Below are 288,358 nucleotides of genomic sequence, written 5' to 3' on the forward strand. Positions count from 1 at the left end.
GAACAGCATGACACTCACTGCAGATAAAGATGACAGATCCTCTGCTGGAAAGATCATGACTGCTCTCTTAAATTTTATTACCTATTACAGTGTTTATCCTCCAGGGAATAAATTTCTTGAACTGAAAAATGTAGCAATAAAATAACTGACACTTCAGCTGTAAACATCTCTTTTCCTTGCTGAGGAAGGAGGAGAAAACCTTATGTGCTATACTAATGCCTACCAAAACAGTTTTAAATATGAAAAGGAAAAATAAATGGTGAGGGGGAAAATGACAGAACTTAATGCAGGGCTGAATAATAGGGTGCCATTTGTCACTGTGTCACTCTCTCAAGTATCCGAGTCTCGGTGAGTTTATTTAGCTGCAAGAGCTTCCCCCACATGATGGGTACAGAAGGAAACCTTGCACCCTCATCTGTCTCCATGCACCCTCCCACCATGCCCCCTGCACACGATGGGTACACCCTCAGGCCATGCCAAAAAAAACAAGTCTGGCAGGCTGCAATAGAGCGTTCTCGTTATTTTGGGCACTTTGACGAGAAAAGGCACACAAAGCTACCTTTATGCCACGGTGCCCAGGGAAGCCCCATGCCCAACCCTGCGGTATGGCCAGTGCCCACCAGGTCTGCAGCGAGTCACCCAGGAACAGGACTGCCCTCAGCTCGGCTCGCACCTGACACTGCCATGCCTCTGGGCACTTTCTGCTTATTCCCAATGACACTGCCATGCCTCTGGGCACTTCCTGCTCATTCCCAACCTAAAGCCGTGCCTGTCTTCCGGTTAAGGGGCTTGCAACTCATCTGCTACTTGTGTCTTAGAGGTAGGATGTGCCCAGAAAACTAAACATTTGTTCCTCCAACAACATTTTGCACTTATTCCCAGCCTGCTACTTATATGTGATAGGTAACAGATATCATATCAATATTAATATATAATATATATCATATAAATATTAATATACCATAGGTACACTATCTGTGTCCTTGCCAAAGCCAGAAGCAGAAAGCCTCAGCACCTTGCTTATTCCTACAGAGGACACACTCTTATAAATGGCTTTTCGTGTTACCGTTTTCTTGTAAATGTTTAAACGTGTTCCTCAATAGCACAACAATTTGCCTATGGTCCAACTGGGAGGCAGCTATCTGCAGTTCTCAGGGAATCAACTGGCAATCCTGACCCTATATACCTCGGGAAAATGGCCCTTGCGGCCACAGGTGTTAGAGCTGTCTGACAGATTTTATTACCTGGGGTGAGATAAAGGCTTGATCTGCAGGATGAGTTTACGTCAGTGCATGTGATGAGGTGCCTGCATGTTGAACTGCTGGTGGGAGGGAGAGGGAAGGGATAGGGTTGCGGACCTCTCACCTTTCCTCTCCTTCCAAAGCACACAAATTATTCATATTGCTTTTGTGCTTTCAAACAAAGAAAGGATTTTTTTTTTTTAAACTGTTCTTAAGGAGGATATCAAGGATAGCTACCTTTAGGTTAAAAAAAAAAAAAGAAAAAAAAAAAAGAGTCTCATAATCTCATGGCATACCTTACTGTACATATTCAGTACCACCTTTATGTGATAAATTACTAAAAGCAAGCTCTGATTAGCCTCACGCAGCAGTTAAAGTCTCTGTATCACAGAGCTCCATAGCCATGAGCATCAGGGGCCAGATCTGGCAACACGAATATATCCCTCACCGCTGCGTTTAAGAGCATTAGTTTCTGGGTATGAGAGGTTTCAGTGGGGTGCGTGGGAGCCCGGGTGGTAGAGCAGGACCCTATCATGCTCGGAGCTGCACACACAGGCAGTGCCGTTGTCTTTATAGTATTACAGCTTGATCAAAAAAAACGGAGCATGGGGAGGAAGGTTTGAGTTGGCTGTAAACCAACATGTGCACAGTTTAATAACATACATAAATGTTCAGCAATTTCAGCTCTTATCTTTTAATTAGAAGCTATAGGACCCTAACCCAATTTTAAACAGCTTACAAGTGCAGATTTTTACAGTCTTACCTTTTATTTTCTTTTGCACCAAAATGAAGTAGTGGGAAAAGCACTATTAAAAAAAAAAAGCTCTTACAGTAACTATTATTCCTCAACAGATTTTAAGTTTTTCTTGCAGCTTTGATGTTGCCATTTCCAGGTATCCCTTAATTAATCCTGGGAGCAGAATCATTTGACAAATGCATATTTTGCCAGTTTGAGAAGCCCTATCCTCGTGAGGTCTTCAATTACATTAATTAATTAGTCTTATATAATTCAATTCATACAGCTGAATAGGGCTAATTAAAAATAAGTACATTTACAAGCTATCTTGTTACAACAGCATTAAGGGTAATGAGTTCATTAAGTTCTATATGAAGACATTGTCAGGCTCAGCGTACAGGCTGCAACATGTTGAAGACACTCACCACTGAGGAGAGGAGGCTTTGCCAACTCAGATAGATAGTGTATCTACACCAAAAGCATTTACTTCAAAGAGCATAGATAACGCTGGGTGCCGTAATGAGGGTATGTTTTTAAAATGTAAATATGAGCATCTACCGGGCACATAAATTACATAACACTTCTATTATACCCTCTTTATTGGTTTATAGATAGAACAGATGAGAATAAAAGCTAGCAGGTTACATTGCTCCCTCCATTTCAAAGGAGTTTTCTGCTTCTCAGTCAAGTGCTATTAGCATAGGAGCACCTGATTGTGCTTACACATAGAGTTAGTGTAATAAGTTTGAAATAGCGCCTACTCACACTTACAGTTTGTGTGAGCACTTATATTTGTGAGATTAGTCCCAAAATGTTTCGCTGGTAACTTAAATAAATAAAAGGGGCTTGCAACTGTTGTGCTATTTTCCTTTTAAAATTGTGAACTTTCGAAAAAGCTCTTTCAGATCAAAATAACATAAAAAGCTTTATGGCAATACTGAAAACAGGATTTATTTTATGATATGCAGGACTGATAATTGATTCTTTAAAAGTTTGCTGTGTTTTCACATGAAACATTAAAATGTTATGTGCTGAACTGGCAGACACAGGAAATTTTTAATATGCTGAAATAAAATGTGCTTAAATAACCCTCCACAATACTCTTGCATTCTTTGCTTGCTTATATTGAGAACCAGACGTCACTTTTAAGTTTTAATAAGTTTCATATGTTTTGTAGTGGAACTGTGTTTGGTTAATTCTAACCTTTAATTAGTAGCCTCTGGATTGGTGTATACCCCAGGCACGGGGATGTTATTAGTGTGAACTGAAAGCTATGTGTGTTACTCCATAACAGATCAAAACAAACCTTGTATGCTCTGACAGCATTAAACCCCACTGAGACCTGGTGCAGGATATGGTTTTCCACTTGCAAAAGAAAATTGTAATTCACAAGCCTTTGCCAGATGTTGTCCCCCCAATACTTCAGCTTCATTACATACCTACTGAGTAGGTGGTCACCTAAGGTAAAGCTAAGTCCTGTAGAGCCTTTAAACTAAACTAAATAATTTCTCCTTTTTTTTTTTTTTTTAAGAACAGCAACAACAACAACAAATATTTAAAGGACATGCTGGGAAATGGTTGTATTTAATATGCATGAGATCCTGTTCTTTTCAGAGAGACCCATGATCTTGATCTCTTACAGAGGGACAACTTAGAGGATTAAAGGAATCTGCAGAGGACTTTGCTTCTGCTAAACAACATCATTATAGAAATGGGCTCTGCAGTAAGTACTGTAGCGGCATAAAAGTATGGTACAGACAGAGGGTTGCAACAGAATACATTTAAAATTGATTTCAGAAGGCATTTTTTGTTAAAAATGGAATCAAAGAATTGAAAGAATCAAAATTTGGCTAGAACAAAATATAAGTGTCATCTAAAAGAGAGAATAAAGTGGATCAGTGTCTGCTCATCCCTGGAATTTTATTAGCACATAGATACCTGATACAAACCTGTACTACTATCAGGTTATTATGATTTTAGCTGGTCAGCAAACATCTGCTTTACTATCTGTGCAAAATGAAGAAAACTTTTTTTTTTTGGGGGGGGGGGAGTTGAAGCTTTCTATTGAAAAGAAAATTTGACCAAATATTGTGCTTAGCCTTTACCCAGATTAATGCGGGAAACAGCTTGGGTGACTCTGCCTTAGTATCTTTACACATTTAACTGTAAACACAAAAACATCATGGGAAAAGTGGAATAACTTTCTGACATAGCTTTCTTCAGTAATTTTTTGTAACTTTACGTAAGTAAAAGGGCATGTTTCTGTTTTAGGATATGTAGAATGCTTCTACCTGTTCCATTAGATTTTATAAATGTAGCAAGTAACAATTATGTTTCGTGTGGTAAAGAGCATTAAGTTGAATTTTAAGAAGAAATGCAGTTTTTCTTGGCTTCTGGAGTTATGAAAAGAATTGGGTAAATGTTTAACTCTGAATGGCCATGAGGTACTTATAGTATGATTGCTTGAAGTCATAGAAATCTCATCCATTACCATGGTGGTAACCAGCTTGTGAACGTCTGACATTGAGTGACATACTTGCGCGATCTATTTTTGCCCTGGCCTAATGTACACTTAGTGATAAAGGGGCAGGTCCTGCAGGCAGGGAGGCACATATTGGAAGTTAAGTGCAGATGCTGACGGTGCTGCAGAGGGGTTGCTCCGTTTGCCTTGCAGGACTGGCACTGCTGAGTTCAGCGGAGCTCCATCTGTAAGCAAAGGTGCTGCTCCCTTGCAGGATCAGGTCTACCTAGATGTAAATTGGATTGTTTTACGGATTGTTGGGCTCCTTGCCTAAATCATTCCTCATGGAATGTATTGCAGAAAGATATTTCATTTCTTCTGTAAAATGCTTCACGTAGCTTTAGTTCTGTTGAGTGGCTCCTCTGTCAGGAAAGTCAATAGCTGTTGTGGAAGTGATTTAAATTTAGCCACGCAGCAAGTACTTGCTATTTTATTACTGCACACAGAGTGCAACGTTATTTCTTTGTCTAGGAATACAACACCGGCATCCCATTTTGAGAAACTGCACCCTCTCTGTCTTTTCACACATTTGAATTTAGTGGAACCACACCTTATATCCATGTAATCTTAGAAATTTCTCTCATCAGCAGCAAGAGCAAATCACTTTGCTGAACCTGGCTTTTAAGGACTTCCAGTGCTAAACTTTATGTGTGAACAAAGCAATAAAATCTGCAGACCAACCTGAGCTAAGCTCTGAGGTCTGAGAGCAAGTCTGCAAACTCAGAGTAGTTTTCCCCCTTGTTTCCCCTCCCTCCCGTTCCTCTTCTCTTTAATATACAGGCTGAAGAAAACCTACCAATTTCTATTCAAATAGCCTCTGAAATGTACGCCTTTCTGTGTAGGTAAGCACCGTGAGTCGTTTCCTTCATGCATGTTTATCTTCCTGAGATTAGACCTGTATTAATCTCTTCCTTAGGTGGGCAACTTTCAACTCTCTGGGAAAAATCTGAGTAGCATAAAAATGGTTCTGGTCAAGATTACAGCTCAGCTGTAAGTTCACATCCAATTGCACAGGATTTCCTTTCGAGAGAGGAATGAATGAGAGTCATTTTATTTGTCGATTACATTGTTTGCCTCCAGAGGATAATGGTCAAGCAAATTAATTAGGGAAGAATAAGCCACAAAACCATCAAAACATTCAGGCAAAGCTTCACTCAAGTGAACATGTTCAATGAAACAGAAACTTGGACTGGCAGCTCAGTGCTTTTACACTATTTGTTGATTCTACTGACAGCTTTAATCATTGCTGGGCTGACACTCCAGTGGTACAAATGAGTAAATAAAATGTCAGTTTTGCTTGCAGTGACACTGAACATAACTGTTCAACCTTGACAGCTCTATATTTGCAGACAACTGAATCACTTCTTTAGAGTCAAAGATTTTTCTGCAAGAATAACACAGCAAAAATCTGCACAGAAAACAGCTACCACATCCCTGGGCTGTAACCAATGGCAGTCAGTTATTTTCATTTTCAATTCTTTGATTAAAACTAATGGTTTAACATTTTTTTTCCTAGTCAAACGACAGAGCAGCTGCAACTCGCATCCAGTCCCAGTCCTAGGAGCAAAAGCCGCCCTCACGGAAAGCATTGGGAGGCTTGCTATCAGCTTCTGTGGGATAAGGACTGGCTCTAACCTCGCTTTGACGGATTATGTGAAACTGGATGTTTTTCTTTGAAAATTCTGTGTAAAAGAGATTCTTTGTTTAAGGCATAACCTGCGTTGTCTGTCAAATTTGGGCCCCGATCCAGCAAAGCACTTAAGCACATGTGTAACTCTGTTGAAACCAATGGGACTACCGCTCGCATGCTTAAAGTCACGCGTGTGTTTAAGTGCTTTGCCGGGCTGAAGCCTTGCAGAAGTCCTTTATACCATGTTGATTTCAAAGTGCACTTTGTTATTACATCACCGTGCTGTTCTTGGCACAGAATGAATTAATAAATGAGACATGGAGAAGTCGAGCGGGAGCTGCCGGGGGAGTGGGACACTGCATTCTTTCCAAAACGGGGCTGTGGCCCTTAGCTTTCGGGAGACATCAATCAGCCACGTAGGCAGTTATAAATAACAGGGAGCAGTCGGGTTGGGTGACATTGCAAGGACATATCGATACTGTGGACCTCGTGTTTTTAATCTTCCCACAGACTTGGCATCGGCCCACCAGCCAGGGCCTACGGGAGCCTGGTCTGTGGGAGCGCTCACTCACACTTCCTCTCCGCATGGGATTTTAGGCTATTTCATGAGCTGGGATCGTACAGCTGGAGAACAGCGCTGTTGTTTATACCCCGCTATGGGCATGCAAGCGCTGTACAGAGGTTGCAGCCGCCCTCGGCCATGACAGCTGGAGCACGTGCTCTGTGCTGCAGGCAGAGGGATGCTAACACAGGAAAGCTGGGAAGTGCGACTTGGTCCCGTGGAGAATCTGGCCAGTTGTTATCTGCAAAATATGTCAGTGCCCCTTTCACTTTGCTGTGATTTAGTTAAATAAAATTTTTATTGATCACACGAATGGGAGGGAAGAACAAAAGCTATGCAGCTTTCAAAGTTATCTTCACATGCAATAAAGTGTAGATAAGTAACACAAGTCTAATGTTTTTTTCCTTGGAAAGTTGCTTTTAAGGAAGCCACTGTGCTACAGACACTGGCAAGCAGCTGGAAGAAAAGCCTTCCAGTACAGTGGGGGCCAGTGGGAAGAGAGACCAAGCTTTCTGTCACAGAGACAGACTCAAACTCCATATGCCTTTTCCACTGAAATCTGCAAAAGTTTGATAGGAAGAACTAGGGATTTCTTTACCATTTCGTATTGGAATTCTAGCCGTTTGGCTCATTTTTTCCTTTTTCTTGCACTTTTTTGGTTTGCTTTCTTGCTATTGATAGGTTATTTTTAATGCCATTTATGATCTGAATACAAAGACTGTTAAATCACATGATTAAATTAACACAAAACAAAATCAACTATGGTTTTCTAGCCTGAAAAGGGACACGGTTTAGATTATTTCCTTGAACTAGGAGCCAACTTCCCATTTGATGGAAGTGACAGGAAAGCTCTCAGCAGCAGCTTAAACACACACTGCCAAGCTCACAACAGAGTAGGAGCACTTGCACACTTTCAGGAGGATGTTTTGTATCCTGTTATTCCAGCAGCACCAGCATTGCTGCTAACATGTAGGCTGAATTGCTGCTTTTTATGGCAAGCTTCATCTGGTGTTGGGTTAGAACCATTCATTTTTCTTTCCTAGGGTGTGCTTTGCACAGGGCTGGAACTTGATACAAGTTGAGGACCTAATCCAAAGCCCATTGTATGCAGTAGTAAACTTTCTTTGATTTCTCTGGGGTTTGGATGAATTTGTTTGCCTGTTACTGCTGATATAGAAGGGATGTTATTTTTTCCTGTGGTGCTTGCATGAAGAGTCAGAGCCATCACTTGGTCAAGCTTGTTGCAATGTTTGCTAGCACTAGATTTAATAACTACTTTGGTTATAAATCTGCTAAATCATCTGGAAAAGTAAAGATAATGCAAAACATAATTGTAATTTATGTAAATGTAATGCAAGATACAATGCAAAATGTAATTTCAATGTATGTCAATAGCAAGCTGCCTTTTACAATCACATTCTCATCTGAAATTCTTATGAGGGATGTACTATGGCTTTTGCGCTTCTTGTTTTAGAACAATTACTTCCAAATGGTTCTCACTTTAAGAACATTTCAGGGATGAGGCAAGAAAAAGAGGCATCTGCGATAATGTTATGCAGGATATGTGTTGCATTTGCTACGGCTGCCACATCCAGCCAGCTCACCTCGGCGAGTGCCATTTGGTTTTGACTGTACCTGGGCTGGAGAAGATGCGACAACCTCCAGCCTGGCCCCGGCTGTGCATTACTGCCCCCCTGCAGCAGGCAACTGCAGCAGAGCCTCGTATCCAGCTCGCTCTTGATCTAGCTCTCTGAAAACGTGCTGGCCCTCAGTTTGAGCAATGGGAGGGGTGGCTTTTTGCTGCCACAGGTTCAGCACAGCCGAGGGAGCACACACACATGAGCAGAGTTTGATGTGAGAACGCCTCTTAGGACCCTTGCAGAGGTTTGAAACCTTCCACGTGGATCAAGGCAAGTGTCTTTATTAAAGAAGGACGCTGGGAAATAAAGGTTAAAGGAAGGAAGCGCTAATTTAGGCAGGGGATGTCAGTGCATGGACAGGCTGCAGGTAAAACTGACAGCACCTCCCAGGAAGAAACGGCTGCTGCATCACGTTAGAAATTGGGGAGGGCAGAGGTCTCCCGCGGGGGCAGGGACGGAAATTTCTGCAGTCCACAAACCGTGTCAGAGCAGGGAGCCGGAAAGCACCTGGTCACTATTTACTGCTTTCCTGTCTTCCAGCTCAGTTTGGTTGTAAGCAGCAGTATTTCTCACTTTTCCAAGAAGGCATTTCTTTTGCCTGACACTATTTGCTCTGAGCATGTGAGTAGTGACCCACTGATTATCCTAACGAACAGAAGGAGCAGAAAGTCAAGTTTCAAGCTATTGCTATGACTTAAGAAACATGCAAGGCTTTTGCCTCTGGACATAATCAAGTCAACGTGTTCAGTATTGGTTTATGCTTAAAAAGCAAAGTAAAAGCAGATGAAGTGTATTTATAGGCTCATCAGCCAAAGAATGGATGAAAGGGAAAAAGAAATTAATGGGAAAATGTCAACCAGGAGAGAGGAGGGACTCACTGTGAAGTTCATGTCCAGACCAACAATTTGGAGTTAATTCCACAGACTGGGGTATCTCTATTTACAGTAGAAGAAAAACTGACACTTTATCAACTCTGAATTTAAAAATAAACCAGTGAAAATAGCCAGGTGTAAATGAGATTCTTTTACCAGGCCACCTCAGAATGGAAAAGTCTGGGGGGCACTTAGAGCTGCCCACTTGAAAATGTGTGGTTTTGATTTGGAGCTCAAAACCTGAAATAAAAACGTGAACATAGCAAGCAATGTTACAACAACAAACCTCAAGTTCCTTCCCTCTTCCCATCCTCAGATAAACCTGAGTATAGCTGTGAGAAACAATGAAGGAGAGAAAAAAACTGGAGGAGTAAAATATTGCCTCCCTCTGTCTTTGTGCCTTTCTGCTCTGTTGAAATCACTGCTTTTGTGGAGGCAAAAATCTCATTTTAAAAAGCTATTTTCGGCAACATGAAATACAGGGATGAGCAGAAAGAAACGACAGCGTTGTTAATTGAAAAGTGAGGGCAGGCTAGTAACGTGAGATACGATCGCTGAACCGGCCTTCTTTTAGAAATGATTTAGGGAGTCGAGAAGAAGATTTACATTTCATAAGCATCTCATTGTCTGATCTAGTCCCATGTATAAGAGAAGGGGATATGAAGAAAGCAGCATAATGAAACCCAGCCCAGGGAGGCCAGGCTGGAACAAAGGAGTTGCTGTTGGTGTCGTGTCAAGCTTTGCCACGCTTTGACCGTGTGAGCTGGAACAAGTCTGTCCGTCCATACTGCCATCCGAGGTGTGATTGCAGCTCATACAGTCATGCCCTCCGGTGCTTTTTGCATCAGTTTAGCCATCTGTACCGGAGCCATCATACAATTTTACTTCTTTTAAGGGTTGTAGAGCAGCTGATGTAATCACTGTTTGCAAATGCTTTGTGGTCCTCCGACAGAAAGCACATAAATGCAAGTTATTGTAATATTTCTGTTTGTTGATTCTACCAAGAGAGAGGCATGTGTCTTGCTGCTGGAGGGATCCTTTAAAAAAAAATCCAGTGCTCATCCACTTTCTTCTGGCTGCGAAAGTATTGCTATGAATTGACACAGGCTTAAAAATGTAGGCCAGAGCACAGAACTGAGCAATAATACACCTACATATATTCTTGGCAGTGCCTTGATGCAGATCATGACCACGATCTGTTTAATGAATGTATATTATTTAATGGTCTCATCCAGTATTGATTTAAAAAAGAACAAATTGGACTATTTGTGCTCAAATGGCAGCTAGGGGAAGATGACTCAAAACCAAACCATTCCCTTAATTCTGGTAGAACTCAGTGCTAGAAACAGCCCCTTGAAACAGCTTTAAATGAGCCCAAGTGGAGTTAACACACTGGTGTACATAATGCAATTCATGTTCCAGAAAAGCAATAACAGAGAACACATGCACAGAAGAGGCTCAGTGCACAAAGCTTATAATGCATTATTTGTGAGGAATATTTCTTTAAAAATGTAGAGCAGGAGTATCATTTATCGTTCCCACATGGAACAAGTGGTGAAAAGGTTGTGGAAATCATTTTTATTGTTATCATATGTTTTCCCTAAATGTTGCTTTAGGAGTAAACCTTTTTTTGGTGTTACTTACAATATGCTATTGTTTGACATCCAACATTACACTTATGTTTGAATAGCTTATCCTTGTAGCATCCTTCTTTTTCTTTGTTGATCAAATCTGAGATAAATATACCATTGTTTTCATGAAGACTCAAAAACTATTCAGTCTCCTGCAGGGTGACTGAATATTAAAAATATGGCAGGAGCTATCTTGGCAGAATAATCCACTTAGCCAGTTGTTCTTTAGATCGAGGGACCTGGGTCTGATGCTCCGATTTAATTTCTTGCCATTCCTGTGCTGCAGGATGGTGCACCCAGCTCCTGGAGACACTGGCTTACGGTGTGACTCTTTCTGCTGCCACGGGCCATTACCAAGGGGGAATCCACAGCCCGAAAGCAGGTCTACAGGACTTTGGGATGAGTAAAATTTCTTGAAGTTGGGATCACTTGACTTGTGTGGTCAGAATGAAACACCATGGGCCTACTTGAAAGCTGATCAAGAAGGTTCAGCTGAAAAATGTGTCTATAACTTTCTTGCAGAACGTATTTCAGGTTTTTGGAAAAAGGTGACTTAAAGACGTAGGGGGAGGGAGTAGTTTCCACTGTTTCATTTTTCTGGTTTTCAGGAAAACACCATGAAGTTTCAGAAGAATGAATACATATCTTTCGATTTTTTTGTGTGTTAGAAAATCTCATTTTCTGACTACATATTGCCACTTCCATATGAAAGACATCACAGGTCACTTGGTTTTATTTCACGCAAAGTAGCAACAGTAAGCTGGGCAAAGACATCCTTTGCTGCATCTCAGCTGCTGAGAAATAGTCCAGTTCCCCTGATGTCAATGAAAGTATAAAACCTAAGCGTGTCATACCTAACTGTTTTTAGACATATTCACCTTTATTGAAAGTTAAGAGGTCTGGGACCACCTGACACAACTTCCCTTCACATTTCCTGATACAGGAGCCAAAAGTGCTTTCCTTGTGCTCACAGATACAAGACAGAGCAAGTGGCTGGGACACCATAAGTACGTTTGCTAGCCGGCTCTGGCAGAGGCAGTGCAACTCAGAGACGGAGCAGGGGCTGGGATGTGGGAGACCTGTTCAGGTTGAATGTTCACAGCAACCTGCTGAAAAAGCCTTTTTTTGCCTCTATCCCTCCATCTCCACATCTTGCCATGTGTCTGGATGAAGTCCTGGGTGACTATGCGTGCTGGTGTGATGCAGAGCTTCACCAGGTACAGCTCTTATTTGCTATTATGTGGTATTTCTTCAGAGATCGGGCCTGGTACCACACAACTGTTTGCAGAAGTGCAGGAAAAATTCCCTGGAAACTGCCCTGTGACTGCTTTTCCCACCCTGAGTGCTCGTGCACCTTTTTAGGGGCATGAAGCAACTTCATTTCAGGGCCAGCTCCGTAGAAATCCGGATCTCTGCAGAAAGAGTTTGCTGTTTGTAGTGAACTTTGTGCTGCGCTCCACTATGTGGGCTTTTGTCCACAAAAAAAGCAGCAAACCTGCCTGAGCCCACAGTGGCATTACCATAGGCCTCACTTAGATTCACGTCACACCCTCGGAGGTGCACGATGGATATTTTTTTGGAAAAGCAGCCCATTGAGTTTCAGGGCGTTGATTCAATAAACTTACATCAGTCCTTAAAGGCCGCTTGCTTTTAAATAATGGCACATAATGTCAGAAATATATGTCATGTAGCTTACGTGAAGTTTTCATCTCATTTTCAGTAACTGTTTAAACAGAAATGTTTCATTTTAGGTAAATGTTAACATTATGTTAAACTGTATTCTACTGCTGTGTACTAACAAAGGTCATGAATAGAGTAATAAGTGTTTGAGGTTTGCAGGATTGCTTTGATGTAAATTCTATTTGCCACTGGTATTCTCCATTTACCACATATATCCCTGGAGAATGGCTTGCCTGCATAGCTCATAAATTTGTTATAAATCATAATGCTTCTATTACGTCATTTCCAACCTATCCAAGCTAAAGGCACAATGTGATTTTTTTTTTTTTCCTATGTGAAATTTCCAGTTTGGTGGCATATCTGCTGCATAATAAATTCCAGACAGTCATTCCTTCATGGTATATCTAACGTCTGCATTTTGGACCCAATCTAGCTGATTATTGAAAACTGTGGGAGTTTTCCAGCAGTTCCAGTGGGACCAGAATTGGGTGCTCTCAGTATTTGACTTGTCTTTGTTGGAATAGCACGTTGTTTTGGAACTAGCTTCTAATGAACATATATGTAGATTTGCAAACATCAGATATGCTAATTAGCTGCTGAAATGCTGGTTTCAGTGCCAGCAGGATGCATTGGGCTTCTAATTCAGTGCTGTTTGTTTTCCCTTCCCTTGTTCTAGTGCCATAAAATTCATGTTACACTTGGAAACAATGGCAAATGAAGAAAATGCTGGCTTATAATGGACAATCTGCAATGTGGTAAAATAATGACAGTGATGCACCACATTTCGGTTGTGTTTCTACTATGTGTACTTTCACCCCAAAATAGGGAAGGGAATAAAACTACGTAATTTTATGTCAAAATATCAGCAATGCTAGATATGAAATCTTGTTGAAAGGTGAGTCTGATTGGCTAAGTAAACTGAAATGTGTAAACTTCCACTTGCAAACATTTTTATATACAAGTTACTCTCCAGACATACATATTCCATTGAGTTTGGTGGAATTATCCATGCGTATTGAATTATTCAGATGTGTGCTTGTCATATGGGGACTTTGTTTGGAAGAAGCAGAAAAGCTGAGATAAAACTGCTGTTTTCTAAATATTCATAATCACTTTAGCCTAAGAATAGCATGTGCATCAAAGTCATAGTAAATTACATACTCTATTTGTGACCGGCATGTAATTTGGTATCTGACCTGGATGAAGGCACAGAGTGCACCCTCAGCAAGTTTGCTGACGATACAAAACTGGGAGGAGTGGCCGATACACCGGAGGGCTGTGCTGCCATTCAGAGGGACCTGGACAGGCTGGAGAGGTGGGCAGAGAGGAACCTCATGAAGTTCAACAAAGGCAAGTGCAGGGTCCTGCACCTGGGGAGGAATAACCCCATGCACTAGTACAGGTTGGGGGCTGACCTGCTGGAAAGCAGCTCTGTGGAGAAGGACCTGGGAGTGCTGGTGGACACCAAGTTAAGCATGAGGCAGCAATGTGCCCTTGTGGCCAAGAAGGCCAATGGTATCCTGGGCTGCATCAGGAAGAGTGTTGCCAGCAGGTTGAGGGAGGTGATTCTCCCCCTCTACTCAGCCCTGGTGAGGCCACATCTGGAGTACTGCGTCCAGTTCTGGGCTCCCCAGAACAAGAGGGATGTGGCACTACTGGAGCAAGTCCAGTGAAGGGCTACAAAGATGATTAGGGGACTGGAGCATCTCTCTTATGAGGAAAGGCTGAGAGAGCTGGGCCTGTTTAGCCTGGAGAAGAGAAGGCTGAGAGGAGATCTTATCAACGTGTACAAGTATCTGAAGGGAGGGTGTCGAGAGGATGGGGCCAGACTCTTTTCAGTGGTGCCCAGCGACAGGACGCGAGGCAACGGATGCAAACCGAAACACAGGCAGTTCCATCTGAACATGAGGAAAAACTTCTTCACTGTGAGGGTGACAGAGCACTGGCACAGGTTGCCCAGAGAGGTAGTGGAGTCTCCTTCTCTGGAGATATTCAAAACCTGCCTGGACGCGATCCTGTGCAACGTGCTCTAGGTGACCCTGCTTGAGCAGGGGGGTTGGACTAGATGATCTCCAGAGGTCCCTTCCAACCTCAGCGATTCTGTGATTCTGTGGTATGTAAATGTGGGTCTACCTGTCTTTCTGTTTATCTCTGATAACAGTATAACAAAGAATAAAACTGACTAAAACTATGTCTGAATGATGAAATAGAGTTAGGTTAATAAGACTCTCTCTAAAACTGAATAGACTCAGCAAAACTTGCATTTTTCATCCAGATTTTTATACATCTCATTAAAAAACAAAATTGGATTTGTTTTGGTTGATAGGGTGGCAAAATGGTAGAATTCTTTTCACAGGAGTATTTATGAAAAAGTGTTCTCTTTTTGACTGAAAAAAAGTTGAAATATGAATTTTTCAAGCAACTCTGTCACTCCTTTTCCATTGTGCTAGTTGCTTTGTAGATATCTATTTTGAATGTACAGCCAGGTTCTCCCCTCCATTTAAATCACAGCGCACCCCAAGGAAGTCTCTAGAGTGACCAGCACCTATATCCATCCTTGACATTTGGGTGGCATTGGCAGCAGTACTGGTTAGTTACTGGTGGTGTTTCTGCTTCTTTTGTCCTCCTCTCCTACGGACAACTGCTGCTGCAGACCATGCACTGTCAAGCCATGTCCTGATATCAGAGCTATTCCTCTCTGGAAGGTCGTCCAAGGCCTTCAGCAAAAATAGAGCAGCTTTTAGAACAGTTGTTCAACCAAAAAGTGGGACAAGCTGCCTCAGGTAGTGAAACTGGAGGAAAAAACTATGACTAAGGAACTAAAAGAGTGTAAAAAGCAAGGCTTTTTAACAAACATTTTTGCCTTGTGAGATGGTCAGGAGTGTACAAGGCCAGGAAACCTTTTGGCTTTCAGGTTGAGTGAGGGCTTGCAGAGGGCCCTCCAGAGATGACCTGAAACCAGCCGAACACTGCCTTCATGCAAGGGTTTTCTGGTGGACCCAGAGCAGCAATGCCATAATCCAAGGGCAATGCTTGGCCCTCTGTGCTAAGCGTTGAAAAGACACAGGAAACCCAGTGCAGTCCGTTTTCAACCCCCCAAAGTCCCCCTGCAGGAATACTATCTTCCTACAAAGCTGAAACGAGAGTAAAAAGACATACACAGCAATGGGTCAATTAGGTACATTTTTGCCAGTGATTTCCCACATCTACCCGAGCTCCATTTAAAACAGAAGTCTCCTATCAAGCAATCCTTTGAAATTATTTACTCTTTTATGGTTGCAAAGTATGGCAACTTAATACCTTTAATGGAAACCCTAATAAATGGCATATGCTGCAAAGTGTCTATGAATGAGCTTTATAGGCTGGAATTTTTACGTCACACACTGTTTACAATTATGATTCCAGTGAATGCCTTGGGGATGTAGAAGAGCATATATAGAGTTTTAATGAAGGTATAAACTGATAATGTTTATTTTAAAAGTATATTATCATGCTGAGAGAGAAGGTGGGGGAAATGTCATAAATAATGAAAAGATTTGTTGTTGCAAAGTGCTTTACAAGTGCTGCAATATATTAAAAAACTAGCGGTCCCCAATAAAGGCGTTGGCTGCACCAGGCAATCCCACCAACTTGGTAGCAAATGCCACAAAGACTGTTGAGAGTGGCATGGGGTTAAGTGGCAAGGCGCCAACCTTCACTTTGATGGTCTCTGGGAGTGAGCATCTGCCCTTGCATGGACTGCTCCAAAAGGCTGACACAGAAATTTGGGGGTTTGCAACATTTGTGGCTTATCCCTACACTTTATTGGGATAAACTATTTTTATCTGCATTTATCCAGATCTTGACATCCTCTCAAGTACGCTTGGGTGCCAGACTGTAACAGACCTTTAGTCCTCAGCGGAAGCCATTTTCTGCAGATATTGCCAAGTTAAAGCAGCAGTATGTGACTGTTTCAGCTGGAAATGTTTTAAAACCAACTCTGGTATGGCTCAGCGTTCTCATCCTTTTCCTACCCCGTACTGGACTGATCTCCGTTTTTGTTTTAAAATGTTATTTTCACAGTACCAGAAACATGATTTATTTCTCTAATTAACAGTTGAGATGAAGTGCCTTTACGACATAATAACTATCCTATGCACAACCTTCCTCTCCCCAAAACTTTCAGATTCCACAGTGTTCTGAGACTTTTCCACTACTGACATATTTATGATCAAGAATTTCTTAGCTATAGTTGGTGTCTGTTTAGACATTTCAATATGTGTTCAGTCTGGATCTATTCAGCAATCCAACTGTTGTTGGATGTGAAGAACAACTACTTTATGAATGAAACTTCACAAACTGAAACACAGGCAGTTCCATCTGAACATGAGAAAAAACTTCTTTGCTGTGAGGGTGACTGAGCACTGGCACAGGTTGCCCAGAGAGGTTGTGGCGTCTCCATCCTTGGAGATATTCAGAAGCCGTCTAGATAGGGTCCCAGGCAACCTGCTCTAGGTGACCCTGCTTGAGCAGGGGGGCTGGACTAGATGATCTCCAGAGGTCCTTCCAACCTCAACCATTCTGTGATTATGTGACTTAGTGGAGGTTTTTTGATAGTATAAAAGAGTCGGCTCTTCTGCTTGTTCCCTGTGGTCCTGGTGTTGTGGCACAATCTCACTCAGCAGGAGATGTCAGGGGAAGGTGTGTAAGTGCTTGGGCACACTGAAATTCAGATTTGCAAAGTCTCTAGAGGAGAAGCCAAGCAATCAGCAAGGCATTTGGGGCACCAGAGCTCTGTTCCTTGATTTAAATATTTTTTACATTCAGAGGTCATGGGATAAAAATAATCTAGGGATCTGAATCCAGGTCTACCCCATCCAGCTGAATAGCTTAACTTTGATACTGGGCAACTAAATCAGTGGGGGTAAGCAATGCCCCTGCCCTGAGTGAGCGCAGGCAGGCCTGGGCGCACAGGTCTCCTGCAGCATTTTCCTTCTCCTCTGAAAGAATAAGTCACTTATCCCTGGTAGGGGACTTGAAATCCTTGATGCAGAGGGCCCTTAGACAAGGCGTTTAAGCTACAGGAGAAGACACAGCACTGGACACCCAGGACTCAGCTCTGCTCGCCGGCCCGCCGGCCGTTCTGGTTCACATCAGTAACAATTTAAGATCATAAAGATCTGTGGCTTTGCCTGCACCATGGGCTGCTAAATCATCCAGAGAAGGCACCTGACAGCTTTACCCTAACCCACCACATGTGCGATACTGTACGTGTTTCCCCAACTAATATTTTATAGGAAACACAAACCAGAAAATGTTGACCAAATTCTGCTTTGTGCTTCTCCCACTGTACCTCCAGGATAATGCTGCTGTCGTGAGCACTAATACCAGCTTCACACTTTGATTTAGCAGCCTTGCCTTCCTGCTAGTCCATCCGTCTACGTGCTTGAAATCTCAGACAACCCCTGCTAAAGATGCATCTCAAGTCTCATCATCTGGAGGGCTGCAGAGAGCCCATTGGCTCCGTCCCGGCCAGCGCTGCACCTTTGGCCGGGCGAGCGCGGTCCCTGCATTTGCACTTGGTCGCCCCAGAGGGACGAGAGCCGCGGCGGGGGACTGCGCGAAGGAGGGAGCTGCGTCTCAGCAGCCTTGCTGGTCTGCGCCTTCCCAAGGCTGGATGCTTCAGGTCAGGCGAAATGATTTCCCCATTCACGGGATATTTGGAGCCGGGCCAAGGCTCAGGACAGGCTAACGTAATAAGTACCCTTATATCTCGTAGCGATGGAGGAAATCCTGGCTCCAAAGAACTTACAGGCAAAACTCAGAGGCATTTGCTTTATTCTAATAGCACTTAGCAGATGGGTTTCGCTGTTACCGCTAAAGTACTATACCTCCTTTCAATCTGCTCTATGATGTGACTGCTAAAATATTACAAGATCAGCATTGCTTATAAAGCCGAAATGTTAATATTTATATGCTGTGTCTATTGGGATAGAGTAATTCATTTTTTATAAAAAAGCTATTAAAGCATTTTTCTAAATTACTCCAAATAGGTTTCCCACCTAAAAGATGCTGTTCTTTTTTTCAATTCTTTTTTCTTTTCAGTGCATGGCTTTGATCTTTTGTTTGACTTTTGCTTCATGGAAAAATGCTCATAAACCTTCACAGAAAGGTTTTCTTTGCTTCTAGCTTTATTCAAGAAATATGATGGGTCTGTAGCAAAACTGTTTTAAGAGTACTTAAGAAGAGAATTCTGCTTTATTTGCTCACCACCAGAATAAAAGGTTTGTTTCCACAAAGGTTTAGAAAGGTAGTTATAGAGAAGGATATAGAGAAGGGTATTATACAGAGAAGGGTATTCTGATTTCGCTTACAGATTGTACCATGCTTTACAAAGCTTGGCCTTTTAAAGTATAAATGAGATTTCATGTATTTTAATTCTTAAAAAGCTTTCAGGAATGCCATGGCAAGTGCATGCAAGTCTTTCAGAAGTCTTTCCCACTTCAGAAAAACACAATTTCTGTGGCTATAAACAAGTTCCCGCCTGCTGCGATTCCAGGGTAGGGACCGACCACAGAGCATGAGGGTGAGAGCTAGCAATTTGCTATAATCAAAGACTACTGCAGTTTTATTACAGGTCTCCACAAATTACAGATGTATGTGGAATTAATGGTTTTTCTAAGCGCTGATATGTACTCTGCGCAGAGATACAGAATGAAAAACAGAAAAATCGTTTCTCAACATTTAGCACTTAAGCTACTATTGCTGTAGTTTACTAATAAAATCTGAGAAGAAAAGTTCACTGTATTGATATTATTCTGTCCAAGCCATTCTGTGTTAATCCTTTTTAATAATTTCACTTTCTTCTGTTAGAAGCAAATAGGATGAAAGTAGCAATGTAAACCCTGTGCATTACGGTGCAGATCTGAAAAGCATTTGACCTTTGCATTTTAATGTTTAAATTTCACAAAAGATACCGCTTGCAGACGCAAGAGAAAGGAAGAAAGGCTGCCCTGAGAGGCCAAAGGCAAGTTTTGTTTCACTTTTATCCTATCCCAAAGCCTTTGAATCAAAGTTTGACCTGGGTCTTTGAAAGCTGAGGCACGGCATTTCTGGGGAGGACCTCGCAGAGCGCCACAAGCTGCCTCGCAGCCACCCACAATCACAGCTTCGACTGTGCACATTGATCACAGAAACTAGGTGTGAGAATCTCATTAGGTTGCAACACTTAACGTGGGCTAGGGAATATAGGTGCTAATGTGCTCTTGGCCCGGGGACAATCACCTATTCCTGGAAACACGCTGTCAAAAATGGGCTGAGGAAAGAAAGAAAACAGTATTTAAAATAAGGATTTCTCTTTCCCATGTAACAGCTCTCCAGAACGAAATAGAAAAGGATGGTCTTTCTGGAGCTTCCTGGAGTTTTAATTCTTTCTCTGGAAATTAATAGACATACTTGTGCCTTCTGCAGAATGCTATAGCCTAATTCACAGACCCCTGGAAAATGCACCTTTCACTGTGACATTCAGCAGGTTTGGAGGACACCAGCACTGGGAGCACCTGTGAATGTTGCTATTAAATTTTGCAGAATGCCAGTGCTGGTGACTTCAGGTACGTGCGCAGCTCCGTGTGCTCACGGGGGGTTTCCAGAGGGAGCTACGTGCGCATACGAAGGGGAGTGGGGGTGATCACAGCACTCAGGGTCTTTGCTGAGAAAATCCTGACTGGTGCATTCATCCAGGAGTCAGTGCGTTCAGACACTCACTTTGTATTTTTTTCTCATTAAGGCAGGTGCCAGCTACGATGTGCCTGTGCACATAGTGTGGAGAGCCATGGCAAGGTGAGCGTTTACCGAGACTGGGACATCTCCAAGACCAAAAGCCCTGGCTGGGGCTCAGCCCCGTGGGAACGACGCTAACGACCCTGGCTGCTCTTGGGCACCTCAGTCTGGCCCCAATTCAGCACTGCCCCCCAGCTTGCACCTCTAGCTGCTGTCCTCTTGCCTACCCTGTGACCGCACAAGCATTTCTGTGGTTGTCTCCTGAACTGTTGCAAGGGGACTGTATCTCTCTCTCTCTCTCTCTCTTTTTTTTTTTTTTTTTAGTAATTTTAGTAACAGGAAAATGGTAGAAATGACTGGGAAGAGAGGAGAGGAGAGACCACCTGTAGCAGCTGCACAGATTTATGCCTGGTTATAGTGCCCATGTGGCTCCAACCTCATGTTCCTTTAAACCCTTTCTCTCCCTTTTCTATTTTTCCTTCCCTTTTCCCCAAAAGTTCAGACTTTTTTCTCCCTCTCTCTCACATGCTTCCTTTCTTCTGCAGCCTCCTTCACTCACCTCCCCGTACTTGCTCCTTCATAGCCTGTCATCCCCCATTTGCTCCCCTTCTAGCGTCCTTTGCTTGGTGGATGCAAGGTAACATGTTTCTGGGAATACAGCTGAGCGTCTCAGCAAAGCCCTGCTTGGTCGATGGGCCCGTGGCTCTGGACAAGCTTTGGCTGTATGAAAGCAGACGTGCCACAAGACATGCTGGCCTGCCAGCACGTGAACCAAGTGTGCATTCTGCCTCTTCGGGCTTCATAAAGAAAAGAGCTGAAAGAGAGACTTAAGAATCAGCAAACTTGGTTCGTGCAGTGCATAACCTGAAATGCATGGAGTTCAAGGCAAACCTCTGTATTTGCTCCAACAAGCATTGGCCTGAGAATGATGGGTGAGACTCTGGCCTGCAAAACTCAGTGGAGGGGCTCCCACGTTTGCCCCCTGGCCGTTTCCTCCTGGAAAGAAAGGGTGTCGCGGCAGGGTTGTGAGCAATAACGCAGAATGCACGCAAGGCTGGTCAAGACTTTTATGTGCCCTTCCTTAAGCTATATGAGCAAGGAGAAAGGAAGTGCCTGGAGATCTAAAATGGATTTAAAAGAAACACTTCCTTTTTTACGCGCTGGAATTTTTAGCTGCAGAAGATTGCTCAGCGGAATAAAAATATTAAACTCATGGATACTAGAAGTATCCACATTTATGTTAGCTGAATTGCTGGTCATTCCCATAAAGTTACAAAATCTTTAGCTGGACTCAGATGAAGTGTTTTCAGTATTTTGGAGTATAAATGCTGACCCTTTTCCCTCCTCCCCAGATACTCGCAGCTGTGATCCTATAAAATGAATAAAATATATTTTAGATTTGCCCTGTTGCATTATCTTAACATTCGGATGAGAAGTTGTGTTTATTTAACACAAGAACATTAGCAGCCAAGGCAGGACATCATGATCCATGGAGATCTGCACTTTTAAACTCAGGAAGTACAAATCAACCTATTTCTCATTAACCTTATCTCAAAAATCTAGTCGATGGGACATACTCTTAAGTTTACTCCTTTTTCAGAACGAGTTTCCCTCCTCCAGGACGGGTGGTGTTCGCTGCTTAGAACGAACTGCCAAAGTTAGCAATCAGGCTATCTGCTAACAGCTTCTTGGATTAAGACATTCTTCTCAAAATGTTTATAGGCTTCCCCCACCCCCTTTTCTATTCAAGTCCGGACCTCTGATTTTTAAATTACATACTGTGTTAGGCATCTTATCCCTTCAATCCATGAGATCTCTTCTCTGCACTCCTGGTTTCCTTTTCATCTAAAATAGACATGTGCCATATGACTAATCGCTCTACGCAATTCGTTTCTTGCAAGCCTGTATCATTTTAGTGGTTATCTGCCTCACCTTTCTAATCTTAGCAATATCACTGCTATAACAGTAGAATTAGCCTCCCGCACACAACGCTCTGAGAGTGCTCTCATCACCGTGTCTGACACTGCTGGAATAGCTTCAGTGGATTTAAACGTCAGCCCTATATACCCAAAGAACTTGCTTGGCTTTCTGACAGCTGCCTAGCATGGTGCAGATGGTTTTAGTTTATTCCCCATTTACCACCAAATGATTTCCCCCTTAAAATTAATAGAAGAAAAATATTTGGAAAGTGATAGCTGGTTGTTAGATATTACTTTTATGTTCCTGTTCATATTTTTATTTCTTTTCTTTCCCATATGCACTTGTTCCTGTGATCTCGCAGAGCTGTAAAGTTATGATTCGGCAAAGTGCTGAAGGTGAAAGCACAGTTGCGCTGACGCCTCTGGCATCGCCGGAGCCGGGATATCCGCCTGGATGCTCCCTCCGGCTGCACCAGGGGCAGCACCCTGCTGGGCAGAGCCGGCAGCGCCGGGGCTTCAGAGACCCCCCATGCCCAGCTGCGGGGTGGCGGTAACCCTTTGTATTGGGAAGAGGAGGTTTCTTCCTCTCTGGTATACCTGCGACACAGTCTGGCGTGCTGGGAAAGGGCCCAGCTCTGCCAACTGCTTGTGGTGGGCAGCAGGGCTGAGCACGTGACAACTCATCTCACCTCTCTCACGGTGATGGGGACAGCCCTGGCGGAAGGTGAGGGACATGCGTAAACATGGTCGGGGTTGCATCTGGGTGCAGGAGCAGTGGCAAAGGCTTCGTATGCTTTTGCTTCTCTTAAAAATTAAGCACGTGCTTCAGCACTGCTGTGGAAACAGCTTTGCAGCTGCAGCACACGAGGGTGAGGATGGGGCCGTTTGCAGGGCCAGTGCGACCGCATGTTAGGCAGAGTCGGGCTGGGCTCTGCAGTGGCCCTTCCTCATCCCTCTGGATCAGAAAATGCAATCACAGCCTGGTGGTGAAAGGTTTTCAAAGGGGCGTAGAAAGAAACCCTCTTGTTGTCTCTGGTTTATTGTTTTGGGGGACATCCAGACTTTCTACCCAGACCATCTCAAGGCTGGAGAGAAGAGGAGGCTTTTGGTTCATTCAGAATTGATAGCGTCTATTGAAATTAATCCCACATGGGGAAGCAAGTGTTTTCTCCGCCTAGTAAAACCCAGTGTGGAGTATACTACAGAGTTCAACCTCTGACTGCTAAAACGCTTGAAGGCAGAACATATGTTTCAGGGGGTTTTGAAGATACCACAACCCATGAGATATCTATGGCAGCATGAACGTGTTTCGTATAACACATGAATGCAAAAAAAAAATTTTTTTTCAAAAGACTTGAAACTTCTCTCATACATATTGTACTCAAATGAGTATAACTGGTTTCTGTAGGGTCATTCCTGATTCATGCTAGAAAAATTAGAATATGCCTTTGCTTTTTGACTGAGTCTCGTTGGGACCTAGCTTAGGTGTTCAGATGGGCCTGTGGGGCACCTGCCCTCCGCTCCCGGGAAGCGCTAGCTGGCTGCTCGGTATTACTGCTCCTGCTCCTGTTCGTCTCTTCTCGCCCCCTTTCAAACCAGAAGGCTCTAAAAGTGTTTTGGCCTGAGTTTGATGGGCCAACTTCTTCAGTGGCATACGGCAGAGTGGTTTCATTGATTTCGCAGAGCTACGCAGACTCACACCATCTGGGAATCTGACACAAAGGATTTACAGTGAAAAAGGTACATCATATTTTTATTATTTCCTGATGTTGTTTTATTGTTATGACATCACATTCTGGACAGTGATAATTCAAATGCCTCCTTTTATAGTCTTTTTACTGGGCTGCATGTATGGAGGTAGAGGCTTGATTCAAAGGCTCGATGCTGCAGTTTTAACTCAAGCTGAACTCAGCAAGTGCCATCGGTGGAGGCAAAGACGATGCAGCAGAACAGAGCCCGAAGGCTCAGCTGGTAGAAACAAGCATTGGTTTCAACAAAGCAACATGAACTGCAGGAAGTGTCTGGCATGTTTTGATGCGCTTAATTGTGATATTATCTGTAGCTAAGGGAATCTGATCAAGTTTGGGCTTGCAGTTTGCCATGGAGATGGTTGTTTTGCATCAAAAACAAAAAAAGTGAGCATTTTTTCCTGTCTCTCACACGCATCCCCTAAAGGAGCATGAGTAGCCAGAAACAGCCTGAAATTAAGCCCTGTGGGTGCAACTAGCTATACTCACTGTAGTGTCTCCCTTTTTTTTTTTTAGGGAAGATAAGGAAGTAGATCTTATGTAGACATGTAGCTTGGCAGGATCACTTGTGTCTGAGGATACTTAAATTTTTTCAATACATATCTCTAATCAGCCTTCCCTACTTAATGAATTGTTCTAGCAGACTTTAAGGAGAAAGAATTTGAAAAATTGGAGAAATAAGCTGAAGAAAGACAAGAAGACCATTATTTTATACCACGCAAAATGCTTTCTGCTGAAGCCTCAGATGGTGCAGCCTGCCTGGCCCACCAACCCTTTGAGAGAGGCCAGAGGGTTTATATTAACTCCGTTACCTGTTGTTGCTGTTACCCCCCACCTCCCTGTCAGAGGGTACGAGGGACAGGCGGCATCAAGCAACCAGTACCAGAGCCCTCAAGTCCCCATTCCCAGCCCTGGGTCGCTTGGTACCCAAGTACCCAGCGCTGGCCAGAGCAATACTGAGCACTGTATGAATTGTAAGTAAAACAGGCAATGACAATAAAGTGTAACGATGATCGCTCTAACATGACAACTTGTATTTTTACCTTTTATTGAATTGCTATATAACTAAATAAATCAATTGTTTCCCCCTCTTTCTTCTTAAATATTGCTCTTTTAAATGAGTTTGAGTAACAGGTAGATCTAAATCTGAAGTAAGTACCTCATGTCTTTTTTCAGAGTAATTTTAACATCAGAGTAATTTTAAACAACATACCCATCTAATAGCCTTGATTGAAAAAGATAATAAAAATGTTGGGTCATCTTCCTCCAGAGACACAAATGGTTACAGCAATTGCTCTTGAGTTAGGGATCTCAGCTCAGTCGGGTAGTTGAAAACAACACAAATTCCCCCTTTTTTTGGAGCTAGTCTAACAACACTGTCTCATCTTCCTGAACAGTCAGTGGGGAGGGATCAGTGATTCATCTCACCCAGCAAGACCCATATTTTAGGAAGGAAGGAATTGCCCTCTGGCTGATGAGGTGCCTAACTTTTAAATGACTAAAGCTTGGTGACACAGATCTCCTTATAAATGCAGAAAAACACAGTTAAATTTGGCTATCCTTTTGATCTTAATCTGGGAAAAAAATACTTACTTTTCATCACCACCCAACACGTAACTTTAGTTTTTATTCACTGCTATACCACTGCCTTCCTGGGCTCAGCTCTCCTTCGCGTGCGGGAGTTTCCCTCACTTGTAACCGTGACGTGGCTGCTTTAGTGCAATCCCCTACATCTCAGTGCACTACGAAATTTTACTGCAATTGCCAAGCAGTGGTTAACTGCCTTTTTGAGCATAGTTGGGGAGAGGAGCCTACCCTGCAGGCTTGCGCTCCCGCGCAGGGGCCGCTCACCGAGGGGCTCGGTTCCCTCTGAGCTGCGACTTTCATTGCTGTGAAACGGAGGCCCACACTCTGAAGACTTCTGCAGCCTCACATCTTCCGTGCAGTGTAAAATCGCACCCCTACGTCTTATTAACCCATTGGGAAATTGTGGGACTGGCACAGGGGAACTGAACTTACAAAATAAGAAGTGTTGTGGAAGCTTCTCAGAGGAGGGGCTCCTTTTCTCTGTGTATTCACCACCAGACAGATTTACTGAAAATCACAGCAATGGGAGAAAAGGAAACCTCACATAAACCAATTTAACCCTCTGTATACAGTACAGTACAGCAGTCTTAGTGAGGGAACTTCCCACTAGTGAAGGAACTAAAGGCATAGGAACCAAATTCAAGGCCAGGTCCTGCGCTAAGTGCTAAGTCCCTCAAGTCCCAGGAGCAGGATGATCAGCATCATCTAGAAGGAGGCCCATACACTGTACTGCACTTGGCAGGCTTTCAAATGCACTTTAGCAAATGTCCTCATCTTGCCGGTAGGGGTATTTCAAAGCGGGGGCATTGCAGAGCGTAACGGAGTTAGTGCATTAGCTCTGGTAATGTGAAGCAGGCAGGGAGCAGTTACTCCTGAACGCTTTATTCATGTGTCCTCCTTATTTTTAGTTTTCTAGAGTAACCTGCAGTTATGCTTAGGCAAATAACAGGGGTTAAATTTATTAGGTCCTGTGCATTAGTCTCTGAATTTCCATAAAGCATTCAAGAAGAAGAGAGGCAAGGTGTGCAAATAGCATTATAGCAGCAGTCTTCGTCCTCAGGCCAGGTCTGCAAGCGGAGGCAGTAGTCCCAGCTCGCTGGTATGCACTGGGATGCTGGCTGCTCCACTTGGCATGTGTGCATGTCACTGGTTTTGAATATTTTCCCCTTTCTGAGCCAAGCAATCAGCCAAAATTCAGGGTCCTCGATGTTGTTTCTTTTGGCAAGATGATTGAGTCAAGTGTTGCTTGACATAAGCCTCTTTGTGAGGAACACACTGAATCTGGTTTCCTGCACCTAGCAGATGCCAACAGAGGAGCCGTAGTTTCTTCGCTCACAGTTTTCGTCTTTCTAGTCTGCACCTGGGTCAAAAGCACTCTCACTAAGCTTGCCTTGGGCCACGGACCTGGCGCTGCTTGTGGCATGCTGCTGCTTCTTGCTCTGCTTGTTTTCTCTCATGCTTTTTTCTCATGTAATTTACTGTAACAGCACTGAAATGTCTTTCACTAGCTTTTGTCTCTCACACACCCTATCTACTGGGCAGAGGCTGCAACTTTTGCAGGTATACACCTCCATAACAGAGCTCAATTTATTGCTAACACATACACAGTCATAAGTGATTTCAGTAAGATTTAACCCAGCTCCCCAGTACTGTTTTCTTCTCTGCCTCTGTCATTTGTGTGCACCACATCTGTGTCTATTCAGCCTAATGATTTTATAAATAATGTATAAAAACACCTAATGCAGGTTTTGGTGTTACCAAAAAGGCCTTTACTTATCCAAGACAGTCTACTTCCACACGTACCTAGCGCTGTGTTTAAGACCTTGACGTTCTCCCTAATGTAGAGTTCAGAAAAGTACAAAAGTAGATTTGTGCACTACAAGCTGATATAAGTCAAAACTTCATGAGAAAAAGGCAATAGCAGAGGTCATCTTTTCCAGGTCAAGGCTAATTGCTGAAAAGAATGGAAACAGCCTTGAAGTTGTTCAGGGAAAGGGGATAGACAGAAGATTATGAAAGCTTCCTGTGTTCCATAGGAAATGAAAACTTCCTATTTTCCTTTCTTAGACCTATTTCCTATGGAAATCAGGACTTACACCATATAATTGTGTGTCTTGGTTAGGAAAGATGGGAACTGTTTTCATGTAAATTTTATGAACACACTCACACACACAACCAAGCTGAGGTGCTTTGTGTCAGTCTGACAGACGTAGCCAGCTTCCAAACCAAGCAAAGACAATTAAGTGCTGATGGAGCAATTTTATTCTGAAGATATAATCATAAAATGTAGCTTCCCTCCCATAAGACCAGGAATAATGATGTACTAGAACAATTTTGAGTGCCCAAATGCCCCTTGTACTCATTGGTTTGTATAATACAAGGCTTCTGACGTTATTTCTGGTCTCCTTCCCTTGTGCTGTGTCATTGCTGTATTGTTGTTTATTTGCAATTAGAATATAATATTTTGCTGAGTGCAAATGAAGCCAAAGGCATATGTGATGGGGAGTCACCAAAAACCTTTGAAAAATTGAAAATATATATATTTTTAAAAAGTGTTTTAAAAAAGCCAGTCACAATCACGGTCCCGTTGTACAATTTTGCACACACTCACATAGCCAAGGACACACAGAGACGTGTCTCCTGATTGCAAAATGCTCGCTAAGGTGAGAGTGGGCCACCATTGATTTTGACACATAGGGTGTTAGCAGAGGTAAGACTCCTTTCTCCCTGTAGGAAAGTAAGATGTCGCATCAACCCATCATGGTGGTTCCTCTAGGACCTCCGGGGAATTTAACTGGGCGATGAGACACATCTCAAGTGCATCGCTAGTAGTAGCAAGGAGAGACGTATTTAGGTGGCCCTGCTGTTGTCTGGCAGACTGAAAGTCTGGCACGTGGGCGGGGAAGCCAGTGCAGGACATTCCCTCTGGCTTGGCTTTCATTGAAGTTACTGTGTGTTTCTTGGGATGTAAACGCCAAACCTAAACAATCAAAAACTAAGCACATTATGAACCTTTGGCAAAAATAGTCTTATAACAGTGCCTCAGAAAGAGATTGATTTAGCTTGGCCCTAAGTGCAGTTGTAGTCTAGGAATGGTAATTCACTGTAAACACCTTGAGAACGTATCAGGTCTCATAAAACCCCTATCTTAGGCTCTGATGGTAGCTTTAAAGACAGTATTCTGCAGTTACATAGGGCCAAAGTAACTCCTTCTATGCAGCTGCTGAGTTGATTTGTTTTCAAATGATGATTTAAATTTTAGATTTTATTATGTGATATTGCTAAAACTATGGTTTTATGGTAAATGTGTTCCAGTGCAATAAAAATGTGCTTATTTTTCTGCCTACTCCCTGAACTAAGAATAAAATGCCTTAAGGGACTATACATATTTAATGGATTTTTCTGAATTAAAAACTCTTATGATTAAAATCATAATCTTTGGTGGTCCTACATAATGTTTTGTAGCTGATATTCATATATAATGTAATGTAATCGTGTTTTTTGAGGCGACTTCTGCTTTTGCTAAGTTTCCTTTTTGGCTAATTAGTGTTTCTGCTTGCCATTGATTTTTCAGATCCACCCAGGTTTCATTTGTTATTTTCTTCCACTGATTATTTTAACAGCATGCCTTAATGTGGTGTATGTTTGGATTCTTGCTCTGGTTTTGCCGTAGCCATTGTTGACAATGTAAAGCTCCTCCTTTATGTGACAATGCTAATGGTTTTCGCTGTGCTTAATTATTCCCATCTTAGTAGGATAGCATTGCTGAAGACTTCCATCTTATCTCTTAATGCTTCAGTTTCCCCTTTTGCTCACATATAGAAGCTGATGATAATCCCATGCTGCAGGTTTGGGGCACAACCATCTGCAACCTTATTTGGAGTGCAAATGGATTGCTCCCTAGTTAGACAGATACCACATTAGGCTGATACCTTCAGGCGAATCATAATTGCGTCTGCATATCTTCAGAGCATATCAGTTATGGGACGATGTCATCTTTTTCTTGAATACTGGAGAAATGGACTGAAAGTCTAGAGCAGGAATAGCCAGCCTCTAGCAAAGGGGAAAAAAAAGAATTAAATCACAGGTGGGTAGGAAAGAAGAGATAAAAATATCCAAGAAGCAAAAAGGTTGTTTGGATGGCAGAGGGTGCAATCCACAAATGGGTCAGCTGGTGATCAGCGTGTCCAGGGACATCTGGAAGCAAGGTGGCGTGTGTGCCCAGGGCCATCTGCTCCTTGTGTGTGTGCAAGCGGGACAGCTGGGCAGTGGTCAAAGAAGTATAAAGCTGTCATTAGTATTATTTCTGAATCAAAAAGGCATATAGCAATCAGGCCTTCGTTCATACCAAAAACTATGTGTCTAAGCATTTTTTATGTTTAAAAATTCGTGTGATGAGGAAGATGGTGGGAGATAAAAAAGCAGATGAAATCTCTCAGAGACAGAAATTCTACATGAAAGTATGCAAAGGTGACAGGGTGAGAAATATGACTTCATTCAGGTTTCAGTTGAAGCTTGAAGAGTGCCAAATCTGACTCCCATCTTATGATCACAGGAACAGAGTTGTTGCCATTGTATTGGATACTGTCTCTAATGGTGAACAGAGCAGATTTTTTGGTAAAAAATTATAGACCATTAAACTGCTGTGCAAGATGGTGGCAGCACCAGCTTTGAGGAATCCCCTGTCTTTGTGCAAATGTGACATGATGGGAGTGGAAAGCAACGGCAGAAATTTAATATGACCCTTGTCACAGGCATCCAGAATAAAGTAGTCTTCAAAGCAGGACAAACATGGGCCTCAATCCTGCAGAAACTGGTTAGTTTTACACATGCAAATAGTCCCACTGTGGCATTAACCATGCATACTTACAGAATAATATATTAAATCTTATTGGAAGATGTCTCGGAAAGGCAAGTGGGAGGGAAGTGAGCTGGAAGAATGAGTAATAAGAAGGAGAGGGGAGTTCGGCAGAGAGTAGCAGGAGTTCAGCGAGTCAGCTAATCTGTCAGGTGGGCGGCTAGAGCTGGAGCATCACATCAGATAAAATAACAGGAAGAGCTGAGTGATGGCAGCCATGGGAGGGGAGGAAGACCACCAGGAAGACTGAACCAGGCGGCAAGCCTTTAACGACACAGAGCAGGGGGAGACAGGAGAGGATGCATAATGCAACGCATGCAATTACTCACATCTCTGACTCAGGACTGAATGTGTTACTACTTAACGCTTGTTTTGTGATTACATTTTGGTCATTTTACAAGTAACCAAGTCCAATGCGAACATGCCATAAAGCCCTTGGGAAAGCAGGAGTTACAAAACAGATTAGGTGGATAGTTTGCAAATGAGTTAATACAGAGAATGTGTAAAACTATCTGAGAAAATACTATCTGAACAATTACCTTAGGTAGAAGATACACGGTTGCAAATATGAATGAATGGGTGTGCACCACAATCTTTAAAACTCACTGTGACAGGCCAGAGGGACCATGAGGAGCCAATGAAGGTGGGAATCAGAGGACCCCTGCCCAACCTTCCTGTGACAACTGTGGGGCTCTAGGCTTTAATGTGGTCTTTCCTGGGCATGAGTGGTGCCAAGACAACGTCCGGCCACATCCCTGCCTCTGGGATCTCAGTACCAGGTGCCTCCTTCCCATCTCAACTCTTTGGGATGTGGAAAACAGGCATCCAGGTCTGCAGAGAAGACCCGCTGCTCCGATGTGGCTCACTTTTTGTGTAACACTGGATGGTGAGACGCCGCCGGACTGGCCCTTCTTCCTTCTCCCGGGAGCAGGCACTAACCAGACTTCTCATTCCTGCCCCACAGGTTATTTCTGTTTTTAATCTTGTGGCTGCACAACGTGGACTCCATGTCTTGGATGCAAGCCGCAATCCTGCCTAAACAGAGGGGGGGAAGGCTTGTGATCGTGGCTGCCCCCCAAGAGGCAGGTCAAGGCCGGGCACCAGGAACTGTCTCAGCCTCCCCCTCGTGGTGATGCTCCCTGTCCAGGGGAGAAGCGCCGCTCCTCGGCGCACAGCTTTACCCGGAAAGCCGGCTGCGATGCTGCCCTCCCTGCCAGACACATGGCAAGTGGTGGCCCCCCCACTTGGCATGGCAGATTGCGCTCGCCCTTGGGGGCCCTAAACATACTTTTTCTCAGGCACTTGCCTACGGTATGGGACAAAAAAGACTACTTGTATGCAAGGCTTTTACAAATTTGGTCCACTGTGACCAAACTTTATTACCCATTTTATGGAACTGTGACAAAAGTCTAGGAATCAAACAACATGGGGATCACAGAGGCTATTATGTTTATTGTGCTGAACAGACTGTGATAATCCATTAAAGGAACATTTTCGACAAGCAAGCGATTCAAAGTACAATCATAGACAGCAACTCTACACGCAGAACAAAGCAAAAAGTTAGAAGACACGCAAAAGAAAAAGTAAACTGTAGTTAAACATCTTGAAGCGTTTTTTTTTTTTTCCTGCAAACACACCTCTCTTGCAGAAATGGTAGAAGAGTTAAATGTCCAGTCTTATTTAGCAGTGACCAATGACAGCAAAGAACAGTCGTATAAAATTTATCTCCCACAAAAATAAACTATATATATAAAAAATTTTATGATGTTCTCACTGATTCAATGGCCACATGCAATTTTTCAGTCTGAAAAAAATGAGGTATAGTAGGCCCTAAGAGGTAGTAATGTGTTTTGATTGTACTACAATATATAGAAAATACAAGATTCAGTTCATCAGAGCAGTAAGTCTCTCGGAGGTTGACGTATGACATGCATCCAGCGATTATTTCTATGTCATCCACTGAACACTGTGGTTTTTACAAAAATGCAAAAAACCACAGACAATGCAATTGCTAAGGCTTGATTTGATGCCCTTTGAAGTCAGCAGACTTCCTTCTACTGACTTCAAGTGACAGTGGATTTGGCCCGTAAGAGGTACTGTATAGCTAGGATTATTCCTCATTCACTTAGTATTAACATGTCTAGTTGTAATACTCCGATCAGCTCTTTCTCAGCGGTTTCTGCCAATGAACCCTCTGCGGTCTTTTGAGGAGGTCCACGTTTCTTGACACTGCCTCTTTGAAGAAGCCAGTAAGTAGTTATCTTTAACTGCATTTGGCTCAGTACTAAAGCCATACCAATAGATGCCTTCCTGAGAAACTACCCCTGGCCCAGTTATTAATACAATGTTACAAAGTACTGACTAGGAAAGAGAGGAAGAGGGAAATAAAACAGAAAGAGAGGAAAGGAAATAGAAAGAGAGAGAAAAAGGAAAACAAAAGTGAGAGAGAGAAGAATAAAAAAAACTCTACATAAGAAGCATTTAAAATAAATCTGGCTGAAACATATTACAAAATCACATTTGTGTAAAATACATGAAAATACTTGTCAAGTATTTTCTTACAATCTACTAATTATTTTTTTAAAACATATTTGTGATTGCATTATGCAAAAGCTGAGCTTGTTGCTTCCCACCTACAAAGCTTCAAGTTTCTTTGAAGGTTTTTTTTTGTTCATTTTTTTTTTTTAATATGAAAGTAATTTAAAACGTGTTCATTTTCCACAAGTTATTTTACAAAAATAGTTTTGAATTAGGGATTAGTTGCAGTCCTAACTGTTTCAAACGTTTCAAAACTAATGCTGAAAGTAACAAGTTCATTCCATTTAAAGTCTGGAGGTAGGTCTTTGTCAATCAATTAGTCCATTTCTTTAAACAATTCATTTGAGGTACAAACTTGGACAGTAATATTTAAACATTACAGCTAAATTTTTTTCTATGTCATGTAGTGTCACTGAAGAAAATTATCCTTACAAACCTATCAGCAATTCAGTACAAAAATATATTCAAGTTAACAGTACATTACACAGAAGTCTAGCAGAGAATAGGATAAGTACATTAAAAAAACAAGAGAAAGAAAAATACATAGTCATGCTGAAACACAATAAAGATATTGTTTCTTTAACTGCAATTAAGTGTTGAAGTAGAAATAAGGGTAAAATGCAGATACTCATGATTATCCACCCAGTAAAAATTTCCTGCATTGTATGTGTATAGCAGCATGTATTTATCAGTCTGTTGAGTTAATTGTAAAAATCAGAGGTAGCATTGAATAGTGGGGTAATATTGCATCTGTTGCTAAAAGTGCTGCTTTGAATGAAAAGATGGAGAACTGCCACTGGCATGGAAGTGCTCAGTGAACCATCCTATGTCAAAATATATTGCTTAAAGTAATACACAAGCTTAGTTGAGGTACATGGTGTTGGTTCATTACATCATGACTGATGAGTAGTGAGGAGAGATTCGTTTCTTTTGAAATACTGGTACAGGGTGAGTGGAATTAGTTGAAACTAGCCAAACCATCTGGATTATTTTTCCTTTTTCAGATCTATACTTTTTAAAACGCTTTTCTTGATAAAGACTTAGTCATTAATGGCGTAAGAGTGTTTGAAGTCAGTCACTTCTATGTCCATAAACAATGTCTGGCTCTACAGAAAGCCAACTCCATCTGACTTCCTAGCGTCCAGAAGATGAGGGGTGTTCATTTTGTTTATTACTACTTCTGCTGATATGTTTGTATCTGTAACTATACAACGTATCTTTGTCTTTCTTCCCTTTTGCAAAATGAAAGTACCTTTTTCTTGTTGATTTCTTTCTTCTGATTATCAGCTGAATGAAGTGAAAGATCAGCTTTCAATTTTTTTTCCTGAAATAACAGTAAGTCTAAAAAAAAAATCAAGTACAAGTCTACAAGAAGGTTACAAAAAAAAAAAAAGAGTAGTATCTATCCCTTATCTTTGGTGTTCTAAAACAGGGAGTTTACTAAGTAGGGAGTGGGTTGCTGGAAGTGTTGTAAGGCTCCGCGTTACACACCGAGCCTTTCCTATCTCAATGCCCATTATAATTAATATGTTACAAGTTTCTTGTTTATATGCAGTGCAGTGAGTGACTTAAACCTGATTCGAAGCTCTTCTGACCCATTCACCCTTACTTAGCAGCTCAAACAAACTATTAGTAGGTTAAGGAAAAAGAAAACAGTAATTAAAAGTTGCATCGTTAATCTGTGTCCCCCGTCGTGTTACAGCAGTTTTTCACTAAACCTGGGACTGTGAAGGGATTACAAAGAAGATGATTAGTCAAATCCTTTTTAAGGTTATGTGATTTTTTTTTCCCAGGCAAAAGTGGAAAGACCATGGCAATAGAAAATAAGTGGTCAAGGCAGTGTCTTCTCCCTTCAAAAGACCCAACTGCTGATGAGGTAGAAATTGCATGGTGCGGTCTCCTAGTCTTCCTCTGCAGATTCTTGTGAGGATGTTTCTTCAGTCTCTTCCTGGAATATATGAACAGAAAAAATAATTACCTTTTTTTTTTAACATGATGGCAGAGAAAGAAACCCCTGTGGTGCTCTGGCACAGGCATGCCAAGCGGCACCCATCCACTTGGGGCAGGCTAGCTGCCGAAGAGCAGGCTTGCCACCTAAGGCGCATCATTGTAAAGAAAAGCCAACGTGCCTCCTTGGTGTCCTCCTCCACCTCAACGCTCGCCTCGATGCCTGCCTTCAGCAGGCCTGCCCCAACCCCGCAATCCTCTTTATGCTGCTTATTCAACAAATGTGCAGCACCATTCGGGACACGGGCGGTAAATGGGAGACACTAAACACAACTGATAGAAGGGGCTGTTAGGGAGAAGTTGTTTTTTATCAAACACTGCACATCACCGCCTAAGACAGCATGTGAAAAAGCTCTGGGAAGAATGGGAATTTACCCCCTCAGCAAATGGAGACCTTTTAAGAATGACCAGCTTAAAACAGCTTATAACAGTCTTCATACTTTAATAGATTTGATTTTCCACATGGCTTCATTTTGTCTGGGTGGCTAACTGACACAATTTATAACTCTCTTCCTTTCCCAGGCCACTACAGTACGCCATTCAGTAAAGCATGCCTTAAAGCTTGTCTGCATTAGATGGCCAAACTTCCATTCATTAGTGTTTGAAACACCTCAGCTGTGAAGGGCTCCTAAATGCTACCATGTGTGACACTGCTGCTGAAGAGCGGCATCAAGAAAAAACACTGGGCTTTAATCATAGGCCACTGCTCACTGCAATCCCTTTTCAAAATGTTTTGCCCCTCACCCCCCAAGAAAAGACTGAAAAAAGCTGTAAATCCAAGGAATAAATGTAAGTATAAATGAATGGATGACAGCTTAAAAAATATAACCATAGCAGCATCAAGCCATGAGATTTCACACTGGTTTTGTTTAGTCTGCTTTGGGTTATGTGGGAAATGTGAAAAGCATGAAGCAAACGCTCCCCCCTCTCCCTTCAGACCCCCACTCCCCTGCTAAACCTTGGGCCTCAAATATTTAAGCCAGTAGGTTTATACCTCTTGACTAGGAAACAGGCCATGACCCTGGGATACTCTCTCAAGTACCAGGCACAAAGAAAGATGTAGCATGATCAAAGCTGCGGATGAACGAAAGAGAGCAAAGTCAAGTGTCAGCTGCCCTCTGACCTTGTCTTTTCAATTAATATTTAAATTCCAGGAGACACCAATCTATCACGCAGATAAACAAATTCTTCCCCACAACAACTCCTTTCCGCTTGTAACACAGTTATACTTGGAGCACTGCTATGGAAATCATCCCGGGCCCGCAAAATGAGTAAGGGAATTTTCCTCCGTCCCTTCCAGTATTCAGGGAAGTGCACTAACACGCCATCGAGCCCCGTTAACGTTTATTGCCTTTTCCCTGCTTCTCTTCCGCACAGAACGGCACTGGGGGTACAACTTTTCAGTCATGAGTTAAAATGGTATCTGCAGGCACCTTGTGAAGAGCTGACTTGGGCGGCATGTTGAGGAACTGTGCAAAACATTTTGGTCTGAACCTTGAAAACTCAGAACTTGGGATCATGGAAAACAATTTATTTTGCCTCCAAACTGCAATTTTCAGTTAAAAAGTATGACCATGGGTTCTCTATTCTTAACATAATACAGGTAGATGTATTTTGGTTAATGGTATTTGATGATGCTCACATACTTAAATCCTTACAGCACCATCATCAGCCCTGAACTCTATAAATATTTTTTCCTAACAACAGGTTGGGGGCAGCTGCAAGTTCCCAAAACTTTCCAGCAGCCCACAGCACACACTCAGGGGGTGAGTGGCATGGTGGCTCGCTTTGTTTTATGATTGGCCTGTCCCGAAACTACTGAAACCTTATTAAATCATTTTCCATGAAGGTGGACTTCTGATCACAGCATAAGAAGAATGGGAAGAGGGAGAGCATGTGGAAGGATGTATTTCCAAAGACAGCCAGGGGAGCCAGAGAGGGCTATTTTTAGTTAAAAAGTTGACCACTCTAGTGATTTTTACTGTGAACCTCACAGTATTTTGTTTTTCTTGTAGCCTCTGCTGCTGTGACCAAGAAAATGAATAAAGAAGCTCATCCTCCATTAAATTATATATATGTATGTATATATGTGCATACATATATACATATGCACATATATACAAATACATATACACATATGCATATCTATATATGTCTCTATATACACATGGATATGTATGTATGCATATATATGTGCGTGTCTGTAGTACCTGGAAGGATCAGAAATCAAAAATCAAGCTAAACCCTCTGCAACATTTAAATAATTAACTTATCATTAAAAATATTTGAGACTGGGAACTCTGCTTTTCAAATCCATGTCAATTTTGGGAAAGACTTTTTTTCATGAAGACAAGCTGGCAAAGGGACCAGATTGCTGTGTAGCAAAAAGGAAATGTTCTTTCATGGAGGTCATTCTTTGCAAAAGCGTAAGATAGCCCCGTTACAGCAGAATGGTTTTAAGCAACTTATCATGTCCCTTGTCAAGGCACAGATGGACCCAGGATTGCTGCTCTGAAGTGCTTACAGTTCAAACAAGGAGATAATACAAATCAGACATATACGCACGCATGGACCCAATGGAAGAAGTGAGCAGACGTTCTGAAAGAGAAAATGCAAGTGTGTATGACAGGGACAGAGAGGGGTTTTGTACAGTTGAAGGACGGGTTACAAGGATCAGCAGGTTGTGCAGCTGTGATTCTCAACCCAGCCTTTGCCTGTGTCACACACATACACACACACGCTCACAAACAATCTCCCCGAAAGGAGGGGGCCAGGTCTTTTGTACTCCTTATAAGGTGCAAACCTGCTCTGTACTCCGTTCAGCCAAAGATTCACTGAAGTGCACTGCTCAGCCTGTCGGGGGAACGGGCTGCTCGACCGTCCCTTAGGGCCTGCCAGAGAATTACAAGTGCTCACAGATCTGCCAAGGTGGACTGGCGTAGCCCTGTATCATAGGCTCAGTTCCCAAGTCAAAAGTCGAAGGAGGAACTGGGGCTGGTGTGAAATACTTTGTAAGTCCAGATGTGCTTCCAATCAAGTTGAAGAGAAGGGCAAAAATCAAGAAGGAAAGCACAGTCATTAGAGTAGACATTAGAAACCCAAGACACTTGGTCACAGCATGATACCCACACAGAGCATAAATTCAGAAACACCACCACAGGAAGCACTCAGCTAAGCAGCAAAGGTTTCAAGTTACATGGCAGCCTTAATTCAGGTTGTTCTCACTTTTTAGGTGCTTTCACTGTAGTTGTGGAGACAGAATGGTGACATGTGTTAATTGAGCATAAATGTTCATCGGCCCAGTTTTGCTTTGAAAAGCTACTCTCCTGGTTATTTGTTTTCTGCTGGAGCAAGCTAGAGAGAGGTTGGGGTAGCAGACTGCAAAGAGAAACTTGAGAAAGTTTCAAACTAACCAGGTCTGATGCAGCTAACAGAGAAGCCACAGCCATGCAGAGCTCAGGGGGAACAGGACAAGCACCTGAAAGGCCGGATAAATACTCAGATGCATAGTTTAGGCTTAACTCCCCGCTGCTAAAACAACATCCCAGCTAGCTTGTTTGGAGCGAGCTCCCTGCATGTCTCTGTGCCCAGCACATATGTATCCTCAGGGGCTGACTGACAAGGAGCATGCACGGCAGAGGTAGTTTTACTTGGCACGTCCTGTCCCCGGTTGTCCCATGCATGGGTACATTTCTCCTGAACTGGTGCAGGTCACAGCTTGATATTTCAAGGCAAACTGTCAGCCAGCACCCTCGGTTATTTCCAACCTTAGCTGCTCGAGCTGAACTACCAAGCAGGGAGTGATGCAGAGCTGCTGTTTCTCCCAGCAAAGAGTAGCAAGAAGAGCATCTCCAAAGCTCCTGGGTGCACAAGTGCTCACCAGGGGTATCACTGTGCACATGCTGGCAGATGTACACACCAGGCTGGGACCCACCAGTGCCACTTCTTTGCCTCTTACTGGTGCTGGGGCCCAACAGGAGATAGACAACCTTTCTCAATGGGTGACAGTGTGTATCTACCTTCAGAAGGGTTACTTCATAGGGGACTGGCACTGCTGTTGTCAGCTTTGATTTAAAAGTGATGAAGGTAACAAAAAAGGATGAGGCCGCAGTGTGGCAGACTTCAGTTAGATGTGTTATGTGTGTAGCCAGCAAGGCTGGTGAGCTGATCCAACTTGCCATAAAGACTAGGCTGCCAGGTTACCTGACTAGTGAGGGTAAAGCTGCTACAGGCATGCTGCTGTGAAACCTCCCTTCACAGAGACAAGGCGCCTCCCTTTTGCCTGCCCCCAGGCAGACTGCTGCAGGAATGTGGCAAAGCCCAGCAACTCCAACAGCAGCATCCTTCCTCCTCCTTAATGACAGTCTATGATAAGCATGAGGCATTTCAAAGCACCCCTGTCTGGGATTCGGGTGCTGAACATAGGAGGTGGGGCCATTTTAGATGCTCTTGGTATCTTGTATGGCTTCCAGCAGCCACTCAGAAGGGTGCTGGTCTCCCATGTCTTGTCTGCCTGCCCTGAGTGGAAGTTCATGATTCCACAGGTCTTTTAAAAGGGGCCTGGACCGTGGTCTCGAGACAATTGGATCCCACACCACCTGCCCCATGGCAGGACCCACTAACCCTCACCAGAGCACTAATATTGTGTCTCTGTTTCTGTAGGTTCTCCACTGTGGAAAAAAAAACCTTGTGTAAATTACAGGAATAAAGTGATAACCACTAACAAATGCTTCTCATTTATACAGTTCAGCTCTAGGACCATCCAGAATGCAGCTGTGCCACTAATGACTGTATTTAAACCACAGCGCCTTTTCAGGTCACAGTCACTCCTTGTTCTCAAGAGACCTCCTTCCCGTGATATCTGGTGCAGGTAAAAAAGATTTATCTGCCTCCTGAGGCTTGTATTTGGTGATCCAGAGTGAGTTGGTTGGTGCATGTTATTTTTCTGGCCATGTGTAACAGCAGTCAGTAGCATTCTGGGGGCCCTCAAGAACATACAGGCTTAGTTTGGTCTTTACATATCATCTGCATCTTTTTTCTGATCTACCTCCGTAAGGTGGGGGAGGGGTCAAACATAAGAAAACCTGATGAGAAAACTGTTCCTATTTGAAATCAGTATTCCCTCCCACCCACAGAAGACTAACTGTTTGGCATTTTTGTAAAAATGTTTATTCTGTTCTAATTCCCTGAGGCAAAGCTCCTTTATAGCTACTTCAAGGTTAATTTTCTTTGCCTCAAGAAGCTCACTGGCAATTCAGTTGGCAAATCACTTTTTTCGCCTTCTGCTCATGCATCTCCAAGTTGCTGATTTAAAAAACTAAAATCAGTTTTGCAAGATGAACTGAAGGATCACGGTAATGCTACATGTGGAGCCTCTGAATTTGTCAGAGCTTTTATTTTATAACAAAGTATTTGGTATTGGCACAGATTTTGCTGGCTGCTTTCTAAGGCCTGGGAGGGTATGCTTGAATAGATATGTCAGAAAGAACTGCTGACAAGAGCAACTTGCAAACTGTGGACCATTGTCTGCAGTTAACTTGTCTGAAATCCGCTGGCATGCAAGCTAATATTTTCAGAGGGGTCCCTGAAGTCAGTGACTCCTCTTGCGGTTGCAGAAGCTCAGGCTGTGCCCAGATGAGACACGGTGCCACCTAGACATCTTCACAGCCAACAGAGCAAACTTCTTTATGAATTCTTACAGCACTAATAGATACTCAGATAGAGTTTGCTTTGTATAAAGGTTCGGGTAGAATCTGCTGCTTCAACCTACTTCACCTTCTGCAAAGCATACTGGCGAGATCTGTCAATCATCATGCAGCCCTGCTGAGCTCACTGACATCAGTCACTCAGCAGTGAGTAAGGCAAAGTTAAATTTGAGAATCAGGATTCAGAGCTCAAATTTTTAAAGGTATTTACTTCACACATTACAATAAATTATTTATTAGGGCAGAAGAGATCCCCATGACTGTGTATGTGTATACATGTGTAAAAAGGCCACAAGATTCCTCTTAATGTTGGATTAAAGCATGTTTTTTAGAAGGGCATCTAAAGAAATTATTTCAAAGAATCTGAATGCAAATTAGGCATCAGCCTACAAGCAAGCAATTTCTGTGTACTATCACTGCTGGCAAACACAAAGGAGCACAACTTCTCTAGCTTCATGGTTAAAAACTGCCAGAACAGAGCATTTTGGAGATCCACTGCCCTTTCACAGGGTTGTCGCTGTATTTCACACTCAGTGCTCACTGACTAAAGCATGGATCAGCCCTGGGGCCAGCTAGCAAGTTGTTTCCCCCAAAGAAGCAGAACTCCTGGTACATAGATGGTATTAAAGATAGAGAGAGACAACTGGTGGCTGATGGGGCAGTTTTGCATTGTGATTTAAGGGCTTGTAATCAACATTCTTGCTTTAAATGTCTATATGTCCCTTATTGAATGTAGCCTTCAAAGGTCCACCTTGTCACCTAAGAATCTGGGCCTTCAAAGGCCCAACTTGGCCACTGTGTTAGTCCAATGTTTGGACACCAACAAGTAGTCTCATTCAGCTGCTGCTTAATTTTGTCAGTGCCTGCGTGCTTGCTGGTGGGCATGCAAAGACCGCCTAACACTCTTGGGAGCAGTCAGAGGGCTGGCAAGAGTCTTAAAGCTCACTTCAGCTTGGGGATGTCCTCAGAGCTTCCATACTCAGTAAGGCAATGCACAACAGATAGCAAGGACAAAACTTATCTGTGAGTGCATGTGTAAGCAGCAGCACTGATTTGGAAACTCACCTAAGCAGTAAGGAGACTTACTCTGAAATCCCCATGCTCTCTGATTTGAAGCCAGATACTTCAAGCTGTGTCTCCTACCTCCTAGAAGATGCCTACCCACCAAGCATGGATATGGAAGATGTATCTTTCTTCTGTTGAAGTCAGTCCACTTTCATATAAATAATCAAATATTCTCTGAGCGATGGGAAGGGAGCAGAGAAAATAAAGCAAAACACTGACTCTGTCCTGCATGTGATCATCTTGTGGCTTTTGAACTGGATAAAGCTAGCAAGCAAGTTAAGGGTGTCCTCTCCCTTCACTGCTGAAACAGCATTGCTTGACTAACAAAAAGGCTGCACTGGGATTACTAGATAATTCACATTCCCAGCTGCTGGAGGAAGTGAACTAGCTGGGCCAGCTGGACTAAACTTGCTGGGGCTGCCCAGGCACTCAGCTGCTGGGCGAGCGTAGCCCAGGCCAACAACAGCAGCAGGAGTCTGCGAGAGATGGCATCACTGCACACCTGCAAACCACCCCTACAGCTCCTCTCCCTCTGTTGGAGGACGCATCTTGCAAGGCTTGGCCAAGTTTCAGTCTTTGAGTCACAGGTTCAGATAACTGGAGAGGAACGGGACAGTGCTCAGGAGAATCCCACCTGGACAGGACAGGATAGGACAGGATGGGACATTCCTAAGTTAGGACAGCCTTCTTTAAACATAGATTCAGGTCTCTTCTTCCTGTTAGATTAAGGGGGATTCAAAAACATTCCTCTGTCTCCTACCTTATCTCCCACTAGGGCTATCCAGTGAACTGTTTGATATAATGAAGTGATAAGAAGTCTCCCCAGCCATTTTGAGAGAAAGGGCTTATCTGACACAGGATTTTTAAATCCAGGAGGGCTCACAAGGAGAACTTCCAGAGACAGGAATCAAGGTGGCCTAGGCTTAAATATCCTGGAAAGTAGCTATTTTAGGCTCTGCCTCTCAACATTTTCTACAGATGGGCTTAACTGAACCTCAGTTCTAGATGCCCAGCGTTTCCATGCATTTTAGAGCAGCCCTGAAGTTAACTCAGCATTGAGGACTCTGCGAGGCAGCAGGCCACTCAGTGCTGAAGGCTGCACTGCTGAAGCCTTTTGAAATTGAGACTCAGCTGTCTAACTTACATCAAAATGGATTTCTTAAACGCATTTTGGCATCTGAGTATAGCAAGTGCCTTTTTGACCTAAGCAGGTCAAAATACTTTGAAAAATCTGGTCCCCATGTGATTAAAAGGAGAGTGAAAAATCTCCAGCAAAATCTCTGTAGCGGACAGAAGAATTTTGCAGGGAGCACCATTTAAAGCCTGTAAAGCGTTGACCCATAGGGAAAATATTGCCTGAAGCCATTCTGGGTGCTGTACCAACACAGAGAAAGGCACATTTTTGTCTTGGAGAGCTTCAGCCCCACGAGGTGTAAACAAATCTGGTGGGAGGAAAACGAAACATTAAAGAAAAGAAGGCAGTAATGAAGCTGGGCTAAACGCAGCTTTGAGAAGCTGCTCTGACAAACCTCTCATGGAAGCTGTAAACTGGAGGAGCTGTAAACTGCTCTGCATTCATGCAGGACACCATGCTCCAGAGCCAAGATCCTGATTGCTTCTGGAGCTTAAGGAAACAAGAGGCTGTGGTAATAGCCTCTAATTAATATTTACACATTACTACGTTTATAAGGAGCTGAAAGAGCAAAAACTGTGCATTTTAGTCTTTCAAAATTTGTAGGCTTACACAGTCCACTGAATCACTGCAGGTCACAGTGTTAAGTTCTCCTCTCTCATGGCAGTGGAGACTGCAAAGCCCAAAAGTATATCACAGCCCACATAGGTAAACCCAACAGAGCTTGTAATCCTCCTGAGCTCCTATGGTAGTCAAAACAGTGTTGATTTCTGTGCATTTTTTATGTTCAATTTTATGTACAGTGACAGAGGAAGGACTACGGTGAAGGTCTGGCTCCTAGAAGGGAGAAGACATAAGGAAACGGACACTGTGACAGGCTGAAAGGAAGGTCAAATCCGCACCATTTACCTTTTCACCTCCCTCATATTTTAGATCATGAAAAGGAGAATAAAGCAAGGCCTGTTACATTTCTATTTTACTTCTTTTTTTTCCCCCCAAAAAATGACTGCTTGTTACAGACAGGAAGCAACTGCCAGAAGTTATTCACCTCCAATCCTTTATCACTTAAAAAAGCATTATGGTCCCGTTTATGGGCCCGCTGGCTACTGCGGTTTCGGAACAGCTATCTATCTGTAATGATAAATAATAAAATAAAATATCTTCCTTTGGAATCCCAGCTGAGAGATTTTGCCAAGTGATCAAACTTGTCTAAACGTTGGAACAGCAGCTTTGAAGTAATAAGGAAGAGATTGAAAACCTGCAGCCAAGAGCCGCACACACCTCATTAGGGCCCAGCTATGTGGGAAGGCCAAGCAGCAGCTTCCTGGTCAAGCATGCTTACCCACTGGAAAGGGCGTTCAGGAAGGTTAAGATAAAAGGGCCTTTCAAAGTGGAAGTGCCCCAGTGACGTTTTTATGAGCAGCAGTGCCGAAACGCTGCGCGGCTCACAGCCGGTTGCGCACCCGGCTTCCCGCGGCATCGCGGCTGCCGGGGGGGTGCGCGAGCCCGGCCTTCGCCGAGGGCAGGGCACGGGACGCCGCGCCGCGCAGCGCGTCCCGCTGTTGCCAGTGCTGCTCCCGAACCTGCCCCGCTTTGCTCTGCATTTCTGTCGTTCTTGTGAAGGAAGGGGTTTAGCAAAGATGGCTCTACCCTCCCCAAGAAATGCCCAGAAAAACTTCCCCCTGCCCCCCCAGATGAGAAACATATTTTTGAAAGATAGCTAGCTGGGTTCGCTGATTTGATTCAACAGACTTCATGTGAGACTCTGTGGTATAATTCAGCTAAATGATTTTTTTCTTAAAAAAAATAAAATAAATAAAGCTTAACAGACTTGTAAAACGCTTTTTAAAACATCTGAAGAGTTTAATCAGAGATCTTACCACACAGACACTGGTGAGGCTGTGTGCTGGCAATAAGCAGAGTATTTAACTTTGAGAGCTGAAGTTCTGGGTTTAATTTTCAGTTTCAGACTAAACAGCAGGTCTGCAGCGAAAGGCAGGGCGACGATTCCGGAGCAAAATGGGGTAATGGAAATGCTTTTCTTGCAAACTTTACTGATTGTGTAACCATGGAGCACCTCTTTGTGCAGGCGAAAGAGTGCAAAATCAGAGAACTTTCTGTTGGTTTTAATAAACTCCCCCCCATCCCCTCCCTTTGTTACTGCAAAGAATTCTGCTGCTATTTTATTATGTAATGCTGCAGGCTAAAAATATATCCTTAATTTAAGACATCTTGCCAATAAATCTACAAATACCAGGTAATCCAAAAAGGGTAGTTATGGTTTAATGACATACTCTTCTTGTCATCTTAATATGTTCATCTCCTAAAGGATTTAGTGATGCATTTAAAGATTTTTCAACTTCTTGAATATCTCCACGCAGTCTGGTGGAAAGGACAATAAAGTATGGTCCTCTCCAGCAAGGCGCAGGAACCCAACTTTTCAAGCTGCAGCTGCTCTGCAATTTGTTTTACCAAAGAGCAAAGCTTTTTCTTTCTCTAGATAGTTTGATTTGAACAGAGTGGGACTGTCCAACTTGAAAGGTAGCAATTATTTCTTTTTGATTATAGAGCCTTTTATGGGAGTTTCCCTTGCAATTGAACACATCTATATTCTGTAATCAAATCAGTAAAGGTTCCTGATGGAAACCTATGTTCAAAACACATTTTCTTCCAGGAGGGAGACAGATTTACTGCAATTTATTCCTCAGTGTTAATCTATTCTCCTCTTCCTAAAAATAAAAAAATACTAATAGAAATTACAGTTAATGCCCCATCATATAGCACAGTTCTCAGGAGACTATTAAAGTGATGAGGGAGCTGCCTAAAATACTGTGACTGTCTCTTTGCTGTTCTGATTTCAGTTTCCAGATTTTGCCTCAAAATAAGCATGAGAAACAGGGAAGGGGGGATCATTCACTGCCCTGAATGTGAGATCTCCTGGGTCCTAGAGCTCACTGCCCCGTCCTTCCAGACTCCAAGTCTGGTTTCAATGGAGCTCTCATTTTTCTTCCTGCTAATCCTGCCGTGAGATCAACCATTGATAACTCTGTGAGAAATCAAATACCGGGATGTGGGAAATCTGAGATCTGAATTCGGGCAGAATGTGGGTGATTCATTTTTTTAATCTCTCTCCTTCTCTTTTCCCATGGTTGTTGCGTGGCAAATACTCTCCAAACCTGAGATCGGAGGTCAGCCCTGAACAATGTTACTGTATCAATAGAGCAGAGGCAAAGCAAGAAGTACAGCAGCAATATTATATCTTTTTTTTTTTAATAAAAGCAACAGTCATTCTTAAAACTAGGTTATGGCCAACATTTTTTGAAAGCACTCATTTCTGGAAATGCCGAACAATGGGATCAGCAGCAGAACTTCGTCATGGTGATGCTCAACATCTGCTGGAGCAGACTTCATAAATAATTTAACATTTGTGGCACTGGGTCTCACTGAAACAGGATCCATGAGATAGTTTGCCCTCGCGATGTGAGTGCTACAATGGCCAATAGTCAGGCAGTCATTTTGAATGGCTTTTTTCCTGCCTCTGTATGAGAAAAACACATTAATTTATTTAGGTCCTGTAGTGAAGAACTCAAAATGCTTATGGACAGTGGAATGCCTAAAGGCTTGGGTGGGTGCTTTGTGCACCACTTGACAGTGATGATATCTGTAAAACACCAAGGTACTCCTGCAGCCCTCTGCATAAGTACTTAGGAGCATAATACTCACTGCATAGTCTACTAAAAGGTTGTGATGCTTTCAAAATTTTTACTCTATCAACATAGCAGCACTGCGCTATCACTACCCAATGTTCAGTCGATGATAACGTGCTCTGAACAGCACCCTAAACAGCAACCGCCTGTCACCGGGTGGGTGGCTTCACGCAGTTGTGGTGCTACATGATGGCATGGGGAGGATACCAATGAAAGGGACACGGGATGGACGCTCGGGGTGGGGGGAATGGTTTTAAAGTGTCTATTGTGATCTTCTTACTTGTTGACTTCTAAGAGTCCTCTGCCCGAGTCTTCTCCTCTGCGAGCTGCACGGGAGCAGGCATGTTCATAGGTCCATTCTCTCCGTCCTGGCCCTTAAAGCTCGGCACAGGTGGCACAAGCCAACTGGCAGCCCGAGGATGCCAGATGTCACCCTGGGGTGCCAGGCAGGAAATGCATGCCACAGATGGATGCCACAAATGCCCCTCAGTGCCTAGCAGGGCAGCTGTGAAAAATGTTTCTTATTCTTATTCTATTTTAGACTGTTACTTTGGGGGAATAAAGGGACCTTATAAAAGTCCCCAAATAACATGGAAATTGCAAAGAATAAAATAAAATATTGTCTTCTTATTGCTTTCTCACAGAACATGTTTTAAGATGTGTATTGCTTAACAAGGTCTGAACATACTGCTATTTTCTCTAGCCAAATATTTTTTAATAGTGCTGGTATGCAAACACTGTAACTGACCATTCTAGCAAATTATTTAACAGAGGATGAATATATTTTCCTTGGTTTTAATGTTGACTCTCATTCCATTTCTCTTATTCTGTGCCCAGAACAGCATATCTCATCTTTTACATGCAATTTGCAACACCTCCTGAACAGGCAAGGCAAAGATGTAACGATTTCTAACAGTGGATCACAGTTTTCTTGTTTAAGATAGTACCATATAATACTGAGGCCAATCTGAGCTATAGAAGGTTCACTTCCCACGTTCTTCAGTGCAGTAGTCTACAGCCCTGGAATACTTACTACTTTTACTTCAGCGAATAGGACATCTTTCAATGACTTCAGCTGGGTGTGGAAGAGGAACTATGATGCTGATTGTGAAAGACACAGAGCCTCTATGAGCAGCTCAGTAAAGAGTGGAAAGAGTGCTTTTCATTTTGCGTAGCTTTCTCACACACTTCATCTTTACTAATTACTATTCTGATTATTTTTGTTGTAATAAGCCCAAAGGCTGATCCTGCTGGTAGTTTCAACTTTCTGGATATCATTCTGGGGACATGAGAGGGTAGCCAAGTACTTCCTAGAATCCAACCTTTAAAATGTGTCTGAAGTAACATACCCAGACATTAGCAGTACAGACTCTTGCTCTCGTGGAAATTTTGGCCAAAATATATAGTATGCACATGCAAAAGTAGCACTGTTTAATTTACTCTTGGCTTACATTTTTTAAATACTGTTCTTTGCCCAGCCACCTTTCTCGGTGGTATTTCCCAAGCACATATCACTGTCCCTTCTCTTACAGCTATTGTTAGTGAGATTTTGGGTTGCTTCCAATCAGAGCCAAGTTTTGAACTGCACAGAGTATAACCCTAAGCAGTTTTTTTGGTCACAGCCATGGGGTTAAATACAAAGCTATCCTGCCCACAGTCATCGCCTGCCCATCTTGGGCTTCTTCACCAAGCAGGAATGCAAGAGGGAGGAGGAGGAGAGAGGGCAAGGACGAGTGCTGCAGACTTAGGGAAAGAGACGTACCCCTCCAGCCTCAATTTTTTTTTTTTCATTTTATGATGTCAAGCAATGTTTACAGGTTGCTTGAGATATAAACAGCAGAACTAGTAACTGTAAAATATAATTTTCAAACTGGAGCCATTTTTCATCAAACTTTCCATGACACTTTTATCCATTTGTTAAACTGATCTTCCAAATCAGAATAATGTTCTCGGAATACTCAGAGGCAAAATCTGGAAGAATTTTCCAAAGGAAAAATGTTCAAAAACCAAAATCAAACCTTATCTTGATTATAAAAACTCAATCCCCAAGTGACAATAATATTGTGAAGCTTCAGAAAAACAAAAATTCCATGGACACATATGGGGAAAAAAAGGTCAATAAAAACAGATTATTTCTTTGTGAAGCTATTTATGCACAAAAATGCAACCAACTCGGGCCAGCACCCTGCCTGCCGCCCGGTGGTGAGAGGCTGTCCCTGAGCCAGGGGCCGCACAGACACCACTCAGCAGGGCTGATGCCAGACGGCTCAGGCCCACTGTGCAGGCACCGTGCGGCTCCACTGAGACTAGGATCTGCCCTGGGATGTGCAGGGAGTCCAGACTCACTGGGCTGAGATATACAGTTGCTCAGCACATGTGCACGTGGTACCAAGGGCCTGCAGCCCAAATAAGATGGGCCTGCAGGAAAACATTCACTGTTTGCTTTAAAAATCATATTAATAAAAGAAAAGTAGCTCAGCCTTTCAGAGGATGTTTTGGAGTGGTGCATATAACACACATCCAGTTACCCCATGTTCAAGTATAAAAATCCATGTTAGATTGGAAAATAAAGTTTCCTTCCTCTAAGAACCAGCAACTTTCTGCTTCTCCGTATCAGTAAACATGGAAGAAGTACACAGACACACAACACAGCTTTCTGACCACAGTGGGAAGACTAATAAAACCCCAGGGCACCAGGTCAGCTGCGAGAGCAGAGGTTTTCCAAAGCTTCTATAGCCAAGCCTTGGCTATAGAGTAAGATGGCAATATTGCCTGCTCGGCCGGACGACAGGTGGCCTCGCACAGGGGAAGTTTCTTTCCACCTGAGTCCTTGCTAAAGTTTCTCACTGGGATTTCCCATAGGGGAAAACAAAAATCCACATGTGGTGGGTAGCACATACACAGCACGTCTGAAGCCTGTGGAAGTGCCAATTTATGACACCTGCCCAGAGAGGCAATGCAGCATGTGCACAGGAGGCCTGGCCAGTGCATCCCAGCAGCATCAGACCTGCAACACAACCACCACATGTCCAGGTGGCTGGTAAGCTGGGGAAGTCTGATGCTTTTGGGCTGCATATGTATGCGCCAGCCATTGATTTAGCTCCTGGGCTACCGGCCCGTCTGATGCTTTTAGGATTTACTGTGTGTATGTCCTACACTGTGTAGGCACATGTGATGGGTGTATCTGGAGAACTCATACAACTTGAGGTTCTGAGTGTGTATACATAATATGAATAATTAACATGCAGAATTTTATTGATACCAAAACTCAAATCAGGAAACCAGAAAATCAGTAACAGGAAAATATGTAATGAATCTGTATTTTCTTTCCTATTCAGAAATAATACTTTTCTTTTTAGCTCTTATTCTTGCTGGGATTTGATTTTTTTGTTTGTTTGTTTTAAAAGCATCTAATGCATTTAACATTAGGTTGAAAAGCTTACCTAGGTTTGGTCTGACAGACTGTCTTTCAGACTCAGATACCAGCTTAAAAGACTCCAAGGACTTGAAATTTTAATAGACCTCTCAAAGAGATTATAAGAAGATTTTCAAAGGATTATTCTACATTCACAGTATTTCTTTTCTCCAGAAATGATAAAAGTAAAACATGTCCTGTTTCCAAAAAACTTCGATAGCTTTCATGAAGTTTTCCTAAAAATATCTATTTCCTTTGCATTACTTAAAAGCGTAACTCCCCCATATGGTTGAGGACACAGCTGTTACAAATGGCTTAAAAACGAGGAAACTGAGAAGTTTCCATTTGGATTGCTTATTTGTACACTGCACTAAGAATATTACTACGTCATACTTACAAGATCTCATTGCCTATTCTTTGGAGACAGTGGATTTAAAAGGAGCTTCACATTTTTGAGATGTATGCACATTTACATGAAGATGCTAAACTTACTGATGTCATGCAGTTAGGCTTGCTCTCTTTTTCTAAGTTCCCCAAGGAAGTATGAGAGTACGTGTCAGTGATGATCACAAAGATGTGGCCAGATCATATTATTTAAAGGTTTGTATTAATAATATGGATGTGTAGGTTTCCAGTGGAATTTACTGTTGCATTTACCGGCTGTGTGACAGCAAATCTTCAGGGCTCTGGGGATGTTTGAAGATATTGCAGAAGTAATAAGAAATAAGCATCTGTATGGCCTTAAACTGGACAGCAGATATCCATAAAGAGTTTTAGAGCGTGGTGGAGCTCTGCACAATGCTTAAAATCTGGGAAATGGTGAAAGGAACACAGAATAGAATATAGAATTCATATTCACAGAATTTCTATGAATAGAAAGAGAATTTTATCTGTTTTTGCTGGTTCTGTATTTTTAAAAAAGACTTAAAACCAAGAGGCATATGCACTGGCAACAATAACAAGAGTAACTGTGATGTAACCTAGCACTCAGAAATCTTTGAAAACATACCAAAAATTCAAACTACAGCACTCAGGGGTAAAACCTGACCAAGGGTTTCTGCCACTTTTACCAAGGCAGATTATGGTAACATGCTCACTGTCACTCAGCAGTTCTTGAATGAAACTTCTTACAGTCCCCACTGATGAAGAAAGGATACATTTCTAACTTAATCCAGACTGCCACATGGTAAAGCCATCTGGGAGGATATTTTGAAGGAAACAGATGGAAAAGGAAGAGATTCCTCTGAATGTAGTGTAAGATTTACATTATCCTCCATGAACTTCCATGTAGTCCCCATGTTTATATAATTTATCACTATTTCCTTAGACAGCTCAGATTAGGAAGCCTGCATGAGCTCATGTTCTTGTTGTTAATTCTGAGGCTGAACCTCCCTCCTTTTAAAGGGATATTCAGTAGTGTAAAAAGAAAATGGAGAAAGGCAACTGGATTTAAAAGAAACCCAGCAGCATGAAGTTCCTATTTGTCCCAGGAATTACACTGTTTTACCTCCCCCTTCTTTCAGCCCCAGGAAGACCCTCACGAGTGCTTGCTCCAAGCAATAATCTTCATTCTCTGCCTGGCAAAACCGCAGCATTTTGTCAACATAAGTGTGGGAGCAGGGCCTATTAAAATCATGAAGGGTTAAAGACAAGGCAGTGATTTCACTGAAAAACCCTCAAGCCAAGAATTAAAAAAAAGAAATGTTCTCTGAGTGAAGACATAGCACAAAAATAATTTAAAGAGTATAATTTCACTAGTTGTATTGTGATGACTGGGGATTTCTCAAAAGTGCTCTCTGTCCTTCCATGCATTCTTCTGTGCCTCTTTGTTTTCTATACAAACATTTCCACTACTAATGGGAATTTCAAAGGGCCTCCTCTCCCTCTCTTCCTGCCCCACTCTGATCACGGAGATGCTGCAGAGGCGCCATGTGCAAGGGGCTGCATCCGACTGGCTGCATCCATGGCATCCCCAACATGGCCACCTCCTTGGGAAAGAAAGGCCAGGCAGATCGCACTTCGGTCCAACCCCTACATCATTTCACCATCACTGAAATCTGTCTTTACCAAGAGAGAGTCCCAATTCCTCCCTTTTTCCTTTACTGCCCTAAGCCTGGCCTCAGACCCAGCCACTCATTCCTGCTCCCTCCCTTGCGCAAGGGCAAGCATTCGATCAGCGCTTGAACAAAACCCTTGCAGGAGTAAGCGGGATCAGAGAGCTGGGGCACCACACGCTTGGCAGCAAGGATTCCTGCCAGGCTGGGCCCCTGGTAGAGCAACAAGCGTGAGATCCCTTTACCCTGCTGAGCCCCGTGAGACTGAGCTCTGCCACACACCGGAGGAAACAGCAACGCGAGCAGTCTCCTTCCTGGCCTCCTGGATCTGGCCCCCTTCACACAGCACGGCTTAAGCCTCCCAATCTCTCAGGTGCCATGGAGGGGATGGCTGGCTTCGTGCCCACACGCAGATTTACTACCATGTTGTACTAGGAATAGCGTGATTGTGGCCACAACAGTTGAAGGATATAAGTGAGACCAGGGAGAGGAAATATCTTTTATTAGAACAACTTGGTGTGTTTTGAATTGTGTGTTGCAGTCAGAAGGTTATAGATGGTAAGTCCTCAGGGGCCGATGTCGTGTTTCTTGTGTAAGTTGGCCTAATAAAAGACATTACCTCTCCCTGCAAAACTTACCTCACTTGAAAATACTACTACGTTTACCCTGAATGTTATCTCCCCCATTAGGAGACATTAATATTATTGTCAGTGCCACTGATTCATCACTGCTGTGACTGCATTGATTTCTTTTGTGGAAACCTGATTCCTGCACATACTTTTGAGAGTTACATCATTTTACCCCTTCAACTCACAGCCAGAATGTTTTCTGTTCCTTATGTAACAGCTCTTAATTTAGATTACAGTAGACATTACAATAATGTACACTGTACAATAATGTATTAAAACCATAAGGTGGAATAACAAAAGTAGTATTCCCTTGTGAAAGCAGACATCTTTCCAGAAAAGCAATGGGCCCTTTGTGCTCTTGACTCAGTAATCAGTCATGTTCACCGAAGTATGGTAGCACAGACCTACGGACTCTGCTGAGTCAGGATGGACCTGTTCGCATGCCCTTGCAGTTTTCTGTATTGGAGCATATGTAACAAAGTGGCAGAGCTCAGGGTGTCTTTTTACACAGAGTGGGCTGGGGAAAGAAAATGGAGGAGATGGTAAAAGCGTTATCCAAGTTCAGTGCACACACAGATATCCATCACATGCTGGACTCGTACCAGATGTGTGTGTGTTCATGCCTGCATTATCGTCACATGGTGGCCGCTATAGAAAAAGGACATTTGTGAGCAAGAACCATTCAACTAGGCTGCAGCTCCATCGCTTCCTTCGCTCTTTCCCACGGGCCTCTCAGTAATGACTGCAGAGCTGCAAACCATATAAATTGGTTTGGTGGTTGTGTCTAACAAGCTAACAGCTATCCCCCAGTTCACATTATTGATGTATTTTCCCTCATTCTTTACAATAAATGAGACCAGCTGAAACACTGAAGAAGTATTTAACTTAACATAGTCTAAAGAATTGATATCAGCTTTTCTTACCTGAGCAGGCTTCTTCTGAACCACTTGTTGAGGCTGAAAGAAAAATGAAAGCACAGTGAGAAACAAAATTCATTTAGGTCACTTAACAGTCATTTCAGGGATGCTGGAAAAATATTTGCAGCATATGAATAAAACATAGGCAAAGCCCACATTCAGAAATGCAGTGATGAACATACCCTGCTCTCACCCAGCCTCTCCAACACTTAGCTGTATCCCTTGCTCTGAAGTAATTTGAATTACTGTAGATCCAGAGGAATATATAATTACATATAATCAAAATCAAGATCTAACTTAGATCTTTCAGATCTTGCATGCTACAGCTACAGCATGCTACATGATTTGCTCTGTTACTTGTCAGACTGTGAGAGTGGCCTAATTCTACAACCAGATTTTGTTGTCTCCATTGACGCTATTTATTCTCTGGCATTATGCCTGTGGACGTGATTTCGGGGCCACCCATCATCTAGGTGGTTTGGCGTGCAAGCCAAGAGAGCCGGTGGCTGTCTCTACCGGCCCACCATTCGGCTACAGGCAGGCACCATGCTCTGAAAGCTGCCCCTTGGCAAGTCTCTGGTCTGGCTGGTCCCTTCGGGAATGGACAACATGGTTCCTGGGGGAGCCTGGAAACCCACCGAGCTAGCTATACCCTTCATCCCAGCAGAGGAGAGGAGGAGTACCGATTAATGAACTAACACCCATGCACTTAAAATATACCACTGCCACTCTGGTGATGTGACCTTTGTGAGTCCTAGGAACAGCACAAAACAATAAGACCACAGATAAAGGATGAAATCCTGACACCATGAGCACAAAAGGGCTTTTCTTCCTTCAGTGGGGAAAAGCTGTCTTTCCCCCCACCCCTCATGGGATTTCTGTTTTCAAAATTCATGAATCGCACCCACTGATTTTCTTCCTGCCCTTTCTTTCTGCCTAGTCTTAATCCCAGACATGATTTTAGTGCCTCACTTGAGCAGAAGCCAACATGCCGTCCCTCTGGATGGCCAAAAACCTAATTTTCATGACAGTGTAGTAGGAAATAACTGGAATATTTCTGAATAAACAGTTTAGTGTAACTGGCCTTTCAGAGCAATATTTCAGTAGGAAGGATCAATGAAAATGTAAATTAAATGTAACTGATTCAATTCAGGCTGCCCACCACAAACCTCCCATTTTAACAAGAGATGCTTTGTTTATTTTCAGTCATTTTCTAATTCAGCAGAATCCTGTTGCTGTTATATTTTTGTATCTATGCCTCAGGCTCCAAGTTCTGCTCTCAAACAAATATGAGAAAAGAATGTGTGATGACTGGGTCCATTTTTAAACATCAGGGTGGATCCTTTTCTTTTCCATTAAATTTCCTTGCAGTGGAGAAGCTATTACCAAGGCATATGTTTTGTTGATGCGTTCTCCAGGTGGACTGCAAGCCCTGAACTGATTAAGGACATTTGCTGCCCTCAGGCAAAGAAATTATTTGTTTCAAAGGAATCCCTTGTAATTACAGAATTCATTGAGCTCCTCAGTGATCTACCATTAGTGCTTTTCTTCCTTATTTTCATTTTTTGCCTGCTGATTACACCTGTACACGTGTTTACTCTCAAACCACATCAAATTCGCAGACATTCTTAGAGGCTGACTGCTTTCTCCTGCTCAGAAATCCCCATATATTTTTGGCTGTGCACTCTGCATTCATGTGACTCTCACACACTGTAGCTCAATGAAATCTTCTGAAAGAGCTGCCAACTCACCAAATTTTCCATGAATTAGGTCCTGACACTTCAATGAGAGGAAAGACAATGTCTGAAACAAGGCCAGCTCTGGCTTTCTGCCTAGTATGTGTCACAGTAATTCTACCAGCTGCCCTTCTACACAGCACTTCATACTTTTCAGACCACCAAAAAGCCCCTTGAATACTTCCAGTGATAGCTGGGGCTCGAGCTGCCAGCATGTTTTCCCAGCCTCTGGCACCCAGTGGCTCCAGACTGGACCTAGAAAGTTTTTGTGTGTGTTTGTTTTGTTTTGTTTTTATTTTTATGAATGGCTTTAGCAGGGGACTCTGACTCAAGCACAATACTATACAGCCATTCATAAAAAGCAGAGGGAAAATATTGTACTTTGCCCAGCTGGAAACTGTTTCTGATACTGACCAAGTCTTATAAGAATCTTACTCATTCAAGACCTTTGCTATCCTAGTACTTAACATCAAGAGTTCACTGGCAGCGTTTGCTTACTGCCAGCTAGGTTTCTAGTGGATTTGCTATCTGGAGTACAGCACACATTAGGCTTTCGCACTTAAATGCACAGCGACAAAAGATCAAAAGTAGGGCTCAGGCCCCTGGATGTCATTAATGGCACACAGCACCATCCCCTGGGAAGCGCACCCGATTACACCAAGCACAGGGCTCTAGCTTGCGATGGCTGAATCAGTGCAGCAGGGCAAGCGTTGTGTTTCAGGAGCATTGCTTTTCCTGCTTGACTCTTGCTGAGTGGGTGATTTATCTGCACAAATGCAGGCTGGATAAATCAAGCAAGGTCTGCTCCTGCGAGGACTGCAGTGTCCCCTCACTCGAAGACCACAGCACTTAGGTTATCCCAGACATGAAGAACTGAGGCATACAGGAATGATGAGAAATTTCCTAAGTGCCCCTTTCTATTTCTTTAGCTGTTGTGGAAGTGTTGTCTTTGGAAACTTCTTGACACATTAGGGATACAAATGCCTCTACTTGCTAAGCTTTGTGTTCTCTGAGTTAAGAGATCTTTTCAGGACTTCAAAGAAGACACCTCTGATTCAAAAGACTGTTGCAACTGCACGTTCAACTAGCTGGAAAGAAAGAGAATTTGTCTTGGTTATGAAAAAGATTGGAACCATAAAAAAGCCAAGGACAAGAGACTTAAAGAGGTGCTTTGGAGCAAAATAAAGTTGTACACAAGCCATGAGAGCTCTGAATTATTATGGATCCCTCCAGGAACCTACAGAGTAAGATGAAAGATCTCCTGTTTTGGCAGATGCTGTCTCCCTTATTGCAGTGATCATATGTAAGTGAAGCTTTGTGCAACATAGAACTTTCACACTTTATTTTTATCCTAAGTTTAAAAATTGACTATTTTTAACTGAATGTGTATCAGTTGACCTGAAAGCAAAATTCAACTTTTCAGGTCAAATGCAAGTACAAGTCAATCTTAAGTAACTTTCTTAAATCTGTATGATACAGAGAGCACAAGTGTTGGAAAAAGCCCATGACCACGTCATTTAAATGTCTGTCGTACAAAAAGAAATCCAAAATACAGCAGAATTTGTTTTGCCAGGCTTAAACTATTAAGTATGTTAGCTAAGATACAATATAGTAATTTAAAACTTCATGATAAGATTCCTAACTTTGAAGAGAAAAAAAATAAACCGTTTAGAGAACAACGTAGGCAAATCTTTTGGTGGTTTTATCTTTGATTTTAAGCTTTGCATGTTCAAAGCCCAACCGTTTATTGTCTACAGCACTTTCCCCACTCCTCCTCTGTCACCTCACCCTTCATTTATTTCAATTTCAAATTCTGTCACTTGATTTTTTCTCAACATCTTAGACGCATCTTTACAGCCAAAATCTTGTTCAGGCATTCCTCATCTCTGACAAAACCTATAGATTCAGATAACTTCTCTCTATGCTGGCAAATACATACTGGCATACAATACATACGATACCGATCAAACAATTTCTGTCTTCTATATGAGAACCAAAGAACAGCCTCCTGTAACAAGTCCACATTTATCTTGTACCTGGAATCAAAAATTGCATCAAAATCAACTCATCACACTTCTGACTCTCTGGAGTACTCCTTTTTACCTTATGACTTTTCATAGTCTTATGGAAAATATGTAAGAATAAGGGTAAGTCTATGTTAAGTAGTATGACCAATGCTGGAACACATTTTTAATGATCAGAGATAAAAGCACTGGTTTTCAGTGCAAGTCATTCACCAGCTGCTGTGCCTGAAGCTCCAAGATCATGCTGCACAGTCACAGGGCTCCTAGATTTTGCAATTGTATCTTCCTCTTTAAATTGAGTATTATGAAGATGTTTGACTGACAGTTCTTGGCAACAGTGACTCTTTACTTTATTCCCACAGCTTGACACTGACAAGACATTCGTATGGAGGTAGCTCTGCTGGTGAGACTAAATGACCATGATGGAAACTAATACCCAGTTAGGATGACATTTATAGTGCTGACAGCTCAATGTTGTGTGGAGATCATTAAAATAATTTCATAGGTCACCCAAACACTTGTAGTTCTAAATTAAAAGATGAGTAAAACCATATTTAGACTTTTTATCTACATATCCTAGAAAAATCAGGAAGTTCATATTATACCAGTTGAAACCAATATAATCCAAAATAAACCATGTCTTCCAAGCAGTTCCATATGACAGCATAATAACTACTGTTCTGCCCTACAGCTTTAATTGGTTCGAGTCCAACCTTTCCCTCCCTCTTTGAGGATACAGTGATGCAATGCAGGGCTTGGAGGCCGAGAGTCTGGGAGACAGTCCTCATCCCTTGACAAAAGCTACTTTTAACTTCATGACCTTCAGGAGGAACCACCACACACTGTGGGGGGACAATATGCCTGTTGTTTGCCGCTCTTATCCAGGTATGCCCATGGCTTTATTTAGAAATTATCTTGCTTTAGAGAGGTTAGCAGAAATGCTTTTACACCATCAATGGCAATGGGAATTCTCCCTGAGCCCAAGTAGCAATTGCCTGTGTTTTGGAAACACAGGTCATGAATTCTCTCGCCTGCATTGCCTGTTTACAGTCAACTGGCAACCGCAGAGTCTGTGTACACACACTGCTGTGGGTCATTACAATCTAACAGCAAAACCATCTGGCCCTTAGAGTTCAAAGGAGATTTCACAGTCCTCTGTGCAGTCTCATAAATGAGGCTAATAGTAATCTGTGGAGAATTCTGGCAAAATCTGTGGAACTTTTATTCTTTATTTTCTATCCTACTTGGCACTACTCTGAGTTTTTAATACCAAATACAAAGTCAGGTCATTCAAAAAATATTTATTAGCTTATTAAACTGACCTCCCCTGACTGCTGCTGGAAAACCCTGCAATGTCTCAGGAGCTGCACCAGTAACTTTAGCTGATGACAAAGTAAATAGCACTTTACTCCACTTGTTGAGGAGAGCAGCAAGCATCTTAGTGCTCAAAGTACACAAAGTGACTTTTAAGAGTTATTTGATGAGCAATGAGATTTTATATTTTAATTGGCAAATTCAAAGCACAGTGCTTCAAATTACTCTTTTGGTAGTGTGAAAATTCAGGCACTGGCATGTATATCCAATCAGATAAGTATATATCCAGTGGAAATCAACTAACTGATTTCAGTGGGGCTAGAATTTCATCCTCTTTGTTCACAGAAGACTACCCTCACTATAAAAAGTTTAGAAGTTGCTACATTTGCAGTGCTTCTTCTGTTCTCAAAGGAGAAACATGTGGAAAGAAATGTGTTAAAAAATCAAATTCTCTTTTCTTTTACAGTGGTATAATTCATTATTTTTCAGTTGCTTCGATCCAACCTTCCTCATAGTGGTAGATTTCCCACCACTGCAGATCTTTAGTAAGAAATCAATGGTTAGAACAGGAAGGGAAAAAATGTAATTTTTCTTCAGCTGTTAATTCAAGCACAACAATACCCAACTGAGCTTGTCAACAATGTAATCAAAACTCAAAGTACAGTAGCTGCTAGTTCAGTGTTCTTGATAGATGCTGTTAATTTTTATAATCTTTCAGTTGGTATCAGTTACATTGCCATAAAATATTTAGGGTAGTACAGCTTATGAAATACCCATTTAATGGGCCTTGTATCTGTGGTTAAAGGTTAAAGCAAAGTCTACACTGGTGTACTCAGCTAAAATCAATAAAGTCACTGTAGTCCTATGTTTTGGCTGCAGAAGGACCTGTTGCTGCTGACTGCTCTTCTTCAGAGACATCTCCGTTCTGCTGGGCTCTCCTGTTACTGCATTATCAGTTACCATGCAATTGATAAGCTTTCCTGATGCATTTTATTCAGGTTTATGTCAGCACTCTGTGCATTTTTCTGCTAAAATATTAATAAGCAATTTTTTGCCTTTCAGAATAGTTCTAGTAAACAATTCATCACTGATGTTTTCTTGATATGCACCTAAGGAAACATGGGCTGGGCTCCTTTGCTTAGCTAACTTCATATCTATCTATCTATTAATAACCTCCTATATAGATGGATTATTGAGAAAGCCAGATGGGAGGACTAAGTTATCCTCAGTTATAGTGTAAGGAAAAGGACTACATTTTAGTGGACAGAAATAAATGATAACTTATTTGTAAAGAAATCAAACCCTCATGATACAGGGATATAAACTGATCAAGAATGACTTAGTTTTAAACTCTGCAGACTTCTCCACACAAGTAACTATTGTGCAACTGTTTACCTCTGGACCATCTTTTCTGTTTTGATACAGAAATCCTTGCAATCAGCATGCATTTCTCATGACCCATACAGAAATAATTTTTGGTCACTACTAAACAGGCTAGATCTGATTTGATGACCTAGAGGTGAAAAGCACTGTATCGCATTACCATCCAGTTCCAACTTTTGTTTTAGAGTCTTCCCTCTCTTTTTGCTCTGGCTCCTCCTGCCACACGTACACAAAAACCAGAGGCAGTTCTTGCTTCAGAGACCGTTCCCAGAGGTCTCACTGCTGGTGGCTGCATGGAGCCAATCCGAGTTGCAAGAAAGGGATCAGCAGGCTCATCTCTGGACTGACTGTTTGTGAGCTTCTAAATCCCCCGACCTTCCCCTTGGTCTGCAGTGAAATAACATGGTCAACTGTCCGGTAAAGTACCAAACCAGACCTTCTGCAAAATCTGGTACTGATTGGAAAGTGAACTCTGAACCCCAAGGCTTTAGCTGAAAATGTAATGATTGTTCAGGTAACGTTTCTTACTCTGGCCTTGTACATTCATTCTCTGCTAATTTTAAGGTCACAAGGACCTTAACTCATTCAGCGACAGTGTTCTTGTGTCATTTGGAGACACAGTCCATTTTGCACAATGGAGGCTTCAACACCAACAACCAAATTCATTTCCAGGACTATGCAAGCTTCTGCCAGCAACAGGCCCAAGCCTAGAGCTATGGATGGAAAAAGAACTGAAGTGGCGGTGGCAGAAAACAACTGGTGGACTCTGCTCTGCTAGGCAGCCTGGGGAGCATAGCAGTGTCCAGGCTGTGTAAAATGACAGTGGGGAAAGGTGTGCTTCTGTCTGATCCCCCAAGTCTCCTCAGAGTGCTGCCACAGTGTCTACACTATAGCCTGGTCCTGCCTTCTCCACAAAAGTGCCTGAAGAAGAATATTGGGGAAAATACAATATGCAGTTCCCTCGGTGCTTGGGGCATATGCTTGGGGCATCTTTTCTCTCCGGAAAGCACTACTCTGGGTAAGTGATACTGAGCCAGCCCCTGCAAATACAGATAGTTGTGCAACATGACAGGAGTCTTTGCTTTTCCCTCTTTCTTTTCACAGTTCAGACCAAGGAGCCTCAGTGTTATCACTCCAGTATTTCTCAGAGGCAGCCAATGGCACATTTCTTCAATTTAGCTGCATGATGTGCTGCTGCCTCCATAGCTTTGAGCTTCATGTTTTAGCAAGGCACTTCTCAACGAGTGGAGGTGAGCTTTAGAGTGCACAGAACAGGGCCGTATGCACAGATGGGTACAGGAAAACATCATATTTTGGAGTACTGTGGCACTGTCCATTTTACAGTGATCTGTGACAGAGGCGGCTGTGATACCTCCACATGGTACTGAGGTTGCCTGGGATGAGCACCTGATAGACCTGACAGTTATATTGGAAGAGCATATGAGGCACTCACTGAACTTTCTGTCTGGAAGACCAATGCCTGGTTGTAAGTGCACTATGCACCTAATGCCTTAAAGACCCAGTGGGAACGGAGACTGTTTGATTTCACTCAGGTTCATGCCACTGGAAGAAGTTGTACTTTTTTGTCTTCTCTTGCCCTTTAATACCCCTTTCGGATCTGGGAGGTTCCTCCCAGTGTCCTGCTAAAGGGCTACTATCAAATCCTTGGGTGTCCAAGTCCTCAGTTGCGCAAACCTGGCTCAGCGGGCCCTGTCTAGAAAAATGGCAGACTTCCTCAACAGTTGAAAACAATCCAGGCCAGGGCCTGTTCTCTGGTCCAGAGGCCAAGTGCCACAACCTGGTCTGCATCCATGCAAACTTTCTTCCTCCCAAACAGGGTCATCTCTTCCAAACTGCCTAGAGGAAACAGTCCATGGCTTGTGCCATTTTCTGAACTGTGCCAGGAGGCCAACATGGTGCCGGGGAAAATGCTATTGCACAGCACAGGCAATTGCAGCACAGTGCCTGAGCCTGTGCCAAGGCGCTGTTCAGCTTACTAAGCACAGACACAACTCTAGATCCTGTAAGGAAGAGCTATCTGTCCCTTCATCTGCACAATCTGAGGCATGGGTACAGGGACCTAAGCAGCCTCTTCTGCATTGCTGTTTCTGCCCTCTTAGAGATGTAAAGAAGCTTGCACAGAGCTTATGGTCATTCCCAGGCCTGGCCCTGAAATCCTGCAGGAGCTTCCCTTTCCCATCCAGCCCGTTCCCTCTGTGACCTCCCATTGCCCTGGGATGGCTGGGCATGGCTTTCCTCTGAAGACTGAGACGACATACACAGCCCAAGGAAGGCCAATCGACAGTGCCTCACTGATTCTCTGCAGCTGAGGATCTGGCCAGGGCACTTCTCTTGAACTTCTTTGTCTGAGCAGATACATTGGTAGCCACATGGTTGGCTAGGGATGTTTTTGTACGTCTGGTATATACAGATGTCTGATAGCTGTCTGTCTATCGAATAGATTTGATAATTATTACTGCCTCCAGGAAACTGATGCTGCTGAGACTGCCTGTCAGAGAGGCCGAACAGAGTCTGCTGACATCCTGGCCCAGTTTCATAAAGGAGTCAGTGTCCAAAATAGAAATACATTTTCCATGTACTTGAACTATACCAGGGGCTTGGTGGCGAACTGTTGTAATTAATCCATTTGCTTGCTCGATATTTTTGGGATTCTTCTGGTGCATGGTACATTAAATACTGAACTCAGTTCATACTGCTATTTTTTAATGGGAATTACATTCATTACGTCCAAATGAATGATTTGTAGGCACTTCTTGTGAAGCAAAAAAAAAAAAAAAAAAAAAACACTTGGATTGCATTTCTGGTGTGCTTTTACCATTCACTCTGTAATGGTAATTTCATCATATACATCGTTGTGAAATCCACAGGACACAGTAATGTATTTTAAAAGATGACAGCAAAACTATCTTCTTTTTTATTCAGCAAGAACTCATTTGCTAAAGGATTGCAAAGTCAGAGTCTATAATATCCTATCATCAGCCTGTTGACGGCAGCAGAAGTATGAATGGTGTCTGTGTGCACATGCTTCTCTGTCTGAGAGAAAAGGAAGGGGGAAGAGAGGGAGGGAGAAAGCAATTCTGCTCTTGATAATCCCGGTGTAATTTTGGAGTTGTTCTGTTTATGTTGCTGGACAGATGCTGAATTTAGCCCAGTCTAGAGAGAAGATTTTAACCATAATTTTTAAAGGACAATTACCTGACTGTCTAGCTACAGTTATTTAATAGCCTTTTGGAAGCTACATCTGACCTGAAGATCCTATTTGTTGCTTGGATCTAACAATGCGGACATCAAAGGTATGTGTGTTAGGTATGCATGCAAATCTCCTGCAGCTTTTTTCATAATATTACTGTAACTTGACACCACATCAAGAATGAAGTGCCTAGAGCACCCTACTACAACCCTGCTTGCTGGTACAGCTTAAAGTGGATTCCTTGTTCACAAAGCACCATATACCACTTGGAAAGCAGCCTGGTTTTAAATTGTTACTGTTGCTAGGGAGTTCTTGTGAACGTTTTACCAAATGTAGTTCAATCCAGACAATCAGACTGCTCAATATTTACTCTTAAGTCCTGAAAAAACCTTCTATTTTCTGTTGTTTCTGTTATTTGTTTCTAAGTGACAAAACAAACTAATTTTTCATTCTGAAAAAAACAGAGTTAAATCCTGTCTTTGGCTAAATTCTGCCCTTGGTTAAAACCTAGCTGCAGAGTCTACCCAAAGAGGTAAATGCTTCCATCTTCCAGTCAGATTCTATTTTTGCTTAGACTCTGTGTGGTTTGAGGGGTGCCAAAAAGATACAGGTTGGTAGCATCTGTGGCTAGGTGGTCCTGGCAGCAGAGGTGAAAGCAGCTTGCTGGATGGAGGGTGGCTGGGCTCCAAATGCTGCTGTGGTTGGCACAGAAAGGCATATCCCTCCTTTCTGGGAATTAGGCACCAACCTACCACATGGGGTAGAGAAAAGCTTGATTTGCAGCAGAACATAATCTGCCTCCATGAGATCAGGAACTGGCAGCGATGCGGCTAAGGACACCATGATACTCTAGATATTAACAGGTATGGGAGTCACTGAAGGTGTAGAGCAAGGTCCTTCTGATGACGGTCAACAGACTGCACTCAGCCTGTAAGAGGCAACTAAATGTCCCCTTATCTCCTTTCAGGCACTCCCTAGCCCAGCCTCAGGCAAGGCTTCATCTTGAGAAGTGAGCTGGAGACCAAGGGTTCACCCTGGGGCATGCTCTGCAGGAGCTGCATGGACACTAGAGGTGTCTGTGAGCCGGATGTTCTCTGTGGCAAACTCCATGGCCACCAAGGAGGCAACCAGCAAAGGAGGGCCAGCGTTTGGAAGGGTGAATGAGGAAACTTGAGTACAGCTGTGCTTGGGACAGTGAGAGTGTATCTAGGAGCTTCTGGAAATCTTGGGAAGGACAAGAAACAGTGCTTGAATTTTCTGGTTGGTTGCATGGTGTGAAAGATCTAAAGGGATGAGACAGAGGAATGAAAGGGGAGAAGAAGAGATGAGAGGAACCAAACACACACCACCTTCCTTGTTTGTACACAAATGGGAACAAGGTCTCTGTGCCTTCCATTAAGTGCAAGGATCTGAGAGGAAGCATATAGAAATATCGTATTCATCTTTCTTTCTGTCTACCAACCCTTACAAGATTGCCTTATTGCTGTCATATTTTTGGCTTCTTTTATGTTCTTAAAGCGTGTCCTTTAGTGACATATTTGGGGCTTTTGCATTTATGCCAAGGGCACTGTAGCCTTTCGAAAGAGAACGATCAGGGAGCTTGGTTAGAAGGACTGCTTTTGTGTACCAGTGGGTTGTTTAGTTTTTAGGATCAGATGCATCTCGTAGGCATTATGGGAGTACTTCTCCTTCTCAGATCATGAAAAGGAAGCCAGAAGTAGGAAAGCCTCTTGACTGCACTGCCTTAGGGAGCGGCAAATTATGCCCCTTCGAGCAAGCAGAGAAACAACCTGCTGTTCAAGGCTGAGGAGAGCAGGATCCCCAGGAGCTCATGTCCTTCCTGAAGAAGAGCTCTATAGATCTCTCAGCACCACAATCTGTGCACAATCAGGTCTGCTTCAGCTTGTGGCTGGATTGCCCTGAAAGCAGGACAGCCAGGACATTCATTGTTATACAAGCACTACAAAAGGGTGGGGGACAGTGATGGGATAAGGAGCTGCCCATGCCTCTTCGCCTTTCATCACCTCCCAGGAATGTCTGCCTTCAGGGATAATTTAGATGGGTTTACATTAATAAACGTGTGGCCTTTTCAGCCATGTTTTTTAACTTTAATTCCTGCCTGCCCTTGCTGGCACATGCCCTTGGCAATTTGTGGTTGTTTTGCTTGTTCAGCATCGTATAATTATCCTTTATTACTGAATCTAGATGTTTTCTTATGGTTAAACAAACACAGAGCTCATGAAAGTGATACAGTCTAGCTTCATTTTTCTTAGCATATACTGTTTTTTTTCCTTTTTTTTTTAAAGCTGCTTGCTTTTCTCAGTCAAAAAGACAGTGTTTTGCTAACCCCAAACTGATAATTTCATGAGTCTTCCAGATGCACCATCACAGTTCCAGAAAGCTTCCTGACTGACAAGAAATCTGTGACTTCTGTAAGAGCTCCACATTAGGATATTATTAATGAATGTTCTGTACCTCAGAGTCAACCCCTCAATGTCATGTAAGCTCCATATGTTTCCCTGCTCAGCATCATGGTGGTCCCCTCCCTCTCCTGACTCTTAAGTGTCATAAGCCTCAACCTTTTGGTTTGGGGTTGGTTGAATGGGCTCTTATGGAGGCACTCACGGTCTCTGTGCTCCACTCAAGCCATGACTTACGGCAGGAACACACTTCTTTCACATCTGTGCCCATTCCATGATAAGGTGATGTCTGTGCTTGGACCAGTTAATGAACATGAGATCAGATGGGTGAAGGGGAGGATCCACATGTCTTTGAAGAGAGAACACAGCAGAAAGAAGCTGCTCTCTGCCCACAAATAAGGGCCTTCAGAAAAGAGGATGCAGGGTAATTTTACACTGTAGGTAGTTTTGACAGGGAGGATCCAGCCTGTGAGGTTTAGTTTAACTGGCCCTGTCCTAGAGACTACTTGGTCCATTTAAAGTTTTGGACCTTCTTCACCTACAGCACTGGCCTGCAATACCTGGGAGTACGCTTCTCCTCTGGGTCAAGGTCTCCTATCTCAAGCCATGTTACACTCCAAGTACAGGGCTGCCAACATCCTGGAGGAGTCTTCAGTGTGCAAGAGTTATGTTTCTGGAAGAGCTTGGGATGCCAGTGAATCACAAAGACTTTAGGAGCAAAATGCATAATGCTTACAAAATGCATACAAAAATGCGTACACTGATTAGCATTCTGTAACAACACAGATATAGAGACAAGTATGTCTCGTCCCTAAAGACTACAGAACTAATTACAATCTGAACTCAACCTATTGATACATAGTGGACAAGGGCTAACTCCAAGCAAAAGGACTTGGGAAGTGCTTGGGCACCACAGTGACAAACATTAAGAAAATCTGTCTCCTCATCAGTATCGCTCATAGGGAACTTCTTTTTTTCCAAATACATTTTTCTTAACTTTCACTGTTCCTTTTGAAATGGAAATCTAACACATTACGAGAAGACCTGTGGGACCTGTGACACTGTGTAAAGGGTCATACAGGTATTATTCCTCAGTTCAGCAAGGGCATTCTTACAAAAGTTTAAAAATATGCATTAATATATGAGATTACTAAAATGATCACAATATTTAAATACATAATCTTATCTCTGCATATCCTTTTCATCTCTGCGGATCCCAAAGTGATTTACAAACTGGAAGCGATACGGAGACCTTATAAAGGGATCTGTTTCACTCTCCATTGAAATGCAGTCACTTCTGGGATGAAATCTGGCAGCTGTTTTAACAGCACAAAACAATATCACATACAGTTAGGGCATGAGGTGAAGAGTACCATATCCAGTGTAAGTGGCAGGGAAGGAAGGATGTAATTATCCAATTTGGAATTTGGCCAGGACACCAGGGTCAAAACCCCTTCTCTTTTCAAAAGTGCCATGGGAACTCTAATGATCACAAGTGATCAGGGCCTTGATTTTACATGTCATCTGAAAAACAACACCTCCAGCCACACGGTTTTCTTGAGTACCATGCAGTGGCATTCACTGTAAGTGACTCAAAAAGAAAAGTGCATTCCACCATAGCAGCTAGGTGTCCTTGGAGGTACTCAATTTTGTTTCCCAGTTAGCCTATACAATCTGACAGCCCAGGGGATATATACACACCCCTTTTACAGTGCCGATGTAAAAACAGAACAGGACACTGTCACAAGACAGAACTCTGCTTGTTTTAGATGCATTTATCAAAAACTCAGATCACACCCCCACTATTTTCAAAAGAGCAATACTCATCCCATGATCATCTCGTGACTTGACTTTTGCTGTCTCAAATGCAGATCACACTGACTTTCAAATCTATGAATGGCTACTAGCCAAGACAACTTTCCATTGTGGTATTAGTCTTGTTGCATTCTGCACAATTTACTAATTATTTAGTTACTAATTATATAGTTACTAATACTTATCAAGGCTCAGCCAAGATGCTGCAATTCAGTCATGCGTTAAACATCTCATAGACTAAAAATTATGTCCAAATCTTATAGATTTGGAGAGAGGAACTTGGTGCTAATGCATGTGAGATTTTCATAGCAGGCTTACAAAGCTCATTTTTAAACAGTCTTTATTCTTAAAATAAAATTCAGCAGCCTGCCTGCCTTGTACAGACTCTATTTAGCACAACACATCATGCACTTTTCAATAAACTACTGTTCCTTCTAGGGTATTTCTTAGATTGTTTCAACTGAGAGCAGGCCCTAATGCTCCAGGCACCCAGATGTACAAAGCTCTCCAGCAGCTCAAGAGCAGTCTCATGCTGGACCATGTACTGTGACCAGCAGTGGGACTGGCAGTAAAGCAAATCCTGTGCTACAGGAGACAGAAAGACCTGCTAAAGATGATCTGCAGAGGTCCCTTCCAACCTCAGCGATTCTGTGATTCTGTAAAGCTGACATTTCCAGGTTTCCCAGGAAATGGTCACCCGGTTCTGTCCCACCACCCGACTGCACAGCTCTGGGGCAACAAACCCAGCAAGAAAGGCAGAAAGACTCTGGGGCAACAAAGTTTTGATATAGCACTCCTAGAAACAGGAGAGTCTGCTGTCCCTGCATTAGATAGTGTACAGCTGAGTCCCTCATACAAAGAACCGGTACCCTAAACAGGGAAGACTGACAGAAGGTGGGCTGTGAAGAGAAGAGGCCCAGAGAGATGAAATGCCTTGTTACACAACATGTCAGTCTCAGAAACACCACTGAATGCAGGTTTCTTGGAACTGGTCTAGAGCCCTTTCACAGTCCTTTTTTAAAAGTGACTCAAAAGATTATGAGAGTTTGTCACCTGCATTCAAACGCCACCTGTAGAAAGGCATCCCTCTCTGGGCACAATTCTAAGCAATCTGTAGCAGACCTTCGCTTGTGATGGACTCCAATGGCCTGTCCTGCACAGCAGGTCACATCAGATTATCGCATGGTCCCATCTGGCTTTAGCATCTGCGAATCAAGGGTCGGATACTGACATCACTAATCTAACAAGCGAGAGCTAGTCTATCTTGTAGAACTATTGTCAAGAGGGTTTCTTTTTCATAAACAGTTCCTTAGATTACAGGAACTTACATGCATGTGCTGCAAAGAAATTAAATGATAAATTATGATCAAGGAAAGTTAAGGAGTTGACATGAAAAACACTAAGACCAGGTGCACATAACCAGAAACACCAAATTTGTTTGAACAATCTTATGGAAGCCAATGCAACTCAGATCAACTGTTGACAGCATGAGTAAGGATAACTGCATGTGGGAGAGCACAGGACTGCTATACTGAGAGAAAACGAATCTTGGAGGTTCCACAGATGAGCCAAGATATTGTATAGGTTTTTCAGCCATAAAGTTATAATATAATATATGAATATGCAGCAATGTCTGCTCAGAAGAAATGTAAAATGAGTGATCAGTCTTTGCTTCAGCCAGGTACTGGTTTTGAATAAATTTGAGGAGACAGCATTATGTAAATAAGACAGCACTAGACTATTTTCTCTCCAATGACATACAAGTGACAGTACATGAAGGGATCAAGAAACCTCAAGGCTCCTCATCTCTTTTTTATAAAATCAGAACCAAAATCTTGTGAATTTTGGCTGACTGTAACCAAGCATGGATTGTCCTATTTTCAAAGCAAAATCTAATTAATGGAAACACATACTTGCTCCTGATCTTACTGTTAGAAGCTTAAGTATTTGTCTGTTTTTCTGAACATATACAAGTGTTGGTTAACTTTTTACACAACTAATTTTTACTTATTTAATAATTCCAATAATATTATTCTGTATTATTTGTTTGTGCCCTTAAAAGCAATTGAACTTAATGTTAAACATTTTCTTGCATTTGCTTTCCACCACTGCCTTTTCTGTGAAAAGAGCTGCTGCATCTTAACCACACCTAGTGCCCACAGCATTAAAAAAACCCAGCAACAACAAACATACTAACTCCAAGCCTTTTCTTGCTTGTTGCTTCACTCAGTTTACTATCCTCTTATTGTTTTACTTTAATCATTGGAGCTTGATACCATACTAATTTTCCTCAGTCAGTTCATAATATCAATTTTCCTGAAGGTCAGAAACAATATCTCAGGAAATACCACCTGCTATTCAGGGATATCACAGGAAATTTGCATTTCCACTTTGTAAAGTGTTATTATTTTGGACTGACAGCCTATATTATTTCATTATCCCAAAGTGTTAGGATCCCTGAAAGCTATAAAGAAGGCAAGAGAGAAAGCAAATCAGTGTCCTAGCTGGCCTCCCTCTAGCTTTTCATGGTTATTAACAATCAGAGTGAGAAGACAACTTGTTGCCGAAAGATATGCATGCTTTATGCACAGCCCTCAGTGTCACTGCTGCAGGAGTATGGGAGCAGTTCGGCTGCGTCCCTTGGCTCCTCAAGCCTGGCCAGCCCCCCAGCCAGCACTGGGTTACTGCTGGAGTGTGGCCCTCCATCTTCCTTAAACAGCACTGAGGAATGAGGTGGCAGATACAGCCATAGGATTTACTCTGCTACAAGAATACAGGAGATTTGAAAGCAGTTTCTACAGGGACTTAGATAGCTTCCTTCTAGAGTTTTATTCACTGGGTGTGAAAATGCAGTGTTTTGGGACCATCCTTAGGGAAAGAAAAGCTTCCCTTGGTTAGATGCTTGCAAGCCTTGCAAACTTCCACAACAGCTGGAGTGAATATCCCAAAACAAACTTCAGCCCTTAAGCATGTTTTCCTCTGCAGGTTACTTTGAAGCCACCACCAATATGGACTCCAGTCATTTTATTACCTTGGCATTCTTAGCATGACCATAAGTGATCAGGCAGGAGAGAGGAGACCTGTTAGAGGGAATCTGCAATCCTGCACATTTGTGATGCATTTTCCACACAACATAAAGTATATTAAACTTGCTGTAGCCTTTCTCCCAGTTCTTCAAACTCAGCCTTTCCTTTGGCCATTCTGTTTTCTCCTCCTGAGCTTATGCAGGCTGGGAAGAACCATGCTTTGCAGAGCTAAGCTGGGTATGGGCCTAGAGCAGGTGAAGCCATGAGAGCGACAGGCAAGGCTGTGCATCATGTCCTGCCACGCACGTGCCAGGAAGTGTGTACTACGTGAAATGTTGCGGGAGAGGGGTATTTATAACTGCTTAATGCTTCTCCCAGTGAGTCTGCCCTGCGCCCAGCAATATAACTAATGATTCACATGAGGCAACCTGAATGAAGGTAGAAATGTGCTTAAAATGGCTTTATTTATGGAGGTCTGAAGGAATTCAACTAGTGGATTAAGAGAAAGCATGACTGTGGGAACCTTCTTGCAGTTTCTACCTGTTGGACAGAACGTGTCCCTGAAATTTCACTTCTGAAAGGAATATCTTGAAGTGACTTTTTTTATGATGAAAGTATTTCAAGACATATCTCTATTTCAAGCAACAGCTCTGGAGGCCGTTGAGGGAGGGCAACGAGTCTCACTGGCAGGATGAAAGGAAGTCTGCTTTCTGCCTGGTGCCAAGACAGAGCACGAAGGAGCTGAGAGCTGAGGAGAGCACTCCCAGGTAGCCTACTTGAGTTTCACTTGCGCTCACCCTCCCTCTTGTTTGCTCTGCTGCACTGCACTGCTGCTGTGGGAGCAAGCCAGTCTGCTCTGGGGGGCCTTCAGGCTAGGTGGAGTCAATAGATGACACTGACTCCTGTCTACGCTGGGCCCCAGTGCAGGGCCAAAAGTTGCCGCTACACCAGCAGGTCTGAGCTGCAGATGTGCCGCTGACGCAAGCAGCCCTGAAGCTGCCCAAAGTTACATGAGACTGTTTTCCATCCCTTGTCCCTGGAGAGGAAATGCAAAGAGGTATAACACTACCATGTCCTTTCTGAGCTGCGGGGATGCTCTCAAACCAGCCGAGCCTCTTGCCCCTTATGCCCAGCGGTATGAAGCAGGGAGTCTTGTCTGGGTATTTATATTTAGCAAACAGAGTCGGCGGTAACATCTTGCTGGCAGAACAGTGCTGTGAGCTGGCACGGATTCGGAGCGTGTTTTCAGAAAGGCTGTCTTTTAAAACTTCAGACTGATAAAACTAATGACTGTGTTGAGAGATGCTCATAAAACCCTGAGTCACCCCTTATCCAATTAAGGAAGCTGTCACTGATCTTTCAAAGAAGCCTGAATGGGTTATTCCCCTCTACGCTGCACTGAACTCAGAAATATCAATCTGCATGACACATTGCACAACCTGGACCGGCAGTCAAAAAGTTCAAAAGGTGAAGAACACCTCTCACCAGGAATAAACAGTGACGCACATTTGGAAACAACCCTTTGAATTACAATTAGCCATTTGGTACCCTCTCCTGTCTAGAAGCTCTTGTGCTTAAAAAGTTACCTAGGGATGGCAAGAAATGACTGCAAAACAGTCCCAGACTCCTTCAAGGCTGATTTAAAAATCAGGAGGAGGAGGAGAAATGCCAATGTTTAATATTTAAACAAAAAAATGTTTAATTTTCAAACATTTATGTTCCTTTTATGATTGTTAAATCAATATTAATACAGAATGTAAACCATTTTATAGTCTCCACACAGGACTCCCCTGTCATTCCTTTCCCAAGAAGTCTGTCTTTTAGGAAGATGAGCGCTACCAGCAGGAGGTTCAGAAATGCTGGTCCTAGTAAATAACTCCAGAGCAAGACCTTCAGTCATTCTTCAGACACACTGCCTAATGACTTCAGTGAGAGTTCTGCCCAAGTAAAAATATCAAGTTTTGGCCCATTACCTTCAAATGAACAGAACAGTTTATTTGTGGTTTGAGGTGCTTCCTCCTGTCTGAACTTTCAGTTTTCTAGACTGAGCCAAAGAGGTACATTTCCAGCTTAAAGGGGTTTTGCCTCTGTCCCCTGGGTGGTATGTACACTCCAAAGGGCTCCCAAACTACTCTCTTGAGTTTTGTGACTTGAGTTTATACCTGCAACCCCTGCCTTCACTGACTAGATGATGGTACATATGGTAAGATGTCTTCACAATAGATTTCGACTGAACTGAAAAATAATCTTTCACTGCTGCTAGCCTCCAAAGACAAAAATCTTTCTGTACCATTCTCTAGCCTTCATTCCCCTCAGCAAACCATATATGCTAAGATGTGCTGTACTTCTAAAAAAATCCTTACACCCTCTAGATGAAAATCAGAACAGTGCAGAAAAACAGGAGTAGAAACAATAGCCAGCAACCGTGCCTTCAGCATTAATTTACGTGAGTGTGCTGAAACAAGACCTTCCAAAAGTGCTCAATAGATATTTGTGAGCAAATCTCACACGAGTACACTGCGTCCTCTTAACATCACACAACTGCTGCCCCTGATCATTCACTTCCTCACACATTTGAACTTAATTCATTCTTTTGGAAGAAGTTGCTGTGGTTCTCTCCCCCTAACCCACTTCTTTCTCCACCAGTGAACCCCTGTCCTAGCACTGCAGAGCAGCCTCATGGCTTCCCTCCTCGCTTCCCCCCACCATGTTCTAGGGGAGGGGGGCATGGGGAGGAAGTGGTTCTGACATGTATTTTACTGATGTTTTAAAGCATATGGTCTGAATGCTCTGAATGCCGTGGAAGATTACTGTCACATGTCCTAACCCACTGCGTATCTGTTGACACAGTATCACCTTTCATAAATTGCTGGATACCATTTTCCCATCAGCATCTGAACAGAAGAATTATAGCCAGGACACAAATCCAAACAACCCTTATATGCTTAATAAAATAAATAACAATCAGCCTCTTAAATGTTTCTCCTTTAAAGGAATTTTTCTTATTTTAGATCAAACACTTCTCTGGGATCCATGTTAATTTGTAGTTTCCAATGCCATTAATAGCTAACACAAAGAAAAAAAACAGAACCTGTACAAAATTAGGCTGATTTGTATTTTTAAATTCTAAAATATGTGCTTGTGTAGAGCTTTGGGCACAGGCAGAATTTTTGAATGAATGCAAACAAAGCAAGATCTGCTTGAATGCATCAGACCCCCTAATGCATACTTAGCATAGCTCCAGGTCAGCGGAGCTAGACCAATTTACACCAGTTGAATGGTTGGCCCACGAGGTTCACATGAGCATGGTACCTCTGTAAGTTCCTCCTCTTTTCCCTAATTCTGAAACTCATGAATGGGTTAATGCTGTTATCTCTATGCCTCTGAACTCTGCTAAGTATTTGGATTCTGTTCAGGTCACGTGAGAGCAGGCTGGAAAATGCACATGCACCTCTGCCACCTCCCCCACAGCGCACACACTTTTACACTCTGATGGAGAGATAATGTCAGCTTTTCATAGAAAAACTGATTACTGATATGCTCTTTTTGGCTTTGAGTATAAAACATTATATTTTGGGGTTTTCCATGAAGACAAAATCTTCTGGAGTGAGCAAGTACTTTCAGTTCTAAATTTCAAAGACCCCAAAACCCAGTTTTCTGACAGAAGAATCTCAACAGAAGTATTTCTCCTAACCTCAGTAGTGGCTACCAAAGCATGACACTCTGTTATAATAGTACACTCCTGTGTGCTCTCACTCCTGAAACCTATATCCTTCTCAAGCCCCACACATATCTGCTTTCAATATGTCTTGAAGATCGATGGATGGAGACTTCATTGACTCAGACCCGAAAGTGCCCTGCTGATATCCTCTCGTCACTTAAACACAGAGGTCACCACATGTTAAACCATTGGATTTACCTGCTCCAGCTACACAGCAAAAGAACAGTGATGTGTTTGAAAGTCAAACGTAAGCCATTTGGGGATGTGCAGACAAAATCAAAACCTGGCAGCTATTATTCAGCCAGGTTTCACACCAGTGATGCATTACTGGTGAGAAAGGCTTGTCTTAAGCAAGGAGACACTCTTCCATGAAGAGCTAAAAGAGGAATTCCAGTGTAGGGCACCCCAAAGCAACCAAGTCACTCAGTATAGCAAAGGACTGGGATCCATGTCGGGCTTTCAATACCATCTGAAGTTTGTATAAGGCTCCTATTGCTGTAGTGTCAGAGAATTTCCCATACACTTAAAAATGTATATAAATAATGACTCTTTTTTGTTCCCTTCCTGTTGTCTTATAGAAACAACTTAATTTCTGCATTGAGTTTATCTAATGTCAGCAAGTGTCTATGAAAGATGTTCTCAGGAGCATGCATCAAATTCTTGCACACTTTAGCAGCCATTCTTATGCAGCATAAAAGAACCTATGCTACCTAATCTTTTAAGATCTCCTTTGGTCACTTCACATTCCTGAAGTCTCTGAGGCAGTGTATATCTGCACTCTAATGCTTCCATCACATCTGCATGAGCCTTTGTCAAATCTGATGAAACAGTGGTCTGGAAAGTGAAATGTTAAGCTGTCAGCCTTTGGTGAACATAGGGACTTTCAGAAAAAGATGTCTGAAAAGTGTCTGTGTATGACATGGTGTATCATGTCAGTGTAGATGACAGGGACATTAACCCCTTCCCTGTGGGCTAGTCCAGGGCTACAGTGGCAGCGTTCCTCAAGCTGCCAGCACTCCCTGCAGGACTGGCCCTGCGGAGGAGTGGGACCACATGCTCCAGGCAGCCCAGCCCAGCCTATGCTTTGCTGGAACCTATTAAGGTGCTAGTCATGAACATCACAGTTTTAATGGCTCCTTCAGAGCAGTTATAGTGGTTACAGAGCCTTTAGTGTAAAAGTTTAAAAACTGAATAAAGATACAACATGTGTCACGCAAACTTGTACCAACTCCCTTGGTGCAAAACATCCCGGTGGTGTCCCAGGCCTTTGCCAGCAGCTCCTCTTCACTCCACAACCAAGTATGCTGTAATCACTGCTCTTCAGAGCTCTTTTAGCAATCACAGATCACAAGCCAGCAATGAAGCTTAAGACCCTTTTGTTCCTCCCACTCAGAACTTGACTGTTTGCTGGAATTATGGGGCTGGTATCTTTTCCAGGCAGCAATGGTAATAATGATAATATGGTAATGATGTAAGCCAGACGAGGGATTAACAGATGACTTTGATTTCCACAACTGTCAGGCTAACACCTTTCACAAGCACTAAATTCACCTTACGAAACAGTTTTTAAAAGGAAGAATATAAATAGTGCTGGCCTTGGCAAAACAGGCTGGGAAACACTGGCGGCAGTTTTATAACTTAAAACAATCCTGGAATTTCCAAATGAATCTAGTGGATGTTACAGACTAACAATGCCTGCAAAAGTTCTACTTACAAATCCTCTCTCTCTTGCCTCCAAAGAAATCCCCCAAAACAGTTAGCCAAGAAGAAAAGACATGGAGTCCAACTGCAAGAAGATGCAGTTTTCTTCCCTTTTCTTTTACATTTTCCCAAGCCTAGGGCCACTTATGTTGGGGCCAGCCTCACTACACTAGGTGAGAGCAATGACCCCGATTTTGGTGACCAGGGTATCACACAGTGGCAACTGCTGATTACTTCAGATAGTAGGCTGATGGGAGCTAGAGGGCAGAGAGAAAGAATCACCTTTCGCCAGCACACCAATCTGGGACACAAAAAGTCCGAAGCACCAGTACATAGCTGCTCTCTGGTTGTGCCAACTGTGACACTTCTGCAGTTCCTGAACTACAAAAAGCCACAGAGTGCCCTGGGAAGGGTGCAAAAGGGGTCAGAATCTGGCTTGCTGGTTGTTTATTTACATCAAACTATAAGAGTAGCTAGAGGAACTAAAGGAGAATTGACAAAAATGAAAAGCTGGATTAAGGCCACTTGACAGTGGTTAGAAACAATGAATGAGATCTACATCTAAATCTTCGTGTTTCAGGGCATCTGACAACCATTAAGAGCCCATAAGCTAGAAAGAATCTTCCCTCATGGGCTTCCTTAGTTAATAATTGTCTATCATGAGAATGCTTGTACCATTTTCTCATGCTGACTACTATATATGACATTAGATTAGTGAACCCATGATTTAATCCTGTTTTGTGTATAAATTTGTTTGAAGGAGATACCTACATGATACTTTCACAGCATAACAACCCCTACTCCCTCCCCACCAGCCTTAAAATAGTATCCATTTGCTAAAGAGATAGGGTGTTATGACATATTTTCACATGTGGATAGCCAGTTAAATTGTAAGCAAAATCTTTTTATTGTCCAGTTTCTTAATTTTATTATATATAAAAACAGTAAAGAAAATTATTGCCTATAAAATGTTTATTTCTATCTAGTAAAAGAAATGTAAATATGTTGAAATGCAGCCAAAATCCTATTTTTGTCTTCTTCTAACTAAATCATGGCCAAACCAATTTCCTTCAAATTTTAAGGAAAAGAGAAATGTTCTTGGATCTGGGCTGAGAGCTTGTGCACTACATTTCAATCTGGAGAGAATTTTTATGGCTGTGTTATAACACCATTAATAAACAAAGTTTATAATGGAAACATTGACAGGACCTCCACTGAAGCGATACTAGCAAGGACTGCTGTAATAAATTCAATTAACATATAATAGAAACTGTGATCTCATCACATGCCAACTAACATTATGCTCTGAATAAAATAAAACTAGCATGGACTGGCTTCTGTCAGTTGTCTAAGTCTGCAGTCCTCAAATTGCACTCACTGAGTAGCAGGTTTTATAAACAGAGGTACCTTCTTAAAGTCAACAGAAACTACCAATGCCGGACCAGATTCCCATTTCAGTTACACTCATTTAGATCTAGAATATCATTGCTGGATATGCAAGCTCTCACTCTCCTTACCGAGATTACACAGATATGACTACGGCTGACTTTGGCTCAGAAGCTGTTGAAAAGATTAAACAAAAATTAGCAGTTCCTGTACAACAAAATATTTGGATATTAACCAGTGCTAAAAATCAAGCCTTAGTTTGCTTCCTGCCCGCCGGACATGCTACACTGAACATCCTTCTTAAATTCCACAGGTAATAAAACTTACACTAAATGAGGCTGGTCTCAGCACAAGTCTGTACTGATGCCAGGCACAGCAATCTCTTTCATGTGTACCGTTTTGAAAGCACTGAGGCTGCAAGGCATAGGGGTTTCCTGAAAAGATGCCATTTTACAGGTTCGCTGATAACTTGATAGAGCTGATTGATTGATAGTGCAATTATTGCACACTGGGAGCTGACAAGTTAAACAGATTTTCACAGTGGTGGCAGGGTAGCGTCAGGAAAAACAAGGCCAGTACAACCCACAGGATGTGAACTTTTGTTTCGTAGACAAGTAAATAAAACAAATCCTTTTCAGAAGGATGTGCCTGTAACCTGGATTTCATATGGCAGAGATACAGCAAAGATAATTACAGTGGAATTCAGGTGGGGCTCAAGCGCACGAAAGGCCTCGTGCCATAGCATAATTAGATATATGATATCAGGGGCTTGATGATCTCTTCCTGATGAGATAGTCTCAAAGGTGGGAACTTGGCAGTGGAGAGGGGAAGGGAATGGAGAGCCAGTTTAGCACTCATGGTGCTTTAACTTTGAACACAGACATTCTCTGTCAGACTGAGGAAGCTGCTGCTGCCTGCGGAGAGCCCTCAGCCCCCAGCTGTGGGCTGCCTCTCTCCCAGCTCTGCCACCGGCATGCTGCACGTGACTGCTTCCTATCTACTCCAGACAAAATTGGCCAGGCTAGCCAGATCAACAATTTAAACCAACTGAACTAATCTGGCTGATTTTGCTTGAAGTGGATTAGAAAGCACTCAGCCTGCAGCTGGGCAAGGTCACTCACCCTTGTCTGGGGGCTGTGGCAGGCAGCTGAGGGCAGTGACCTCTTCCACTGGCACAGTTGGAGGGAGAAGGGGACATCTTCCTACAGCTGAACTAGGCTAGGTCCTCCACAGGCACTGAGGAGCCAGGAAGATTTGGCAAACAGCAGTAGACAGACTCTGTCCCATTCCCTCCATCGAGCTCCCCTGCTCTGTACTACCTGGGAGCCCTTCCCCTCCTGCCAGCACGCAGCTCTGAAAGGGAGGAAGATTTGCATTTCACATCTTTTTTACTGCTACAGCAATGTGAATGGTCTTCAAGGTAACCAGAAACTGAACAGAATACAGAACTGAGACTCAGTCTAGAGGTTGTACTAAAAGATAATAAATCCCCCAGCAACCACTACAGTCACCAATAAGACCAGAAGGTGCCATTTCTATCACTTAGTCTGACCTCCTGCACAGCTCAAATCACGGAGTGTTGAACAGCAATTCTTGCATCAGCATTGTAATTTCAGGTTAAAGTACTGCATATCTTTCAGAAAAACATCCAATCGTGATTTAAAGACCACAAGTCTTGAAGAATTCACCACACCCCCTAAGTAAGCTCATCTCATGATCAGTTGCCTTCATTCTTAAAAATTTATACCTCATGTGCACATGGGAACTGAAAATACAAAGAGTTAGTGAGCCAAGTCCTGGTGCTCTGTCACTAGCGAAGAATCAACCTCATATCAGTTTCATGGAGTTATTTTAATTCCACAGAAGAAGCTATACTATCTTTCTGAAATATCTTGTGCAGAATTTAGCACTGATCAGTAAGTATTTTCCCCACCTTGTTAGAACTTTTCAATCTGAGTTTCCATCTCAAGTCTAAAACGGACTTGACAAGTCTCATAATTCATGCACAAGATGCATGATCTACAACTATGAGAGCAGTGGTACCATGGCTTTCTCTGGCTCCCAGACTGGCTGGTTTGCCAGCCAGCTGTGGCTGAAAAGTCAGCTCCTAAAGTTAAAAGAGCCCACGACAGTTACCATCAAAGAGCATGTTTTTTTTTCCAGCTACAGATCTGGCTCTTCCATACGAACCTTGCAAGACAGAGGACACGCCTCTGTCATACAGCCAAAGTAGAGTGCCTTTGCCTTGAGAGCTGACAAATCCCATGACAAGGACAGAGAATTGGAAGTTATGTGACCCAACACCTGCTATTTCAAGGACTGAGGAAATAAGGTGGTTAAGAGCCCTTTAAAAATAAAAATATCAAAGAAGGTTCATGATCGAAAAATACAAACAAAATGAATTAACTGAAATTTCTCAGTTCAGATATTGACGGTCAGTTCTGATCTTTAATGTTTATTTTAATTGTAGATGGATTCATATGTTAAGCCGAAAAGCAGACCTTTTCATTTAGAAAATGCTGAAACAGGACATTTAAACATTTTGAGTTTAACTGAAATGGGAAATGCACTGAAGTGGACCTTTCCTCTTAGGAATCTCTGATTAAAGAATTTAGTGGTTTTGGATGATATAAGAAATCATCCAAAAATTCCAAACCAGTTCTAGTGAACTCTTACTCAAGCTGAATTACACTCCAATGCATTTCAAATTTTGCTGTAGTTGTAATCACAGCCCTGCACACAACAGAGAGAGGATGAATCTCCTCACACTCATTCACATTGCTCTTGAACTCCACCTGTGCAACTGAGAGGAAAACTGGGCCCAGCACTGTGAACTCTCCATAACAGTGGGACACAGCTGCTCACAGCCCATCCGCGCAGGAGCCACTGGCGAGAGGAAGGCAACGAGCAGTAAGGGACATCCTTTTCTTGAGGAAGTACATGTTACGTGTCTTTTGTTTTCTTAACTTGGAATAATGTCCAAAACTTGCACATATGTATGCTGTCATCTGTTCTTCCCTTGAAGCTAGCAATTTCACCCCATTCGCATCACTGGGAAATAAGAGGAGACTTGTCATTGTGCTCTTTCTATAAGCCAAAATGCTAGAAGGTTTTCTCCAAGCAAATTTTATCTGCTGCATGGAGCACATATTCTAACTAAAGGTTTTTTTCACCTAAAGGAATCAGATCACCCAGAAGGGTTTGGCTATGGGCAAGACCCTCAGCAGATCCTCACCTGTTAGTTTACCCCATCCAGCAGAGGCAAAGGTTCAGTGTCTTTTTTCAGTGGGCTGGAAGAGGGCAAATGGCACATGGAGGTGCAGCCTTCCCTCTCCTCATGCCAATATTTCCTACGTTTGACGGAAAAGACAACATTTTACATGAGTCACCATAGTTTGCAAGCTGTTATTCTTACCATTTTTCAGTCAAATACATGGGAAATAGATCTGCACAAAACCCAAGCTTGTTGCTGGAGATGCTGACCTCTGGGGTGACCCCTTCATGACTCTACTCTAGTCTCCAGCTGAACACTGTAAGGACTTCACCTTCAATCACTGTTAAATATGACCTCATGTCTATATTTCCCTACATGAGTTTAGCTGCAGGCCTACATTTTAAAGTTCAGCACTATAAAAAACAGATTATTAGACACAATCAAGAATTAGACTTCAAAGACTTTTGGTCTGTCATGTGTAATTAACACACTGGATCACAATTAAACCATGATTGGCATTTTATAGCACTAGTTCTTTGAGGACAGCAAAGCTCATTTTTACCAATATTCTTCAGGAAAAGAGGCTTCATTATTATTTCATTATTCTACATCATTCAAGATATTCTCGGGAGGTGTAATACATGATTTCAAGCATAATGTTGCTTTCACATTATTTCATTATGCCTGTAGTATTTTTGGCATGGAGCATTTTGGAAGGTGAATTTAAAGAAGAGAACAAATACAAAATAAACTTGTCAGTACACCCACTGGAGTTATGACTACACATCCTTTAATCATGTGTTCCACTCCAGCTCCGCGTACTCTGAGTCTGCATGGCCCAGTGTAGGCATTAAACACTGTAATATGTTTAATTAACTCACTAAAATTCATGGAGGTCCTTGGATCCCACAGTGGTGGGTGCCAAGTAAGCGTTCATGGTTATAGCAACTGTTAATAAAACATCATGTACTCCAGGTTTGGAAGCCGATATGGAAGAGCTGAAGAACTCTGGGGCCTTGAGGTCATATCTGGAGTCTCCTTACAGTTAAGGAGACTGAAATTTTCTAACTGCACCTGATGTGGCCCAGCTGGTGCCTTGACTGCTTTCTGTGCTCTCCCGACCCTCAGGAACTGCCAAGCGTGGGCTATCAGGTATGGTTCCCTCAAAGCACAGCGCTTTCAAGCCAGTGAAATACGCCCTGCAGGTCATGCCTGTGGCACGACCAAGGAGGTGTCCCACCCAACCACACTCACTATGTGCAGGCCAGCCAGCTTGATCAGCTTACACAGCCCTGCACTCAATTCTCAGCCCATTTTTCCTTTCATTTGTCAGAGAGATGCAACCTCTCACTTGCTTTCATTTATTCACGTTTGTTTTCATTTTAGAGCTGTCAGCTGCATCACTGGGCACTCCCAATTTCTGTGCCTGTCAGCTTGGCCAGCCTTTTCTGTCCCCCAAGTCCATCAGAAAGGCTCTGTCTTCCCCAGTGTTTCTGCAATGGGGCCCGGAGCAGTGAAGTCCTCAGGTGCTGCAGGAGCGAGCCCCAGAGGACCCTGCCTGGGGAGGATCTCCACTGCCCTGCCTGGTGCCCTGGGAAAGAGCTACCTGCAGGTCCAAGGAGCCTGTCTACTGCCGAGGAAGCCACCTCAAGCCAGCCTGCTCAGCATGAAGCTGCCTCGAGCCGGTCGGAAATGGTTACAGGCCCACACACAGCAGAAGACTGGGCTGGGCACGACAGGGGTAGCTGGCAAACCCCCAAGGATAGACTCGATGGCTGTTCACCCTCCAGCTCCCCAAAAATAACATTTAAACTCCTCCTCAGGACTTAGCAACTTCCATCAGGGCTTCAGGAAGGCTTTGGGCTCCACAGTCCTGAATTGAGCCATGTGTATCTTTTCTCTAAAGGAACTTAAAGAATCCACTCTTTCTCCTTTCAAACTAATTCCAAAAATATCCCATCCCTCCCACATTTCCTCCCCTCTGCTGAATAAAGACTGGTGGTAAAAGCACCATTATGGGAGCTATAGTTTTAAAACCTCAAAGGCAGAGGACAGACTGAACCAAGTTTCTGCCTGGTTAGATACTGTATAAAAGCAGTGACTGGCCTCCTCCTGCCTGGAGAAACTGGCAGCTGCAACCGCACTCCGCATGGAGCCCTGTCACGTGCGTGAGGGCACTGCTGAGCCTCCGCACTCAGTCAAACCCTCAGGGGACTGAGGAGGAAAAACGCATGACTTCTGTATCCTGACTGGGCTTTGCCAGGAGCTAAGCCCTGGGTTGATCCAAATTACCAGGACCTGAAAAGTTCTGGGCGAGCCTGAACGCATAACTCAGGAGCATGTGATCTTGAGCACCAGCTATATTTGAGACGTGCAGTTTTGGATGCTGGTACCTCAAGTTCCACTTTATCAGCTCCATCTTTTTCTAGATGAAGGCCAAATCTTTTTGCGAAGACGGGACAGTCATTTAAATTGCTTAGGCCTGCAATGTGCTGCAGAGCAATGTCTAAATCTTTTTAAAGGTACCACATTGTCTGATTCTGATCTCCCTTGCCTCTTTGTAAATCACATTATGCACAAAGTCAATGAAATTACACTATAGTGAGGTCAGAATCTCAGTCTGTTGACCAATAATCACATTATTTACTAGGTTTCAGATGTACACGCACAAACGCATATACACAAACACATACAAGTTTACAGAGCCTAACTGGAACTAGAGGATTATTATTTCATTCCACCATCACAGCAAATTTGTAATCCAGAACATAAAATAAAAGTCTGCAACAATATTTATAAGGAAACGTATTTAAGGACATATTGTGAAGAAAAAGGCGTTAAAATCATTCTTAACACAACAGAAAACAGGCTAAGCTGCAGATCCCATTAATGAGGCACATTAATAGACTGACCAACCAGCCAGAACATGTGTCTTGTTTGTTCCTGATCATAAACAAAGCTATCACTCTGAATTTAGCAGTCTGATGGACAGACAGACGGAAGGAAGGAAGGCCAAAGCACTAAACTATATGAATTTTCAAGCCCTCAGGAGTTTCCTCTGAAAGGGTTACAAGTAGGCCTAATTACAGTATATCTGTTATGATTTCTCCAAGCTAAACAAACCCAATAGGTGTTTAAAGTCAAGACTCTTATCAGAATAGCTAAGAGGGTTTTCCTGGATACCAAAAAAGGGAGCTGTGGGCTGTAGGGCCTTCACATGCGGTCTGTTGATCTACTATTTACAAGCGTAAGGAGAGTTCCCTAACAAATTTGTGGTGCATCGAGCTTCTCCCTGACACTTTCAGAACACCCTGGCACCACAATGTGTTATTCAGCGGGTTGGAAGTGTAAGAAATTATGTGAGACACATGGAAGACGACATTCTCATGCTCCTTCCATATGCTTCCTACTTTTTCAATTTTGCAGTGGAAAATTCCAGCAAAAAGTCATGCTAGGGAAAAAGATCAGTATGTTTTAAGAAATTCTGCAACAAAAATGTCTGTTTTATTTTTTCATAATTGATTACCATTATCAGCTTAAAAAACAGATGAACTAACATCTAAGTAGTCAATGTGAAAATGAATTGGTTTGAAACTGCCAGTTGGAAATCCAGTATTTTTTGAACCCAGAATTTTCAAACAAAAGATTTTCTTTAAAAAAAACTTGCAATTTTTTATTTTAAAAAGGAGTATACTACTCACCAAAGTCATCAGTGTGATATTTCCTCAGAAAAAGCCTGACACATTTAAAGATATGGAGGTTTCTGCAGGGAACAATTTGTTCCCCTGGGATCCTGCGCAACTCCATGCTCGCTGAGGAGTTCAACCCAGGTAGGATGCTCTGGAGCTTGGGGCTCAGACATACAGTACACAAAGACCAAGCATCATGCTCTGATAAAAGCAATTGAAACTTCCCTCAGACTGAGAAAACACTTTTGTATGTTAACCAACCTTGAGGTCAAATGCTGTTGGAAAGAGTGTCCTAGTGTTTATATTTTATTGGGTCCATTCATCCCAGAAAGACAAGCAAAAACAACTTTAAAGAAAAGATGCAGTTCTGTCTTATCTTTGGTTGCTGAAAGTATTTTTTATAAATAAAACTACTTGTGTATTACCTCTTGAGCTCAGAATATTACTTTTCACAACATATCCATTACTAGGGCAGTATAGTACCTTTTAATAAGCTACTGGAGAGAAAAAAAAGGCAAATGTGTTGTCTGAAACACTACGAATAACTATGTTACTTACCTCTAGGGAGACAGAGTTTAAAAGCAGAGCAAACTTCGACTTTTATTTTGATACCGAGGTGAGTCATTCCTTAACATCCTTTTCCTTCCTCTCCTTCCTTGAATGCCAGTTATTGATGGGAATGAAACCCAGAACCCATGAGAGGGGAACACAGGAATCAGGATCCTTCGACATCTCTGCCCTGAGGGCACATAAAACCACTTGGAGAAAACAGAGCTGCTAAAGTTCTGCAGGTTATGAGTTTATAGACTCTCCTGAGGTCCAACAAATGCAGTGAGCAAGCTCATTGCCTTACTGAGGTGATCAGAGTTTACAAGATCTGCCACTAAAAATAGTCATACAGACAAAAAAAAATGTATGTTCATAAAAAAACAAGGAAAGGACGAGGAAAAAGCTAAAGGAAAATGGAGAATGGAGGAAAATAGAGAAAGGAGGAGAGAGAAAGAACCACATTGCCCTACAAGAGCAGTTTTGTGATTCCTCCAGTAATGTTACTCTGTTTTGTTTATCATGAAAAGATCCCATTAATGCTTCAGCCCCATCAAACAGGAGACCAAGTTCATGAATGGCACCTATCAGAGCCCAGGGTAAATCCAATGATTAGAGGGAATTTGCCAAAGGGCCTTTGTAGTTGAGAAAAATGCCTACTCCAGCGAGGAATGCAGCAAATTCCTGGGAGGACAGGCCCTCCTTTGTTGGCCGTCTGGCGGTATTCTGGAGCAAATAAAGGCACACAAAAAAAGTGGGATCTTAGATGCAATGAACATTTGAAGAAAACGCTCAAAGACCTACTTGAAACATTCACACCCCCCTCCTTCTTAACTGTACTAATTCTGTTTAGGATGAACGAAAGGGCTATACTAAAACACTACTATTTTAGGACTACGTAATAGAAATGTCTCCCTACAGCATCAACTTTACTTATTTAGTTTTTCTACTCCTTCTTCCTAATTAAAACTTCTGTTGACATGAGCTTTTAGGGGCCAGATTCTCAGTCAGCACAGATTGCTATAGACCCACTGAAATAAAAGGAGCTCCACTGACTCACATCAATATAAAATTTGACCTCAGATTTATAAAATAAAAGAAATACACACAAGCAATGGAAGGGACCTACAACTGGTATAGAACTGAGGTGGATACCACTTCTCCAATTTACCCCATTTTGTTAATGTATGTGCAAAATGAATATGTATCATCTACGAGCTATGCAGCAGTAGTTGAGACTGCAGTGTCGAATGAAGGATGTGCCCAGCTAGATTCATCTTGAGAGTATAAACACATCCCACCAGAAATTAAATTCACAAGATTGAACAAGACAAGCTGTCACTTAGCAACTAAAAAGGACACAACATATGGGTGTTGATTCATTTCATACTTACATGGGCGATGCTCTTTTACTTCCTCTAAGTTAAGAACTCATTCATAAGAAACACATTTAACCTAGCAAAATTACATGGACATCCAAATAACTCAGCCAAATATCAGGAAAAATTATATTAAAGCTGCAAATCATTATGTAACATTTGTCCATATTTGCTTACCATGATTTTGTCAACTAAATTACAGCAACATCGATGTACTTAAAGTAGCTTTTGTATGAAAAATAGCCCCAAACCATACTAAACATACAGAGGCAATGTTCTGACTGCCACAGGCAAGACTCTAATCTCACTTACATCAGTGTAAATCCAGAATATTTCCAACTATTTCACTGAACACCAGCACAAGTGAGATCAGAATTTGGCCCTATGCCTCCTTCACTCCACTTTCTCCTCCTTCACTCCTCTTTCTCTCCAGAGAAAACAAAACCATTTTATTGTTCTTTTGCTGGTGTGAAAAATCAGATACAGATTTTATGGCTGAATTAAAAGATCTTATCTGCTTCTGAAATCATAAACCGCATGTAATCCTCACATAAACACATTCAACAAACATGGTTTCCTCCCCCCCTCCTCATTTCCTAAGCTCTGAACAATCTTAATGCCTTATTCTTCACAATGTGCCCTTAAATACAATATGTTTCCTCATAAATATAGTTGCAGGCTTTTATTTTATGTTCTGCATTACAAATTTGCTGTGATGATGGAGTGAAGTAATAATCATGTAGTTCCAATTAGTCTCTGTAAGCTTGTACATGTTTGTGTATGTGCGTTGTTTGTGTGCATCTGAAACCTAATAAAATATTAATTATTTTCTAACTTTGGAGACTGATACTCTTAACATTTTTCAAAATGGGGGTGAATTGTTTGCAAAGGTGTTTCCTTTATTGCTCTGCAAATGCTGTTCATTTTACTACTATTTTTAAATGATCTTTTACTGGTCCAAGTGGATTTACATTCATAAAGCAGCGCAATGGCAGTGGAGGGATAAAGAGCTGTGTGCACAAACAAAACTGTGCACTGTACAGACCACCACTGCATTACTCAGTTATGTGTAAAAAACCAGTAATGTTTAAAAGGCTTCTTTTCCTCTGTTTTTTAAAGAAGGAAAGCAGCTAAAGGTTTATGTTAACAATTAGGTTCTGCTTCCTTCTGAATATCCCCAAACCAGGTTATTAGGGGGATGTTCTAGCTTCCCTCACAATCAATGGGAGCAGTGCCTCTGTAACTGAATGCAAAACTGAGCCATTATCTCTTTATTCTGTAGGAAATGGAGAGCCAGATTCTATGCCCTCATTCATGTTGGCTCATTTTCTTCAGTGAGACTCTATTGAGAGTAAGATACCAAACTCTTCTCACAGGTGACAAGCCCTGAGAATGGGGCCTTGAGAAAAAAATGGGCATTAAGCCAGACAGAAAGGGCTGTGCACCTACTCAAGCACTCACTGGGCCCACACTTACACAGATACTCAGCAAAACAAAGGATTTCACGATGCATTGTTCCTCCAGCAAAGGTATACAACACCTATGGTTCCACTTAAATGCAATGGAAAATGAAGATATTCAGCACTTTGCAAGATTAGACATTCAAAGCGCAGTTAGCTATAGTAAAAGAGAAATATGCTGAGAGACAGTAATTAAATTCCCTCCAAAAGGGGCACATCTCCACGGCATAGTTCTTTAATTGCCATCAGCTGCATAAATCCTAGGAGCATCTTCTGCAAAATAAGTATCAGCTTAGAAAACTGGTCATCAGAAAAATATGCAAAGCCTGCAAAACACACGTGCACACGTGTGTGCGCTAACATTCTCATACAACCTTGATTTATTGAGCCTCTGCCTGGCAGATGGCTGAGATTTTAAAATATGCTCCTAAAACTATAAGATCTGTTTGTTTGTTTGTTTTTCACCAAACAGACTGTAATAACTCTAGACATAATTCATTACAATACAGAATACTAGGGTAAATAAATGTTATAGGAATCCTTACTTGTCAGACTATCATGGAGCAGTGTGAAACCCTGAGCTCTTCCTCCCAAGCAGAGCTTACATCATCTAACATATGCTTCTTTTACTAGCCCATGTATTGAGCTCCCTTCAGAAATGTCCATGACTTACGTACTGATTTACTCATGGTTATGCACTGCCAGAGTGCCACCCCGGGATCTGGGAACCCAAGGACAGTTCCTGTTCTACCACAGACTTCCTCTGTGTCTTTGGGAAGACACTTAGACCCAGACATTTAAAGGCATTTTAGGAACCTAAAGGCACAGACAGATGTTTGCAATAATATGTCAGACCAAAAACTGTGTTAATCCAGAAACAAACACCTTGCCCTGCTCAGGCAGTAACATAACCTCCAGTATGAGTAACAGCATGAAACCACCCTGCATGAGTTGGCAGATGGGTGAATCACAGCAAGCACAGACAGAAACACCCTGGTAATTTCTCTAAAGAAAAAAAAGAGTGGCTGTTTAAAGAGGAGATTCGGTTCAGGATTCTGAACTCTCCTTTCAATCAAAGCCAGAATTATTTACTACTGCAAACAGCCATTAAGTCCTAAGCCATTAAATCCTGTAGTGAAACAGGGATTGAAGCAAGAAATAACTGACTGGCCTAGATTCAGAGTTCAGTACAGATGAAAAGAGAAGCGGAAAGGCAGCTCTGAGGGTCTTGCACCCCCTGGTTTCTCAGGCTGGTTCAGTTTCTTTCAGCTTATGCTAGCTGCTCCTGATCCCACAATAGTCTGTTCCAAGTAGTTAGCTACTGCTCATGTATGTGGGACACCTAGTTCTCTTCCTGTCTCTTGGTGAGGCAATCAGATCCCACAACAGCAAGTTAAATAAAATGGTTGTTCTTCCAGCAAGCGCAGGAGGTAAAAACATTCACATAGGAAAAAAGGGTCTATGCGTAACTGGCTCTTTCTAGTTATTACTTAGTATTCTTTACCATCGAAGTTCTATGCAGTACCAAGTTCTCTCACTTAGTATCACTTCTTGGTTTCTGATTTAGACTTAGAATTGAGAAGGAATTATTCCAATTAAAACAGTGGTGCTAAATCAATATGAAACCAGAATGAGAACTGTGGATTATCAAATGGGATTCTTCAAAGCTTCAAAGATACTGGCACTCCTCGTAAAACGCTTTGGGAACTTTCGAAAGCCCTTCCTGTAAACACTAGATTTTTTCTCCTCTGGTATCACCATGAAATTGGAAGAAGGCAGAGGGAAAAGAGGACATAGAGAAGGAATATCTGTTCCTAAAATACTCTGACAAAGTTAAATTGACAAAATTGAAAGGTACATCTTGGCTTTTGGAGCTACAGCTGGTGTTTACATGCAGAGTCAGTTGCTCAGCACCAGTGTATGAGGCAGCAGGTTCAGTCACTGTCCAGGTCAGACAGAGAATCTGGGATTACCCCCAATCCCCCCCAGAGTTCATCAGGATATGAATGTATCTGTCTATGCAAGAGTAGGTTCTGCTTCCAAAATGAAATCTGGACAGTGTTAACTTATCATGTCTAAGCCTGAGGCCTAAAATAACAGTTACCAACATTTGTGTTTTTGTACACACTTTGAAAGTTCTGGGTAACCAAAACTGGTTGTTTTTTTTGAGATTCAAAGCACTTCTGGCCTTTTTCCAAATAGCCTCTGTAAACATAATGAGAGATATAGGCACACATTTACAGGCTTTTCATAGGAACAAAAGTGAACTTAGAAGAAAGCCAACTGGTGAAGAGAGGACAGAGGCAGCCCTGAATGCAAAAAGTCTTGCTATATTTCTTAAAGGTTCTCCTGTACTAACAGCAATTAGAAAGTTCAGCTGTAATTTCACCCCTCATTCATATAGGACCTTGTCTCACTTTAAACAGGAAATAGGGACTGAGTTAGTAGAGCTTGAATATAAGAGAAGTCTGTGACTGTAGTGCACTGCTGCCATCAGTATAAATCTGTCATAAACACACTCAGTGAGGAAGAGGAACTTCCATACACTACGGCCTCTACATTTTTTGATGCAGATACAGATTTATGGCATGTGGGAAGCAATAAGCCTTTGAGGCAACGTGGGCCTTGCAAATGTGCATGGCTGTGCTGACTTGTGCTACTTGGTAGGACTACACTTTGATAGCTGCATTTGTAAACAGCCCCTACATGACTACAGAACTGGATCAAAATACAACTGAGGGCTCTTGAATTTTACGGTAAGGTGGCCTACAAAAGGAGAACCAGACCTTTTTAGCTGGATTGAAACTGATTTGCTACATGGTCTTTCAACTGCCATCCTGCACTTCCAGGTATATTAAATGACCAAATTCAGTTGCCTTCATTCACATTAGGGAATGAATGTGAATGGGACGTGCATGCACTCCAGGGCTAAGGGACTGTTCAGTGTTAGGAAAGGTAAGAGAATCAGGCCCACAAAGCCATCACAATTCCAGTACAATTTTGTTCACCTTTCTAGCAAACCTCTAACCTTTTTGTTAAAAAAATAATACCTATCTAGGAGGCAGTTAAGTCAAGTGAATGAATTAAAGTGATTACTCTTCTGAATTATGGTATCTTAAAAGTGTTTTTACATAAAGGGAACTACAAATGAAAGCAGTTTTGAGCAAATTAAAAAACAGCTCAGTGTCACTATTAATTAATTAAAAACAATTTTTCCAAGTCAGCCTAATAGAAGGCTTCCTACATGCAACCAGTAACTGATTAAGTGGGTGACTCAAGCAGTAAAATCACAGTTAGGCCTATTTTCTTCATCTTGGAAGGCCAAGTTCAATATTTTTCCTATGAGGCATGCCTTACTATAAAAAGAATGTGATGTTTGAACGTGAGTGTCTCTGCTCTCTGTGCTGGCACCGAAAGCCTTTCCTAGCCCTCCTGCCACATTTCAAGAGTACAGTATGAATCACAATCATGTGGCTCACCTCCCTGCCAAATTCTTTTCTTCTGCTACCATTGCGAGTTCCTCTCAGCTCTCTGCCAGTATCTGTCCCCCAGCCAAGACCATCAGCGAGTGTCAGTGGGAGAGACAGGGCTCGCTCTCCCCCATATTCTTCACCGAGGAAACAAGTAGGCAGACTGTTAGAAACCTGTAATCACAGGGCTTACCTAATAGGTGGTGGGGTAGGTCGAGAAACAGAAAATATGTAAGTAGGAGACTGAAATGGGGAGAGACAGACAGAAGGGAAGGTGCACAGGAGTGCCTGAGTGGGCTCTGCAGCTCACCCTTCGCACTGCAAAGCAGCTCTCCTTCCTCCCACCCCCCTGAATTCGTAGACACACTCTTAATCCATCTGTCCTGTAATGTCTGATCAGTACAACGCTGCTTTCAACCAGGCATATTTCTTCAGCAACAGAGATCCCTACACAACAGAGCTATGAGGATATGTAACTTCACCGTGAGCTATTTTCTGAGGCTGTACTATTTGGGTCCCAGACTATGGTAGATAGGAAGAAGGGTACTGGCTCAGAGGAGCTTGAGGAAAATTAGCATGTAGGTCATAACATTTCATTTTGCAGAAGGGGAGAGAAAATGATAACATGTATAATACTGTTTTGTGTGCCAAATTCATGCTTGCAGCTGAAGCAATAATAAATACACTGTACAGATAAAGGGGTGCACACTGCAATTAAAGCATGCAGACTTCTGGATGTTTCAACAGGCAGCGGACATGTACAAAAACGGCTGAGAGTCTTCCTTCATTTCACAGAGCTACCCACCAATTTGCCAAGGGCTGAGGCGAGGACTGGAAGGATCTTGGATGGCCAGCAAGCATGTTCACAAAACTCAGACCTCCTCCTTAAGAAAGTCTTTCCCTGAGAGCAAGAAGAGTGGCCCTCAGAGCCTCACCCTTGAGCTGCCCAGCCGCCAGCCTTCCAACCAACCAAACTCATAAACTCATGTCTCTCATAAAGGTTTTTACATCAGCCAGGGAGAAGAATGAGAGCTTCTGTGCTCTTCTTTAGGGCCTTCGCTACTGGCAATGATTTTATGCAGAAGGCACTCACACACTGCAGTAATGGATGCCAATACAAAATCATGAAATAGGATTTTTAAGAACAAAAAAGTGGAGAGAGAGCAAGCAAGAGAGTGAGCGAGCACAGCGCTTGCAAGTCATCATCACCTGAATCCACTGGCTAGTTGCTATCAGGTACCTACAGCACCCAGAATACTGCAAGAACCTCTGGTAAAAACTAAATAATGAGAAATCCCTGAGCTCCTTAATGCAGAACCTCAAAGTTTTCAGACAAAAGAATCCCATCTTTCAGATGCTTTTCATATAACATGCTGATATTATTTACCTGTACAAAAACTACTGTCCATCTTAAACAAAATATTTTATTTTCATAACAGCTGTTGTACAGCTCATAGCACTAGACATACAAGCACGATTAGAGAGTCAATCCAAGTTCTTGTAGCAATAACTCATCCCTTGTCCATAGCATCTCTGCCCATTGTGAAATATCACCCTTTCTTTCGGCTGCAATGTCCTAGGACAGGCAATTGGCTACCAGGTGTTTCCTAGAAATGTGAAGATGTGGAAGGGCCATTGACTTAGGAAGAAACAGTTGTTCTCTGAAGAACCTGAGTTCAGGGACAAACCCAAAGCAAGGTTTTGCTAGGCCCATTCATTCCATGTGCCTTTATAATGAAGAATTAAAAGAATCATTCTTTAAGGCACAACTATAAGCATTTTTAACTGCCCTTACAGATTTTTGGCCTCTTCCTGAATGATTGAAAAATGATCAAGATAAACGTTTTGCCACTGGAAAAGTGTTACTAATCTTGGATGTTTTTACTTGCTTTAAGGTAGTGAAGAGAAAAGGTTCCAGCTGGATAATACTGAGCTAGCCTTTTTTTTTTTTTTTTTCAAATTCTACCCTGATTCTTACACACAAGCATTGTCCCAATCACTCTGATGGATCTGCACTGATTTACGCACCGAGTTGAAACCTGGAACTTTTACAGCTGACCTTGTGCCATAAAGAATATGAGACTTAAAAGGTTTACAGTAAAACTAGACTTATACTATTCTCACAGGTTTATTCATTGTCCATAAAAGCAAGGAAGGAAAAGTACCCCAAAGGATATTAAATTCTGGAATCTCTGCGCTCTAGTGCTTTGTTCTATTTATGTAATGTTCCCACGTCCAAAGAAGCCCGAGCTTATAGACTTCCAAGAAGTAAATGCCCACATTCCCAAGACATTAAAGCCAAGTTAAGAGTTCTGCTAAAATGAGGATGAAATGTTTGGAGTGATTTCTTCCAAATTACATTGAATTAATCCCCTTTCTACTAGGCCTGTTTCCATATCAGTCATGTCTTAAATTTTCTCTGCCAAATGTCTCTCAGGTAGATTTTACTACCAACCGACTTCCTCAGGGTCACTTCAATATAGGAATCCCAGACACACAATCAAATTGCTGGCCACAGGCTCACTCACTGAGAGCAGTTTCAGTGATGCCTTTTACCTTCCATTTGCAATGGGCTAACAACGCACACATGGCTGGCTACTGCAGCTCAGCTGACAAGCAAACCTGCTCATAGGCCCCATTCTTTTTACAAGCTGTCTCTACCAAGTAACATACTATGGCTACCACAGCTCTGACTTGCTTCGTAGGAAAGGGAAGCATGTAAACCTTCCAGGATCAAACCCTGCTCTTTTTCTGTAATATGAGTAGCCCATTGACTAGATTTTCCATTTTCAAAGTATTCCTAAGTATGGAGCAGATGCAGAAACTGCTGGCGAGTTTCCATTCAAAAGAAAGGATATTCTTTGAGAAAAAATTAATGTCAGCTTCTGAAACATATTCACAGTACCCTTTTCTCCCTGCTGAGGGATAAAACTTTTCAAAATACATTATTTTTCTTGCAACCAATAGAAAAATATGTTATGTAATTTATAATATAATTTAAATTCCTGAAACAAACTTGCCAATATAAGAAGCATGGTCTATCAGACAAGGAATGAAGATTTGGAATATGCCACTAATTCACTAATTCACGCTGTGTGATTTCCTGAATGGGACAGTGGCATTCTCTTTTATACAAAGTCCAAGAGATCTGAAGATCAGAAATGTGGTATACATGTGAAGGATTCAATTTGCAGGGTTTCACTCTTGTGAAAAGTACTCCCCTAATCAGAGTTCCAAAGCACCAAGAACAAAAATACCAGCTAATTCAGGAGAAAAAGAGACTATTTAAAATGTGGGTCAGTCCATTTTAAATAAATGATCATTAGCTTTCTCTAAATACATTACAGTCTCTTAGCTTAGAATTTTCAGAAAGCTGAATAAATCATTCTTAGCTCTATCTTAATGGGAGAAAGAAGTATTTGTAGGCACCAATAAATTCTGAAAATAAAAGTGTCTGAGTACAACAAGACTGTACTATTCATGTTAGAAATATTTCCTTCCATCATTCTTGATAGCAAGTTGCTTTAGAAAACATAACAGACTGATTTTAGTCTTTGAACTAAAACTAGTAAGTGGTTCCATTAAAGTTAACATAGGACACAGCACCTTTGGTACAGCTTGACTCCCATGGTGATCACATAAGTTAAGTGGTTCAGAGTGTGTGGATGGAAGAAAAACTGAAAGACCCTTTTTCAACGAGATACTATGAGAAGAATTCAGCCACAGCATCAGCAGGTACTGTTCTCACTGAGGAAAGTTGAGATAGGGCTGTTTCTATCAGGAAGCTTATCCTTTTGAATTTAGCAGTCCCCAAATGATAACCAACTAGATAAATATATTTTCAGTAGGATTGTATTCATATTGCAAATTCATATTTAGCATCCCAAATGCCATTTGTAGGCTACTTCTCCAGAGGATCTTTTTCAATTACTTCACTTTTATTTCTTGCCTGTCCCACTCTGTCCCTCCCAACTATTATTCAGTCCCCCAAAAGGTATTTCTGTTGTGGCTGTAACTTGGACATGAGATACGTCAGTGTATACTCAGTCTGCACATGTAAGTTGATGACTCAGATTCTCTCAGTACATGCTGTTTATATGCAGCATTTATCATTTCCTGCTCAGGCGAGATTTCTACTTTTCTGCTGTACCAGAGTTCAATGAAATCATCTCATCAACTGGATGTGTTCAGACCAAGTTCATTCATCTCCATCTACATTTCAGTAGAAAGTGACTTGGGGTTTTCCTTCTGGTGTTTTTTGTCTAACAAAGGAGCTATTCAAGTCTAGAGAAACATAATGCCCATTTTGGCTTTTGACTATAAATAAATTTAATGCCATTATTGTGACAGAAGAGGAAGGGGAGCTCCAGGACACTGCTCCAACAACATTCAGTGGATCTATTTGTTAGCGAATGCAGCTGATTCGATGAGGTTGTTTTGTTCTGTTTTGTTGCTGGATCCACTACAAACACAACTATTGGCAGCTCAGCTAGCAACATATGAGAAGGGGCTTCCTCTCCTGCTGTAGTGTTCCTGGCTGCTTGAGCATGAACAGAAAAGGTGGACAGATGCCAACTGGCAAAAACGGTAGAAATAGCAGTGCATGATTCTAATACAAGCAGCAAAAAGACCAAGCACACAACATCTCTCTCTCTCTCTCCCAGTGACTAAGGTTGCTTTTGGCACACATCGGCAGGCTTTTCCATGCTTGTTTCCCTCTGGTCAGGGCAGATAGCTTTAATTATGTAGCCATGCAAGGTAATACTGTACACTCTCTGGCACTGCCGATGTACTAGGGTAGTAAATAGAGGGCAAAAACACTGATCAGCTGTTAAGCAGCTCACAGATACTCTCCACCTTGACTTTCTAGTGAAATTCCACATAAAGGGGGTTAGCTGGGGACTCCTCAGACCAATTCACATACACTGTGGGAACACATGGGAAAGGGTGTACACCTACAGGGGAGGAAAAATGTGTAAACAGCAGTGACTCAGTAATCCCAGCACATTTATGAAAGGCAGGTTCACTGGGATTAACATGCTTCCTTCATAAACAGATCTTCATTACCAACTGCACGGAGCGTGCGCACATTTCAGCGTGTACAGGGTATGACAGTGGGTGGACCAAATTCTTTAGCAGCTTGCTTTCTTTCTCTTTTTTTCTTTCCTGCAGGATATTGGCAGATCAAAACTGATCCAGACCAAGGCTGATCTTTCCACCACTCCACAATGCATATGAGGATTTATGAGGGGGCTTTTTCATATATTATTGTTATTTTCATATATTATTATTTTATTTTGCTTCTTAATTGAAAGATTGCTTAATAATCTTTTAAGGATTCCTCCTCCACCCAACCAACATTTACACTGTGATCAGCCAAAGCAAGATGGTTAATTCAGGGACTCCACAGAGCAAGGAAATGCCATATAAGACCATTCTCAATTCCAAGGTGGCTTTTTCTGCAAGAAATGGGCTCATCTGATAACAAGCACAATTCCCACTTCTCTGTAAAAGCACTTCTGCTTCAGGCAGTTGCTTTGTTACTGGTGGGATTGATCTAATGCTCAGTAAAGCCAACTTTCCACTGACTTTGGTGGGCTCTGCATCAGCCTGATAAATGCACTTATTTATTTTCAAGCCAGAATAAATGTGCTCAAGCACAGTATGAGCTTGTACGAAATCTATTTTGATAGATAAACATAGTCGTCTTGATGTTTAGATTCACTGAAGATGTGTATGTGGCCTTTCTTTATTCTGCCTCTGATGTTATTAAAAGGTGGCAGCTGTAAGGCATATTTGAGGATGCTAAAGCAGCACTTAGCTCATGAGCATCCTGACCAAAGGAGTTAAGACTGTCATATGATTGGTTCCTTGTACAAGCAATTTCCAATTAAGTCAACACAGAGCTTAAGACTGAGCCCTTAGTATTCTGTCCTTGGAGGCAGATTCTGTACGGTGCTCATCCCTTCATATAAGAAGAATATATGTCAAAGTAAGGATGCTCAGAGTAAGGTGCTCAACATCTTCAAGAATTAAGTCCTGCCTGTGTTACTATTGTAAGAGCGAAGGAAGAAGAAACTGAGTGCACACACAAGATATCTTCCCTTCACAATAGACATGCTGTCTGCTATAACACAGGCACAGCCCTACTAGGTCAGAGCAAATGTTGATCTATCTTGTTTTTCTGTAAGCAGAAGCCTAGGAAAAGACACACAGGGAAAGCATACAATGATGTATAATCCTCTGATACTTTCTAGGCCTTTAGCTATTTTAAGTTTTGGGAGCTCCTAAGCCAGATGTGGTCTCTATGTGTTTAGTAAGCCTCCAAGGATTGCCCTTCATGAACTTATCCAGTCTTCCCTTGAACCCACAGAAAATTTTAGCATCCGCAGCACCTTGCGGCAAGGAGTTCCACTGATCTACAACTTGTATTGTGAAGAACCATCTTCTCTTGTCTGTTTTGAAGTAGGCTCCTATTGATTTTAGTTGATGCCTATCACTCTCGTCTTGGAAAAACTAGTCAGAGGTCAATTCCTACCAGCTCTCTCCAAACCTCTCATGATTTTGTTCTAAGTTATCTCTTTTCCAAGCTGAGGAGTCTGAGTTTACTTAGTCATTCTTTGTAGGGTAACCATTCATATGGTAGCTTCCTTGATCACCCTTGAACCTTCTTCTGTTCTACAACCTTCTTTCTGAGATGAGCAGAATAAAACTGCATGCAGTATTCAAGATGTGGACAAACATGTTAGCATACAGACTGCAACTTACCTTCAACTTGCATGCAATAATTCTGATGGGAGTTTGATACAAAGGGAGTCTAATGATAGGAAACAGCCCCCTGTAGCACCAAAAATGGTACAGCCTTAATAAAAAAATTTATCTGAAAAGTTTCTCTGGACAAAATTTAAATATACAGCTCTGCAAGTTACACCATGCCATCATGAAAAACAGTTGATTGAATAGGCCTCACAACATTTATAAAAATCCTATGCCTTTTGTCTGGCTATGTGGGTAGGTGGGGAAGAAGGATCAGGGTGGAGTGAGGGAGGGGAGAATGGTGTGTTTTGTTTGATTATAACTTGCGTGATTTAGAAGTGTGTGCATTTCCCTGTGGGAAGTGCCTAAGTCTATCTCTAGTGATCTAAAATCAGTATCAAAGGTTTGTGAATGGGTTACAGAATGAGCAATGGCACCTCCCATCGTTAGCTGTCTACATTTTTTATAACCACTTGCATACTTTTGGTCAACCACTGTAAAACAAACAGTCCTTCCCAAATGTTTTTGTTTTCTTTGACAGCACAGCAATAATTCACTTGGAATGCTGCAGAATATAATAGCACTTTAAAGCTGTTGTAAAGCTGCCTTTTTATGATTTGAGTTGTTTTTAACTAAAAAAAATGCTAGACCTACAAGTGTATATGAAATTAGAAGATGTATCGTGTGTGCATGCACACGATGCATGTGTGGGGGAGGGGCTCATGCAGGAGACACTATTTTAAATAATTTTCATTTTGCAGAGAAGATCTGATCATTTGCCTGTGGCTTTGAAAAATGACTCAATGCAACAGCTGGATCAACTTTTGCAACTACCAAAATCTAATCAAGATGACTGAAATGGATCTTCTCAGCGTGAACTGTTAGGACCTCATGCTTGCTACACCCCTTGAGTAGAAAAACAATACACTCATAAATGGACATTGCATCTGACCAGAAGAAACATTTTACAGATGAAACATTATATGACTGCAAATGCAATCAGGAAGTCATACTCCAGACTAGTACAGAAACCTGTGAAAATTATTCCAGTGTCTATTACCCTGCACTACCAGGGAGTGATTTCATGTGACCGCAGATGTTCATATTCTGCCAGCGTCACTATATTTCTCTCTCTCATCTTCTTTCTGAAAACTCTGTCTCCAGCCTGCGCAACAAAGACCCTAGATCATGCTGTATGACAAACACAAGTAAGTTGTATGTTAAGTTTGCTCTTGAAGGCTCAGAGGTTATCGGTTAGGCCATCACACCTGCATTCCTGACAAACAGCTGGAGACCCAGAGAAGCCTGGCCCAGCTCAGTGCTTCTCCAGCAGAGAGCAGTGATACACTGTCAGTGAGCTCAGTCCTGGAAATCAGGGCAGCTTCCAAGCATGAGAAAAGGCAAAGCTCAAAGCTGGCAAGCTCACCAGAGAGAATGTCAGAGGAGCTGGACTTGGAGAAACATATAACAACGTGGGGTCATCTGAAAAGAAAACCATTAAAAATATGTGCAAATGCAGAGCCTGAGCCAGCAGCCCTCGCTTCAGTAGGATTACTCATGTAAGAGCTTTGAGATCAGGTATGTGATCCTTACTGCATTTTACACTATAGTCCAAGAAGTGCGGGGTCATTTGTACCATAAACTCCATCTGCCTCCAAATTAGCATCTAATAGTCTCTGGCAGCCATTGCTCAAGATGCTTATACCTGTTCAAATAGTACCAGAATTTCTCTCTGCAGGACAGAAGAACACACCATGCCACGAAGAAAATGACATCTATCTTCTGAGTTCACAATGGTATAGTCGCTATAAATTTAACCAACTCAGGTTATGAACACGGCAAGTTTTAAAGGCAGAAGGAGACTCTTCTATTAGATGAACCAATAATGACTGAAAAAAAATGACGAGCTTGCCACACGTAAGCTGCTGTACATACTACAGGGCAGGCTTATACACATGCCCATGCACATGCACACACAGGGCAATTTCACCCTTTATATTGATCTTTTATTCTTGTATATATTCTCAACAGCCACTATTAATAGTGACAAAGTCAAAATGTGAACTAACCCTTCAGCAATAAGAGGTATTGATTGTTAAATTATAGATTTCACTGCTATGCTCTAAGCATAAAACACAGATAGGTTATGGCCTTACCTGTCCCAAGCCCTTAGAACTAATCTGGCCCTTTAGAAAAAAGTCTTCTCAAGTGCAAAGGTTTTCCTGTATCCCATATGCTAATAAAATAAATGTTTACATCTTTCATCTAAAGATCTCAAAATGTTTCACAAAGTTCACTGCACCAGAGTTATTATTCCTATTTTACACACAATGAAAACTGAAGCATAGAAAGTACAATGTCTGGGCTGAGGTCAAAAAGTAGGGTAGGCAGGTAATGCGTTATATACTGATTGTTCCCAACCTGCTTGTAGCCAGGTCTCACTGCCACTGCTATTTTGCCTCCCTGTCCCTCCCCAGCTGCTACTTCTTCATCCTGCCTCCTCCATAGATGTGAGACGCTGCCACTGCCTCTTCCAAGCTCCAGTGCTGCTTCTGCCTTTTCTCACATAGCCTTAGCACCCTGCCACTGCCTTCTCAATCCCTCTCACCCCTTCACTCTTCCCCCACTGTCTTCTCAACACTAGCCACTCATCCTGCTGTCACCTCCTGCCTGCTGCCCCATCCCTCCCTCACCCCTCGTGCCAGCAGCACCAGCAGGGAGCCCATGCTCTTATTCCCTGCAGAGCTTGCAAGCCTGTGCTCTTTCTGGCACCCTGGCTCAAGCTGGTGACCCGGGCCAGTGAGACCCATCACCTTGGGTGAGAGCAGGTGATTTAAACCATAACTCAGCTTTTCTGGCTTTGTGTCCCACTTTTAAACACAAGACTGCTTTTACAGTGAAAATAACATGGAACATCAGCTATACAACACAAATAGTATTCTCTGAAAAGCACTGGTAAGTCAACCTTAATATTTGAGCTGTAAGGCCTGTTTTACTTTAGCTACCACCAAAAGGAGGCTGTTACGTCAGAGAGCAGTATTTCATAAATTGAAAGTGTGCACACATACACATATGCTCCAGCCTTTACCATAGCCAGTTCACCTTGTCTCGAGAAGCAGTGGAGTCTTTCTTGTCTTAATGAAACCCAAGCAGGAATTGTTCTGTAAGTAATGACAAATGTTAATGGTTCAGTCAGAACTGACTTCAGGTTATGGAAGGAGTTAGCGCATATAACCTGGTAGCCAGTCAATCTTTTTACCCATGTGAGAGATAAGGAAAGCTTGTGAACCCAGTTATACAACCCACTGTATGGGATGGCCTGGGTGTAGGAGAAATGGCAGTGTTAAGAGCCTTGCTGATGGTGGTAGAACCCAGGCTGACTTTTGATGGAGTCTATCTGGATGGTCACAGGGTTGGGGAGCTCAGGCAAGCTTGTGTCCTCTGTAGTGGTACCCAAGAGAGATACTGGCCACGAGCTCCAGATGAAGAGCTCGCCCTGATTCTTCCTGCTTTCCTCCCCTTCATTCTTGCCTTGGTAGCCTCAAAATGTCTCTAGGGCAGCATCTACTATAAAACGTTCCTGCTGAGGCAACAGATATCTGTAAAAATTCTGTTGAGACAGAATTTGACAGTGGTAAATATCAGATCCTGCTATTTTCACCTTTCATTTCACCATATCCTGTTTGAAGTAATACTGTGCTTTTTAGTTCCAGGTACGCATGTGGGTGCAACTCCTTTTTTACTCAAATAACTGCATAGTCTTTCTGCATGCTGTGGGCATGTGACCCTGAAGGACAGATCATTCTGGAAAGTGTCTGAGAGAGGGCTTTGTGTTGTGTAATGGTCTCCAGCCTTTCCCACCATTGGGCAACAACACTAAGGAGAAGAAAACCATTGCTTTCTCTGTCACCCTGGGCTGTACTGCCAATGACATGTTGCATATATAGACCATGCTAGAAGGTCTGGCGAACAGCATGTAGCTTGTAATCAGCAGATCACTAGCCCACAAGGTAAGAAATAATCATGAAAGCAGAATCCAAGGACTCTTCTAAAGAGACCTTTTGCTATACTCCTACCTTACACCCTCCCCTTGAGGCCAACATTCCTCTTGTTTCTATCTGAATTTAAGAACGATATAATCCTATTTGTTATCAGCATTTTGAAATTTAAGGCTGGCACTGCCTAGAAAGGTAAAGAGCTACCTATTATTATTACTATTACTATTATTATTATTTAAGGACGACCTCTGTTTGTCAGTGCCTTTTTGATATCCTTCTCTCAACAAGGCACACTGAAGAGGCAGTGATCTCCTTTCCCCAGATACCTGGAAGGCATAAGAAGAGCAAAACACTGCTCTGTGCACATAGCAGGCGCAAAACTTCAGAACAAATGGTTGTCTTGAATTGTCTTTGAGCAAAAATTCTGTTTTTAATTGGTGTTTTTTGTAGCTCACTGTTCATCAATGCAGATTTGGTTCATTCTGGCACATCCTTGTAAGCCTCAAGCACTTGGAGTGACCTTCTGTGCTTTTAGGAAGAACAAAAAAAATGCATCTTTCCATAATGTTGAGGAGGTGTGGAGAAATTCATGAGACCTCTGGGAAAGTGATGAGATACTATGTCTGTAACAGCACTTGCTACGAAGCCTGTAAGAGGCAAAGTGATGCTCTCAATATCCATTACACATTCCACCTTCAAAGAGATTTAGGCTGCCTTCCTGAATCAGCATTCAAGAATACAGTGGAGGAAGAAAGATCAATGTAGTACCTTTCCTAAAATGCACACATGCAATGAGGTGAATTTCAGGGGACTGGCTCAAATCAAGTGACACTCCACGTTTAACATTCCTTTTGGCGACTGTGATCTTTTGACACTATGTGAGATTCCCTTCTAAGCAATCCTACCCGAGGCTCTGCAAATATCTATCCCCCCCGCTCCCTTCTCGCTCTGCCACTACCGTGGGCCCTGCTTGTGGCTGACAGCAAATAAAGCAGCAATCAGCACACCTCAAGTCAGGGCTTCCCAGCTATTGAAGAATGCAGGCTGCTGCGACGGCTGAAAAGCTTGGGAAAGTGCAGCCCTGCTGGTTCATGTCAACATTCCACCCCCTCTGCCTTTCCCAAGGTCTCAGGCAGAAAATCCTTTTTTGTTCTTATCAGTTCAAACAAGAACAATGAATTCCTCAAGCCCGCAAGAATGTGACAAGGTGCCAACAAAGCCAACCAGGAAGGTGATGTATGGTCTATAGGCTGCAGCTCAAATAAATCACTTCACAAACCAGTGCTGCAAGGAGTGAATTCAAACAGCTTAGAGCCTTGATTTTGAGTTCTCCCCTTCAGATTTTCACCTGCCAAGTATCCCAAATAAAAGCAGTATGTGTGATGCTAAAACGCTGCATGCCCTTTGCTTTTGTTAGCAGGAATAACTGTGCAGCATGTAATTAAATTGATACTACAGTGGTGTGTCTGCACAGCTTTGGTGAAGGCAGAGTTGCAATATCCATTATAAACCTCTATATTCAAGAGTTTACAACTGGCTGTAAAACTGGCTCACCGAGCAAAACTTGGCACACACAGCTGTCAGCCAGGGAGCAAATGATTTTTACCATATTTCAAAAATAATTGGTTTGGCTCTTTCAAAATCATACTAATGTTTAAAAAAATGAGGTTACCACGTCTGGATGCTTTTTAATATATATCTTCCATTTCTACAAAGAAACACTGGCAGGCAATTAATCTCCTAGTCATCTAGTCTGATTGGGAAAATAAAAGAATAATGACCAACATACTCAGTCTTAAAAAAGCAGCTTAGCAGGTATGTATTCTGATTGCATGTCTCATTCTTTGCTTGCATGATACATACTCTAAAAAGAATTCATATGATGCTTGACACTGAAGAAATTAGAACAAGAATAATTGCTTCACACTAAATTACGTTCATGATGGTGAAAATTCACGGTACAGAGAGAACAGCAAGCAGGTGTCTAAGATGCTCAGTCTATACATGAACTCTTTATGAGCCAGTGATTAAAACGAAGCATCCCTAGCCTTGCTGTAAGTGAGGGGGTCCTGAATTCAGTTTTGCCTGTATGTCACTACAGGTTGCAGCAGCAGCATCCAGCCCTTTGCAGGCATGTGCATACATAGGAGGTGCTTGGCTGTGCAGGCAGCAAATGTGTACCCCTCTGAAAGAGTCTGTATGCTCTTAGCAGTACATGTAGCACAGCTCCAACTCTAGGGAGCAAACTTTCTGAACCAACAGCCCATGACACACCATCAAACTTCCTCATATATTACCAGCAGAGCCACATTGAACTAGTGACTTGAAAATACTGGTGTTTAAAATGGTCCACTCAACAAACCCCTTTTCTTGGCCAGAGACCTCCATGGACTTCATCAGGCTGGCTCTTTGAAGAGTGCAGAACGGCTGTGGAGGGCTAACCACCTGCTGGAGCCAAGGCCCCCTATGGGCCGTAACCCAGAGCCGCTGTACTCACCAGGGTGGTGACGGGGCTCAGGGTAGGAAACAATGATTTACAGCTTCACTGCATTAATTATACATACTGTGGATCCTTGCCAGTGTGGCTTTGCCATACCTCCCCAGACTTGTTCTCTAGCACTAAGCAATGTTAGTATTAAAATCTGTTTGCTTCTTTTTTCTGATACACCTGGGACACATAGCTCTTTGCCTGCAACTCCTCAACATAATCCTGATATGTGCCTAGTTGGTGCAGAGAACTTCCTCACCACAGCTGGATTTTTCCCATTTTACACCAGTTCAGCTTACAAAACAGGCTATTTGGCAGACAGACACTCCAGCCCTGCTCCTACTCCATCATCTACCTCATTTACAACCTGCCTCACCATTATACACACAATTGGGATGTCCTAGGCAAAGGGTATGCTAAATCTGTGCATCCCTGTCCTGCTTGCCTATCCTCGGAAAAGAAAGCACCACTAAACCTCCTGCTGGTAGCCTGTGGCAACCAGGTTTTTCTGGATTTGCCTCATCCAAGTTGGTCATGTTTGCAAGGTAGTGAGAAAAGAAACACAGTAAGGAGGAAGAAATAACATACCTGACTGATGGAGCTTGGTGTTTTCCAGCTCAATTTTTAATGCTTTTGTTAATAATTGATAGTATACCAGAAAATGTGTTGCAGAGTATAGTAAAAACTACACCATCTCAGTAATGAGACATCTTACTGTGGCCCTAAGTTACTACATTTTTCCTAAGAATTGAGAAGAGACAGAGTTGCTGGTGCTGCGTGAGGCTCCAGCCTACAGGCCACCTCTTAAAATGGCTTCAGTTGAGAGGTTTTCCCCAGTGAAGACTGCAGGATTTGGTTCTCCATCTTTAATGGACAGACTTGCACAGCTTTGAAGAAGCAGTTTTGTTTAACTATGCACAGATACATTTCAAAAAAAAAAAAATCCCTTCCCTAAATACATATTTTATACCACATACCAAAGCAGTCAAGTAAGTAATTCATATGCTGGGTTGAAATGGCTTATTTGGAACTGCTGCAGTCTACAGTACAGCCTGCTGAGCATGTAGTATGGGCTGAAAAAAAAAATCCTCCTGAGAGATTTCTATATAAAGGTTATTTTGGCGGAACTGGAAAGATTCTCTTCTGATATTCACCTTGCCACTTTTACTCACTAGGGAAGTACTTGTGGGCATGGATCTAGGCCTGGAAATATTTATGTATATAAGCATCCCTGATTTACACCAGCCAAAATGATCATTCCTGCCAGTGAGCAAATGCTTTTAGGTTTCTAAAGTAGTCTGGATCAGAGCCTTCCTAAGCTAGGGGCTGCATAAAATATATAGAGGCACACAGGCAACGCTTCAGACTGTGCACTGCATCTAGAACTAGTTCTTTTTTTTTTTGTTATGACACTGAAATACAGCATTCCTGATGGGTGAGGTGTGGCAACAACAGAGGTGAGAAATGGCACAGAGCCCAAACTCATATGCTTAGACACTATGATTAGCCTGAGCTTTGTATCACTTTGGTGGGACTGCAGGAGAGGCAGGGAAAGAGAAGAAGGAGAAAAGCTAGGCTACTGGGGCCAGTAAAATAGGTAAGGAAACAGCAGTCCAGACTGGGAGTGGACGGGAAGCTGAGGAAAAGAGAGGACAGCACTGAAGACTGGTAGAAAAAAGGTTGGGAGTTACTACCTTGAAAGACTCTCGCACTAAGTTCCATGACGTGTCCTGTGATATTTGGTGAGTTTCTTAAAATCTCAGGTGCTGGAGCCAAATGCATATATAAAAATATTAAAATACATCATCATTAAACTATTTTTAAAGGAAAAGTTCAAAAACCTGAATGTAAAAGTGGCTTTTCTTTTAAGTCTCTCATGATTCTCAGCCAATCCCATGAAGGTTGGTGTATATACTCTTTAGAAAAACTTCTGTACAACAACAGAAAATACATACAGAAGGCACTGAGGCACTTTTCAAAGTCACATATACAGTTTTCATATGAGAGCTTTTGATGTTATGAGAGAAATGACAACTAAGGGGCAGAGAAGAGGAACACCAAGGAACAAAAACTATTTTTACATTATCACTATACATTTACCTTTTACGTTACTTACAAATATAAAGTCTGCTTGCCTAGCTAAATATAAATTATCAAAAATATTTAAAATATATATTTTATTCTACTCTTAATTCACCTTTGCCTTTTAACTATAATTCAGACCATACTAAATTATGCATCTACACAGCATGAAGATAAAAAAGAATAGAAAATTCTGAATTAGCTCCATTCTTCTATTAAATCACTTTTTTAATATAGAGCTTGAAGGACACAAAAGGAACTTCAGCTAACAGAGACAGCATGCTAATTCATTTCACTTCATAAGCAGAGGGTCTTAACACCGTATTACAAGCAAAAATGATCATTTGCATCCTCTTATTCCCACCTCATAAAATAAACAAGTGAACATGCAGTTTGGTACAAACCTCCCAGGCCAAGAAAGCCCCCAGTGACATAAAAGCAGATGTCACAGGTTGGAACTGAAATGTAGAAAACAGCCTCCCAATGTGAGCTCTCTGTCCTGTGTCTGACAAAGGTATATTCTGTTGCAGTATCTTACTCACCTGCATATCAAATAAATATACATTTTTAATATAAACAAATGATGCAATAGGATTAATTACCAATTTCCATCTTTGAAATAAATAGTGTCAAAAGAGTCAGCTGACTGCCTAACAAAATTACAACTCAAAAGTAATATTTAACAAAATCCTGTATGCAGTTTATCACGTACAAATTTTGCAATGTCTGTAAAAGGAGAAATTCATTTTTCCATAGGACCTAAATAAGCACTTTCATCTGGGGAAAAGAGGGATAAATGACCTAATTCTGCTTCTTGCCAACTTGAATTCACCATGGTCTCAGAAGGACTTCACTAACAACTGACAGTACTCAGCACCTTGGAGCACTGAGACCTCACAGAGTTTCCAAACAGTTGGAGCAGAACTACAAAGGTCTTTGATAATGAAAATGAGTGACTGGTAATATGGTATACTCTATCCACTGCTATTAATCACAATAATGCCTTGTTTGTTTATTTGGTTACTAATATTATGTTATCAGTAGAATCTGTGCATCATTATTGAGATCTCAAACTCTTTCTTTTCTCCATTACCTCTTTCCTAAAAACATTAGACTAGGCATTCCAGTTAGACTATCTAAACTAACACTGGTCAATGATGAACACTTAAGGAAGAGTTTAAGTAATAAGCACATAAGGATACTTTCCATAATGCTGTCTCAGTTTTCAGTGATTAATGGCTCTGGGACTTCCTGAACCCAAGCTTTGGTATTGAATAGCCCTAAATAAAATCATCTTCTTTGAATCTGTCCAATTAATCTTTTAATTCGTGTAGAAACTTTCAGTTTCTGCAACATTCTGTAATCCTATAGCATGGGTCTTCAATATGTATTGTGTGGAAAAGCATCTTCTTTTGTTTCCTTTGGATCTACCAGCTACTAGTTTTATTAAATGAATCCTAGTTCTGTTATTGGAAAGATGACAGTGAGTGTACATTTCCCCTTCTGTGTGCCACTCCTGATTTTTGAGACCCCCCTAATCACATCCTACCCACAGTCATCTTCCCTCCTGGCTGAAGAGCCCTGTTCTGTTTAATTCTTTACTTGGCATCCGTTCTACATCTTTAATTATCCATTTTACTCTTCTGTGTGTCTTTTCCAGTCCTGCTCTCTTCTTAACTCTTCACACCCTCCACACTCAAAATTTTGGCTAACAGAAGAGAACCTCCAGGATGGCTGAGGAATGCTCACTGGAGTCTGGAGGAGACCTGAAGTTTCCTTTGGCTCTGTCTAGACTGAGTGGCGGCTGAATGCTCTGGTGTGCCAATTGTCCAGATTAGAGATGTGACTTGAGCACACCATGGCTCCCCTCCGGCCTCTATGTTCTGGTTTCCTCTGCACACAGAAAAGTGTGTGTTTAGGGGGAGAGTGGAGTAGAAGACTTGTGTGCTCCTGGGTCTTGCCAGGATACGGATTCAGGACATGCCTGGGGTACACATCTGGAGTTGGGGGCTTGGAAACACTCCCAAGTCCACTAATTTATATGTAACCTTTTTATTCTCATAAAGTTGCTAATGCCTGGCCTAGCTGCTTGGGTAAATTACAACTCCTGTTGCTCTGAGTCAAGCAACACATGCAAAGTTATCTCAGCTTCGTCCTCTACAAATCCATGTAGAATGATTACACTTTTCTGATGATAGCATGAACTCAGGGGTCCTAAAAATCCTGCAAGGCCTTTCAGCATACAATTCTAGGAAGAAGCCTGTTGCCATCTCATCTTTCCAGTGCCAGTCATGTGACTTTTCCCCAAAGGCAGGATGAACTATGTGACGGTGGCTTGAAATATGGTGCTAACTTATCTGTTTTGTCCCTTCACCCCTCTGACTTTTTGACTGTAAGCCCTTCTGTGACTGAGCAGAACATAGCTCATTCTGGAAACTGCTGAACTATAAATAATGATGATCAAGAACCTCTGCATATGAAGTCTGTGTCCTACCCAGCAAAAAATAGGCTCAGCTGCAATCTCTCTTCAGGACTTCTGGCTTTCCCAAAGATTCATTCTGCAGAAAGCAGAAGAGATTAGGTAAACTGGGGACAGTAATGCAGGTTTTACCTTGTTCTCTTTATAGATCTACAGAGATTAACCAGAAACAAAAATACAGCCTGTGGCTATTTCACTGAGTTACCAGTGTTTCCAAGACTCATGCTAAGCGTGCAAAGTACATATTCTTGCGGATTTATTTTTGTTTACGGTTTGTTTGCTTTTTAAACTAAGCTTCTTAAAATCCCATTAAGGAATCATGCATTGCATATGCAGGCACTGCTAAATTAGTTTTGCAGCAACCCGCCTTTGCCCTGAGCTGCTCTGAATTGCTCCTGACAACATTCCAGTTGTTCTGGGAAACCCAGGATCTGTCAAATGGTAAACGTGGTCTTCCTACTGCTAAACTGTCCACTTCAGCCAAGAAGACAGGAGCTCAAAGGATCTAGTTTCTTCTGACAGCTTCAGTAAGTGGACCTAAAATAAAAGTGGAATTTCAGTTTCTCATTTAATTCGTCATCTTGGTGAAAATAGAAGTGCTATTGTCACACTGTTTCTTGAATACATTTGTATACTTGGTAGATTTTTATGCCCACTTTAACACTTCTTGTTCTCTGTAGAGTTAAAAAAATGGGGAAATTAAACCACCATTAATCTACACTAACATGATGGAGGCAGGCACAACATTATTTGGCAATGCTTTCATAGCGTGAATTACCTGACACAAACTTATTTTAAAAATGTGTTACTGGGTTCCCCATCTTTGATAGGAACCTCCATAAAGTATTATATGAATCGCCTGCATTCCAACATGTGCATAATAACACAAATTGCTGTTGTGTCTATGGTGCAGTAATTTTTTTTTTTTTTTGAGGAGGAGGAGGAGGAAGAGTAGTGGAGAAAGGGCATCACTTTCTTGCTATGACTGTATTCATTATGTTTCAGCTCATGATACTGGGTGAATTTCAGTGAATCCAAATGTAACCTCTACCACAATACTACCTGAAATTCAACATGTTCACAGTCCTTCCCATCTGTTTAACAAATACACTTCATTATGTATCACTAACTCTGAACATTTGGAAACGTTTGGGTAATAATATGAAGAGTTTTCCATCTCCAGAACTTATTTGCAACTTGTTAAGAGTTATTCTGTCTCGCAGACCCACGCAGATGGGTGTATATATATGTACAGTAATTGAAATGGAAACATAGATATGCTGGTATGGAATTGCAGGAGTGCTGGTATATGACAATATTTGCCCTATACCCATCTTCATGAAAAATGCTAATATTTGTTTTCATTCTTCAGAAGAGTTCTCATACAGCATACTGCCATATTTAAGGCAGGCAAAGAACTGACAGAAAGCACACAGAAACAATTGCAGTTTCTTTGCACACAAAAGAAATGGTAATCTTGATTTGTGTCATTGTAAAAAGATGTTAATGAAAGCTAGAGAGACATTTCCAGTCCATGAGTCCTAGATATTTTGCATCCATCAAAATACTTATTCCTTATGGTATAACATGTTGGAACAGCTATTTCAGCTGAAAATTCTTATTATTGAAATATTAACTATCATATAGAAGCATATTGATCTATACAGTAAGACCATAAGAGCAGTTGCACAGTGAGTCAGAATAAAAATCTCTGCAGAGTAGTACCATCTCAGACAATAGCTAGTAATGGATTCTGAAGAAAGTAATGTGGCAAATATGGAATGATACTTCCTGCATTTCTGGAGCAGGAGATGGCATTAAGTTCACAGCGTTTAAAAAAAAAACTTCCATAACAGTTCTATAAAAAACCTATCTTCTGTATCTTAATTTAAATAGATTCATTTTCTATGAATTTGTCTAACAGCTTTGTAAACTAATTTACATGTAAAACTTCTATGCTAATGAGTTCAACAATTTAACTCTATGTTGTGTAAAAAAAAAATTTTCCTTTTGTTTTTATCCTAACCATTTCTGTTGATGTCTCTTAGTTCTGATATTTTGAGAAGTAAAAATAATCATTTTCCATTCACCTCCTATACAAAAGTAATTATATATACAAGCCTCTTTCATATTTCCTCTTCAGTTCACTCTTAGTTTTAGTTAAGGAGTTCAGTCTGTTTATTCTCCCCTCGTGGGAAATAACTGTACCTCTGAACAACTTAACATTCATCTGTACTTCTTCTGGTCCATTATTATTTGTAGAGTCCAAATGCATTCAAAATGCAAGTGCACTACTGAGTTATATATGACATAAGTATGTTTTATGTTTTGTTGTCTATTCTTTTCCTAACAATTACTAATATCTTATTTGCCTCTTTCACCACTATCACAGGACTGACATTTTTCAAGGACTATCCATAATGACTCCAAGTTCTCTTTCCTGTTTAGAAATAATTAACTCGGAGCTCGCCCTTGCAAAGGTAGAGGTTTTTTCATCACCATGAACACAGCAACACAAAGCGTCACCTGCCATTGCACTGCCGAGCCATTCAGTACTGTGAGTTCCTTTTTCAACCACTCGCAATTTTAGTATTAACTACTTAAATAATTTGGTATCATCACCAAATTGTCATTTTACTCAACTACAGTTTCAAAATCATGACTTTTGAACAGCATAGGTGCCAGCACAGTTCCTGGTGGAAGCAGACTGATATCTCCCCTCCATTGCCAAAGTAGCCCAGAAGAGGACCTTCTCTCTCATTCCCTGACAGCTTAATTCCTTTAAGAGCATTTGGTGAAAAATGCTGAAAAAGCCTTTTTTGGAAAACCAAACATGTCATACTGATTGAACTGCCACTATCCACATACTTCCTCGTTTTTCTTCAGAGAATTCTAACAGATTGGTGATACACAACGCCCTTCTACAAACACTTAATACGTTTCTTATTTTTTACTCATTTTTTCTTATCAATATCATATTTACCCAAGTATCTAAAAATTTTATTCTTTTTCATAGTTTCTACCAGTTTAGCTGGGATAGCAATCAGACTTATTAGTCTGTAGTTCAGGATCTCTCTTGGTGCCAAAATGACTACTCTCTGCTTCTCTCATGTCAAACCACCTACTTTATGCCCTATCACTAGAAGTTTGGAAATTCTGTATTTCAGTTTGATCTGACTTCTTAAGAGAGCAGTATTGGGTCCTGACAATTTGTCACTATATTTGAAAACTCCTTCACTTTTATTTCAATGTTAGACAGCTCCTCAAAATCATTCCCTGTAAAGAAAGGTTCTGCTGCGGGAATCTCCTTAAATTCTTCTAACGTAACCATCACTGCCTAGAATACATCTCTCTCTACCGCTGGGGCTTTATCTTACTTGAGCTCTCCTTTTACATGTTCATTATTCATTGCCTGTCCAGACACTTTGATGACTTCCTGTTTCCAAGATGTTTAAATTTGTTTTTATTAGTAGTTTCATGCCTTTAACAAGCTGTTCCTCAGAACCGTTTTAGCCCTGCTTCATCAATGTTTCACATTTAATATGCTGTAGGTTATTTTCCTTTCTACTGCCTTCATTTGGACATGACTTCCACTTTTGGAAGACTTTTATTATAAATATATAATTGTTTCTCTACTCCTCTCCTTAAAAATGGCAGCCTTTTCTTAATGCTAGTAAAGTCTGTTTGATAGCTAGTATACATCTACTTTGAACACCTAATAAGCAGTCTTCCTGCCACTTGAAAGTCTTTTCACCCTTTCAATTGTTCCTTTTAATTCCCTTTTAACCAACATCCTCAATTTTATGTTGCTTCTCCTTATGAACTCAAATATGGTTGTGGTGAATTTACAGTGAAGTAGAAGAAAAAGAATGATGCAATAGGCTATCTTTGCCCAGTATGATTCTTACTGTATGGGTTTCATAAGTACGCACTGACTAAGTACTTTTATACAACATAATTCGAGGTTACTTTTCCCAAGGAGTGATAAAATGCTCTTTGCTTTGGAATCGTGTTCAAGTGCAGACCAAATGACTAGTGATTGAATATTGCTGCACTTTAACTCCTGGTTGATTGACTTACATAAAATGAGTTTGTGATCTCAACTTCAGTTCCTCATGAATATTATTCCTCCCTTCAAGTATCTGTTTTTGAGGATCTCGGAGGAAAAGCCTCTGGAGTCTGTATTTAAAGCTACCCTTCAACAGCTTGAGGCAAACTGGTGGAACAGTATGGACCAATCCACAGTTCTTCTGGCTATGATCAGATTTTTATTTGCATGCAGGATACTATTTTCAAAGGCCATTTATCCAGCACCTTTAATTAATACTTTTAGTTTCATTAAGATATTTATATTCCACATATGTGCTGCTTTTGTCAGTACTTTTAATAACTGCTTTAGATCATTGCTTTTCCAGATTAATCAAATACTTGTACCATCATTCACCTAACAAAAACTGTGGCAATAACCATTTTGTGAGAAAACTAATTTAGAGGCGTTGGGTTTTTTTGTGTTATTGAAAGGGTTTGACCTCATTAATTCTTTGGCTGGCATTTTGCTTCCAGAAATACCTGTGAGGATTATTTCATAGGTTCATTTTCTAGTTCTTAGATGTCTAATTGCCTAATTTGTAGATGTGATCAGGTAGTTAGTGTTCTAAGTACTATAAATGGCAACCACAATTATTTCCTGAAGCAAATTTGAAAGCACAAAAATGAAGGCCATTTTTTTCAAAAACAGACTAGAAATGTGTTTTTAATTGTAGATAAAAGCATCCCCAGCAGCACTAAAATATAGCTAAGAGGTATCACCCCCAAAGTGGCAAAGACTAGATTCATAATTGTTGGATATTGGCTACATTTAGTGAAGCTGTAAATGTTGCATGGTGACAAATACTACATTATGTTTGGTCTTTTCAAATTTTTCCTACTTGTTATGAACTGATTATCAAACTTGGCAAAGAGTTGGGCAAATGCACCTAAGATCTGTTTGTACTTCACTGCATGGTGTGTCTTGCACATATGCCTGTGCACATGTGTAATAAAAGTGAAGTCTTTCCTTCTTCTAACTGCACAAGGTATACAGACAGAGAAACAGACTCCAAGTCACTCCCTCTCAACTTTTGGCAATTTCAATAGCATCCTGGCCTCTGGCCTACTGTCCTCAGGTCTTAATCTTCTGTAGATTAAAAGAATAAAAGGCAAATATGTAAGATAAACATATAAGAAGACAGCATAATTCTTTGCATTGCCATCAAGACTCCTTAAAATGTGAGCTTTCATTGTGAGAACTGACTAGTGACCCTGCTGGCATCACTTACTACAGCTCCGGTAGTTCTCAGTATTACTGCCCTTCAGTTTTCTGATGGCATATTCCAACTTTCAAAAAATGTTTTTGAATAGTGAGTGCAGCACTCTGGAATTCTCAAGTAGTATAAAATGTAATAACTCAATAGAGCTGTTGCAGCTTGCAACAGCTAGGAAATCTTGTATAAACCCTTCTCTAACTCCCCTCACTGACAACCTGGCTACTGCATGTAGATGTTAGCACCCCAGTATGAGAGAAGGTCACAGTAATGCAGACTGCTAGATTTTCAGAAAAACTTCAGACTGCATCTGTAAAATCTTTCCATGGGAATATAAATCCACAACAAACAAAAGGTATTTTGCCTGTTTTTGCCTTGGATAGTAATGAAAAACAGAAGAATATTTAAGAAAACACTCTTAAATATAGAGGCAAAGCCTTCTTTAACTCGCATTTCTTCAGCTGTAAGCCCCATCTGTGGAATGCTGGAACTGGGAAACTGAAAAACTAACTCAACGTAAAGCACTTAATTGTCTTTAGATGTAAAAGTGAAAGGTATCTCTATATACTTCCTGTCCTGGAACTCTAAATGGAACATATGGCACAAGTGGGTGGAGAGCCTGGATGTGAAAATACAGATACAGTTGTCTTTCCAGGAAGACTACGAAGAGTTACTTACTGATCAAATAAAGTTGGAAACTCACAGAACACCAGATATGGTCAAGGAATGTCAGAGTTTTAGGAACTGATGACTAGTTACAGAGACCTAAACTTGCTTACAGTTGTTGGTTATATGGTACCCATTAAGGTTAAATGCACTATAAGGAATCAACCCATCTCTACTGAAAGTGCAAGGAAACAAAGAAACTGGAAAATAATATCTGGACTCTTAGTAGTAGCTGCCTTTCTGGTTGGCATTATTAAGGAACAGAAGTATGTTACAGTGTTGAGTAACTAAGATTGGAATGCTATCTAAATACTCCTTGAGTGATACTAGTGTGTAGAGTTTGCTGGGTGACGATACTTGAACCAGTTCTGTGTTATTTCCTTTTCCCCTTAGCTATGGACACTAATAGCAGAAATATTCTGTTTGGTTGCTGTTATATAAGAGTTCTCCTCCTACACCAACATTTTAGTCAGAGGGCAGGTCAGTGGGCAAAATATGCTCATTACTATTTCCTTTACTACAGAAACACTTGCCAAATCATAACGGCCAAAAGTTTTGCACTTGCCTTTTGGGCTGAGTGGTTTGGAGACTCTGGAAAGAAGCCAAGGACCAGTAAAGTGGGACAGTTCTTCTGACCACACTGAGCTCTGCATCAAACTATGTGCACTGTGTTCAGCACTGTTCAGCACAGTTTTCCAAGTGAATAATGTCTTAAAAGGCAGATAGTTTCACTAATTCTCACTTTATAAATATGTAAGTATAAACTCATATATTTTAGATATTCTGAGGTTTCCTCTGGAGTTTTGTCTTTTTTATTTCATTGAAACTCTTTTTTTCTCTGTCTCTTTTTGACTTCCTGCCCCTCATTCTGCTTCTTTAATGTTGATGCTGTTACAGAACCACAAAAGTCCAAACTGTGAAAGACCCTTTACATCATCTAGTCCATTAATTACAGGAAAGCCAACTGACTTTCTAATACATTTCTTTTTTATAATGCAACTTAATCTCTTGCTTCTTCTTGACCTCCCTGGCTTCACTCCACTTTTCCTTTCTTTTATGTTGTATAATAGATTATGGCATATCTTTCTTTCCATTTTGTCCTTAGGGTCTGTTTCCTCTTTCCTTTCCTTTTCATTCACCCTTTCTTTTTTCTCTTTTTCTGTCTGTGATGCCTCTTCTACCTATCCCTGCTTTTTCTCTTTTCTGCTTTCTCCCACTAAATCTCTGCTGTTCAATCCTGTTTTATCATCCCACCTTCTCCACATCAGAGGACTAAGTCTTCTGAACAAAGACTTAGAGGAAAGACTCATTTGTGTCCCTGCAATCCGAAGTATAGCACGCAGGTAATTCTTCTAGCCATTGGCAGAAGAAGGGGGGTTGATAATATTCCTACCAGAATAGTAACTCCATTCTTGGCCTGACTGCTTTACTTTACACATTAACCTCAGGTTTTAGACTGTCTAAAGAATATGAATCCCTCTTCTTTACCTACCCTTTTTAGCCTCTCTTGCTCCAAAGGAGAGAAAGAGCATATTCTTTTCTGCTCATTCTCTTTTTGTGCGTGCTCAGTCCCACTGTCTACGAACTGTTCTGACTTGTCCACAATCGCTGTCAAATGGTCTTTCTTACGCTGCCTCTTCTCAATCAGATTTTTCTAATTTCTCAGCAAAACCCAGGCTCTAAAGAAAAAGCAGAACAAAGAAACTAAGTGTTGGGACAACCCTTTAAAAATATCAAGGTAAGGCAGCCAGGAACAGGACTCACATGAACAGGAGGTTTTAGCAGGAAAGAGCAACATGCTTTCATAGGAGGGAAACCTGTCTAACTGCTGAACTAGCTGAGGAAGATGGAAATTCACTGTCAAGAGGAAGTGACTCCATGGATCATAAGAGAACACAAGCATTGGAAAGTACATCACAGATTTCTGACATGATGTTGCTCCTTCCCCAAAAACCTAAGAAGAAACTGAGGCAGGGAAACACGTGCGGTCATTTATTATTTTGCCTAGATCTCTGTAATCACAAACTTCTTAAAACAACTTATGTTTAGAAACCCTTATATGTTAATTTTCTTTCATAAAGCATATGTCTCTCAGGAGGAAATTAGAATGTCATACTGCTTTCAAGGTTGGACATCTGGGATAAAATGAACCTGAGAAAGATGAAGGGTGATCAATGATTACAGAGGCCATGTGGCCTCACATCTGTGAAAAGAAATGAAGAGTATGTGCATAGGGAGAGAATGGAGAGACCTCAAGAAATAATACTGTGGAAACCTATCCAGACCAAGAAAGCATGGGAGTGCCTACACTAGAACACCAACACAGCAATCCGATGTGCTTCAGTGAGCGAAATTCTACCAGAGCAGCAAAAGGCAGTGGGTACCTAAACAGTTAAACGTGCTGCGCCTACTGCTGACCACAGCTCCTAGTGGGGTATCAGCAAACACAGCTGAGCTTAACTCCAATTTCATTTCAGTTTAGCAGTTCTCCTTTAAGTGACTTAAGCAATAGGGTTTCCAGTACGTCCCTCAGGAGTCTAGTCCATCGCCTAATATATCTTGCTCTCTAGAAATATTCCTGATATTCGATCTAAACTTTCCTTTGTTCAGTTTTTCCCTATTACATCTACCTTATCTTTTATTTTTTTGTTGGGTCCTTGTGCAGTTTTATATTAAATGTGCCTCAAGTGCTGAACCTCTGCTAATAACTTTTATAGGATAAAGCTACAAGCATTTCAGATACCATTCTGCATATTGACTCTCACAGTCCCTAGTGAAAAAAAAATTTAAAAAATCTTTAAAGTCTTGAATTTCATTACTGTTAAAAATAACAATATCAATAGCAACAAAAGAAAAAAATCCTTATATCTTTGCTATTGCATTATACAGGATACTTTAAAAAGAAGATGTTTTTCTATTATTTTGTACCTCTTTTAGAAAAATTGCTAAAGAAACAAATTAAACTCTATAACCACATCACTTTATAATATAATCAACCATTAAGGACTTTCCTATGAAACTGAATCTTCAGTCCTGCTCATTTGATATGTGCAAAATTCCTAGCTGGAGAACACAGTACCAAAAATCACTGAAAAAAAGTACTGAAAACCAGCTACATATCCACAGTGTTTTTCTTGATTCATTTCATGATTCATTGCTACTACTGCATCTATTATTGTTGCTATGTTGTTTTTTAATACATAAAAAGATATTTTTTTAAAGTCATACAATTCTGCTGCTACTATGTAAAGAAAGTGATTTTAATCTCAACTGGCTAAGATAATTCATAAATATTTTTCACATCTTACTTACAAATACAATTTACAAATAGACAAGAGAAATGCTCCGAAATTAAAATGAAGGGAAATATTTTTCATGTAAGAGAGCTTGTTAGCTTCACTTTAACCACAAAAATATTTTGCAACCCAGCCTAAAGAGACAAACATATTAAAATCAAAATTTTGGACTTTGGCTCAAACATCTTTTATTGCTTAGCACTGTAAACTGCATTCTAGCACTAAAGAAAAGAATCATTTCTGTAGTAACGGCAAACTGAAAACTTTACATCGCACCTCATTACTATTCACAAATCTCCACTGATCACCACAGAAGGCATGTTAATAAAGGTCAACATTACCATTTATCTGCATAATCTCCCGTAAGAACCATACTATAAAGGATCAACTAGTTTAATTGTTCAATTCATCTGTAAAAATCTGATTATCCTGTACTAAAGTCACAGAAAACTCTTCCACAGATTTAAAATACTTGAGTCAGGCCTGAGCAATGAAGGTACAATAGGTTCTTTATCAAATATTTTAGTTTGATATTAAATTATTTCCATTCCTTTAAAGAGTACATTAGTTGACTTATTAAATCGACTAGTTACTCATTTAAAAGTACTTCCTTGGTTTGTGGTACTAGGAATTGACTCTTTAACAAGTATTCTGAAAGTGTATCATTGCTCATTTGCTTGGTAAGATAAATGGATGCCTTTTAAAGCAGCGTATCAATTTCCAATTTTTAAAATAAAAACTGAGGCAGCAGTTAGCACTATAAGCACACAAATGAGTAAAAGACAGGATTGTTCAGTTACAATAATCTACTAACTTTAACTCTTCTCACTAACCTCACTAAACATTTACCTTTTATATTTATTTTGTAAAGTGCTGCATTATCATTATTTTCCTGAAAGAGATTAGTTGGTGCAAAACTTCCTTTTCCTAAGCACTTTAATTAAACCAGCACATATGTTAGCAAATTTAATGGAAAAGTCACAGTGAGCTGAATGCCACATGTAGGACATGCCACATTAAATACAGTCCTAGTTTCATGCACAGGGAGTGAGATTGTTTGCCAAATCATTAAACGTTGCTCTTAGGATATTCCATGCACTTTATGTATTCCATACATACTATTCCATATTATTCCATATATTATATTCCATAATTTAAAAATATGTATCAGATAATATTCTATTTATAGATACTATATTTTTGTGACTAAAGACATGGAAGTAATTGTCGATAAATGCTGTAGGGGTTGTGCATGGCTTTAGAAGAAAGATGGACTCCTTTTTGCAGAGAAATATGAAATTAATTATATTACTTTCCTACTACTGGGGACAAATCAGGGATGCCCAGCTGATAACCTGTGGGTTGAACCTGACCCACAGGACAACTGAGTCTCCCAATTTGAGTACAGCTGGGCATAAACAGGAGCCACCAATGCTCTACGGTGACTGCGGACAATGACTTAAACCACCAGTGGAAATGGAATTGAAAAGGTTGGCCAGCTCTTTGAAAATGATAGCACGAGGCACATTTAAGATTGAAAATGAAGTTATTGGAGGATGAGGCAAAAATCACAGTTAAAAGGAGAAAACAGACCAAGTGATCGCACTGGGGACAGAGGTTAAAAATTTGTCTTCACTAATATTTGCCCAAGAGCTGTAATGAAAGGTAACTTACTAAAATATGTTTTTAGTATTAGGGGTCACTACAGCAGTGTCTCTGTGGGAAAGGTTGTCATTAAAATACTAGGTTGTGAGGACAGGAACATCAGACGAGATAAAATTGTTTGAATGACCTTAAGTAAACATTTACATAGTTCACAGGTTTGGTTTGTGGGTTTGAGGTGGGTTTATGTTTGAAACGTTTTATTTGCAATATTCTTTCATTTTCTAAATTATAATAAAAGATTTTTGCTTTGGAATTTCCTCAATTTACAAATACCCATGTGTGTCTGTACATATATAGAAGAATTGCTCAAAAACAGGTACTTCTGAGGACCTGATAAACCTCTTTTGGATTGATCTGTTCTTTCTCAGATGGCATCCAGTTTACACAAAGACTATCCTCTTGCTCAGTTCTCATTCATCGCCTCATTTTGATCAGATCAGATCTGACTGATCTGTGCATGACTCCTTACCACAGCCATTCACAGCATCCTGAAGTCTTCTTTAAACAAATGAAAGCATTATTCAGGTCTTATGTATGTTACAAAATGACCACAAGCCCTTAAGCATTTTTGTAACTTATATAAATATACCATAATGCACTCATCAGCCATGAGGGCTTTACATATGTATGTACATATGTAAATGTATGTGTGTAAATACACATATGTAAATGTATGTATCGTATGTTTGTACATACAATACATATGTATCTGAAGAATATTTAACCAATGAACACTTAAATGCATTCCCACAAGCCCCTGGAAGTACTCTTCACCAAGACTGTTGAAATAAAATACTCAGTTTAGAAAGAGAAGAAGCTACAGAAAGGCTGACAAAATCAAAACCAAAATGTGTGGCTAATCTCAGTTTTTCAGCTCCTAAATCTCTTAGTGCATGTGTTTCTCTCCACAGCTAGCACCACAAGCAGCAGGTAAGTCAGGTTCATTTTTAGCAGAGATGTTGTGGTCCTCAAAATTAAATAGAAGCCACTTACATGGAGTCTCAGAGTTAAGCACTTGCAGCTGCAGGAAGCCTCTACTTCCACTGAGGTTGCTATGGAGGTGTGGGACGGAGAATTCCAACCAGCATCACTCATCACTTTCGTTTGGCATTAAAATGTTTTGTATTGTATCTATCTCATGTAATCATTCTAGGTACAGTTACTGTGAAACTGAGACTAAAATAACCACCCACATCACAGCTAAAATATGGTCTAAAAAAATGTATAAAGGTGACTGACTTTACAATAACTGGAAACAGGATTTCAGAGTGCTTCGTATATGTGCATGTACCAGGAATGTGAGTAGCATATGTCTTTGCATTTATGCATTGACAACCACAGATTTTCTAGCTCCCAGATGAATGCAGTGGGTTTTCTCAGCAGACACTACCTGTCAGTATCTGCAAGTTTTCTCAAAGCTGAACGGTTTGCTCTTTTACGTACAAGGTCCAAAGAAAGCAGTGGCTACTACTAGGGTAAATATTTCTAAGAACACTATTCCCATAGGTTAGGATTAGTTAGGCAAAGGGAACTGGAAAGAGGTGCTTACAGCACCCTGCAGCACACTGGAAGACCTGGCACAAAGTAAAAAAGGAGAAATATGACAGGCAACAGTGGAAAGAGGAATCAAACAGGAACCCTGCAACTAGCGCTCTCATCTCTTCATGGCACATCATCATATTCGGACCAAATACAACGCTCAAGAGAAGGACAATCACCTTTGACCCTGCAGATCACCATGCAGTCAGCCAACAGAGAAAAGTGGTCAATCACCTTAATCAGGCATTTACTGTAGGTTGCTGAATATAGTCCAGAGAGCCTGAGAAGATGTCAGTATCACTGCACCAACCCTACAAACTCCTTCTGCCAAGTGCATTTGCCCTTGCACAGCCTTAATCTTTAAGCACCTTACAAAAGTGTACTGGAGCCAGAATTTCTAAAAATGCCTAACCTTCAAAGGGGAAAAGGTACTGTCTTGATAAATAATCACAAAAGTTGCACAAGAAACATGACAACTGCCTGGAGCCCCAGTTTTTTGGAAATGGCCTGCACCAAAAGTCACCCTCCCCAAAAGACTGCTCTACCTGCTCTTGCCCTCTCAGTTCATAAAGCAAAGAGCAAACTCACACAGGATATTTCCTCAGGATGGATACATAGAGAGTCAACAACCCCTCCCAGCCAGTCATGCTGCCCAGGCAAAACCCTGTGCATTTATTGTTATTACGCCAGTACCAGTGGTGAGAACTCTTTCTTTTGTCCCAGGAGCAGCAAACAGAAAATTCCTTTATGAACCCTAGTGTGTATGACTCAATTAGCAGGCCATGACTAGGCACAGAGGATGTAATTACTAAAACTGCAGGAAACAGAGAGTCCCTGTCCAAACTTTGAAATGCTAGAGAAAATGAGACAAATCCTAGGGGAAATTTTTCTGAGAAACTAAGAAATAGTGCCTGTGGGAAACTAAAGAGAAAAGGAAATTTGGAAATCATTTAGGGTTAGAACTACTGGCCCACACAGAAACCCCTCCTGCCTTTGTCAGAAGAGGGAAATGAGTGTAAGACAAAGATGTCTCAAGAACACAAATGCAATTAAATAAGCTAAGAATTACCATACTAATCAACTTTCTTAATTGAACTGTCCATCATTACTGAAGTTTGTCTTGAGTTCTGACGTGGAAAGAAGCAGAAGGAGAAATACAGAGAGATAAAGCTCCACTGGAATATGCTGGCCCTTTAAATAAAGTCTCCATAACCTTGCTACCTCTTGCTACCTCTTTCCAGTTGGTTTTTTGGTAGAGACCTGGGGTGGGGGGAAAAAAAAAAGGATAGGTGCCACAGGGTAGAAAAGTCATCTTACAGTGGCAGATTACTGGGCTGAGGTGAACCAAGGCTATAAACTCCATACAGAGCCTGAAACTGAGGCCCAAAGCACGGGCAAGGACAGACTTCCATCCCTGCTAGCAGCTGGAAAGAAATATTACAAACATGGTCCCAGAGCTGCTGTGATCTGTAGGCCTTCCCTGCAATGTCTTCCAGGAAGAGGACTGAGGACTATGAGGCATACAGAACACAAAACACAGAAACTATTTGGTTGTTACAGACTCAGTCCTGCTTCTGTAGTCTTGTTTGCACTAATGACTCCAGTGTACTGGGGAATAATTAAAAATCTACTCACTTGGCAGTACCCTTGAGGAGGGTAATAATTCCTCCAAGTGGGGTTATGAGCCTGATAGCGACTCAGCAGTAGAAGTAAAAGAAGAGCTCTAAGACCGTAAGTGAAGCTGAAAGTAGGAAACACCAACAAAAAGATTTGGGAACTGCTGGCATCAAAGGTAAGACTAATCCTGGTGCAATTCTTTCATTGTGTGACACCAGCAGGGAATGTGACGCCACTGAAGCTCATCAGAAATGTTTGCTGCTGACAGTCTGAGAGATCTCTTGCAGGAAATTCCTTGCTCCTGTTGGCTGCATGTGAATCACACTTACAACAATGTCCTTGAGGAATCAATTGTGTTAGTTTTCCCTCTGACATTGGCAAAGCATAACCAACTGACATTCCTAAAATATATGAAAAATTCGCTTTCCCAAACGCAGATCAACAGAAGTGTAAAACAATGTCACAGATAAAGGAAGGAATTCAAATCACTTGCAAGAAATGAAGAGGATTAGGATTTACACAACTGAAACTCTAACCATCGTCATAATATCATAACACCACAAGCCTAAAGGACTGGAGTCCCTAAAAATACGCTTATTTTCCAACAATATCAGCTTGTCTAATTAAATATATTATTTCTCCCCAAATACCTTCCCACTCTTCAGAAAAACTAGCTTGCAAGGCGACATCTAAGCTTTTCACAAGCACAAACTTCCCTACATGTTTGTTCTTATGCTATTTAGGTTGTACAGGAGCCCAAAATGTAGTAGGTGCTTCCCAAATATAAAGGAAGGCAACATTCTGAAAAGTTTCAGTTACTTTTCAATGAGCAAGACTCTAATTGAGATATTTTAATGCTACTTTGAAGAATCAGTTTAGATCTCCTTCCAGCCATACTGCATGTGTTTTGACATATAACTTTTTTCAGTGGTTATAGATTTTTTTTCAATAATAGTTATACCTTGGGGTTTGTGCTGTTTGAAACAACACACAAGTCAGGATGAAACTTATTTCTGACAAACACAACAGCTTTAAATAGCAACTTCAGCATTTCTAACAGATAGAGATGTGAAAAAATTATTTCTGACAGATTCATATATTTTTATTGCCTTTAAATAATGCTATGACCTTACAGAAAATTCTAACAAATCTTCAGCTTAAATCAGTTCTGCCAGTACTGTATATCACATGTTTTTATTTTTCACTGCTCTCATTCTTTATTAATAGGGACATTTGCCTGAAAACCTGTTTCTTAAGAGTTCATCTGTTCATTCTGCACCTGAAGTCATTAATCCTTTGTTTGCAACATCACAATCGGTTGCTGTGGAAATGATTATGATATCACAAAGAAAGGATTAGTAAAACTGTAAGTAGGGAGTAAACAGGTTATGCAGATGAACTCTTAAAAAAATAAAGAGCCTGTTTTTCTGCAACTATTCCCAGAAATAAAAAAGGAAGAAAATAAAACTTTCCCTCAAACCTGATATATGGTGAATGTTCACACAGGTCTGTCACAGACCAAGAATAGAAGAATTTCCTTCATAATTATTGGTCTAGGAGCAATGTTTGGAAATGTTTACCCGTCATGAATATATTTATTGCACCCTGACAAAATATTTCTAGAACACAGGACCTTACATTAAAACTGCTATCAACCTTGTGCTTCTCTCTTCTGTCCTCAACATAGGAAAAAAAAAGCACGTGGCTAATATAAGGATTACTAAATGATTCTTCTTCCTGGAAAATGACGCATGTGGCATAGCAGTAAAATTAAGCCCCCAATGGACTTCAGAACAAACTAACTAAACCCAGTCCATCACGGTTCCTACCTGTTGTGCCATCAATCAGAATAACTTCTGCTTGTGAAGCCTCACCCAAGATCTCCTTAATGCTTAGACTTGTTAGCTCTCTCCCTTTGACAGGCGACATGTATGCAATGGTCACAGGGCAGGGATGAGGCCAGCCAGCCGAGGGGGTCAGTGTGGCAACATTTATCTGCAGCTGAAGCACTTGCATGATGGGGATGACTCCATGTGGGGACTCTGCCCAGCAGCTCACCACCCACTGCTGCACCATGCTGCAGGCTCTCCCTCCATGACTGCAAGCAGCCATCAGATGCAGATGGATGGCAAATCCATCACTCAGTTGTATCTGGCACATGAGGTCCGGAAAAAGAAGGGAGGCTGTAGCACTATACTGCCAGTGTGGGAGGTGCAGCCCCCGGTGCAGGCAGGAGCACTTTTGGGAGATGTCCACTCAACAGGTCTTGAGTGCCGCAGCCGACAGGGATCCCAGGGCAAATCGTGTCTTGATTGCCTCCCAACCGGCTCCTGGACAGAGTGCCATGGCTTGGAGTCTAAATCTGCTGATTCGCACTCCCCCTACACAAAGACTAGTTTCTCTTCCCTCATGCAGTGGACATAGTTGTGTAGTCTGTCCCTGCATGGACACGGGATACCTGAACAACAAGTGCAGTAGAGGAACAAGAATAGCATATGGTATCTAGTACCTCTACAGCTGGTTCTGTTACAGGCACAGATCCATGTTGTCTATTTCTCTCACTTTCCCAAGCCACCTATACGCTGCCCTTCGCAGTCCTTTGCTGGCGCTGCCAGGAACACAGCTGCCTAACATGTGCCCTGCCCTGCAGAACAGGCAGGGGGCACTTAAATAGATTTTAGTCCCCTGGATCTGCTCTTGTAGGTGACACACATAAAAAACACAGATGAAAATGCCTTTCACCTTTGTTTCCTGACTTAAAAAAGAGTAGCAGATTTTGGGTATCAGGGGTAAAAATCCACTCAATAGTGGGGAACAATCTATTCCTGTTAGAATCAAGCAACACACGCAGTGTGGGAACACCATCTGGCTGTCATCAAGGTTTTTCAGAACCAGAAGTCTCTGTCCTCCCCCCTTCACTTCATCCTGCGTCTGACGGACAGCTAAAGTAAAGCTGGGGCAATTCCACAACTCTGCTATTCACTTCAGGCTTTGATCTGCCACAAAAGAAAAATTGTAAATACTCAAGACTCAAATACCTCTCATTTCACCACTGTAAATTAGGAAGAACACCAGGAAAGACAGCCAGCTCCACAGCAAATTACTCTACCCAGCTGCTTGGCAGAAGGAGCTGGCCTAGCACATTCTGTCCATTGTCAAGTCCTTTCTGTTCTTCCCCTCCCATGCAAAAGAGAGCAAAAGAGAGAATGAAAGGATTCAGGCAGCACACAAACAACACTCACCATTAACCTGCATCCCCCAAAGTTTCCATCCTCTGTGGCCTGACTTCGTACATAACCTTTCCACAGTTGGGGCTGGTGCCTACCAGCAGGCACAGAATGAGGAATTCTGTTGCAAATAAGGGTGATCAACTTGCACATAAGTATAGCATGTAGTTGTTTATCCCATCTTTCCATGTGCCTTAAAAATAAAAATTCTTTTGAAAGTTTTCAACAATCATATTGTATTGATGGTCCATTTATACTATGGATGATTAATTTTAAGGGGTTACAAGCACACTGCATGTAGAGTTGGAGAGGTTATTCTTCTGTAAAAATTAAAAATGTCAATAACATTTAACTTTGGAAAACAGATGCTAAAATGTTCATTAAGAGATATTCACATCTTTCTTCTCATCGAAAAGAGTGCTCTAGCTACACAGGCAACAACCACAGCTCTCAAATAAGAAGAGGCCTTGCACTTGGTAGGCTACACAGTGTTCATGGAAGCTTTGTGACCTCCTCAACAGAAGATTGCTTTTACTTTCATTAAATATATATATACTATATCCCCAATAAAAACAACCTAAAAGACATCAAACACCAGAAAAAATACACTGAAATAACATTAATGATCTAATATAAATCCACAAAAGCCAGGAAATTCAGAGATAAAGAAAGACTTTCAGACAAGGGAAAACTTTCCAATATATTAAACTGGAGCATAAATTCACTTCCTCTTCACATGTTTGCCATCAAGTCATTCCAGACACAGGGGGTAAGTTCCTCCCTGGGGTAACTCCAGTGCCTTCAGCAGCACTACACAGAGAATTAATTTGACCCTACAGAACTATGTTCTAATAGTGTCTCTAACTACTTCTGATAATTACCAAAGATATTTGAGTTTAAACAGCAACTTCCTCTCTTGCAGCTCATTTTCTCCATCATTCAGGGACTGCTATAAAGCTAAATTTATGAGATTGCAATAGTTTCCATGATTGCAGACTATGATGTCAATCATGGGGTTATGACTTCATTGACAGATCGACCAGAAGGAGAATCTCAGCGTGAGGGAGAAAATCCACTCTCAAATACAAATATATCTGAAATTAGCAAAAATAAGACTGCACCTCACTGGGCACTGACACTGCCATCTCCACCTATCACTTGCACCAAGTGCCCTTAGAAATTTCTGTTTCATTCATAAGTCACTCATTGTGTTGATATGTTGCCACCCAAACTCAGCCCTGTTGCTCGTGTTGTGTCGGACAAAACTGATGTCAGCAGTAGTTTAAATCATATGCTGTTGGCCCAATTCTTTGCTGCACTTTTCTGGAAGTGCAAAATCAAATGTACAGTGTAGGATAGGACATGAAGGGAATGAAGTGATTTTAAGCTGCCTTCAGACCTTTCATAATTCTGCCCTTGTCCTCAAGCTGACACAGCTTTTGGTCAACAGATCTGGAGTCTGGCTACTTCTTCCCTGACAGAGCAAGTCAACAATAATGTTACAATAATGATATATTATTATTATAATAAACAGTTACCAGAAGATCCCTGGGTATCAGGCTGAGCAATATCCAAATAAGAAATGTGACAGGGAAAACTGGAAGGATGCAGTCTTCTGAACTGTATCTTTCCACAGCTAACCTCCGTACATAAGACCCTGAGCCTTGAGGTACAGCTCAGAATTGCTGTAGAAAAAAAGAGCTTTCAGAGTCACTTCCGTGATTTTTCTTTTCAGTTTCCTAGACTGCAGGAAGTAGAGGGACTATGACCAGTCCCACACAGCCATGTAAAGTAAGAGATGGATGCACCTATGCATTCTTTCTCCCTATAATGAAAACTCTTAATATTAGTGCATGGGACACATTTTAACTGAGAGCTGGTGAGGTCAGATCCAGGGAAAGAATGCAGGAGCAACAGTTCCCAGCTACCTGCTCTAACAGTGCTTCCAGCAGGTCCTGTGCATGGGCACCACACACAAAGAGTTGCTGGAATAGCTCTGTGGCTTTGACTTAGGCTCTACGCTCATTCTTTCTGCCCGTTTTCTACTCCTTGCCGTTAGACTTTCTCAAAGGTTACCTGAAATTTCTTATATTTAGTCTTGGACCAGACGTTTATTATGTTGAATAGCCTCCAAATAAATCCATTCAGACATTTTTTAATTAAATAAACGTCCTTTTCAAATTTTCAGCTGCTTTATCATGCTCAAATTACTCAAAACTAGAACTTTTTCAAAGCTTCTACCCATGACATTTACGTAGCCCTGAATGAGGATAGTGGGCAAACTAAATATTCAAAAGTAGACATGGAGGAGAAGAGAGACCAAGAAAGGATGTGGTTATGGCTCACTTCTGTCTCTTTGCTTATGCAAAGTGGTAAGAACACTCACATTGTGTAAGTGCAAAGGAAGAACAGAATCCCTCCCCTAACTTTTTATGGTATGACCACTATTAGCTTTTATGAAAACTAACAAGTCAACCAAAAATGAGGGAATGAAATAAATCAATAGAGTTTTATATCCCAACATTACACACTCAAGAAAATGGTTTTTAGGGTGTACAAAAGGGTGTACTAAGACCTGTAAAGAACAAAGCTTCCTCTGGGACATTATGAAATTAGTTGGTTGAAATTTTAATCATTCAAAGCAAACCACGATGATTTATAATCATGCAAAAAAAGATCATGATGGCCCTAACTTCTCCCTTAAATAGTTTTCTTAGTGATTTACGAGCATGGAATTATTAATCTGTACTTTGGAAAACCATGGCATCTGTTTTGCCTGCACTGGCTCTGAGACCTCCTACTCCCTGAAATGAACAACAAAAGAAATGAAATAGTTTCTGCTTGGAGCAAAGTTATTATTAAGTATATAATTTTGAAATATTTTTGTGTGCATGTGTGAACTGCAATATAACTTCTCTTTGCTGCTCTCTGCGCTATGAGTACTGCCTTTACCTTGCAGAATTTTGATCTAGTTTAAACAAAAAGTATCATGCACAAACCAGCTCCAATGAAATCAGTGGGAGTCTTGCTGTTGAATCTACTTTAGTTGAACCAATATTTTACACGGTCTTGCCTTATAAAGACTTTGGTTCACTAAGTAATATACCCTCAGAAAGTATCTACATATGACCACAGCTGAGCATATCCTTAATGAAGGTTATACCAGTGGAAGTAGCAAGATACTTCAGCCATTTTCAAAACCATGTCTTTCTATATCCTAGAAAAAATTGCTGAAGGTTGAAGTGCAGAGATGTCCATATTCCAGTTTTCAAATAGTTCACTGAAGTGATTAAACAATAAAAAACTTCTACTTTTAAAAGATGGAATGCTGTTTACATGGCACACCAGCTTGCTTTTAAGAAAACAGCATCAACAAAAACCCTGCTGTCTGTTTCTCTGTACACGCCTAATCAATCCATTATTCATGCAGTGACTCCTAAACTCCTTGACACAAATAATAAATTTATCATAGTCACAGAGCTATTCAAGTACTATCCTTGCCATGCTATAATCAGCATAAAGTTTCTGTTCATCTGGTGCATAACTTGAACATGTACAGATCTTCTTCAGATGATCTGAGTTTTGTACAAGCATGGCTATCTGCACTGTTTATAGAGCTGACAGTTATACACCACATTAGTGGCAGACAGAGAAGGACTGAAATCTGGGAGTAACTGACTTCATTAGGAGTTTGACCACTGACTTCAGCAGGCCTAACGTTTTATCGTGCACCTCCAGGCTGTCTGTTCAATCTAGCTGGCAAAAGGCACCAAGTGGCACTGACAGACTGTTTCCATCTGCCTATCTATGTATCTCAATCAGACTTATGTATAAATCTTGATAAAACAATTGCTTCAAGCATGGAATCATCCCTGACTTGAATGGGAAGACTGCAATGAAGCATCGTTAAAACTGTGTATACCTCTGCTTCCTAAAAAATAGTTAATGAATGGTAATGAATCCAGGAGTGCATGCCATGGCAGAGATAGCTTTTCCTCCTCCGCATTTTTAATGTTACAACCCAAGTACTGTATGTATATTTTGTCAGTGTTGTGTTGATTGTTTTTTTTTTTAAGACCCAAACAGACAGTTGTTTGTGGAATAAGAGTCCCCAAGCAGATTCCTCAAGGCATTTAGCATCGTTAACAGGAAACAATGCAGTATGAGCAGCCAGAGTATGAATGAGCTCTGTGTGAATACTAAGGAAACCCCAAGAACATGTTAGCACAATGCAACTTTGATAAGATCAAAATAGTGAAGCTCACATATGTGTTTGTATTACATCTTGTAAAGGGCCCCAATTGCTCTCTATTAGGATAATTGATATAACAGTCAAAATGGATTAAAATAATATATTGGGTAAAGTAATGATTGTTACTGTATACAGGAACTACCAGGCTGAATGTTTTTTAAGTTCCCAGCAATTATTCTAAAGAGACAGGATGTAAAGACTCTAAATCTTGCCAATTCACTGATAATCTTAATGGCTCCAAAATGGAGACTGCTACTACTGGTAAATCACTGTTAATCAAAGCAAACCAATCTCTGTGGAGCAGGCTCTGTTCTCACTGACACTGATACAGATACACAACTCATACATTACTTCAAATGTAACTTATCAATACTATTATTTAAATCATCATAACTAGCACCAAAGTCTGACCCTGCAATTCCACAGTTCCCAGGACTGACAGACTGGACTAGAAAAAAATGAAGATAGCAAGTTTATAAAAAAAGGTTAAAAGGAAAAGAAGAATAAAGACATACATTATGCATTACTAGCATCCTAAAACAGCTATGAAAATCATGCACACACACACACACACACACACACATATAACTGAATTGCCAAAACCCTGAAAGTCTGCAGTACTTGCCATAATAACATGTAATACTGTTTGAACTAGTAAGAGAAAGAATTAAAATCATGTGCAAACAGATTACAGCAAGCTGTTGCCTGTAAAATTCTTGCAGCCACAGTTTAAAACACACAAATAATATGTCCTACGTGTGTGGAGAATTCTCTAGGTTGGGATACAATCCATCTATTTTCCATGACTGCCTAACCCTGTAAGTTCCTATATTCTCCAGTATTTTCCTACTTAAGCTTTAAAGCCTCTACACACATGCTCAAAATTGTTAGTTCTACGGCAGTAAGCCTCACCTCCCAACTAACACTTTACTGCATTTAACAGCTGATAGACACCTAAAATCCACCTACTTCCTCTGGAGAAACATTCAGAACTCAGTGTGGTCAGGACAGAACCAAACTCCATTCATAGCACTCATACCCAACTTGTACATTAGCGTCTCAGAGTAAGAGTGTTCACAGAGTTTATCCTTTAATAAACAGGAGGAAGATCTAAACCCACACTCTCTACACAAGTGTCCTAATCACCAGCTCCTTTCCTTTACTGCATGAGAAGTATTCTCCAGCCTTTCCCTTGAAGCTGAATTGCCATGCAGAGACAAGGCTGCAGAAGGAAAGCAAGAAAAAGGCTGACATTTGAATATTAGTTAAGGTCCATTCTCAGATTGAGACAGAAGTGGGGTTTGTTTTCTATAGCTCAGTTTTCTAACATATGCCTTTTAGACCAGACAAAACACAGCCCTAGGAAACATAACTCCAGATCTTTACATGAACACCTTAAGCACTAGGCTAGGCCAGGCTTCTCATTTTTTTCTTCTCCCATGTGGCACCATGACTTTTAAATGTCCCACTGAATAGCAGCCTTATTTCAACAGGCTGGATTTGAGGACTTCTCACCCAGACATGTACACCTTGAATAGCTTAGGTGGAACAGATTTCCCACTATGTCAGGCTACAAAGAAATAGGATGAAATCCAAAGATGCCTGTGTTCAGAAAACAAAACCACCTTCTTTTAATGTCTACCAGCTCAGAGTGGCCAGGGGCTGCCCTTGCACAGCAAAATTTACCTTCCTAGCAAGAAATCACTAGAACATTACAACTAGACAAACCAACAAAGAAGAAATCTCCCTGTCTGTTTCTCTCTATTGCAAACAAGGAAATCATACCCCATCAACAGCCTCCAATAACAGCAAAGCTGATAAGAATATTCTGTGAAATCAGAATCATTCTGAACAGTGAATGACAAAAGACTGCAAAACAAACAGTGCTTTATGAGCATTATCAGCTACAACATTGTGATTATATGTTCCTCAACAGATGTCTTTTTCATCCAGTCTTTCATTTCCTTGGACCTTGGAATTCCTGTTTTAGGGTTCTCCCTGAAGACTGAAAATATCTGGATTCTCTACGACCTTAACAGATCTTGCCTTCCATTACCTGTGGTGTCACTACAGCATCTTTAAATCACTAATTGTGACTATTTAATTAATAAAGGCCTGTGTTGGTCTTTATGAAGTAACAGTTTTCAGATCTGACAGTCAGGTTCTTGTCCCTCTACTTTTATTCTGCTTTTTTTTTGTGGTCTGATGAATAACTAGGATGGGTCTTGGGATAAAAAAAATAGATACACTCATAAATGTCATTGTAAACTCTATTGTAAACTGTGCTCCCTTTGTTTTTTGAATTGGTACCTAGTACAAAATAAGACTAGAGAATGAGTCATGCTAACTAAATCACATATAAAGTACATTACTATTCATACAAAAAATGTTTTTCTACATTCAGAGCTGTGTGCAGTAAAATTAGGAGCCATCTTCTGGTGAGGACATTCTGCAGCTACTTACTGAAAGAAGCCCCCTTTCTTGTTGAAAATCCAACCTTGTAACTAAAATATAATACTAAACTGCAATTTAAAGTGAGGTTTAGTCCCAGGATTAAGGAAGAGGAAATAATAGTACTTGCACTTATAGCACATAATGACTTTCATTCAAACACTAAAAGCACTTTCTAAACATTAATTATCACAATACTACCCTTCTTCCCCACCCTTCAAGAACAGGATAAACACTGCATTCCTTCAGCATCCAGATCTCCTACTAGGGTCTGTAAAGAATGCAGAGTGAAGCCAAAAGTATTACTCCTGTTTAATTATTATCATAATTCTTAATTGAGAGGAGTAGATTCATTCACAGAAGGGCTGATTGCCATTTATAAGATGGCCCTTTTCTGTCACGGGGGGAGTGTAAATATGATATTTTATTGTAAGGCTACTGTACTACTGGAGTTTGCAGTATAAAATAGAATTTGGCACAGATGCATTAAATATAATGCACAATTAGCCAGAAATTATAAGAAAACCTAGAAGTCTTGAATCCTAATCTTCTGTCTTGGATCACACTTTAACACCTTTTTTTAATTCCCTCTCTAGCACTACCTTTCAAGAGGATAGGGAATGGAAATACCATCTCTGGATGCGATGACCTGGAATGGCCCTGTCCTATAGCTATGGCTGAGGTCAGCTAGTCCTGAAAAATGGATTAAGCACATTGAAAACATCCAAGGAACTAGGCACCTTGGTTTGGTGACTACATCTGTCATTTACTGGACCAATATTGGACTTCTATATGTAATTAAGGTAGAGAAGAGAGGATATCACCAATACTCATGCTTTTGTTAAGTATATTTCAGGCTGATAGTTTGGCTGAGTTCAAGTAGCAAACCCTACTGGCCCCAAACCTCTCTGATCTATCCTGTACATAGAGAATATGCAGATTATTTTTATATACCTTACTCCTACCCCTCACTGTCCCACCAGCTAGACAGCGTGGGACATATGTAGATGCGTATGTCCAAATTTACAGAAACTAGTAAAAGCTATATATTGGTTTAAGATACAGAATTCAAAAGAATGTTTTCCCTCCCTCATCCAACCTGTTCACAAGCAAGTTTTACTGAAGAAGGATGGCCTTGAACTGACGGCACAGGGCAGGGTGCCAGGAAATTTGAGTTCTGTTCCTGGCTCTTCTACAGATTTCCTTGGGCAAGGCAATTAACCTTGTGGAGTACATTTTCAATGGAGGTGAGGCCCAACTTCTCTTTCTGCATTCGTAACATTTTCAACAGTGAAAATGGAATTGTAGAAGCAAGAATGAGTGCATGTACTTTTCACTAGCTGATACATTTTCTCTGTCAGGTCGTTAGATGCACAGTTGCTGATAACTGCCAGCAACAAAACAAAGGATTCAAACACTGAAGGTGCAAAAATGCTTCCTGCTGCTAACTTTACCAGCCTCCATGCTCAGTTTCCTCATATGTAAAATGGGTAATGAGTCTTATGGAAATCAAGATACACTGCCAAACAGAAAATTAATTCTTAAAGAAATTAAGTTCTGAGCAAGCATTAATAATATCTGAGATCATAAAAAAGAAACAGCTCAGAATTTCAGCTTACCTTTCACTACTGATGCTGGGGATTTAACTTTCTGCATTTTTGCCGGTTAAAATTTCCTGTTTGAGCCTCAAACAGAATATAAGATTTTCTTTTAATAACTCTGAAATGACAGTTAAAGGCAAAATATTTTTTGACAAAGCTGGACATCTTGTAATATCCCTTACCTGAAGTAGAAGTGAATTAGAGAATGAGTGAAATATCCTTTTGGTAATATAAATTTATTTTATACAAGAAAGATCATAGCTAAATGTTCTGTTGTGGTCTATTGGGAGACCTGCACTTGAAATAAATGGTACCACATCTACTTAAAGCAACAAGGAACATGACTCTGAGATTCTAATGAAGGACAACAATAGTATCCAGTATGTGCTTAGACAAGCTTGTAGGGAAATGAAGGCATGTGCCTCTCTACACACAGGTAAAGCAGAAATAACATATTTTTGATAAATATTTTTATTCATTTGGTACCAGCATGGAAAATATGTTTTTCTGCCCCAGAAAGCTGAATGGGAAAAAATGACAAAAATTGGCCAAAAAATTTAGTATTAAATACGTACTAGTCATATAAGAAAAGTTTTAAAATTGCTAGGTGTGCTGCTTGTCTCAAAATGTTCAAATTTTGAGAGATGATTTCTTTTACAGATCACCTCAACTGGAAACTAGATATATAAGTATAAAGGTTTTAAAGCTTTTAATTCATGTTCTTTGTCTACTCTTTAAATTTAGGAATTTTGAAGAAAAGAGATCAATAATCTCTTTTTGATAAGTATAAAAGCTCCTTCAGGTTCTTTAGATCAATTAAAAAAATGACCCTTTACAGAAGACAGTCTTGCCCACACAGATGTAAAACACGTTCATGACAGAAGAAGATATTTTATATTACCATTTTACAAAATAAACTCAGTGACCTTAACAAAGAAGGTAAGGTAGTTTGGATGATTCAAATAACAGCAACATATGCAAATTTTCATGATTTGTTTCATACAAAGCAGTAACACCACATATATTGCAATCAAATTTGGAAAGACAAAGTAACATGTCTCAAATGACATTATTCTCCCAGGTATGAGTAACTAAATTTTTATCTGTGATACCTTCTCTAGCTACAATTACATAAACAACAACCTTCTTTTTCATTCACCATCACATTGATGTGACTGAAGTTTTACTTCAATCCGTTTGCTCCAAACAGACCATGAAGTAATTCATTCAAAGAAAAATATTTTCTCATAAAAATGGAATCTAGCTTGGCTACACACTGGTAAGCACCTTACTATCAAAGGGTGGGATTTATCTCACATAGCTTTTGCTGTCTAAGAGTCAGATTTTTGTTGTACTTTGTCATCTAGATTGTCTCCCCCAACAACAAAAGATTGCCATCTCCAGATGGGAATTCACCACACCTATAGTAAAGCCTATTTTAGGGCAGGCTGGACTATGATCTCAGAGTGTCTTTCTCTCTCCACTACCTAGTGAAGAAGTCTGAGTGACTTTATCTGAGCACCTCCTAAACTACCACATCATATGAGACAAAAATGACTGCACTGCATGAGAAATAAGGAAAATTGGTTAAACAGCTTCACATCACAGGGCATGGCACTATCAGACAGAAACTTCTACTTAGATATGCTTTAGAAAGACTCGTTACAGGCAGGCAATAGCCCCAACATATTGATGGGTCTTCTGGTATTCCTGTTAGATTATAAATGATCAGAGGCAAGTGGTTTCTCTTGAAAGAGACATTTCTAAATTTCTTCAAAATTTAGAACCTGATTTTCAAAATCTAGTCCATGAATGAAGATTAGCAGTCCTTGTCCTGACAGAGGCCTTCTGGTACAGCTGGAATAGAAACATCTAATAAATACCAGGTTTAAGGTTTGATATCTGAGCTATGACAAAATTGCAGTGGGAAATAATCTGAGGAAAAAGTTACTAGAAAGAAGTATTTTTCATTATGATTTTTTAAATGTAGTTCAGCACCTCTTAAACTGACTGAGTATATAAAGTGAAACTTTGCCCTCACTAAAAATGGGAAAACTTGAGCTTCAAAAATACTAAGATGTCTAGCTAATCACTGAAAATCCTGCTTAAAGAAATGAAGTTCATTTCTCATTATCTTTTATCTTCCACCAATTTGAAATGTGCTATCTAGAATATCCAGATACAAAATGTTTGGAAGAGCAAAAGTCAGCTTTTCTGAACAAATCGCATTGTTATTTGGGCTTCAGCAAGCACTAGATGTGTATGTGTATGCTTTACAGGCACCCTGTATTTGGAAATTAACTCATTCTGTTCCACAGTGATAATCATGTAGCTGCTAGAATTGCATTTTTTTCCTTTAAAACATTTCATGGCATGGTAGCAGCCATCTTTCCTCCCCAGTAAAGTCCTGTTCAAAGCTGTAAGAAGCTCTGGACTGTTCCTTGCCTTTTTGAGTGATCCTGCCATGCCATACACTGAATCGTGTTTCGGGTTAAACAATGTAAAGGTGAAATCAGAAAATGCCAAAAAACTACTGAGGGACATAACAAAACAATGGAAATAAAAACCAATATTCTTTTAAAGCATCAACCTCAGAATCAGGTTTCAGGTTTCTCCATTAAAATAACACATGAAAGCACCAGAAGTCTGTGAAATTTCCGGAGGTTTTCAGGGCAATTCTTTGGAACAAACAGTTCTATAATCGATTATTCAGTCTCCTGTTCTACTCGTACCTCAATACTTTCAGTCAGCTTCTGCTGACTGAACAGTCAGCAGAACAGTCAACAGTAAGGGGAGACAACTAGGAGATTCGCTTCCAAAGCACACTCCTATCTCAGCTACAACACACCCAAAGAGCCTAGAACATGTTTTTGCATTAAAACTTCTAAAATTAAGAAGTACCAAGGTCATGAAGAGGTTTCCCTCCCTCCCAGTTAAAAGGACTCACAGTCTTCAATGCATTTCACACATGTGCAGCAGCTGACAGGGAAGATGAGCTCTACAGCAGCAGGCCCTGCGTTCCTGACTCCAAAGATCTGCATTCCCCAGCTATATGATCCTTATTATCTTCAGGATTTTTATTCAATTAACTCTCTGCATTTGGAAAGCTTTTCTGTGTGGCTGAATATTTTATTTTCAGAAGAGTTCATCAATCTTTCCTGTATTTTCTACTCACAAGGGCCTTCTTTCCCTTGACAGTTTTACAAAGGGCACACTATTGCATTAAAAAGATAACCGGACATTTCATGTACTTCTGTTAAATTGGGTTCCTTGCCCCCTTCACTTGGTTTGCCCTCTCCTTCCCCCTTCCCTGTTTTATACCAGTCAAAAAGATTTAGTTCTCTTCTAAAATATAATATATAAATAAATAAATACACTGTGAGTCACAAACATTAAATGCTTAATTTGAACCGGCAGAAAGACCAGCTACTGGAATTCTACAGTGGTCTGTTAGCTCGTATGTCTCTGCATGTGCATATTGAAGGAAACAGCAGAAATAATACTTTACAATTTGATGAACAACATATGACACAGAACCTCAAAACTCACAAAAAGGTTACAAACTTAGAAAAATACCTGTCACATAAAATTTTGCCTTCTCCAAGAAAATCTACACACTCCTTACTTTAACTGATATAGAGCCGTTATCGTTAACACTTGATGTATAAATAAATTGGATTAAGAAAGAAAATAATGACTAAAAATGTAAATGAGATTTGGGTGATAAAAAGGGATGTTTTCTGAATACAGGTTGGATGTTAAAACACAACGGATGGTATTGTGCCATCTGCTTTTGGGCAGAATCCCTCCTTGACTTCAACTATAAGCTTGGCTTATAAGCAGTAGGCACCATAATGGCTCATAATGATTTAACATTATTTCTTTCTGGAGAAAAATCTAGTATCACTCTCCATTTCATCACGTACAAAGGAGGAACCCACAAATCTAATTTGAACTGGAAAAAGAAGAGAAGGAAAGGAAAAAATGGAATGTATGATTCTCACGGTTTACAGAATTATCTCAACTGCAAGCTGGAGGTATGAGTATAATCTCTGAGTATCGCAAGAAGCAATCATACTATCGGAATAAGCAAATAAAACGACTGTGTCTCCAACAGGCACAACAGAAAGTGTTATCAAGTTTGAAAGTATGCCTTAGTTTCAAAGAAATAAGTGAACATGTTAAAAATACCAGTCTCACGATAAAGTAATGTCAACGTCTCTTAGCTAATCAATAATTTCCATTTCTGTGATTCAGATTCTTCACCCAACAAACAGACTGTATTGAATTTAATGCTCCACTGAGACTGCCTATTCTTTCTTTCCCATACAAGATACAAAAATAGAAGGGAAATATTCTGGTCTAAACCCACCACAATTATTATATTTAGCCCTTTTCACTGAAAATTAATTTCTGATTTAATTTCTGACTATGAGTGTTTGGGAGAGAAAATCTTTTAATATTTCAAATAGCTACATTTTCCCTTTTCACAGAGGTGTTCAGCCATCCATATTCAACTATCATGCATTCCTAATGCAGTGGAGATGGCTTGGCTGTTATAAATTACTCTCATAAAACAGCTATTTCTGCTGCTTCCTCTGGGATTGCAACCAAGGTGAGGAACAAGCAAGTAACACTTAGCATCCACATGTGCAGGCTCAGAACCTAACAGGAGGAAACAGCAGCAACTGATCTATGTTTTACTGCACTTTGCATTTGTCTTCTGCAGGCTGCCTCAAGAACATTACCAGCGTAGATAAGTTTGTATAAGCCATCTAGTTTCCTAATGCCAATGGGCTTCTTCATGTACCTGAAATCTGCCTGATTTAAAAACTGAAGGCATAAAAAATATCTCTAGTACGTAACGGTCTGTTTTGCTCCACAGAACTAACAGAAATATCCTGAACAACACTACAAAACTAGTCTCCTGTGCTTAGCTGCTGACACTTTGGGGAACCTCAGCTGTGCTGTTGGAGCTCTGGGAAGCAGATACCTTGACAACAGTGTTAACATCTATGTAAAAAGAACTGAACAAAAGGGGGAAAAAATGACAGGACTGCAAAGCGGACAGGGTAGGCAGAATAAAGTAAGGGAGCAAAATTGAGATGGGAAGGGACGGATTCAGAAAAGAAATTTAAAGAAAAATTTTGCACAGAAAAAGGGAAAGGGAACCAGAGAAGGAAAATCAGAAATGTTAACTTATGATGGAGCATATGGCCACACCTTCTATATCTTCTAACACCCAATCAGGTTTTTCAAGGGACATCCCCATCACTTTTCTTTTGAAAGTGTATGCATAAGGGAAAGACATACAAAGGAGAGGGGTACAAGGCAGACTCTCATCAGCTGTAATCATCAGTGAGACCACTGAATTTCAGGTGTCTGAGACCAAAGACTTTGCATGGCCAAAGAATCACATCACTTTTCAAAAATACATCTGTGTGACAGCCACATCTACAGAGTCAACAGCCAGGAAAAGAGGAACCTTTTAATGAAACATATTACCACTTACTGCAACGATGTGAGGCATGAAGATGGCCCAGAACAGAAAAACTAAATTCTAGGTGCAAGTATCCAGTGGTTCATTTTTGCTCTTTTTCACTGGTTTGAAGGAGAAATATACTGCATTTCCAGGGAATGTGGAACAAAGAGATTTTGTTTTTTAAAGTTTATCTTGTACACACTACGTTTGAATGTTATCACCTCTCTCAATCACTTTCTGATGTCTGATAGTGCCCCTTTAACCTTTGTTACTCAATTACTGAACAAGTTATCTCATTGTTACTCTTTTTTGAAGAAAGAGTTGTGCCTCTTTTCAGGCTGATAAGAGACACATAAATACTCACTCCCAGCAAACATTTAATAGTAAAATGTCTTGAGCAAACTACCAGCGTCTAAAGGTAGGAAGCTGTGGTTAACTTCTCTGCTATCTTAACCCTTTAGTCAATCTACCAGAACAAACAGAAGAGATCGATGTTCTTTCTTACAAAGGAAGCAGAAATAATTGTTCTCTTAAAGAACGGACTTAAAACATGCTTTATAACACAGAAAATAAATTAAATGATTGGAAGTGGAATATCTACCCATTTTCTGGGCCGGCCTCTGGGTCGCTTTTCACCAGTGGCTTCTGCTTTCTGTAAAGGGAAAAGAAACACAACATATTTTATACTACAACACTACTTAACAGCCTTGGTAACTAGGAAGTCCTTTCCTGTAACATTATCCATAATTATATCTCTCAGGTGGCACCAAGCCTCCAACTTGCTTTATGGGTTTTTTTTGTGGAATGTGATTATGTTCTTTTTTCAACATTTCATAGCCTGCAGAGCCAGGGGATGCCTTGCCTGGGTCCGAGGATGCCCCCTGGCCCTGATCTGCCCTGTCTGCTGGAGCAGAGAGAAACATGCGGACGTGCACCCAGCTCCTCGGTGCCTGCAGTGCAGCCTGGGGTGCCCAGGTCACGGCCAGCCATGGGGCAAGCTGCAGGGCTGCACGCTGTGAACGGGGGCACAAGGAGATTTGGAAACTTGGCAGAACCCCCAACCGTGCCAGCAACTAGCTTTTCATGGGCTGTCAGAAATTACCTAAAGATACTAAATTAAAAATACAGCTTCTTCCAAGCCTGAAGAAAGCAACTTACAGGGGCCATTCAGTGCATAATTCCTTATTTTAGTCTCATGATGTTCATGCATTAAATGGATTTGAACAGCTATCACCATAAATATATGTTTATTCATATTTGGAGATACTTTTCTATTTTATGTGAAGTTTTCCAGGTAAAAGCGCATCCTTAAGCTCTAAGGAGGGCTTTCCCTGTTCCAAAATATGCCTTCCCTTTTCAGGTTTAAGGAAACAGCATGGAAGGTGCCTTAAAGTGACAGCTATATTTATGTAAGCACAGCAGTTGGTCCTGGAGCTCAACTTAAAGGAAATGTGGGTTTTGCTAAGGCCTCTTCCATTAATTCACTGTGTGGCACTGTGAATAATATTACTTACAGACTACAGTAAAATACTGACAGGCTTCTAAATAAAAATTGTAGGTTATTTTCTCTAGACAGGCTCTGCCCATACATATACCTTATCAGGTCAATAATCCTACCCTACTGAGGATGATGAGAATTTTGCCACCGACTTTAGTGAGAGCAGGACTTTTGCTGCATACAAAGTCCCTAAGAATGAAGACTTTCTGTACACATTCTGTAAATGCATTTCCACATTTCCATGAATTGCTTCTTTCCAGCTAACCGTATGTGTATTTGATTTTCCCTTAGAAATCAACTGTCTCATTATATAAATCACTTGCTGGTCAATCTCTGTAACATATACTGTAACCCTATGCCATGTAAAGTGGATCCCTCTAAAAGAGAACTTGAGCTGAGGAAGTAGCGGATGAATTTCTACAAAAAACTGCACTGCAAGTTCAGTGAAATTACTTTGAAATAAATATCTCACCAAGAAGAAAGCTGTGAAAAATAAAATTCACACTCCTAAAGGGCAAAATTATCACTCAGACTTGTTAAAAGAGTAAACCTGCTCTTTAATAGTTTATACCAGTGTTACATGTAAGGTGAAACCCTCTTATGAGAATACTTGTTAAAGTACATTTGCTATATACTGTAGCTATCTATTTCAGAGTCTTGCTTCCTTTTAAAGTATTCATTTTTTATACCAAATAGCCTGAAGGATGCAAAAAAGGATGTGTTTTAGTTTTAAAAATCTGTAGCCCCTAGCATTTATGCTTATTTCAGAAACTACACAGGGCACAAATCTTAAAAGAAAATATTAGTTAAATCTATTCTTAACAAATCAACAACTGACATGTTATGAGAGCACAAACACCGTGCATTTTCTTCTGTATTTTACTACATTTGAAGGAAAGACCCTTTTCCTAAAGTCTATGAAAAAATTGTAACTTTTTGGAAACTAAAACTAATTTGGTCTCATAATGAAAGTTACTGAAAACATGACACAAATTGTAAGTTTAACTACAGTATATAATACAGTTTGATGGGAAAGAGAACATGGGAGATTTCTTTGACTAACTAATCTTTGCTTCCTGTCATAAACTGTCATGCAGTACGGCCGCTTGCCATTAACAATGCTGTGCTTTACCCCAGAGGAAGGTCCATGTCAGAAGTGGCTAGTGTTCCTGCTGCATAGTTTGTATATCAGTTTGTCAAGTGCTTGGGGACCCTTCAGATTGAAAGGCACTATATTCCTGCTGTATATGATTTCCACCTCATGTTAGAAGAAAAACATTTCCATAGTTCTTATCAAAACCAAATCTTTCCCAGAGGTGAGCTGAGCAAACAGCAGGGCATGACAGATATTATGTTTTGGTACAGAGAGATTCTGTAAGTAAATAGGAGGGTTTCCATAGACTAAACTGAAGAAAATGAACGACAAGAACCTCCAAAGTGGACATTTTTATCTCCATTCTAAGGGAAGAGAAAGACAAAACACTTCTGGAGCAACTAAAAAGGAGTAGTGGCAGTTCAACGGTGACAATAAAGACACGAAGTTTAGGAAAATATTCCACCTCTTCTCATTTGGATTTCTTTTATTTTGCATTTTGCAAACATAGCCCATATCTCCTTCAAAAGCATAAGACTGTCTTTTGATTTAACTACTGGAAGATATGTTTTATTGCTCATCGGACAAATAATTCAATGTTTCTCCATAAGATTTTCATGTAATTAATAAGAAAAGATATACTGAAGTCCCAAAGTAGTGGTTTTCCTCTTAAACAGATATTTACATCATCTAAAGGATGCTAGTCTGTTGGCTCTTTGCTTTAATCAAAGTGCTGCCTCTGAAGCTAGGAACAAATCCGGAGAGTGCCCCAAGCTACCTAGTGATAACAAAGAATCTTATTTGGGTAGCAGGATGCAAGTGTTCTCAGCCACCCTACACACAGCAGTTTGTAATTGCTTAGTCAAAAAGGAAGCTGCTGCCTTAATCCTCTAATGCACTTTCTGAAAGTGAGATGTGTTTGGTCAGGATTTTCTTAATATTTGATGCTGCACTATGAGGCATGATCTTATTCTAAATGACTAATGACACAAAATCACCAAACTTAAAGGAGGGCTGGGTAGGTTGTCAAACACAAGTTTATGGTATTTCATGAAAAATTATAAAACTTCCTAAAAACAATAATAGGAATAACATCATTTTTTCTATGTCACATTTTAGGAATACAACTAGATTTAGCTTCTTTTAAGTACATGATCTGTACAGAAAATGGTATTTTTGTCTTGGGTGGGAATGGTGGCCATTCATTATTGAAGAGAGTTAACAGTCCCCAGACAGATTTGCAATTCATCTAGCCCTGTACCACAAGGCCATCAAATCCTGCTTCCAAACAGTTGCTGTCAGCAAATGTAGTACCTGACTGCCCATCATCTCTGCCTCCTTGTTGCATAAATGTGCCATGCCCAAACCGACACCAAAGCTGTACTACTGAAGGCAATTAACAGGACAAGACAAGTATAAATAATTGAATGGCTATAAAGTGTTCTTTGGGCAACCATCTATTGTCAAAGAGGATCGCAAATGCAACAGAATCCAAATTTTGGGAACTCTATCCACTTTGCAAAATGATCTGCTGGGAACCTCAGATAAAATGTGTTAGAGGTATAAGTCAGGTGAAGTAACTGATAGTTCTCAGAACAAAGATCACTGTTGTCAAGCCATGTCAAAAGAACTTGCATAGGGAGGTGTCCCTCTCCTAAAAAAAAGTTATTTTGTTAAAAAAAAAAGTCTTAGAAGAAACTTAGGCATTGGCTAGATACAAAAATACTACACCCTCCACATCCTATTTTACCTGTTTTAACTGTAAACAGGTGCCAGTCTTCTCCTGCTTCACCAATCTTGCTCAAAACATCTAAATTTTTGGTGTCTTACCTTTCAGGTAATAACCATACTATGACATCTGTTAAAACTGATCTTGTTTTCCCTTTAAGCCTGCTATGAGTGGTGTTGGTGAGAATGAAGGAAGCATGGAGAAGCCAAATAGATTTCCATGAACCAATTTAGGGCAGAGTCCTAGTCACATGCACTTCCCCCCCCCCCCCGCTTTTTTTTTTTTTAACCTTTGGACTGCTTAACTCAGAGACATGCCTTTCTACATACCAAACTCTGGCCATGTAACATAGAGACAGTAGTAGATGCAGTCACACACAGTACCACAAGTTCTGGTTTTCAGAGTATAGTATTTCCAGATCTGGATATATTTTTAAGAATTCCACTACATCAAGAACAAATAACTACCTTAGCAACAAGTTCAACAAAACTCAAAATCTTTTAACTGAAGGTGAATTTTACTAAAGAGCTTTTACTGTTGGATATTCCTGGGCTACCCCCTTGACATTTTCTTTTATGGTACAAACACGAAGTAATTATTACTCTTTTTTTTAACCTCATAATTGCATTTCTTCCTCTCAAACAGGACAGTAGTTATGCCTATACAATATTTTTTATCAAGCACAACTACAGGAGCTAAACAAAGAAAAGCCCTTGAATGCTTAAGGGAAATGAGATGGGCTGGGAACACAGCTCAACTTAACAAATAAAACTCAGCTCCAGAACCCCAAAGAAATTGAAAAGGAACATCCCTGCTATGATCTGTCTGCAAAACTGAAGTTGTTCCTTAGAAAAAAGAAAAACTTCACTTACTTGCTAATTTTTTACAAATATTTTAAATGAATAACAGAATGATTTGTTCAAAGGCACAGACTTCAATAATAACCTCATTGTGGAGAATAAACCTCAAGTACGAGGTGATTACAGTCTTTTTGTAGAAAAAGTCCATCTCTTGTCATCTGCTAACATGTTGTGTTCATTCTGTTTGTGAAAATTAAACAATTGAGAAATTATTTGTTTTTCTGTAAAATGCAGGTTTACCTTTTGAGTGCTTTTCATAACAAGTTAGATATCTATGATAAGCAAGTCCTTTTTTATGTGTATTACCTGAAATTAAAGTAATTATTAGCTGTCCAATTAGTCTTGCAACATTCTGTATGCATTGTCAAGTTTCACATTGCTAATTTCCTAACAAGCACAGTTTGTTTTCAGATGCCCCAAGGCCAGTTTACTAAGACCAAACACAAGCTCTGAAATAAATAAAAAAAAAAAAGTCCCATGAACCAAGAAATTTAAATGCACGACACAGTCATGGTTCTAGGGCAAATTGTCCCTCGACTGATTTAAGGGTATTTACTTTTTCAAGTATAACAAAACAAAGTCCCAGTACTTGTCTGAGTATTCTTAACTCGTTGCCAGTTTGTGTAATACATTTTTAATTGTGATGTGTAATGGTTTGCAAGAGAACACCCGATCAATTAACCATGAGTGCCTTCTCCTGTCTGCTCTATGGGTTCTAGGGGTGTACGTTTATCTTACATGTTGTGAACACTATAGTACATTTCAGTGAGCTCACTTTGAAAAACACAGGCCACACAGTATTCTTTAGAAATTCCAGCAATATCTAGTTGCATCTATAGTACCCAAGTTCATATATACAGGATCTTAAGCAAAGTTAGCCAACTCCATTTCTGAGACTCGGGACAGGGTGTAGAAAGCTTTAAATAAATATATGTATGTGTATGTCTGGGTAAATACGTTTACCACAAATCAAACATATAGTTCACTTCTTTTAAGAGCTGATGCCACCAAATGAAACTTCCTTACAGTGCCAAAAGCTTTCAATTCACTTTGCTACTAACTATATTATCAAAATTAAAATGACATAAAAAGAAATTTTGAGATGTCAGGTGAGAAGCTGAACATTTTAGAGAGGGTTAATTATCTGTTTTGAAAAAGAGCTAAAATATTTCTCTGAAGTGTCATCTCAATGACTTATTTTCTAAAAATGCTTTGTAATTGTTTTATGTTTTAGAAGATTTATCAAATATTTGCATACTTTATCTACAAACCTAGAAACAAATAAGACTTTTAATTTAATAACTGTCAAAGATTTCTTTATGATAAAAAGGACATGTGGTCTTTGGTCAATTTTTCATATTAGCAGCACCCAAAAGAGTTTACTTTAATTAGATCAGTAATTTCATGCATTCTGAAAATCAAAATGTTGCAATGAAATTGTTCAGTTGATAACTTAGATTAAAAAACAACTATATGCATCAGAATCATATGGGAAGCACTAGATTTGATATATCCATACATACATATGAATGATTTTAAGTTACTTTCCATTTATACTAATTTTCAAATCACTCAACTAAATGAAGAAATGTTAATATTTCTTTTAGAAATATCTTTTGAATACATTTCTATGAATTACTTAAAATTTAATCTTACTACAAATATTTCTTCTAGGAAAGCCAACACTCCTAAGAGTAATATTTAAAATACTAAAGCTCACATTTGGACTTGCTAGACTAATAAAAAACTACTCTCTCTCTTTTGAAGAGTGAAATTTAAACTATTTTAAAGTGAATCTGAGGAACATTTTTATTATATAAAAAAAATCAACATTTTAAGCTCACTACGTTGCAGAGTGGCTTTGACACATTTTAAGTACTTAACTTGTAAAGCTTTTTTTTTTTTTTTTTACTAATTTATGAACTTTTTGACAGAATATACTGCTTTTTCCAGTTCAGAAGTAAAAAACAATTGTAAATTTAAAGAGAGTTGGAAAACGTCCCTCAAACAAATGCTGAAAACACTTAAAACAAAACAGACATGAAACCATAGCCACCCCTAATAATTTAATATTTATCAGTAGTTGCTATAGTAATTTATAACACTGAAAGCTATCAAACTTAATAAGGTCAATGCCATAGGCATACTGAAAAATTAACCATAATTAGATGAGGCCACATTTTGCCATACAACTACTTAAAAGATACTGATACACTTAAGCATTACAGTTCACTACCGGATTTTGTAAGCTTTTGTTTTCAATTTAGTACCTGTAAATTAGTGCTAACTGCTGTGTAACCATCTACATAAACAAACCTTCTGTGTTTATTTTCAAGCCTATACACAACTATTTACATCCATTAAAATTATTCATATAGAAAGGTTTTATTTCCCTTGTTAGAACAGTTTTCCAATGCTGAGCTTTTGTAAATTAAAATAAAATTAAATCACTCTTTAAACTGCATATGTGATTTAAAGTCCATGCACTGAATGGAATGACTTCAGTGAGCTTGTACTATTGCTGACTGTGTTCAGAACCACCATAATAAAAATTTGCTACCATCACCAAACAGAAATAATGGTTCAGAAGACTAACAGCACTTTAAGAAAAAGCCGCTTTGAAACTGATTAGTAAACAAGACACAGTAGGCTTTTACTGTAATTCACAGTTTACTTTACCATCATATTTTTAAGTTGTAAGTTTCAATAAATGCAGTTATTTCTATCAACATATAGTTGGATTTACTTCTAATTAACCTATGTTTGACAAAACACTTTGCTTTAATATACATATTTGGTCTGTAGTAGTAACGTATTTAAGTAGGTAAAAAATTAATCTTCCTTTTTCAAAAATCTTAATCAGGAAAATAAAATTCTTACTATTGATTTCCTTACTATATACAGTAGATCTCAGTAAATATATCAAATATATCATGTTATTTCACTAATCTGTACAGTATTCAAAAAGTAAGCTGCCCTTATAGTTTCTGTACCTAGGGTCTTCCTGCAGCATGTTATTTCTAATCTTAAAAATGCAAAATACATGCTGTATGTGGCTTCCATAATGAAAAAGGTTCAAACCCCACAGTTCACAGCCCAAACGCCTGGAATATTTGCTACTGGTTGATGAAAAAATAGCATTAGGAACTCTCTCTCTTTAAAAATCTCACCTTCTGAGCTGCTTTAGAGGGACTCTTGTTTTTGCTTCCTTTGGGTCTTCCTCTTGGTCTTTTAGGAGATGGTTCACCAGTTGGTTCCTAAATACAGGAAAACATGCTATTGTGGCAAGAAACTACAACTAACCAAGAAGATCTGAAGAATAAACTAGAACTGAGTAGTATGAATTAACAGTATAAATGGCTAAAACAATATTTAAAATTCAACATGGAAAAGTAAACAACTACAAGTAAAGAAAAAATCTATTTTGCATATTAAAAGAACTTAATTTCCCTTGTAACTGCATAAAAAACACTGAAAAGTTTGCATATTCTAGCAAGCAAATTATACTCGAAAACACTTTTTTAAAGAAGATGGCTATGGAACCTCTCATGTAAGAATGATTATTCAAAAATTAGTAGTTACCCATTTAATTTCAATTAAATTTCATTATAACAAGATACAATTATCATATGCAGCTTCTAGCACACACTTTTGGAAAAAAGGGTTAACTACTGGAAAACTAGAAAGCAAGCTAGATTACTCCCTCTCTCAAGGGCACAAATATTTTGGGGGCTGTTGTTCTGAAGTATGCATTATATTCACACCTATTCCAAATACAATTGATTTGAATTAAAATGCAGATGTAAACGTTTCTTCCAATAGAGCACTAGCAAGCAAAAAAAGCCTTGAGGAAGCAAAATATCTGAAACAAACAACAATTCTAAAACAACTCCACAGGAACAATAATTGTTTTAGCAATTTTCTTAACTAGTTCCTCTGTATAACCAGTCCTTTAAAAATGGATATGAATTACTAAGAGTTCAGATTCCAAATATTTATTCAGTGAATCATAAATACTATAAAACTCTTCTAGTCTTAAATATTATACATTTCATTCAGATTACAGGATGTGGTAAAACTAATTAAATGCAGTTTGTTAACTTAAACCAGCTTAAAATCTTTCAGCTTTTTAGTTCCCGGGTAGGTTATGGGGAGGCTGGAGGGGGGACTCACTAACAGCTACAGTTCTCAGTGGCGAGCCTCACAGACACTGCACATCTGGGCTGAACACGTTTAAGAAGACGCAGTTTTCTTTCTCTTCCATACATTCAAATGCTAAAAAAAAGAGGAAGCCCCGACGAAAGCTTGCAGGACTGATGCTGACTGCTCGGACTGGGCGAGAGCACCCGGAGGAGCAAGGTGTAAAGCGAGCTGGTGGGGCACAAAGCTGAGCTGCTCAGGCGGAATAAGTGCCACTTAGGGCAGAGCGGGAAAACGAGGGGCTCCGCTTTTATGGCTCTCCAAAAAGTGCTTTCTGTGCAATTTGCAGGAGCACGTCGGGGGGGGGGGTCAAAGCTGCCGGGTCTCCCCCGGCCCGGGGCTCTGCTGTTGAGCGCTCTCGGTATTTTCGGGCCCCTCGCAGGCTTTCATTGCAGTGGGTTGATGCTAAATGAATGGAGTAAACATTTTTAAAGCCCGCGGAAGCTCGCTTTAAATGAGCTCAATAGGCAGCCCTACTTCCAGTCGTTACTTCCGAGACATGGAAAGGACTGCAAACAACCCCGTGCAGCCCCTGCAAACCTGCGAGCTTAATTGGTTGCATCCGCAGGCAAAATTCCCCATCGCCAGCGCTTGCGGAGGGGCTGAAAAGAGCTGGGGACTCCCTCCCTCCGCCCGCCCGGCCCGGGAGCAGCAGGCTGAATGCAGCTCTGCATTTCCAGACGATGCGACAATGGCACTTCGGAAAGGGGCGGGGGGGAAATAAGGCGCAAATCTAGCAACCTTAGCGCGGATTCAGGTCTCGCAAGTCAACGAGGAACCCAGTGCGTCCCTTTCGGGGCTCGGGCAAGGGCTGGGAGTGCGGGTGGGAGGGAGCCGGGCTCCGCTCGCCGCGCCGAGACCCGCAACAGTCCCCCTTGCCTCGACCTGTCTGGGAAAGCGCTGGAGCAAAGGCAAAAGGTGTTGCAAATGCAGGGCAAGCCCCCTCCGGCTACCTCCCCCACCTCCGTCGGCAATGGGGGCACCTCTCTGCATACGGTGACGGGGGGGAGGGAGGAGGTGGGGAAGAGGGGGGGAACGCAAAAAAAAAAAAAAAAGGAAAAAACCTATGCGACTTTCTAGACTCCCCTCTCTCCCCCAACCCCAGGATCTAGGGGCAGTCAGGGGCTGGGCTGGTCAAGATCGGAGGCGGCAGCAGCTCCCGGTGGGACCCGACACACACGCACGCACACACAGATTGAGACATTGCAAGGGCTCAGAGAGGAGGGAGACAGGAGAGCCCCGTTCCCTGCTCCTCGCTTTCGCAATTTCAAAATCAGCTCGAAATGACCCAGCGAGCGCTGGTTGGTCGGAGCCGCGCTGCTCCATGTTCCCCATTTACATTGAAAAGCCCCAGCTCGCTCCCTGCACAATAGTGAAAGTGCCGAGGAGGCTCTGCGGCTCAGCCACACGCACGCAGCACCCCGGCGCTCCCAGCCTCAGGGTGCCCCGCCGGGGCTCAGGCAAAGCCCCTCGCTACGCCTCGGCACCATTTCGCTGAGAAGCAGCACACAACAAAGCCCCCCAGTCCGTCTCCAGGACTCCTTCATTTGCAGCATAATACGTACATGTACATGCCTATAATACTATAGATCTGCGGCTCTATGTATCTATACGATACTGACTTGTGGTTGCTTCCTGGGTCTGCCTCGTCCTCTCTTCTGAGGCTCTGCGGTTGCAGGTTGCTCCTGGGCAGCAGTGGAAGGCTGACCGGGTCCCTCACCTTGTGCACTCATCGTAACTTCTGCTGCTCAGCCTTAAACCAGTCTCTCCAAAGCACCTTGGAAGGGGGGGAATCAAAACGCGCTCTTGCTGCTTTTGCTGCTCGCTGCCACCACCACACCGGACGTCCTGGTGCTGCCAAAAAGGAGAAGAGAAGGGGAGGAGGAGGAGGAGGAGGTGATGGTGGTAGTGGTGCTGGTGGTAGTGGAAGAGGAGGGGGAATGAATTTCTCTTACAATTTAGGAATGGTTAGTAATATGAAGCAATTCAAAAGAGGGGAGGTAAAAAGAAGAAGAAGAAACGGCAGAGTAAACTGCAACTCTGGAAATGCAAGGAGAGAGGGGGGGAAATACTCTGAGGGTATTAGGAGCAAACCGAGAAGGGGGAAAAAATCGTACAAATTGAAAGCAAGTGGTGGCTATCGCCCTTAGATCGGATCAGGACAAATTAAGATAAGACACACTGAAAATGGACTGAGAACACTGCACGATCTTGCCAGAAGCATGCACCCTGGGAAGACGGGGATTTCGGCAGCAGCGGGAGCAGCGGGCAAAATGAGCGATCATTTAAAAAATAATAAAACGATTTGGGAGATTGGGAAGAAAAAAAGGGGAGGCGGTCCTGGGTTCGTGTCTGTGATGTGAGCTGCTGGGACTGGAAATATTACTATGCGCGTCCTGCCCACAGGTTAAACTAGGATGAGGGTTTTAAAAAAAAAACACCTTTACCCGTGAGTGGAAAAAATAGGAGGGGGCTGCGCAAAAAAAAAAAAAAAAAAAAAAAAAAACGGAGGAGGAGGAGGCAGAGCGAAAAAACGAAAAACCTAGCGATCGGGCGCTGGCGGCGGGCCAGATACAACATGAGAAATACGGCAGCCGAGGAAGCGGCGGCAGAGCACGCCGCGGCCGGCTCACGTGTCCTGCACCGTCCCGGCCCCGCTCCCGCGGCAGGTTTAAAGGGCCAGGCCGGGGTTCCCGGCGCCCCGGCCCGCGCCCGCCCTTCCGCCCTCGCGCTGCTCCCGCGACGCGGCGCGGAGGCGAGGCGCGGGCGGCGGGCGGCGGGCTTGCCCCGGCGCGGGGGGCGCGGGCGCGGGGGGCGCCCCCCCCGCCGCCGCTGCACGTGGGCGCTCCGCCGCCGAGCGGAACAAAGGCTCGGCGGGAGCGGGGCCGGCACCCGCGGCGGGCCCGCGGGAGCCTCCCGCGCTCTTCCCGCGGCCGCGGGCAGCTCTAGGCAGCGCGGCCGCGCACGGACCTGCCCCGGCTGCCTCGGGCTGCTTCTGCCCGCGGCGGGCCGCCGGGCCCCCGCGCCTCCTTCCAACCCGCGGCGGCGGCGCTGCCATTTCTGCCGCTCGGCCGCCCTGGAGCCTCCGCTCCTGGGGGCTTGGTGCCTCCAGGGACTGGAGCAGCCCTGAGTGAAATTAGGCAGTTTAATCTGAAAGCTGGTCATAGCTTTCCTACGGGCACAGTGACAGGCTCAAGGAATGACTTCTTCTGATAAACTCTGCCCCCTCCCCTTTGGCCCTACAAGCACGACTGAGCTGTAGTCTGCAAATCTCACCAAATCCTTAAACAAGGTATCCTAAAATACCTTCTCCCTCCTTTGGGTTTTGATCCTCTCCAATGCAAACCTAACCTCAGTTAGGCACCCCTTCATCCTGGCACAGTGAGACCACCACAAGCTGCTCCACACAAGGGCCAACGGGGACCCTGATGTTTGCATCCCCCATGCAAAACCCCTGTGTGCCATACTCGACTTTGGTATTTTCCCCAGTCCCACATCTCCCTGAAGGCCTTGGGCCTTGGCTAAGACATAGCTGCCCCTGTAACTTCCTCCTCACTCCCCTCTTCCCCTGCTTTGGGATGGATATCCACAAGAGAGCCCTTAGAAGAAGACAAAAAGAATTACATTATCCTGTATAACTCCAGAGTGGGCAGAGATGCTGTTGCAACACTTCTTGCACTAGCTATCTAGATACATCAAATTAGTTTGATACATTATAAATTCTTAACTGTCTATAGATAGATAAAGAGACATAATCAGGCAAGAGTTACTCCAATCAAACATATGCAAGAGTTGAAGAGCAAGGACTGTGCTGAGGACACAGCTGAGTTATTTTCTGTGGAATAGGAAAAGTACACTGCAGACAGATGGGCTAAAGAAAGAGAAATCCTAGGACACTTCTTAAGGCTGAAAATATTCCCCTAGTGTTTTTAATCCAATCACAAGCTTTCCAAAGCTCTGCTTCTCCCCATCCCCAAAAGCAACCAGCTATGGAAGATGGATACAGTCCACCTGTTAAATCTCATAGCTATCAAAACAGTCTTATAGTCTGAACTATACTTTGAAAAATATTCAGTTCCCATCACACCGTAAAGAAATCTGAAGGTCCCTACATCCATTCTGTGCATCAAAAGGTTAAGCTGTTTTATGAGATCAAGATTCCAAGTGGAGATTGTAAAGTCTATAGTTTAAAGCGTAGCAGCAAATAATTTTTATAACATCCATTGATCTCTTTGAAGCATATTCATGTCTCTGGAAGACAGTGGTACATGCTATTGCTAAAAGCCTGTAGCTCCAAAACTGCTGTCTCTACAGATTCATCCCATATGGGCTATTAATAGTTCCATTAGTCTTTCCTTGAGTAGTTCTAGTAACAATACTATGGTCCAAAGATTTTTGCATACAGCCATAAGCAGCTAATCTTCACATGGGAGCAATGCTCTAAACTCACTGTTGGAAAGCTGTTCAGGACAAGAAAGGTCTCAATGCTTGCAGTGCACCCAGCACAATGGAGTTCCTGTCCTGCTAGGGATACCTGCCTGCAAATTCACTAACATAGTAAGAGTTAGCATTAGCAAAACCCCAGCTTTATCATCAGAGACCTAAATGACTATGGGTTTGTCAGTCATTTGAAACTGTCTCAATTCCTTCCTTATCCAAAAGTTCTTAGATTATAAACCACTATGATATTCCTGATGGCAACACTAGGAATACAGCCTGTCTCAGACTAATCAACAACTTGTTCTTATATAATTTATACCTAGATACCTTAACGCAGGTAAGCAATACAGCATCCAGAATTCAGAAAACCCAACTTCCTGAAGTGGCTAGTGGAAACAGAGAAGCCAGCAACAGCTCCTGGTTTTGTTCCAGATTCCTTCAGAAAAGAGATGTGGTAACTGTTCCTTCAACAGTTCCAGTCCATCCTCTTTAAGATTATTGTTCCATTTAGGGAAAACACCAGTGAATTGAACTGTATAATTCATTAAAGAGAATACTGTGAAGCCACAGGAGTAGAGATGACCTACTTTCCACCAGCTTTGGTCTGATATTTAAACTTTTGTCTATCAACAGAAGTATTAATTGTCAATTTTGTTATTATTTTCTGGTAGCATCCAGAGCCAGAAAGGCATTTCATAAACTAAGATAAGGCCTGGTTTCTACTCTCCATAAGCCTACAGATTCTGGAAATTTCTTCAGAAAGCTTGTAGGAACTTCCTACAAGGTTAAGAGAATGAAAATTCTTTTCCATGCATGATGATTTCAATGTGAGTGTAGAATTCAATAGTGACATATCTTACAAAATATTCAGGTAGCTCTGCTTACACTTTTAAGCTACTCTGACTTAAAGATTGTCTTAACAATCTATTAATAGATTTTTCAGACACAGAAATGTCAAGGGGTGCTATGACAAGTGCTTTACAAAGGGACACACCACATTACAGGTAAGAAAACCAGGAGCAGTTCAGCAAGAGAGTGAGTAGCAATGTCATTTGAAGCCTTCACCAAAATTTTCACATTGCTAGTACATTTTTTGTACAAGGTGGCAAAGATGTTTCAAGAGCTATAGGTGTGGCAGATTTCTCTCTTTTCACTACCCAGGCTCCATAGCGGAGCTGGAACACATCCCTGGAAAATGTCATTCAATGGCAAAGACTGTGGCACAAGATGGTGCTGAAGACCACTCTCCTTTCTTATCCCCCTGAGTACAATCCCCTCTATCTCACAGTCCTTTCTGGAAATCTGCTGAATTGGCTCTATTCTCATCCAGCATTTTTCTGGGGAATGAGAGAGTTGGTACCAAGTTGGAAGCAGGAATTATGGCCCATCTTCAACCCTTCTTGCACCTTCTGGTGGCTGGAGCAAGAAGGGGATTACAGGGCACTACTACAATTCAGCAGAAGCAGATGCCTCTCAAAGTCAGCTGTTTGAAAGAAACCAGGCCAGGTGACACAGAGTAATGTCAAGATCAGTTTCTTGCATACCACAATGTATCATTGCCAGATAATTTTGATGTTACTTACTATTCCATCCCATAATATGGAGATTTTGTTACTTCACCAAGAACACTTATAAAAAGGTCATTTCTTATTCTGTAGTCGGTATGATAGCTTTAGGGGTATAATTGGCCTAATACCACCTTGTTCTGTTCTTAGAGGGGATCTTTTTCTAACAGCAGTCTAACAGCAGCAATAGCATTTTGCCTCAGAACATAGAATTTCAAGTTGCACCACAATATCTTTTAGAAAGATATCCCAGTCAGAAAATTACAGGTTAAATATGCCTTGGAGATTATAAATAGCAACAAAGAACCCCCTTGCCTTGCTCATTTCTTAATTCACCTCCTTTTTCAAAAGCCTGTGGAAGCAGAAGAACCACATCCTGTAAGTCAACAGGCTCATGCTGTGCACAGTCACAGGGACTTGTGAGATAACCTATAGATAATTGTAACTAACTCACACCTATGGAAATCTGGGGGCTCAGATGGTCTTAACTGGTAATGTATCACACAAGGAAAGAAGACTTTTTTCAAGCTGCAACATTTCCTTCAAGGTCTGCAATGCTGTCTATGTGACAGTAAGTGTGTCACTGGTTTTATGGTGCCTGCTCACCACGTATGCGTGTATGCATTGAGAAGAAGAGCACAGTCAGGCCACATCACCCTTTTGCTCAAAGGAGTCCAAAGTTTTTTCCACCCTAGTTCTCATGGAGTACAAGTTACTCCAAAGGGACAGCAATAACAGCAAGTTTAAGGCCCTACCTCTGGGTTAGCAGCAAAGCTTTTACTTCAGAAGAGATCTCTGGCCAGGGATGGGAGAGCAGATGGTACCATTCAGAAGAATTTTTCTGCCCATTTCCTCAGTCCTTCCTTGAGCTCATAGATCAGCACCATCTCAGAGAGTTCCTTAGTGGAACAGTCTGGCACTACTGGTGTTAGAGGCTACCCTATGTGTAAGTGTCATATATTGGTTAGGTCTTTCACTGTTGTGGTGCACCAGAGCAGCCAGATATTTACCTAGTTAAAGGCTATAATGAGTACTCAAGAAGCTGGGAATACTGATATTCTGTTTCTAGAAGACCACTCCTCCCAGGAGAATTACATTTTGCAAATATCTCCTATATTTGTGGAAAAAGTTAACTCTCGTTTTCACTGGTCCTTTTTGAATGGACTCTCTCTGGTCTCTGGAATACAAGACAGAAGAAGAGCTTGGACACAGGAACCTTGAGTGCATATATCAGGTGGGCCGGGGAGAACTGCAGTTCTTCCACACTTTTCCTTTCATCCAGCTGATGGAACCAAAGAGGCTGGTGCTTCAAAATCAGCAATCTGCAGATGGCTGGGGTAACGCTGTAGGGAAGCGTATCTGCAACTGACAAACAAGACCCAGAAAAGAACATTAAGGCTCACTCTCAGGCCTTGTCTGCACTAGGGAATTTTCCTCCCTCCTCCAAATTCCCACCATTGCTAATATGAATGCAGCTGCACACTTGTTAGGGATGCTGAGAGACATAATAGGAGAGTTTTCGTCTCATCAGCCATTTGCAGCACTGTGTCAATTAACCCTCCTCAGAGCAGGGTTAACTGATACAGTGCTGAAAACGGCTGCTGGAGCCGAAAGCTGTCTATACTAAGGCTCCCATTGTTGCTAACCCTGATGCAGCTGCAGTGGAATCCACGCATGTGGGATTATTTTAGTAGAAATTCCCCAATCTATAAACAGCTTAAAAATGCAATATAGCCACCTTGCGGGCCAAAACATGCTTTGGCTTCACCTCAACAACTTCGGCTACACCTCGATAATGAGATTTTTCTTACAATCCTTACAATCCAGAGGGAAGGTACATTCTGTATGAAATGTTCAGGTGATTTCATCTCAGCAGACTGGTATTCCTGCCACCTCCTAAGGACTGCCTCTGCCCATTAGTTCTCGCTAGCTCTGGACCTACAGATGTATGCAGAGAAAGAGATAATTGTCTGGTAGTGCCTTTTCAGTGATTCATACATTCATTAATTCAAAACTGTGCTATCACTCATAGAAACATGGTCATTTGTTTCTGTTTTTCATTTCTTTAATGCAGATCTAGTTCTTTGGTTTATGGCTGGAGATTCTTGTTCATGAGCAATTTTGTTTTTTAACTTTTTTATGTCAACAAATAAAGCCTTATTTATGCAGAGCAGTACCATGAAGACTCAAGCTGATTTCTAATGGAGTAAAGTTCTGTTCCAAATGAGCAGAAGTGGCTGAATCAGTCCCACTTGTTTCCATATGCTTTAGGAAGCAGTTATGAAACAGGCTGGTGGAATACATGGGTTTCCCCCCACACTGAGTAAGATTAATAGTTCTGACAGCCCGTCTCTATCCTTCTCCCTCGTCTATGACCAACACTAACTAAAACAAGGAAGTGTTGTTTTGGATTTGTTCTAGTTCTGCACAATACCGATCTGACAGATATCAGTAATCAGATTTTTTTAAGTGCATGCAATTTGGAGGTGTGAAAATGCTGAAGCCCAGACTTGAGAAAAACCTCACTGAAAGACTCTAGCTCACTGAAGCCCTTGATTAATGACAGTCAGGTTTCATTTCATGCATGGCATTTTTATAGAGATACATAATAACATTGCTATATGCAGATTGCTGGGCAACTGCACATGCCTGTAATTATCTACAGAGGTTCAACATACCTGCCCAGGGAAATGGCAAAGAGGTAGGCACAGAAGAGACACTGTCCACAGCTTACCAGCTGTTGGAGTAAGCTGTAGGGCTCAGCTCAGGGTGCTGGGAGGTTGAGCAAAAAAAATGATTTGGCAGAAACCTGGATACAGCTGGGAATTTCCAGAAAGGGAAAAGGAACTGGCTGGCTCTTCCTTCATCTCTGTTTCTGCTGTGATGGCTGTTTCTCTCTTGCTAGGACCCTTTTGGACAAAGTGAGGGAGTGGGCAGAGTAACTGAGCTGCCTGTAAAGCAGATGGCACAGCAACCCTAGAAGGAAGGAGGAGCAACACACCAACTACCCCTTAGCTCAGATTGAACTGTGGGGATGCATGACAAAGTTCCCAGGTCACAGCTGTCACACAAGAAGCCTGCCACTTGGTGAACATATTTATACATATGCTTAAATGGTTTGCCTTAATCTTTTGAAAGGTTCTTGAAAGAATGGTAAAAAGTCCCACCCCAAAGCCCAGTGGAACGGGATTTCTTCTCTCCCTCAGCCCCCTTCTCCTTCAATATCAGGCACAGTATCTTGCATATGTTTTTATATGAAACTCTGATTAAAAGTACTTAAGACTGGCTCATTTTTCTCTGCAATGAGTTCAGTTATTTCCTTTTTATACCTTCCAGAATTTACTACACCATATCTAAATATTGGCTGCAGTCCACATGTTTTAGATCATTTTCTATAATGGTCCTGTTGTTATAGAATCCTTTTGGTGTGTGTGTGGGGGGTGAGTGGGTGGGTGTGTGTGTGAGAGAGAGAGAGAGCGAGAGAGAGCGCACGCATATGTCTTGAAAGGGAGGCAGGGTGCATATAATTGTTTGGAAAAAGAAATCAGGATATATTAATTCCATAAGTGATTTCTGAACTGATAACATAAAAGTGGTAAAAATAGTGAGCAGTGAAATTATAGACCTCCGGTGCTTTACCTTGTGTGGTAAATGATACTTCTGATCCCAGCAAGTTACTGTACTGTATATATTCTACCAATAAAATGATTCATTCACCTTTTATTGCTATATAATTATTTCAGATCAGATTTATTGTTGTCACATTTCCTCCTTTTTACTTGGGTTCTAAATGTAGATCCTTCAGTCTGAATCATAAAATGTGTTAGTCAATTGAAAGCTATATGAAGATGAAACTAAGGCAGCAGCTGAAAGTCCTTATTCATTACACAAAGAGCTTATTACCTGGTAAAGACCATCCAGAGGACGTACACATAGGCCACATTAGGCATCCCGGGTACAAGCAGGATTTGATGCTTCATTTGACAAATCATAAGCTCTACCCTAAATAAGCTAAAAGCTTTACCCACATCATCATAACGTATGGATAAAGTTTATGAAGATTTAACTGAGAATTGCCTCTCCACTGACAGGACAAAATGAAATCAGCAGTCCTGTCCCAGTGGTCTCCTCTGACTCCTTCCTGTGGCTCCACAAACAGAGGATGCATTTAAACAGTAAACTGACAGCATTCAATGTATTGCATCTTCATTCCCTACATGGACAGTTTTTGTGGACAGCAAGTGTGAGTTAGCTCACACCACATCAGATAAACTCGTTCACACTCACAGCAGGCTGTGTCCCCTCACAATTGCAGATATGGAGTCACAAATGCATGGCAATTTTGCTCCCAACTTTCTTTTAACTTCTCCCTGTAGACAAGTCCTAAGACAGTCTGCAAGTGCTATAAATTCACACCACTTCTTGCAGTGGTGTAGGTTTCCCTTGTAGAGAAGTTCTCAACCTCCCAGAACAGAACAGATGCAGAAACCCCTGCACTAACTATTCCACTCATGATCCACCCTGTAGAGCACTGAGTCAGGGATTAGGCAGTTCAGAGGGCTGTGTGGATATCCTTTTGTGCTGGAATGAATTTCACCCCCCAAAAGTATATTTAGTTTCTATAATTCTTCCCCCAAGCTAAGAAAATTTTATGCTCTCGTCTATTAACAATGCTCGTATTTTTAATCAGAATTATTTTGTACCGTATTTTCTTTGGAAATAACAGTAATATAGTTTATGTGAAATACAAACAAATGAGGGAACGATTTTTACCTAAATGTATGAACAGTATTTTGCAATTTGTCATTGTGATATATTTATCTTTTGAACTTTAAGTGAGCTCAGCTGAAAAAAATGCTTCTCTTCAGCACATGACTGGAAAATATATTACCCCGCAGAAGTATATTGCTGTTTCAGTTTAGAAATTAGTGGCTAAATATAATTTTCCACTATACTTACTTTCACAAAGTATGTAGTAAATTATTTACATTACAGTAAATTCTTAGCACATATTCCAAAAGGTGTTAAAATCAGCATTCCCACTCAAATTAATGGACATTTTGTAAGTGTGCCTTAAAACTAAGATCCTTAAGATCTTTTGTTGCCTGCTCAAGTCCTAAGACCACTGTAATATGACTTGAACGCAACAAAGTTGTCAACAAAATGAACCCTGGGGGAAGGAGAAGAAGCCAGTATGGAGTGGAAAGATACAGACTGTCCAGTGAAGCAATGACAATTTATAGCAGCTGAAAATCTACGTCTGGTATCTTACTTACACCCATCTCTTTCTAGTGGCATAGCATATGTTACTACAGGTAATCATTCTAATCAAAACTCCTCATAGATCAAGAGATGCCTACTCTTGCCCTGCCCATCCAGCTGGGCAAGCTGCATAACTTCAGTGGCAAGACAGGGTTATTTGCTGCAGCAGCTCCCCAGTTTCATGAACCCAGCTGTGCATGAGCAGTACACTGAGGCACCCTGGAAGTACCGGCTGCACTGTGCGCATGCACAGGTAAGTCGCTCCCTGCTTCTGGGCTGCCCCAGGGAACAGGGCCACTGGGAGCAAGCTGCTGCCACAGAAGCAAAATCATTCGGCCTGCTCCTCACTCATGACCTTCATTCTTTCCTCAGGGCGGCTTGGGAACAGGGAGGAGAGCTGGCTGCAAGCTGGACAAACTCTTCCGGCAATGGCAGCTGCTCCCAGCCACCATTTTGCCCAGGGGTCATTTGCCTGTCACATCCCAGACATGTAACCATCATGTGATGGGAGAGCAGCCAAGCAGTCATCAGGAAAGGCTGGGGCCGGGTGGGAGCTGCTGCTGCTGCTGCTGCTGCTGCTGCTGCCGGAACATTTCATCTGACACACAGCCCGTTCCTTACACACTTCAGAGCTGTACCCAGGAAAGAAGGCTGCTGGGAACAGGCTGTGGGCCTGATAAATTGTACCGTCTGCCACGAAAGCCTGCAATCCATAGGGTGAGCACCTGTTGCCTACACAGTGTACAGTCATCACGTTTCCAAATTGTTCAATTTCTTTGATAATTAGATTAGTTTTTGTCCATCTTCTGCATGTGCGTATATGGACTACAAAGGAGGGTCCAGGGTTTATAGCTCAGGAAACAGAGAATCCTCCTTTCCCATAACAAAGGGTTCCTGTGTGACCTTGGGGAAAACACATACACCCAGATACTTGAAGGTGCTTAGATGCCTACCTCCCACTGAGTAGAGAAGGAATGAAAAGTCTGTGTCCTGTCAGGAAAAAGTAGATGGAAGTACTCCCTATCTTCAAGGTGCGTTATGAAGATGAAGATATTTCTGGACTACAAAAACTAAGATAATGGCAGTCATTCAAAAAGCATATATATGAGAGAGAGTAGTGCAACACTGGAAAAAGCTGTATGATTACCTAAGGCAAAGAAACATCTTTAAATATTTTTAGTTGTGACTCAAAATAGTAAAAAGATGTTCAAACAGATCTTCCTAGTTAAAGTTCTATCTGAAAATATTCCTCCCCTTTTATTTATTTTTTTGAATAATGATATTAGTAAGAGTTCATTATATAATCACAAGAAAATTAAAACTCTCCAGGGCATGATCTTAGTTGTGTAATTAACTGGGGTGGTTAAAAGTACAAAGTAAACCTGAAGCAAAATTTGTACCAGAACCACACCTCATTATGTTTCGTTGCCTAAGTCTGTCATAGATAGAGATGTTTATTACACATCTGCCATTTAAAGTACGTATTACATGCAATGTTATATTCTATTTAGATTTAAAAATTTTAAAACACATGATGACAAGCTGTGTTGCTGTTAACACACGCCTCAGGGACCAGGAGTGCACATACACATTGTGCCTTAGGTTATATTCCAGTTTAGCCACTCCACAGCTACAAATAGTTTACAGAATTATATTGTGTAATTAGTGTGCCTGATTTCAGTCCAAAGAGTTTCATTGGTGTGAAAGAACAATCAAGCCCTGTATATCCATTCACATTTATTAGACCAAACTTTGTAGTCTATCCTTACAGCACCACTCACTCCTCTGCTTTCAAAAGAAAATGTCACTAGAAACTCCAGAGCTTCCCAAAGGAAAAGCAGTTATTTTCTTTCCTTATTATTATTTCCTTATTTTTTTCTTCACAGCAGCAGTGATTCTGTAGGGACTCAAATGTATGGGTGGAAAGGGCATGAGAGGGTGCACCAGTTACATCCTTCTTAATTCTTCCTCCTTCAGGTTTGCTTTTCTGATCAGACTGCCCTCCTGGACTAGCTCCAGGGCTGGCTTTGAAGAAATCTTTCACAGCAAGGCTTTCGCAAAAAATCATCTTGTCCAGGATCTGCATGGAATGAAGTGCTCTGCATAATTAACTCTTGATATTGTGGACAGTGTTCCTCACATCAATGGCAAAGGAAGTTAACTGTTAATACCTATGCTACTGGACTTTTCTGTAGCATTTCATATTATGGATCTCCTGGCAGTCCTGACTGGTTTCTAAAAGGCAAAAGTAGCAAATGTGTATGTTCCAAAATGAGTCAGGCCCTTCCCTTCAGACCAAACCCAGGGAACTATAAGGTCCAGTGCCACCTTCTTTTCCTGCTTCTCACCTGGAGAGTCTTTCAAGGCTTAGACTTTGCCTGATCTGTCAATCTACAAGAGCTGACAAGAGGGAAGGAGTTGAAACACTAGCAGTTCACAAAACCTGTCCAACTCTGTATTTCTCTTCATCAAATGTAAACAGCAGAATCTCCCAAATTCCTTGATACCACTCTATAATCCAGATCTCTGCATAAAACAACTGGCAAAAACTGAACCCAAGCTTTTCAAGGTGATTCTGGTGGAAAGAGGGAAGCATCTGAAAGAATTTCCACACCAGCAGCATTCTCCACTACAGAAGGCCTCTGTACTCAGGTGTTAACTTAGTCCAGAACTTTGGGGTCACTTCAGACACCAAAATCACTCCAGTAGAAGAAAAGAATTGAAATGGTATTTGAGCTTAACAGAAGATTTCAACCCTTTCTATCAGCCTGAGTTCTCAGTTCTCTGTTTGCTCAAGATTGCCAGGACTAGTTATTGCTTACAGCTAAATCCCATGAACTGAGAAACCTCCGCTTGATCAAAAATTAAGACACAAAACGTAACCAACTATCTATCCATGAATAGTGGGCTATCAGTGCTCCACAGCACTGATCCTTATCATCTGACAGATATTACCTCTTCCTTGGTGGTGTATCCTCTTTGGACAGCTGTGTTCTGCTAGAACTATGAGACTGTTAATCAGTTACAGGGGGAGCGGCATGAAAGCAAGTTTCTTAGGAAAATGGCAGAAAATACATAGAAAGTTCACTCTTACAAGAAAGTCCCCATCTTAGTTATATTAGAAGTAATGAAGAACTTGCGTCTTTGACTAAGTTCTCTCTCAAGAAGGCCTATGCAAAGTAGGGGAACACCTCTGGCTCAGGAACTCCCTGTGCTGGAAATCACTGGAAGCTGAGAAGTATCACTAAATGCTTGCCCTGATCTCATACTCTTCCCTAGATATTAGCCATTATTAGCCACTATTGTGGACAAGTTGCTTGGCTAGATGGACCTTTGGTTTGAAGCAGCAAGGATGCTGTTATGTTCTTGCATTCACACACACTAACAGTAATAGATAAACAGTTGCTCAGAGAAATCAAGGTTGTTATTTCTATGTTTAAATACTTAGATACTGCTTGCTGTGATGTAAGCAATATAAGCATAGTAATAAACAGGTAAAGCTTTTACTTCCTATTCAGTCAAAATTCTCCATTTTTATTGGAATGAGCTTGGGAAGACTAGGCTATTCATCAGCAGAAATTCACATCATCCCAAACAAGTATTAAAAATGCCTTTAAACCACATATCGGGACTTTCAAGCTATCACCTACACATTCATTTCATTCATGCAAAATTTTAATATTTAAATTGCTTTTGACTTCAACGATAGCTGAAGTGGTCTTAGTGGGGGATGCTGATGAAGGGGAAAAAAGAATAGGGGACAGAATAAGGAAGTGTTTTGGCAGGGTTGTGGTGTTGAGAGGGGTATATAAGGCATAATCCACAGAAAACTAAGTTTCACTTTTCCCACTTATGGAAATACTTGGGTTTTATTGATGATGTTTTTCATGCACTTTTTTCTTGCACTTTAATGTCAGACTGCCTTAGTACAACAAGTCCAACTACCAGGCCTGATAGAAGGAAAAAATTACATTTTAACACATTAGAAACCCCTTAATATTATCTAAAACAGCTTTTCAGTATAACATTTTGATGTACAGTAGTTCAATGGCAGTTGTAGGGTCTATTTCCATGTGATTGAGCAGGTCTAACAACTATTACCTTAGAGATTCTCAGCTCTCTTGTGAAATAAAATTTTACATTACCTGATAGTTTAAAGTGGATACCAGAAATTCAACATAGATCCAGGCAGAATATTGTTTATCCTATGCATATAAGGGTTGATATTCCATACTATGGGGAAAAGATAAATGTTTTGTTGTGGGAAGATGGTGTTTGCAAGAATTTTCCTTGGTGTGTATGACTGCTTGAGTTAGGTCCAGTTTCCATTCTTGCTTTTTCTGACCAAAAGCAAGCCACTCCAAACAAGAACCAGTAGAATGTATGCAACATACCCTTTGTATCTCTAGTCTTTATGTATGGTTTATAAAGATATATATTTCAAAGAAAATCTAAACTCTCACTGATTTTCTTTTGTCTTTTTCTTTCAAGCCAAATATTTAAACTCCTATGAGTCTGTTAACAAACATTTTAAATACAAACATATAAATGGTAGTTTCACATACAATTACATTACTATTTTATAACAGAATAGCTTCTATCCACAAAAGGCTAAAATGGTACTATATACATCTTAGAGCTGAACAAGTAGTAACTTTATTTTGCTGTCTGACAAAGTATAAGGTAACCTTTGCCCAGTAACACTAGTACAGATGTTCTCATTAAGTTGAGTAAGATCCCTAATATCTAGACATCAGACATTTGAATTTTAGATTATTTCAAGTGTGCATGTCCTTAAAACAAAATGAATTTATCTGGAATTCTTAGTCTGATAGATTGAACACTCTCACAAATGCATGAACTTTGTGTGAAGTCAAAAAATGGAGATGCAACATTCATGCATTAATTGGCAGAGCTAAATAATGGAGTAACAGAGCTGCATGGAATATAATACTCTCCTATTTCCAAGCAGTCTTTCTCACTCAAACCAAGACAGCTTATCTTCACTGAGAACTCTATACTTCACAGACTAAGTACCTTGGCCAAGACCCAGTCGAGTGGGTAATTCCGTTCTCTTCAGTGGGGGTAGCCACATGCCTAAAATTAAGCAGGAGATTATGTGCTTTGCTGGACAGAATGCAGAGTACTCCAGATCTTTGCAAATTCCCATCTGAATGCTGAATATATTGATACGGTGTATTTTATTTTGTTGTATAGGGTTGCGTAGATTTGAAAAGGTAGACTAAAGAGGGAAACAGAAGAAACAGAGAAAACTAGGTCCAAACACTTGAACTGGTCCTGGTTTTGATCCACAAGCAACTGTCAATCTTTTTTTGCAGGATTCTGCTGCTGCTGCTGCTGCAATCAGCAGAGAGGATCAGCTGAAGCGATCTTAGTTTTGAAGACAAGTGTTGTTAGAAAGATTATTTCTCTTGCATCAGTACCTCAATTATGTTAACATTTAGGGCAAGCTGCAAGACTCCACTAATTTTGCAGGGTTAGGGGTGTCTCAACACAGAGATAGTGTGGGGAAGACTGCTGAGCACTGGGATATCTGGGAAAGGCAACTTGCTTTTGATGTCATGATTTGGTCATTTATTTTGCTCTGTGGGGAGGACAAGCTTCTCAGAGTTGTATACTTTTAAAAGAACCCCCCAGTATGTTCTGTAAAATGGATGGCACACTACCACCAACTATGTTAAGCCTGTTCTTCTAAAGAAACAATCCATCAGTTTCAACTGTACTTGAAAGAACAGCTGAGGTCTCCAAAATAATTAGGCTCCTGCAAGTAAATGAGAGGGATCTAAATGATTGCTCCAACACAGAGGGGATGTTAGGCAGAATTCTGGTGTAATATGTTAAATTTGACAGTAGCCTATTAGTCAATCAGTACAAATGACTGACTGGCCTTTCAGAGCATGCACAGTTCTAGGGTTCCTGCAAAACTCCTCTTTTTGCCTGGCAGGGGAAGTCAAATGTGGGATTGTTTGCAGCAAAAAGGAGAAAGGGAATTAGAGGACAACTGACACTAACAGAAAATCAGGCTTCATTGGTTGCTCATAGAACAATGCATATGGTTACCTCAAATTTAGCAATTGTTTAAGACTTTAGATAGAAAGTGCTATAGATACAGAATCAGTACAGTAGTAGCAAGAGTAGGAGAGTGTGGAAAATGGTATGAATGAGGCAAAGTGGTTTTATACAGATCAGTGTTTATGAGTAGCAGCTCCAGTTGTAGAAAGTACATTTCTGTTCACGCTGGAAGCAATAGAACAATATGCACAGAAAAGAAATATTTATTGGATGCAGGAAATATGATGTTGCAAAAAATAAAGAAAAAGAGTTATTAAAACGGAATATTAGAGAAGCCAAACCACACTTATGTAAACAGTTCCTGTAAGAAGAAGTTTTACAGTATTTGAAATCTAAGATTTGACTCTCACAAGAAGTAATCAAAGGTTCTCATGGATTTCCACAAACACAGAACAACACACTGGGACATGGTGCTCAAGTAGAAGGTAGTAAAAGGATAGCCACACAGAGGTGTGGAGTTACTGGCAGCTCTGCTCTGAGGGTCCAGTAGGTTCTTCACAACAATTTTCATCTTGGGTTTAATTCCAATTAGTTTTGCATTTCTATTTTTTCTGGAATGCTGCTTACTTTCCTGAGGTGTTTCTTTGAGAGAAGGTGCCTCAAACACACACAGGAGAACATTAGCCCAAAGTCATATTCTTTTGGATGTTCTTCTCTCCTCTAGGGTCATGCTCTGCAGGGAGAGGCATCTGGAGGAAGAATTGAGTCTCCTTCCTTCACTATAGTGCCAAGGATTTTAGTGAAACGGTGAAATACATCTCTCTAGATCAAACAATACTGTGTCTCTCTTGATGTATTTGAAGAAGTGAATATCTTGGGGCCAAAACTTAAAGTTTTTACTTGGTTCTTACTCATTTGTTCCCTGGGCAGAACTGAGTTTGTTTCAACAGCTTTGCCTGAGGAAAAACTCCAAGATACAACTCTCAAAGGTTAAAGCTTATCCTAAATGCAACGAAGATTCTGCAGGCCCAAATGTATTCTTATGCTTTCCAAATTAACTGTTCCAAGGTCTAAAGGAGAGATCATCATAACTCTATATGCAAAAAACTCAAATATCATTATTTAAGCCTGGGAATGCCGGTTGAGGGAAACACTCTCTTGCTTTGAGGTTCTAGAAAACTGTAAACAAAAGCAGTAATTTGTGGGCTTGGGGATTGATCAAGTTTTCAGAGTGCAAAATAGCCCTACAGGAATCTGGTGGATGTATCTGAAATTATTGCAGAGAAGAAATTTGACCCTTTTTAAAATTTAATTAAAGCCTTTTGCATCTCCACCAAAACCTCCAAAACTCTGGAGATCTCTGATGGTTTACCCTCTGGGGAGAACACACAGATATGAATTTTAATAGTGTCTTTTAGTAATGTGGTGGATAAAGACAAATTGATTACAGCAGTCTGGAAAAAAGCAGGTGATGCATTACCAGGGCCACTGGGTTCATGTTTTCCCAGACATGGTGAAGGCCACCCAGATAGTAAAAGAAAGTTGATATCTTTAAGAACTAACTTCTGTGATTTGGAGCTTGATATGGCTTTCTTGTTTCCAGCTACACTGTGGATTATATCAAAAGAAAAATAAGATGTATGGTCCAAATTCTGTCCTCATGTGCATAAGATCAAATTGGGGCTAAAACCTCTGACATCAATAGATTTGCTCTAGATTTACAACCATGCAATGAAAGAGCAGTACCGTCCTTCCGATTACAATAATGCAGAACATTATTTAATATCTGAAGAGCAACATGAAAACAAAAGAGAGTGAAAGTCTAAGAAATCTGAACTCTGACAGAAGTGTTTCTATATAATTAGCATGTAATACTAGACAGAACACTGTAGAAGTCCATTATGATGATACTTGTGCTTGGTCTCAAAGGGCACAGTTGTTTGAAAGTTGCTTCTTAGAGAACGCCATGCTTGCACTCTGATGGGATATAAAGTGAGTGTACTGTGACACAGTAGGTTCCTTGCACTCTATTTCCTTCTAGCCTGTTTGGACATATTTGGGGACAATTAGAAAATACACATATGGTTAGAAAAGACATTCCATTGACATGCATGAAAATTATATCAGATGACAATCCTTCTGTTAGTTTATCCTCTAGCTTTGTCTATTGTCTAATTTTGTTGATTAGCATTTTATACTTGTGGATATACATACACAAATGCAAGTATGCACATACTAATAAGATCTGTATGTAATATACTTTCAGATCTAGGCAATTTTCAGTACCAGAGCTAGTCTGTAGCTTACCACAAAGCCATGCTCTTGGTGTGCTGAGGAGCCTTACTCGCTCCAGTGTTCCATGATATTAGCCTAGGTTTGAAAAAGAATGTGCATCTAATCTAAACAGGGACTAACTCCATACAGAGATGTGGCCCTGGAAAGCTCTGCACAGCTGCAGCTAGCTGGAAAAGCTAAGGCACCTCTGTCTATGCCATGGAGAAGATTGAAACTTCTGCTGTCATTTATCAGGGCTAGAACTGACGCATGTATGAGAAACACTGATTGAATTAGATGTCTTCCAAAACGCAGTGTCATCCACCATTGTTTTTTTAAAACAAGCACAGAGAGAAATCCTGAGTTTTCATCCCACCTCTCAGAACCATTCATAGGTTTAAGCTAATTTTTAAGTTTAGCCAAGAACTCTTAAAATACAGCAGCCTCACTGACAACAGCAAGTGGAACCTTCTTAACCATTAGAACAAGGCCATGCTTGGCCTTAGACTTTCTCCAAAACTCTTATTTACATTTTGCAGCAGCACAACCCTAACAGCAGGAATGGGGAAAGCCCTCCTTCAAGTAGTCTTTAATCCGGTGGTTAAAGCACTCTGGTGGAAGACAACTCTCTTGGATGTGAATCCCCACCAGCAGAGCTGATCCTGTATCTTGTATCCCTGATCTTGTATCACAGGTGTGTGCTCAAACTGTTAAACCAAAAGCAAGATGGGAAGGCTACCACTGGTGCCTCATTTAAAAAAAAAAAAAAAAGGGAGCTGTGCTGAATTCCTGACAGAAAGAATGTTGATTATCTCCTTCAAGAAGTGCCAGGCTGTCAATGCAGAGTGAATAGAAACAGTTCCTGCACCCTTGAATGAGATTCACTGGGGAGCAGTTTTCAAGATTTATCTCCATTCTTCAAATTTCTCATCTGGCCAATTCTAAGCACTCAAGAGATCATCTCACCAGCTATTTTGGATCTCAGCTCTTCCTCATGTCTCCATGCACCGTAGAGGGAGCCTAGGCACCTAGCACAGAGACCTAAGGAGCAGATGTCAAAAGACCAGTGTTTTAAGAGTTAACTTTTAGGCACCTAAGTCCTCACTGGATCTAGCCTTCTGGATCTGTGAACTATTTCCAAACACCAGACCAAAACTCTAAATTCTTTAGGTCATGCTGGGCAGAGCAGTGCCTGCATACCCAAAAGAAAGTCTACGTCTTCTAGCTTGCATTTATAAAGGTATGCTGGCTTAGCTGACCTCATCTGCAAGTTGAAGGTAGCAGGGGAATCCAGTCCCCTTCCTTTGTCCACTCAGGGAACTTGGGATACAAATAGGCTGATATTTGGTTTTATTTGATTCTGAGTACTTCCATGCAAGGTCTGAAAGCCTCCTCAGGTCTGTAATGGAGATTTTAATTCCAAGTTACAAGACAGCCTCATGTCTTTATATAAATCCTATTTTTTGGTCCAAATATGAGCTTACAAAGATCAGCTAGTACACTGTAAGTTAGTATTCATCTTTTGATCAAAAATTCATATTGTTGAGCAAACATACAATAGTATGTCTTTATGAATACTCTATTATGGAGTGCTAGTTTTGTATCAACCTTTTTTGCCCAATAATGTATAATATAGCTACCCACCTCTAAATTAGCAGAATGGGAAAATCCTGTAATAGGCACCAGGGTACAGGAAACAAGAAGGTATAGAGGTTTACATACACAACAGAGGGAATCTTTGACTTGAGAAGCCAAATTGGGAGAGGAGACTGCTAGGCACACAAACATCATGTAAGAACAGACAGCATTTCCAATAGGTTTATAAGACCAGAACTTACTATCTTCAGAGAACAGCTGAAGAAACAAACAAGAGCAATTTAAATAGTATTGTGTAATATCTGTTTGTTAGGTATGGTATCATTTTACTGTAATTTGCAATCTGGCAAAGTTCATACAATTAATACTGTGACACAGTTAATATAGTGTAACAACAAAAAAACAACACACAATAAAAATGTCCCCATGACTTACAGATGCAAGAATATGGGTTCCCCACAGAGTTGTGAGAAAGAGCCTGGGCATTACATGCTTTCCCTTTTTTCTCTTTTTGCTTCTGAGATGAAGCATAGACTAGTTTCTACTATATCCTTTCCAGCCCTGGATAGCCGGATTTGTTCCAGAACTAACCGTAACATGACAGTCTAGGCTGCCACTGTTTATTAGTGTTGCCAGAAACACTGACAAAAGTATCACACCATGGCTTCAAAAATAGCAGGAGCTAACTAATGAACATGCATATCAATGTGGAATATGATGATTAGACCAATGCCCTGTTTAGTACGATATCCTGTCTCCAAGCATGTCAGCAACTGATGAGGAACTAAGAAACCTAATAGGAGGAAGCTATAGGTCCTTCTACTGGCATACACTGCCACATGTGCTCAATTTATTCAGACCAGCCTCTAACAACTTGCATTAGAAAGAGTTCAGTTTCACCCTGAAGCATGAGGGCTTGTCTCTTCTACATCTCTCATTCTTTACTTTTTAAAGCTGAATGCATATTGTTATTTATGCTTGTTAAGTTCTTGGTCTGAATCTTATGGCAATCAAGTCATTTTGCTGTTTACTGTATTAAGTAATATCTTGCTCCCTTTGCAGATGAGTGAGTGAGCTTCAATTACAGTATTGAGACAGTGAGCAGAAGCATCCTATTGGTCTTCCCTGCATCATTCACTCTTGCATACAACTTGCAAAAAGACATACAATAAACAGTTCCTGTCTTGTCATTTTCCTTGGCTGGATCTCCCATCTGACAGCCTTTCTAGTGTATTACTCATCTGTCTATGCCCTGCTTTCTTGCCTTTACAGCCCAGAGTTTAGTTTCGATTGACATATCTGTTGCTATCATGAAGAAAAAATGCTTCACCACTTGCTATGGTGAAGAAGAAAAGGCACACAGTAATAACTACCCATTGCTTCTTTAAAAATGTGACCAGCTTTCAAAAGCTATCCAAGACTCTCAGAAACTCATTGATGTAACGCTATTGTTGACAGAAGCCTAACAAGAGCAAAATTAGTCAACTGAGAGTATTCATGAACTATGAGAGGTAGAACCAGAGATCTGCTATAGAAGACAGCAACAGATATAATACAATTCTGTAGTATGGTTTGCATGTGATGAACTAGCAAAAGGCAGTATTCTTTCATAAGTTGCCAAAGCTGGCTGAAGTGACTATCCAGTCAAAGACTGTAACTTAGGACCAGTTTTCCAATTGCTTGGGCAGTTTCTGACATGTACAGGTAGCAGTAAAGAATGGTGGATTCATATTTCACAGAGTTCAGGTTGAATCCAAACATTGATGAGGGGCTCCTGAGAATTCTTTGTGGAGTTTGCATATACATTTTTTCCCTTTGACAATCCCTGCAATAATCTGCAAAGAATTCTTTGTTTGCTCTGTGTGGAAATTTTTGGTTAAACTGGTTTATGTTTACAGAATCAAAATCAGAACTGGTGAATAGAGAGAGGGAAAGCATGAAAACTGATGTACAGCAAAGAGCACACAATGAAGTACCAACATTCATTGACACCCGCAAAACCTTACCCATTAGCCTTTGTTTATTCTCCCCCATGTAGCGTGTGCTCATTTTTCTCTCATCTCTCACAGTCTAACAGATGGGTGAACTGAGAGGATCTATCTCTATAAAATAGGGAATCCGTTTTAGTAGGTTGACTGAGTTAGTTGGCTAGTCCTCCCATTGGAGCAATTTGCTAACAGCAGGAGTGTATCCAGCAAAATGTAGTTCTTCACACAGACCTCCCAAGTTGTCCAATCTCTCCATCAGAGAAACTTTTGTGGGGCCTAGGGAAGGGAGAGTCCTTCCATGAAAATAAAAATAAAAATGCCATGTCTAGGTGGAACCCTAGAAAAATTCCACAGAAGAAAATCTCATTATGAACCCTTTCCCTACACACTATAGGACTAATCTGAAATATTAAAGAGGGAGACAGAACAAAGGAAAAGGGTCAAGAATGCAGGGCTCAGAGCAAAGGAAATCTGGATTCTTTTCCTATCTCTTGTTCAGGCTTTCTAGGAGATCTTCAGCAAAACACATAGCTCCTATGCCTCACTTTCTCCTCTGGAAATAAAAATGGCTTAATTCTATTGATATCCCTCCCAGAACCATCTGAAGGGATTATTCATTAGTGTTTATAAAAATATCTGAATCATGGATTTTTGAAACAAATAAAGTAAGTATGGCACACACTTCAAAAGGCTAGTGCGATGTGTGAGACAAGGATAAACGAGCAAGCTTAACTCTAATGGCTTTATTCTGCATGGTGTTCAATGTTCCACTCTGAGATGCTCTCTTCATGTTTTCGTCAACATACATACACTGTAAAATCTATCTTAGATCCACTGACTGGGATCTCCATTGACAGGAACTGAACATGTTTGGTTGGCATCTGTTTTGAAGGTTTCTAAACCTTGCTAGTTCCCCCAGAGAACTGTACTCACCTTAGTCAGTCATTAAAGCTACCAAGAGAAAAGGTATACAAAGTCAGATTTGGTGCTGTTAAAAAGGTTATATGGGGGTATGCATCTGACTTGGCTTTCAGAAAAATAAAATTGTTTATAGTGGGGGGAGGCCTTAAAAGTTCAATTTATGCTCCTGGAGTACTAAGCTGTTTGTCTCTGTGTTCCTTAAAACATGTTTTGCATCTCTAAAAATGCACACAGGAATATTTTCAGAGTAAGGATATGCTATGGTCTCCCATCAGTTCTATAAGTGAGACTGAAAAGTACCAGGTTCTCACTGTTTCTTTGCTCTAATCCTTGTTTTAATAGAGATATGAGTTCTGGGAGCCCTGTATGACTTCATGCATTTTTTTTTTCCAGGAGTAATGATAAAGAAGTAACATGAAAGACCAGCCCAAACCAAATCTTTGAGCCAGGAGATGAACCAGATAAGTTAGACATGTATTTTCCAATTCATTCTTATTTGTGCTTGCAAATTATTGGCAGTGGAAGCACTCACTTGAGTTCCCAAATGCCCATACAACTGGAAATCTCAAAGGCACAACCCAATGAATGGGCAATTTTTCAAGAACAAAAGAAACCAGAAAGCAGCAGCCTGTTTGGCTCTGAAGCTGTAGAGCATCTATGGATCAACATGGCCGAGTCGGAACTACTTTTTAATTCATTTCATTTTATTTTTAAGAAAAACATTTGCATACAGAATTTGCCAGGATGTATGTTAGTCAAAATGTATTTGCTCCCCTAAAAAAAGCCAAGGGAGGGAGCAAATGAACTGCAACTTTCCCTGGGCTTCTGCAATATCGCAGCTGCTCTCAATTAAAGTGAGCAGTGGTTTCTAAGGGACTGTATCTATGGTATTTATCTTCCAACCATTTCTTTATTATTTTGCAATGATTTCATGAATTGCAACTGTAGCTCAGTAAAGGGGTGTTACAGTTGTGACCATATTGTCTGCATATTTCTTCCATTGAGAATCCCAATGTGCATTATGTTACTGTCAAAGATTTAAGGTACAGCTACCTATAAAATACCAGAACATGAACAAGAGTTAAATAATGAAACCTTTGTTAAAAAATGCGTGTCCACTACATCCGTAGAAAGCACCCTGTGTTGAGGGACAAGAGAAGAGAGAACTTATGTGCTCTCAGGAGTCTGGAAGAAGATACGTGGCAAATCACTGTCACTAGGTTAGGCATAATGGAAAATGTTACACACAAACAAGTCCTTGTATTTAAAACTCCAAGTAACTGATGGAGTTTCATCCTGCTGCATCATTCTTTCCATGCCACTTCCTCTGAAGTAAATGGGGGACTTCCATGCAACTTAGTGACTGACTGGGGCATTAAAATGCAAGAGTTAAAAAGGGACATTTTGTCTGCACAGGATGAAATCCACTAATCAATTCTAATTCCATCCCAAATGGTTCCTGAAAGCCAGTCTATTCATATTTGTCTATTTTCTATTTGTCATCTGAAATCACTGGTCAAGGCATTTGGTGGGCTGTCAGAAGATCTGTGTTATATCCTGACTCTGCTTTGGGCATTTTCCCTGACTCTGGATGAATTTTTACATTTACCAGCCCTGTGTGAAAGGGATGGTCACAGTCACAATTCCTTCCCTCCTCCCATGCTTTCCACAGTACCAGCAAATTGTTACTCCTCTTGTTTGGATGCATTGTACAGCCAGGCAGCTCTGTTAGCTGCTGAGTAAGGTAGAAATAAGCACCTTATGCTTATGATGTAAGGTAAAAAGGAGGCTCAAAAACATCAGCCCACATTGCCAGATGTTACCCTCAGCTACAGCTCAAAGGATCCACGAAGTGGGTATCTGCTGGCCATCTGGGCTATAGTGTGCTCAGCCCCATGCATGCCCTATATGAACAGAATCCCAGTGCTTGCAGGCTCCAGAGTGCATGGGTGCTCTGGCTGAAGTGACCTTTTCAGGCAGACACAAAGGGTTACAATGAGCATGATTTGTGAGTCTGAGCTTGAGAGCCAGATGAGCTTGTCCCTTGGATGATAGTACAGATATATCCCAAAAATCCAATCAGGTTTATCCCCCACCAAGACTACAATGCCAGTTACAGAATATAAAACAACATAAAAATTGAATCTCCAGACCCGGTAGTAGATGCAGTCATACCAGGAAAAAAATGATTTCTCAGGATGGTGTAGTCCATTTTGAAAACTGCTTTTAAAGAAGAGTTCTGCCAGCAAAACCTCAGAAATGTCAACAAGCCCATCATTTGACCAATATGAGATTTGTAAAACACTGTACTAGTTTGGTTCACAGAGCTTAAAAGGAAAGGGTTAATCTACAAACATTTTCCCCAATATAAATATAAATTATCCAGAGTATTTGGTCAGAAAACAATGTAGTAAACATGCCCATATAATTAGATATTTTCATCTTCGGATAATTCAAAACACTCTCTTTCCACACAGCAGTGACTACAGAAAAAAGGTAGTGACCACAGGCTACCAATGGGCAGGGATGAGAATGCTCTTTCTAAACTGAGCATTTCAAGGTGACTATTGCTAGCCAATCTAATATACAAAAGATCACACTTTACACTTGTGTGTTGCATTATTCTATATTAATACTGAAACAATAACTTATAAATAGAGCACAGCATATAACAGTTGTTCCTGTGCTGTAGCTAAAATATTTTGGAAGATGCAGTAGTTGGAAACCTCTATATTCCAGAGAAAGAGCCAAGCAGCAGAAACAGGGAAAGCAGCATGGTCTGTGATTCAGGATGTCCCTGTCTATTTTTTATAAGTACTTCACACACTTGCAGCCAGCCCGTATTAACTCTAGCCAACTCTTGTTATTTTCTATCCTGTGGCATCAGCCCTGAGAGTACAGTAGACTACTAAACTGATGTCTCATAATCTCAGGAGCTAAAGTATTGAAAAAAGAAAAAGGAACAGAGATAAATTTGTATCAACAGATGTGTTTTACAACTAATGATCATCAAGCCATGACATAGTATTAACTACCCAGAATCCCCTCTATAATGATGGCCCCACAAAATGCTAAGTTAAAAATAGCATCATTATATATAAGATGGAAAGCAAATGGCTGAGATTTTTGAACTTGAAGCCATTGGTGGAACAGAACAATTGTTTTTGAGAGCCGGTCCCCTATTTGGCTAGATATATTCCTTTGTAATGTTTTACTGCATGATTAGATGGTTCGAAAGAGTCAAATGTCAGAGGAGTGACTTCCCTTTAAAAACACTGACCCAGATGCTCTCCTCTACCGGAAGGAGCAGAGGAGGGCAAAGCAAACTAAGACAGGGCCTTGTATACTCTCTAGTACAATGGAACAAAATTTCGTACTAGTAAGTCTTGATAACAGTTCCGTTTTCAACATAGGCTACTGATTACTTAACAACAGCCACCACCCGTATAGGCTTTTTCATTATGTTCATTATGGCTTCACTCCTCAGGCCTCCATCTCATATTGCTCTCCACACTGTCCAGTTCTCCAGCCTGACTTTCTGGCTCCTTGAAGATGGCTCCCTGATTCTCAGCTCACTTGAAAACTGCAAAATCATCTGCAGAAGTCTATGGAGAAGATGAACACCACAGTGTACTCCTTTGAGTGCTACTGTTACGGGCTACTTGCTGACTCAGGCAAGAACTACTGAATGCCTGAAATTGAAATTCCATGGATGCCAAATTCCTGGAACCTTTCAGTAAGTGACCAAAAATTCTCCAAGACAGAAGAAAATGAAGTGTGGTGACTGTAAAACACTCTTTCTGTGAAGTCTCTCCACAAATATACTATGGGATTAGAGCTGCATTGGCTTTGAAGAAAAGGAAGCAGCCGAGTGGAACAAGTTACTTTTCATTATCACATGGATTCCCCTGGGGATGTGAGGAGAGAAGTATTATCTCTACTTCATGACTGCATCTGAGTTGGAGGAGAAATCCAGAGAATTATACATGAAATCCATGGTGTCCAATGAAGAAGGGCTTGACTGAGTTTGTCTTCTATAGATCTTGAGCTTATACATTTTCTACCTATTCCCACTGACAATCTCTGCAAATTTTTTTCTAAGGACCATGTATCTTGTGAGTGTGGAACATGGGAACTAATGTTTTCCTCCTTGATGCTGTAGATAACTGTAGATTTCTGCATCAACCAAAATGATGAAAATTAACGAATTAGTCCATCATATTGTGACTCACCTGACCAAATGCAGACACCTACAATGTGGAAGCCTACATCATATTTAATAGTTGAAACTGCTTTATTAGTCAAAGGAAAGAAAGAAGGCATAAATCATCTTGCTCTGAAATAAACACCTAAAATAATGTTGAGGAATTGTGCTCTGAAAGTATCTCTTTCTCTCCTAAGAAGGAGCCTGGGGTGACTCTCTCAGACAAACCAAAATAGGTGAGGTGAATCCCAATCATGTGTTTAATGTGAGTCTGCCAAGTGCTGAGTAAGGTAAGGGTAATGTCATTTTTCACTCTGACGTGGAAATTTAAAGCACTGGCATCAGACCTAACTCCAAACCTTTGCTGGCCGGTATGAAGCACACTCCTATGTGGATGAGAGAGATGGATGAACAAGTCTGTCTCATGAAAGTTTAACAGCTTTCAGGGCAGTGCCTGCACCAGGGCGAACAGAACAGAAAGAATAAACAGTGTTGAGCCCTTGGAGTGAGCACAACAACTTTCTAACAGCAGGGAGAATTTTCTAGCACTCTCAAAATGGTGGCAAGATAACAGATTCCCTAAACAAACCATGTTTTGGCAATCTTAGCTCAAGAGAAAGAGAAATCAAGCCATAGGAATTTTCACAACACAGGAGTGCCCGAGGACCTTTGCAAGTCAACAACTCATAGACTTTCTAAAAAAGCTGGCCCAGGAAATTGTTGGCATGATTGACTTCCACCCTATGTACTGTATAGTGCAAAAAAATGAACAAGACAGGCCAGAAGGGGCAAAGAGGGAAAATATGAACGGTTCACTTGTCTACAGATTGAAAACAAAGGGAGGTGGTTTTCCACATACTAAAGTCACACCGTGAAATTGCATGCCCTAGGGTATTGTGGATGGCAAAAGTTTATTAGACAAATTAATAGGGAAAGGAATTCAATGAGGGCTTTTAAACAGAAAGACACAACACCTGACACAAGAAATCCATGAACTGCTATTTAAGGAGGCATGTCTTCCCCAACATATCCTTCCTTGTGCATCTGGTTTGGCTGCTAGCAGGGGCAGGATATTGAGCTAGATGGAACCTTGCTCTGAGCTGGAATGATTAGTCTTGTTATTTATCAGGTATTTTTATAGCAACTGTTCCATTACAGTAAGTGTGATTCATGGGATTTGTTAAAGCAGAAATTGCATTTTGTCTTATTTTTGGCTGCAAACATATGGAGATATTAGAAAGCTTTATTCATGGATGCAGGTATTTCTCTCTTGTTTTATCAGAAGTATTGGAGTACTGGATAATTGATTGGAGTACATGATATTTCCAAGATTTACTATTGTTACAAATTCAGAAGTGATGGTTTTGTTTTCTATTGTTAGATGGGCTGCTTAAAAGCTTAAGAGAAACGGCTAATTTTCTATCTCATTCTGATGGACAAGCTCATTTAGATCATCACTTGTTAGTGATTATCCTGGTTAGGAAGGCCAAAGATGTAGTGACAATGGAGGGTGAACAACAAATTTCCTCTCCAGAGCAAGGTGAGAACGTATTGGCAGCTTAGTGTGAGGTAATGTCCACAGCTGCTTCCCATGTTGTACATGTTCTAAGGATAAACAGATTAGTTTGGTTTTGATTATCTGTCAGTCTTGTAGCTTTCCTAAGTCTCTCTCTCTCAAAGAAAGTCATTTAAAACTATCAACAGCTCCAGAAATTCCTTTACAGACCTCTCCTTTTTTCTGGAGTAATAAAGGTTTCAAATAGAAGGGAATTACAGTTTATCCAAAGGTGGATAAACTTTTTGATTCAAGCTATAAAATGTTCTTTCATACAGTTCAACAAAGCTGGACAGATGGTACTAACAGTACAGAAAAGAACAAACCCAACCAATTCTCAAAGATTTTTTTTCCTTTTTCATTTTCTCTGCATTAAGTTACCAAACTCATTTTTCCATACATATTAGAAAAATCTGTCTTAAAGTCCACTTGGAATGGGAAGGAGCTAAAGATAAAAACATGGGCTCTTACAGGAGAAGAGATAGATATGGCTTGGGCCTTTCTAACATTCTGAACTATCATGTAGCAGCTATCTGGCATATTTACTGAGTGAAGAACCTTTCTCAGACAGCAAGACTGCAAGTGTAAGCAATATCATTTCCATCAATTCCATAGTTACCATCTCCCTCCCATAATCTGAGCAAAACTGTATTACAAAATATCACTAATTCCTGCCTCCTTTTCACTTAGAAAAAAAATGGAATAACTAAATAGGTCTGGTCACGACAACCAGACAACTTCTGTCGGGTCCCTTAATGCCATCTGTGCTTCTTCCAGTCTGTAAAGAGTGCTCCCAAAAAGCTACCGGACATCAACAGGAAGCAAAATGGGAGACAAATAAGCAACCTCCAGAGCAACAGTTTTAACTAATCAAATAGCTTTTCTCATGGTGCCCAGTTTTGCAAGATCCTACAGGTAATCTATCCCTGGTCTCAACAGGAGGTTAAGCATCATGAAGGACAGGTCTTTAACACAAAAATTAGTCAGGAGCAGGTCTAAACAACCTGAAGACTCATGAAGTTCTTATAAAGATCCTGATAGTCAGTATAAAATCTGAAGCACACGGGAAGATTTACAGGATGTCAATGCTTCTTTTCACAGTGAAGGAGTTACCCATCCATATTTAAAGCATTCATTATTTTTGCTGCTTCTTCGCTCCATAGAGATTTTAGCTGTCTCAGTTGGATGCCCTAACTTGCAGACTTCTAAAATTAGTGGATTTCCTAAAATTACAGCCCTACAACCTTTCCAGTTTCTACCTATTTAGTAAAAAATGACAGCAACCAGACACACAGTAACATATTTCTACGTGTTGTAGTGTTACTGAATCTTAATCTATTTTTGTATTCTTCTTCAAACTCTAGTCATTCCCATAACTGGAATGTATTCCACTTTCCCACAGTGACAAGAAGACTGATTGCCTCAGACAGACAAACTTTTTAAAGGCAATAAAACAGACCATGTTCTTTTAAGAAGTTCTCTCCTACCTGAGAGTTTCATATATTCAAAAAAAAAAAAAATCTATACAATTAATGTGTTCCACAAAAGCCACCAAAAATAAACTTCTTTATGAATAACAGAAATTGGTGGCTTCACTTTAACTAGTTAACATAGCCTACTGGTACAGTACAACCTCAAACAACAAGCATGTTTTCAATATTTTTTTCACAGATTATACCAAAGTGTCTAGATATGTACAGATGTGCTGGGGCAGAGTGGTATGTTCAGTAAGAGCCTGCAGCTGATAGCCAAGGATTAGAAAGCCAGAATTTACTCTGTCTAGTCCTTTCTTCTTACAGAATGCATTACATTAGATTTCTCTTTTCAGATTTCTTCATATTTATTTTAAAATTTCTATGCTATATTTACAGGGTTAATGGATTATCATTTCAAATACACTCTACGATTAGGCTAGTGGCTGCCAACTATCATCTGCATTTCTCCGTGACTCTGCTTTCAAAAAATATTCCAATGGAGAGCTCTAACTACCTTTTATAATCCAGGATAAAATCATTGTTCCATTGAGTCAATAGGACCCAAGTTACTGAATTCAACCACTCCAGGACTCTATCCCACTTTTTGGGTCCCTGAAGCAAAAGGCAGGATGACAGTCACACTAAATGAAAACAAGTTCTGAGATTATTCTATGCTTATTCTGAGGTTTTTCTATGCTTAGATATAGCTCTTTCAGTTGTTTAACATAAAAAGAACTGGTGTTGATCAGTATGCAAAGTTTGGGGAAAATAACTGCCATAGAGTATTGGTTGGATGACACTCCTTTGAATATCTGCACACACATATCCAGGGAAAAGGCTACAACCAACAGCTTTTCCCAATACCACTCCTTCCTCACCCTTCATTTATCTTCCAGCTTCCTTCTCTGCCATTCCAGCTTCTCCCGGCCACCCTTTCAAAGCCATTGGAGCAAATGGGAGCCACCTGAGTATGCTGACTCTATTTCCTGCTCATTTCTTTTGAAAGCATGCCCTCCATTTGTCTAGCAGTGAGCAAGAGCCCGCAACTTTCTACAAGGGCAGTTGCTATAGCATGAAAAAAAGCAAACCAGTATGAGCATTCAGCTGTACAAAGGCTGCGGAACAATGTTAAATTGCACCATCTGTGGCTTTCACTTGAGTGTGATTCTGCAAAAGGCCTGGGAAGGGGACTAGAGGCATAGCATGAAAAATGGGAATAACAGGTGCATGTTATAGTAGTATTACCCAGCAACACCTGTAACTGATAGACCAGAGCATGAGATTACTAGGGACTTCTAATAAATGGACACTGTTTTTCTCTATAATTGTACGCTGGAAAAATTCTTTCTAAAATCTGTAATAGATGACTATAGCATGGAGGCCGCACTGGCACTTTTCCAACCAGAGAGCTCTTACCTCCACTTCAGACTTTTCCTGAAGCAGCTGGACTAGATAAGCAAAAGATTAGGGTGGATGTGCGTGGACAAAATCCGAATGGGAATGGAAAACAGACTGCATGTGTGTCTGGAGCAACATCACTATGGGAGGAATTGCAGGAACCAGAGACTAGGGAAGAGTGTTACGGCTGAAGCAGCATTGAGAAAATGGGGGAGTGATTTGCTGATGATGGAGCATGGGAGAGGATCTGTGTGAGAGAGACAAAGTGAGTGCAGGATTAAAAAGATCAGTGTAAGGCAAGAGAAGTGCATGGAGCAATCCCAAGGGTAATTTCACTTAAGGCTAGGCTGAGGGTAAACTTTTGGAAGCAGGCTCTGCACTAGGGTTCAGGAGTACGAGAAAGAAGGAAGCAAGGCAAAGCTGTATTAAAATAAAGTAAAGCAGTGCTTTAGATGCCTCTGAGCAACTCCATTAAAACCCAGGAGTTTCTCCCCATCCTACAGAGGTTTAACTGCCTGACACACTGCATATGATTCTATACTGTACTTCTAAGTAAGTACAACTTCATCTCAGCACATTTTCAAGAATATTGGTTTGGCCATTTTAAAAGTTGGAAGCCAGTACTGGTGTGAGAGCTGCTTTGTAGTTGAAAACTAGCTGTTTTATAAAACCAGTCCATAATGATTAGCCTCTCTGAAACTGTTTTTGTAGTAACAATCGAGAAGTTAATACTTGCAAATTGGCTACTAAGCATGTGTAATACTTTCATATGTAAAAAAGTTTGTGGGTGAATTTGGTGCATATGAAAGCAAAGCACAAACCACACTGGCTTGAGTCAAGAACAACTGCGGGCATATACTGTGCAAACTTTCACTCACAGCTGTCAGTGCATCCAAGTTCTTATTTGCAGCACTTTGATGTGAGGCTGGAGCAAAGTCCTTGCAAATGGTGACACCTCTGCATGGTTCTGATGCTGCCTCATCCTTCTCCCATGAGTATTCCCACTGACATCAATGAGTATAGTCAGGCTGCTCACAGCAGTAAGAGTCTGAAACAAAGTTATTCCTTCCTCACACAAACCAATTAACCCCAAATCCCACCTACTAGAACTGTAAAAAGCACAGGTACTTAGGACTGACCGATGTCAACTTATTTCATTCTTGTTATCATTCTAAGAGGTTTCTGTGTGCCATTCCTTATCTCAGCTGTTTTACTCTGTCAGTTGTGCTAAACACCCACTGATCTGTCTGGGTGGCTATGCCCTTGCCATGACAATGAAATCACCAGTGGGAGAACACTCATTGGGAATCAAAACAAATTTTAGTACAATTACCATTTATACTCAAGAAGGTAAAACTAACAATTACCATTAACTATTACCAGTGTGACCTATTCTTCCTCATATTTTGCATTATTGTTCTCACAGAATCACAGAATCACAGAATCACTGAGGTTGGAAGGGACCTCTGGAGATCATCTAGTCCAACCCCCCTGCTCAAGCAGGGTCACCTAGAGCACATTGCACAGGATTGCATCCAGGCGCATTTTGAATATCTCCAGAGAAGGAGACTCCACCACCTCTCGGGGCAACCTGTTCCAGTGCTCTGTCACCCTCACAGTGAAAAAGTTTTTCCTCATGTTAAGATGGAAGTGTCTGTGTTTCAGTTTGTGCCCATTGCCTCGCGTCCTGTCGCTCGGCACCACTGAAAAGAGTCTGGCCCCATCCTCTCGACACCCTCCCTTCAGATACTTGTACACATTGATAAGATCTCCTCTCAGCCTTCTCTTCTCCAAGCTAAACAGGCCAAGCTCTCTCAGCCTTTCCTCATAAGAGAGATGCTCCAGTCCCCTAATCATCTTTGTGGCCCTTCGCTGGACTTGCTCCAGTAGTGCCACATCCCTCTTGTACTGGGGAGCCCAGAACTGGACGCAGTACTCCAGATGTGGCCTCACCAGGGCTGAGTAGAGGGGGAGAATCACCTCCCTCGACCTGCTGGCAACACTCTTTCTGATGCAGCCCAGGATACCATTGGCCTTCTTGGCCACAAGGGCACATTGCTGCCTCATACTTAACTTGGTGTCCACCAGCACTCCCAGGTCCTTCTCCGCAGAGCTGCTTTCCAGCAGGTCAACCCCCAACCTGTACTGCTGCATGGGGTTATTCCTCCCCAGGTGCAGGACCCTGCATTTCCCTTTGTTGAATTTCATGAGGTTCCTCTCCGCCCACCTCTCCAGCCTGTCCAAGTCTCTTTGAATGGCAGCACAGCCCTCTGGCATATCGGCCACTCCTCCCAGTTTTGTATCGTCAGCAAACTTGCTGAGGGTGCACTCTGTGCCTTCATCCAGGTCATTGATGAAGAAGTTGAACAAGACTGGACCCAGGACTGACCCCTGGGGGACACCGCTAGCTACAGGCCTCCAACTAGACTCTGTGCCACTGAGCACAACTCTCTGAGCTCTGCCATTCAGCCAGTTCTCAATCCACCTCACTGTCCACTCATCTAACCCACACTTCCTGAGCTTGTCTATGAGGATGCTATGGGAGACAGTGTCAAAAGCCTTGCTGAAGTCTAGGTAGACAACATCCACTGCTCTCCCCTCATCTACCCAGCCTGTCATTCCATCATAGAAGGCTATCAGATTGGTTAGGCATGATTTCCCCTTGGGGAAGCCATGCTGACTACTCCTGATCACCTTCTTTTCCTCCACATGCGTGGAGATGGCTTCCAGGATGAGCTGCTCCATCACCTTTCCAGGGATGGAGGTGAGGCTGACTGGCCTGTAGTTCCCTGGGTCCTCCTTCTTGCCCTTTTTAAAGACTGGGGTGACATTGGCTTTCTTCCAGTCCTCGGGCACCTCTCCTGTTCTCCATGACCTTTCAAAGATGATGGAGAGTGGCTTAGCAATAATGTCCGCCAGCTCCCTCAGCACTCGTGGGTGCATCCCATCAGGGCCCATGGATTTGTGGGTGTCAAGTTTGCTTAAATGATCTCTAACCCACTCCTCCTCCACCAAGGGAAAGTCTTCCTCTCTCCAGACTTTCTCTCTTGCCTCCAGGGTCTGGGGTTCCTGAGGGCTGGCCTGACCAGTAAAGACTGAAGCAAAGAAGGCATTCAGTAACTCTGCCTTCTCTGCATCCTTTGTCACCAGGGCACCCACCCCATTCAGCAAAGGGCCCACATTTTCCCTAGTCTTCCTCTTGCTGCTGATGTATTTGAAGAAGCCCTTCTTGTTGTCCTTGACATCTCTAGCCAGATTTAATTCCAAACGGGCCTTAGCCTTCCTCGTCGCATCCCTGCATACTCTGACAACATTCCTATATTCATCCCAAGTGGCCTGTCCCCCTTTCCACTTTCTGTAGACTTCCTTCTTCTGTTTGAGTTTTGCCAGGAGCTCCTTGCTCATCCATGCAGGTCTCCTACCTCCTTTGCTTGACTTCCTACTCATAGGGATGCACCGCTCTTGAGCCTGGAGGAAGTGATGTTTGAATATTAACCAACTCTCTTGAACACTCCTTCCTTCCAGGGCCCTCACCCATGGGATTCCTCCAAGTAGGTCCCTGAAGAGGACAAAGTTTGCTCTCCTGAAGTCCAGGGTTGCGATCCTACTTGGTGCCCTGCTGCCTCCTCGCAGGATCCTGAACTCCACCATCTCATGGTCACTGCAGCCAAGGCAGCCCCCAACCTTCACATCTTCCACCAGACCTTCTTTGTTTGTTTGTTTGTTTGTTATGCCACAATATCCACTCAACTTGTCCATACCAGATAATCCACTATGGTAGAATCATAGATTGTAATAGTACACTGTAAGGATTTGAGTTTTCAGGACTAGATGGATATGTTCATTTGGGCTCAGGTCCTCCATGGAGCACATGTGGCTTGTAGCATTCCAGCCCCTGGCACATATTAATACAGTTACTGATGATCACCTTGGCATTCTTGCAGCAAGGAAGAATTCCTGCAGCAAGGTTCACAGCTTCTTTGGGGCTTTTCAGACATCAAAATGAGGTCTCAGCTCATCAGCTAATGAGACCCATAGGCCACTTCACATACCTAACAAACAAAATGAAGCAACTTTCCCATTTAAACAAATGGTTCTCAGATGAAAGATCTACCCCCAAGTTCAGGCATGGCAGTTAATCCAAAGTGATACAGATACCAACATTCTGAATTGGCCTTGAAAAACAAATCCGGCAACCTGCAAATACTGGAATCTCTATTGGCTGAAAATTTAGTTTTGTCCCTCATTTTTCCTACATTTATAAATCATTTTATAAAAAATTTGGTTGAAAATGTTGAAATGAAGTATTTTGATACTCGTGAAAAAAAATTTTCAGGGAACTTTCTGGTTCAGTAAAGGTTTTAACATTCCACCCCTCTTCTGGATGATAAACATCAAAATATTGGAGTTTCCTGCTGAATTAATTTTTCCTTCTCCAATCTATATGATGCATTTCCATTTCAGAATGTCAACTATTTCATTCCAGCTTGTTGATTTGAAATGATAAATTAAACACTATTTGTTCAACACTATTCCATACTCTGAGACATGTGATAAACTTTGTGGACATACCGATTGTGGGTTCTGCTCTTCTCTGTAGTCCTTGCTGTCTGCAGATGAATTACACGTTCAAAGAGGCACCTGGCTCAGTCAGATACAGATACTATCAACCTGACGTTCATGAATTCTAGTTCAGATTCTTCGAGATATTCTAAATCTTTTCTCAGGAAAAAAAAAATCAGTGAAACCTCATTTTCTGCCATTTTTATGCATCTGTAATTAAAAGTAGGTCTGGGTTCTTTCTAGGTCCTGCTACACACAGCCCATGGGACTTTGCACAAGTCTTATATACTCAGTTTCTGCCCCTATAAAATTAGAATTGTATCTATTTGCCAGACATATTGCAAGACTAAATTGTCTGTAGGGAGCTCTGATTTCCTTGGGTTTGTGTAGGAGAATGTAAAGTCTTACTGCAGATTTGACATACTGTACTCATGTATCTCAGTGCAGATGTCAGAAAACATTACTGACTTTCTTAATGCTTCCTCAAAGTGAGCCAGAATGACTTGAATACTTGAAAGTGCCATCACATGATTAATTAAGCTATCTGTGAAAAATACAAGCTATACAAGTCTTTGCTAGCGCTCTTCTTACTGGTCAGTGGCAGCAGTAAGTTCAGAAGGCCTCTGTTGACACTGTAACATGCCACCTGAGTGCTACCAGTCCTTCACAAATTGCTCTATAAAAGAGGGCAATTTTAGTAGGTGTGATTTTGCTAAACTTTCAGCATGTGTATGTGCTAGGATAGCTTGTCAGGCCAATAAAATCTCACTGAATTGAACTAAAACTGAACAGTGAATGACCTGCAAGAGATCTGCACACTATCTGGTACTGCCTTTAGCTTAACAGCTAGACAAGTGATCCACCATGCAAGAAACTCTTTTTCCAGTTTCCCAAATCTGGCAAGTGGAGCAAAATGCAATACAACATAGCCTCAGGTCACGAGACCATTCCTGGAGACTGAAGCCAAGGAAAATTTTGTCCTAAGGATGTGATCCGCCTGTTCTTTCTTCAAAAGATATGTCTGATGACATTAACACCCCTTCAAGAGCCTGATCATACAGTTGCCATTCTGCATTCTCTCACACACAACTGTTCTGGAAGTTCAAGGAACTCAAGGAATGTGATCTCTTGTATTTGTCAGGAAAAAAAACATCTTTTATTTCTCAGCTGACTGAGTCATTTGTTCTAAGCAAAGAAGTATAAAAGGGGTTCCCTTTAATAGATAAATCTGCCTCTCTGTGCTCAAAAGGAGATGCCTGCCATGGTAGTTTCACTGCACAGATGTTGCCTCAAATGTCCTATTATTCTATCCAAACCTAGGACTTCCAGGACACACAGTTTAACTGAAGCAGTGATGCACAGAAGGCAGAAGAACAGTCATTCCTACAAATCTCTCTTATATCCAAGAGGCGTTTTCTACCTTGTAAATCTTCATAATCTGTAGAGAGTGTCAGAAACTGGAGGGCTTTCAAAATTCACATTTCCATCCACAAATCCCTCTCCCCAAAAGAAATATTTCCAGGAAAACACAGAGAAAAAGCTCATCAGCCTTTCCTCCTCTGCTCTTGAGTGAGCTTTCCATATGAGGAAGCAGTATGAATCAAGGACCCTGATACACCACAGAATGAAACATTCACATGATGTATACCAGAGCCCCAGCTTTGGTACCTAGAACTCAAAATAGAGATTAGAGATACATAGTAACAAGTATCAAGACACATTCCTACTGGCTACAGATAAGCTAGCTCAGCAATATACATTAATCTTTCCAAAGCCAATTCAAACCTGTGGTTATTAATTCAGCTCAAGTTCTAATTGCTTTGGACAATAGCATATAACTAAGCTTTCTGCTAAAATTGCCAATTTTTGACCAAACCACAATCCTTTTGGAAACTTGTCATCATAAGAGTAGAAGATGTGGATATGAAGAACGAATTTCAAGAGGAAGGTAGGATATTGTTGTATGATACCTAAAATTCAACATTTACTCCAGGCCCTCAGACACTCAGAAAAAAAAGAAAACACTCTCCCACACACGTTTTGAAGACACTCTGCTCAGCTCTAGGACTGCTGGGGTTTTTTGTTTTAACTGGCATTTCACTATGTCTCCACGTTGACTTTTGATGATATCTGTTGTGACCAAAATTATAGTTATTTATGATGTGAGAGCACCCACGGTTCCCAAAGAAGGATTTGGATCTCTTCAAATACAAAACAAGTCTCAGTCTGTCTCTCTCTCTCTTTTTCTCTCTATGTATATAGACACAGCAATACAGAATCATATCTGAGACCTATTTAGTCCAGGAACTTGCTTCAACCAGTGGGACCAGACATCTCAGAGTTAGCAGCAAGAAACCCGTTGCAGGCAGCTGTGGGATAGTCTGCCCTCAGGAAATTGCATCGTAACCCCTAAAAAGTTGGCTCTCTAATTCCCCATCCAAGCTACTCCTCTTTTAAAGCATTAACTGTAATAGGGGATGTTTCTGTTATTGTGTTTACCCCACTTTGAATATTTTACTATGTATGTTCTTCACTGGAAGACATTGGTGAAGCCTCAAGTTACACAGTCAACACCTCCTTGTATGAGGAAGTAATTTCTTGGGCTGGTTTTGAGTTTGCCATCTTTCACTAACTGCTCCTTTAAAAGAGGCTCCCAGTCAAGCTCAAGATTATATTTAACTATTTTTACCATAACATCTCTTACTTGTCTTCTAAGTGGATCATTTCCAATCCTTCCAGTCTAACCTCAGTCTTCCCATGCTCCAGCCCTCCTGTCATATCTCCAAAATGGCATGACTAGAACCACATGCAATATTCTCACTGAGAAAAAAAGTTGCCAGTTTCACTAATGGTACAAAATATTTTCTGTATTGTTCTCCAGCCCATTTTTTACATAACTTTGATTTTTTTCTACAAAAACAGCCACACACACACACACCTTGAAGACTTTCCAGCCTAATTAAAAACAACTCATTTTCTTGACAAAAAAATAAAACACACATGGAAGACAGGGAGGAAAAATGTGATACCCAAGCAAAGTCACTAAGATGACAAAAGGTTAATTTTATGTTAGTTCTGTCATTTTCTTTAACAGAATTGCTTTATTTATACTGGAAATGCTTAGGGAATGATTCTCCATCACCTTTGTGCCTTAATAGGGCAGCTGGGCATTCCCTGATGTAGGAAATCCCTGCACAAAATAAGGCAGTGTAGGCGGCCTTCTTAGGTGGCCAAGGCAGAAAGGAGCAAGTGGCATAGGATAGGCCTTTGGGAACTGTTCTAACTAGTGTAATTTAGAGCATTCCTGCTCTGAGTTATGCCAGGGGCCACTTTGGCATCAAGTCAACCTAGAATCCAGGGAGATGAAAAATGGCTCACAGCCACCTTCCCCCTCCCCATACTCTGGGCCTGCACCATGTGTGGTTTGGCTGGCTCCACGGATCTGGCCCCTAGATTTTTAAATAGAGCATTTTAACTTGAAGTTGAAAAGTGAAAGAAAATGGAGTATGAAAAGTAAAAAGAGTGGGAAAGTGCTAAAGGGAGAGATTTTAAAAAGGAGGGAAACAGAATGGGTGGTATTGGTAAGTGTGAAGCAGAGCTCATGTTTAGCAAACTGAAAGAGCCCTGGGGAGGTCTGGGTTCAGTTCCCAGCTGTGTCAGAGACTTCCTTTATAATTACAGGACTTGTCTATTAGGGCCAATTTCAAGGTGACCATTGAGCTTCTTTGACCAGCTATGCTAAATATGTTTAGTTCATTCCCTGAGAGCTAACCAGCTTTGCCCACAAGCATCATCAGAGTCTGAGGTCAAAAGTGCCTTTCAGCCCTAAATAGCTGTAATAGGGAAATGCCTAGAAAGAAAGACACTACTGTCTAGGGAGATTCCACAAGACATATAAATGGGATAACTTTGGTGCCAGGCTGCACACACGGCACTCGGGAAAAGGTGCTCAGTGCTTCTCCCCTATCACATTACAAAAGAGATTATGCTGTACCACACCATGGTACAGGTCCTACTGCTCAGGTCCACTGTAAGTTTGTATTTGATGTAGCCAAGACAGTGAGTAGGAAGTGCCTGCACAGCTGGGGGACCCTGAGGTTTCACCTTAAATGTCCATATTCATCAAGATTTGCTTTGAGTCTCTCTGTGCTTTGGTTTCTCATCTGTAAAATGGGGATACTACCACCTCTCTAACAGTAGTGTGGTGAGGATACATTCAAAAAAACATGTAAGTAGATTTCAGATACTGCAGCTACTGTATTTTATACACTGAGACAGAAAATGAGTGAGAGATATCCACATCCAACAGTAATATGAAAAAGGAAGTTCAGCTTCAGATTTAAGTGAATATTGACACAGTAGAAAAAGAGGCAGATCTCACTAGTATTATTATTCAGAATGTACCCAAATATTAAAATGTTGGTAAAACTTTAAAATTTTTAACCTAAAAAGGTGCTAATCGTACTGGAATCTTATACTATCCATACTTGCCTTGTGCACCACTGTGCGCCACCCCATGCCAGCCAGCCCTGTTGTGCCCTTGCCCCTGCTTTCCTTCAAGCCTTCTTGGTATTATTCATGCGCCTTTTCCACCATAATGATGGGGCAGAAGAGATGTGCTTTCTCCTCCCTGTTTGAGCCAAGGTGCTCCTCGTTATCCTTGACAAGGTGCTTAGAGCAGGACCCCTGGGCATATGGCTGGAGGTAGGAGTGAGGTGCAAACAATAATCCTGGCACCTTCAGCATACCTTGTCTTGCAGCCTCTACCAGAGGATGAAGTCTTCCAGGGATAAATCCTACTCTTCCAGCAAGATAAACTGGCAAACAAGAGTCTAACAAAGGAGGAAGGGATTGAGGGATGGAGGAAGAGGGAGAAAGAGGAAGAGAAAGAGAGAGACTTAGATTTCCCACTTATAGCCCCCCAAACCTTACTGACCATGTCTAAAAGGTTCAACAGTATCACAGAAGTGGTAGGCATTGTGTTCTGTATCTGCAGCAGCTATGTAGAAGATCTGTATAGCCTGCCCACCACTACTGCTTGTCCTATTTCATAGTGGGATACGATGTCCAGCAGCCCTGTACGTGTTCCCTCCCACAAGCTGAGGTCTTCGTTAGAAGTGCCCAGGAAGAGAATCCTAAATTCTCTTGACACAGAGATCATCACACCCCAAGTTTCACCTTCTGTGCCTTTCCCCAAACACTTTCCAACCTAGATCACTATTCCAAACTTCCCCTGTGCCCAAAGGCCCTCCACACCAGAATTCTCTCTTTATCAATTCATCTTAGGGACTCTTTTCTTCTAAGTATCATCCTCCAAATGGCCTTCTACACCAAGCTGCTCCAGTAAGTGCCTCCATCCTGCTGCCATTGTAATCTTTGCTTCTCCTCCTGTGCTCCTGTTGCCACCCTCTCATTAGATACCACATAGCACCAAGCCCACCCCTTGGTTAGTTCTCCCTGTAGCAAAACAAAACAAAGCAAAAACGAGAGAGAGAGAAATGGAGATAGAGAGAAAGAGAGAGAGAGAAAGACAACAAAACAAAAAGCCCCAGTTCCCACTCTGGAAGAGATTTTAAAACACAGACTGCAATTATGAAAAGGTTACCAAGATGGGACCCAGAGGGCGGGTGAGGGGAAGGAGAGCTGTCATCCAAGGGAAAAAAATCAAATGTATGGTAGCCCTACTCCTATAATACTATTCCTATTCCACAAGGAAATGTACAATGCAACAATAGTTCTCTTAGCCAGCATGGGCTGGGTTAATTGGATGTTAGGAATTTTTTTAAATAACCCATTCATTTGATAAAAAATTGAGCCCCAGTGATCACACCAAGTACAAATATTTCACTAGAAGGCTTATTTCTAATTGACAGAAGTTCCTGCCTACTTTTAAGTCTTTACCCCAAAACACTGAAAAAAACAGCCTTGTTGAGAAAATGGTTACAATGTAAAACAATAGGGAAGTGCTTTAGTGTTTTCAGTTTTTCTTTGTATTTAAACAGAGCTGAATCATTTTTTGCTGAAATAGCTCCAGAAAAAAATCACCCTGGGAAAGATACTAGACAGAAAATTAAAGTGTAAAGGGTGAATAACTGAAAGTTTATAAGCAACTGAATGGAAAAGGGCTTTACAGTGGAAACTTTGGGACAACCTTACAGTGTTACCATAAGCTCCAGCTGTACTATGTGTCCACTCACTATAATTAACCATTTTACTACTGTAGCACTGGAAGCTGACCATTGCTGACTGTACAGGTGGAAAGATACTTTAAGAGTTATTATATATGTGGGGAATGCTAAAATGCTATTACTTCTTAAAAAGAAAAAAGAAAAAAAAAAGACTAAAACTCTGTCCTTAGCATAACATAACTCACAGCTAAAGCATTGGAGATGCCTAACTGACTTGCCGTCATCTTTTCACCTCACCTCTATCTGAGGCTAATCAAGTTTCTATCAGAAATTACAGTAGCTAAATTATAGTAACTGGCACAGCAACCCAACATTCAGAATAGTAGAACTTGCTCTAGCTACATACCTACTCTACGCTAGCAGATTTTTCTATGGCAAGAGAATCCTAAACTCAGAGACAGGAATCCTGGGCTCAAAGATAGGCTTGGTAGCAGCTTTCTTATGCACCTTTCTACTGCCAGATAGGCACAAAGTGGGGCTAGGGAGGAACCCAACACCTGCTAAGCAGTTATTCACTAAATTCAATTATTTTCAGATCTGCACATTTAGCTAAGACAGAAAAATTAGTATGGTATGATAAAATGGCATTTAAATGGTTAATCAAGGCATACCAGTAAATAGTATAAAGTAACAAAGACATCCATCACATAAGGTTAAATTCAATCTTCTGTCAGTACTATAGTCAAAAATGCAAAAGAGTCAAGATATCAACTGTGATAGGCAGGTGTGGGGGGGGTGGATCTACTGCTGATATAATGCAGTTTTCTGAATCTCATCCTGAAAATCTTACTTGTTAATATCATGAACCATCTTTAACAAAAATAGTTACATGCTTTTTCTACTCTACTCTATCAAAATGGTATTCTAATCCAAAGTATTGCAGTGTAAGAGCACATTTCCATGTCTTTGGATATCCTTTCCTAGATGTAATTTTCACGTGTTGGCAGATATGACCAAAGTCCCAACCACAGCTGGCTTTAAATGGCAGATGTCCACAGAGTGGTTATGTATTGTCTTGGCACCATTCGTGCTCCCCCCTCCCTCCACTACTAAAACTGCATGCCATAGTAGATTGCTCTGTACTACAAACTATGAAGGACAACCCTTGGCTGGTGCCAAGCAGCTATTAGTCTTTCTATAGTAACTTACACTGTAAACTGTACAGTCCTAAAATTGACCTAGTGCACAAAAAAAAAGAAAAAAGAAAACTGACCCACTATATGTGACTAGAATGCAGCTATTTAGACAAGACAAGACAGACAAAATCAGTGCAGTCGGGAGTCTGTGTGTTTGACTTGGGTGCATTAACGTCCCCAACTCTCTTCCTTCCCTCCTTCCCTCCCTCCCTCTCACCCTTTCCACAAAGTCTGCATTTTATTTATTGATTGGATGTACTTTAGAGATTGGAGGGCTCTTCCCGTCACCCCCACCCCATCCACCCCCCTGCTCCTGAAGGAGGAGAAAGAGGGAGAGGAGGCAAAGTGGGTGCATTACGAGCTGATTGTGCTCTTGCCCCGACCTCCAACAGCCTGATCTGCCTTTGAAGTTTTCCACCCCTCGACTTGAAGTGAGATCGATTACAGAAGAACAACAGGGACAAAGAATCTGCTGCTTTACGTGCAGCCACTTTCCCACGATCAGGGCAGCCAGCTCGACAGCGGCAAGAGATCACCACTTTCCCTATGCTCCTCCTTGCCACCATTCAGAAAACATACAGCCCCCGCCCCAAACTCTCCGCTTCGCCGAGAAAAGCTGGAGGTGGGGGTGGAGAGCGGGGAGAGAGAGAAGGTTACAAAAATGAATCATGTTGCTTAAGGATGCAGGGACTAAGGGGTGACTTAAACAGTCTCGAGTTTTAAGAGGAAACAGGAAAATCGGTACAGAGTGTGTGTGTGTGGGGGGGCGTTTAAAGTGCAGATAAAAAATAAACACGCGTAAGTGGCAAAGTTTAGTTAAGCTGCAAGCAAGCACCTCCTTCCTGGATTGCTGCTCAGTTCAGGGCTCCACACACACGCACGCACGCACGCACACAGAGAGGCGCGCGCCCCCCCCCCCCCCCCCCCCGCGGAGCCGCAGGGGTGTACCACAGCCGGGCAGAGAGCCCCTGCCCGAGCGGCTGATGGCATCTGCGCCGGGGACAGTTCAATAGGCAGAGCCGTACGTGTGTGTGCGGGCGCGCCCTCGTGAACGGGACAAACCATTTACCTTTGTGTCTGGTAAACATCTTTTCTGTGTCACTACCGCTGGGACAGTCTATAAACCAGGAGGGGAAGGGGGGCGGGGGTGTCGGGGGTGTTAAAAGGGCAAAACGGAGATTGTAAATGCCTTACCGAAGCGAAAAGAGCCAGCTCCTTCCAGCTCAAGGCAAGAGGTCCTAGACCTTGCCTCAGCAGGCGGGGATCCCGCTCCCCGGCCAGTATGAATGAGCGTTAAGGCAGGGCTGCTCCGCCATCCCCGTGACTGAAACTTGACCTGGCCTGCCGTCCCCCCGGCCCTTGTAGCGATTCTGCCCAGCACCCAAAGGGGAGCCGAGGCAGCAGCGCCAGCCTCCCGGTGCCCGAGCCCCGCTGCCTCTGCCCCCGCCGGCTGAGCGGAGGGAAACCTCGGGGGGGGGGGGGGACACCGCCGTGGGGAGCGCTCACCCCCACACCTCACGGCGAGAGCGGAACCTGCGCCGCGCCGCGCACCACGTCCCTCAGGGCCGCGGGGCGTTGCGCGCGGGCGGCCGTTGGGCGGTGGCGGGGGGGGTTGCGCGGCGGAGCGCAGCGCGCGCGCCGTGTTTGCGCAGCGGGGAGGCCGGCGCAGTGCGGGGACAAGCAGGCACCTTTTCCCTTCCTGGCCCGTTCTGAATGGGGAGATTTGTTGTTGAAACTCGGTTTGAACTCATCACATATCGGCTGGCTTTTCCAAGAAAAAGAGAAGTGGTTAATTTGTCACTGGGCATCCAGTCCATTCATTAAAAAAAAAAAAAGAGGAGGGGGAAAAAAAGGGAAAAAAAAAAGAAAAAGCCAGCTCAGTGCACGGACGCAGGGACCCCCAAAGAAGGTGGTTGCGAAGGGGGATTTCCTCCCTCCTCTCGCCCTCCCCACCCCCTCCAGTATTTTGTTTATGGACCCTGCCCCCTCCCCCCCGCCTCCGCGGCCGGGCTCCTCCTCCGCAGACTACACGGCGTCAGGGCTGCGAGCGAATAGGATGAACACAATCAATAGCCATGGTCACAAATTACTGCAGGAAGTGTTAGCTACGCACCAGCCCCTAAACAAGATCGATTACTTTCCACGGCCGCAGCCCCAGAAAGGGCTCCCTCCGCCCCCGGCCCCCGCCGGGGCGGGCGGGCAGGGCCGGCGAGGGGGATCCCGCCACAGCGCGGCGGGAAGGAGCGGGCGGCGGCGGGGGCGGGCCGCGCTCCCGGCTCGCGGGCTGCGCGGGCTGCGCGGGCAGCCGGAGCCGCCGGGCGCTGAGGGGCTCCCGGGCGCCGCCGGCTCGCACCGCGGGTTTCGGCGCTGGGTTGTTGTTTTCTGTTTTTCAATAGGAAGCGATCGGCACCCCCGGTTGGGGGCAGCGGCAGCGAGGAAGGTGACTAAGGCGCCGTCCTGCAGCTTGTTCCGCGGGGGCGGGCGGCGGCGCCCCCGCGGGGCCGCGTCCCCGGCGAGGGGGCCGCCGCCGGCCGGCACAGGAAGCACTGACTCAGCGCGGAGCCCCGCGCTGCGCCCCCGCCGGCGGAGCCGCGCAGCCTCTGCGCAACGGCCCCGGGAAGCGGGGCCTCCCCCGCCCGCGGCGGCGGCGGCGGGGCCTCCCCCGCCCGCGGCTCCCCGCCGCCCCCCTGCGCTGGGCGAAGCCCTCGGGCTGCTCCCCGCCGAGGTCACCTGCGCCACCTTCGCCCGGCATTAGCCAGACCTGACAGAAACGGCAGACGTCAAAAATATAGTGATCTTTCTTAAGTGTTCCGCGGAAAGAACCGGGATGGGCTAAAAATAAAAATAAAAATAAAAAACTCGTTAGTGGCCACACACACACACAGCGCTGCAGTGCACTCTCAGCTCCTTCGCGGACACCGGTGTATCGCTACAAACTGCGATTTTCAGGAATGCTTCAGTCCTGCGAAAAGCATCAGTTACTACCTCTATCTTCCTAGGCAACTGAGAGCCCAAATGCCATATAGCGATCCTGCAGGAAAGGGGACTTCTTCAGTTGTAATTGCCACTCACAGCGCTGCTTCCCAAGCACTTGGAATTAGGCGATTACTTGAGAAACAACTTTCATTTAAGAAGAAATTACATTTCTAGCCCTTCTGGTTATAAAAATATTTGCTTTACATAGCAAACGCTCCATTTGCTTTTAGGTGGTTTTTTTTGTTGTTGACAGTTTCAACATTCGAAATGTTAAGGCAGGTTCAATTTGATAATGTCTCCAAGTATTAGTAAAAACAGTAGTTTCATACTTTGCTGATAATTACCTAAGGAAGGTAAATAAGAATCCGGCTTTAAACATGTGTGCATTTATATAAGCATAAGTATATACACCTACTATACAAGCATACACTTGTATATCTGTGTAAGGCTGTAACAGGTAACCAACAGTCTCACAAAAACTGTGCTGATATATTGGTTTAGATGAAGATTCATTCTCCCTAAAGCGATTTAATTTTAAGTAGATGTATGTGTATTATATACACATATGTAATATGTATTATATATGTATGTAATATGTATTATATAATATATAATGCCTAATATGTATTATATAATGTTATACATATAATGTGTATTTTGTACACATATTACTGAAGATAGAAATACCATAATTTTAAAAAATCAAGTTGCAAGATCAAGCATAAAAAGTTTAGAAAATAGGTTAAGACTGACAGTTTAATCTAAATTCATTCTCTGTCTAGGTGATGGTCTTTTAATTCAATGTTAACACACTCTTACTCTACTCTAAGGTACTCTACTGTACCTTTCCTTTCATGCTTAGGATATTTTTTGTTGAACTATTCAATCATTTTTCTATCCTTATTAAATATGTGACTTCTTGTATTGATTATTGCACACTATTTAAACCTCACATTGAATACAGAATATGCTCATGAGATTTTGTGTTATTCTTTCATCATAGTATCTTATTGTTGGACACATATTAATAAAATTATCTACACAGCATCCTTATGGAGTTAGATTCCTGACTGATATTGAACCATGCCAAGATATTGAACCAAAAGTGCAACTGTGTCACCTCAATGCTTAAATAATGGACATCCTTCTCCTAGTGAGGTTCCTTATTGCTTCAAAAGGATATTCAGAACTTGCCCTTAATATCTTTGTGCTTCAGAGCTGAGGTGCACCTGTATTGCAGTCACTGTTGCTCAGGGATTAAACGACCAGCTCAGGAGCTGCTAGTAGCAGTATTATAGCAGTACATTGCTCAGCGTGGATTAACCACACAAGATCTTAGCCAGTCTGAAGCAAGTTTTACAGTGAATGTGCTTGCTGCTGTGTGCCTCCTGCCAGCAGAACTCACGCTACCCAGCTTCAGATAGCTCAGATATCTGCCAGAGCTGCGCTGATGATGTAAACATACACTTTGTCTCTACTCCATTCTCAATTCTTTTCACACATTATTTCTCGTTTCCACAGCCAATGGATAATACAGCTGTTTCACCAGACCAGCTTTCCTATCCTTTCCTCTTCACCTATTCTGCCACGATCTTTCAAAAATTAACAGAAAAAGAAAAAAAGTTTTTTCTCTTTTTCTTTTTAACAGTGATGGCTTCATTTTAACTCTATGGAAGAAAACTTGGACCAAATAATACAAACACATGGATTACCTGTTTTGCCTCATTAGATTGACATCCCTGACCTCTGAAAACATACTCCTGTGTCATTAGCTTCCACACACACAGATAAATGTATATATGGCAATATATACAGTAATAAGGAAGAAAAAAGATGAAAAAAACTATTTAAAAGTGAAATTAAAGACATTCAGTATACAGAACATTACTACGAGTCTTGACTTGCTGTCACTACAGCACCGTTAGTCTACATCCTTAATGTATGTCCCTTAACATACATCCGTACTCAATGTACCTTGTAATTACCTCATTATGGTTAACTACTGCTGACCCCTATGTGGAACATGTTAACATACAGAGCAGCTGTGAAATACCTAAGATATTCACAGCAAGGGTAGCTGTGGGTAGCAAGGGTAGGTATTTCAGAGCCAACTTAAAACTCCATGTATGTGATTTGTTCCACAAACTTATCATTATCATAGGCTTTTCTTAACGTTTAATTCATTGCCATTCCATAAATGATATATTTCTTTAATCAGCAAAACAAAAAGCTGTAACGTGTTACAGATGAAACAAATCAGAAGAGCTCATCATAATGCAAGGACCAGGCAGTGATCAGCAGGCCTAGTGTCTCCTACTCAAAATTAAGTCCCTGGAATATTATGTCAGAACTGTGTTTACTAGCTTTGAATTCTTGACAGCACTTTTATAGGAAATAATGAGCATACTGTACCCTACCACAGAGAAACCACTCAATTCTCTTTTCCCACTGCCGTACCACCCCAAATCCCGGGGCAGTACTGCTGTCGACAGTCCCACAGCCCTGGGGAAGGATAACCCATTTCTATCACAGTTTTTCTGTTCCAACTCCCAGCTTTTCCCATACCACTGACAAAAAGAGCTGGAAGCTCAGCCACTATTATGGTGTACCACAATTATTCATGCTACATCCCTAGTTATTCCTCCAGCCCCAGCACAGGAACATGATTATGCACTCCTCTCGTATGGGTTAATATATCCATGCACAAAATTATCCACCTGTCCTTCCTCTAGACACAATTTAGCCTGTTCCGTGAAATAACTGAATAGCTTACTTGGCTACTACTATTTCTTTAGCTCTTGCCATATGCTCCCTGCTATTCCACCCGCTCTCTAGTGATGTGGTGAGCAGGAAACCAAGGCAGCCAGAAAACAAAGCCTGGGGGCATCTGGCGCCTTAAACGAAAGCAGTTGGAGCACCTTTGGGAGGCTCTCAACCCAGGAGGATGGTGATCACCAGCCAGGGGTGCTCTTCCTGCAGAGAGACAGTTTATCCCTCCAAAACCTTCACAAGGTCTGAAAGCCTACAGCCTGTAAGGAAAACCATCAGAGCTGGCAGCTCTGCTAATGGTTCTCAGTTGCTCAGTTTTCACTCTCTTGGCTCCTGTAATGTCATTGTTTCCCCTTGCTCCCTGGTTGCCATGGAGCTTTCCAAGCCAGACAACACCTGAATTTCTAATGCTAAAAGAAAAATATCATTTCAGGGTTTCTTTATGCATCATAAAGAAGTGCTGAAGGTCACAGGCCGCTTAGGCAAACTGCAGCGTTGGCAGCCCGCGAGCCAAGAGGATCTTGGCTCTGATCAGAGCCAGCTCACCCATGGGAGACGCTCCCATCTGCAAGCTCCTGCCCTGGTGGGAGGCATGGAGGGCAAACAGGGTTGGCTTCTTCCTCACGACTGCTGCAAGCGTTTGGGGAAAGAAAGAAGGAAATCAAGGAACAGCCCCAACCCTGCTCTTGTGCAGATAGATCTCCTTTCTTCTTCCTCTTCCTCTTCTTGAAAGACTGTTCACTCTGCCTCCCTTCTTCTTGGCTTCCACAAAATGGTGCTGGTCCAGTGCCTAAATTTGATCCCAGTAATGCTGAAGAAAGCAGGGGACGACAGGTCTCAACAGCTCCAGGTATAGTCCAAGTGCAGCTGTTTGAATAGATATGGGAACTAAACCTATCCTGAATTTAGGAGTTGGCACTGCCAGGGACCAGGCAGCTGCCTCTCCAGCACTACGTGCCCTCCCTTGCCTGGGTGCCCGCGAGCCTGGGCGCCGGCATGGAGCAACCACCCAGCACCAGAGCAGCAGCAGGCTCAGCAGGAGGAAAGGGAAGGGGTGGGCTGCCCCTGCTGCCATCAGTCACTAGGAATTTCTACATTGTAAGAAAAGCTTAAGTTCTCAACAGTATCAGTGCATGAATTCTGTGCTGGGCTTTTTTTAACAAGAGCTTTTCAAGGGTGACAGCTAATTTGCTCACTATAAATTTGTGGAAGTTGGTAGGACTGTAGTTGTCATGCATGCGTTCTGCAGAAGGCGAGGAGGAGTTAAGATGAAAAGGTAGGCTCAGAAAAAAAGGCTCTAAATTATCGTATTTCAAAATTCTCTATCTCATAACTTTCCTGGAGTCTTGACTCCTGATGTCCTTTGGTGGTGTTGGGGGGGTTAGCAATGCTGAGTTTAGTGTTTAAAATAAACAGTTGGGTATCTCCAGCAGCAGTTCCCAAAGTAAAAGTCATGACCACAAGTGGGGTCACAGAAGTTACAAGTGGGGTCACGAGCTTGAGAGAAATTAAATTGTTTACAGTAGCATCTGGGGTTGCAAGCCCAACAGAAGTGGAACTGTAATGTTTAGTAATTGCCCATCTCCAGTATTTGTGTTTTTTCCTGAAGCTCCAGCTCCTGGAGCCCAGTGATTTTCAATTTCTGTGCAGAGGTCAGGGAGCACAAGCTCCCTTTCCACATTGTGGCGGAAAAAGAAAAAAAAACAAGCTTGAAAAGGTGAGAGAAGTGCATCCTAATGATTTAAAAGAAATCACTCAGGATAGAAAATTTGGGGTTTTTTTAAGTGTGGACCAACTGATGTTTTTTAGATATTCACTGCTGACAACCAGCGCTGACTGGAAGGGTGTTTCCAGTTAATTGAATGGAGGCAAGCTCCTCCCAGTACACATACCACCTTGCGCTTTATAACCTGAGAAACTTTGGCCCCTGTAATACTTCACTTTGTCCACTTGTCCACTTTAAAGATTTTAGCTCAAATGTTCTAGGGTGATAATATGTCTATTTTTATTATGTTCAATCATTCATGACAGAGACAAAAACCCATAGTACAGCAGTCTCAGGGGGGATATAGCACATGTTCATCAACATATATTTCTAAATCATAATGAAAATCAATTGAACTTGTCTTTGTTTTTTCCTCCAAAAGCAAGAAGACACATTTCTGTACCTAAAGCAAGAGGTGATCCTTTGGGAAAAGAAGTAGAGAATCAGTGATTTGCAGATTCATCTCATCTTCTGCCATTAATATCTTTATCAAGTTGAACCTTTCCGGTTTCCTCACATGTCAGATGGGAATAATTATGGTCTACCTGACAGCAACACTGAAATAATTAACATATGCAAACACTTTCAAAACCCCTTGTGAGAGATGGAATATCAAAGCTGTACAAGATATTGATGGTCTCCGAAAGGTTAGGTGTACAAAACAATCGTGTTATTCTGCTACTAACCATTTCTGGTTAGAATTTTTATTAATAAAATATTATCTTTGCATCAAATTACTGGGTTTGTGTAGTAGGCTTTTTACAACCCTCTTCCCCATTTTTCAAGGGATGCTGTATGTCTAGTTTTGTCTCAAAGCAAATGCTTCTGGTTGGATTACAAAATCCTTGAAAACAGAACTTTTTATTGGAAACTATGAAATAGCGTGAGCTATCATAGCATCTCCATATACATAAGGTGTTGTGATGTGTGTATATGGATATTTCCCTAGTGTCCAGAATGACTAGCTATTATGCCCAAAATAGCCTTTGTGCTTTACTCTTTTTTTTTTCTTGACGGTGTCACACTGAGTCTGTGCAGTCAAAATTTCCTAGCCAGTCATGCAATCAAGAACAGATCAGCTGTGTTCATGTTGCCAAAGACAGCTTGTGCCACAGAGACTCGTCAGCGTCGCTACTTCCCACAACTTCCTAAGAGCAGCTCCATAAAGGCGGCTTTAGGTAAATGTTTTGGCTGTTCCCGAGCCCCCACTTTTGAGTAATCTGACCTGCCCTTCCTCGGAAACCCTCCCAGGGAGGGGCTCTCCGAGGGCTTTGGGGCTGACGGGAGAGATCTCCAGAAGCTGCGATTTCTCATCACCCCGCATGACTCTCCCAGGTGGGCTGAGCAAACCCCTCTCTCCAAAGCAAGCGACCAACCAAACAATGAAGCGGCAGCTCCGGGTCGTGCTTGTCCATGACGCCCTGCCCAAAAGCGATGCCCTTTCCCCTTTGCTCAGCTGCTCGGGCTGCCCCGGGCTGCAGGACTGCCAAGGCTGCTAGCGGGGGCTTTGGGCAGATACGCCGGGAATGGCCCCGGCCGCTTGAAAGCCTGTAATTTCCTCCATGGGGAGCCGGGGAGGAAGTCGGTGTGTGCCATGTGAGCACGCCGGGAGAGCGGGGCAGGCAGCGCGGTGCCCACCCGCATTGCAGAGGTGCCACTGGGGCAGAGCGAGGGGCGGCCAGCGCTCTCCGCACATCCAGCTTGGCTGCCTTCTGCCTGCTCCTGCTGGTACTAGATCCGCAGGAACTAATCAGCCGGCCGCAGAAAGGCCGGCGCTCCCCAGTGTTATCGAGGGAGCTCTGGCCCTAGTCGATACAGCCCCCTGAACAAGAAAGGAGCGCTTTGCAAATTATTAGACTTTCTGCAAACACTATTTATTTGCCTAGAAACAAAACACATTCCAGTCACAATCCCAAACGAAAATAATAATAAAAAATAATGAAATGGGTATTATTCCTGTGTGGAAGTGATTGCTGGTTTTAGAAGTCACCTTTCAAACAAAGGAAACACAGACTTGTTATACAGAAGTAACTGGAAAAAGTTACTGATAGCCCAGGCAGCTGCTGAGGGGTGTGAGTGTGTGTGTGGGGGGGGGTTAAATATAGCAATAGCCATAACTATCATGACTTCTAAAATTAAAAAGAAAAACAGTCACAACAAGAATTTACAGTGTCAATGAAATTAATTCACTGGAAAGCGAGGATAATCCACTCTCATAAAAAGCAGAAAATAACTTCACTCAGTTGACACTTTTATTATAGGAACATAGAAAAATGGTGACAGAAAATGGTATTTTGATGCCGATTGTTTTATTTGTGCCTCTTTCTGTGTGTTTTCTTTCCACAGGTCTGAGCTTTTAATACATGCTGACTGTCAAGTAATAAGCAAATGGAATGGTGTGAATTAATTATCTCTTTCATTTAAATGTACATTTTAATTAAGTTTATTGGTGGGAGAATTGACATCTTGAAAAGTTCTTTACATTTAAGAGATGTTAAAATAACAAAATCACTGAAGCCTAAAGAACATCAAGTAGGAATGGCATTTGTTTTGCTTAACTTACTGGGAGATGTAAAAGACTTGTCCCATTGACATTTAAAAGACCTAAAAATAAAAAAAAAAATTTTGTTAAGCACTGAATCTGTAATTAAGAAAGGAACTGGTAGGTATAATTAAAACTGTATTCCCCAGAGGGAGCTACAGTTTTCTATACCTAAAGTAAGAAAAACTTTAGAGAAGAGTTAATGGCAGGCTTGTATTCTTATTTTTGAGGGTGGAAGGAGACTTGCTCACTGATTTTTTTTTATTTTATTTTAAATAGAACCCTGCAAATATTTTTCACACCTATAGCTAAACTGGTAACATGCAGGTATTTTGCAGCTTTACAAAAGATCAAAAGCTTGACTTATCATCTGGCACAGCTTCATAGCTAGCAAAAACAAAACAAAACAAAACAACAACAAAGGCTGTTATTTCACCTGCTTTGGCTTGGTAAGTGCCTGTTGTGTATCGCAGCAGAGAGAGGGAAAGGGTCAAAGTTTAAACTTCGCTTGCCGCTTTGCTTGGTCGCGGCTTGAATTCTACGCACGGGGCTTGACCCTTCGTTGCCTCGTGCTGCCGGGGCTCAGCGCCTTGGTTAGCGGCAGCGGCAGCGTGGCAGGGAGGCAGGTCTGGGCCCACGAGAAGCGCGCCCATTGCCACAACGGGAATTCGCCAGAGGGAAAACACAGTGCTGGGGATGCGGTGGGTGGGGGCAGGTTAGCAGGGAAACAGCATTGGAGGGAAACGACTTCTTTCAAATTAAAAGTTGACCGTTTTAAGCTATAATATATAAAATACATGTTTTCCCCTTATAGAGAAAAAAGAGAAAAAAACAACACTGCAGTGGATAGCAGAGGTGCTGGTAAAATAAGAATTAAATGTTTAAAATGAAAGGAGGAGAAGAAAGAGGGTAATATAACAACGCTTCCAAGGATTTCCACTTTCCAAGGGGAGCGCAGAAGTCCGTGGCAGACACGCATGCAGCATCTTTATGCCCTCACAATTTCACTCCCAAGCCCTGCAGTGCAAATGGATTTTGAGCAGTGGGCCAAAGCAGCGGACAGGGTGAGAGGCTGCTGCCGGCTGCCCACCAGGCACCCAATCCATGCCGCAGCTAGGCCGCTCTGCACCGCTGTCCTCGGACGTATGCAGAAGCCCAGCAACGCCGGCAGAAGTTGAATTAGCGCAGCCACTCCTCAGAAGGGCTCAGTGGGGTGGGCATGCTCCTAACACGTATCTATGGGACCAGACTTGGCACAAAAGCCATTTGCAGCCGCGGCTGCCCTCTGAAAAACATGCAGCAGAGGAACGTGAAGGAGGGCCAGCTCCTGCTTTTATAGAAGATTGGGCTTGAGACACAAGAGAGCCGTGTTTTGGGCCCATCTCTAGAATTACGTATTTTAGATTGACTAGTCAGTGGATAGCGTCTAATCAGAGCTGCCCCTGCCTGGCACCCTGGGATGCTGCCCACCCAGCAGTGAGGAAGGTGAAGTCCTTCCGCAAGGACTCCTGATCTTGCAGTGGCTGGAGGCTGCGTACCAGGAGGTGGGCGTAAGCATGAGGCAAGGGCTGAACCCAGCTCCCTCGCTGCCTGCGTAAATGAGGTAGCCCCACTGGGTGAATAATAAGCCGCACTACAGGCACCACGATGCAGCCACCAGCCCCCCGGAGAGACTGCCCCGCTGAGGAGCCCATGCAAAGGGAAAACCCTTCCTGCATCTCTAGAGAATGCCCGGGAGAACCCCCGAGTGGGTCAGCTGTGGGAGGTCCCGTCCTAAGGCACCTGCTCCCGCCGACCAGGCGTGGCATTGGAGCTGGAGCCGACATCCTGCACTGCGCTCTCAAGTCATGGCTCAAAAATGAACCCCTGAATCATGCAACTTTCAGGTGTCTCCTCTCTTTTGGATCTGGATCCCTGTACGCAATTTTAAAAAGGGCTCACTCCTGTGTTTTAATCAAGGTGTTTTTTTAAAAAACCTTTTGTGCTTTGTATCTGTGGGGAAAAATGATTAAAATCATGCTATTTAGTTGTGGTTATGTGTAGGACTGACCATGATTAGCATATCCTAAGGCTGCTAGAAATTGCTCCTGCAACTAAAACTTTGGCTTCTCATTTAACCAGTTGCTGTTTATTTTGCTGATAATGATGCCTGGGTATCTGCAGAAATAGCCCAACTCTTGTCTCTATTTTTGTAAGATAAATAACTCCTTCAGCTGAGCTAGGGGGCAGCAAGGTAGCTGGTTTGCAAAGATCTGAGGGCTCAGACGCTTTCTTCTGGCATTGTTTAAGTACAAAAATTAAATTGGTAGAATTAATTAATAGGATGTGTGGGAGGGTTTTAGTCACTTATATTTGTGGGAATATATAGCTGGAGACTCAATGCCTTGGACTTAGGGTGGAGTCAAGGAGAGGCAGAGGCGCAGGCTCTGCCCTCCTTTGCCTGAGCCTTGCATGTCTGGCATTGCTGCCTACCTAGGATTGGGATCTCAGGCAACTGCCCTGTTTTCTTGCCTCTGAAACCAGCTCTGCCAGTGTAGACATCTTTAAATCACATTGCAATTGTTACTATTTGACTATAAATTAATAAAATTTAATTTTAATTTTCATTACATACATGTAGCTGTTATGTATCGATAAGCAGCAGACTTGTACTTTTCACCTTTAATGTAGTAATGTATTAGGATTCTAATTTGTAATGGCTCAAATAGCTCCTGTTTTGGTAAGAGCAGCTCTAATGTTTTTTAGCTGGTGGGGTTTTCCACAGAAAATTTTGTAGCAGGTTAGTTTGTGTATGTGCACATGAAGGCAAATAATGCAGTGGAGGGCAATGCCTAGTCACCCACCTCAGGAGTACCTGCGCTTCACAGGGGAAACCAAAAGACTGCATTTGAATTTCAGCCTTTTCTATCACCAGAGATGGAAAAGGAGGAGGAGAGATGGGCCCCTCCAGGCCCCATTACAAACTTGCAAAAATTGTACGTTGCACATGTGTGAATTGGAGCTTTGATGATTTTTAAACCAAATTCACTGAGCTTAACCTAGACCTAAAATTAAATTACTCTAAACCCTGAAGTTTCAGTACTGTATCTAAGGAGTTAAGATCTCTTGTTTTTCTCATTTTCAAGGCTATACAAAGATCTATACCATGGTCCCCACCTTGGGTAGATGAGCAACTGAGGTGCAGGGGGAGGACGTGACCTACCTGAAATCACTCTGCAAAGCAATGGCAGAACGTGAGAGCACGATCTCTGCTTGCCTGAATCCTCGTCCCGAGCACGTGGGTACAGCTAATTAAATAAGTTGCAGTGCTTTGCTTCTTATTCCCACTGCTGAATTGCAGCACACTGCCCCTCAGATTCGCCAGCACAGCCGTGTGTGGCGCCGTACTGCCACAGAGATTACTGAAATGATTGGTGCTGAAAGTTGTCCCCCCTCCCCTTTTTCTTTTCTAAACCTCAGAGGGGTAGTTTTAACGCCCGCAACTCGAACAAATTAATTTGCAGCACCAGCCGGCTAAAATTGCCCTGGCACACCTGGGGGGCGGGGGGCAGCATCACAGGAGGCGCTGTGCTGTGGTGCCCCCATCGCCAGGTCCCGCTGCCTATCTTCACGGGCACTATCTTTTATTTGTAACTCTTCTGCAGTCTTCTCACGTGACGTATGGCAAATTGTTTAACCTTTTCCTGCTCCTTTTTCCTTATCTACCAAATGAGGATAACACTCACCTTAGAGTATTGCAGGAGAGTAAATTTGTTAGGGTTTGCAGAGGGCTCTGAGATGCGTGGGTGGGAAGCTCCATATAAGTACAAAGCATTATTTAAAATTGCAGAAATGTTTGATTCCATCTCTCCAGCTGTTTATTGTGGCTTCCCTGACTCCTAAAAAAATGTTGCTGTAGAGGCTTTAAAAGCTGCTGCCTGCTGCTCTTGCTTTTTTCACTGTTCTGCTCTTCTGCATTGCAGAGCTCACAGTTAAGCATTTTCCTTAAGCAGCTTTCCTGTAGCAAAACACAGCTTTCTCTTCCACCTCTCTAAACAAGAAAAAAGAGTGCCTTCAATTTGCTTGCATGAGTTTTCTGCATTTTGTTTGTAATAGTTTTAAACTGAAAAAATGTGTATTATTAAGCCTTTATTACATCTTTAATGTTTTACCACAATCCCGAAATGTTTACAAAAGAAATTTCAAGTGTAATAAAAATCCAGAATATAATTCGATAGTTTCATTCAACTTCCTAAAAATGGGTTATTTGTAGCATTCATTTTATTTTCCACAGTGTTTGGTAGTAAAAAAATATGTATTTTTTAAAGAAGATGATAAGTAAAAATCCACAAAGCTTACAGGGCATAATCTTTCCTTTAATTTTTGTGAACACGCTGTCCAAATGAGATCGATCTATTTGTAATCACTCAACACTACAAAATCTCTCCTTGGGCAGAAGATTAGATAATAAAGTGTTTATGACAAGCACCAACCTTTAAAAAGGCCAGAGAAACAACACCTAAGATATTGGGTGGGAGCAGAAATTCTACTTGAAATAATACACTGGTGTTTCTATTTATTAACTTATCAGCTTTGCTTAAATTAACTATGACTGAAATATGCTCTACCCTTTTCCTCAATTAACTTTCCATTCATTCACAAATTCGTTGGGCTTCACCCTGGAATGAGACCCTTCATCCTTCAAAGAGCCTGGGTGACCTGCTACAGTTTTCAAGTAATCAGAGAAACAAAAAAGGGCTGAGATTAAACCCCAAGGAACCCAGGCTATCTGGGAATTCACTTGCAAGAATAAACATTGTCACTTACAACAAGCAGATCTGCAGATATTTAACAAACCCCAGGGTGCTCTATACAGTGAAGATTTCCACATTTGATTGCCATCTTATCCACGAGAGTGGTTTTCTTCGTTCCTTATCTAATCAAGAAGTTAGCTGGTGTGTTAGACAAAAGAAACTTTCAGCACACTTGTAAAAGTTTAGGCAAACTTCTATGTCCATATCCACTGCAGACGGTCAGCTTAAGGGATATCATATGTAATAAAATCACACTGGAATCATAATTAAAATAAAAATCATACAGAACTGGAAATCACAATATATGCGTGTGGTGGGTCAATCAATGTGTGACCTTTACTTTTATAAGAAAAACAAAAACAAACAAGTCTAAAATTTATCATGATAAACGCTACAATTTCTGAACAAGTTTTGTAGTAACTTAACATTAATTATTCTTTTACAGAAAATGTTCTTTCAGGTGTCTTTTCCCTGACAAGAAGGAGTTTTGTATATTGTCTGAATGCTTAGAGATAATTTTATATCAGTATTACAGATATCCTTAGTAAATAACTAGTATGGCTCTGGAGTCAGAAAGTTGCTAAGATTTAACAATACTTTAGCTGCTGGGCTGCTGGGATGCCCCCGTGCTGTTGATCGTGTTTTCCATTTTATGCAGCAGAACGCACAGTTCAGCTTAGATGTTACAGAGCTGTCTGGAAGGTGCCAGTTGAAAATATCTGTCAAAGAAAGATCACAAAAGAATAAAATTCTCAACAAAAAGTTTTTCTGTAAAATAAACTTTCTAATACACTGTGTCACGTTGTACATCTATGAAAACTGTTCCTGATGTGTTCTCCTTGGACGTGCAAGGTATGGATGGCAAAGATCTTCTCCCAACTATTGTATTCATACAAGGAAGGAGAAAAAGCAAGGGAACAGGAGAGCTGAAACAAAAGTGCTAACCACGCATGACATAGGTCATGGAGAATGAAAACGGGTCAAAAGGAGTGGTCAGAACAATGGAACAATGGGCTTCCCTCAGAGTCATCACAGCTCACCTAAGCTGTGCCCATCTGCAGCAATTACCTTGACTCTCCTTAATGGTAGAAAATTTTCCCCTCATTGCATTTACATGTATTCTAGAAAAGCAGCAGCAAATGAGTCTCTTCAGGAAACTGAAAGACAAGGGTGGAAAAGATGGACAAGCTTCCTTACACACAAAAGTCTGTGCACGCCTACATTTACCAGGGATGTTTAGATGCACAAGAAGAGAAACGTCCAGTCTGAGGAAACGTGATTGCTTGCTTAAGTGTGCAGTAGCTCATGTTTCAAGACTTTAAAGGACCAAAAAAAAAACCCTTTATCTATCTATCTGTCTATCTATCTATCTATAATATTGTTGTAGCACTGGATAAGAATGTAAGTAAGGTGAGATTTGTAGAGCAAAGTGGTGAGAGGTGGTGTCTCTTTTTTTTAAGACCAACTGATATGGCTAAAAAGAGATGAGCAGTTGGATACGAACAGCCTTCATCAAGTCAGATGGCTGCTGAGAGTGGATTTAGCCCTCGGAGCAGCCTCTGCGTGTGCACTGGGTTACCTAAACTCTCCCACAAGCCCTGCTGGCAGAACCGGGGAGTGCGGAACAGATGGCGGGAAGCGTTGCACAGGCAGAGATGGGGGATTCCTTGGTCAGCACAATGGGATCTGAAAGCGGATGTCCGCCTACCACCTGAGCTGTACTGAGAAAATAAAAAATGCAGCAACACTTTGACCGATGAAGATTACTTACCTTCCATGTTAGCTCAGCTTGAGTAGACAGATTAAATTTTAAAATGACAATTTGACAGCCAGCTTTGTCCCTTAAAACACAACAGCAACAGGCTATGAAAGTAAAAGAGCTTCTTGTACCTTCTTACTCCCCAGTGCAGAACAATGGCATGGATCTTGATCTCATGTAAGAGTCTAATTCTGCTCCTATTAATTTAATAGTCTATAGACTGTAGTGGGCACAGTAAAAAGCCCCAGGGAATCAATAAGGACTATTGTGCTGAGTAAGAGTTTGCACAAGCTCTGCTCTTTTTACTCTATATGTCTACATTAGGAATGAAGGTCAGTGAGCTAGTTGCCTCAGTGCAAGCAGAAAACATGTTTCAGACGGCACGCTTTCATGGCTGACTTACAAACTGGTTTCAGGAGTGTGCTAGCACAGGGTTATTAAAAACTACTATTGTTTGAGCCCTTTTTTGCTTAAAATTTTATGAAAGATTTAAAATTGTTTTCCTCTGATTTCAGTTAAACTAGCTACTCTGTATTTCTCTGTACAGGTTGTGGAAAACAGGATTTTATGAGTAATTCAAACTACACATGAAGAGTCTGTTAACGAATAAGTGGTGCCAAATTCTCAGATACACAGAACCACTGCACTAAAAACAAAGGGATTGCATGGGTGGGAATAGGAATAGATTTGGCAAGGAATGTGGATTCCCAAAGGAAGTAGTAACTTTCATAAACTCTTGAAAAGCCCGTTTTCCATACCCGCTGCTCTCACCACCTTCTACTCGTAAACTGTGCTGTTCAGTAAAACCTGCAGTTTTCTGGACGGTTGCATCGGGAATTATGGCTGAACAAGTGGGGTGAAAAACAGACATGAAATTTTCGCAGCGCAGCACACACCAACACAAAACCTTGCCTGGTTTCAAATTTCGTTACCAAGCCAAACCCCAGACAAGCTTCATTGAAAGGTTTGTTAAGGTTCATGAACTGCAGGATGAGTTTGGGGGGGACGCCAAAAAAAAGAAAGGTCTGGAAGAGTGAGCAGAGGGTGGGAGACAGCCCTGTTTTGGGCTCTGCCACGGATTCACCACGGGTCTGGGGCAAATCATGCTCCCTCTGTGCCACCTCCAATGGCATGGCACGCGTAACGTCGCCAAACTGCCTTTGTCTCAGAGCATTTGGAGGAGTAACGGCGGAGAAGCACTTTAGATAGGTGGCGTGCTGTGCTAGGACCAGACAGGGCTCGGAGGGCTGGCCCCCAGTACAGCCAACTGCGCTAATCCCTGGGAAGCCCTCGCGAGAAACTGAGACGGTTTCAGTCAACACCATAAAGACTTTCCCAGCAGAGCTGTACCGGCAAAGGTGTAGCAGAGACACAGCTGGAGAGGCCCTTTGCTGTAGAGCAGGAGCCATCCTGAGGACGATATATGCTGTTTTCCTAAAAGGACTTTATTTTACCTCTAACTTACACCTTCTCATGGATTTTGCCAGGATACCAGTGTCTCAGCTGTTCTCCTCCCTCTGAGGCAAAGGAAGTAATTTTAATTGCAGTTTAAAGTGGTGCATTGGCAGGGCAGAGCTTTGGCCTCGTGAGAAAGACGTGGGTACCTGAGGCAGCTCTGCTCCCACGTTCACGGGCAGACCGGTGCGTGTGTACGTGCTCAGGGAGCGGGTCCATCAGCCGTGCTGAGACCTCATACGAATTACCATGAAGTCACAAACTGTAATCCCAGTTTATTAGGAACAGTTCTCCTGAACCTGGAATCAGTTTTATTAGGGTTATTTAACTGTTAAGCAATTGTTTTTCCAAGGATGTCAAAGATGCCAATACAGAAAAATAAAAGGGCAAACGAGAAAAACACAGTTAATTCTTAATAAAAATGGTCCTACAGAAAAAATGATCCAAATATTGCCATTCTTTTTCAGGTAAAATTAATTTCTTTGGGTTAAATCCTGCTCTTGATCACAGCTCTGCAATTTCATAAAAAAACAGCATGGGATAAAAGGTGACAGTCATCACTATGCTGGCTTTAGAGACAGCTTTGTTTTAAAGCTGAGTAAATACATCAATCTATTTGCTAATCTATACTGTTGTTTGGAGAAACCGCAACTATTCATGACTAAAGTCATGAGAGTCTGTGTTAAAAGAATTCAGGTGTGTCACAAATAATTCTATATAATAAAAGTATCCCATCATGACTCTATATTTAATCAAGCATTTTATTCAGCTGTTTAAATGATTGTCTTTAAGAGGAGCCATGTGTTTTTTGACCATGTCATTAAAAGTATTTAACATATCTTGCTGTTTTGTCTGTACGATTCATTTAAATATGGCAAGTCTGCAAAGCCCTACCCCAAATTCCTCAATACCGGGGGAAGAGAGCTTTTTCATGTCTGTAAAATAATTTCATTGGGTATTAAGACTACTTGCTGCAACCGCATTCATTGTGGGATGATGAAATCAGAGACTTTGTGACAATCCCATAACATACGCAATGGAGTGTCAAGATATTGATTACTGAGAGCAATTTTGTGAAAATTTCATTTTGTAGCAGCCACACAGACTGGTGTCCAATACATTCAAAAAGGGATTTTCTGCTGTGTAAGTCTAGACATAAGGTCTAGTGAAGGTAGAGAAATACTGGGTGCAATATTTGCAGCCACTCAGTAGGAAACAGGGAGGTCTCTATACCCTTACTTCACTCGGGATGAAATTAATCTGATGCAAGTTAAGATCGTTGAATTACAGTAGATACTGTTCTGATGCAGGGCTACATAATATAAAATTTATATTTTAGAGGAAGGTTGTAGAAATCAAGGATTTCAGCTGCATATTGTTCCAAATGAGGGGAACATCCAGCTTTTAGATACATTTATGTAACTTTCAGCATTTCTGTTGGGAAGAATTCATTTCAAAATGCTTGAACAGAAGGTAAGAAGGTGTATGTAATAGACTCATTTTCATGGGAACTAGACATGTCCTAGGCCAGCGAATTCATTCTGCCTGAGATAAGAATGATCACAGGTCACGTAACAATCAGAACAAAACGTAAAGCTCATTTATTGCATTTGTCTTTCTTCCTACCACAGCTTCAGATGCCATCTTCATATTGCTTGCCCATATGCATGTGCATATGTGCGCACCTGCACACACGCACACATACACAAACATACCGTCTATTCCCATTTACCCTATTGAAAGAAAGAATGTAAGACACCGTCACTGTATTTTTCAGGTCTAAATACCTGGCAAGAATAATCCTGTAAATTGCATTGTGTCATGGAAATAATACACAGATGAAGGATAGTTTCCAAAAATGAAAGGTTTAATACAAATAGTACAAATGCATCAGACACATTGTAACTTCACCCTGCAACTTCATCATTTCTGTGTCATAACATCACCAGGTACATTACAAATCCAAGGAAATCTATTCATATAATTACAGTAAGAGTTAAAACTAAGTTGCTGTTTATACCACTTTACATTTCAAAATCATTTATATGTACTAATTAAATATGATGACCTACATAAAACTTGTCTGCTCAAATCAGGTACATTAAGTATATTGTTTTACAGAAGATTTTTAGGATGTATTACATCACCCTTCTTTATCACTTTCTGAAAGAACACATGCATTGTACAAATTAATACAGTTTGTCTCACAGTAAACCTGTTAAGAAGATGAGCATTGCAGGAGTATCTCCTATGTATCAGCAAGGAAATGGAGACACAGACAGAGTTGTATGTCTTAGATCTTTGCCCTTGTAAGTCTTCTCTTGCAAAGTAACCATTGCTTGAATATGTTTCTGATCTCCACCTCCTATGTATAGGACAATATATGCTGCACATTTATTCCCTGCACTGTTGTTGTAAACAACATGTTTAATGAACTAGCTGTTATATTATTATGATAGACACTGTATATTGTTAGAAGGATGGGGCATCAGACGGGGCATCATTCCTCTCTTTTATCCAATATTCTAAACATCGTAGTCTCATCCTAAGAAGGTACAGTTTTGGGAGGATGCCTCAAGTATCTCCTAAGGTTCCCATGAAAAAGACATTCACGGAAGATTACTGATTACTTACATACTAATACTTATTAATAGACTGAGTACAGAAATGTTCTAGGAGTGGGAAATAGCTGTGACCCCTCGAAGCCATGAAAACCCACACGGTCTTGTCTCTTGGGTTCTCTGGTGTGATAATCACATGTTAAACAGGCACTTAACCCCCTAACAGTATACACTGCAAAGCCACCAGAATGCACGTCTCTCTCCGGAAGAGTTCCTCAGGAACCGACTAGCAGCAGAACAGAATTACACCACTGCCACTGCTAATGATTGCTTTCCAAATGCGTTTTGCGGTCATTGACTGGGCAGCACTGGAAAACTTCCAGCACAGTTGTTTAGACTACTTGACTGAGTGATATATAGGGGCTTCTTTTCACAGTGCTGTTAGTGTCTTAATATTAACATGGAATCGCATTCAATAAAAATACTTTTCCTCACAAAGAAACACGGGCTTTTTGTTTTAGCGGCAAGAAACACACAGGTGGCCGGAAATCCTCCGTGGCGGGTCTGGGCGGCTCCAGGGCAGCCCCCGCGCGTCCCGGCTTTGGCGGGGGCGCTTCGCGGCGGGGCGGGCGCAGCTCCGCGCCCCGCCGCGCCCCGCCGCGGCCAGCTCCCACCTTCGGGAGCCTCTCCCGTGAGCTCCGCAGCGTGGCTAGCCGGGGCCCGGGGGAGGGACAGGGAGGGACACACGGGCTGCAGGGGGGCACTTTGGGGAAAAGGCGGGGAGGGGGCGCTGGCACCGCCGGGGGCCGCCCCCGCCCCTGCGGAGGCAGCGCGGCCGCGGCGCTTCCTCGCCCGGGGGGAGGCGGCGCCGCCCGCGCCCCGCTGCGCCGCGCCGCGCCGTGCGGCTCCGCGGCCGAGGAGGAGCCGCGTCCCCCCCTAGCGGCCCGCGCTCGCCCCGCCGCGCGGCTGCGGCGGGGGGCGGTAGCTTTAGCAGGACGTTTTCGTTTTAGTGGAATCTGGCTTCGGAAGCTCGTCGTCACAGGTTTGGACCTGCTCAGGTTCAGATTTTGCTCAAGAAAGACTACGGTGAGGCAGAAATGAATTGAGAGAAAATATCTGTTTCAGAGTGTGGGAGCATATACATCAGGAAAAGGAGATGGTACCTTTGATCCTATGTATGTTTATATGTGCACAAATAAGGCGTGCTGGTGACATTTTAATTCTCTATACTTTGCCCATATAAACATGCAGACACACATATAAAATAAATACAAGCACATGCACAAAAATAGTGTATGGAGAGAACCTGCTCTGCTGGGCTGCTGAGGATCTCTCCGTGAGGGTCTCATCCTCCATGCGATGAAGAGCTCTCCTTTCTGTGAGGATCTCTCCATCATCTCTCAATGCATACAACTATTAAAAAGCAGCCATAACCTAGTCTTTTTTTTTTTTTTAATAGAATAGCTTTAAACAAATATGTAAACTGAAAAGCCTATAAAATACAAGATAAAATTTTAGGGGAAAACCATTTGTAAAAGTTGACAACAGCATAACAAAACCCCTAAACACACTGAAAGGCTTGCAAGACCTTGAATGGAATAAAGTTTCACCATTCCTATGTTGCTTGTTTTTATTTTATTTTTCACAAAAATGCTCTCTTAAAGCTGCTTTTCAAAGACTCACAACTTGTGATGTTGAGATTTTTTTACTTGTAAACATCAAAAATGAATTCTGGAGAAGCCCACAGTGCTTTGCAAACATGCAAAGGTAAGAGTGGCAAACTTTATATATCTTCCAGTAGAAAGAATGCTTCCCTCTCAATCAAATCCTCACCAGAGGAGTTGAGTTCACTGTATCAAGAGATTTGTAGAATTTGTAGAATTCTGGATTAATCTTATCTGGAGAGTACACCCTGTCTCCCCCTTCTTTCTTTGTACTCACAACTGTTCTCTCAACTTTTTTGCCTCACAGCTGCAGCACTAATAATTTATCTGCCCAGTCACCTCCCTCATACTAGTTGAGCTGCGTCTCCTTCAAAGCCAAAGGAGGGAACTCTTTGCCTGCGTGTGATACAGGCAGCACACCAACATGGGCTGTGCGAGTGAACTTCCACTTCTCTTTGGTCACGAATTCACGTGCCTTGAAAAGCTGCTGGGCAGGGTAGCTAGATAAAGGAGACATTAAAAAAAATAACCTTTGAGATGAGGCCAGATCATCTTTGTTCTAAGACAAATTTGTGCTGCTCTGCTACGGTAAGCTTGTGCTAAAACAGACCTAGCTGGCCTCAGGAGAATCGCTGTAAGCATTGCCTCAGTGGTGCTGGAAGGCAGAGGGAGGTTGCTTGCTGCCATCTCACGGTGCACATGTTATGATAAACGGGATGAGTGTGAAGGTATTCTGGTATCTCTGCGATCCCAGCTGCTGTAACAGTCCATTGGAAATGCTGAAAGTTGGCGCAAGTTACAGCAGCCTCTAAGCTGCTCTAATTTGTGCCAGAAGACTGTTTAGCAGAGCATGGGTCAGGAATTGGGGGAGCAGAGAGGTGGCTGAGTTGTACTCTGTGCTTGTAAGTGAGAGCAAAGATTGAGGCCAAACTATGTTATCACACAAATATACAAACTGAATTCACTCACATCTGGAAGTAGCAGCCAGCCAAATATATTCAGTATCAAACATTTGGAATGGGATAGTTTCCTCTGAGTCTTCATGACCCAGGCTACTAGTGATAAAAGGAAATTCACTATATGTGAGCTAAAAGTTATTTCAGTGCCAAATTCCCCTCCCTACCGCTCCCCCTCCCCTTCTTCTGCCAGGCTTCATGCAAAGGGCATTCACTGCTGAGCTAAGCTTCCTCATTTTCATTTCTGTTGTGCTGTTCACCTTAATGTTTTCCTTTCCTTTCCCTTTGCACCTCTTGCAAAGGCTGAGCGACATCCTGCATGCAAACACACACAACCTCCCAGCTGCTGCTGAGCAGACATTGACACCTACCCACATTGCTCCTCTAGCCAGACAGGACTCCAAAATAACAAACTCCCTCTCAGTGGAGTGAGGGATTGTGGGCATAAACATAGGTGTCCAGTGCCTCTTGGACCTGCTAGGATCTGCACACATCTGCACAAGGCTGGTATCTTTGGCAGAGATTTTATGAGAGACCCATGGCCTTCTGCGATCACAGCTAGAGACTAGGAGAGACACCTTAGGTATCTAAAGCAGCACGAGATGCCAGATGTAGGCAAGCTCCCAGCTTGTCTATTTACCTCTTAATTGCTGGGGTAAATTGGAGGAACTGCACTGCTTTCACAGAAGATTTGGAACACTGTAGTTTTTGTTCATTTTTGTTCATTTCACCACATTAAACAAGACCCAAACTCAATGCAAAGTCAGGTGAGCTCATCAGACATTCCCAACTGGAAGAAGCTGGCCGATTAAATAAGTTTCATTACAATCACAGTTTTCAGTCAGAAAATGGCAATTCTTGAGAACGTTTTCTCATTGTTCAATAGAAATTTTGAAATATTAACAGTATCAAAAAGATGCCCATCCCAAATCCAGTGCTTCTTTTTAAATAGTAATTTTAAAACATGGGGTTTCGCTTTGATCTGAAGAGTTGCCTTTCTTTCTTTTGCTGTTTCCAAACCAAACACTTGTTGAAATTTGCACTGTAAAATGTCCTACATTAGGACATTTTTTTCTCTTTTTAGAGAAAAGAATTCTGTTCTGTAGCGCTGCTACCAATCAAGCCCGATGGCTTGACAAGGATCTCCTCACATTATGGTGCACTGGTGATATGTAAACCACTTTGAAGCAAGGCCTGCAGACAGCTTCCAGCAGTGTAGCTGGAGATAATTTGTAAGTTCTGGTTTAAGTGTATTCACACACTGGTTGTTGTGCATCCAGCAGCAGATCAACAACACTTTGTCGCTTTAGGGCCAGCTGCAAAAACCCTGCCGATGCCAGCGCCTGCATCTCCTGACAGGCCACAGCAGCAGGGTGAGGAGAAAAGAGAAGGGCGCGCAAGGTGGGAGGGGAGAGAAAGATGCAGCTCGAGGTGTCCCACTGGGTGAACAGAGAGGGTATGCGGGTCTCCTCACCCCTGTGCACTGGGGCAAGGAGAGTGGAGGATGCAAAGGGCGGGGAATATTCTCAGTCATGGTTTGATGAGGTGGGGAAGAGCAGTAGAGCGTGGGATCCTAGACTGAATGTGATGATGGGGGAAGAAGAAGCCATGTCTCCTCTTGCCCACACAGGTGACCTGCCACCGCACCAAGAGCTGCCACTGCCAGGGACATATGATGGCTGCCAGTCAAACCCCTCCCCACAAGCAAACTACATTTGGAACCACTGGTTTAACATGACAATGGGCATTCCCTGAATCTTCTTAGTTCGTTCTCTTAACAGAAGAGAAATTAACTACAATACATTTCCTAAGGGGCAAAAGAGATAATTCATTCATCTGCTTGTACCCACCAAAAAGCGTGAGTTGGTAGAGACCACATATTCATATAATGATTAACACAATGATCAATCCTTAATAAGCAATTTCTGCTGGAGGATCCAAATAGCTTTATAAACATTGTCCCTGTATTAAAGTGGGTCAACTGAGATGCAGAGTGGTTGAGACTTGAGATTTTCCACGAGATGGAAGGGAGTCAGGCACCCGTCTCTCCCTGATTTTCCCCAGGAGCTGTGCATCGCAGCCCCTTTGGAAATTCCAGCCTAAGCGATTTGCCCCAAGGTCACACAGTGAGTCAGTATGTGCGATGGGAACACAGCCAGGCTATCCTGACTCTCTGTTTCCTATCCTAACCACTGGACTACTCACAGGATATTTGGTCATGCAAATCTCATTGCACAATATCTTGTCAGCAATGTTTTGCCATGAAAAAATTGTCATCCCCAACAGTGTATAGGATGCCCTGAAGACAGACACTGTAAACCCAAACTGTTCTATATATTCAGTGCTAGAGATCCCACGGTCAGATCTCACTACAATCAAATATTTGTGGTGAAAGGACCAAGTTGAAATGATGCAGTCCTGATAAAATAGCCATTAAAGACCAGATGTATGCACCTGGAAAATGAGACACACTGCATTAAGTATCAGGCCACAAGTATTCTATTTCCTATTTGGGGTAAGATCTAAAGTTGAATGAGATCGCTTCTCATGCTGAGAAGATTCTTCTCACTCTTAAAAATTAATGTGAAAAATAAACAATGCAAGCCAGGTATTCGTGTATGTCCACCCACCCTGAAGAAAAATATGTTACATTTGTATATAGAAACTCAGTTAGGCAGTGAAATAAATATGTTCATACAGCTGAAAGGAGATTTTGTCACTGTAGGTGAAACTGTCCCTAGTATATTGAAATTAGTGAGTTATAGTCAGCTATACATTCAGTTATATATACTTTTAACAAGAGTAGTCTTTCAGCACTTGCACACTCAAATATCCCACTAAAATGAGGGGCTGCTATCGGTACCCTCTAACTGCATGTTCAGCTTTATAAATTATTATATATCTAAAATTAAATATATAAATTAAATTTGTCAGTTTTATTCCATGGGAAAATAAGAATACAGAGAATTAGTTAGCAATAATAGTTAGCAATAGCTCTCCTTGATCCGGCAACAAATAAATACAACCGGCATTTAGAAAACATTTCCCTTGGAATTCTATACGAAGACTGAACTTGCTGGAAGCTTTGCAGTGGGATGTCCATTAACTGAGTTTATAATCTATCACCTTTCCATTACAGTGTCTTTAACTGGAACACAAGACTGAGAAAATTACCATTTTGTCTTAAAAATAACCACAATCTCCCTCAGAAGCAGATTACACTGAGATACAACAAACTCTCCGGACAGGGAAAATGTTCCTCATTTCCGCATGGCCCTATACTGTTAGCATTATTTACACCATGGGACTTCCTAGGTACTTCAAGAAGTGGAGTTCATTGTGTTAAGTTCTGTGGAAACATGTCATGAAAAAATAGTACCTGCCTGCAAATACAAGCTTTGTACTTACACTGTGCTCCTCTGTGCTATTTTGACAGTGCAAATCTATTCCAGCTGCCATTTTCCAATACATTTGCAATGCCATAGGGGCTCTAGGGTACATGAAAAACAGGGTCCTCAGTGTGTAACATGCCTTTTAATTGTGAAGTGCCACCGCAAAAGGGATAGTGGAGCAGCCAGCCAGCCATGTCTTTGCCTTCTTTCTAGCTACTGCCCTTTCTTCTTGTCTTATGGCTGTTTACAGTCCATAAAATGGGTGTAGGATACTACTGGATCAGACCTTTGCACATATTTGTGCCTACAGGAGCACTTAATAGCTTTGTTACATGGTGACCCAAACTACAAGACCCATCTTTTCATTCAGCAAATGCTGTTCACAATGAAAGGTAAAAACAGCCCTAGTGTAAATCCAGTGACTGCTTATGCTGCAGCTGACTCACTTGATGATAGAAAAGAGATGGGAGACCTCTCTTGTGGAAGGGGAGTCACTCAACATGCCAGGAAGATGAGGAGCAGCCAGCTCTGAGGGAAAAGGTTTGAGGCAAGCACTGATGTTTTAGTGCTTATTTCTTTGTTACTAAAAATAAAGCTCAGGAAATGAGCATGCATGGACACTAGTGGCAGCAGCAGAACGCTTCCACGCAGTGCACGATTTCTAGGTGAGCTTGCTTCTTTACCAAGCTGCCAGCTCCTTTTTGAACACACAGTGCATTTCTTTCACTGCCTTTTTACCTCCTTGGGGGTAAAGCTCCAATGGGCGATAGCAAAAGCCTAAATAAGAGAAGGCTGCTAGAAGGAAATAGCCCAACATTCAGGTGCAAATATTCCTGAGCAGCAACACTGAAGCGTAGCCATGCCAGCTGTCTGTGGCCAAAACGAACTTTACATCCAGCCGTGCATGAAAACTTCCTCCTTATTCTCATTACGTTTGGATGGTCAAAACCATTTGAAAACCTCTCTACCAAGACAATAACCTAGCTCCTACTGAGATCAGATTTGCCAGGGAGGTAGGCCAAGCTGGCAATGAGATCACCTTTTAGACATGTGAGATCTCTAGATCTGCTAAATGAGAGCCAGGAAGGTTATGAAGTGGCAAAAACTGACCTTTAGCCATCTTCAGAGTTGAGGATGAAGCCTGGTGGGGCAGCAAAGCAGCACTGCCTCCCTGTTTTCAGAAGGATCTCCCCAGATTCCCTCTGGAAAAGGGAACTCAAGGGCGGGATGGCATATTCAGGGAGTTTGCTGTTTTCTCCCAAGTGGGATATTCTTGAGCTGTATCTTGTACAAAGAAAAGTTAATAGATTCAGCAGGCAGCCTACCTGCATCTGAGTCCCTTTCCTTGTACCTACATGTCTTCTGAAGAGATTTTTCTTCAAAGAAAAGATTCATACTTTCAACAGGATTCTTGGGAGAGGGTGTTTACAGATAGCTACATTTAGAAAATGACATCTGTTTGGCAATATCCTTTAGGGGAAAAACCCCACTGACTTGAAGGATGTAACCACTGTTCCTTCTCACAAGCTCCCTGAACAGGAGTATCACAGAGAGCTGCACTGTGATTGCACCTCTCTCTCTTCTGGCATTGGCAGAAGACCCTAAAAGAGATATTCACAGGGGCGGCCAGCTGCTATCCAGAATAAATGCTGGCTACCAGTCTTACCGCAAGGGAACCTCAGTTATGAGATCTCAGTTCTTCTTAAATGGGAACTGACAAAAACTCATGAGCAGGACCAAAACGTTAAACACTCCCCTTGGTTAAAGAAGAATCTGGATACTTTGATGTGTGTGTCCACCCTGTCCAGGCTGGGTTACTATACTTATTATGAGAGTATGAATCCAGATGCAAACACATCTGTTCTCCTCAGTGGAACAGGTTAGCCTGGACCCCCATTTTCTGTTCTCTAGCCCTGTGTTGGTTTATAATGCACTTCGCTCTCTGCTTCCAGCCTTTACTTTCAACAAGACTCCAAGACTGACTTAGGACCCACTTGAGTCATATCACCACTGTCACAACACCAGCCCTGATTCACCCAATTCAGCTGTGCTCCACTGAGACAGCACAGCTTACAAAGCCTCACATGACTCAAGTAAACAGAAAACTTTTTTTTAATGAAAGGGAATTCAAATGAGCTTTCAAAGATAGGTTTAATCTAGTGTGACTAATGTTAGGGCATGTGACAATGACTTCCTCTTCTCATAAGCAGCATAATAATGATACAGGTGATTTTATATACATATACATATATATATTTCCCATTGTCTTGACCAGAGACAGAAAATCTCTCCTGGTAGTCTGCATGAAACAGATTGACCTGATACCTCAGGAGCATTTCAGCATCCTAGTAAGGAATTCTATAAAATCCCTAAGAAAATCTCTGTCTGCAGTAGGGAATAGAGTCATTTCATTTAAACTCAGCCAGTGCTGACTCTGGGTTTGCTGCAAGTGTGGACAAAAATAAATATACTGAACATTTACAATACACATGGCTGAAAGTCAGTTGAGGGCAAGTAGGGCAAAAAAAGTTGGCATGCCTTCTTCTAATGGGTTGGGGCAAACCTCACCTGTATATGACATTTCATTGTCAATCCAGTCCTTAGTTTGGTTCCTTCATTGAGAATGACCTGTTTTGTCTTCGTTTTTTCCCTCCCTGAAACAAAGGGTTTGTATAACAGCTACACAGAACAGCTGCTTGGACTATGCATAGGCCAGTTTACATTAGACTGGTTTTTCTTGAGAAAGTCATAGTTTAAACAAATGGTTATGTCTATTTTAATCATTTTGGCCTTCTTTTGAAGTGTTTTTTCAAACATTAGCTTTTTTCCTTCAAAATCAAGTTTAGCTTTACAAATTAGTCTGCTCTGTCTTGTCCCCTTTAAACACAGCTGTTACTACAATATAAACATAGGTTTTAAAATGTAGATAAACAGGTACAAGAAAGAGGGCTTCAAGTGTTTTTAACACATGGTCAGTTCTTGCTTACTTCATTTTCCTTGGTTTAAAATTAGAATTCAAAATACATGCTGTATTTCACAGATGTCAGTCCTTCAGTAATAACACTTACATAGTGCTTTACATTTTAAAAGCGATGAACAGAGAGACACCAACTATTGATCCTCCGAATACCCCTGTGAAAGAAGAAAGCATTATTTTACAGGTGGCGAAATGAAGTTACGTGGTTATAGCAGGAAACATTTGCAACTTTTTCCTGCTGTTACAGACACAGTTACAGCCCTGTCAGCGATAAGAGCTGTTGGAGTCCCACTAGTACTCCAATTACTATATAGTAATTCTTTATATAGCAGCAGCCTGTAAGAGCACAAGTCAAGGTCCAGGCCTTACTCACTGTAAAAGAACAGTTAGTTACTGGTCCACAAAACTTATATACTAAGCCCAAGTGAAGATGGACCATCAGTTACCACAAGAAAATGAAGCACAATGAAAAGTACTAGGTACCAAGTTATAACTCCAAAAGTTTGTGACTTGGGAGCTCAAATTCTGTTTTCAAAAGTGTGTCGGAAATCATTCAAGGGGACATATGCTCCTCAGTCACCTTTAAAAATGTAATGCAGACACCTTTGGAAATTTTACCTGTACTATTGAAATTAATAGCAAAGACTCCCAACATCATTATACTGGTAGAACCTGTGCTACCACTATAGACTGGTCAAAAATAACCAACAACATTTTAGAAATGAAAAGACAGGGTCAAGGTCATCACCAAGTGATCTAGCCATAGAAGTTCAGAGCAGGATTTAAAAGCTCCTTCATTGAGACCATAGGCACTTGTCCTCTCTGGGCAACATCGCCTCTCTTAAACAGAGCTATTCTCTTGCTTTTTCTGAAAATTTTGCTATTATGCGTAGCAGCTAGGCTCACTGGGACATTACCACCTTGTTAAAAGAATGTCAGTCATGTAACGACAGAGTAATTTTAATGTAAATACTTCTGCGAACAAGAGAAAGGGCATGGGGATCATAAATCCGAAGCAAATATTTTCCTTTTAATGAATTAAGAATGACTTCAGATTTAGGAAGTACTAAAATAAAGTGAAATTATGAATGAGCTCTCCCTTCATGGTTATCTCTAACAACCAAAAGTAAAGTGTATGATATTTGTGCTGCATTTATATCAGACAAGTGGGAATGACTACAAAGTCATTAAAAGTCTAACATAAAATATTATACCATTCGTTTTTCTACAAGAGTGCATGCCAGTTCCCACAGATGAAGTTACACAAATGCTTTCATCCCCAAAGCTCATTTTCAGATACTTAGAACTATGTTAAAACATCACCTTTTTGGAATGCGTGTTTCCAATGTTGGACTGAACTGCTTTAAGCAAAATTGGATAGGCCTTTTGAGAAAATGGGGAGTGAAATAATATGCTTTGGGCACTATAAAAACTACTTGTTGTGCTTTTTTAAACTGAGAACAGTTGCTTCTTAGGAAAATCAACTTTTAATTTGCCATGAGTGGTAGGCCTTGGCATCAGACTTCATCCTCTGTAGAAATTAGGTACCAAAATCCCTTTTGAGGCCACAGTCCTTAAGTTGTAGCTTAGTTCCTTGGAGAAGATTAGTTTCAAGCTGAAAGAGTTCAGAGCAATATGTTTGCAGGTGCATAGTAAATTTTGTCACACAATGGACTATTGATGCAGGAAGAAGGATATTTATAGTTTAGGCACTGAAACCAGGAAAGACACAGAGGATTAAGATTCATCTCACTTGAGCCACCAAACAAATTTGGTACCTAGGTTCAGACAGTTTGTGATCAATGACAAGAGACAGGGCACCACTAGAGGAAGCTCTGGCTATCGTAAAATGGTGTTTCTGAGGTAGAGAGGATGAATCACTCCTTAGCAGTACCCTTGATCAAAGGCAGAACCTAAACATTTAGCTTTTAGTCAGCTCAAATTACTGAGATAAAAATTACTTTAATATCAAACTCTTATCAAATCCTTATGAATAAAATGAAAATAATCCTAATTTCTTAACAGACCCTACACTCCCTGCAGAATCTCCTTTGTTTTGCATATCTGTGGTGTATAATATGGAAGGAGGGAAAAGGAGGTCACCCTTTTATATGTTGTTGCCAGAATACAAAGCATAAATGGTATCAATTTGCTGATATTCTGTGCCAGCAGGTGAACTGAAGGGAAATTCCAACCCAGAAGCTGTTCTGCTGTTGTTTTATATAGAGCCGAATGCAAGAGTAAGCATAAGAAAATGGACTTTCACTTCTAATTGGTGGATGCACATAAAATAACCCTGCATCTCCTCCTCTTTTCATAAAATATGCAAAGAACATAGCTTCATAATAGGCTATATTGAAGGACAGAATGGCAAAGGAGTTCTTTTGCTGTCCATATCTTGTTTCTAGTCATTTTTTACAAAACCTTTGCCTTACAGAGCATGAAAATTGAGCAGACTGGAACAATGGATTGCTATCTAGCAAATAAAGGAATCCCTTGCTCTATTTATTTTCTTAAATACATCTAAGAAATTTAATAACACCCACCCTCAAAAAAAATAAATAAAAAGAAGAGGCAAAGAGGGAAGGGGAAAAGGAAAGAGAGAAAGGGAGAAAAAGAGTGAAGGAAGGAAAAGAAAGAAAGAAAAGGAAAAGAAAAAAGAAAGGAAGAAAGAAAAAGAAAAAGAAAGAATGGGAAAGAAAGAGAGAGAGAAAGAGAGAGAGAGAAAGGGAAAGAAACAAAAAAAGAAAGAAAGAAGAAAAAAAAGAACAGCTGGGTACTGAGACACTTGCTTACCAAGAAATATCAAAATCAAGTTGCCCAAGCATCCACCCATACCTTTGCCCTACCACAACAAAAGCTTTGATTACAATGTTCTCCTACTCTCACCTGCAAAACACTTGCCTTTTCTTGCCATATGATGGATAGTTCATGGTTGGGGATGAGCAGGATTGAGATTTTTGTGGTGTTTTCCCACTTTTTTCTAGGGAATTGAATATGAGATGGATAGAGGAAAGAACTTTGTGAAGAAAAGAGGGTGTGTAAAAAAACAGTTACTTTATCAGAACCCTGGTTTCATGGCTAAAGTTTTGCTACCTCTTTCAGAGAAGGGTCCTGTTTAAAGGAGAGAGGCTAGGGATGCTTAGCACCTTCGTTGGTGGGGCCTCAGAGCCAACGCAGAACTGAGCCATTTTGGACCAATGGACACACGTCATACAGGGAAGCATGCGGCATTTCCCTGGTTCCCAGCCCCACCATGACAGTGATCTGACCCAGTGTCATTCTTCCCATTTTTAATAGAAACATACATTTCATACATCTTCTGCACTCTCATGAAAGCAGCTCCTCTTGTGCACAGTTACACAGGCTTTTTGGTAAAGAATAAGGCAAGAAATTTAATTTGTTAAGTTATACACCAGAGGGAGTCCCATGAATGTAGTACAAACATCCTGATATTACCAAAGAAAAGTCAATTTAAAGTTGTACATAAAAAATGACAGGACTCAAGAACTGTGGTCCATAGTTCATGCCATAGCTCCTCCTGTCTGCAAAAATTCATGACCATCCAGCTTCATTTACACTGCACTGTTCATATGCAGCCAAACTCAGGGACTATTGAAAGTGATATTGCTTTTAATATTTTTTTCCAGAATGGATCCTCGTCTATTTCTAAATGAGAAAACCATGTGAAACTGATTTCATGTAGGCGATATTAGATATTAGATTTCATGTAGGCTTGTACAAAACAAACCTATTTATTTCCCACATTTGGAATTGTTTTAAGACAATATCCAAGACTTCCCACCCTGTGCAAAGCGTACAGTGATGGAGAGCCCTCCTCTTCTCCCCGTTTACTCCCTACATGAATATGGTAAATTCCATGACCTTTGACCTCTGAGTTTTAACATCAACCTGTTTGATGAAAGCATTCCATTTAATAATTCTTCTATTTCCATCCATTATAATTTCTTTTCCCATGCCCTCTGGAAATGTTACAAATTTTATTACAGTGGACAAGCCAGTCCAGTTCTTGCTTTCAGCCATTTCCCCTCTATGTAACGTTCAGCTTTGCCTACAGAAATGACATCTAGAAACCTTCCATAGACTTCCTTAATGACCTCAGGAGTTAGCTTCAAATCTAGGCTTTGAACCATGGTGGAGAAAAAAAGGGTCAAATGCAGTTTCTAATATTTTGACAGGTCTTCTTTCCTACTTTTTTACTATAGCTTTTTTGAAAAAAGCAACTAAATGGACTTTGTTTTGGCTTTTGCATTTCATCAGGCTATTTATAGAATAGGTCATACCATGCAGCTGAACTTTTTTTCAGTAACATAATGCAAAAAGGTAGTGCCTTCATTGAAGGCAACTCTGTTAGTTAGAGGAAGGGCTTGTATTGTGTGAACATTTGATAACTCTGACTGTGGGCCGAGTCACTGCTGCTCTTTGTCTGAGAAATTCAGAATCCATTAGGCTGATAGCCACTGTTCTTCTGAGGAAACTACAGCCCTTGTGGCCCTTCCTGTTTCCTTTCAACATTCTTAATGTGATAGTAGAAGAGGATATCCTAAGGTCAGACATTAAAATGTAAAGTTGTGAGGTGATGATTAAATGGGAACACAGTGAAAACTTCACTCTTCATTATTTTAATATAGTCCAGCCTGTGCTGATATAATCATTTCCAGCAGATATTTAAGGTAGTTATAGAAATGATGAAAAGAAAGACTTTTTATTTATTATCTTAATTATATTTTGTGTGTTATTTTAATTTTTTTCTTTTCCCAGAGACCAACATTAAATGTTCAGGTTTAAGTCTTACAAGCCTGTTTTAAAAGACAATAATATATATTTCAGCTCTGTATGGCTCTTTGATCTTTCAAAGTATAATGCTTCACAAAGTATGATAGCTGTGGCCACTTCAGTTAAGATTCATAGACATTTTCCATCATAACTCCCTGCTTTCACAGACTTGTAACCTCCTGAAAAATCCCTTTGGGGCCGAAATTATCCATTCTCAGTCACTGCCCAACGGCAATTACTTTCTAAAATTGAAGACTGATCCCTTCAGCTTTTCTTCTACTTATGGGAACAGTAGAGAAAAAGAAGGGACAGTTTCCCATGGTAAGCGGTTTTCTGGACACAGTTACAGCAAAAACATCTGAAATACTAGTCTCGAAGCTGGGTGACAATATTACACCTTTCCATTGACTGGCTGTAGCTGGTTTCTTCTTCAGCACATTGTTGTTCTATATCTAAGGCTGCCTTCGGAAAAGTGGCAGTCCCCAGGTTTGCAGCACACGTAGCTGTGCCCTGCCAGTTTGCGGGAGAGCTGTGATTCAGCAACGGGAGAGCCCAGCACAACTGCCTACATGCTTGAAGAGAGACATGTGCCTTCTTAAAAAGGGCTGAAGGTAAAGGGCAAACACAGCTCCCACCTAAGCAACCAAGGCAGGCCCCTGTACAAAAGAAGGTGGTAAAATAAAGTGTCATGCCCTAGGCAGTGAGCTGAAGGCGCTGGGGCTGCAGCAGTCTTTGCTTCTCGGCTACGAGGGAAGGGAAGGCAGAGGGGACTTTTAGGCTGCGCTGGCAAAAGTCACGTGCACCAGGCGCTGGTTTTAAACCTTCAAGAAGAATGTTAACTCAGCCGCACAGGGACAACTTTCAGTTCCTGTTTTCCCTGTTTAAAAGCCCAAAGTATTAATTATTTACATTTTTAAATGGAGACCCCAAAGTACAGAGGATGAGTAGCTAAGTTAAGGTTGGTGGCTGGAACTTTCACTTCTGCATTTCCTGACATTTTGTGACTTTAAGCATGTGTCTGTAGTGAGCCATCGGTCCAAGCTTTTTCCCTCCATTTAACTTTAGATTAGTTCAGACTGAGTACAATAACCTCGGTAAATTAAAATGTCACATGATTTCCTCTCTGTGAGCTCAGCGGATGTGTCTGCATAGCTCTAATGAAGGAGGGTTAGTACAAAAATGGAGAGCTTGCACTCCAAGCACATCACAACCTTTCAATGTTTGTATAGTTACTGTGCAAAAAAGTGCAAATTCTGTGTGAAATTCCAATCCGAATGATATATTTGGATGAGCTGTAGTCCTCTCCTATCTGATATTAGGCCCTCATTTGGAAAGAAAGTACAGTGGAAACGTATGGAAAAAACTGATACAGTAAGATGTGCTAAGGTTGGGCATGTCAGTAAAAGCTTTGAGACTAGTCTCCAAGTTCTTACACCTGGCTGGGATTGCAGTACTTTTCTAGTTCATGTCCAGCAATTACTTGGAGCATGAGCTAACTGTGGGCTTGTGCAAGAGGTCATGAATTCATTCATTTTTACACTTCGAGTCTGGTATTTTCAACTTTCCATTTCTCCCTCCTTTAGAACTGTTAGGGCTGCCTCTACATCACCTCGAGGAAAGAGAACAGACTCGTGCTATTTTGAAGAGACGTGAGGGACGTTGTTGGACAATGCTGACCTCTTTCAAGTCCCATTACACAGAGTCAAAAGCTCTCAGCACTTCCCAGGAAGCATTCAGCAATTTGTGGGAATGGATTCTCAGGATCTGGGTCACCTAATGAATTTTAACAGAGCGGAATCACATTATGAATGGAAAGCACCAAAGAGCAGATACTTTTCATTATTTAAACTAGCCGCCTGCAATTTCTGAAATACAATTGACTTCTTTCAGTCCCAGCCCCGTGACAGAATCGTGTGGGGATGACAGAAGGATTTGGATAGTTGAATGTGCAATCCTACTCTGAAAACTGGCTTCAAAATGGCATTATGTATTAATGATTCCCAGAACAAATTTGCTCAGTTCACAAGTGAAAAGCTGAGGGGTTTTATAACTGCCAGCCCTGCAAAATCCCCCGGAGACGTGAAGGTCAAGCTTGCACTATTTCCTTCTCACACATCATCATCATCACCGTCATCAGCAGCAGTAAAGATTACGAGGACCAAACAGTGCCTCAGTGACGCCTGTGTAACCTCTGACATGTTTCGGGGGGTTACACAGATGGGATGAATTGTTCTGCCTGCGGCCGTACAGCCAAACTGTACAAACTGAGCTGCCGGTCCATCGCAGATGTGTGGATGAGGCGGGCTCAGCCGCTGCTCCTGGGCCCTCCTGCAGCCTCTCCTGGTGGGGAGCAGGTCTCCTGGTGGGGAGTGGGTGTTGTTGCTGTGACTGACCCTAAAGTAGTTGCTTTTGTGTGACCCAAGCCGCTTCAAACCCATCTCAGTGCAGTGGGAGTGACTGAGACTAAAAGCTGGGCTGGGGCATGTCACCCCTCTAATATAGGAAGAATCAGGGAGAGCCTCAACTTTCTGTAGCAGGCTCCCAGAACACACTTTCCTGTGGAGATGCAGAATTGGACCGGGCTGAGCAGCTGAGTGGCCCGTATAGGATTTCAGGATCAGACTCTACACAATTTCAAAGTCTTTCCATAACACAAGAGCAATGATGCAAGTGAGAAAGCAGGTGGGTTTGTGCACTTGGAAAGTCAGTCCGGGGACATTTTCAACTGTATAACGGCTTTGTCTTTCCTGTCGGCTTGTGCTGCCCACCTGACGCAGGCTGTGCTGAGGAGTAACACCAACGGCCGTGGCGCAGCCGCACAGGAAGTGGTAAAAGAGAATTAGACTGTACCTTCATGAAGCCCTAGGCTTTGGGGGGATTTTTTTTTATTTGTTGGTTTCCTAAATTATTTTTTGAATAACGTGCACAATTGGGTAATCAGACCAGAGGTTCTGAGCAGCACAACACATAGCTCACAAAAGCATTTCTGACATTGTCTCTATGTCTTCTGATCCAGGACTACTCTTTCCCAGGTCAGTCAGATCCCCTTTGCTCTAAGTGCCACCCTTTTGTACAAAGGGATTGGAGCAGAGCTGAGAATTTCATTTTCATACTAAAAAATCATCTGATCCTGAACTTCTCTCTCACACATCGAGCTTCTACCTATGTGAACCAAACAGGCATTTGTGAGCAGACATACTACTGAGCTACACCGGATCAAATTACTCTGTATCACTAAACTCCAACAAGATCACCGCAAATTGTACCATACAGTGAGAGCACAGAGCCTCTGCTGGGAAAAACGTATGTTTTACAGATAAATCAAAGGCAATACAAGAAAAAAGACACAAAAAGATGAGGTGGCTTACTGAGCAACTTATCCAAAATTGGACATTAAATTACTATGAAAGCCAAGAGCAGAATCTAGTTCCCCTGGCTTCTAGCCTGGTATCCCAGTCCCTTAAGAAAAGAATTGGGCACTAATTTTCAAATTACAGCATTTTTATATAAAGACCACCTTTTTACTTTGGAGTGAATTAAAAAATTAAACATATACTAAGTTTTAGGTTTGGTCACGCCCATTTCATACTCTGCTTGGTCTCAAAGAAATGCACTAGATTTACGTGTACCATATGCACATATGTACACATGCACATATACATATATTTACATGTACCATATACACACATTACTGTCATTATTTGTGCATGTATGCTTAGCACATGTCTGAGCTATAACTCATGGAAGTCCATATCTTCCTAATAACTGGTACACCATGGCTGGCAGTCAACGGAAGGGTAATAAACGGTTGTTGTAGCTGTTGGCCAGCGAAAGCTCTTTGGGCTCCCTGCACACTGCAGCTGGGCACAGCTGGGGGCTTTGTCCAACTTCTTCAGGCTCATTTTTTAATTTCACTCATCCTTGGTAGCTGTGAAATAACCAGCCAGGCCTCCTGGGCAGCCAGATTCAGAGGCAGTGTGAGTTAGTTACACGTGAATGGTATGAGTTACCATGCTGGCAAGGAAGGAAAGTGTACAGGAGCACAAGCTGGTGTCATTTACATGCCACAGAGACCAAAGAGCAGTTTTTGAGAAGGGAAGTCAAGCAGCAGGGTGAAGAATGAGAGGTAGTGTAAAGGCACCTGCCATGTCCACCTCACAAACTCTTGTTAATAGGTTTCACTACAACAGACTCACCCCTTGCTCTCAGCAGGTATCCACTTACAGCAGTTTACAGTCAGGTAACTTATAGCACCATGTTTCAATTTGGTGCTTACTCTTGAACAAGGCAGCAATGATAAGCAGGCACATCAGAGAAATCCCCCATGGAGCGAACTAAGAGAACTTCCAGCCTCTTTTTCCTAATGTGACAATAGGCTCTTCTTTAACTGTATTAAAAAAAACAAGCAGAAAAACATCTAAGTAACAGTCAGTGTTGGTGTAAATCCAGTGACCCTCATTTTCTTGTTCAAATCTCTATGGAAGCCTTTAATGTTACATCCCAGATAATATGTCTCTTATTATTTACTTATAAATTAGATTTCACTCTTATTTCTGTGAAAAAACATCTAGTAATTGTTAACATCGAGCAGCTAATAACTGTTAGAAAACACTTCTGGTTTAAGATTTGTTTAGCGCTAAGAATTGCTCTAACAGATAAGATTTTGTGATTACTGTTGTTATTACCAGGGAAAAAGAAATCACAGAAGTCTTGGGTTTCAGAGTGTGCTCTTGGAAATCACCTGCCTTTGCACTGTTTCTGAGGCACGGGTACCACAGGTAGCTGTGGTGCAGCATTAAGGTACCAAGACAGATATTTCTATTCTCTTTTGTCTCCAGTTCCTCTGAGCAATATCAAATAATGATAACAAGGTTTGTACCCTCTTCATACTATTGCATCTGTCTAAAACAATCCCTCCCCTGTGGCTGACAGTGTTTTGTTAGATCTAATTCCTGTAATGTTGGATGGTTTACTGAAAATTCCCAGAATTATAAGGCTTGCATGGACCTCAAAAGATCCTGTACTCCAGAGGTGGCCAACAGGCCAGATCCAGCCCACCAGAACAGCCAGATCAAAACCCCCTCCCACCCATAATCTATCATCCTTCTTGAGAGTCTTTGAGAGGTAAGCAAGGGTTGGGGTGGGCCAGATGAGCTGTCCTACCAACCTATGCTTGCTGTCTGGGCCTACTTTCCCCAGGATACCTTGCTATGTGACCAGATATGCATCCTTCAGCTCACCTTTCAAAAAAAAAGTCCACATATCATCTTGTTTCTTCCACAGATTTTCACCTGCAGTCATCAGCTAACTGGACTAAATCTTGAGCAGCTGTGGTTCTGCTTTTCCTTTTCTGCATCTTGTTTATTCCCTCAGTGGTGAAAGGGAATACAAGTTTCTTTGGGTTTTCTGTCAGTTGTTCCATGATGATCTACTGCTGTCTATGACCAAACTGGTCTCTAACAATACTCAGTCTAGAAGTGTATGTAGACAAGGCCTTATGCAGTTATTGTATTCGTCTGAGACTGTAACTGGAATCTTTTCCAGCGAAGCATAAAGTATCTAATTCAAACAGAAAACTGGAACGTGTTTTACTCAGGCTATTTTGTGGATTTCACATTTCTGTAGTTACAGTTCCTAACCAGTCAAGGGTGTACTCAACTTTTTTTGTTCGTTGATTTTGAGGAGACTAGAAATAACCAACACACACCCACACCTTCACCCAGTTTACATTTACATATATATGTGTGCACACACATGTATGTATACATATATATGTATAGATAGCTATATGTAACAATGTATGTGTTGTTTTACATAAAGTACTGCAACAGAAACAGTTCCCTGATAATTCATTGTTCTCTTCAGCCTTGGATTTACATACTTTTCCAATGGTCCTGGCTATCTGGTCTTTACCTGTTCTTGTAAAGAAGGGTTACATTCAGCAGCAAATTGTGACAAGTTGTGACTCCTTTATTCCCCTGGAAAGAAACACCTCTGTAGGCAGGAACTTTCTTGGTGTGACAGCAGACTCTGTGTGCCTGCTTGAGGCTAAGGTCCCGTCACTCTGCCAGCTGACTGCTTCCTTCCATCTCTCCCAAAAGCTTCCAGCCACCTGCCTCTCTTGTGCTCAAGCATTCCTCATCTTTGCTCTCCGCAAGTGTGAGTACACTGATGGCTCTGGGCCCCATGGGGAGGGAAGGAGAGCAGAGGAGGACAAGCAAAGGACAAGCCCGATCTCTTCGGCTCCAGGTCTGGACACATGGCTGCGCCTCTGCTCCCTTGGGCACATCATATGGCCAATGTTGGGCAGACCTGGAGGGCCTTGGGTTCCCCCAGCACGGCCCCAGTTTTGCTGGACAAGGGTAGCTAGTATTTGGAGGAGCTCACGCATTGTGGACAAGCCCCTGCATGCTCAGTGGAGCAGCCTGGGCCTCACTGGGGACCTGGCATCGACCCATCTTTGGGCCTGGTTTCCAGAGCCTCCTCCTTGGTTCTTCTGCTCTCCCATTCCTGTGGGCTTTCCATGTGCTCTTTGCACAAAAGGAGGGGAGAGGCCAGACACCGTGGAGTCTCTGACCCCAGCGCAGTTATCCCTGGGGGTCAAAGGGCCGCCAACTGGCATCTTATTTGTCTTGTTTTCCTTATCAGGATCCCTGGCTAAGACAGGAAAGCCGGGGTTATATAAGCAAAATATAAAAGCAATTGTTTTCTGGGCAACGAACAGATCAGGTGAAGGCTGTTTCCTTTCTTCCATCTGCCACATTCTAGACCCTTTTAGACAGAACAAGGGGCTATACAAAAGTCAGGGGCCAGCTACATGTTTCAGCATTGTGTGCGTCTAATTCTTTAATCCCATGACATTCTTACTAAGTGATCAGTGACTGACTGAAATGAAAAATGCCAAAGTATATATTTTAAAAGTGCAAAAATGGAATCACTTAAACCGTTGCTGATTAAAAAGGAGGAGACTATACCCTCAACAACAAGTGGATCAAATTTTGCTGGTTGTAGGATTCACATGTCTCCAGTGTCATCTGCAACAAGAACCAAGTGCTAATTGCCTGATAATGCTAGACACCATGTCAGCTGTGACTTAGGGCTCTTTCTGTGCATGACTTTGGAAAAACAAGCCTTTCTTTTTGCTTATCCTGGTTTTGTGTTTTCCAGTGGACCCATTTTTCTGATGCTGATGGTAATGTGCTCTGTGTCTACCATTTTGCAAACTACTTCTGATGAAGTACGCAGAGGAAGTTTTCACACAATCTGGATTCACTAATTGGAAAAAGACTTGAGACAAATCTGGACAGCATTGTGTTTCCCCATATCATCACAGAACAGTTCATATTCTTCAAAAGACCACAAGGAATGGTGGTGACACACACAGTTTTCAGAAGAAGGAAGAAAACAGGAAGATAAAATAAAAATGTTAAATACAATGTATCATCTTGCCAACAAGAGCTTGTCTTACAAAGCCGTTATTCAGAACAAGATGAAAATATGAGGAGTTTGACCACAACTTTTTAAGCTGCCTTTCCCGAAATCAAAATATGATCCTTGGATTTTTAAATGGTGGAGAAAGAGTCAAATCAAATTCACAGATTCTGTTGTGCAAAATGAAATAATGTAAATCATGCTGCAGTAAGGGACATTTCTAGGAAAGGGGCATGCTGCTATAGTAGATAACCTGACATACAATAAAGGATGAGTGTTTTTATCTACAGTATGTAGGTGACACAAATGCTTGTGAAGGGTTTGCTGCAAGACAGCCTATACACTGGCAGAGATAATTGTTTCAGTAGGTACAGTCACATCTAAATCTCAGTATTGACTACTGTCATGGATGATGCTGTGCTGGTTTTGCTTGGCAATCTGATCTCAGTAAGAGAAGCCACAAATATACACTATTATGGGCAAGCTATGACCTTGCCAATTCGAAAGTATGCAATGCAATATTGTGAAACAAGGGCTCAGCAAGGGCTGATATGGCAACTCAGATGGAAAAATGAAAAGGATCTGGTATTGATGGAATTCAGAAAATCTTAAGTATTGAGTAGAAAATGCATGGGTCATATATTACAGTCACAGAAGGTCTATAGCCTGTGAAAATACCTATTTACTTCAGTCCGTGCACCAGAACAAAGGCACAACTTACTCTAGGAACAAATCCTTGAGAAAGTTGGGGGTGAAATGCCGGAGCTTTTAAAGATGAAGAAAGTTTCCAGGAAAATATCAAGAATGAAGGAAGAACCCAAATACCCACATTCAGAAGAGAAATATTACAGGGTCATCAGCTCAGAAATAATGGATTTTAATCACTGTTCAACCAAGATGTGGGCAGAAAGTTTATACTGTTATTTAAAATTCTGAGGTTTTCAGAATAACTCTACCTGTTAAAGAAAGAAGTATTCAAGGAGGTACAGTTCCTTTCAATTATAATCAATAGATTTTTAAGCTTCCCTTCTTGCAAAATAACTAGAACTTCCTGAAAGATAACTGAAGATATTTCAGAAACATTTCAAAGTTTATCTTCCTGAGACACTAAGTTTCAGGGAAACTGACGCTGTGTGAAATAAGATAAAAAGTTAAAACTTGATTGATAGATTACATTAAATCCCTGCATCATCATCATCATCATCATCCTCATTTAGAAAAGATTCTAACTTTAATACAATTTAGTATTTTTCCATATTGATTTTAACCTTGCTGTATAAAGATATGTCCTATACATAGCCAAAATGCATAATACCATGTGTTTTCTGAATTGGTACAGTTGACAAAAATTATTTTGGTGGGACCCATGCTGCAAAGAAGGACAATTTATTGCTCAGCAAGGAAGGAAAAGGTGGTTTTAGTTTGAAATAGGACAGTCTTGGCTCAACTACTGCATGATTTTATAAGTCCACTAGGACAAAACTGGTGACCTACAGCTTACAGGTGCCATAAAAGAATTATTTTTCAAGAAATGAGACACAATCAATCATGTGTTGGGACTTTTTTCATGTTTGTAACTCTTGGTTTCTTACCAATACTGAAGGGAGTAGTGCTTCAAACAGTAATTTTTTATCATGAGTAAATAATCCATTTTTAACAAAGTGAGATAACTTAGATTCTGTCTCATACTCTATCTCTCCTTTATAAGTAAAATCCTTAAATCTTGAGGAAGAAACTAAATCCCTTATCCCAGCTGCAGTATCCTGTGTCGTCCTACAGTTGTGTGTGGAAATGCAACATTTAGCTAAAGAAAAAGAAAGGTTTCCTCATTTGTATGGCTCTTATTTGGATCTCCTCATTCAAGATTAAATGGAGATGCTGTTAAATGGGCATTGCACAAGAAATAATGTTTTAAACTTTTAAAATCAACCGTTTCTTGGTTTTACATGTGAATTGAAAAAATTGCATTAAGACAAATGGATATTGTCCTATGAACCCCAAGCACTAAGAACTCTAATGAGGCTATTTGTGAAAAATGAGACTGATTTTAATTTTCACTGTCCAGGATAAAATAACAAATGAGAAAAAAAAAGAAAAATAAAGTGACAATAAATAATGGCAAGTGCACTGGATTTGTAAAACTCTTTCCTTTTGCCAAGATATTATCTGTCACATGAGTAAAGAGTTGTGAGTACAAACTTTACTTTTATGTGCAATAAGTCAATTGATTTGTACCATTTCTTCAGCTTGCACAATTGTTCTCAGAGAAAATACATCCCCTTCCAGCCAGGCAGCAACTGCAGCCAGAACCTCTCTCATTCCAATCACATACCTTTTTTTAGGCAGTATATTGCATACAAAGAAACCATTGTACTTTCATTCCTGCCAAATGTGATACAGCTTAGAGGAGACAAAGGAGCAGAATGGTTTCTTTTAATAGATCTTGAACCTGCAAGTAAATATATAGAGGTTGCTCAAGCACTAACCTCTGAAAACTGAGCTCTGCAGCTTTGATTGTAGTAGCTCAAACAAACCAAACTCTGCAGGGCTTGCCTAGTGGTAATTCCAATAAACAGCATACAAGAGCTCCCAAATGTTGCTCAACCGAGTACGGTGTTGGCAACCCGCCAGACGTCTGAAGGCCACTTCTGATCTGCATACAACGGTGCAGTGCGCGGCTGCCCCATGGCCGGTGGGGTGGGATGGCCAGCTGCCAATGGCCCAAGTCACTGCTTGGACTTTGGTAGCTCCCCTCTGCCAGCTCTGTGGATCGCACATGGAGCTGTGGGGAACCACCAGGTGAATTGCTGATGTCTGTGGATCACATTTGGCTTCTGCGTCTCCCCTGGTGCTTAGGCTTAATGAGTCAAGGAATAATACATACACAAGTCATGGAGAGTAGTAACACAACGGAGCGCAACCATTGTGGCCAAAATAAACAAAACTAACAGCACTTTCCATTCAGAATAGTGCTACTCGTAGCGACAGGGAGCTTTTTATTATATTTACAGCAAAATAATGTAGGGAGAATCTGGCACTTGAAGAAGAAAACAGTTTGTGTAGAGAAGAGTCTACTCCTGTTCTCACTGCAGTCACTGACAAAACTGCAGTTACCTTCCTGCGGAGCTATTTCAACCCAATATGAACAGCGACTTTTGCAAACAGTAAGACTGTGTGTTCATTGCAGCAGAGTCCTAGTGAAGCGTTTGATGGTGTACAGAGTAATTCTTCACAGAGGGAACAACGTGCAATTTCCCAAGTACCTGGGAGTAATTCCCCTGCTGCTTCTGCTCCTTACTGTTCTCCACTGCATTCCCCATAAAATATGTTTGAATTCATAAAGCTGACCTCCTCATGCAGGGAAATGTTCTGAGAAAAAACAAAAGCTGAGTTTTCTTTCAGGATTGCCAATATGGGCAATATCACTTGTTTGTAGTTATTACTCCAGTTGACAGGAGGCTAGGGGAAAATTATACCGTCAGAAATACTGTACTGACTGAGAGAACCCCAGCTAGAAAGCGGTAATGAAGAGACCAGGCAGTGCCGATATATAAATTAATCATGAGTGCATGACAGGATGCCTTGTTCAAAAAAGCAAATTGCTATTTTTGGACATGTTCCAAGGGAACTTAAGTAAATCAGTGACATAAAGCATTCCCCTTTTTGCAGCTCAGGACTCAGGCAGGACACCCTGGCTCATGTTGGTGAGCACTTAGTCACAACAGCAGTCCCACTGACTCCAAGAGCATAACTCACGTAGTCTGTTTTGTTCCTTGGGTCCCTTGGTTCAGAAGAGCTAGTGATAAACCAGGGTAGTCTAAAATCTAACAACACAATTGATAAAAAGGTCAGGGGCTGTGACCTATAGGGAGACAGCAGGTAGACATTGCTCAGGCTGGACAAGAGGTAACAATGAGCATATACTTGTTGGCAGGAGATGACACAGGTGTCAGTGAATGATTAAAAAAAACAACTAGAAAAAGAGTTACACGAAAAGGGAGGAAAGAAGGTGCAGTAATACCATTATAGTAAAACTCCTGAGTGCAACTATGTGAAAAGGTCTTTAAAGATGTGTTCAGTCAGGCAAGAATAAGTACACCCTGAGAAATAAATCCCCGAGATATATAGAGCCCTCTCGAATAGGTGCAAGACAAAAACAGACTTAATACTTAGGAGTGAACGTAAAACAAATACAGCATTGAAGTAACAGTATTAAAAGCATTGCAAAGTTATCCCCTGCAAGACCAGGGAGTGTGCTCAGCAGTGGGGCTCACACCAGTTTTGTAGTAATTAAAGAACACTTCAATCTCAACAAAATTTCAGAGCAGATGTATAAATAAAAACAATAGAAATAAATGATTAAGCAGCACTGGTGGTCATAATAAATTTATCATTGTGGAGAAAACAGTATTTTAACTCTTTTTTGATGCGGAGTGAGGCAAAAAGAGCTAGATTTCAGAAGAAGCAAATCCCACACTGTTGGACTTTTGGAAGAATACTGATATGCCAAAGGGCTTGTGATTGCAAAACCACCAGGCTGGTGGTGGCAGGCTAGTACAACCAGGCTAGTTTTAGGCTAGAAATTTACACAGCCTTAAGGCTCGCTTAAGCTTCACTGTCACTTAAAAGGTACCCAATATAAGAAACACTAAATTGGCTGAATATTGTCACAGGTCTTCAAGCCCATGAGCACTGTAAATAAGTTACAAGCCAGCAAGAGGAAGAGGTACAAAACCCCAGTCTCAAGGTCAGGCTTCTCCAGGAGACAGCCAGTGAGATAAATAGGGGAATTACTTATGCAAAGCACATAGCTGGAAATCACGTTTTAACTCTATAGCCAACTCAAGGCTTTCCAAGTGCAAGGAGATATTAAAAATGATGCCAGTACTATTAACCTGATTCACAGTCTCCAGATAAGTCCCCTCTAGCCAAGACAGTATATCCAGCAACAATATTTCTGTCTTTCCAAAGCTGAGGACAAGACACCGCTAATGCAGCCAAAAAGCAGTAACATTCAGACATTCCTCCATAACTTAGATTGAACTTGCAGTGTCCACATGAAATACAAGCCGAGTATTGTCAATATACTCTACCTTATATTTTATAATGATCTCCCCATCTGGCTATACTTTAAAGAATACAGACAGCAAAACTGACCCATATTTCAGAGCCCTGAGTGACAAGTCCAAGCAGCCATCACTGGGAGTGGATTCCAGTACTCTGAAAGGACAGGAACCACTGGAGAGCAGCTTCAAGTAAAACAGCAATATCCCTGGCTGCTAAAGCAATGGTCCATGATCAGATATATCACTAGCTGCCAAGAAGTCCAACATAAGCGAAATAGCTTGGAGGTTTTGATCTTACATAAGCGAGAAACAATTTTCAGCTTCTCATGCATGATCTTTACTCCAAAGAAAGACTGAATGACAGAATGGCATCTGAACCAACATCCCTCAAAGTGGAAGAATCATCACCTTTCTCCAAAAAAGGAGGTTTAAGATGCACTGCTGCTGGCAAGCACTCCACAAGAAGAGGTGGTTTTTTGAGGACTGGGTGAAATGTCCATGTGTTTTAAAGTAGTTGGTGTTTTATCTTCAGTAAGTAATGTGTTAATAATGACTGTACTTACACTTGCCTTAAGTAACTGTGATGGAGAGGAGAGAATTACAAGTGGTTGTTCTCAGGGTATAAGAATGTTGGAGGCAGCCCCATCAAAAGCTGACCTGAACCCAGCCACTGAGCAACAGCCCGTGGAAACCCCGAGCTCCCAGTCAAAAGAACAGAGAAAATGACAAAAGCCAATTGACCTTTTCCAAAAGGAACAATACCAAAGTATTCAAGCCACTTTATAGAAGGTAACTTGGATTAATCAGAACAGAGAAAAGAATTCAAATGGATAATACTTTGCAGCACATAATGCTAAGGACAATAGTACGTCCCAGCTTTAGTCATGCAGCCACTCTCCCTGGATACTTGCAAAGTCCAACAAATGATCAAATTCCAAGATGCTCTTCAGCCATTTCCTCTCCAGGCTGTGATCCAAATGCTTCTGCTCCACATCCCCCTTAAACTCCCATGGCTTTCCAGAAACTGAGAGGCAACAGGGTACGATGTAGAGTTCATGAGTCAAAAGTTTCCCCTACGAATGTATCATGGCTATTGATGAGCCACTTTCCTGGCTAGATGAATAGCAGCCACATCCATTTGTCAGTGGAGTCAAGCACTGGAAGAGATTGCCCAGAGAAGCTGTGAAATCTCCATAGTTGGAGGTTTTCAAGACTTATTGGAAAAAACTTGAGTAACCTGGTCTGAATTCAGTGTGGACCCAGTTTTGAGCAGGGGGTTCAGCAGGTGACATGCTGAGGTCCCTTCCAGCCTGAAGTATTCAATTCTGTGATTTGCACTGTTGTTAACATTATTATTGCACTAAAATTAGACGGATCTGTTATATTGTAAGGCTATCCTGAAAGACCTTGACCACAGCATTAAGAGCAAGGAAGAATACTTGCCCTGTAATGAATGAAGTGACAGTCAGATCATCCAGTAGGAGAAGACCTGAGAACCAACAGCCTCCATACCAGGGGTCAGAACCTGTTGGCCATCCCCACAAACTGCTCTCTACAATAACATGGGTATGGAGCTTGTCTTAAATCCAGAGGGCACCAGTTGCCGTGTAGGGAATCTAAGTTATATGAAATCTCCTATGGACTACACTCCAACACCAATGCCACCAGCTCCATTGGCTCCTCTGAAGATTTCTCCAGTGGATCCGGTGATCCTTTCAACAATAAAACTGTCAGTTTTGGTCTACCACCCATTGCAAAGAAAGAAAGAAAAAATGCCACTTGTCTCCAAGGCCAGCAGCCTCAAACACTGTGAGTCCTCTTGCCTCTCCCATCCTGTATGAGGCTGATGAGTCAAAACATGGACAATGGGTACTGGTGTGAGGTGAGAGATGGATCGTGTGTGCAAATCTAGAAATATGTGGAGAAACTGTAATGCTGTTTGTAGTTGTTATAAGTTCGTGTGTTAACATGCTTTGGACTGTTTAATATCTCATTTTAGAATTCTTCAAGGCTTTATCCCTGCTTTGAAAAGAGACCATTGCTTGTCTAATAGCATTAAAACTGTTTTTGAATATAGTAAGCTTAAACAGTTGATTAGAAAATTTGAAAAGTTGATGGAAACAACAACAAGAAAATAAGTCAATATTTTCTGTGATTTCAAGATTCCTTGCCAAAAGTTTGAGAAAAAATGCTGAACATCATTCAGTTTTTTTAAGTGATTTTTGTTTAATTTTTTGGCTTATTCACAAAATTCTAATTCCAAAATATTTTACCATGAGCATGAAAAGCAGAAACATTTTTAACCAAATGCATTTCCCATTAAAAATAATAGGAAACAGGAGAAAATTCTTTACAAAAAAAGACTTAATTTTGACAAAAAAACATTTTTTCATACCAACATATCAACACTTCCTTGGTGAGAATTCTTTGACTGGGTCTGGAAGTTGCTTCTGATATACATGGTGTAAGAGAGGGAAGAATGAAGCTCTGGTGTGTATAGTACTGTCAGACGTATTGGAATAACCTCAAAGGTGTATGAATGAAAATCCCAGTCAGACTGTCTCTACAGGAAACAGTCCATTCAAGGTCTGGATTTCTTTCAGAGAATTTGCTAGCAATATATATTAGCAGTTATCAGTAAGCATTAAAAACAACTCTTACAGGTATGTTACTGGCTGTTTGTTAATGACCAGCATAAAACTTTTTCCAGGGTCACTGGCTCCCTGTTTGACTTTCATGCAAATAAAGCCAGTGAATCTCTGGGGCATGATGATGCTTCATCTCTTGCAAAAGATGCAGATTTATCACTCAGCTCCCCAAGGGCATTGCAGCATGCATGGATCATGACAGTTAATTTTTGACATCTGGAATCTAATGTGTGATAAGTTACTGTTTGTAGGTATGATTGGGGGTGAGTCTTTTGGTTTTCTTACTTAAGTTAATGTTTGATTTGTCACCTGAAGGCTTGTTTATTTCCCAGGTCCATTTGGAAATATGTGGAGTCCAAAAATATTAAAGAGTTTCTAAGTTGGGGTTCATTCCACTGGGAATGAGCACTTCCGGAAGAAAGAAAGCAGGAGACTGGCAAGCTGTCCTGTGCTGCCTGCAGGATGAGGGGCCAGCAATGCACCCAGATGCTTTTGTGGTCTTGGATAAGCCATGTCAGGTACAGCTGAGTGTTGCTCACATATGCACACAGGAGAGTAAGTAAGGGACAAAGAGACCCTTGTTACTCCTGTTTACCATTAGTAACGATCTGCTTGGCTATGCAATCAGGCTGCTCCTGTCCCTGCGATGTAGCAGCAGAGCCCACACAGGATGTAAATGAGCTCTGGGAGCAGATGGAGATGGAGGGAGTGACCTGTGACTCAGAGACAGTTTGCTTTCTGTCCTGTGCCTGGATGGTACCTTGTCCCTGTTTCTCAGTCCTCCTGTCTTCAAAAAGCATGATCTATTGAAACAGGCTTTGGAAAATATGTCATCAGGACTGCCATGCCTAGATCAGACAGTTGGACTATCACCAGTTGTTATTTTCAGGGTCTCAGATGACAAAAGACTGATGATTTTAATTTTAGCATGATTGTATATTTCATTTATATTCAAAGAAAAGCACAGAACTTGGGATAATTTACTAGGTTTGGCATATTTTATTATATTCCAAGCCAACTGAATAAATACAATATATTATATTTGTGAGGTAAGCTTTTTCCCTTTTTTTTTTCCTTCCGTTTTGCAGATTGTATTCTTTCATTTCGGTCTGTCTTTCTTGTTCTTCAGGGTGAGCAGACTATATTTTTATGCTGATCCATTCTCATCTTCCCTTCAGTCTTTCTAAACAAATACCTTTTGGATTTAGTTGGGTATAATGCTAGACCCATCAACTTTCTCTAGCGTCCTCAGCTGCAATCAAGAGCCATGATTAGTCAGAGAATATACTTGGGCAGTGTCCAAAAGCTTATACCATTTACTCATACTCTATTTTGTTATCCATGCAGAAGAATAGTTAGGATTTTTCATGATTTTGTTGAATGATGTAGATCTACTTGTCTGATTGGGTATCAGTAATTACTCTACCAATCTCATCTAAAAAGCCAAAAGATTCAGCCATGACACTTTTTCTACCCTTGCCCTGCATTTGTTGCCTAAGAGTAGGGGAAGTGCTGTAGTGCACCAGACCTTACCTCTTACCTGGCAGTGGCCAGCAAAGGGTACCTCATAGCATCATATGAAATGAAAACTCTGTGAGAAGAAATGAATAATCATTTTGTTTTGACTTAACCTATCTTATATCCCTTCAGTTGCATCTCTTCCTAGTTGAAGACTCTCAGTATATTTAGTTGTTCTTGGTATGGCTACTGTTCCATAACTCAAGTTATCTGTTGCTGTCTTTCTTTGTAATATTTCTCATTCAGGTATATCCTTGCTGAGATGGGCACACTATTCTACATGTGCACTCAGCATGGATTTATCCGGTGGCACAGTGACGTTTTCCATCTTGTTCTTGCTTCTTTTCTAGCAATTCTCACCAGTCTGTCTTTATGACCAACCATCAGCTGAGTGCAAGGCCGATTCCTTGTTTCCTTTGCAGAGAAAGAACTTAATATTTAGTGGCCTAGAGATGCACCCTATTTCAGCCCAGAATATGAAAACCCTTTCTCCACTCACTATAACCACCCAAAAAGAAACTTCCTGTCTATCAGAAAAGATGACAAGCACACACAGAGCACACTTGAGTAAACATATCACAGTTGACTTGCAGTTTCAATAACCTTAACAAAATCAACCGAATGAGCAGAATCAAGCAGCCTGTGCAGGATGAGTCATCTGGCAGCAGGCAGCATTTGATTATATCTACCACAGTGTGAGCAAAGCACTTGCTGTGAAGTTTCAGAGAAGGCTGAGTTGCATGTGGTCACCTCTGGGCCAGACCTGGCCTCTGCAGCGTTTGCTACTGTATCTCATTCATCTCCTGTCTTTGGAAATTCTATTAATCCTTGAAGCACCACAGAAAGTACAAAAGGTTCTCATTACATATTGTGAGTGTATTTCCTTAAGAAGGTTCTTGGCGTCCCTTGGAAGTAAATGAATCACTGGTTCCTCTGGCTGCTGCATAACTACTTATTGTTTTATTGAACAAGAGAGTAAAAAGTCACATAAAACCTTGCATACTATAAATGGCCAGGGTATAATTCAGACCTGCCCATGTGCACATTAATTTATGCGTTGGTCTTTTTGGAAAAAATGTCAACTGAATAAATATAGCTTAGGCTGAGCACTTGAAACACGAATGACTTTTATTATTCTTTTGGTTAAATTCCATTCACCTTTTTCCCCCCTTTTTTTTGGCTTGTGAGTTTTTTGAGTGTAGAATAAAACCATTTGCTAAAAAGGGGAAAGAGAGCTAGAAGTACAGAAAAAGCACATACCTTTTTCAAAGTCATTAAGAGCAACTTTTGGCACTTTCCATATACGGGACATAAAGCTTTATGAACCTAATCCTTAATCTCTAGGTTCTCTAACTGATTTATATGTTTACTTATGGTATTGTGTGTTTTCTCCTTCTGAAGAGCACAGTCAAGTCTCTTAAAATTCATACACAGGAGACCTTTTTTACATCAACAGGATGGTGTGAATTTCAAGAAGAACTACAAGCTCCTTAATACTTCAGTATCCTCGGAGTCTCAGTAGCACATGTATTTTTTGGAAAAGTCCAATTTTAGTTTCTTTCACAGAGGTACATGTGTCCTACAGCTTGTCATGGATTTTCCCTGAGCCTCTCCCAGGGCCTGATCCCCCTAAGCACCAGCTGTGAGGTGCTGAGTGCCCTCAGCGCCCATTGATGTCCATGAGACACCGCTGAGAGGTGTTGAGCACCCACAACTCCCTGTGAAGTTAATGCAAATAGCAGGTGCTCAGCATTTCTCCAGAGAGTGGCAGAGAGATGAGAGTATCCTGACAATGGGAAAAAACTGCTAGCGGAGGCCCTGAAGGACAGAAAATTTGATGAGGTTCTCCCTACATCCCATTTCCTCACAATTCCTCCTCCTACCAAAGCAACAGGGAACCTTTGTACTCCAGGAGAGACTGAGCTCCACGGAGAGCGCAGGGTCTGCTGGGGACCCCTCACTGCCCATCCTGCCGGTCCCTGGCACCCAGGGATTTCTGCGCATACAATTCAGTGGAGAAACAGGGGCTCAGCCCAGCTTGTTTGGGACTCAGAAAAACAGCCTGCCCTTAGGACTGGCCTTTAAAGGAAAAGTGATTAAAGAAGCAGAGAGGTGCCTGCTGGGATTCACGTCATCAGACAGGAGTATTGCCTTCCCTGCACCCCTACACAGCTTGCATCTGCAGCTGCCTAGCTGAGGGAGCATCAAGCTCCCTATTCAACAGCTTCCTGGAAAATATTCGGGAGCTGTAGAAGTTATTTAGAGTTAGAGCTATATCTACCCACTTCTAGGTGGCCAGAAAAATGGAGGGGAAGCTGACTGTTCTTTAAATGGTTCTAGCTCATTCTTTTATTCCAGCGCAACAACCATGGTGGTTCAAGAAGCTGTGAGCATCTCCAAAGCACTTCTCTCTCAGTATGCTGCCCACAGACGGTGCGTTTCATGAAGATACTTGGCATTCCTTAGATTATCCACTAATACTCTATGCTAAGGATACAGACAGGTTGCCTCTGTACAAAAGTGCCGACTTTGGATAAATAAGAAAAGGAGAGCTAGAAGAAACTATGGCAAGCATTAAGTGTACTTATCAGCTTGTTGGAAAAGAGGAAGAAATAGCAGCACCAAATATGAAATGATCATTCTAGGACCACAGCTGCACATCTGTGTCAAATTTGATGGGTCAGCTTTGCAATAGCGTGAGCAAAGCACAGTGGGAAAAAGTCTTTACAGAAACACTTGCTAAAAAGAGGTGGTAAGAATCAGGCAGTAATTATGTGCCAGGCTAGTGCTGGATAAGATAACCATGTGCTCTATGCATATACACATGGCATAGATGATATGTAATGACACGAACAACGTAACATAGCTTATTTGTTGCTTGTGTCCCATTAGAGGGACAAAAGTACAGGCATCTCTGCATTGTACTGTGCTACATACATGCCACAGAGAGCTCTGCAATATGCTAAATTGGAGATGTAGATATATGAAGAATGGACGCCAAGACTAAACATAAAAGGAGCCGCATGTCCCAAAACCTACATAGGAACTGAACTGTAAACTGAGTTTGCTTTTTCCATATACAGATTAGTCTTGCTGTTACCTCAGAACATGCCTGCTCAGTCGGGAAAGCCCTTCTTTTTGCTGGCTCATCAGTGTTCTTCTATATGAAGAGGCTATTGAGATACTTTGTAATAAGTGTTAGAGACACGCAGGGTGAAACTCATGTCACCCAGTTGTAAGTGTCTATGTTGCTGACTGCTGAACTAACTGGTAACTACTTTACAGCGTAGCTATATCAGTGTTTTAAGCTGGATATGGATAGTGCTTTTGAAGTGATCCTCCACGTTGCCACCATTTTCCACACTCTGGTTTGCATTGCAGAGTCATCTCAGAGTATGCACACTGTATACCTTTTGGACAAAACTAAGCCAAGAAATGATCTCCCAAAGAGCATTTAATGTGCTCCAACTGCTAATGGGCGTTCAGTCCACAGGAGCAGACTACAGCTCGTCCAAAATGAAACCCCCGAATACATATAGTGTGGATGTCAGGTCTGCAGCACCAACCATTCTGCACTACAGAGCTGCTTCTACTGCTCCACACAATGCCTGAAGTAGACATAGCTTTAGATCCACTTTACAGTCAGTGGAAAGAAATGGGTAGAGTATGAATCATTTGACCTATTTTAGATATGTGCTTTAGGGTGAGATGAATTATATACTGAAAGTGCCTCTTCCACTTCACTGACTATAAAGGGAATCCAGCTGACAAGCTCAGATATGGGTGTCTAATGTGTGTCTCACCCTCTCAGCTGCAGGCTCTGAAGGGGATCTCAGTGAAGCTGGTAAAAGAGGTACCACTGTCATGTGCATGGGATCCCTCCCTTTCCACTGCAGACCTTGCTAACTAAGATGCTGATTTACGATATGCTTCCTTCAGGGCCCTTTTCCAGGTGTGTGTGTGTGTGTGTGTGTGTGTGTGTGTGTGTATGTGAAAAACAAGTGCATAGTGCTAGCTGTGATCTATATAGAAGAGAACTGTGATAATACATGTACCAATGTGCAATACTGATCATCTTCCGCAGACCCAGCAGAGACAGAAAATGGCCTCTCCTCCTGCCTGTTCTCTGTGCATTACCTGAACCATGCTGACAGTACATCTCCTGCACTTGCAGCCATTTTCAGATGTTATAGGCAATTGTATGATTATTTGGTTCTACAGAAGGAAATTCTTCAGTGGAATGTTTGCCTTTTTGGAGTTTCCTTTTCTCCACACCTTTGTCTTTATTTCTGAGGTATTGGATCTCCTAAGATGCCAGTCTTTTAAATCAGTGAAGGTATGCATTCAGCTCTGTTAAGTGAGAATGGCAGTATTCCCTATGCCTTGTTTGTAATGCCTACACAAAGCAGTGGGAGAGTCTGGCTCCCCCAGGCTCTCAGCTGAAGCCAACACAAAGAGTAATACTGTATACTGAAGCCTTTTGCTACCTTTGATGCAAATCTGAGCCAGGAAACCTTTCCACCTATTAAGAAATACATATTTCAGTTTTCTAGTGCTACACCTGAAATGCTACTACTTCCATAATAATTCTGCAGTGTTCTTAGCAATGCCCCTATTTGTGAAAAGGACAGTATTCCCCACTAAGATTTAAATTTCTCTTTCTAGTTTTACCTCAGGAAACATAGTTTTTCCTCCATACATCTCCCAAGCAATCATTCAGGATTTTCCCATGTTTATTTACAAAAATGTTAACTCCATTCAGTCTAACTTTCTCCTTGCTTCCCTGATGGTTGTAACCCCTTTCACCAACCTTGAGTGTCAGCTGAGTCCTGAACAGCTTGGAGCACTCCTGAGTTACACAGATCCACTCAGCTCTGAAGGAGACAGCTGAATGCGGGTTTAGACAGCAGCAAGCACAACAGGAAAAGAAAAAAAAGAAAAGATTAGATTTATTCTATGTAACATTTGGCTAAATCAGCCATGGAGAAATGCACAGAGGATGGAACTGGGAGAGCTGGTGGAGAGATTTCTTATTTTTATTAACGAATGCAACTGTGTACAGGTTAAGCCCAGAGGGCTTGCATCTGAGGGTAGGAGATATCAAGCTCAGGATGACATGGTGGGAAGGAGTGACTTCAGTTTTAGTGATAATATAAATGTTATTGTTTCCCTTCTCATAGAACAGAAGGAATGCCTCATTTTCTGCAGGAATAATCCACTCTCTTCACTGAGATAAATGACTCAGACTTCTTCCTCATGCTTTATTCCCTTGCAAACCAAATGATTGCCTTGTAAAACAGATTATCTCCTCCCGTTATCCTTTTAGTGATAGAATTACAATCACTACAAGTGCAGAAAACCCATCTCAGTGCAGCTGAGTTCATTTGGAGAACAACTGGCTTAGATCTGCTCCTACTATTAAGGGAGGAATGCCTTTATTTGTATTACATATGATGATTAGTCCCGATTATCTCTGCAGAGCTTTAAATAAACAGAGACTTTAGTGACTGATTAAAGAAGTAATGAGCTCTGAGTTATTTGTTTCATGTGAGTGGAATTTAGGGAAATTCTGGATATGACCCAAACCCCAGGAAGACAAAGTCCTTCCCCTTTAGAAGGCATGTATGCAGTTTCTCCAGGACTTACTTGGTCACTCTCAGGTGGTGTAAATCAAAAGAGGTTTGGAGGCACCAGTGGAGCAATGCCAGTTTCCACAAAATGAGGATCTGCTGCTTTTCTGCCTGCCCATAAGAATTTGGTTTGCAAATGAACTATTATTATGACCAGCACACCATGACTCAAAAAGGACACAACAATGCACCCACACTCATTTTTCTTCCACCCTGTGAAGTGTTTTGGCCTTCCTGAGGAAAAGTCTTTATGATGAAGCTTCACTGTTGTGTGGTATTGAAATGTCTTTCCCATACCCTTCACATTTTTAACAGTCGGCTGAGTCTCCCTGGAGTAACCGAGAGGTATACCTACATAGGCATAAAAGGCCTAGCTTCAAAGCCTGTAACACATCAACAGCAGCTTTTTCATGGATTTCTAAGAGCTTTGGATGAGCGGAGACAGTCAGAGATTTCCTCCACCACTAACCTAGCCTACAGCAGAAAGATGTTTGTAGAAGATCTGAGAGACAACTAGCACAGCAAAGGAGTAGCAGCAGTATGCTTGCAGTCTAGGTAGACTCAACAGCAAGACTAAGGCTGTGATATTGACCACCAGACACTAAACCAACTTAACAACAAAAGGAACTGAAGAAGTTTGACAGGCATTTCCCCAAAGATTAGCTACCCATGTTGTCATTGTAAAGGATGAAAGAAAGCTTCAGGCTCTCTGACAGAGCCAGAAATAGATCATTAGAAGCAAGCAAACCTCAGAAACCTTGACCTGCCTGAGACACCAAAAATTTCCATGTGGAAGAGAAGAGTGCAGTAACAGAATTCACCAGTATTACCTCAAATTTCTGCAGAAATTCTTCAAGAAAAGGGGCCCTCAGTGCATAATGAACAAAGAAATAGTAAATCTCATATAAAATATCTACTGGGGAAAAAGAATGTGGAAGGTAGCTGGTATGTTAGTGCATGACGTGCCAGCCAAGAACTAGGGGGAGAGAGACAAAACTTACTTAACACAAGGCCACTCAGTTCCTCTGTGCAGAAGCAGTCCATGTAAATATACCATTCTCTAGTTGAAAGAGGATCTTTGCCCCATTCTGGAGGTTTACCTGAATCATAAAGGGACTGAGAAATAGAAAGGAGGAGAAACTCTCCATGCTTTTCTGTACATTAAGAACTTATTTTCTTAGAACTTGGAGAAATATCCACTTAGCAACTATCTGTAGAGTCTAAAGAAGATACAGTCTCTCCCCTCCATCACCTCTTGAGTTATGTGTTATAACTGGTCTTTGGGAGGTTGCACCTTGACCAGCAGAACCAGTGGGATGAAGCACATGGGCACTACTGTGGTTTCTACAGAGAGGGTCCAGCTCACCGTGCCTTTGGAAAGCAGACTCCCACAGAGCTCCCTTACGTACAGTCTGTACAGCAAGCCTCCAGACAGCAACCTGTTGATCAGCCAGTCTTAAGCCTGTCATAACTGTTTTAACAGTGAGACATTGCTTGATTTGTGCTGAGCACATGAGACGAAGAAGGTATCAGGTAATACTAAAGGAAAAATATGCTGGGTAGCTCAATTTCCTTTAATATTGAAATTATTGAAATGTAAATATATATTAGCTAAAATATTGGCAATATAATGAAACCTCACATAGTACAAATTCTTTATACTTTTCCTTGTAATACTCAAAGGAAAACATTTTCACAAATGCCAAAGCTACTTTTGAGTATAGGCCAAGACTTATTTTCAGATGAGGCATGCATAAGAATAGCTGAACCCTAAGTCTTACTCTCAAAAATGTTCAAATCTCTTAGGAATCCAGTGGAAATTAATTGCTTTGGAAAATTGGAGTTCAACTTTTAAGTCACGTAGACACTTTCAAAATGTTCACCCAGCTCTTGATCTTTAAAATGCATACAAATCTCACTTGTTTGCTATGTCTTTTGGATGCCAGGGAAATCAGGGGAACAGGTGGGGAATTTAGCATCTATTTTTGTCTTTTTAGTTAAGTGTGTGGGAGTATGTGTTTGCATGAGTGGAGCTAAGAAGATGTAGCTGATAAAATTTTGTCTATTCAAGTATTATTGGGACACAGGGGCTTGGAAAGGTTTTAGTTAATATATTTGTATATAATTTAAAAATTTTAATTGATCTTTCCAAGGATCCCACAGCTCTTCTCAGATTTCACAGACCCACAGAAAGAAACTTAGGGCTTCTCAGGAGTGCAGCTACAATTTGACATCCTGAGGAGCAGGTCTGACCAGGACAGGTCACTTTCTGCTGTAGCAAGTAGAGGAGAAGGATGGGGGGCAGCCTTGGGGTAGTGAAGAGCCCTGGAGGGCCGCGTTGGTTGCTGCTAGGGTAGATGAGAAGGTTCTGGCAGCTCTTGATTGGAGTCAGTGCATCCACAGTGGTACAGGATACGAATATCCTTACTGCGTGTTACTCAGGACACCAGGGCTCCAAGTTGGCATCAAGGTGCAGGTCTGCAACCTTTGATGAGAAATATAGTATTAGTGGGAGAGTCATACCTGTGCAGGTCATGGCCATTTTGTCCTCCTCTCCGGTTTATTGCTACAAGCAGCTTCCTCCTTTATCTCTGCCGAGCACTGGGCCGGCACAGAGAAGCAATGTTCAAACCACAGTGCAGTGAATAGGACAAGATGTGATCAAAAGCAATGCTTTTCCAGTAAGAAGAAAAGGAAGCATCATTATCAAAAATGAAGCGCATAGAACAGCCCTTGTAGCATTCACTTTCCTTTCTGATTTCCTTAACCTAGAAGCAAAGGGCCAACAGGGCTAGTGAAAACTCTTCTTTCAAATGCAGGACCTGAAGTGAAAATCTGGTTTACAACAGCTCCTGTGGAAAACCATCCTATGCAGTGCAGTGAATTATTCCCATGCACTCCTAAATTTGATCTAAAAAGAATCCCATGCCATTGCTCTGCATTTAAACAGCAAAACAGAAATTCAGACACCCAGTAGCCCTTTGGATGAGATGCAAATCCTTCTGCCCTTCATGCAGTGTCCCATTCCATGAATCATACTCAGTATACGTAATTTTCTCTTCTCCAATACTATATTTCTTGTCAAAGATTATAAATGTGCACCTCAACACCACTTTTACTTTTTTCGTTGGCAAAAGCCAACAGCAGTTATCTCTGCCTATTATCTAATGGAATGAATGAATGTACTTATTGTTTATACAGCAGCATAATTGGCTCTGCATCTCCTGAAATACATTATAATTACACACCAATAACTTACCATACTACTCACATGAGCTGAAGCCAAAAAAAATCTCAGTCCATCTGATAGGTCTTCTTCAAGGTGGAGGCTCAGCTCCTGTCTTCTCATTTTTCTGTAGAGCACAATGATTTGGCATTCAAAATGCAGACTCTGAAAGACGAATGAAAAGCTACTCTTTAGCATTAAAAATGGTACCTTTACAACTTTCTCTTACCTTCTCAGGGATAAAGAATTTTGTTGCAGAGAAATTTGACCATGCCTGCCTGGAAATGTCAGCACAGCTATGGGCAAGGAAGGAGCTGACTGAAGATCAACTGAATGGAAGAGCTGGGAAATCTTTTTCTTCATTCCCCCCTCCCTGTCTGCGAAGGAACCTGAAGGCCAGCAGGAGGCAGAAGGAGAGGCTGGAGTGAGGACAGCCAGCCAGGGAGGAGAGAGAGAGCAGGGGAAACGAGGCCTGGCAGAAAGAGTGGGGTGAAGACCAGACAGAAACCAGAGAATGCAAGGATTTTTTTGTCTCCCTGTGACACATCAGCACAGTTCATGAGAAAGGCAAGCTTTTGATAAGGAAAATATTTTATTTTCATTGTTAACTTAAACATTTGCAGACCCCTGAGATCAGAGAAATGCTTTGGGATGCAGTCACACACGCAGCCAGCCATCACATTAAAGGCAGGGCTAAGCACAGCAATATTACCCCAGTATTATTTTAGCCATAAGCAAGCAGAGTGATCGCCATACTGCAGGCTAGGGGATTACAGATGGGATCAAGAGGTGGGCTCATAAGACAATCTTGTTCTTAAGAATGATTTCACACCCCGAGAGAGCTTGAGTGCATCTGTGGGATAGCAGGCCCTGAAGACCTCTCTGGTATGACTCCACCAGATGTGAGGGCCCATGGGCAGCATCTGGTGCTACACAACTACAAAACCAAATGAACCAACATTATATGAAAATCCACATCACACGCTGCACACAGTAAGTGAAAGCAGAGTACTGCAGGGGAGGTGCAATATCAAAAATTGGACTGCCAAAAAGTGTAATCTTCCTTCAGGAAATTTATTGCTTTGAGGCCTCTGTGCTCCTCCTCGGGAGTATTTACCACATGAAGTTATTTGCTCTCGGTGGAGCCATGGGTCTAACCCCACCCACCTGCTGCGTACAGCGGGCCAGGGTCGAGGTGCCTGGGGACCCTGCTCAGAGGCAGGTGGGCAAGGAGCAAGGCAGAGGGACCTGTTTCTCCTGCTCCCCACATCTGCACTCCTGGACATGGGGAAATCCTGCTGCTAGCCACTCTGGTAGTCCTTTTCTTGCTTCAGCTTTTCTTTAAAGACTATGTTGTTATGTCTCCAAAATGGTCTGGCCCTGAAAAAGGGGAATATGGGCCTGTGCTTTGTGCCTGCAGACTGAATATGAGCACAAATGGCGGTTTGGAGGGACAAGCCCTCTGCTTTCCTTTCCCAGTCCAGTCCCTCCAAACAAAGGATGCTTGTCCAAGGAAAAGGAAAGGCAGGCCTCTCTCCAGCTGGGGACCAACTCCAGGTGGCTCAGAAATGTTAACAGCATATACCCTCGCTTCTGTCTTTCTCATTTCTGTTTTTACTAACCTTGCACACACACACACAAATGCTATTTTTAACCTCCGAAAATAAATTTGTAGGGAATTTTTTCCTATTGGCTAAAAGCTGAGGTAAAATGACTTCATATATTGACTACACTTTGGTTCCAAACATGCTGAAATATTTGTGTTAGGTTTGTGTATTGGAACCCAACAGAGTGCCGTACAAGTTGATGCAAGTGATACACTGGTTGCCACGATACAGTAAATGTTGAGATCTGTCGATTGGCCCAAACATGCCTCAATGCACAAAGCATTTCTTATACCCAGCCCTGAGCAGCGAAGCTTCATGCTAATGAAGGCAGAGATTTCATTTAGCTCATTTCAATCTGTGGACCCCAAAACATTTTCCAGTGGAGGTGTGAACCTCTTTAGAAATGTCGCATGCACAGATTGCTGTGTAGCATATATGAACTTGCTTTTCTTCATCACTTTTTACACACTTCTTAGAAGCCCTTGGCTCCCAGGCTGAAAAAAAACAGACTTAAGTTGCATGCAGTGTTTCAGCTTTTAAATGGCTTCTCTTTGCTTCCCTAACCATGCTCGACCTAAAGAAACATGGCTCGTACTTAAACTCAGAAACCAGAGATCCTCTTTGTTTCTTCTCCCAATTTCAGGAGATACAGGATATACCTACTGTGCCACAGACCTGCTCTGGGGTCATGAAGCTGGTATTACCCCTGGTGCATGCACCCACAGCCAGCCAGTGCTCCCAGGGCCACCCAGGCATCAGCAGTGGCTGGCTGGCAGAGTCAAGACCTGCCGACCTGTCCCCAGAAACCGCACAGTGATGTTGGCCATCCCATGGCATGCTGGTTGCTTCAAGGCCAAGCTATTACCATGGGGCTGTAAGGCAGGGGAAGGTTGTCAGGTCGCTTTAGGAAGGTGGGTGCCTCCAGAGCCATGCATACATGGTTTACACGGTTACAAAGAGGACTGGCGCTGGGCAAGTGGATCTCCATGTCAAGTCCCTTTCATCCTCTTGACCAAACTACATAGACTCCCAGCCTCAGGACGGGCTGCCAGGCTGTGCTTGAGATCACTCTGAGACTGTTAGCCGGGCTGGTCCTTGCAGTGCAGGAGTGTGGGAACAGGGCTGGGAGTAAACAGTGAATACTGCTTTTGTCCCATTTTCCCCCTCCCAGCTCCTCCCCTGCCGAACTCCAGCATATATATATCCTCAGGTGGCCAAGGCCTCATGTATAACTTTGTTTCTCTTCAGTCAGAACTTTCACTAATTTGGTCAGGGTTTTGCCAAGGAAGGAGTAAATACGGAGCAGAGACTTTGGGGCTTTGAGCTATAAAAGTGAGAGCTGGAGAAGCCAAGACCAAAATAATTATTTAAAACAAGGGGTCAGACCCCGGCACCCTGGTTCCCTCCTATCTGTACCTCCAGCTGAGCTTCTTTCCCCCACCTTGACACTCACACTGCACGAAGCACACACTGTCGCATGCCTGGAGGGGAGGGCACTGAGGGGCCGGGATGCTTGTGATATCCTGAGTTTCATCAGGGCCAAGTCAGCTCTAGGTCAGGCCAAGCCACAAGGGTTGAGAGCCAACTTTCTACTTATGACCCCATACACTGTGCTATGCACAGCTCTTGGTCCCAAACCTCTGCAGTATACTTACAGAACATACTCTCATTGAGACAAGCTGGAAATTTCACACTTCTGAATGCAAAATAGGTCACTCCATACAATTCCCCCATTTGTGCAGGCATATTTAGAGCTGGTGCCAGCATACACATATACAACCTGTATCCCTATCTTGTGAAAATTCAGACACTTCTTGTCTACCTCCTGAAAACTTGAGATTTGTCTTTTCCATATAAGGTTTAATGTCCAGTCTAGGAGCAGTTTAAATACCCGAAGGAGTGGGGTTAAAACTAGCTGAACAATCCCCAGTGCAGTCTTAAAAATGGATTTCCTGTTCCCTCAGGTGGGGGGAGTCCTTTCCCTGCAGCTGGGCCAATGAATTGGGCACCTTATTTCTCTCTCTCTCTCCTCTTTTCCCCATTAGCCAGAATGTAATAAGGCACCACAGGCATCAAGCATGATTTAAATCACCTTTTTTACCCCTCCTTGATGCGCACATCTGCATAAGGTATAGGGTTTTTTCCTTGCTCTCTTTTCTGTTTCAATTTATCTCCCTCACTCAGAAGTTTGCTGGTGAATACAATAGCCTCAGAATGGAGAGAGCTGAAGCTAATTTTCTTATTCTGTTTGAATAAATGGTTGTTGGCTCTTACAGGAATAGGTTAACCTTCTCATGTGGTTGTAATCTCCTTAACTCCCAGCCACAGAGCTCCTAATGCCTGTTGTATAAATAATCTGTCTTTCATACATGACTCTGTTTGTCCCTGTTTAATTCTTTTCTGTACATCTATCTCTAAAAGTGCTGACCCTTGGAAGGTCCCATTGTAAATGTGTTTTTTTGAATACTCTAGTTCTCTTTCTTCAGATAGCTTTTACTGCTCAGCCATATGCCTTAGCACCAGAGAGGAAAGGAAGCCTCCAACTTCGCAAAAAAAAAAAATTCTCTTGCCGTAAGAGGTGGATTCCCTGCAGCCCCGAATGCGCCTGGCCACATGCCCTGAGGTGGCCAAGGGAATGGCCTGGGAACGAGATCCCAGTTTGGCTCCAGCTTCCATTGCAGCCTGGGGACATCACCTTTCATGGCTCCGCTCCTCCCTCTGTCTGCTGTGCCTCACTGGTGCATGGTCTCTTCAAGGACGGTGGCTTTGCACAGTGCAGCCTTGATCTCATGCAGGATAAGATCCCTAGGGTAACTCTTGTAACTGTTGCTGAAATCTAAGCAAAATTTTTCCCCGAAAATGGATATACACTGAGCACTTCAAATGTCTAGGCAGGATGGGAAGCTGGGCATGTAGAGGTCCAACAAAATCTGCAACCTATTATGGTGTCCTTCCATCCCAGTAAGCTATGCATGGAGGTTATTCACATTAAACCAGTTAGAACCCAAAATATTTTTGGCTACTGCCAGGGTTAGTCTCTATCAAGAGCTAGGAATGAATCAAGTTCGTTGCTCCATTTTATATGTTTCTATAAACTTGCAAGGTTGGTTTCTCTCTCTGTCTGGAGTAAAGGTCCCAGGAAGTACAGGGTTGAGTCCTAAGGATGGAGGTTCCCAGTCCACTTAAATCAAGGTAAGGTCACACTGCTGTCAGAGGGCGTGGTCACAGCACCTCTCATGTCCAGGAGCGTGTTCCCGGGAATACCCCCTTGACAGCACTTGCAGTCACGCATCAGGGCAGCTCAGGGGCTTAGACTGCCATAAAATGGCCATGTAAAGCACACTTGAGGTTTAAATGCTGCTCTGACAATCTCTCCAAAGACAATCCTGACAGTCTGTCAGGATTTCTTGTGCAAGAGGTAGATGATTTGTTTATAACTAAATGCTGCCTAAGGACACGAGCCTGCCAGTGGGTTTTGCATTCCCAGTCAATAAAGCATTTTCAGGTGAGGCATCAGCATTTTTCAGCATAAATCCATGTACTTGGCATAGAGCTAGAGGGAGCTAAGTGTCTTCCGAAATGCCTAATATAACCACCACTGTAGCAAAAGTTGTCTCTATTTGGAGAAGCAAAGATGATACCCTGAAGTATAAAATGAAGCTGTTACTATATTTGTTTCTTATCAGTCAAGATATGAATATTAAGAAAACAGTATGTCCAAATAGTCTGCCTCTGAAGGAGATGGCTGCCTCTAAGCTATTTTTTCTTTTGATTTATAGCATGGTATTAACCTGAATTCACCAAGTCTGCATGGCACCAAGTATCACCACAGTGTCAAGCCTCCAGCTTGGGGACTAGAGGGGTCAGACCTGTAGAAGCGAGTTGCGAGGCAAGGTCTGCAAGGGTGAGTTGCTGGGCCCTGGAGACAGGTCTCCGGCTTCCTGGGGAAAGGGTTGAGCAGGGAGGCATCTCTTCCTTTGGTCACATTTGTCAGAGGCTGGATCTGCTGGGCACCCTCTGGGAATGGCAGGAGAAATGTGAAGTACAGAATTCAGTGATTACAGATGTTGCCCTCTTGAGGTTTAGGTGAGAGCTGAGAAACAGGTTTTGAGAATGGTGGTTTACAATTTGAATGCCTAAAGGAGTTAGAGTAAAATTTTGGTATTCAAGTTCTTCTGTGGATCTAACACCTAGTGCCTCAAAGGTGTAAATACAGCACAATTGTTAGCTATACTTAACTATTAGTTAAAGTGTTGATAACCAGTTAGGTATAATAAAACATCTCTCATATTTTATGTATATGTATCTTAGGGATAAGATTTTAGTACCAGAGATCAAAAACAGAGCGTGAGGAAAAACAATGGCTATCCACCCTGTCCTTTTCACTATATCATTCTGCCAAGCATGAACTGGTGAGACATTTCAATTTACTTACTGTGATTTCTCAAATGTAAACTTTCTTAACAACTTCAAACACTTCAGCCTTGCCACAGTACTACAAATCTAAGCCACAACAATGAAAAGTGTAAGAATTTTGCAAATTGAACAGCATATAAGTTGTTCAACAGGTAAAAGACACATAGCAGAAGATAAACTCAGCAAAGTAAACTTTGAAGGACAAAATACTCCTCCTTTTAATATGTTATTGTTAACGTGAAGGTTTCAGGTTAACTGACTTTCCTTCCAATGAATGAATCAACAGTCTGACTTTGCTAGACGCACAGTTCTGTTCCTCTGTGTCCTAAAAGCATATTGTTTATACGACATAATCAGCAAATGAAAATGATCTTGTTCATGGAGGGTCCAGTTCCCACAAAATATCCACACCCTTCCTCACTCATGAATTATGGATGTATGGGGTCTGTGCTCTACCAGAAACTTGGCTGGGCTATGTAAAACCATTTTCTGGAGAGTGTGTTTTATTTCGAATGAAGCAAGCAGGCAAGAGGCCAATGGGATTAAAATGGATTCTTTATTTAAGACAACTCACAAAACACAGCAGCTTCTATCATTTTTTTAGTCTCCGCTATTTCTCCCCAGATCCCTTTTCCAGGCTTCTCCTGGTGCTCTCAAGTATGGTCCACATCTCCCCATTTCTCCTCCATCACAGCGCCTCCAAGAGTGGCTGCCACTCAGGGTCAGTCCCTCCCAAGATGAGAACAGGGAAACTGCTGGTAGCCCCAGCCACAGGATTGCTGAATCCATTATCCAGCCCCAGCATAAGTAAGGTAAATCCATCTTTCTGCTCCCTCAGTTTATAAGAAATAATTTCTACAGGTATAATTCAGAAATGCTGTGAAGCTTTAATTCTCTGAAGTCATAACAAAGAGCTCTCAGATTCTTTGATGGAAAATGCTCTGTATCTATCTAAAATTACATTGCATCCAAGGCTCCATAAGAGCTGAGACACCATGAGGTGCTCTAACAGTGTTGAGAATTGTCTTGCTTGACTCAGCACAATAGGGTCTCCTTCTTCTTTCTCAACAAAATCTACACACATGATCTCATGTAGACCTCTAAGTCACTGCAACATTTTTCTCCTGGTGGACTCTCTCTAATACAAAATGAGAGCAGATGCACGTGCACGATGCACTGAAAGAAGACGTATAGACCTCCTTTGTGGAAGGAGCGTTAACCCGACAGCAGCAAACAAACAAATCTCAAGTTTCATGAAAAATACTTTACTGAATGTTGTACAAAATGCTTCTTGGGGTTACAAAATCAAAAGCTGCCAAATCATTTAGCAATAGCCTCCTACAGGAGAAATTAAGCCCGTGGCTCAGCATCCCACCCCAATGAGTGTTTAAATGTTAGCTGTCCAGCTGCTGCCAGAACTGGTGCGTGTCAGCTCCTGCCCCACGTGCATGTCAGCAAAGCTGATGTGAGGCCAAGTTTGACTGACAACCACCCCAAACGTAGGGGACGGTGCCTGCTCTCACCCAGCAACAACGGGCCGGATCAGTCATCACTGCTGTGGCCCCTCGGATTCCTTTCCGTGTAGGGCCCCCTTTCAAAGCCACTGCCCTGGCAGAAGAGACAGTCACTTTATTATCTGCCCTCCAAAAAGTAAAGAAATGACCACTCCCAGACTGAAACGTCTTTCCCTCCTCGTGATGCCCTAATTCCACCTTTTTAATCACTGCTCTTTCTCTCTTATTTTGCCTTGCCATGTTCACTGCTTATCAATTTGTTCAGCTCAAGGACTTCGAGTTTTACCAGTTGTCAGCACCATAGGCGCTAACCCTCCCGGCAAACACGGGGCCATGGCAACTGCCTGTGCTGCCATCCCGCACCAGCCCTTGTCCCAAAGCTTCCTCCTCCCAGGCAGAGGCAGACGGTTCTGTATTAGGGCAACTGATACTTAAAAAGAGGGAAAAAAAAGAAAAAGTGCAAGAGCCCCATTAGCTGCAATTGGCAGCCACTATGCAGTTAGGAGGACCGTGAGGGTTCCAGAAAGAAAGCGTTTCTCTGTGCACTTTCCAAGATTTGTTTTGAAAAGATGCCAGACAGAGCTCTACAGAGCTAAGTGGAAGTAGCAAGCCTGATGGTGACATCTTTAAACCTGGCCGGCTACCAATGGGCTTTTACAGGGCCAAAGCGATAAGGCTTGTAGCAGATTATTTTTGTTGTTGTTGTTAAATCATGTAGTCCTTGTTCCTGATAGCTCCATAGGTATTTATCCAAGAACACATGTTAAAGAAATACCTATGTCACTGACACAAGAGCAGCCACCATAATTCATACAAGGCTGACATTCCAGCATTAAGTAACACTAAAAAAAATCATGACATTTGCCATTTTCAAATCACCTCCAGGCAGGATATCCAGTCAGACATTACCACAGCCCAATTAACCTGATAAGAGGAGGGACAACAGCTAACATTCAAAAATACACAACCCCCTCCCTTTCCCTTGCCTGAAAAGAGAAAATAATGAGAGTGGAATTATAAATTTGTTATCACATCTATTAATAATCAGCCCAAGGGCACAGAGAAGAGACCTTTTGACAAACCAGAAATTAATAAGGAATAGTTTAGGGAGATCTGCTCAGAATAGATTAGAATTGTCTTTGAAAAGGTTTCCCCCTCCCCATAAGATGCTTTGAATTGCAGTATCATCTGAGGAAAAAAATACTGCAAAGTCTGCCAAAAATGCATCGGAAGAAAATTAATATAGAGATGAAGGGCTGAGAAGAGATGGTGATCCAAAGGTTACAGGCTTAATGTTCAGAATTTCTCTAGCCTAGCCTTTGTCCTAGCAGCATAAGGCACTGAGTTAAAATAAAATATGTATCTTTCCTATTTCTGCTTGCAGCTATTACTGAATTATATGTAATAATTTATTTCCTACATTACGTACTTTTTGGCTCTTAAGGGAATTATCATCGAGAGAACCACTGTTTTGCAAAAAAGCTGTATTCTGCAGCATGGGCTCCAAAAGAGTCACGTCTCAGATTTCTGCTATTTCTGCTCTGAGTGACTGAGGAAAACTATCTGTTTCAGAGTGCAGAACAGAAGAGCCAGCTCGAAGCTTGTTGAAGTTAATGATGTCTCAAATCAGAGGAATGAAGGGAAGGAGTACTTCTGAAAATGAGTAAATGGAAAGATACAAATGTATCAGAAGTCATCACCAGCAACTACAGTGAGAATTGGAAGTCAAGGGAGTTCAGTGCTTCAAGCCAATGAGAAATGGAGCCAGTGAGGGAAAGGAAGAGGAGGCTGAACTTCTTTCTTTAGCAAATTGCATTCTACATAGGTATAAATATCCCTAGACAGACGCAGTCAAGAAAAGGCAGCAGACAAAAGGAAGAAGATGACCTACCCAAGAAGTCAAGCAGTAAGTCACGCTGATGAACTTGCGCGCTTCCCTGGTATGATGCCACTTGCTGTATATCCTGTTTCCTTCTGCTTGGTTAAGTATGTATATATATATTTAAAAAAAAGAAAAAGAAAAGAAAGAAAAGCAAAATTCCCTAATGCCTTCTATACTTGAAAGTGAAAAGAGAGGAAACAGAAAAAAACATGTTAGTTTCAACAGCACACACTAAATCAACTTGTGTATAAGAATGAATGATTATAAGGCTCTTTTACTGAAATATATTCTCTGTGCATGACAAACTTCCTAGCTTAACACTCTCACTGATAGAAGGTTACTTACCTTAGCTCCCATGTACAGTAAAGCCCATCAGAGTCAGTCCTGTAATCACACCACTTAAGTTATTGCTTCCTTTCCAAGCATGGTGCAATCAGGAGAGTGGAGTGCTCCTGCCTGTAATATCCTAGCAGTTGGGGTGGTGTTATACGAAAGAATAGCTTACAAATGGTGTAGGGAAAACTCATCACTCTCGCGGTGATGTCAAGACTGTCAGACTCTTCCTAGACATTGCTGGCTGCAAGGACAAGTGGATTACGGAGGCAGCCTGATCCCAGCCACACTGGTTGCTCATAAGTGGAGAGTCTGGAGGCAGCTATAAGGCCAAACCAGGCTGAAGCCTGCTCTCTGGTCCAGCGCCACAAGGTCAATAAAGACATATCCACTGCTTCGGGAATGACAGCAGCTTTTTATGATTTAGCTTATGTGTGGGGGACAGGGTTACCAAGTCTATTGGTTAAAATGTATTTCAAGACATGCTTCAGTTTACATGATCATCAGCAAGTCCTTAGTGTGAAACAGCAGTAATTTTTCCCCAAAGCAAAGACTCGAAGCAGAATTATTTTTCCCTATGAATGATATTTAATGAGATAAGACTAACACAAAGTGAAATCATAGCATAACAAGAAGACCCTAAATAATAACATTTGTGTGTGATTGCATATGATAAGATCACCCTGGAAAAAAAGATGGCTTAAGTGCATGGGGGGGTAATCATTAACATAAAGAAGAGAAGATGGACCACCATTAAATTTTTGCTGTGTGAAATTCTGTGTCTTTTCCTGTGTCTTTGGAATTTAACACATATTATCCCTCAAATTGTGATGGATATGTTTTAGCAGAGCATTCAAGAAAGTCTCCCCCCTTCTATCTGCTCTCCAAGATACTGTGGTAACACAAACCATTCCTTTCTCTGTCTGTCTGCACTACTCCTCATTATTAATTGTATTTCCAAAGGTTTAAGAATGTCTTCAGCAACCTTGGGAAATCTTATTTTCGAACTTAAAATGCAGTTTCTTCCCTGATCCTTCTTACATCCCCCTCTTTAAAATGAAAGGCTCCCATTCATAGTTACCCTTTCTTTCCTCCTCTTTTGCCAGTTTTCAGTCCAATATGCTCATTGTCCTTCTATTCCATGACTTCAGACCTTAGACATTTTAACCAACAGTGGAGAATGTTGTCAAATGCTTTCTGAAAAACGGAGTCTATAATATCCTTTCCCCTTCCTTACCAGGGCAGTAATTTCCTCAAAGAATTCCAACAAATTAGTTAGGCATGATCTCCTTTCCCTGAATTGATGTTAGCTGTCTTTAATCAAGCTCTGCTTTTCCAAGTGTTCCCTATTTGATTCCTTAAAGGAGTTTCAGAGTCTTTCCCCCATCAATGAAGTCAGACTGCCAAGTCTGATTTTTCCCAGTGTCTAGGGAAGCAGTCTTCCTTTTTCCCTTAAGAAAAAATGAGAAGTAAATCTTGAGTAATTTCAGCTGGCTCCCACCTAGAAACACTTATTCCCCTGGATTTTTAAGCACATTTCTCATCAAGAAAGAGGACGCCTACTAAGAAGATGAGAGGGGACAGAGAAACACAATATTACAAATGACAAGTTTGTATCATTGGGTTGCCTATTTTGAAAGCCTGGGATCAAACCGTAACAAGCATTTTTAATGAGATGTGTCATTTACATGGATTAAACTTATATTCAATTCCTCCCACAGCCGAGCAACACCAGGACACGTACCAGCTTGCAGTGCTGTTCCTAAAGCTTCCTCACGGACTTTGCTCTCAAATGTCTGTATGACATGGTTTCATGACTGCACAAATCTCCCTCTCCACCTCACCTTGGAAAGGGACTGCAGCTGTGTTGACATCATTTATTTGCTGCCTTAGGCTGTCCCTTGCTCTCCATGGGCTTTTGCAGGGGCAACCGGTGGCCTTCACCAGTGCCCTGAGAATCAGTTGAGTGAGGCAAGGAGAGGCTGGAGCCCAGCACCCAGCTGGGACACATCTTCTGCTGCAGCCCAGGTGACCCCCACAGAGCTGCCTTGTGAGCCCCCACGGACTGCTTACCATTCTCCGCTACTGTCAGGCCTGAATTCAGCCTATTTTATGGGTGGATTTCACTGTAATCTCTCAACATAACCACCTCTTTGTTCAGAAGCGAACTTTGTTCCCGTTGTCCGCCAAGGGCAGGGAAAGCCCCATGTGCAGTGGAAGATCTGCACTGGGGAAGAGGGCAAAGGCAAAGCAATATAAGACTGCTTTACTACTACACCATTTCAGCTGGTCTTGTGAATTAGCAAGATGTCCAGCCCATGTAATTTTATCTGAGAAAGAAAATGAGTTTTCACCACAGTCATTGGTAAAAAAAGGGAAATACAAGAATATCAAAGAAAAGAAAACCCAAGAGACTGTAGGAAGCTCTGTCTCTTATGAAGTATAAGATCCACTCCAAGTCCTGGCAATAGGCACATCATATGATATTTCACATTTTGAAACAAGTTTGGATTGTATGCTCTGTGCATTCCTTGGCTTCCTGTCTCTGCAAATGATACTGTATTGATCTAGGATTTGCAATAAGAAGTTCCTGTACAGCTAGGTTTCTGTCCAGAGTATACAGGCTGAAGATTACTTGGATTCCCATCATTTCTAAAATAGATTGTTAACACAATCTATTTTAATACAAATCTGTGTGTTAACACAGGCTGTTCCAAAGACGCATTATTTATTGCCCAGAAGGAAAGGAAATTCTGTTGGCTGCACCTTTCACAAATAAAGAAACATGCATGTGAAAAGAAAACAAGAACCAATCATTAACAGTTTTAGCCAATGTTTTAAATATACACTAAAAATCAAGTAGCCCTCAATAGGCCCAAACACTGTTTCTGTATGTTCTAGAGAACAATTATCCACCCACTACTTACTTCTACACTTTTTCCTTTTATTTCCTTCTTGCCATCCAGCACCAACCATCAAGCATCAAATTCCTGAACAGGGACTCCAGGGCCACTAAGTCTAGTCTTCCAGTGTCATAGGCAATGACAGCACGGAATCCCCTTTCCTAAATTCCCTCTTAAAGCTAGCTAGGTTATTCGCTCCTGTTATTCTCCAAAAGACTATTCAGAACTTCATCTCTCCTCTGTTCTAATTTTCTTTCCTCCTATTTCCAGACTGCACGTTTTCATGACCCATTTATGTCGATTTGTCCTTGTGGCAAAATTTTCCTTTGGCTTAAATATCTCTTCTTCTTTCCTCAAAGATCTCTTTTCCTACTTATGCCTTCTTTCTCTTTATACCATTCTCTTTCCTTTCTTGTTTCTTTCCTTCTCAAAAATGCATCAACTTAAAACACAGCTATGGACTTCAGTATCGTTACCATTAACAGAGAATATGACCCTTAGTATCTCTGTGAAAAGGATCCGTCACAAAGATGCATGCCTTGGATGGTCTGTACTTGATTCCAGAGATCCTGAGCACCGACATGGTGTTGAGGATATTCAAACCCCCTAGAAATGAGGATGTTGCCAATTTTCTCACAGACTGTTTTCAGGCAAAAGTCTTATCTCAGTCATGACAGATTGTCTACAGAAAACGCTGATGGATCAGGCCCTGAACCTGTTACATTGTGCTGAAAGGCTGAGCCACAGGTAACTGACCTTAACCTGTGGCAAATGTCAGCAAAATATCACTTTAAAAATCAGTGGAAGAGATTAAGATCAGCGTTTGAGACATGCTAGTAGAGTAAGTATGGTCAGTCATCACAGCTCAGCTGCTGTGGAATAAACCACGGTTACTTGCTGGTGTGTCTGAAGCCTGAGATATGCACACCTTCAGCAAGCTGAGGGAGAAAGGTGGCATGTGGACAGAAGTGAGAAGTAGCATTTGCAATGCCACTTTCACCAGTCTATGACTTGTGGCATTGACTTCCGATGAATGTATATGAAGGCGCATGTGAGGATGGTCGACTTTATTTTTTTTGATTTTGGAAGGAGAGGGGATTTTTTTCTCACAACATTTGCCTACCATCTTTTATTGGCTTCATAGGTGGGAAGGAGAAGAGTGACAATGATCAAATATTTCTGGAGAAATTGAAGTTGTGTCTCAAAATGTTAGTGATATTTTTTTCTCTTTGGACCAGTACTACCTTTCTTTCAGGTCAGACAGAACTCGGCAGTACACCACACCCATTTTTGTACAAGGATATATTCAGACACTTTATCACAGGTGCCTAATCAAGGTGTCATGTCTTCTGTGGCCTGTAAGTTCAAGAGAGAAATAAGTGCTTCAGTTCTACAAACCAAGGCAGCTGGACCCTGCTCCCCATCCCATTTTTGGTATCTATAAACTCACTGGAAACATACAGTGCATGATCCCAGTTTCATGCAGCAGTCAGAAAACCTTCTCTTCCTACTTTTCCCATGACTTTGCAGACATCTGATATGTACTATCTGGATAAGCAGCAGCTTTTCATCACGGTGGCTTCACGGTGCTTCAAGGATACCCTGTGCAGCACAGGAACCTGATAGCTGAGCAGACCCACTTCCCTAACATTTCAGTCCTATGACAGCCCAAACACTCAGCATTAGCTCCATTATTAAATATGAACCCAGCTCAGAGAGGGCTTCCAGATCTTCTCCAGAAACAGTAAAACATTCCTTTTGAAAAGCAAGGAATGCTAATGTTTTGAAAGGCCGTTAAAAGACACATTCTACTGCTACAATTTTATTATTTGCGTGTGTTACTAAGACCTACAGCAGTTTCTTTCTTTTTTTCAGGTCTGACATTTTTAAATAAATTTCTCATTGACTTCACATTACTGCACTTGGAAAATGTATCCTTGGAAAATTAATATCTGGTGTCTTATTAAGATCCACATTCACTCTATGTTAAATACTGTGATTCAGTTAGTTTAAAACGGTTTGATTTTACCTTGGAAACAGACCTTCAGCTAAAGATGTGCCTCCTCTTCCAAATCCTTCTCAAAGCCTGCTTTTTTTGGCCAGCTTTCCGACTCTGACTGCTAGGCTGGCCCTCGGTAGGCCACCCTGCGTTGTCCGCTCTTCACCCTTAGCAGGGCTCTGCACATGAGCGTGGATGTGAGGACAGGGACCTGGTTGGGTTTTTTTGATTCCCATCGTGCCCCTCACCCTGACTCAGCATCCTGGAGGAGGAACGTGATGATGGCTACCACTGTCATTGACCCAGCTGGCGAGGTTTCCCCCATGGTTATTTGCCTTTGGTAACTTCAAAGTGCACGAACACCATCTCCCCAGGGTCTACCAGATGCAGGTTAGCAAATGTCTCCTTTGTACTATGTGCCCATTGCAATAGGACTTCTGGAAGAAAACCAAAGAGAAATTAACTGTAAGCACACTCCGTGATCCTCCTGTGATGGGCTCAGAAGTCCCAGTGTTATAAGTCTGCCTTAATGAAAAGTGATTTTGTAGTTGAGAGTTGTGTGGATAGTAAGTGCTCACACTGCTTTTCAGCCAGTGAATAGAAATCATTTGCTGTCTATATCTAGCCTTTACCTCCATATACATTGAGGAAAAAGTCACTGGTACTGTCCACTGCAGTCATCTGAATTTTTTCCATGGCCAGTCAACTCTCAATGTTATTCTCAATAGACTAATACAGAACACATGTAAAATTGACTGTAAGAACATATTTTGTATATTTAGCTTTGAAAAATGAAGTTAAGATGAAGAATGAACATCGAGGGAAAAAAAAAGGATGTCTGGAATTATTTCAGCAGGGCACAGCTCATCTGCAACCTGCATGCATTGCTCCCAGGTGATTGAGACCTGACCGTGTTTCAGTTGCAAATGTGGCTCCCTTCATTTCTGCTTTAAACCCAAGTGAGTCTGAGCTCCCTGGGCTAAGCTACATCTTTTTTTCATTGCAGGACTTGGCACTCTTCAATACAAATAGTATGCCTTGCTCAAGAAACTGCAAGAGTAATGAAGGCAGGGGCTTTTTGGATCATGCCTGAGATGCATTAGCAAAGCTGTAGGGCACTTCCCTCAGCACCTGCCCAGGCTGTTCCTGGTGTGGTCAGAGCTGTCGGGTTTTCCCTTTCCTGATCACCAGATGAAAACAACATTTAAAGAGGCAGTTTCCATTACATGCTTGTGTTTGGCAAGTATTGGCTGATGCTTAGGTGGAAAGAGAGAAATCATCCCTCCCCTTCCATTTTGACCTCTTTACCTCAGATTCACTCCACATCTGGTCCTCTTACCCCGTGCCTCTGCTTCTTATACCCCTTCTCTTTGTTATTGTCTCTTTATAACTTATTCCTCATGTTACCACCTTTCAAAAACGTAATGGCATGGACCTAACATGATGTTTCCTGCTATTGTTCCCTCCTCACCTCCTCACCTGTGGTCCTGGTTTTAGGCTGGAAGAGCTTTGGGAAATGGACTTCCTGTCACCTCCTCTCCGTGCCTAGTAGAGGGGGCTCCAGTCCTGGCTGGTCTTTAAGCCAATAAACATGACTAGAAGTAGTGATAACAAGTAGCAACTTAGCTCCTCAACTATTTGATTCCTAAATGTGTCAAGTATGTAAGCTATCATTTTCAACAAAACTGTTTTGCTTCTTTAGAAATCATCTAGCTAATGTCAGAAAAGGGATTTCATTTATAATTTTACATGCCATCAATTCAAGGGACAGAAATCACCTCATCTGAATGGCATTGCTGACCTAGCACTAAATGAATTTTGAATTTAAGCAATATGAATGAATTTTTCATGAATGATTTGAAGACTGAAGTACTGAAGAGATTTGTGAATCATTTTGCATAACAATCAAAAACAAGGAAGTCATGAACTGCTCCTGAACAGTTCACAAGTCAAAAAAGTGCTGAAGTTCATCCAGTATATTATTCATTCTGAATTGTTCGCACAGCTGTGCTCTACATACAAGGGAAGTTCAGGGGGTCTAATAATCCCACTTCATGCAGAATGTTTTATTACATGGGGAAAACTGTAATTCAGAGGATGCTCAATTTTTATGCTCTTGTAATAAACTAAGCAACTGTTTGATTCTGGCATTCTTGGGGAAAATACATTTTTTCACTGCAATGAATTACCTCAGAATAATTTTTTTAATAGAAATAGTTAGAATGTTTACCATTAAAAAATCAGCCTTGGTCCAGAAATTACCATACAATCATAAATGGTGTAGTACAGGAAAATGTAGTTGTCCCAGAGATAGCGTGTGGTAACTTTTGGTAAAAGTTGCTTCTTTAGAAGCAGCCACCACAACTCCATCTGTTTTAGCTAAAATAACTGTCCAAGTGACCCCAATTTCAACTTTATGAGGCTCATATTAATAGGGAATCTGAAGAAAATGAGCCAGAGTTTAGCTTCATGTCACTACTCACATTTTCAAGCTCTTTATCAAGTATCTCTTAAAAGTGTCCTGTATGCTAGAGCTCTGAATGCTTGTCTTTAAGTGATGGACTTGTCTTTAAAGAAACAGATCCACTTAATGTGTTCAGCTACAAACATGAGCCTATTGGTGCATATGAACTAACATGTCACCCTGTGATTGATGTTTCCCTATTACTCTGCCAAAGTACATTAAGTTAAGATCCTTTTCATCTCCACAAATAGTAGGGACTACAGATGGCCCTAATTTGTAATCCTGAGAAACTAGCACAACCGAATGCTGAGAGAGGGTGCTGGTACCCATTGCCTGCCTGAAACAGATTAGGAAGATTTCTGTATGGAGCTGTGCTACATGAATAAAGTAACATAGCAAGTAATAAGGAAAAGGAAGGAGTGCTGACAGTGACTATGAGCATTAACAAACAGCACAGATGACAATGCTCTCCAAGGAGGCTCTTGCATTTGGTGGTGAATTTTGTAGTAGTGTGCACAACTCCAGTCTTCTGCATGCTCTCTGCCATCGCGCTCCTGTGGTGCTGTGAGCAACGCGTACCATGAATAGCCGTATCTGCTGCGCTGGTGGCATCCTGGTCCTACTCAAGCCAGTGGCTAACCCACTGACTCCAGCTGCAGTCAGGATTTGACTATCCACTGGAACATATCAAGTTCCTGGGTGATACGCAGCAAAAGACATCTAAAGACTGCTGGGCACCTCTGGAAGTATTTTCTTCTCGGCAGTATTTACATAAGGAGCTTGGGAGCGACCAGGCACCTGCATTTTCAGATCATATAAAACAAACCCTCTTAGTCTGTGCGTTCAGCCTGCTTGCTGTAGGTTCCTGCACAGGTGTCCTGGCTGCAGTCCGCCAAGGGAGCAGCAGTCTGGTGGCCCTGGGAAAGGGCAGCTCTGTGTTGCCTGCCTGAGGCACTCCAGCAGCCTTGGAGCCCGCCTTAGGCAACCTTAAAGGGCAGGGAAAACAAACAGTTTGAAAATTCATTGCTGAAAATACTTTCCACAGATGGGGCTAACATCAGCCTTTGCAAGATGCTTCCAAGGCATGTTTTCCCAAAATGCTATGCTGCTTCCAAAAAGAGAGAGGAAAAAGGCACCTATAGCACTTTGGCAGTGAGAGATGGCCAGAGGCAGACACAGGGCCCAGCTGCCTGACTTTTCATTCCCTATTGCATGCACCAAACTAACAGAAGCTGTTTTTGCTTCTCCAATAAGGCTCACCAGTAAAGATGCTGTCTTGTCATCCTCAGAGCACAAACCTGCAGGGTGGACAGGACCTGCTCTTGACTCTTGAGCCTGCCAAAGCTTTTGTGGGAAGAGAAGGGGGCTGGGGAGAGGGACGTAGATCTTCCTTTCCTATTGATGTTGTTCTACCTCATATCAAAGCTATTTCCATCTCTCATATAAAGGGACCGTGTTGTAACACAGATGTTCTTTACTTGATGCATATTACAGGAGTGAATTTATGTCACTTCACTTAAAAAAAAAAAATCTATATTGAGAAAAAAGAAAAAAAAAGAAAGCCAGTGTGACTATAGTTTTGCATGGGGATCTGTGGGAAAGGAGATCAACTTTTGACTCTGTGGCTGCCAGGGTTGTGAGCAGATAGTGCGGAGCTGGGTGTAGAGCATCAGAGCTGCGCTTGGGCCAGACAGGAAGGGAGCCCGGCACCCAGACGGCACCAGAGATAGCTAGTGTCTTTCCAGACACCATTATCTGCTCGAGCGAAGCACTGGGACTGGCTGATGGACCTTCTCCAGTGAAAGCCACGCAAAATTCATGTGAGCTCTGCTTTTAGCCAAGGGAGGGAAGCTGGCACTGGTCTGGCCTCAGAAATTGCACAGACACAAAAATCTCCTTGGGAGACTCTGCCTCTTCCGGAAGGCTGATGCTTTGCTGTTACGTTTCTTAGAGCCACCCAGGAGTCTGGCTTAGCTGGATACTGGCCACGTGGTAGAGGAAGGGTTATTGTTCTTCCACGTTGCCATATGACTCAGTTAGTTCTGGTTGTTCTGGTTTAGTTGTGGTTTAGTTCTGGAGAGAACAGAAATCTCCCTGAAGCTGGTGCTGACCTGTGGTGCTGCCTCAGTTCCCAAGTGCATCACTCCCCTGCTCTCCATCAAAGCAATGCAGGGCTCCAGCCAGCTCCTAACACCCAGCATTTCTTCAATCAAAATCGAAGTCTGCTATAAACTCCAAGCCCAGCCAGTCATCCAAGGTTCTTCTACAGCAAGAGACCTCTCTCTCCAAACACTTCTTTCATCATGTTGCCAGTCTTCCTCTTAGGTGTTCGTCATGCTTTCCTTCTCTCCTTTTCCTCCTTGTCAGAGATCCAGCTTCAATGCTCCAGTGTGGGGTGCTACATCCTATATATTGACATATCTTTGTCCAGTTTCATTTAGACAGGATTTTTTCCACATATTTTCTCCATAGAACCAAGTGTCATCCCCGAGCTGACTGCCTTTTACTTTGGAGTGCAGAAGTTTGTTTAATATAATACCTTTTTTTATTTATAGGACACCATTTAGAATAATCGTGAAAACATGATGCTGTGCAAAGATAAATGGGTTTGAGAGATGACTAGTTATTGAATATCCAACATCAAAGTATGCAAGTGATGACACAAGCACATAGTTATGCATGCAAAGTATCCATGTGCAAATTATTGACAGTATGTTATATTTGTGCACACAAAAACATGCTTTCTTCTCTTCTCTGGAAAGGTTATAGGTTTAACTTGTGCATCTGCTTTTCAAAATAAAAAAGACTCCTGAAATGGAACTCATTACTCCAGGATGTTCTATATTTTCAGGGCAGCTGGAAAGGTAGTAAAAGCAGAATTATTCGCTTCTCTTAAAATTTGTTTTGCAAATACTTGGATGTTTTACATCTACAGAAAGAATATTCCCTTTCAGATACAAATAGCTTGATCCTGCAGCCACTCCGTAATGATATGGAATGAAATTGAGTTTGTCTTCTCAAACAGATTAGCTGCCACCATGCAGCACAGCCGTTCATTACAGGGAGATCCAGTTGCATCCTGGAAGATGGCTGGACCAAGGAGTCAAGTTAGTTCTGTGAACTGAAGGACAAAAACTCTTATGAAACACCACAGTAGCTCAGGGGCATGTAGAGGCCAGCCTTATTGGGCTAGTAAGTGGTTTGTCATAAATCGAATCAAATTTTTCCTCATCATAATTTTTTTTCTTCTATAAGAACCTGAAAAAAAAAATAACTGCCAATGGCACATAACTTCCATTTTTTTATCAGATCAGTGTGCAGCTAACCGCTGGAATATTTTATGTTCACTAGGTGTCACTGGAGAAAACAAATTTGCATTTGCAAATAATGTTTTAAAGAAAAATAGAGACAAGTTGTTCACTAGAAATAATTATTGTAGCTCTATTAAAGAAATCAACTTTTTCCTCATTCTTTCTCTCTCCAGAAATCTGTTCTTGTTCAATGCATTTAAATGGAGTCCATATTTTTATCTCCCAAATCTCTATTTATAGCTCTCAAATACTGAGAGGAATCCACAGTTTCTTCTCTTGCCAAACGTGCCCTTTCTGTAGGGTGCAGAGGGTCTTTCCAGAGCCTAGTACGGGATTTCACACAAGTGAGTCACCTTTGGATCCCAGTGCCTTATTCAATCTCTGGATCATCCGCTCTGCGCTGACATTTCAGCCGTTCGTGGAGTTTTCTAGCATGCCACGACCTCCACTGAGCATGCTGCAGCTTTTATTTCATTGCTGGTTTCTCCCATGTGCTGCCAGTGAGTGACTGCACACATCTTCCCTTGACACCGAGACGGGCTGTACACAGTGCACCAGGGACACCCTGGCAGTTTGTGAACCAATGAAGGAAATATTGTCAGCTATGTGTTAGTGATATATCCCAGCTCTTCTCATGACTCATATCTTTAACCTTTTTTTTAATTCCAGAAATTGGTGATGACTGGAGCAAACCAAATCTGGTCATTACCCAATACGGATTTGTTGGAAAATATCTTCAGTTAACTAGAGTTAATTCATTTTCTTGAAGGAGACTGAGTGAAAAGTCATACTCTCATGCACTTCTCATACACGCACACTTGCCTTGCACACTCACATGCATCTCACCCACTCAGTCACACCCATGTGCATCTCATACAGGCACATTTCACATGCCTGCACACACATCTCACACACAAGCCTTGCACACTCGTGCATGTTGCACACTCATGCTTGCACACACACCCGTTGTACACCCACACGTATGCCTTGCACACTTTTGCCTGTTGCGCACACTCACACTTGCACATCTTGCACACTCACACTAATGCACACACAGCTCGCACACGCTCTCACCCTGCATGCATATACCCTCCCACACCTTGCATGCATGCATGCATGCACACATCTTGCACACACACATCTCACATGCCAGTGTAAGCGTAACCATCTGCAAAGGCCTCAGCCACCTTCCCTGCACACTCACGCTGGGAAGAGCTCACACCTCCACGCATAGCCGTCCACCTGGAAAGTTATCAGGCCTTTTCTTAGCACCCACAAGAGAAAAAAATGCCAGTGAAATGACTGGCCTTGAACCTCCTGCAGATCTTTTCTTTGGCACATCAGGAGACGCTGCTGCGTGACACAGAAACCTAATTAGTTTCTTCTAATCAATCAGCCTTTGTTAATGAAGCATGGCATGCTTTCTCTCTCCCCACCATTACAATAAAGTTTGATTTGTTTAACTGCAGCAGATTTTACTGCTGCTTTATGAGTCACAACCAACCCAAACAGGAAAAAAAGATTTAATTATTGACCAGGTGCTCATCATCAATAAATTAGGAAACAAAAGTGGAAGCAGAACCTTCTTGGTTCAGCATGAAGCAATGTCCCCTTTGCTGAGGGCCTGTTAACCCAGAGGTGCAGCTTTGGCAGTAACCGGTGCCATTTTTAGGAAATGCTGTGATTCCTTGGTTCATTCTATCCTGGCTATAAATTATTCTCCATTTTCCCACCGGTCAGGCTGCAGTGCTGAAGGGACCTGTGTACTCAGTGCAGGACCTCAGGCTTGGCTGGGGGCTCTGGACTACCTGTAACACAGAGAAATGAGCCAGGCATGGCTGATATTATGCCCTCTGCTGTGAATACAAATATTTTATAAAAGGAGCCAGGCACAATGGCTAAGAGCCTGACTGTCTTCAGGACACCATATCTGTTGTCTGACTTGTTCCCTGGAATTCAAACTGACAGGTACTAGAGCTAGCTGCAACTTCCTACCCACATGTACAGTATCCTAGATCAGAGAAAAATCCACAAACTGTGGAGAAGTGGTTAAAGCTCTGATAATTGCTACAGTCCTGTATTTTCTACCAGCAATGAAATCAGCCTATAACTCTTGTATGGAAAGAATTATGCCTTACCACTGTCCATTGTTATGCATCATTACCAGGAAACAAGGTTATTACAAGATTAGGTCTCTTATATTAACCCTGGAAAAGAAAAGAGAGGCATTTTGTTTTTAAAATATATTAAAGAAAGAAGAAAGTAAATCCTTTCTGATCTGCTAAATTGGTACTGTACAGATTCATCAGAAAAGAAAAGACATTTTGAAGAACATCACAGGCATAGCAGGAACCAAGAGGAACGGCAGCTAAGGCAGGCACCGCGTGCTCAGCTAAACCAGGGCTAGCGCATTGAGTCTTTTCAAGAAGGCCCAAGCTGAGCCGGCCGGCTCTGCGTCACAGGCAGCAGGCTTCGGCCGGCGAGCGCTGCAGAGGCCTGTGCGGTGCCCGGAGGCATTGCCTTAATGGCAGGGGCAGTGCTGGGAAACCGCCTTTGCCGTTTACGCAAATCCCCCAGAGCCCTGAAGAGATGCGGGAGCTGCTGCGGCCGCCCGTGTGTGCCCTGACAATCTTTCTGTTGCTGTTTTTTAATGCACAGGAAGCAGATTTTTCCCCCTCCTGCCACCAAGCCACAAGCTGGAAAGATGCAAGGTGGGAAGACAAAAGCTTCCAGCCCCGCTCATCCACACGGCTGCACCGCAGGGCTCCTTGCTCACGTGCCTTGGGTCTGCCTGACTTGTGGGACTCCTTTTGCATTGCACAGGAGGGGCTGTGGAGCAAAAAAAATTTAAAAAGAGGGGTCCCAACAGCCTGGACTGGGGAGTTTGGGCTCTGACGGGGGCATGTGGTGGGCAAGGGGCTGCTGCCCTGAGCTGGCTGGTCACAGCAGCTCAAGCCCCCTCTCTGGGCTCGTTGACCTGGCTCCGGCCACGCTCACAGAAAGCATGTGGCCCGCCTGGCGAGCTTGCACAGCCGGCCAAATTTGCACCTGCATGCCCAGCAGGCACACTCTTTTAATACCTTCTTTTCCTCTCGCAGGCGCCACTGCCACCCTCCTTGCTTGTGACTGGGCGTAGTTACTCGTATGTTGAATTAGAAGCATTTAAATACACTCTTTGATCCTCCACTAGAAATGATAGCCCAACACATTAGGCTGTTGGCAGATTGTGGGGTCTATGTGTATAGGCCTGTAAAGCAAATATCTTTGGTTTTGTGTGGAAACCCAGCTGTGCTCGCACATGTGCCATGGCACATACTGCGCTGATGTGTGATGACAATCGCAACTGAAAACACCAGACTCTTTGAAGGCCCTGTAATTGAAGAAAAAGAAGAAAAGCCTGGGCTGAGAGCCCATAATGATCACTACCAGGCCAGGCAGTCAGCAGAAAGCTTCCCTGTAACTGGTGGCATTTTACAGACTTTCTAACTGGCTTCCAGAGCTGATGGCTGTTACCGGTGCAGAACTGGCAATCAGAGCCATGTGGGGCCAGCTGTGGGGCTCTGACTCGCGCCACTGCATCCAAGTGGCAGCAGTGACGTCCCCCAAGGGAGGCGAGGCAGGAGGAAGCAAGGCGGCCGCAGGAGCCAGGGGATGCTGCCTCCTCCAGTGCTGGCCCCTCCATTGGGCTGACACAGCAGCTCCTTCCAGGGCACGATGCCACCACGTCCCGGAGCTGGGGCAGAAAAAGCAGCCACCGAGTTTTGTGCAACAGCGTGCTCACGTGGCTGGTGGCATATCAGGTTCATGCAGCCGGCTGAAGCCCTCTTTGCCGCACTTCCCAGCCGCCCCGGGGCCACCTGGCACACTTAGCTGAGAGTAATTGCTGTGCCACCAGCTAGCACAAACCTGTGTAACTGGGCTTTTGCATTTTTTGTCTTGCCTTATTTGGTTTTCCATGGATGAGTTTACTCTTAAACTCTCCCTCTCTCACTCGCTCTCTAAATACATGCCTGTACATACTCTATATGTATATGTAGACCAAAACATACTCATTCATGTAGCGTATTTGTGGTACTATTGGTTTATTTCCCTGGATTAAAAGACTATGTAGAAGATGCCCATATATGCATGTATATTCATGCAGTCCTTTGGCCAATTATTTACTGGGCTGGATTTGATTTCCTGCTGGCAAAATTAGGTGACACCAACTTAAACCCACTGTGCAGAGGCCTGGGAAACTAAGTGCCCCATATCAAAGAGCAGGAAGGAGTAAAGTCTCTACTTACAAGGGTTTACCAGGGCTTAAACAAGAAGAGCTGAAATGGGGAAGGGAAATCCAATAAAGGATCAGTGTGGAAAACCTCATGAATCTTTGCCCAGACTCCAAAAGGACTAACCATGGAGTAGGTTGCTTTTCCACACATACCTGAAGTACGTGTGGATTCAGGGAGCATTACAGCATCTCCCAAATAAGTAATCACACCATTATGACTTGGCGGAGAGGCCTGTGATGTCTAGGCTGCTGCCTTTAAGACCCAACCTACCAGTCTCTTGCCAGATACCTGCTGCCACAGGTCCGTGACTTCTGCTCCACCAACAGTGCCACATCACTGTCCAGAAAAGCCCCTGAAGTCCTCCAGCTTTTTAAATAAGAAACAGAAGCATGGAAGTTGTCTTGGAGGTTTATCTCAGTGGTGAGACACTTTTTTCCAGAAATTCTCCCCCTTTCCTCCCTCTCACCTTACCCAAAGCTCACTTATCTGCTGGCCCCTGGGACTTCTCTGTGCATCTCGGACACACTCCATGTCTCTCAAATTTAAAAGGCAAAGACATTTTGCAAAAAAAAAATCCCAAATTTGGTTGTAACTGGCGAAGAAATCCCAACTGATTGAGCCAGCTGCTCGTGCTCCTCAGCCGCTGGTAGCAGTCGGTAGCAGCCCGCCTGGGGCTCCCAAGTCGGAGCTATTCTTCTCCCTGCTCTGTCAACAGCTGCCAACAGTGAGCTCTTGCCCTTTTAAGGCTCCTAGCCCTCAGTATGTGCATATGCATGTGAATTTATATACACATATGCATGCAGGGAGCTTGTGGGAGAAGAGAAGGACACAAAGAATGCCCCGTGCCTGCAAGGACAAAGCAGCATCACATGAAGAACCCTAGTAATAATTAAAAAAAAAAAAAAAAGACGGACATTGCTCAGTGCAATGTCTAATGTCTAAGCTCACATACATTGTGAACTAAGGGCTCCCACGCCACGGACGGCCTCTGGGCCTCTCTGCACTGGAATGAGCTTCCCTTTGCGGGCATGGCCAAGCTCTGCCATCTCTGAGATTCAGCCACCAGGACCCTTCCAGCAAAATTCTGGCTGGCCCCAAGTCTGGAAATGATCCTGCTGGACAGAGTTCTACTAAGCCATGTCTTTTTTAGCAGGCTCCTAGCAGAAATCACGTGGCTATGACAATTCTGACCTTTTAATCACTGGAAAATAACCCAAGACCTTTTTTTTTTTTCTGATACATTTTCTATCACCTTTTCAGATTGGTTTGAGGTCAATAAACTTGCCCAGTTTTATTGTTTCCTTTACAAATACTTGTTCTATATAACAATATCAGTCTTAACTTGTTTCCATTTTCGTAGAGCCTTTTTTATAATTAACAACAACTTTAAATCAAGAGAGCACTTGTTTAACATTTCAACGCCGTTTTTTGTCTGAAGTGATTCACTCGGATAGTTTTCCTGGAAAAGGTGCTTTCTGGGCCTGTAATCCCCCAGGCATGTGTTTCATCTTCCAATATTGAGCTGGTGTGGACACATGGAAAGAAAATCTTATCTTGTTGAATAATACCTTTTCCAGAAAAAACAATAATGATTTGGCACCTCTCCAGCTATTAATGCCTTATGAGTAACTAACTCCTCAATATGCACAATTTTCGTCCCTCTTCTTCAGTACAGGAACAAAAAGTCCCAGGCACACAAGGCTGGAATCAGCAAACCATTTGCCAAGTTTTTCAAGCACCACATCATTATGACTTTCATAGGTGTTCACTGTAATAACAAAAATCATGGTGTATTCCTTGGTATTTTTGTGGCTATCTCATGTAATTTCATGTGCTCGCTCACTCTCTCCCCCTCTCTCTGAATTTTGACTAGAGGTATGAACTCTATGCACAATTCAGGGGGTGTATTATTTAATACACAACAGTTGTTCTCTCCTGTGCAAGTGGTTCCTATAAAGAAACCGTCCATCACTGCTGTGTAATAAGCCACATCTTTTTCTGAATGGTCTGTCCTTGTGAACTGACATATGGGGGGATAAATAACACCCACTGTGAAACAGGGAATGAGTGAATACCAAAGTTACTTCTGGAAGAGAGATATTAATTTGAGATAAAGCTATTAAAAGTGCCCAGATAACTTATGAGTCCAAATCCCATTTTCAAAAGGAGGTTAGGTCTAGAGCAGTGGAAAGATGTAAGTGCCTAACTAACACAGATAACCTAAATGCTAACATGGTTGCCCCAGGTCATGTTTTAGATCTTCAGCCTTTCTCCTCTCCCATGCTGGCTGCACACTAACGCTCCCATTGGTAAAGCTCCCTGGGCCCTCAGGTATCTGTAGGGTCCCCTCAGAGCTTCTGAAGTTCATTTTTCACGTCCTGCATGGGTTACTCTCTTCTCCCTTCTCCTGTTAGCGACTGGTGCAAGAACCACCATGAGTTTCTCAGGTCTACGACATGCATCATTGCCTACCAAATTAACAGGGCTCCTGACAGGTCAGGAATTAAGAAAAACATTAAGTGGATAAGGAAAATATGTCAAAACCAATATATTTCAGGAAAATATGTTTGATTCTGGAAATTTTTGCCAACCCCAGTCTGATGCTTTCTTCGTGATCTTGTGGACTCGGTGTCCCCTGGTAGCACCTGACGGGCAGCAACGCTGCGGGGTGGGAGCTGCAGGCTCCCAGGGTCTGCTGCAGTGCCCGTGGCCCTGGGAGGGACAGGAACCACGGGGTTTCTGCACTTGGTGGGACAAGTCCCGAGAGGCTGCAGAACTGTTGCTGTGCCACTGAACGCGGGGCTTGGGGACGCTCAGAGGAGACCCCCTGCCATGGCAAGCAAATGGCTGCTCCATTTGGTTTCAAAAACAGTGAAAAACAATGTTTTTAGCTTCTCAGAATGAAATATTTTCAGAATTTCTTTTCCACAGGAAAGGTAAAACTTTTTTAGGCTTTGTTCCAATCCAGAACAAAAACTGTCTGGAAATGTCAGGATTTCCCACAGAAAGAAAATGCCAAGTTTTGACCCACACTAGCCTTAAATCACTTATTTCACTTCTTTTTTCTTTTTAATAATTCAGTCCTGTAGCAAGGATTGCTAACTATTCTGTGGAAACTGTATCTTCAAAGGCCTTGTTCCTTATGAGTGTGTTTCAGATTTCTGCACCCACATCCTTCACCTAGAAGGTTTTTTTCCCCTTCATAATGATTGTGTGTTACACCACTGTGTTGTGTGGTATTTCTGTCCAACTGTGAAATTATCAGAGGAAAGAAAATGTCAGTGGATCTGTTTACACCAGAATTAAATGAAATTATAATGAGCAATATGCGACTAAAGCATACTAATGTGCAAACAGAAAAGAACTTGAGTTTTTCAGTGCACCAAAGGGAATTAGCAACACTTTTCCCAATAATGTAGAAGAAAGATATATGCTCAGGTCCTCTTGTATGCGTGTGTTTCTTAACTTTTCCTAGTTTGAAAAGTGACTCCCTAGCTATTGGCATTGGCCCTGATTCTCTGCTGCCTGCTCGGGGCTCTCATTTGCTCCTATGTAAAGCGGTCACAAAATGCTACTTTAGCTGCAAGAAGATCTTTTTATTCGCTTGCTACCCCCATGTACAAGCATTGAGAAACTGAGCTTTCCAGCCTCCTCAGAGGAAGGTGACTGAAGGGAAGTTAGAGAGTGGTCAAAAAGCTGGAACTAACTAGTTTCTAATGCTCTGAAAAAACACCGAAAGAATGTTCAAAAACATGGTAGGTTAGAAATAAACAAGATACTGCAAGCAAGCAAAAGCCTTGCCCTTTCAAACATTTCTCCTGAAATTATGTACGTGGTGCTTCAAGGTGGCAAAGGTCCTGGGCTTCACCTATCTTCATTTCCCAGAGGAAAAAGGAGCCCAGCATTTCAGAGGACAGGATCCAGCACCCTGCTCTCAGCAGTCAGAAGTGTGCGCTACCGTTCCCACCACTGAGTGCAGACTCCAAACTTACCTTTTCCACTCCATCTATATTCTTCACGTTCTTTGTTTTGAATTACTGTATTGTGGTCTGTGTAGATAAGAACCTAAATACCTAAATACATAAATACAGAATAGCTTTATCCTAACTGAAGCTACAAAACTTTTCTTTCTTCTTAATTCAGCAAATAGGGAATGCCAGTGGAAGACATAAGTCTCATCTATTTATCATGGTTGTCTGGACATAATCACATACTTCCACTAAAGAAGATCCAGATTCTTTTGTGGATCGTCTAAGCAGGCCTTAACTCCCAGCTTTTTGGTACCTGCAAGTGAACAATTTTGCTTGCAATAAAAAATAATCTCCCAAGAGGACCTCTGATCTTAAAACAAATGCTGTTTAATTCACCACTCATTAGGAGTGCATCTGGATTGATTTATTGAGCACTTCTGACACCAAATCTTTTGAACAGCATTCCTTCACGATTAAATAGGTAATGGATTTGGGCAACACTCTGGCAGGCAGACTGGAAGAACACAAGTGTGTCTTAAAAAACATTCATATCATGTAACCTAATGAAAATATACTACATGTTGGCACGCATTTGGCCCAGACCAGAAAGGATATGTTTTCCAGCCAAGGCTCAGGTAACTTCTGTAGTAAATATGGCCAGAACAATTCATTAATTATACATTTGTGGTTGTCCCACCTTTGTGTATTTTGGAAATATGCAACCACATTCAATCAATCAGAAAAATGGCAATATCTTTGACTCCAAAGGAAATCAATGTTTTTGTAAGTACACAAGTCTGTGGCAGCAGAAAGTATTATATCCTCTAGGGGATCAGTTTCTACTTGCTGCTTAATATTCAAAGAGCAGAGAAATGGAAAAAACTATCCTGAAAGTCTTTTATAAGTGACTGGCTACAGATGAATGCTTCCTAGATGAGAAAAGCAAACTTTCTTGCTGGTCGTACCCAAGTAATTATGAGCATGAAGAGACTTGGCCTCTGTTCTTTGAGCATGTAAACAAAAAACTTTGAATCTCGTAATAGGAATCAAATGAATGCAAAATGTAATCTCCTACCATATGCCTCACCATTCTCATTTGGCAGTAAAAGAAAGACGAAGCCATGGCTGCTGTATGAAATACACTGTTGGCTGCCTACATTGTTTGGCCAATGAAGGTATATGCAGTAAATCTGGTATGTGTCTTCCCTTCTCTTCTGGCTTCTAATTAATGGCAGAGCACGGTATCTGGCTTGTTTCTCTCTGCAGAGGTGCAATAGTAGAGAATTTACCAGAATATTTGCATATATTTAAATCATTAAGAGAAAATGTTCATGGTCCTGGGCCTGAGCAGAGGGGTTGGACAAGATGATCTCCAGAGGTCCCTTCCAACCTCAACTGTTCTGTGATTCTGTGAAATGTTGCTGCAGGTGGCACTCAAACAATATGCAGTCATCAGCTCTCATGACTTTATCAGAAGATTCACAATAATTTTTTACTTAATATTCTTGTTTTGCAGGAAAAGTGGATTCTTATTTTCAATCGTATCTCATGCTTGCAGGAGATTAGAGAGGTGGGGAAAGGCTTGATTAATGATTTTTGAAGATTTAGTCTGGGTTTATCCCAACTGAATTCAGGTACTTTACTGCCCCAGTCAGGTGTCTAGTTACACTAGGCTCCCTCTGGGGTTAGTGGAGAGCAGGGGCTCCCTCAAACAGGGATTCAAATGCTAGAGGAAGCTTACAATAATTAGGGTCCTAAATCAGGTGCTGTGCTCTGTTGCCTGAAGTTAGGCAGTAAGAAATGGGCAGAAAGACCTACAACGCTGAAGCTGTAGCTGCCGTGAGCCTGCACCATCAGTTGTGCCCAGGACACGCAAATCAAAGTCTTCCCAAAGAGAGGCACCACTTGGCTCACTCCTCCTGCCTCCCTGCCTGCCCGTTTGGGGTGTGTGTATCAAGGAAGGACGGAGAGCCACAGCTGTGCCTTTCCTCACGCCGCGAGCATCTCCCAGCTGGGTTAACAGGTATGCATGTCCCCAGGTGTTTCCTGCACACAGGCTGCGGTGTCCTCCTCTGTGCTGAGACATCTCCTGTGCCTCAGCAGAGACAAGTGGGAACTGCCAGTCTCTGCACACCGACCCACTCTGAGAAAAGCACTTTTCTGCAGTTCATACAGGAGAGGAATCCTACCCTCAGTAGCACTTACAATCCTGAAAGCAACACAAAGCCATTAATTACTTTGCAGTGCTAACAACAGGTGACAGAAAAAGCTTTATATCTTACACCTGCTTGCTGGAAATGCATGGAAAGTTTGTGCACTCTTCTGAGACCTTTCCAGGAGGCCACACAAGTGGCGAGCCGAATAAAGCCAGTTCCAGCCAGATCTGCCTCTTGCTTGTGCCTTCTGGATAAAAAAATCTGTGGTACATGAAAGAGCTCTTTGAAGTGACTGATGTTGATGCTGCAGTGCATTTGGGAGAGTGCACTGAATACTGCTGGTAAGAGTGTCCGGAGGAGTCGAAGGGGGCTCTTCCTCATCACCCCGGGACAAGCCGAGGATATTGGAGAGTTCTCTTTTAACATATATTCCATATATATTTAAGGGACTGGATAAATTTAGATACTGCAGAAGTAAGGGAAGGGTTCACAACATGAGGGTGAGTGATGAATGGCATCTGCCTCTTTGCAGTGGTGCTGTGTCCTGTCTCGCAGCATGTCTGCAGCATCAAGCCTACAGTTCTCTGGGTGGCTGCTGCAAATTGCTCTGACTGTGGGGCAGTTTTCTGACATTGGAAAATGTTCTCTGCAGATGCCAGCGAGTGAATTTATTTTTAACCTAAAGAAAATTTGTGATCTAGGGTCTCCAGAATAAAACATACAACCACCTACAGTAGGTGGTAGTTTTAACAGAAATTCAAAGAGCTGACACAAGACCTTTCTTTTTTCTTGATGGTGAAACAATTCAGCATGCTAGAGAGAGAGAGCGTTTTCCGGATAGATTTGTTATAAGGTAAATAGAAAGAAAGGGGAAAAAAAGGCATCATAAAAAACAGTAAAGAGAAAAACATCAGCTTTGTGTCATGTCCAGAGCTGCTGGAAGGTCTGCATCATAAAATAGACTGAGAATTTGTCTAGTTGGTGGAAATTTCCTTATATTATGGTATATTTTAGGCATTATTTAGAAAACAAATGTTCAGCCTCCCAGGCCCAAGGTGTAAGAAATAACAAAAAACGGTCTACCTTCTCCCATCAGGCCAACAGGCAACCACACAGTTGGCCCTGCTCTCCAGTGGCCACTGGGGCAGAGCGGAGCCGTGTGCCGCTTGGCTCACTGCCCAGCAGGCGGCTGGAGGAGACCTGGGCACTTTCTTCAGAGAGGGCGAAGGGGGCGTAGGGCGGGAGCCGGGCTGCCCCGGCCAGGAGCAAGGCGACCGCGAAGGGGCAGGATGATGCTGTGCATGCAGACAGATGGAGCAGGACAGCCGAAGAGGGAAGGAGGTGCATAAGGACATCTATGGAGACCTCGTGTTGCCACTGCAGTAACGCCAGGAGCAAGACTTGGGGGATTTTACACACTGTGCAAGAATTTGCAAGGGAGAACGGATGCGTTTCTTCTGCTTGCCTCTTCCCCAAAGGCTCCCTCTTCCCTTCGAGCCCTTTACCCCCAGCCATCTTCGTATTTTAAAAAGGGAAAACTCTGGGGCGTAAAGCAACCCAAAGATGAATTCCAGCTGTTCAGCTGGAAGCATTTCCACATTCATGAACCCATGAAGACTTCTCAAATGTGCCTGTGTGATTAAAAGAGGAAATGCAAATACTTCATTAGCTTTGTTTCGCAGGATTAGGTCAATAATAGTTTCTCTTGGCTTTATGGGCCCAATCCTGTCCCAGTGAACTTGACAGGAGGCCAGTTATCAAGCAACAGGGGGCACGATAAAGGTCTATATGAGTTGCTATTTTTTACTCTTAAAGCTAGTCTTATTGGGCCCAGCCCAATTTCAGCTGAAGTCAATGAAAAGACTCCTGCTGACTTTAATGGGATTTAGATTGGCCCTATTGTCCTTTGTTGAGTAAAGTAATTTTTAAAGGCCAGAAGGTGAATTAAAAGAAAAAGAAACAACTGCATCGATAAGCTACATTCACCATGCTCACCTTATAGAGAAGACGTGTTGTCTTAGCTGGTGAGAGTAGTTCAAACTAGTCCTCGTAGACTCTGGCAAGGATAACAAAGTATGGTTTTACTCAAAAAAAAGTGAAAATGAAAATTGCGGAGTTCTGATTTAATGATCTCCCAGTGACTTCTATCTGCTCAATTTACAAATAAAACAGACAGCAAAGTTAGAGCTTAATCTTAATGAAACCAGATTCATGCTGGTGTAATTCCAATGAGTTTAATGGATTTCTTCTTGACTGATGCTGGTGTGAAGGCTAAAATAAAACACTGCGTTTCTAATTGCCATGGCTGCAGTTCGACTCAACTTGGAGTAGGAAACTCTTGCTCTGCTCTCAATATTGTTGCTCCTCCACCCTCAGCAGAAGCAAATTGCTACCCAAAGTGGTAGGGGAAAAATGAAGAAGAGGGAGGGAATTAGTGAATAATTTTTTTCATGATATAAAAATGAGAGCAGTTGCAGCTTATTTTCCCAGTGCTGCCTTGGCTCTGAAGAGCTTTGTCTAAGAAGACAAAAAGGAGAGAAACTTAACAGTGTGTTTTCCAGTTGTGCCTGTGTCAACTTTCTGGGTTTTAACTCTCACTCTGGGTCCTCTCCAGCTCTAAAAATCAGACCACAGATTTTATCACCCTATTCAGCAGATAAAAGTGGAAGTGCTGCTCTAGCAAACGAAAAGTTGCTATTTTTACACAATACTTTTTCAAAGTCTTGTAGCATCATAAATTACAGACAGGTCTCCCTCAGAACAACTCTCATGCACTAACTGTTGTAAGATGCTGTTGACAGTCAACTTCACAAAATTTTTCTTTTCCCAGTTACCCCTCTTCCAGAATATATTTTAGGAAACAAACAGTATAAAATCTGATGCATTTCTTGGGAAATGGCCGGAAGAGTTTGGTTTTTGATTTTTAGTCTTGTCCTTGTTAAATGTTTCATGCTGTGAATTGAGAGAGTCCTCTCTGATACAGGCAGTAGCAATAGGAAAATTAAAATGTATTCCGCCCTCCCCCGCCTCAATTTATTGGCAGATGCCATTTTACATATTAAAAAAAAAATTCCCTACCGAGCTGAGATGAATCAGACCCATCTTTCCAGCAGATGGTTAAAACTAAACAGCGAGAAGGATGGCTTCATTGGGATAATCCAAGAAAGGGGAAAGCCCTCTGAGCAATTCCCTTTCCAGGCAGGTTAACAGCCCTGTGCTCAGCAGGTCCTGACCATCAATGAACTAACCTTTTCCTCCAACCCTGCCTCCCGCTGGGCAGGAATTCAATGCATGATCAGAGGTCAGTGTTAATGCCATCTCGCTAAAGGCATCCAGCTTTCATTCACAAAACAAACCACTTTACTGACTTCAGAGAAGAAAGGAAGTGACCCAGGAGAAAAAAGTGCACAAAGCTTTTCTATTAAGTGAGAACCAGTTTACAGTATAATACCAGTCACAAAAGGGTTTAATCAAACATTGATATAATGTATTTTTAAAGCAGCTTCTTAAGTGAGAATCAAGGAAAGATTATTTTGCCCATGTCTAAGCTTAATGGCACACTTACACAAATAAGATGAGAAACTACAGCTGCAAAGAGCACTTGTGCTGCCTGTTGCAGTTTACAGAACAAACATTTGGGATCTATCTGGCTAATCATGATATATTTTTCATGTAA

The 288,358-nt window shown here is 41.8% G+C and overlaps 1 protein-coding gene and 1 long non-coding RNA gene across 5 annotated transcripts; both read right to left on the reverse strand.

The window, feature by feature from the left end:
- Window positions 1–31,815: 31,815 nt before the first annotated feature.
- Window positions 31,816–151,736, reverse strand: HMGA2 (high mobility group AT-hook 2). 3 transcript variants are annotated; one of them, XM_013947963.2, is made up of 5 exons: window positions 150,952–151,736; window positions 148,300–148,386; window positions 140,551–140,601; window positions 53,559–53,591; window positions 31,816–34,869 (listed from the first exon to the last, which is right to left on the reverse strand). In XM_013947963.2, exons 1-5 carry the CDS (start codon window positions 151,060–151,062, stop codon window positions 34,822–34,824), a joined length of 330 nt encoding a protein of 109 aa, XP_013803417.1. In that variant the 5' UTR covers window positions 151,063–151,736; the 3' UTR covers window positions 31,816–34,821. The 3 variants fall into 3 exon arrangements, with proteins under 3 accessions (XP_013803417.1, XP_013803419.1, XP_013803418.1); XM_013947965.2 differs by lacking the exon at window positions 150,952–151,736 and adding an exon at window positions 149,870–149,946; XM_013947964.2 differs by lacking the exon at window positions 31,816–34,869 and adding an exon at window positions 46,119–46,368.
- A 92,718-nt stretch (window positions 151,737–244,454) lies between these two features.
- On the reverse strand, window positions 244,455–263,999 carry LOC106488832 (uncharacterized). Of its 2 annotated transcripts, XR_010886677.1 has the most exons (5): window positions 263,617–263,999; window positions 263,281–263,363; window positions 253,886–254,017; window positions 249,807–249,883; window positions 244,455–244,730 (listed from the first exon to the last, which is right to left on the reverse strand). It is a non-coding gene; the product is annotated as an uncharacterized lncRNA (long non-coding RNA). The 2 variants fall into 2 exon arrangements; XR_001293294.2 differs by lacking the exon at window positions 263,281–263,363.
- Window positions 264,000–288,358: the final 24,359 nt, after the last annotated feature.

Source organism: Apteryx mantelli, chromosome 1 (assembly GCF_036417845.1).
Source record: "Apteryx mantelli isolate bAptMan1 chromosome 1, bAptMan1.hap1, whole genome shotgun sequence".
Classification (NCBI taxonomy): Eukaryota; Metazoa; Chordata; class Aves; order Apterygiformes; family Apterygidae; genus Apteryx; species Apteryx mantelli.

Coding starts and splice junctions, on each gene's coding strand:
- HMGA2 (XM_013947963.2), bottom strand. CDS start 151,062: ATGAGTGCACAAGGTGAGGGACCCGGTCAGCCTTCCACTGCTGCCCAG. Junction 140,602..148,299: donor CCTCTAAAGCAGCTCAGAAG/GTGAGATTTTTA, acceptor TTCCCTTTACAG/AAAGCAGAAGCCACTGGTGA. Junction 34,870..53,558: donor TTCAGAAGAAGCCTGCTCAG/GTAAGAAAAGCT, acceptor CATATATTCCAG/GAAGAGACTGAAGAAACATC.